The following is a 288358-nucleotide window of genomic DNA, read 5'->3' on the forward strand; positions in this document are numbered from 1 at the left end:
TAGGTGCGGGCGTTTCCCTGACGTGGTGGACGAAAAGGGCAGTCTCTTAGGAAATGCTCAGTACTGGCACAGTACATACAGAGATTCTCGTCTCTACGGCGGTTCCTTTTTGCGTGGTCAGGCGAGACCGATCCACCTGCATGGCTTCCTCTGCAGGAGGCCCAGTAGAGGGTTGCGGTGGATGCTGGAAGATAGCAGCCAGACGAGGAAAACATCTGGGACGAGCATTTCCCTTTTCCTGTAGCAGTTCCTCTCGTCTCTCAGCAAAACGCAGGTCAATCCTGGTGGCCAAGTGGATGAGGTCACTCAGGTTGGTAGGCACATCTCAGGAAATCCTTTATGGCGCTGGACAAGCCTTTCTTGAAAGTAGCACAGAGCGCCTCATTATTCCAGGAGAGTTCAGAAGCAAGGGTACGCAAACGAATAGCGTAGTCTCCCACAGAAGAACTCCCCTGGGACAAGTTCAATAAAGCAGTCTCTGCTGAGGAAGCCCGAGCTGGCTCCTCAAAGACACTCCAGAATTCCTGGAAGAAACTCTCGACACTTGCAGTGGCAGGATTGTTGCGGTCCCAAAGTGGTGTAGCCCAGGCCAGGGCCTTCCCAGAAAGGAGACTAACAAGGAATGCCACCTTGGCTCGCTCTGAGGGGAACTGGTCACCAACATCTCAAGATGGAGAGAGCATTGAGACAGGAACCCGCGTCACAACTTGGGATCTCCGTCGTACTTGGCCGGCATGGACAAACGGACTCTAGAAGAGGAGGCGGCCACAGGCTGCGGTGGTGATGCAGGTGCAGGCAGAGGTAGCGGCTGCTGCTGCGCTGGTAGGAGTTGCTGCAACATGGCGGTCAACTGTGCCAGCTGTTGATCTTGCTGCCTGTAATTCCGGGTCACCGGGTCACTGGAGACCCGATTGACCGGGAATCTGCCGCAGATCTCTGGGCTGAATTATCCAGCGATCTGCGCCCATCGCCGACATGGGGGGTCATCATGACCCCCCTGGGCGATATGCCGCGATGCCTGCTGAACGATTTCAGCAGGCATCGGGCACCGGCTCCCCTCCGGCAAGCGGCGGGGGGCCGGGATTTGACAGGACGTACTCAAATGTCCTGAGTCCTTAAGGATTCGGAAAAGGGGCCGTTTGAGTACGTCCTGCGTCCTTAAGGGGTTAAGGACGCAGGACATACTCGGCCGACCAATCAGGGCACCTGCTGCGGGTGTCACTTCCGCAACCCGCTCCGCCCCTCTTCCGGAGCACGTGAGCGGGTGCGGGAAGAAGACCCCGGGAGCTGGGGACCCCGATCCCCGGCGTCAATGTTGGGATCGGGGTCCCAGGAGCGGCGGCGAGGGACTGACCTGTGCCCCGGAGCAGCAGTAGGAGGTGAGTGACAGCCTCCTGCTGTTGCTTAGCAACAGCTCCCACCATGCAAAAAGGGCATGCTGGGAGCTGTAGTTATGCAACAGCAGGAAGCAGACCACCTTATGGGCATGCTGGGACTTAAAGTTTTGCAACAGCTGGAGGCACATTTTTTCTATGGAAAAGTGTACCTTCAGCTGTTGTATAACTACAACTCCCAGCTTGCACAATCAGCTAAAGTGCATGCTGGTAGTTGTAGTGGTGCATCTGCTGGTTGCATAACTACAACTCCCAGCATGCCCGTTGACTGTCGGTGACTGCTGAGAGTTGTAGTTTTGCAACAGCTTAAGGCACACTGGTTGTGAAACACTGAGTTAAAGGAGTACTCCGGCGCACACTTTTTTCCTTTTATCCCGTCCGGGCTGCAAAATAAAAGAAAACACACTTTCTCTTACCTGCCAACGAGCCCCCGGAGCTCCGGTACAGGTGATCGGTCCCCGGGCTGTATTCTTCTTACTTCCTGTTAGCCTGGTACGTCACACGGAGCTTCAGCCTATCACCGGCCGAGGCGGGACATCGCTGCGGGTTGCAAGTTTGAGCTGCGGCAAATTTTCTGCCGCAGCTCAAACTGCCAGCGAGAAACTACTGTGAACCCCCGCCTGTACGACTGTACCCTAAAAACACTACACTACACTAACACAAAATAAAGTAAAAAACACTACATATACACATGCCCCTACACAGCCCCCCTCCCCTCCCCAATAAAAATGAAAAACGTCTGGTACGCCACTGTTTCCAAAACGGAGCCTCCAGCTGTTGCAAAACAACTACTCCCAGTATTACCAGACAGCCACTGACTGTCCAGGCATGCTGGGGGTTATACAACAGCTGGAGGCACCCTGTTTGGGAATCACTGGCGTAGAATACCCCTATGTCCACCCCTATGTAAGTCCCTAATTTAGGCCTCAAAGGTGCATGGCGCTCTCACTTAGGATCCCTATAGTATTTCAAGGCAACAGTTTAGGGTCACATATGGGGTATCGCCGTACTAGGGAGAAATTATGTTACATATTTTGGGGGGTATTTTCTGCTTTTACCCTTTTTAAAAATGTAAAATTTTTGGGAAAAGAAGCATTTTAGGTAAAAAAATAAATTTTTGTTTACAAATGCAAAAGTCGTGAAACACCTGTGGGGTATTAAGGTTCACTTAACCCCTTGTTAGGTTCCCCGAGGGGTCTAGTTTCCAAAATAGTATGCCATGTGTTTTTTTTTTTTTGCTGTCCAGGCACCATAGGGGCTTCCTAAATGCGGCATGCCCCCAGAGCAAAATTTGCTTTCAAAAAGCCAAATGTGACTCCTTCTCTTCTGAGACCTGTAGTGCGCCAGCAGAGCACTTTTCACCCCCATATGGGGTGTTTTCTGAATTGGGAGAAATTGGGCTTCAAATTTTGGGGGGTATTTTCTGCTATTACCCTTTTTAAAAATGTAAATTTTTTGGAAAAACAAGCATTTTAGGAAAAAAATATAATTTTTTTTTACATATGCAAAAGTCGTAAAACCCCTGTGGGGTATTAACCCCTTAAGGACCAGGCCATTTTACACCTTAGGACCAGAGTGTTTTTTTAACATCTGACCACTGTCACTTTAAACATTAATAACTCTGGAATGCTTTTACCTATCATTCTGATTCCGAGATTGTTTTTTCGTGACGTGTTGATACTTGCATCGTTTCTTAGTGAAAAATTCCAAAATTTTATGAAAAAATTGAAAATTTAGCATTTTTCTAACTTTGAAGCTCTGTGCTTGTAAGGAAAATGGATATTCCAAATCATTTTTTTTTTATTCACATATACAATATGTCAACTTTATGTTTGCATCATAAAATTTTACGTGTTTTTACTTTTGGAAGACACCAGAGGGCTTCAAAGTTCAGCAGCAATTTTCCAATTTTTCACAAAATTTCCAAAATCACAATTTTTCAGGGACCAGTTCAGGTTTGAAGTGGATTTGAAGGGTCTTCATCTTAGAAATACCCCACAAATGACCCCATTATAAAACTGCAGCCTCCAAAGTATTCAAAATGACATTCAGTCAGCATTTTAACCCTTTACGTGTTTCACAGGAATAGCAGCAAAGTGAAGGAGAAAATTCACAATCTTCATTTTTTACACTCGCATGTTTTTGTGGACCCAATTTTTGCATTTTTACAAGGGGTAAAAGGAGAAAATGTATACTTATATTTGTAGCCCAATGTGTCTCGAGTAAGCACATACCTCATATGTCTATGCAAAGTGTTCGGTGGGCGCAGTAGAGGGCTCAGAAGCGAAGGAGCGACAAGGGGATTTTGGAGAGTACGTTTTTCTGAAATGGTTTTTGGGGGGCATGTTGCATTTAGGAAGCCCCTATGGTGCCAGAACAGGGGAAAAAAACACATGGCATACCATTTTGGAAACTAGACCCCTTGAGGAACGTAACAAGGAATAAAGTGAGCCTTAATACCCCACAGGTGTTTCATGACTTTTGCATATGTAAAAAATAAAAAAAAAAATGTCACTAAAATGTGTGTTTCCCCCCAAATTTCACATTTATGCAAGGGTTAATAGCAGAAAATACCCCCCAAAATTTGTAACCCCATCTCTTCTGAGTATGGAGGTACCCCATAAGTTGACCTGAAGTGCACTATGGGCGAACTACAATGCTCAGAAGAGGAGTCATATTTGGCTTTTTGAGAGCAAAAAGGGGGGGGGGGGATGTCGCATTTAGGAAGCCCCTATGGTGCCAGGACAGCAAAAAATACCCACATGGCATACCATTTTGGAAACTAGACCCCTTGAGGAACGTAACAAGGGGTACAGTGAGCATTTACCCCCCACTGGTGTCTGTCAGATCTTTGGAACAGTGGGCTATACAACATTTTTTATTTGCACAGCCCACTGTTCCAAAGATCTGTCAGACACCAGTGGGGTGTAAATTCTCACTGCACCCCTCATTACATTCCGTGAGGGGTGTAGTTTCCGAAATGGGGTCACATGTGGGGTTTTGTTTTTTTTGCCTTTGTCAAAACCGCTGTAACAATCAGCCACCCCTGTGCAAATCACCTCAAATGTACATGGCGCACTCTCCCTTCTGGGCCCCCAGAGCACTTTGCGCCCACATATGGGGTATCTCCGTAGTCGGGAGAAATTGCATTACAAATTTTGGGGGGCTTTTTTCCCTTTTACCTCTTGTCAAAATGAAAAGTATAGGGCAACACCAGCATGTTAGTGTAAAATTTTTTATTTTTTTACACTAACATGCTGGTGTAGACCCCCAACTTCACCTTTTCATAAGGGGTGAAAGGAGAAAAAGCCCCCAAAATTTGTTAGGCAATTTCTCCCGAGTACGGTGATACCCTACAGTCTATCAGTGCATGCTGGTAGTTATAGTTTTGCAACAGCTGGAGGCACACGGGTTGGGAAACACTGAGTTAGGAAACAGACAATGTTTCCCAACCAGTGTGCCTCCTGTTGTTGCAAAACTACAACTCCCAGCATTCTCAGGCATGCTGGAAGTAGTAGTTCGGCAACATCTTTAGAGCCAGATGTTGCCGAACTACAACTCCCAGCATGCTTGGAGTTGTAGTTTTGCAACATCTAGAGGACTACAGTTTGCAGACCACTAATGCAGTGGTTCCCAATCTGTGCCCTACCAGATGTTGCAAAACTACAACTCCCAGTATGCAAAAACTGTCCAGGCATGCTGGGAGTTGTAGTTCTGCAACATCTGAAGGGCCAGATGTTACAGAACTACAACTCCCAGCATGCCTGGACAGTAAGGGCATGCTGAGGATGTGTAGTTTTGCAACATCTGGAAGGGCACAGTGGTCTCCAAACTGTGGACCTCCAGATGTTGCAAAACTACAACTCCCAGCATGCCCAGATGCCAAGGGCTGTCTGGGCATGCTGGGAGTTGTAGTATACAGGGTCCCAATACAGCAATGCATGTCGCTTTACGGTGACGTGCATTGCTGTAAAGGGCCCGACCGCGGCTGAAGATCCACTCACCTGTCGCCACCGTCTTCATCGCCGGGATCCGGGTCTTCAGGGACGAGGTAAGTACCGGGGCCGGGCCCCAGCACTCCCCCGTCCCCCGCTGCGTCCTCCGGTCTTCCTCCCGTCCTCTCCGGACTTCCAGGGGCCGGGCAGGGCGGGAGGAAGTAACCGCCCCCCCTGCGATTGGTCGGTTAAAGGGGTACTCCGGCGAAAACCTTTTTTCTTTTAAATCAACTGGTGGCAGAAAGTTACACATATTTGTAAATGACTTCTATTAAAAAATCTTAATCCTTCCAGTACTTATTAGCTGCTGAATGCTACAGAGGAAATTCCTTTCTTTTTGGAACACTGATGACATCACGACCACATTGCTCTCTGCTGACATCTCTGTCCATTTTTGCAACCATGCATAGCAGATATGCATAGCAGATATGCATAGCAGATATGCATAGCAGATATGCATAGCAGATATGCAGGGCAGCATGGTGGCTCAATGGTTAGCACTGCTGCCTTGCAGTGCTGGGGACTTGGGTTCAAATCCCACTAAGGACAGCAATAAATAAGGCGTTATTATTATAATAATGTCAGCAGAGAGAACTGTGCTCGTGATGTCATCAGAGAGCATTCCAAAAATAAAAGAATTTCCTCTGTAGTATTCAGCAGCTAATAAGTACAGGAAGGATTAATTTTTTTTAATAGAAGTAATTTACAAATATGTTTAACTTTCTGCCACCAGTTTATTTAAAAGAAAAAAGGTTTTCACCGGAGTACCCCTTTAACTAACTGAAGAATCGCAGGGGATCGGAGGAGGTGGCAGGCTTGCCACCTCGCTCCTATACGTTAGCATGGTCCTGGCTGTCTGTGATAGCCGGGATCATGCAAAATTACCGGGCGGTCGGGTCCCAGAGACCCGATCAGCCCGTTATCGCCGCAGATCGCAAGGGCGTTTGCCCTGGATGCCTGCTGAAGGATTTCAGCAGGCATCCGGTTCCGATCTCTGCCCGGCAAGCTGCAGGGACCGGAAAACGCCATGACGTCCTGGGACGTCATTGGTCCTTAAGGCCCAGGGTGCCATGACGTCCCAGGACATCATTGGTCATTAAGAGGTTAAGGTTCACTTTACCCCTTGTTACGTTCCCCGAGGGGTCTAGTTTCCAAAATAGTATGCCATGTGTTTTTTTTTTTTTTTTTGCTGTTCTGGCACCATAGGGGCTTCCTAAATGCGGCATGCCCCCAGAGCAAAATTTGCTTTCAAAAAGCCAAATGTGACTCCTTCTCTTCTGAGACCTGTAGTGCGCCAGCAGAGCACTTTTCACCCCCATATGGGGTGTTTTCTGAATCGGGAGAAATTGGTTTTCAAATTTTGGGGCGTATTTTCTTCTATTACCCTTTTTAAAAATGTAAAACTTTTGGGAAACCAAGCATTTTAGGAAAAAAAATTTTTTTTTTTTACATATGCAAAAGTCGTGAATCACCTGTGGGGTATTAAGGTTCACTTTACCCCTTGTTATGTTCCCCGAGGGGTCTAGTTTCCAAAATGGTATGCCATGTGTTTTTTTTTTTTTTGCTGTTCTGGCACCATAGGTGTCACGCCTCCCCGGAGCGCTCACGGCGTGCCTCTGTCTGCAGCGCTCCGGTCGGCATTGCTGACTGCGAGCGCTGCTCCCTGGCCCCCGGAGGGGACGCGATCCGAGGCACGGCTCATGCCCGCCCTCGGATCGCGCCCCATCTCACTCACCTATCGCCCCCGTCTGCTTCCTCCCGGCGCGCGCGGCCCCGCTCCCTAGGGCGCGCGCGCGCCGGCTTGCTTAAATTTAAAGGGCCAGTGCACCACTAATTGGTGCCTGGCCCAATCACTTCCAATCACTCCCTAACATATAAAAACCCACTTCCCCTTCCTCTCCTTGCCGGATCTTGTTGCCTTGTGCCCTGAGAAAGCGTTATAGTGTGTCCCAAGCTTGTGTACCCAGACCTTCTGCTGTTGCCCCTGACTACGAACCTCGCTGCCTGCCCTGACCTTCTGCTACGTCTGACCTCGCCTCTGTCTAGTCCTTGTGTACCGCGCCAGTCTCAGCTGCCAGAGAGGTCGAGTCACTACTGGGGAACACGACCTGGTAGCTAATGCCACAGCAAGTCCATCCTGCTTTGCGGCGGGCTCTGGTGAACACCAGTAACTACTTAGAACCGATTCCCCAGTACGGCCCGCGTCATCGCCTCTCTGGCACAGAGGATCCACCTCCAGTGTCTTCACCAGCTGCTAGTCCGGACCCTGACAGTAGATCCGGCCATGGATCCCGCTGAGGTACCGCTGCCAAGCCTCGCTGATCTCACCTCCGTGGTTGCCCAGCAGTCCCAGCAGATTGCTCAACAAGGACAACAGCTGTCGCAGTTGACCGCCATGATACAACAGCTTCTGCCTCCACAGCCTCAACCGCCAGCTCCAGCATCTCCTCCTCTCCGAGCTGCTGCTACTTCTGCTAGAGTCCGCCTGTCTCTCCCAGATAAGTTTGACGGGGACTCTAAAAAGTGCCGGGGATTCCTGTCCCAATGCTCCCTGCATTTAGAGATGTTGTCGGACTAATTCCCCACAGAACGGTCTAAGGTGGCGTTCATCGTCATTTTACTTTCTGGGAAGGCCTTTGCCTGGGCCACGCCGCTTTGGGACCGCAACGATCCTGCCACTGCCTCCGTCCAGTACTTCTTTTCTGAAGTCCGCAGTGTCTTTGAGGAACCTGCCCGTGCCTCATCCGCGGAAACTGCCTAACTCAACCTTGTCCAAGGAGACTCTACTGTGGGCGAATACACCATACAATTCCGTACTTTGGCCTCTGAGTTGGCCTGGAACAATGAGGCTCTCTGCGCGACCTTTAAAAAAGGTTTATCCAGCCATATTAAGGATTGTCTGGCCGCACAAGAGATACCCTCCTCCCTGACTGAACTGATCCACCTGGCTACCCGCATTGATATGCGCTACATTGAGAGACGTCAGGAACTCCGCCAGGAGAAAGATCTCGTTCGTACCAGGCGATACCCACGCCTGGCTCCTCTCTTCCAGCATTCTTTGCAGTCAGTTACTGTGCCTCCCACTGAGGAGGCCATGCAAGTGGACCTGTGTCGCTTGACCCAACAAGAGAGGACTCGCCGGAGGAACGAGAATGTATGCCTATACTGTGCGAGCTCTGAACATTTCCTAAAGGATTGTCCTCTTCGTCCTCAGCGTCAGGGAAACGCTCGCACCTAGTGAACGTGGGAGAGGCGTCACTGGGTGTAAATTCCTCCTCTCCACGCCTGACTATTCCAGTGCGGATTTCTCCAGCTGATAAAGCCTCCTTCTCTGCGGAGGCATTCTTGGACTCTGGTTCAGCAGGAAACTTCATTAAAGCCTCCTTCATCAACCGGTTTAACATCCCTGTTATCCGTCTAGTCAAGCCCTTCTTCATTTCCTCAGTTAACGGAGAACAACTGAATTCCACCGTGCGTTACTGCACGGCACCAGTACGCATGACCGTGGGGGTTCTCCATCAAGAAATGATTGAGTTCTTTGTCCTGTCTAACTGCACCTCTGACATCCTTCTTGCATCCGCCCGTCCGGACTTCGCTCTATCCAGCGCTTCCTCGGATTTGCTAATTACTACCATCAGTTTATCCCCCATTTCTCCACTATCGTGGCTCCCATTGTGGCTCTGACCAAGAAAGATGCGAATCCGAGATCCTGGCCTCCCCAAGCGGAAGAAGCTTTTACTCGCCTTAAGGCCGTCTTCGCCTCCGCACCAGTCTTGACTAGGCCTGATCCTCTGAAGCCATTCTTCCTTGAGGTGGACGCCTCTTCAGTAGGAGCTGGGGCAGTTCTTCTTCAGAAAAACGCTAAAGCAAAAACCGTCACTTGCACTATTGGTGACCGAGAATTGCTGGCCATTAAAATGGCACTTGAGGAGTGGAGGCATCTCCTGGAAGGATCCCTCCACCCGATCACCATCTACACTGACCACAAAAATCTGTCATACCTACAGTCCGCCCAGCGCTTAAATCCTCGCCAGGCCAGGTGGTCATTGTTCTTCGCCCGCTTCAATTTCCAGATAAATTTTCGTCCTGTGGACAAGAATGTCAGGGCGGATGCCCTATCTCGTTCCACTGATGCCACGGAGGCAGAAACCTCTCCCAAACACATCATTCCCCCTGAGTGTCTGATCTCTGCTGCTCCTGCTTCTCTGGCGCCAGTTCCTCCAGTAAAGACATTTGTCCCCCCACGTCTTCGCCTCCGGACTCTCAAATGGGGTAGCTAATGCCGCAGCAAGTCCATCCTGCTTTGCGGCGGGCTCTGGTGAACACCAGTAACTACTTAGAACCGATTCCCCAGTACGGCCCGCGTCATAGCCTCTCTGGCACAGAGTATCCACCTCCAGTGTCTTCACCAGCCGCTAGTCCGGACCCTGACAATAGGGGCTTCCTAAAGGTGACATGCCCCCCAAAAACCATATGTCGCTCCTTCCCTTCTGAGCCCTCTACTGCGCCCGCCGAATAATTAACATAGACATATGACGTATGTGCTTACTCGAGAAAAACTTGGTTTCAAATACAAGTAAAAATTTTCTCCTTTTTACCCCTTGCAAAAATTCAACATGCGAGTGTAAAAAATGAAGATTGTGAATTTTCTCCTTCACTTTGCTGCTATTCCTGTGAAACACCTAAAGGGTTAAATCACTGACTGAATGTCATTTTGAATACTTTGGGGGGTGCAGTTTTTATAATGGGGTAATTTGTGGGGTATTTCTAATATGAAGACCCTTCAAATCCACTTCAAACCTGAACTGGTCCCTGAAAAAAAGCGAGTTTCAAAATTTTGTGAAAAATTGGAAAATTGCTGCTGAACTTTGAAGCCCTCTGGTGTCTTCCAAAAGTAAAAACACATCAATTTTATGATGCAAACATAAAGTAGACATATTGGAAATGTGAATAAAAAAATTATGAGGAATATATCCATTTTCCTTACAAGCAGAGAGCTTCAAAGTTCGAAAAATGCTAAATTTTCTAATTTTTCATCAAATTTGGGGATTTTTCACCAAGAAAGGATGCAAGTTACCACAAAATTTTACCAGTATGTTAAAGTAGAATATGTGACGAAAAAACAATCTCGGAATCAGAACGATAACTAAAAGCATTCCAGAGTTATTAATGTTTAAAGTGACAGTGGTCAGAATTGCAAAAAATGGCTGAGTCCTTAAGGTGAAAAAGGGCTCAGTCCTTAAGGGGTTAAGAACACTAATGAGTTTTCTGGGGTGACTTACCTCCGTGGTGGAAGCGGTTCTGTGGGCACTCTGGCATTTCAGGCCACTTCAAGCAGAGATACTTAGAAAGTGGAACAGGACCTTGCCAGATCTAAATTCCCTTCACACTCTGTCTTTCTCGACAAGACGCTCCTTTAGGTGGTGGAAGGATCTTCAGGATGAAATACCCCTGGAGGAACAGGATTGGATCGTACTCACAACGGACACTTCAGGTTCAGGCTGGGAGCACATCTCCAGGACAAAACGGTGGCAGGGGTATTGAAAGAAGAAGAAAAACATCTTCCATCCAATTCTAAAGAGTTGAGAGCTGTTTTTTATGCACTGAAACATTTCTCTCCTCTCCTAGAGAGCAGCACATTTCGGATCAAGACAGACAATATGGCCTCTGTGTGTTACGGAACTGGATGTGGATCCTCTAACCTGTGTGGCTGATGACTCGGACCATATAGAGCAGAGTCTAAGGTGCCGCTGGTCTTCACCAGAGCCTGTCGCAAAGCAGGATGGGCTTGCTGCGGCAGGCAACACCCAGGTCACTACCCCCGACATGGCTCCACCACACAGGTAGCTAGGCAAGGCGAGGAACCGAAGGATAAGGCAGTGGCATAGTCAGACATAGCAGAAGGTCAAGGCAGGCGGCAAAGGTGCAAAGTCAAATAACTTAGCCGGAAGGTCTGGATACACGGATAAGGTAAACAGACAACAAGGAACGCTTAATCTCATGCTAGTGGCACTGAAGATCTGACATGGAAGAGGGGGGGTGCAGGTGCAACTTATAGACAAGTGTCAGGTGTGTGACATAATTATAATTTATAATTTAAATTTCAGAGCTCCGGCATGCACGCGCCGGAGCTGAGAAGCAGCAGCAGAGGAGTCAGAGGAGCATGGTAAGTGACGGCTTGGGACTCGCATGGCGGCGTGTCCCAAGATGCGAATCCCAGCCCCGCCGACAGCAAGGGCAAAGCGCTCGTGGCCGGCGTGTGTGCAGTCGGAGCATGATCCTTAACACTGTGTTTTATGTCAACAAACAAGGGGGCACGAGATCACAAGCCTTGATTCAAGAAGTGGGAATAATTTTCTCCTGGGTGGAAGGAAAAATCTCCAGACTGTCAGCTGTCCACATAAGGGGAACTCAGAACCTTCTAGTGGATCGTCTGAGTCGGAGTATGGTGATCCCAGGAGAATGGTTTCTCAATTCAGAAACATTCCACGTGTTGACACTCCGGTGGGGGATGCCAGTCATAGATTTGATGACAAAAAGATTCAATCACAAGTTACCCAGGTTCTGTTCTCTACACTCAGCAGACTAAGTTTGGGTGATAGATGTAATGTAATCCCTTGGAAGTTCAATCTGGCATGCATCTTTCCGCAAGTCCCTATGATACCCAGGCCGAATGGGACCAAGCCAATCTAATAGCGGTGATTCCATTTTGGCTCAAGAGAGCGTGGTTCTCTCAATTGATGTTGATGAGCCGCGGGGAATATTGGACACTCCCCCTCAGGCAAGATCTTGTGTCACAGGGCACTCAGATTTGCCACAACCTACCATCCTTGAACTTGACAGCATGGAGGTTGACAGGTCCATTCTAAAAGCTAAGGGTTTTTCGGACAGAATTCTTGACAAGTTGGCACACTCTAGAAGTGTTGCCACCAACAAAACAAGAGAGTCTTTACAGCGTGGTGTTCCTCAAAATCTGGGGATCCTGCTAATCCTTCGGTTCCAGAGATTTTGGAATTTATACAATTTGACAAGGGACTTTCACCCAATACCATTAAGGTGCAGGTTGCGGCTATGTCAGCTTTTCTATTCAAGAAATGTCTTCTTTTTAATGAAGTTAAAAGCTTTATTAAAGCTATTGAACGTCTCCATCCTAAAGTTCTAAGACCTATTGCACCGCAGGACTTGTCATTTGTACTCAATAGAATCTGTTTCCAACCCTTTGAACCTCTAAAAGAAGTGGACTTTAAATTCATTTCCTCTAAAATGGCTTTTCTTCTAACAATTACTATGGCAAAAAGAGCCATATACCAGGTTTATGGAAAATCAGGTTCTAATTAAATTCCTTCTTGACTATTGTCCTAAAGTATCATCTTTTGCTAATAGTAATCAACTTATTGTCTTGCCCAGATATTCTCTATAGATGATGTCTCTGGGTGAAACGGACAGCTTCAAGAATTTGGATGTGGTGACATGCCTTAAAAAATTCTCTCTCTCATTATTCTGGCATTTGGCAAATATAAATAATTTTGGTAATCCTAATTGACCGAAAACGGGTAGGGTTTATTCTGATTTCATGTCAGATAGTGATAAAAACATGCATATGTGTCTTTTTATATAGTGTATGTAAACTTCTGGTTTCACCTGTACATGGTGCCAGAAAGGCTTCTCTGTTCCCAAGGTCATTTGCTTGGAAATGGGCTATCTTGGTCTAAAGCACTGCCTTTTGATGTCACTGGAGCTGCAATTAATGTTGTCACTATTCTTGTATATATAATGTGTGTGCTGTCATACACTATTGGTGCTTCTACGAAAGCAGTCATCACGCCTGGAACACATCAGTGATCTAGATTAAGGTAACCCAAAAAGCTGGCTAAGATGGTGGACTGTAGCCTTGATCTTTATGCACTGAAAGCTGACAATGAACTCTAGTAACTTGATTTTTCGGACGGTAGGGGTACTAGGTTGGCCTTTGCAACTTGATCTCATAGGTATCCTTCATGTACCAATTGTCCAGATATGGTATTGTGGTGACTGGGGTGTTGCAGTGATATTGCAGCGTCTGGTGGTGTTAACCCTTACTTGTCGTGACGCCAGGGTGCAGTTTGCGTAGTATTAGAGGTCCTGCCGCCAACCGGCCCACAAACGGCAGGGATAATAAACGGAATGTCTATAGCAGATTTTATGAGATAACTGGAAACTTTTACTTGAACTTTTATGCAAACAGTCTTTACAATTGGACAGTTTCTCTTGAGGTAACCGGTATGCAGGTTCCTCACAGGCTTTGCCAGGACTTGGAGTTTTTAGCTTTAAGCAGGCCACGGTGCTACAAATTATGAGTGGAATAGTAGTCACACAGGAGTTGTAGGAGTTATAAACTCACGGTTTTAGTGGCTGCTGGTCCTTTAGGCTTTGGCCTAGATGAGATGAATGAAGATATGCTGATTGTGCTTGCTTTGGATCTGGGAGATAAGGGCAGGAACAAGAGAGTGTATTTAGTGAATACAGCCCCTTATATACAAAGGGGGGCTGGCCTAATCCCATTGGCTGCAAAGCCTGTAAATCCTGAACCCAGAGAACTCTGGGTAAATCACATGACATTACCACATGACCCAGGAAGGTCTTAAATATCTGTACAACCATTATAACATATCACATGACCTAGGAAGGTCCTTTACATTTAGATTACCTCTATATACATTCAATAATATACAGTAACAGATTTATGAGAGGCGAACAAGGGGTAAGCCCTGCAGTAGAGCCCTGTGGAAATGGAGGGACTCTAGCTGAGGGGACTTTAGACAGGGACAGGACAAGGTCCTGTACCGGGACACCACAGTATCATATCAATAACTGGTAGTTTCTTGGGAGAATCACCACCACTTTCATGGACACTTGGTGCAGTATCAGGCCAAAGGGATTCATGTAATCTGAGCAATCTTCTGTAAGACCTTGGAACAGGAATATACAGGTATGCATTCATAAGGTCCACATTGGCCATGAGGTCTCCCTTATTATTAAGGTCTGCCCGAACCTATCTGCTGCCCTTCATGCTAATCTTGAGAGGATAAAGCTATTGACTGTAATACTTGAGGTCTTTACTCGCCCCCCTTGATAGGAACCCCAAACACCACAGGGGAAATCCAGTGGTCTTGCTTCCTGCCATCTATTAGTACTCCTTTTAAATAAACAGCTAGAGCAGAGACAGGACATGAGGGCTTCACCTGTCTTTTAGAATGAACTTCAGGGGGTAGGACCAGGTGTGTTTAATGATTACAAAAAAGAAAAGTCTGTCTGGCATCGTGGGGGGCAGGTAAACTACCCAGTGAGCATGATGGCCAGCCTGGGCCTGCTTAAAAGAGAGGGGGGAGGGGAGCCACTGCCTGTCATCTATGGTCATTTCTGAAATTGCTTTGTATTGGTATGTATAGATTCCTTAAAGGGGTACTCCAGTGGAAAACAACTGTTTTCAAATCAACTGGCTCCAGAAAGTTAAACAGATTTGTAAATTACTTCTAGTTAAAAATCTTCATCCTTCCAGTACTTATCAGCTGCTGTATACTACAGAGGAAGTTGTGTAGTTCTTTCCAGTCTGAACACTGTGCTCTCTGCTGCCACCTCTGTCCATGTCAGGAACTGTCCAGAGTAGAAAAAAATTCCCATAGCAAACCTATCCTGCTCTGGACAGTTCCTGACATGGACAGAGGTGTCAGCAGAAAGCACTGTGGTTGGACTGGAAAGAACTACACAACTTACTCTGTAGTATACAGCAGCTGATAAGTACTGGTAGGATGCTTTTTAAATAGGAGTTATTTACCAGTTGATTTAAAAAAAATGTTTTCCACCAGAGTACCCCTTTAAGAGGGGCTGATCACATGCCTTTTTGCCGTTCGTCTATCGCATCAACTGCCTGATAATTCTTTCCTCTGACATCTGCCATTGGGGGAGAGTTGGGACATCTCCATACAAATAAGATGGGCGGCAAATGTGTATGGCCACCAATAAAGTGCCAGGAGAAGAGCCACACAAAGTAGCCATACTACAATGTAATCTAGACAAAATAGTGTATTATGATGCCATGTTTATAATGAGAGCCCTAGAGACAGCTGTGGTATTTCTCCTTCCTGTGAGATGACGCATGCGCCGCTCCCGATGTGTAGTGTGTACACTGCCCAGGAAGGTCTGGCACGCGCGCAGCCTCTCCTTCTCCTGCAGCCTGTGTTGGGAATCTTTGTTAGGCTCGTTGCTAGGGGAGGGCTAGTTGTTAAGGGCGGGGCCTGTGTCTCCTGCTCTTGCCGATGGACTGGCTGTGACGTCGACAAGATGGCGGCGCCCAGTGTGAAACGTTCTTTACCGCTTGTGGTTATTCTAGGGGCCACTGGAACCGGCAAATCCAAGTTGGCTGTTCAGCTGGGCCGGAGCCTCAGAGGGGAGGTGATCAGCGCGGACTCCATGCAGGTGACAGGCCAGGGGAGACATGGCTGCGTGTAGTGAAGTCCTTTATAACCTCTTGGCTGTTCAATGGAGACTTTGTCACTGTCTATCATTCTTCCTATGCAGGTTCACATGGAGCAGTACCGATGTAGTAGTACAGATGTCACTGTTGCAAAACTACAACTCTCAGCATGGCCGGACAGCCAACGGCTGTCTGGGCATGCTGACAGTTGTAGTTTTGCAACAGAGACAACTGTACATGCAGGGAGTTGTAGTTTTGCAACAGAGACAACTGTACATTCAGGGAGTTGTAGTATTGCAACAGAGACAACTGTACATGCAGGGAGTTGTAGTATTGCAACAGAGACAACTGTACATGCAGGGAGTTGTAGTATTGCAACAGAGACAACTCTACATGCAGGGAGTTGTAGTTTTGCAACAGAGACAACTGTACATGCAGGGAGTTGTAGTATTGCAACAGAGACAACTCTACATGCAGGGAGTTGTAGTTTTGCAACAGAGACAACTCTACATGCAGGGAGTTGTAGTTTTGCAACATCTGGAGGTCCACAGTTTGGAGGGAGACCAATGTAGTAGTAGGGCTATCGTTAGTGGTCAAAGGGGTTGTCTGGACCTGCAAAAAAAAAAAATGTAAGGGCTTGGAATACCCACTTGCCTGATACCCCACCGCTGCTACCTGGTGATGCCACACACAGGACATGACTAAGGTTGGTCACCTCTGCGACCAGTAATAGACTAAACAGGCATTTCATGTATTGAGAATGGCAGAGAAGTAGGGATTATTTTTTAGGCTAGCCCTAGCCTCTAAAAGAGAACTCCAACGGGAGTTTTTTTCTTTTTTCTAATTATTGTGCTGGATATATAAAATAAATATCTCCTGTACGGGGTCCCGCAGTCAGTGGCAAGGGGGACTGCATTCGGTAGTCTCCAGCTCTGCCATAGAGATGTATTGAGGAGACGTGTTGGCCAACGTGTCATGTGGTGGTCAACACGTGCTATTTTGGCAAAGAGCCGGGGGCCGTACGGGAGATTGTGTGGGGCCCCAGCAGTCGGACCCCCGCGATCTGGAACACATCCCCTATCCTCAGGATAGGGGAGATGTTTTTTATATCCCGGAGTACTCCTTTAATACGGCTGGCTTTTCAAGCATTTTTGGGGTCAGATATTTATTTTAAAATGCAGCATGCTCTGGGGATGGAATTTTTTCCATAGGCTTCTCCTAAGATTTAAAACGTTTGAAATAAAATTTTCCACTATAAAGACTAGAAATCGGGGTGTATTAAAGAGGGACTGTTGACATATTTTTTTCTTCATATCAACTGGGTCCAGAAAGTTAAATAGATTTGTAAATAACTTCTATTTAAAAAATCGTAATCCTTCCAGTACTTATAAGCTGATGTATGCTCCAGAGGAAGTTGTGTAATTCTTTTCAATCTGACCACAGTGCTCTCTGCTGACACCTCTGTCCATGACAGGGACTGTCCAGGATAGGAGCAGATTCCCATAGCAAACTTCTCCTGCTCTGGACAGTTCCTGACATGGACAGAGGTGTCAGCAGAGAGCACTGTGGTCAGACAGAAAAGAACAACTCAACTTCCTCTGTAGTTTACAGCAACTGATAAGTACTGGAAGGATTAAGAATTTTTTTTACCTCTTGAGGACAAAGGGTGTACCTGTACGCCCTTGTCGCGCTCTCCTTCTATGACGCGGATCATAGCGGGGTGGTCCCAGCTGCTATCTGCCGCCAGGACCTGTGACTAATGCCGGACATCACCGATTACCAACCCCTTAGTCGACACGATCAAAGTTGATTGTGGCATCTCAGGCTAGGTTCACACTGCGGAATCTCCAGGCAGAAAGTTTCTGCCCGGAAATTCCGAGTGCGGCCAGGCCCGACTGAATCAGTCGGCGCTAGAACCACGCGGACACTGCAGTCTCCAATAGAGTGCAATGTGGTCCACAAGTATTTCCGCCTGAAGAATGAGCAATGCCATTCTTCAGGCGGAAGTTTCCAAGCGGATTTTCCGTTCACAAATTTCTCTTCATAAATTCTGATGTGTCAATTTGTGAACGGAAACCCATTAACTACACTATACATTTTAGTAAGCGGAATTTCTGCCTGCAATTTCAAAGCAGAATTGCAGGCGGAAATACCGTATTGTGAACCTAGCCTGAAATGTAAAAAAAAAAAAAAAAAAAACACTGCTCCGCGATGCTCATCTGGACCACCACTGTTTCACCCAATCAGCTGAGAGGACGGCGAGAGGACCCTTACCTGCCTCCTCACCATCCGATCAGTAATCCAAAGCTATGCTATAGCATAGCATTGAACAGTGTATGCAATCTGAAGTTTGCATGTAACAGTTCCCTACAGGGTCCATAAAATTGTGTTTAAAAAAAAGAAAAAAAGTTAATAAAAGTTTGCACCCCCCCCCTTTCTCTAAAAAAAAATTAATAAATAAAAAAAAGTAAACGTGGTCTTGGTGCGTCCGTAAATGTCAGAACTATAACAATGTAATGTTACTTGAACTGCAAGGTCAGTGGCGTATACATTAAAAAAAAAAGTCCAGAATTGCGTATTTGTAATCACTGTGTACCCTAAAAAAATGTATAAAAAGTAATCAAAAGGTCCTATCAAAACAAAAATGGTACCGATAAAAACTACAGATCACGGCGCAAAAAATGAGCACTGATGCCACTAGGTACTGGTATGTGCTATTGGTATCCACTGGTTAAATCCGCACCCACTAAGTATATCTGTGGGCTCTGTCTATAAAGTACATAGAATAATAATAATATGAATACATAAATAATAATATAAGTATAAGAGATACAAAGAAGACTGCACTCGCCATACAGTAGTGAAGACTTAAATGCAGCAGTTGGTGCACAGCAGACATCCAGTGGCAGAGACCGTAAGGACACGGGACAGACTGTTTCACGCGACACGTTTGCTTCCTCTAGGCCAAACCTATACAAGTTTGGACCCACAGAATAAATATAAAGTGTCATTTTTACTAAAAATGCACTGCGTGGAATTGAAAGCCCCTACAATTTACAGAATTGTTTTTTTGTTTTTTTTCTATTTTGTCCCACAATTTTTTTTCTGTTTCACCATAGATTTTGTGGTGAAATGATTGATGTTTCTACAAAGTAAAATTGGTGGCGCAAAAAACAACCCCTCATATGGATCTCTAGTTGGAACATTAAAAGCCTTAGAATGTGAAGAAGAAAAAACGAAAGTGCAAAAATGAAAAACCGCCCGGTCCTCATGGGGTTAATAGAAGTAATTTACAAATCTGTGTAACTTTCTAGAGCCAGTTGATATGGAAAATAAAAATGGTTTTCCACCGGAGTACCCCTTTATAGGGGGGAACTTGTCATCACTTTCATGCTGTCTGAGGCACAAGTCATCGGGGCGGTCCTAGTGGCCTTCATTGATATAGAGCTTTCTGATTGGGTATAGGGAGAGATCTATTCCCCAAGGACTCACAGGCCGGGCAGCATGAATGCAATGACAGGTTGCCTAAAACAATAAACAGTACACAGCAAGGTATGCAATAGCTAGATATATATATATATCTCTTAGACCAGTGTTTCCCAGCCAGTGTGCCTCCAGCTGGTGCAAAACTACAACTCCCAGAATGCCCGGACAGCCTTTGGCTGTCCGGGCATGCTGGGAGTTGTAGTCTTGCACCAGCTGGAGGCACACTGGTTGGGAAACACTGTCTTAGGCTGCATTCACATCTCGTTTTTGCAATATGGGTTCCGTATCCCGTTTCTGTACAAAAAACGTATGTCTCAAAACCGGACCGAAATGTATGCAACAGTATATGCCTCCTCACGTTTTTAAACCGTATACGGTTTGAAAACGGATGTCCGTTTGCATACGTTTTAATACGTTTTTCTTGAAGAAAAAAAACAGATACAGTTTTATGTTTGTAAACATTTTAAATAAAGTTCTTCTTCTTTTTTAATTGAATTTCCCCAAAAAATCGATTTCCCCCCCCCCCCCCAAAAAAAAAACCCCCAAAAAAACAGTATTGTGCAAACCGGATGTAACCGTATGCACGTACGGTTCAATTCGGTTACCTTAGAACTCCATTTTAAAATAACCATATACAGGTTGGATACGGTTTTTGACCGGGACACAAAACCGTAGTAGACTAAAAAAAAAAACCGTATAAACCTGTAAATGATGCAAAACACACACAACCTGATGCTACGCTTGGCATATGGTTTACAATGAAATGTCTATAAATACGGTTTTCAATACGGTTCGATACGTTTTTTTCAATGAAACCGGATACAGGAACCGCATTGCAAAAACGAGATGTGAATGCAGCATTAGACAGAATTCTGAGGGGGAACCCCAAAAAAGCTGTCCATAGGAGGGTGTCCCTAGCCAACCAGTACCCAGCTTGTACCCAGGACAAGAACCTGAAATGACTGTCTACACGTTATTACTGAATAGTAAATTAAATTGTAATTATGGTTTGTTCTTTGTGCAATTTGGCGCCCCATGACTGAAGTATAATTATTATAAATTGTGGATTGTACAGGTTGTGACTTGGCACTGTCTTTTCTCCAGTGTGCTACTCTTTCTTCAGTCCTCCTCCCAACTCATCTGTTTCTTTCTATTTTTTTTTCTTTAGTTTACTCTCTCTTTCCCACTACCAATCTGTAAAATGGATAGCCCAGTCTCTCCAATCTACATTATTTATTGCTTCTCCTGCTCCATCCCACAGTGCACCCAGTCCCCGTTCAGGGTGGGTACTGTGGAGGATGCGAGACAGCCCCCTCAGGTACCAAAAATCATTGATGGAGCATGTGGAGGACTAAATGATGAGTTTGCAATCACTCTGGAGCAGGAGAAGACATATAGGGGGGATTTATCAAAAAGGGAAAACCAATACAGTGGTCCCTCAAGTTACAATATTAATTGGTTCCTGGACGACCATTGTATGTTGAAACCATTGTATGTTGAGTCCATAACTCTATGGAAACCTGGTAATTGGTTCTAAAGGCACCAAAATGTCATCCAAAAAAATTAGGAAAAAGTGAGAATTAAAGAAAAATAAGTAGATAACTAATACAGATAAAGCAAATCCTTACATATAAAAGTATGAAAGATCTGCTGGGGGCTGTAAATCACTGTCTGTGTCAGTGTTTCCCAAGCATGGTGCCCCCAGCTGTTGCAAAACTACAACTCCCAGCATGCCCGGACAGCCGAAGGATGTCCGGGCATGCTGGGAGTTGTAGTTTTGCAACAGCTGGGGGCACCCGACTTGGGAAACACTGGCCTATGTAGAGGACAGGAGCTTCTTCAGGGTCCTGTATAGTACAGTGTCCTAAAAAAGTAACATGGAGTCGCCCTTACCTGGTGTCCAGAGGAGCAGGTAACCCTGGTACAGGTAAAGTGTACAGAACATGTAATACCTCCCTGTACTGTAGGGGGAGCTACTAGACATCAGTCAGTGCATGCGCTTCAGTTTTACCAGTGAATACCTATTCTGATTGGTCGGTTCTTCCAGTCATTGACACGTTTCACATATCTGGACTGTCTGTAGCATTGTATGTTGAGTCTGGTTTCAAGTTACAATGGTCCAGAAAAGACCATTGTATGTTGAAACTATTGTATGTTGAGGCCATTGTAAGTTGAGGGATCACTGTATCCAAATAGAGCTAAAACATCCATTTATTCTTATCCTTAAAAAAAAAACATTGTAACAATTATAAAGAGTAATCAAAAATAAATATAGATAAGATAATAGGTTCGCCTATGATTAATGCCTGTATATCCCAACGCGTTTCCCCGTGTATATTATATGGTATACAGTGATTCATCAGGGGATCACAAATGAAGTGAATAAATATGGTTTGAGGAAATTTCTTATGAGATAGCAGAATGATATTGCATATTCCACATACCCGCTGCCCGAGCAGCCCTCCGCTCCCCCGCTAATAGAGTTTTCATTCATTGGCAGCCAGGGGAGGAAGAAGATGAAGATTAATCAGTATAGATATATAATAGCGCTGGGAGGGCAGTACATTTATTCAAGCGCAGCGGGCACTAAGTTTGATATAGCGCAGCAGGGGGAAAGATATATTGAAATGCTGGAGGGGCCAGAGATATACCCCCCCAGCGATTCTATACATCTTTGCCCACCACAGCGCTTCTATATTAAAACTCTGCCAGGAGCCCTGATTGGCTCCTCGGTGTGGAATTTAAAAATGAAAGTTTACTGTATATTGCAGGGGATCGCAACATGCCGCCCGCTCCCCTGCTTAATAACATCTGATCGGATCGGGTCTCAGAAGTGAGACCCGGTGAAATCAATCCCTCTGCCCCTGTTCTACTACCCCCAATATGGAACAGACCCTGTTCCATGATGGGGTTAGTAGTACAAGCACTAATGTAGTCAGAATTTGCAGAGACTTTTTTTCTGTTGCACAGAATACATTTTGTGCGACAGAAAAAAACCTGTGACAGAAATAAAGGGAAATTGGGCGACAGATTAGTAAATCGCAAGGAAAAGAGATGAGTACAGAGAAAAAAAAAAAACCTAACCGACACTCCAGTCTTTGTAAATGAGGGCAAATATGTCACGAAAAAACTCTCAGAATCGCTCTGCTCAGAAAAAGCATTCTAAAATAATTACCATTTAAAGAGATACATGTCAAAAAACGTAAAAAATGGGTCCGTTTTTTTTTGGGGTTAAAGGGGTATTCCGGGCAAAAACATCTTATCCCCCTATCGAAAGGATAGGGGATAAGATGTCTCTGATCGCGGGGGGCCAGCCGCTGGGACCCCCGCGATCTCCCTGCAGCAGCCCGCATTCTATGCGTAGCTGCGTCTGCAGTTTCGGAAACAGCCGGGCTTCCGAGACGTGACGTCACGCCACGCCCCCTCCATTCATGTCTATGGGAGGGGGTGTAATGGCTGCAACGCCCCCTCCCATAGACAATAATGGGGGTGGCGTGGCGTGACGTCACGTCCCTGTCTCTGAAGCCCAGCGGTTTCCGAAACTGCAGATGTAGCTACGCTGGGACCCCCGCGATCAGAGACATCTTATCCCCTATCCTTTCGATAGGGGATAAGATGTTTTTGCCCGGAATACCCCTTTAATGTATTATGTAGACATAGATGCAGTTATGCCTGTGTAAAACACCCACTGTGAGAGAACAGACGATGATGTGATACATAGACAACCACTTGACAACAATTCTGGCATATGACTTGGATCCTCATGGCAAATGGTTTAACGTCAGTGACAGAACAGTTCATTTTTGTAAAAAAAAACTAAAAATTAAACCAGGAGCAACCTGCCAACCAAAAGAAGTGCCAGTATGACAACCCTTTTACACAGCTTATGTGATTCACCCCCTTTGGCTTCAGACTACCTTGTGTGTGTGTGTGGGGTATGAGTTGGTTACTGCTGTGGTAGTAGCATATATTGTGATGTCGCTTTTAGGTATACCAGGGTTTGGATATTATCACCAATAAAGTGACGCCTGAAGAACAGCAGCTCTGCAAGCATCACATGATCAGCTGCGTGGATCCACTGGTCACCAATTTTACTGTAGTTGACTTCAGAAATAAAGCTTTGGCTCTGATATCCTTTCTTGGGAGAAGCATGACAGGAATAATAATTTATTATGTAGCGCCAACAAATGACACAGCACTTCACAATTTTGGGGGTACAAATCCAGACAAATATCAGGCCTTAACATAATACACACTGAATATTCAGTGCGAGGGACCTTTTCGGGAGAGCGTACACTCTCACCCTGACAGTATACATGTGACCAGCGTTTATTACACATTCTATAATCCTTAATTCTGCACATTGAAGATATATTTTCAAGGGATAAAATTCCAATTGTGGTTGGAGGGACAAATTACTACATTGAGTCGCTCCTATGGAAAGTTCTGGTGAACACGGTATGTATGAACATTTTCTAGCTTGTCTAAACGGTTTGTCACTTGTTATTGCTTTTTTATTGTCTTGTTCATTAAAAAAAAAACTCAGGGATCTCCACCCAATGAAAAGACAGATTCCCTCGGAGATCAGTGCATAACGGACAGGAAAGTTGAACTGGAAAAGTTAGACAGTTCTGAACTCTATGCACGCCTGAAGAATGTAGACCCAGAGATGGCGTCAAAGTTGCACCCGCATGATAAACGGAAAATGGCAAGGTGGGCAGTATATTTATTTTAATAAATTTGGCTATACAGTAAAAAATTAATTCTACTGAAGTTGAGCATTAAAATTTTATTTTTGTATCAAACAAAGTGATGGCATATTAGGATTGCTATCACTTAAAGGGGTACCCTGCTGCTCAGCTTTTGGAACAAACTGCTCCAAATACTGGAGCCGGCAGCTTGTGACATAACCCCACCCCCTCATGACGTTACGCCCAGCCCCCTCAATGCAAGTCTATGGGAGGGGGTGTGACAAATTCATCACGCCCCCTCCCATATATTTGCATTGAGGGGGTGGGGCATGATGCCATGGGGCGGGGCTATGACGTCACAAGCTCCAGGCTCCAGCATTTGATGGTAACCATATTTGCTGCTAATACTTTATTTTTATTTTTTAGCTCCCCCCCCCCCCCCTCATGAGAACCTCACATTCTATGTAACTATCAGAATTTCAGGACTGCCAGATTAAAGGAATTATATTGTACTTGGTACTGCTAAGCATAGGACATGTTAAAGAAGTTGTCCACAAAATACATTTTAAGTTGAAATGTTACCAGGCTAGAATACAGAAGAAAAAAAAAAGTTTACTTGTCTGCCCTCCTTCCCTGCTGACGTCCTCACAGAGCCCAGTCCCATTGCACAGAACTTCCTGGTCGTGGGCCCGACACATGGAAGTGCTTGCTTAGGGTGCATTCACACCACGTTTTTTGCAATACAGTTCCCGTATACATTTTCTGTGGGAAAACCGTATGGAACCGTATTGAAAACCATATTCATTGACTCTCCATTGAAAACCGTATGCCAAAAGAGGCATCAGGTTGTGTCAGTTTTGCATCCTGTACGGTTTTCAGGTTTTTTTTTTTTTTTTTTTTTTTCCCCCGTACCCAAAACCGTAGTCTACCACGGTTTTTGGTCCGGGTGAAAAACTCTATTGAACCGTATATGTTTTTTAACATGGGAGTCAATGGGAAAAGTACAGAACTGTATGTGCGTACGGTTCCATACGGTTTTCACCATACGGCTTTTGACTTTACACAGTTTTTTTTTCTTAGAATTTCAATCAAACAAGTGAAACTATTCAAAATGTGGTGAAAAGTTAAAAACGTATACGTTTTTTTCTTTAAAAAAACGGATGCAACCGGACATAGTTTTTCAAACCGTATACGGTTTTTAACCGTATACGGGTTGAAATTTGTACACACATTTTGATACAGTTTAGTCAGGTTTTGAGGAATCCGTTTTTCATCAAAAACCTGATACGGGAACTGTATTGCAAAAACGTGGTGTGAATGCACCCTTAGCCAGTCAGTGGACACCGAAGAAACCCACCTTAGTAACTGGCTGATCAGACAATTCTGTGCTACGCAGTGTACCCTACCCTACCCTTGCTACATTGTAGTGTAAAAATGATTCCTCAGACAACCCCTGTGTAGAGCTACTGTATGTGCTTTGTGGCAGATATTAGAATCTGTATAACTTTTCACATTTTGAGTCTCCGCACATTTATCTTCACTTCTCACACTTGCATTGAGGTCAGCAGGAGGGATGTCTTGTCATCGAGACTTTGCCCAAATGCTGATCTATTGTCTTTATAACAGTTTCACAGCTTTTTAAGAACATGCATTAGGGATATTGCTGAGGGTTAAACCTAGTATAACCAGCAGCTGTCAAGTCCTATTGATATTTCAGCTTTTTCAGTAGATAATAAAGTGGGTGATAGAAATGTATGACATGCCCGTAGCTTGTTTAGCTATTTCTGCAGACCTCAATGAGGAGCGTCATACAAATGCACAGCGAGCTCCTCTCTTTTTTTCTCCTCTTTTTCATCACTGCCTTCCAGCTTTTATCTCTAATCGTAGGTAAAAAACTAAACACATTTCCTGATAGGTAAGGGTCCCAGAGATCAGACACCCCACCAAGGAAATATTTATGGCTCATTCTTTGGATGCACAATAAATGTCTCTTAATACTCCTTTTAAAATGTTCTTGTGTTTTTCTCCTTTGTTTCCGTCTGTTTCATGACTAAAGAGCTTTTCTTAAAATGTGCAGTAGAGCCTGTGAGGGTAAACTGCCATTTTAACTGGAGAACACATAACTTGGCAGTCTCCTTTTGTACAATGTTGATCTTTGTATGAACAACAAGTGAATAGTTGCTAAGCCTGTCGAGTGACATACTTCTCAGCGAGATCTGACTTGCTGTGACCCATTTAGGAAATCTAGGTAGTTTATACTTCTCCCTTCCCTAAGGCCTCTAGGAGATATGGCAGCAGATTGGTGAATTTGATGCTGAGTGGGACCTTTCACATTGGGATGAATAATTTTCCTTTGTCCTAAACACAGTGCTGATAACCCAGTGACCATGTATCTGTAATACAGGAGCCTGCAGGTATATGAAGAGACAGGTATCTCACATACAGAACATCTAAGACGACAGCAAGAAGAAGATGGGGGTGGTCCCTTAGGAGGGCCATTGAGATATCCACACCACTGCATCCTATGGCTGCGTTCAGACCAAGACGGTAAGCACCAATAAACAGTCGTGAGAACACTGAATGTTAAATGTTCTATGATCAAATGGATTATACTGGTAAAAGTATCAAAGTTACTTTCTCATCACAAATTGTTTTTCAGTTCTTAATGCCAGACTTAATGCCAGGGTGGATGAAATGCTGGAGATGGGCCTAATAAAGGAGCTCCAAGATTTTCATAAATGCTACAATGAGAGGATCATTGCCCAGTCAGGGTAGGTCTCTTGCCTTTAAGTGCATATCGTCTGATGTTGATGCTTTAGTACAACGTGTTCTCTGATATTAGAAGCTAGAATTGTGTTGGGCAAGTGAATGATTGTTCTTAGGCTATGTAAAGATGCATTTTAAGTCCCCATTTCTTCTGGGTTAGTTATAGTAACATTGACTAGGTAAAGCTGCATCTCATAACCAATTCTTTTTCTTTCTAGCCAGGACTACCAGCATGGCATTTTCCAATCTATTGGCTTTAAGGAGTTCCATGAATACTTGGTGAAAAAGGATATTACGCCAGATCAGGCAGACATTCTTCTACAGAAAGGTGACTAGTGTTGTATCACCAGCAGGATAATATAATAGGTAGAACTGAAAAAGGCGGCGCTCGAATCCCAAAAGCAATTAGAAGTAGAAGAGGTTTGTACTCACCCGGTGTATGTGGGAGGTCACAGGGCAGTGATCCCCCACTAATACCTAGAGTCCTCTTGTCACTTATACACTGAAACGATCTCCGTCATATAGACATCCCTTAGGGAGGGCGCAGGGTGAGCCGAAATCACAGTACCGTGGTCCGTGTATAAGAAAAAGACAAATAGAAAAACCAGCGCTCGGAGACAGTTCAAAACATGATAACAGTCAAACCATAATTTAGTAGATTATCACTGAGATGAACTTACTTCACTAGGGGAGATGTGTAGGTAAAGTTACCTTTCACATCATCCCCTTCCAGGAGAGTATGACAAAATGGCCAGGAAGCCCATAGATGAGTGGGATAGGATTTATTGCGACGCGTTTCGGAGGGCTTACAGGATCGCCTCCTTCCTCAGGCATATAACAAAACAAAGTGATAATGGCCCCCTTATATACATACCATGTCCGGGGTAGAGGCGTGTTAATTGGTTCTTTTGTTCTAATAAAATGGTAGTTTGAGGACCTGCAGATCCGGTTCTGCAGGTCACATGTTCCCGGGTCATGTGATCATAGATCACGTGATACCCAGTGGTATGCTGGTTTCCTCCTAAGGGAGGAAAGCCGGAAGTTACGGCAATGGGACCCGCGACCACGTGATGAAAATCACCACGTGATCGAGAATCACCCGCCGACCTTCCGGAATGATGCGTTCCACAGTGGAGCGCATACCTCAAATGCGCAAGTGGAGATAGGTAGAATGCTCAACGCCTGCTCAACCAGCAGGATGCATTTTTTGTGAATGCAGTGGGACATCATAGGACGTGCCCTCCGAAAAGTGTTTTACTGGAAACCTGGCCAGGCTGCCTGCTTAAACAAAAAAAAACTACATATATCCCATGCTTACCCGGAGCCTCCATTATTGTTCTTTTCATTCTGTTTAACCCCTTCCCGCAGAATGACTTATATAAACGGCATGTTAAGCTGGTAGTTCCCGCATCATGACGTTTATATAAGTCAATCAGTTAACCCGGCGATGCGCAGAATCGCACGGGTTAACTGTCAGAAGTCCAGCTGTTACCAGCAGGAGACTACTTCTGCAAGCCCCCCCCCCCCCCCAGGACCATCTGTGGATGGTCCTGGTCAACGATCACTGTGGATGGTCTCAGCTGACTGGGGGGGGGGGGGGGGGGTTTAAAGTTCATTTCCCCAGCTCTGCCCGCCCCTAGAAGTCGGGCAGAGCTGGGGAAGAGGATCTCGAGAGCACATAACTGGGACCGGCGCGGCAGTGGGGATCGGTGGCAGGCACAAGTGTAGGAGGCAGCAGTGGCAGATAAGTGGAGAAGGCAGCGTCGTCGTCGGCATCAGAGGCAGCAGTGAAGATCGCTGTAAAGTGATCTTCACTGCTGCTTCTAGGAGTTTCAAAACAACAACTCCCAGCATGCCCAGACAGCCTTTGGCTTCTGGGTATTACTTGGAGTTGTAATTTTGCAACATCTGGAGGGCCACAGTCTGGAGACCACTGTACAGTGGTCTCCAATCTGTGCTCTTCCAGATGTTGCGAAACTACAACTCTCAGCATGCTGGGAGTTGTAGTTCAGCAACATCTGAAGGGCCAGAACTTCAACTCCCAGCATGCCTGGGCAGTTTGGGCATACTTGGAGTTGGTTTTGCAACATCTGGAGGGCCACAGTTTGGAGACCACTACACAGTGTTCTCCTCCAGTTGTTGCAAAACTACAACTCCCAGCATGCATGGTCTGTCAGTGCATGCTAGGAGTTATAGTTTTGCAACAGCTGGAGGCACACGGGTTGGGAAACACTGAGTTAGGAAACAGACAATGTTTCCCAACCAGTGTGCTTCCAGTTGTTGCAAAACTACAACTCCCAGCATGCACTGACAGACCATGCATGCTGGGAGTTCTAGTTTTGCAACAGCTGGAGGCACACGGTTAGGGAGACACTGAGTTAAGTAACAAACTCTGTGTTTTGCAACCAGTGTCTCCAGCTGTTGCATAACTACAACCCCAGCATACACGGACAGCCAAAGGGCATGCTGGGAGTTGTAGTTTTGCAACAGCTAGAGGTTTCCCCCCCACATGTGAATGTACAGGGTACATTCACATGGGCGGGGGTTTATAGTGAATTTCTCGCTGCAAGTTTGAGATGCAGCAAATTTACCCTACACAGTCCTATCCCCCCTCCCCAATAAAAATGAGTTTCCAAAACGGAGCCTCCAGCTGTTGCAAAACTCCCAGTATTGCCAAGCATGCTGGGAGTTTTGCAACAGCTGGAGGCACCCTGTTTGGGGTATTCTACGCCAGTGATTCCCAATGTCCACCCCTATGCAAATCCCTAATTTAGGCTTCAAATACGCATGGAGCTGTCTCACTTTGGAGCCCTGTCGTATTTCAAGGCAACAGTTTAGTGCCACATATGGGGTATTTTCATACTCGGGAGAAATTGCCTAACATTTTTTTTCTCCTTTTACCCCTTACTCCTTTTTTCCCCTTTTTTACACTAACTTGTTGGTGTTGCCCCATACTTATTTTCACAAAAGGTAAAAGGAAAAAGACCCCAAAAATTTGTAATGCAATTTCTCCTGAGTATGGACAAACCCCATATGTGGCACTAAAATTTCTTCCAAAAGTAAAAACATGTCAACTTTATGATGTAAACATAAAGTAGACATATTGTATATGTGAATCAATATATAATTTATTATGTATGTCTATTTTCCTCACAAGCAGAGAGATTCAAAGTTCGAAAAATGCTAAATTTTAAAATTTTTCAACAACAAATGATGCAAGTATCGACGAAAATTTACCACTATGATAAAGTAGAATATGTCACGAAAAAGTCTCGGAATCAAATTCATAAGTAAAAGCATCCCAGAGTTATTAATGCTTAAAATGACAGTGGTCAGATGTTGAGAAAATGCTCTGGTCCTTTTGGCCAAAATGACCTCGGTCCATAAGGGGTTAAGCAGACAGCCTGGCCATGTTTTAGAAAAACACTAAGAGTACATTCCCACACGGTGTATTTGCTGCTGCATATTTTATTTTCTCTGTTGAAGTCAATGGGTAGGAAAATACGCAGCACCAAATACGCAGCAAATACGCAGCAAAATACGCCGTGTGGGAACGTACCCTTAGGGGTACTCTGCTGACCTAGTTCAGTATTGAAGCTGCAGTTTTGTTGTCATTGTTTTTTTTTCTCCCATTTTGAAAGCCACGTGAGTTCTTTTCTTTGGTTCAGTTATATTTTTCATTACCATCATTTTAGAGTACACACTTATTAACTTGAATTATCCTTTTCTGGAAGAATGAAATTAAAAAAATGTTTGATTTATTTATTCATTTATTTTTTTGTGCCATGTGCCATACTGTGTATATACAATGGGGCAATAAAGTATTTAGTCAGCCAACAATTGTGCAACTTCTCCCACTTAAAAAGATGAGAGGCCTGTCATTTTCTTAAGACATAATGAGAGAAAAAAAATCCATAAAATCACATTGTCTAAGTTTTAAAGAATTTATTTGCAAATTATGATGGGAAATAAGTATTTGGTCAATAACGAAAGTTCATCTCAATACTTTGTTAAATACCCTTTGTTGGCAATGACAGAGGTCAAACGTTTTCTGTAAATCATCACAAGGTTTTCACACACTGTTGCTGGTATTTTGGCCCATTCCTCCATGCAGATCTCCTCTAGAGCAGTGATGTTTTGGGTCTGTCGCTGGGCAACAGACTTTCAACTCTCTCCAAAGGTTTTCTATGGGGTTGAGATCCGGAGACTGTCTAGGCCACTCCAGGACCTTGAAATGCTTCTTACAAAGCCACTCCTTCGTTGCCCAGATGGTGTGCTTGGGATTAGAGATGACGAATTTCAGAAAAATTTGATTCGGCCGATTAGCCAAATTTTCCCCCCAAATTTTCCCCCCAAATTTTTTTGTTCCGAATTTATTCGCGGCGAATCGCTATTAAAAACTGCTATTTCTGGCCTATAGAGAGCCTTAATAGAGGTGTAGAACACTTTGCCTTGTCCTAACACGCATAGGGAGGGTGCTGTGTTAGTGAAAAAATACGGTTATTCGGTATGCCATGCAGATTACATGCATCGCTATTAGAATCACTGCCGCAGAGCGTCTGGATGTTGCAGCAGGGAGACCATATGGCGTCAAAATCGAAGAGAATGGATTTTTTATGGAATTTTTATTTAATTTGTATTTATTTACATGGTGAGCATCGAGCTGGCGGTCCACCACGAGGCGAGCTACCACCTGTTCCAGCCCATGCCTCTCAGCGCCCCCGCCACCCCCCACTGTCTTACTCTCTTTGTGGAACAGCAAATGTTTCATTTAATCAGTTATGGTTCATTGTTATCCCTCCAACCTGTTTCATTGGATTCTTGTGGTAATTCCAAAGCTAATATATGATGTTGACGACCATATGGCCTCAGTCTTGAAAAGATTACATCGATTTTTTTTTAATTTAAATGTAAGATTTTGAAATTGAAATTTAATATTACACTCCCAAGTTTAATGTCCCGGGCCCTGGCGTTTACTTTGAATACATAGTGTGGTTACAAAAGACCAATTCTTACAAGGTGTCACATGTTACATGGTGGCACAATGATAGAGCCTGGAGGTGGCATCAGTATGAGAAGACCATATCGTGGCTGAATGACATAGCCTGGAGTTGGCGACATCATGAGGAGACCTTATAGTGGCTGAATGACACAACGTGGAGTTGGCAGCAGCATGAGGAGACCATATAGTGGCTGAATGACACAGCGTGGAGGTGGCGGCAGCATGAGGAGAACATATGGTGGCAGTATGAGACCGCTTGGAGCTGGCATCAGCATGAGGAGAACATATGGTGGCAGAATGGGACAGGCTGTAGGTGGCGGCAGCAGCAGCATCAGGAGTCCTGAAAGTGACCCGGTGACAGAGTGGTGCGGTGGGTGGCAATACCAGTACCAGGAGACTATGGTGGGTGAAAAAAGCAGAATGTGGCAGGATCAGAATAGTAACTGAGGCAAGTAGGCAGAAGAAAACGGTTTCTTTTGTAAGTGTTAGTGTGCACTTGTAAGTATTGAGGATATGCATTACGTAAAACGTAACTTTTAATAATATGCATAGGATAAGATATATGGCCCCCAAATTATTATTTTTTTTTAATCAAACCAAAGGAAAGGTGTGCAAGAAACGCCATGTGCCACCTACACCACAAAGTATTGATGTGATGCAAAGACCTCTAAAAGGTGGAAGGGAACAACGTATGGTACATTGTAACCGGTGGGGCTAAAAACTTCCCCTGTAAGGCACTACTCTCGCATTATTAATTCCCTTCTTGGCAAGTGGTACTCGCCCAAAAAAGGGCGGCCCCACACAGAACCCTCTCCCTATATCCACCTACAAACACTGCCATTTCCCAGAGTTTTTAGGTGAAAATAGGGATTGGTTCCTGTGTGGGGCCGCCCTTTTTAAGACGAGTAACCCTTTCCTCGAATTGTCCATTGTAGAAGGTGGGAGTAAAAACTTCCCCTGTAAAGCCCTACTCTCTCCCTTAAAAAAAAAAAAAAAAGGGTGACCCCACAGAGGAAACTCTCTATTTCCACCTAAAAACCCTGGGAAATGGCAGTGTTTGGAGGGGGAAATAGGGAGAAGTTCCTGTGTGGGGCCACCCTTTTAAGAATGCGGAACACTTGCAAAGAAGGGAATTAATAATGCGATAGTAGGGCCTTACAGGGGAAGTTTTTACCCCCCACCAGTTACAATGGACCATATGTTGTTCCCTTCCACCTTTTTTTTAGAGGTCTTTGCATCACATCAATACTTGGTGGTGTAGTGTAGAGCCTACAGAACTGATCTCCTACATGGGTTGTTTACGTGCCCGATGAGTGTGGCATTATTTTTCTTATTTAAATCAGCACATTCATGTACAGTTACCGCTTGAGGCATCATTGGTCGTTTTGCATATACCACCTGAGTGCATGGTAGTGAGTCTTTTACTGCATCTGTTCCTTTTGATTGGTAAGCGCTGTCTGTTGTCTCACTGGTTGGAAGGAACGGTACCGACTGTGACAGAAGTATTGACGCAGGTGAAGAGATATCTGTTCGTGGACTTGATGGAGATGGGTAGGAGTAGAGAGAAATCTGCCAAGGGGTTCTTTAAAAAGTGGAGGACGTTTATAGAGGCATTTCTTTCACGTGAAGAGATCGTGTAAATAATGGTAGTGTTTAAGGACACGACATGGTACCTGACGAGGTCGATAGCCGGGGAATTAAGAAGGTTGAATATTGATGTTTAGGGAAATTAAATTAACGGTGCGAATCTTCCTTAAAGTACTGAGGCTTGGATGACCATGCTGTGTTTCCTATTCCTATCCGTGATTTTCTATGTTCATTACCGGACCGATATGCCATGATTGATGCTTTGACTTACTTCTGGGACTACTTGTGTGTTGGGACTGGATTGTTTTTGGGGGGGTGGGGGATGGTTATGGTCTTTCATTGTGTAAACAGTCAAGTTTCTGGGGAAGTTTTCCTCACTTGCGACTTATACTGTACTAACGTACTTGTGTTTCTTACTGTACTGAAAATACAAATAAAAATATATTAAAAAAAAAATAAAAATACTTGGTGGTGTAGGTGGCACATTGTGTTTTTTGCACACCTTTCCTTTTGTTAGATTTAAGAAAAAAATTATGCTGAGTACGTATATTTTATACTAAGAAAAGTTTAAGGCTTAGCTAATGCATATCCTCAATACATACTTGTGGTCTGATGATGAGGAATGTCTGTAACTGAGGAGCAGCGCCTTAAACATGTTTTGCACTATCCATATTTGTGAAGTGTTGGTATGGCACCATGGTCAATCTACTCTGATGCATCAGGCATTGGTGGGTGGAAATCCTGGCTGATCCATGCCTGATTCATCTTCACAAAGGTCAGTCTCTCCACATTTATTGTAGACAGACGAGTTCTCCTTGGGGTAACTATGGCCCCCGCCACACTAAACACCTGCTCTGATGGCACACTACTGGCTGGGCAGGACAGCTTTTCCAGGGAAAACTCTGCTAGTTGCGGCCACAAATCAAGTTTGGCTGCCCAGAAGTCCAGCGGATCTTCAAGGTGTGTTGGCATGGTCATGTCAAGGTATGCCATCACCTGCTGGTTCAGGTCTTGCTCCAGGTCTACCTGCTGCTGATGAGTTGCTTCACTATGAAGGTGACGAAAGCTACTCATCAGCGACTGTAGACTCAGGCTGCTGCTGATGGAGCTGGTACTGCTCCTGCCAACCCACCTCTCTCCAGCAGTCATGGCAGTGGAAGGTGAGCGCAGGAGGTTGTCTGAGGAACCCACCGACTGTTGACTGGGGGCGTCAGATGTAACTTGTGATGAAGTGGATGACCGTGTTAACCAATCGACGACGGCAGATGGGTTGCTGGTCAAGACACGACCGCTAGCTGGTAAACGGGAGCTCAGGCCTCTCGCTGCGACTCCTGCTGTCACTCGCCCCTAGTCTGCTGCGACCTCTGCCTGATGAATTTAGGACTCTGCCACACCTCTGTGCATGTACTGGCACTTCTCTGCCTGACATACTTAATGCGTATATGAGGGGAGTACAATACGCTCCACTGCGCTTGAAGTATTTGTGTACAACACCAGCCGGTGAGTACTTTTGCTTGGCCTTTCACAGTATCTAGGCCCTTGAGACTTTAACAGGAACAAAATAGTACACCACTTGTATGTATGTGGCATGCCCTTAAAAAAGTATTTGTGCACAACGCCAGCAGTACACACCAGTGCTGCAGCACACAGTCGCTGTGTACTACACCCAAAACTGCACTTTCTCTCTCAATCTCACTCCCTTCCCTATCGGTGCTTTTAGGCAGGATTTGTGCTTGAGCTGCTGTTCTGTGCAACACACTGCTCTCTGTCCCTCTCTGTAATAGAATGCTATAGACAGTGACTATGAGGTGAATCGCTGCAGTAAGAATGCTTTTCTGTGCAACACACACTGCTCTCTGTCCCTCTCTCTGTGCAACAGAACGCTGACTTGACTAGGAGGTGAATCGCTGCTGGAAAAAAGCTTTTCTGTGCAATACACTGCTAGGGCTAGGCGGTATACCGAAATTTTTGGGCTGCAAAAGATTTAAAAAAATCAACTTTAACTTGCCTACGTCGGCCTTACGCTGGGGACGGGAACGTCGGACAGCCATCAGCCTATCACCGGCCGCAGCGATGTCCCGCCCCAGCCAGTGATAGGCTGAGCCAACTGTCACTTAAGAAGCTCTTGCCGGCTTCTTACATGACAGTGTGCTCAGCCTATCACTGGCCGGGGCGGGACATTGCTGCGGCCGGTGATAGGCTAACGGCTGTCCGACGTTCCAGTCCCAAGGAACATTGTGAGGCCGACGTAGGTAAGTTAAAGTTAATTTCCTTAATCTTTTGCAGCCCGGGCATAGGGATACAGTGTACAGCAGTGGTCTCCAACCTGCGGACCTCCAGCTGTTGCAAAACTACAGCTCCAAGCATGCCCGGACAGCCGTTCGCTGTCCGGGCATGCTGGGAGTTGTAGTTTTGCAACATCTGGAGGTCCGCAGGTTGGAGACTACTGGTTTACAGTATAGAGTTCCAGCTCAGGCGGCCCGCAACAAAGAGCAGGGGGGCAGTGCTTGCGGGTGACATATGTGAGTAGTACCCCACTGGGCTGATAATTAATTGGGGGGGGGGCGGTAGAACAGCGCTGGCGGGTAACATGATTTGGGGGAGCAGAACAGCACTGGCGGGTAACATGATTTGGCGGGGGAGGGGGTGTGAAAGAAATACTGTTATATACCGTGGAACCGCCATAAGTTACGAAAATACCGTGATACACATATTTGATCATACCGCCCAGCTCTATACACAGCGCTGTCTGTCCCTATCTATCTCTCTGCAGTGAAAGGCTGGAGTGACTGGCCACAATATGGCTGCCGATTTATATAGGGGTGATACACTGCTGATAGGCTGCAGGTGATTCACGGTCAACCCGCCTACCCTTGTTCCCGCCTTCCCAGGATTCCTTGCTCCATGTCCTCATGTTTCGATCCGCCATTTTAGATGTCCTGGAGCCTGGACGGCACTAAATGGAGTCTAACGAAGCGATTCACACGATAGAATCGCAGCGATATTCGCATTCGTTGTGAATCAAATTTTTCCTGGAATTCGTAACAAATTCAGGTTTGTCAGATTCGATCATCCCTATTTGGGATCATTGTCATTTTGAAAGACCCAGCCACGTTTCATCTTCAATGCCCTTGCTGATGGGAGAAGGTTTTCACTCAATCTCACGATACATGGCCCCATTCATTCTTTCCTTTTTATATGGATCAATCGTCCTTGTCCCTTAGCAGCCCCAAAGCATGATGTTTACTCCCCCATGCTTCACAGTAGGCATGGTGTTCTTTGGAATCAACTCGGCATTCTTTCTCTTCCAAACATTGAGTTTTTACCAAAAAGTTCTACTTTGGTTTCATCTGACCATATGAAATTCTCCCAATCCTTTTCTGGATCATTCAAATGCTCTCTAGCTAACTTTAGACTGGCCCGGACATGTACTGGCTTAAGCAGGGGGACACGTCTGGCACTGCATGATTTGAGTCCCTGGTGATGTAGTGTGTTACTGATGGTAGCCTTTGTTACTTTGGTCCCAGCTATCTGCAGGTCATTCACTAGGTCCCCCCATGTGGTTCTGGGGTTTTTGCTCACCATTCTTGTGATCATTTTGACACCACTGGGGGAGATTAACAGTGGTCTTGTATGCCTTCCATTTTCTAATAATTGTTCCCACATTTTGATTTCTTTACACCAAGTTGCTTGCCTATTGCAGATTCAGTCTTCCCAGCCTGGAGCAGGTCTACAATTTTGTTTCTGTTGTCCTTCGACAGCTCTTTGGTCTTGGCCATAGAGTTTGGAGTGTGACTGTTTGAGGTTGTGGACAGGTGGCTTTTATACTGATAACAAGTTCAAACAGATGCCATTAATACAGGTAACAAGTGGAGGACAGAGGAGACTCTTAAAGAAGAAGTTACAGGTCTGTGAGAGCTAGAAATCTTGCTTGTTTGTAGGTGACCAAATACTTATTTTCCACCATCATTTTCAAATAAATTCTTTAAAAATCAGACAATGTGATTTTATGGATTTTTTTTTCTCATTCTGTCTCTCATAGTTGAGGTATACCTATGATGAAAATTACAGGCCTCCATCTTTTTAAGTGGGAGAACTTGCACAATTGGTGGCTGACTAAATAAATACTTTTTTTTGCCCCACTGCATAACATGGTGTTATTCTGTCTGTATTTAGGTCAGTACAACTATGGCAGTACCAAGTTTGTAATGTTTTTTTTAATGTTTGTTCTGTACGAAAAAGCAGTTTAAAGGAAAACGAAGAGCCATAATATTCCTATTTCTTGCAGCTGACAGGTCACCCCATGCTGTTACCTTAGCCTCGACACCACATGATCAGCATACATTGCGAAACAGTGATTTATTTTTTTTGCTCTTTTATAGATTTTAGTAACTAGACTGTAACTATGTTCAAATGATGGTAAATAGAATAATCTATAGTTAAGTTCTTTTACAGGTATTGAGGCTCTAAAGCAGAGGACGCAAAAATATGCCAAAAAGCAAAATAAGTGGGTGCAGAACAGGTTTATGAAACGTATGTAGGATTATTACACATTTTCCCTGTTAAATGTAACTGCTTTTCTTTTAGGTCTGCTGTCGGTAAATTATTATTATTATTAATAATTTTTTGTTTGTTTTTTGGTCTTTTAACATTAAGTTGCTTATACCACATCCTTATAGTTACTTCCTCTCATAGCTTGCATGTTATCTTGCAGGTTTTTAAACAGAAAAATATATCTCCATGAAACTATATGTAAATTCTCATATCCTAATATTAAGGATTCCCATTGTGGTGGTATTATTTAATTTATTTTTAAAGTTCTTTGTCCCCATACTATTTCTGTGTTTTTATAGTCTGTTCAGTGTCTTCTCCTCTTCCCTTTCACTCTTGAATTGTAGCCAATGTCAGCAGCTGCTCTTCACATATTACAGCACAATGCAGGGCCTGGAGCAGGTGCTCATCCAAAGTTTCATATTTAAGAGGAGCAGATGGAAGGCAGGTCTTACACATGCTGTGTTTATAACAATTTACTCCATTTGTTATTTTGTGTTGCTACGGTATGTAGAAAAGGCTCTTATTGGATTGTATGAAAGTATGCACATTAGCTCTGCAAAAACAAAAATTTTTTTTTTTATACATATTTAACTTAAAAACCTTAGTTTATATAACCCCTTCCCGACCCATGACATACATGTACATCATGGGCCGGGTTTGCGGACATGACGGGGGTCCGTGTCATGACCGGGAGATGTCCGCTGCTATCAGCAGCTGACATATGCCGGTAATGACTGACATTGAAGATTGCTGGGATGTCAATCACTTAACTTGTTAAAGAATACCTGTCACTAAATAAACTTTTTTCTAAAATAACTCAGGCTATGTTCCCTAACTACTCCTCTAACACCCCACATCCCCCCACCCCCCCGCCTTAATTTTTTTTTAAAGAGCTTTAAAAAGCTCTGTATCTTACCTCTCGTCTTGCTTACATAGTGTGAGCTGCTGGCAGGAGGTTGTGGGCGTGCCAAAGTCACTGAGGCCTGCTGAGGGGACTGCGTCCGCCCTCACTTCGCCAAGGAAAGCAGCAGAATTACACCAGCCGTGAGAAGGCGAGACCACTCTGATCCTCATTGCCTCCAGCTGTACCGTACAGCCCCACTGTCCACTCCCAGTGCCCACGGCTGTGAGCAGAGAAGAGAGCAGGGGTCACAGCTGCAGGTACTGTCAGCTAACAGCATGGCTGACAGCTGCGGCAGAGTGCAGGACTGGAGCTGTGTGGCTGAAGGCAGCGGACATGTGAGTGACGGGGGGGGATGCGCTGTGCGAGTTAGCCCGTATTTGCAGAGCCCCGCTTGTACTCGGTGCGCAGAGCGCCACTTGTCCTCGGTGCACAGAGCCCCGCTTGTCCTCGGTGCGCAGAGCCCTATGGGGAGCTGCGCTGGGCTGGTCACGTTCTTAGCCAGCAGTCTGAGATTTCGGCCGGCGTGAGTCCGAAATCAATAGAAATGCTTGCGGCCAGGGACTCCTAGGGAGACCCGTGATGGACAGATTTTTAAACACAAAATACAGTGATCCCCCAATTGTTCCAAATAAACTATCGTTACTTGAATCCATCGGATGTTAAGGGATCCGTGCAATAGTAATATAGTAAGTTATACTCTCTTGCCCCTGCCACTTTGGACCGTCACCGCTGCCCTGGATCGTCGCTCTCCATCGCCGTCCTCATGTCGCTACACACGCCAACATACAAAAGCCCCATAAAAAAAGCATCATATGTTGATGCTGCCTTCAACATGCGATGGCCTCTCCTTTTCCCTGGTGTCTAGTGGTCCCAATAAAAAATTTTTACAAAAAATACTCCCCTAATAAAAATTCAAATCACCCCTTTTCTCATTTTTTAAATAAAACACTGTACAAACAAGAAAAATTACACATGTTTGGTATCGCCAAATCCAGACTATTAAATTGATTCTGATCCATGCACGGTGAACTAGTAAACGCTAAAAAGTTCCAAACAAAAAGCCAGAACTATAGAAATGTGGTACTGTTAAGAACTACAGCTTATAGTGCAAAAAACTAACCCTAACACAGCAACATAGGTGGAAAAATTAAATAGTTATCGGCGTGAGAACATGGTAATAAACAAAGTTTTCAATGTTTTTTTTAGCCAGAAAACAAAACAAATATTATTCAAGTTTGGTATCATTGGGAACGTACTGACCCAAAGAATAAAGGTGGCATGTCAGATCTACCATAGTATGAACTCCCAAAAAATTATTGTCCTACAAAATTGTGCAATTCCATATCCTACATATAATTTTCTGCCATTGTAATACATTGTATGATCAAAAAAAAATGTATTATATTAGTGAAAAGTACTCGTCACGCAGCAAATAAGACCTATACACCTTTGTCAGTCGAAAGATAAAAAGTTATGGGTCTTAGAAGGTAAGGAGGAAAAAAAACGTGATCCAGAAAAAATAATTTGCTGGGTCATGAAGGGGTTAAAGAAGCACTGCCTGACTGCTGCTCCATTCAAAGCGGGAATACAAAATCCCTATTACTATAATTGGACACAAGTTACCTGTCTTGTGGATGAATGGTGTTCATAGGTAAACTTTTCTAATTTCCACCACAATTTTTTAATCCCATTGAGATCCAGGCTGTTTGCTGACCAATCAATTGAGGTAATATACCATTGTCAAGGAACATGCTTGAGGTAGAGAGAAGGGGGGGGGGGGGAGGGAGAGCTGGCGTTCACACACAGCTTTTTGTGGCACTTTTCAATTGAGTCATTTGATCCAAAGCCAGGAGTGGATGCTGCAGGAAGATGAAGCATAAGACCTTACTTTATATTCTCTGTTCACTTTGAGTTCACTTTGGCTTTGGTTCAAAATAACTTAATGAAAAAACTGCAACAGAACAGTCTGAGATGGATTATCACCATGAAAAATGATTCCATCATGACCAAATCTATTAATGGAATAAAAGTGTCCAAAGTCATTAGATATCCACCCGTATGTCACATGGGGTTTGGTTTTAAAATAGGTTTAGATGGCTTACTTTAAATAAGAATCGTGTGCCAAAATGTTGGCACATTTGTAATGTCTATTGGTCAAAACACCTTTTGGGTTTTGCACTCTAATTGTGACACGCATTTCGTTCTCTAGATTTTGCGTTCAACAATCCTGACCAACTCTCTATTTTACTGAGAAAACCTGAAAAAGGGGTTCAGCCGCCGGAGGAAAGAGACGTGCACCCACCAAACTTACTTATGTTTCCACATAAAATATGGTAGATTTGAGCTCTGGAAAACCTGACAACTCAAAGCAGTTATTAAAAACAAAAAAAATAAAATAAAAAGCAAAATGTAGGAAAAACCGCAAAAAAATTAGTAAATGCCATAAAAAATTTCCTGAAAAACACACAAAGAATACTACAGTCCAGGGCCAGTGTCTAAAGAAGTATGTAAAACCCATAATAAAAGTGGCAACAGTATTGTAAGAGTTTTTTTTTTGGGGGGGGGTTTGTTTTTTGCACAGATTTTACCAGAATTTCAATGCATTTGCATAAGTAAATCTGGGTCGATGTCTCTCTTCTATCCTTAACACATCTTCTTTTACAACCTTCCTATTTTGTTTATACTGTTACTAGATTTTACTCACCTGTCTGGGAACAACCAACATCTTTTGTCACTCTATTTTGGGTGTCCATCTTGAAGGAGTTTTATCATTCTTTCCATCCCAATTGATAGGCCTCTTATTGGTGGTAATGTTTTTCATTTAGTCAAGTCCACAGCTTAGTAAGATCTGTAATTTCTCAGTTTTAACTCTAAAACTAATTTAATTTGTTTTGCCTTTATTCAACATGCCCAAAAGACTTGGCTATTAAATGTTGTTGCATGTTATATATGTGATTTGTATGCTTTCTATGAAGTTAATAAGCTAGGTGACATCCTCTAAGGCCATGTTCACATGTACGGAATTTCCATGCAGAATTCAGCCAGAGATTCAGAATTCAACAGGATTCTGCTGCACTGTGCACACGGTGTAATTTCAGTGCCAGATGTTTCTGGCACAGAAATTCTGTTTGTCCACAGTCCACAGAATGAATCTGTGCGGTCGTAACATGCCAGAGATTTTCCGCGCGGACATTCCGGAAGTGTGAACATAGCCTAAGGTGTTTTGATTCCATCATTTTTGTTGAGAATGGTTTTCAGATCTCTTAATGGTCCCAGACCACAAAAAAAACATCCTAAAGAAAGTAAGAAAAGGAGGCTGAGAGAGTGGTGTAACTTGTGACAGCAGTATTGGTTTTATTAGTTACATGGTTTTGTTTCTTTTACATTTTCCAGATTTATATGAAATGTTTTATTTTTTTTTAATTTTTTTTCTAAACAGTTTTTAAAATGGTGCGCTTAATTTGTAGGTCCTGGACCAAATGTACCCTGTGTGTATGCACTGGATGTGACTGACATCTCTGCTTGGGACAAACATGTTCTGTCACCTGCTATACATATTGTCAGCAGCATTTTACAGGTTTGAACTTTTAAATGGCTCCATGAGAGAATTAAAGGGGGTGACCACTTTACTATTGATACTATTATTGGGCCTATTATAACAAATAATGCTACTTATTGATAGTACTTGCTAGTTAACTTATTTATACTGTGAAGAAAAGGAAGATGCTATAGGTGTCCTACACATATGCACAAGTGGGGATGAGCTATGGATGAAGGACGTTCATGACTACATTACAACTACTTCACCCTCATGCTTACAATGTTTACGTGCTACTTCTCCATCCACACACATCACTATCTGGACTACAGAACAAAGTTTAACAGCAGCAAGGTTAAACAGTAGGGCATGTTAAAGGGGTTATCTGGCAAATATAACTTCTCTCCTATCCACAGGTAAGTGTCTGGTCGTGTGGGAACCCCCACAATCTCCAAACTGGGCCCCGTCTCTCCCCTCTGAGCACTCTAGCCCCCACCTTCCTAAATGGTGGCCCATCACTTCCAAGCTTCCAAGACAGTACAGGTGCTCAGCGGGGAGTAGATGGGCCCCATTATGGAAATTGTAGGGTTCCCCGCAGGGGATAAGTTGTATTCACTTGGTAACCCCTTTAATTATTAGGCCATATTAGACTATTTATAGAATATAAAAAATCAGACAGATTTTTTATGTTTAAACTCTGCATTACATAAATCTAAATGTGGCTACTGTTATAAACTATTAAACTCCCATTCTACAGTTAGCAGTATTGCCGATAACATCCTCCTTGCTTTTCTCCAGTCAACTGGCTCTTTTACAGTGATACACATTAGATTCTTCTAAGCCTACTTGTTATTTATATAATTGGAGAGAAACACAAAAAAATATCTTAAAACAAATAATATACACTGATTAAAAGTCCCTACCTTGCTGTTTCCTACCTCTAGGGTCAGCTTCCTGATATCAAGCCCATGGAGATTGCTTCTGACAGTATGGAGAGCAAGAGGACTAGTCGACTGTGTGATTTGTGCAATCGGATTATCATTGGTGATCGTGAGTGGGCAGGTGGGTGGCAAACAGTGAACTTGCCAACGGTGCAGGTTTTCTATTGCAGATGCACCAGAATTCTGGCATACTTTGCATCAAGAAACTGACTTGTCCCACATTTAAGAGTTTTGACACAATTCAGACATGGTTTTGCAAAGTCTGATTCAAAAGTGTTGTGGTTTCAGATGCACCACTGTGCCCCATAATTATGCTAGAATTCTGGCATGAGATTCCCTAGCAGTTTAAGCCAATTGATACTTGGTCTAACTTTAGATTCAACAGTCCCCTGTGTGAACGTAGCCGCATTATGCGACAGATGTTTTAAACAGTCTTAGCCACCTTGATAAATCTGGCACATTTGTTTAGCCTGGGCTTACACATAGAAGCAAATAGCAGGTCCAAAACACAGAAAAAAGTTTTCTCTGTTTTGGTTCCATTAATGTTTTTTGCTCATAATACTGATCAAAATACTATGTAAACTCAGCCAAAGACAGTTTAAAGTTATGCAGAATATGAAATATATAAACAGACAAAAGCGCAGAAAACATGTACCGTTACTCTGGTAGAGCAGTGGTTACCTATAGCAACAAACACAAAACTGCTCACCTGGTGGTGTTATGCTAAGAGCACAACACCTCTAGTAACTTGGGTGCAGCCTGGATCATTCCCGTCTCTGGTTTCATACAGGGACGGTCCGGCAAATCTCAAATGTAGCTGCGGAATGCAGGAAAAAATTATCCTCCTGGCGCTCACCTGATAAAGTATATAAACCGATGCGATCCTGTGAGGACCTGACGAAGAGGGGGTCCCACCCCTCGAAACGCGTAGTCCACAAGCGCTAAGAATAAAGGATTTTTATTTATCTGATCTGCGTTCTGCATCGGTTTATATACCTTTATCGGGTGAGCGTCAGGAGGATCATTTTTTCCTGCATTCTGAAGCTACATTTGAGAAAGACAGTTTAAAGGGGTACTCCGCTGCCCTGCTTCGGAAGCTCCGCTCCCCAGCGTCCGGAAGTTTATTGTTCCGAACTCTGCGTGCGGGCTTCCGTGTTCAGGGCCACCCCTTGTGACGTCACGCCCGCCCCCTCAACAAAAGTTGAGGGGGCGGGCGTGACGTCACGTGGGGGCGGGCGTGATGTCACTCGGGGCGGCCCTGAACACGGATGCCCACACGCAGAGTTCGGAACAATAAACTTCCGGACGCTGGGGAGCAAACTTCTGAAGCAGGGCAGCGGAGTACCCCTTTAAGTAAGTCTAGGCCAATGTGTTTAAAAATAAATAAATAAATAAAATAGGCTTTTGAAATCATAATATATTTTTTTTTATTCTGCAAGTATCTGTCTTTTTTTGTTTTTATCTTTTAGCGCACACAAAATCCAAATCACATAATCACCTTCTGAAAAAAAGAAGAAAACTGGAAGAAGAAATGAGAAATTCAGAAAAGAGGAAGATGAGATCCAACTCTAACACAGAAAGTGTTCTACCGGAGGTGAAAAAGATGTGCCATACAGACGTTGTACATGACATGCAGGAGAAAAGTGTGTGTACCCATTCTGCAAACTACACATCCGATATTCAGGGCTTGGAATCTAAAGAGTCATAAACAGACATTTCACATTGTTTTATTTGCTTCACCAAAATCAACCAAGGCTTAATAGCAATAGTTTAAACTGGATTATGTTAATCTGAACAAGAGTAGGAAGTGGATAACCACTTACGTTTCTGCTTTAGGTTGCTTTACTTATGTTTTTATATTGCAGGCTTGCAAATGATATTTTGCTCTCAATAGAATTTTTTTTAGATTTATTTTTAGAAGAAAAAAAAATCCCTATTAAGATGTTAAGCCAATAGCTGTGTTTTCACAAAGCAGATGTATTTATTAAACATTTATGATACACATAAATGTAGGTTTAAATTTGTGCTTTAAGTACATGTATACAGTATGTAGCCCTGCAAGCTATACTGTCTATGTAACCTCCAGAGTTATGTATACAGCGTAGCTCCTGCTGCTATTCAATTTACGTACTTTTCATTAATGTCAATGGAAGTTACGCAAATTGGCTGTTTTTTTTTATCTTTTTTTTGTGCCTGACCATTTCCATATTTTTTTATTCATAGAAAGACCCCTTTAATTTGTTCTCATAAATGTCATGTTTGCAGTACCAGCCACGAGCCACCAGCCCTTCCTGAAGAAGCTGGGGTGCCAGCGAAATGTTGGAGGCGCTGGCTAATGTTTGGGTCTTTTAATTAGCAGCCTCAACTAACTCCCTACAAGCGGATCATTATATCAAACAAACAGTGATCGCTGCTAAATTATTTCAATACTGATTACAGTATATAGTATATCTAACAATAACCAAGGGAGCTGGTTTGAGACTGTGTTTTTAAATATAAAGTTAAAGTTGCATACCTTCAATATTTTAATAGGATAAATAAAAGTTATATTTTAATAGAAGGTACTTAGGTTAAGGGTTCCCCTTAGGGGGTTTCCCCTAAAATTGTTGTGAGATACTAATGACCCTGGTACCCCCTGTGGGGCATTTGTTGTGATATGTTTGCAGTACATCATTAAATACAAAACTATTAAGGGGAACCTGTCACCAGTTTCAAACTGCCTGAACAACAAGCAGCATGAAACAGGAATAGGCTTGTCACAATGCTGTGTATTTAACTCTGAATAACTGTGCCGTTTCAGGGCTATTGTCAGTACAGCTTTGACCTGGAAGGGGCTCTGAGTCATTGGAATGAACACACAAACTGCCAGCAACCAAAATAAAGCATAAATAGCATATGTGAATGTAGTTCAATATATTTAGTTTAATTTACGTAATCTATTAAATCATTTTTCTCTACATTTAAAAAAAAAAAAAAAAAAAAAAAAATATATATATATATATATATATATATATATATATATATATATATATATAATTGCTGTTGCTATGTAATATGGCTCTCCATAGAGGCGGTTCTAGGATCTTGTGCTAGATCTACTTCCTATCAAGGTGTTGTATGACAGTACAGCAACATGACTGCTTTCTGGATTTAAAGCAAAACTGTCAGCTTGCTCCCCCCGCGCTAACAAGCGGGGGATCTTTGTTTTTCCCTATATGTTAATGAAGTCCTAACTGGCACAGACGGGGGTTACTGGCATTCTGACATCACCGCCGCAGTGCCGCCCAGCTCATCAATATTCCTCCCCTCCCTCCGCCTCTTCATTACAGAGTGGGGAGAAGAGGGAGGGGTGACGGTGACGTCAGAGTGCCAGTAACCCCGGCCTGTGCCAGTTAGCACTTCATTAGCATATAGGGAAAAACAAGGATATCGGCAGAACGGTGGGGCAGATCTGGGCACAGTAAGCATCAAACTGATCAGCGTCCCCCGCACATCAGCCAGTACCACTGGTTAGTGCGGGAGGAGCAAGCTGACAGTTTTCCTTTAAAGGAAACCCCTACTGGCCTTTATGTAGTCTCCTGGGTGGAAATGATTGACAGCCCGGGCGTGCTAGAAGAAGACAACTCCACCCAGGGGACTACTTATGGCCCGTTGGGGGACACCTTTTAAACTTTATGGGGGAGATTTATCATTGCTTTTAGAACATTTTTTTTGTCTATGTTTTGGCGCAGTTCAGGCGCAAGCAGCATATTTAGCGACTTTTATGCGTCTTTTAATATAGACAGTTTCACTCTTTTTGCCTACCCCTAGAACTTTTTCTTTTTGACCATGCTGTTTTCACGTATTTATCATTTGCGACTTTTGTCAAAAGTCGCTAATTTGTGCGCAAAGCTACATTTTTAGGCACAAAGCTACACCACCTACCGGTAGGCGTGAGAATAATTTCTACCTTCCGCAATTCAACCTTTAACCTCTTGTGGACGACAGCGTCCCACTCCCGTTCTACGTTCTATGGCATGCGCTCAGGAGCTGAGCACCGGTCATAGCTGCCACCAGGACCTATCTCTAATGCCAGACATCACCGATCACGGTAATACCTGGCTTTAACCCCTTAGACACCGCAATAAAATTTGATTGTAGCGTCTAAAATGCAAGTAAAAATGTCCCGGCAGCTTTGTGAAATTATGTAAAAACACGTAACCTACCAAATTCAGGACCCGGGAAAGTGTCTACTTCCCTCCCTCACAAGCGTCTAGAAAAAGTGTATGTGGTAGAGCTTTTCCCACCATAGCAGAGCTGTGCAAAATTTTTCATCCTGCTGCACCTTCTTGATAAATAAGATGCACGCTAGTCAAACCCACCACCCAAATAAACGTGGGAAAATAACTCTACCAAAGACATTCTTTGATAAATCTGGGCCTATATCTTCACCATTGCTGCTGGCAGGAACGTCTCTCAAGCATGGTGGGGAAGAAGATTTTACCATACATATAGGGGGTATTTATCAATTTTGCCTGTTGACAGTTTCTTTTTACCCTTTTTTTTTTTTCACTTTGGTCTTCGTGGACATGCACCAAATTTATCATTTGGTGCAAGTTGTTAGTAATTTTGGTACAAATGTTGAAATCAGCTGTTCACAGCGCCTTTTACACTGAACTTACCACCACAGAGGACAGCGTATTTTACCCTGTAGAGCAGCCATTTCGGAGTCCCTCCTGCAGTATATCAGCAAGCGGCGTGAGTTATTTTCTTTTGTGGGGTTTATAGCCACCCTGTGAAATGGATTTTATTTTTAACTTGAGTGTTTTATTTTTTGGTTACTTTAGTGCTTAAATGGGCACTGTCATGAAATAAAAAAATTGATATGTTGTAGTACTTAAGTACTACAACATATCTCTAATATAGTTTAATTAAAAAAAGTGATTTTAAACCAGTTTAAAATCACTTTTAAATTCGGCCACTAGGGGTCGCCCTCCTAGTGGCCGAATGCATTCGGCAGTGACGTCACTACAGAATTTCGTCTCATTTGAGCCTGGCAAATGAGTCGAAATTCCAGTCACTGCGGTGCTCGCTCCCGCCTGTCAATCAAACAGGCGAGAGCGAGCACAGTGAAATCCAGGGCTGCGCATTGGCTCCCTGGACTCGCACACTGGCCGCCTCCCTGCTGCATATTCTCCCTGCAGCAGGGAGGCACATGGCTCTTACCTCTGCTTACAGCCCCGGCTCCAGTGGGGATACGCCGCCTCCTCACTGCTCCTTGCAGCTGTGTCCTGTCATTGCCGGGGGGAGCACGTTATATGGAGCAACAAGTGTATGCCCGGCTTCCTGTCATGCTCCTACACTCTGGTAACTCTCTCTATGGTTCTGGAGGACTTTCAATCCTCCAGAAACATAGAGACAGTTTCCAGAGTGTACGGGCATGACAGGAAGCCGGGCATACACTTGTTGCTTGCTAAGGACCCCCGCTCATGGTCCGGCACAGGTGAGGGGGAGGGGGGGATGCGATATTGGTCGGGGGCTGGGTGTCTTCCAACACAGGGTGCCTCCAGTTGTTTCCCCACTACAACTCCCAGCATGCCCTGACAGCAAATAGATGTCAGGGCATGCTGGGAGTTGTGGTGGTGAAACAGCTGGAGGCACCCTGTCCTGAGAACTATGGGCGGAACTCTGCCCCCAGCAGGCATCAGTGACGTGGTGCCTGCTGGGGAAGTCTGCCTGGTAGTGAGCACACTACCAGGCAGACAAAATGCCATTTTTAAGATAATAAAAAAAAAAATAAAGGCAGGGAGGGGGTTAGGGATAGATGGGCAATAGGCAGGGACAGAAAAAAAAAAAGAGGATGGTGGGAGCTACCCTTTAACTTTCCTGAACTTGTGTGGCCATGTCCAATGCTGGCTCAACGGAGGGTGAAGGTCCCTCAGAGACAACTATGTCGCATCATAGTAGTGCGCAGCCCCGGAGGTGTTGCTGCTTTCACAAAAAAAAAATGTAAATGTATTTTGACACCTTTACATTTTCTGACATTGCTATGTGTGTTTTCCATGTGCAAAATTTCTTGGCGGTGGATTGCGCCAAAAAAAAACCCTAAAGGCGCAAAATTGCGCCAAAGATCGATTGGCGCAAATGATGAAATACTGACCAAAGTAAAAATCACACACAGGACCGTGTGATTTTGAGAAAGTTGTAAAAATGACAGTGGAGAAAATGCGCCAAAGTTACGGGGGAAAAAAAACACATAAATCCTTTGATAAATACCCCCATTGTGTTCCCATACGTAACTTATGGTAAAATCTGATGACTGTTTCCTGTTCAGGTTGATTTAATAAAAAGTTATAAAAAATAAAAATCCCCTTTTTTCATTAACCCCTTAAGGACATAGCATTTTACCGTTTTTGCACTTTTGTTTTTTTCCTCATTTTTTAAAAATCATAACCCTTAAAATGTTGCACCTAAAGATCCATAAGATGGCTTATTTTTGTGCCACCAATTCTACTTTGTAATGACATGAAACATTTTACCCAAAAATCTACAGCGAAACGAAAAAAAAAAATTGTGTGACAAAATGGAAGAAAAAACGCTATTGTGTAACTTTTGGGGGCTTCCGTTTCTACGCAGTACATTTTTCGGTAAAAATGATACTTTATCTTTGTTCTGTAGCTGTAGGTCCATACAAATAAAATGATACCCTACTTATATAGGTTTAATTTTGCCATACTTCTGTGAAAAATCATAACTACATGCACGAAAATTAATACGTCTAAAATTGTCATCTTCTGACCCCTATAACTCACTTTTTGCGCCATGATCTGAAGTTTTTATCGGTATCATTTTTGTTTTGATTGGACTTTTTGATCACTCTTTATTCCTTTTTTTTATGGTATAAAAAGTGACCAAAAATACACTATTTTGTACTTTGGAATTTTTTTGCGCATATGCTATTGATTGTGCGGTTTCATTAACTATATATTTTTATAGTTAGGACATTTACGCACGCGGCGATACCACATATGTTTAGTTTTATTTACACATTTTTGTTTTTTTTATGGGAAAAGGGGGGGTGATTCAAACTTTTATTAGGGAACGGGTTAAATCATCTTTATAAAACAAACCTTTTCATAGGGGACTATAACATGCAGTATATTGATTCAATACACTGATCAATGCCATTGCGTTGCAATGCATTGATCAGTGTTATCGGCAGTTGATTGCTCAAACCTGGATTTCAGGCTTGGAGCAATCAATCGCTGATCGGGCGCGCAGGAGGCAGGTAAGGCAACCTTCTGCTGCATCCTAGCTGATCAGGGCATCTCTATTTTACCACGATGGTCCCGGTCAGCCCAACTGAGCTGCCGGGAAGCTTTCACTTTAGACGCGTGCATCAACTTTGATCGCCGCGTCTAAAGAGTAAATGCCGGACATCTCCTGAGCTCACTGCATAACCCTCCTGTGCTGCAGCGCTGTTTAGAAATGGCGGTTTGCGGCAAGGGGTTAAAAAAAATTTTTTATAAAAAAAAAATTATAATTTGGTTTCGCTGCAATTTTAAAAACTCATACAATAGAGAACATGTTTAAAGGGGTATTCCAGGCAAAAAAAATGTTTTATATATCAACTGGCTCCGGAAAGTTAAACAGATTTGTAAATTACTTCTATTAAAAAATCTTAATCCTTCCAATAGTTATTAGCTTCTGAAGTTTTCTGTCTAACTGCTCAATGATGATGTCACGTCCCGGGAGCTGTGCATGATGGGAGAATATCCCTTGCATGATGGGAGAAAACCCCATAGGAACTGCACAGCTCCCGGGACGTGAGTCATCAGAAAGCAGCAACTCAACTTCAGAAGCTAACAACTATTGAAAGGATTAAGATTTTTTAATAGAAGTAATTTACAAATCTGTTTAACTTTCCGTAGCCAGTTGAGATATATATATATATATATATATATATATATATATATATATATATATATATATATAAAAAGTTTTGGCCTGGAATACCCCTTTAATAGATGGATCATGAACACTGTAATCTAGGGCTGCGGCTATGATCGATTATTTGGCACATTATTGCTTCGACTAATAGGATAAAAAAAAAACCATAAGGGAGAAGATAATTTGTTAGTTAGATTATGGAGAATCCTGTGTGCTGGGCCCTCTCCTCACTAAACAGGCTGCCCAGGACCACGCGCATATATACATAGTGATAATCGCTAAGTGTATGAGATCTTTCGAAATTGGCTGACCAACTAATCGAACAACCGATTAATCCATCATGAAAGTAGTTAAATATTTCCATAGTTACCGAGTAATCAGTTGTTTCAGCCCTACTGTATTCTGTACAAGATAATGTACTTGTGTATATACATTATTAAATGTTGTTCAGGTGCTCTAGTGCTGTGATGTAATCCAAGAGTTCTAGATTCCAAGAATTGTCCTGGAATTTACTGTGTGACTTGCCATGGGGTAAGCAGGACTCTATTAGCGTTGGGCCACTAGCATTATGGTCTCAGAAATAGCACAGTGAATCAATGCTTTTTCTACATAGTGGTAAATATTGCTGCAGGTCCATGTGTGTAATTGTACGGTATGCATTTAAGGCATTACTGACACTTAGAAAAGACTTGTCGTTCTAGAGACATGTCAGTTTTTTGATAGGTCGGGGTCTGTGTCTTCAGACCCCCCTGGATATGATGATGGGAAACGTGCTCAACCTAGCCCCTCCCTCCCTTTATACCTAGATATATGGAGCCCGTCTGCAACATGCAGGATCAAGCAGTGAGTCGGGGGAGTAAAGTACTCAGCAATGTGCTCTTCTGGCTCTATCTAGCATTAGGTGGGAATCTGGACACCCAGACCCAACCGATCAAAAATTATGACATGTCTGTGTGTCAAAAGTTATTTTTTTTTCTTCTAAATGAAAGCAGCTCTTTAATATTACAAGCATAAATGTCTTTTCCTTTGCCTCTGTATTTATTCCTTTTCATACATTAACTTCTGCAGTCATGTCTGTTCTTTCATGCTACACTGCCTGTTTAACATGTACCTGATTGTTTATCATTATTTAACGGGCTGTGGCTTTTTTTTTTTATTGCAATACATTTTGCTCAACTGACTTTCTCCTTCTGCGTGCCTTCCCTATCCTCATTACTCATTGTAAACTCCCGCCACATTACGCTTCACATTTCTTGGCGGCAAAGTCTTTGTTTTGTACGCGGGGAAAGTATGACACTCCCTGTAACCTGGCTGATAGCCCAAGGTAAGGACAAAGAGTGTATCCTTTGTACATAATTACACCTACACTGTAAACCAGTGATGGGATAGTGACATGCAAGTCAGAGAATAATATATACAGCATTAAATGGTTTGTGCTTTTAACAGAAAGACTACAAAAGGTTTAGGTTAATACATTTAATATGAATACTGGGGGAGATTAATAAAACTCTGGGGAATATATATACATTATATACATTGAAATGCATGCCAAACATCTGGCACAATTTAGAATTTTTTTTTTTTATTATTATTATTATTATTATTTTTTTTTTTTAACACATTCTTGCTCACTAAGAGCATGTGCCTTACCAGAAAGTGGGTGGGGCTTTGCTGGAATTGTAGTTTGACTTTAATGTGCCACCTTTCCCAGATTATGTAAGCCAGCTAATAGGTTAAACCTTAAAAGTCTGAAGATGCTCCAAGTTTGCAAACAGCATTAGACACTGTAATAAGTATGGTGTATTTTTAAACTGTCTAAGTTTTCACTGTCTAAAAGTTATTTGCCCCACTATTTGTTATCCTGTGTGTAGTATGTGTTTCCTTGTGGGTTGTTTGGGTCAGGTTTTAAATTAATCTGTATGGTCTAGCCATGTCCCTTTGGTGAAACTATCAATAGAAGACATCCAGTTACACTTTTAGAGATACATTGTCATGTAGCCATTTGATGCTAAGTAATGCAAATTGCTGTAATATAAAAGAATAACAGTAGCCTATTTATTATTATTATTATTATTATTATTAAATATTGCTGTGTTAATTTTCCAACAAAGCATTACCCCAGCTAATGTTGGAATGACGTGCATACCATCTAAAGGCATGTGACCAGAAGGGGGAAGCCGGAAGTGGCAGAAGAGGGGAGGTCAGCTGACTTCCGGCCGGGAAGAGCAGCTGATTTAAGCGGGGTCATTCAAGGAGAGGTGCCCAGCCAGTCCAGATACCTCTCCGGTATATAGGAGAAGGCTGAGCTCCTGTCAGAGGACTAAATGGAGCCTGTGACCCGCACTGACTCTTTGGATATGGCCACTATTGTGGAGACGGTACCTTATGGTGGGGTAAGGGGACTATGTCCCATTTCTTTTCTATGGTTGAGCCTGCTGAAATTTTGGTTCTATTTTTAGGTTAAGGAACTTCCTAAGAAAGTTAAAGGGAAGAGTAGAGTGTGTGTTATGCAGAAGAAAGTTGGACAAGACACATGTAGGGTCCCATTGTGATTCTTGCATTAAGAAAATTGGTGAAGATGTCTCTTGCTTTCACTAGAAGTATGCAAGAAGTAAATAGAGAGGAAATTTGTGCATGCATGTCTTCTTGTCCTACTCAGCAGCCTTGTTCTAGAGGGTGTGAGGAGCCTGACCACCCATCTGGAGCTGTTTCAGATGAGCTAGAGGTCTATGATATGGAAGCTGGTGAACTGTATGATGAGTCTCAGATGAATTTGTTAGTGGAGCCCTCTTTCCTACAGAGAATGTAGAGGGCCTTATTAAGGTTTTGAAAGCTACAATGAACATTGAGGAAAAAATAGAAACAAAATCAGTACAGGACCGCATGTTTGAAGGTTTGGCTCCTAAAAAGTATGCAACTTTCTCAGTACATGATGCTTTGACCGCTATTATTAAGAATGAATGGCAGAAGCCGGATAAAAGGTTTGCGGTGGTTCCATCCTCCATCAAACGCAAATATCCTTTCCAGGAGGAGGACTGTGCTAATTGGGATAGGTCTCCTATGATTTACCCACCTGTAGCAAAAGTTGCAACGAAATCGGCATTACTATTTGAGGATATGGGTTCATTAAAGGAGCCCATGGATTGGAGAGCTGATGTTTTTTTGAGAAAAACCTTGGAAGCTGCTGCGGGGTCCTTTTAAGCCTGTCATTGCAACAACATCTGTGGCTAGATCCCTTAGAGTATGGATTGATCAACTGGCGGAGCTGATCATAAATGGTACCCCTAGGGAACAGCTTTTTGCATCTATACCCACCCTTGCAGCAGCAGCAGACTTTATCTCTGACACCACAGCTGATACATTGAGGCTTTCAGCTAGGATCTCAGCTCTGTCAAACTCAGCCAGGAGAGCCCTCTGGCTGAAGGAATCGAAGGGAGATATTACATCCAAATCCAACTTATGTGCTGTACCATGTGAAGGAAATTATGTGTTTGGTAAAGCTTTGGATCAGGTCCTAGAGAAGGCTTCAGACAGAAAAAAGAGCTTTCCTTCTGTCCCTTCTTTTCCCTCTCCTAATAAATCTTCTGTTCAAGTTGACCGAGCTACATCTCTCTTCCCCCTTTGCTCTTCATCTGAACTGTGTAGCAGACTTTCTGAGCAGGCATTGCCTAAATCGGGGGGAGTGGGAGTTAGACCAGGTAGTTTTTTCCCAGATATGACTTCTTTGGGGGGGATCCCTCTTACAGACCTCTTCGCTTCCAGGACAAACAAAAAATTCTATTCTCTGTCCCCGGCAGACCGGCCATTAGCCGTATTAGCCATATGCCTTTTCTCAGGATTGGGGGAGGGGTCTCCTGTACACTTTTCTTCCCATCAAACTGTTGTCCTCAGGAAAATAAGACAAGACAAAGCAACCGTGATAGTCATTTCCCCCTTCTGGTTCACGTGGCTCCGGTAGCTATCCATTGTATTCCCCTGGAACCTTCCAGAATCCCCGAGCCTTCTGCAACAGGGCCCAGTGTTACATCCAGAGATTTCCAATCTGCATCTGACAGCATGGCTGTTGAGAGGGACATCTTAGCTCAGAGGGAGTTTTCAGACCAGATGATCACAACCCTGTTGGCCAGTCGAAAAAAGGTGACATCCCAGATATACCTGAGAACATGGAAGGCCTTTTTTAGATTTGTCGGTTCTCCAGTTAAGAGGCCCCTAACATTCCTATTGTATTGGATTTTTTACAAGCAAGCCTAGACAAGAACCTCTGTTCTATCACCATTAAAGTTCAGGTCTCTGCACTCAGTACATTATTTGACTATAGACTGGCCGAACACCCTTGGGTTAAAAGATTCGTAAAGGCAGCGGTAAGGCTAAGACCAGTTGTTAAAAGCTCTCCTCCCTGGGATTTAAACTTAGTCTTAAATGGTTTAACTAGATCTCCCTTTGAACCCCTTCAGGGATTACCCATTAAAATCCTAACTCTACCTACTCCTAACCTTCTTACTAGCCATACCATCAGCTAGGCGAGTGAGGAGATTACAGGGTTTTCCATTAATGAACCTTATATGACTATTCATGTTGACAGAGTTGTGTTGTCTCCTGACCCTGCCTTCCTTCCCAAAGTGGCATCTGATTTCCATAGGTTCCAGAGGAGTTATAATTACCTAGATGTTAGTAGGTGCTTATTGTCTTACCTTGATGTTTCCAAGAGTTGGAGGAAGTCTCCCCAGCTTCTTCTCCAGTTTTAAGGTGTAAACAAGGGGAAGGCGGCTTCTCCTGGGACAGTGGCTAGATGGATCAAGCAGGCTATTCAGTTAGCCTATTCAGAAGCAGGTGATTCTTCTCCAGTAGGATTCACAGCGCAGTCTACTAGGGCAGTGTCTACTTCCCGGGGTAAGAGGGATTCAGCTTCCCTAGAACAAATCTGTAAGGCAGCTACTTTCTCCGCACACCCTCTTTAGACGTTACAGACTTAATCTTTTGAGGGACGAGGGTTTTTCTTTTGGTAAAAAGGTTCTTCAAGCTGTGGTCCCCCCCCCCCCCCTAAATAGTCTAGTCTAGTCTACTCTACTCTCCAAGGGTGCCATTGTGGGCGATAGGAAAAACATAAATTGCTCCTACCGGTAATTGTTTTTCGTTGAACTCACAACGGCAACCACAAATACCCACCCTGTATATAGTATAAAAAAATATATAAATATAATTTTTATCAAAAGATGTAAAAACAAAAAAGATTTCTTTCATAAATCGTTAACTGTATTTTCTGATACATTATAGTTTCCTTGATTCTTTAGTTTAGTATTTTCTTATAAGAGGTATTATGGGATTAGAATAATCGTTAGTTTGGCTCCTTGATACTTCCTGAAGAACTGGGAAGAAGGGACCCGGCTCCATCCTTTTATATGCAAATTCAGTTCCTGTTTCTGTTTCCTGCCCTGCGTATGAGGAGGCAGTCTCTCCAAGGGTGCCATTGTGGGCTCAACGAAAAACAATTACCGGTAAGAGTAATTTTTTTTTCCCTGAAAAAGATTATATGAAATAGATTTATATCTACAGGGCGGCCCTTAGGATGATGAAACCCTATGAACACTCTTAATAAATCTTCCAAACTTGAATGGTACAACATTTTACGTAAGGGGCACGCTTATCTTAATAAATTTGCAACTGAAGTAGCTGCCTGGCGGCTTCAAAATGTATACCAGCTGCTGGACCAGATACAACCTATGAACAAGAATGGTGCTAGTTCTTTCTTTCTTTTGATGGTTTGAGTCCATTCACTCCATCGACTTTCTCCTACTCTTTTAAGAGAGCTGAGAGAAACCCAGAAACTTGAAATTAGAATGCCTCAGATAAGAAAGTTTTCTTGGAAAGTCTTCATTAGTTTGCCATAGATTATTGTCGTTCATTAACTCCTAATAGCAGGAGCCCTAAGGCAGCATTATACAGCGTCCTCCTGCAGTTAATTCTATTAATGTTAATGGACAATAGGTCTTTCAGAAGATGAGATCAGCACTCACAGAACATGGGCCAAGTAAATAGAATAATTTAAGATAATATTTCTTTAAAGTAGAAAACCCCACTTGAAGGGCTTATTAACACGGACATGTTTGCAGTCTATATTCCTTGAATTTGTACTCTAGTCCAGGGCTTTGGAGTCGGTAGATAAATGTTCCGACTCCGGAGTTTTCTGTACTTCCAACTCCGACTCCCCGACTCCTCTGTATTAATATGCAAATGTATTTTATACATTCCTTGAAGGAAAGAAAGGTAACATACCTGTCATTACCACAGGACTACTGGCTGGGAAGCCAACAGTCTACTGTATTGAACAGTTTGTGTGCTGATCTGCTACTAAAGATAGGGCAGTGGGAGGATCAAGGAAGGGGCATTTATTATAAAACATGATTTCCCTAGTAGAATCCCATAGTCATGTTTAAAGTTTAAAGGGGTACTCCGCCCCTAGAAATCTTATCCCCGGGGTCCCGCTGCTGGCGACCCCCGGGATCGCCGCTGCGGCACCGCGCTTTCATTACTACACAGAGCGAGTTCGGGGGACGGATACAGAGCGATACAGTGGACGGAGCAGCGTAATGTCATAGCTCTGCCCCTCGTGACATCACGGCCCGCCCCCTTAATGCAAGTCTATGGCAGGGGGTGTGAAGACCGCCACGCCCCCTCCCATAGACTTGTATTGAGGGGGCTGGCCGTGACATCACGAGGGGCAGAGCCATGACGTAACGGTGCTCCAACCCCTGTATCGCCCGTCATTACGCACAGAGCGAACTCGCGGTGCCGCAGCGGCAATCCCGGGGGTCCCCAGCAGCGGGACCCCGGCGACCTGACATCTTATCCCCTATCCTTTGGATAGGGGATAAGATGTCTAGGTGCGGAGTACCCCTTTAAGCTAACAATCGAGTTTACAATTTTTTATAGCCTTAGTTGAATGGCAGCAGTTTTTCCAATGGTTTACAGCTTCAGTCTTTAACTATTGACCCTCCATTCCCTTCACTTATACAAGTGTCTCTAGTCCTGCAAAAAACATTTCCTTAACCCCTTATCAGTGAGAGGCTAGGTTACCCATGGGTTCCCTGTAACAGCAGAACACAACACTATGGAAAGTATAAGTATTGCCGCTCCTAATTGTGCGTTGTGTGCCATATAGTAAAGCACATGAAAAGCATGCTTCTTCACGGTCACTTAACGTGTTCGTTTTGCGGTTACATGAGGCACTGCATGCATTGGTCTTTATTCTTAAAGTAGAGAAGTCATTAATTATAACTTTTTGTGAATTGGGACATTTAAACTTGCTTTTTTTTATTTATTCCAATCTAAATTTAGTAGGTGTCAGTGCATTGTTTCCAGGTACCCAAAATTTCGCCCGACTCCTCGACTCTGAATCCACAGCCCTGCTCTAGTCAGCAATAACATTTAAACTACCTGCCTAATATTCTGTTGTTCTCTCTTATGCTGACAGGACATGTCTCACCTGCCTAGACACGAACTCTACAAAGCTTTTAAAGGTGTCCTTTGGTATCTGGCATCATAATGTTAGCAGCAGATCCTTAAAGTCCTGTAAGGTGCATGTTAAAGGGGGTTATCCCAAGATGCAAAGTTATCTCCTAGGAGAAAAGTAGCTTATCAGTAGATAAGCCATCAATGCGCTCCATTCAGTCTCTACAGGGCTTCCAAATATTTACAATACCTTTTGCCTCTGAATAATCCCTTTGCGGCCTCCATAAATCATCCTTTTTCTTTTTCAGCACATCCCACTGATACTTGATCAGACTGAGATGTGATCATTTTGTGCCTAAGTCAATGCTTGAACTCTGTCATGTTCTTTAAACCATGTCTGAACAATTTATGCATTGTGGCATGGAGCATTATCCTGCTGAAAGAGGCCATTACTATTGGGGCAAAATGTAGCCATGAAGCCTTGAATCCTTATGTATACCTCAATGATAGCTTCACACTTTTGATGGTGGGCAGGGGTCAAAATGCCTCATAGGCAGCAAGTTGCAATGTATTGTGGGGGAGATTTATTAAAACCTGTGCAGAGGAAGAGTAGAGCAGTTGCTCATAGCAACCAATAAGATTGCTTCTTTTATGTTTTAGAGGCCTTTTTTAAAAATTAAAGAAGCCATCTGAATGGTTGCTATGGTAAATGCACCACTCTTACTTTACATAGATCTTGATAAATCTCTCCATATGTGTTTTGACACATTTGTATCCGGGAGCGTATTGGCTTTTTTTTCAAGTCTTACTACAGTAGCTCTACTGTGGAATTGGACCAGACAGGCTGTCCGGGCAGTATATCTGCACACATTCACTTATTTATCTCTTTTAGTCTCACTGTGTCACTTTTTGCGTGTTGTGTGTCCACAGGATTGTCAGGATGCGGTAGCCCTTCTGGGTGTCCCTCCTGGCGGTCTAGGGGAGGTGTGTGTGGCATTAGGTTTTGCACCTCCCTGCAAACACCCCTTGTACTCCTGCATGGGCAGGGTACCTACCGTTATCGGCTCTGCGGGCAGATACCTTGGCTAACGCCAAGGTGGATGCCGGGAGCATTTGTGGTCCCTTAGTAGCTTCGGCGAAAAGGGACATTGAACCTGGAACCTCGCAGGTACCTTTTGGTCTGGAGGCGAAGGGTTAGGGTTGTTGGGCGGCCTCTCTCCTATCAGAGAAGGGCTTGCGATAGACTGCATCCTTTGTGCACAATTTTTTAGTGTAACACGTTTGCACTTTGGGTGATTCGAGAGCACGTTCCTCATGTGCACCCATGATCCTGGTGATTCGTACTAACCACTGGACACCAGGAACAGCCAACAAAACCTTTTCAAGTTTCCTTCACATTGTAGTCACTCCAATTCTGACTCTTGTCCAGTTTTCCTGCTTGTAGCACATCCACTTCAAGAACTGAACTGTTTAGCGCTGTTTAATATATCCCACCCCCAGCCAGGTGCCATTGTCCTGACATAACAGCATTCTTCACTTCACTAGTCAGCGTGTAGATATTTCTTTATGCAAAATGAGAAAAGATTTCAGCTAAAATGCGGCAAAAAGAAAACCTAGATGACAGCAAACTGGAAATGTGACTGTGTGTACGAGCACTAAGATTTATTTGCATAATAACTGCCAATGAAATAAATGAAACATCATCCAATGTTAGAAGAAGAGATGCTGTCAAACACTATGTATAGTTGGTTTTATTAAGCTTCTGAGGCCTTGGGATAATTCTACATATGTTTGTTCTTTAACATTCCTGTTGCAGTTTCACAACAGCTACTCTGTGACTTATGGATTTCTTACATTTTATCAGGTGCACAGTTGTCTTGTGTGAAGTAAACTTTGGGAGAGGTTCATGGGTTACTGCTAAATAATATATAATAGTAGTTCTTTATAATAATATACTGTGGAGGGTGTGGTATTGTGTCTTCAAATAAAAACGGGAGCTAAAAGCCGCCTGGATTGCTGAAAATTCTATGCAGAATAGAACTGCCCCAAACCAATGTAGCAGGGATCCTTTAATGCTCAATGTGGACTGATGTCCTACTATACAACTGCAGTTTGGATGGTTCAGTATAGTTAAGCAGACAGTGTTTATTCACAAAAGTATAACACAATCTATACTTTCATATCTTTGGACCATGCTGCCCCCTGCTGGTGTTTGGTTTAATCTAGTCGCTGTAAACTGTGAAAGTGAGCAGAGGATTTCAGAAGACGTCACCAACCAGAACAGGACATTTTATTCAATCAGATCTTTAGGAGGAAATATTAGAGAGACAAGAAACTATAATGTCTCATGACACACAAGGTCTAACTGGAGTCCTTACAGCAGTGTTTCCCAACCAGGGTGCATCCAGCTGTTGCGAAACAACTCCCAGCATGCTCGGACAGCTGTTGGCCTTCCAGGCATGCTCTGGGAGTTGGTTTTGCAACAGCTGGAGGCGCCCTGGTTGGGAAACACTGCCTTACAGAGTGGCCATGTGCATGTATTTTTTGTCCTCTTACAAATATAACACTAAATTACATGATTTTGATATATACAGTGTCCACACACGCACATACAGATGTATATCAGGCTGGGAGATGGCATAATCCACTATTCTACCTGAAGATGGATATTTGTGCATATTTGTGTTTTTTGATTGAAATTTATCCAGCTTTATAGACAAGGCTCTATCACCAACTGGAATATTGCGTATAACAAGGAAAGCTCTGGACACAGTGTGCTTGTAGGTATATAACTCATCATACAGCGCTATTTATAATCAAGTGTGCCCAGCACTTGCACATCTTATATTTGCGTCTTCTCATTGGCACCATATTGTACCTTCCTGTCAACATCAAGATACTAAATGATGGATCTGATCTAAAATGTTGTCTGGACATTTGTATGAATACATGGAACTCTAACGCTGGCCATACACATGATACAATGGCTGATTTTGGCCTATCATCATCATCATCTGTAAATTACATGCCAGTGATGGTTTGCAATGGCAGAATAATGTCTGCGAGAAAACATGATTGGTCACATCTTTCCAGCTGTGGCTGATTGAAAATAGGGCTGGGCGGTATGACCAAATGTGTGTATGATGGTATTTTTTAAACTTTCGGCGGTTCTACAGTATAGCGCCCCCCCCCCCCATATTAATTATCAGCCCACATCCTCATTGGGGAAAATACTCACATATCACCTGCAAGCGCTGCCCTCCTTGTCCTGTTTGTTGTGGCTGCCGGCGCTGGCACTCTATACTGTACGCTGTATCCCTATGCCCGGGCTGCAAGAGGTAAACAAATTAAACTTTAACTTACCTACGTCGGCCTTACGCTGGGGACGAGAACGTCGGAGAGCTGTCAGCCTATCACTAGGCGGCAGCGATGTTCCGCCTCGGCCGGTGATAGGCTGAGCCCACTGTCATGTAAGAAGCCGGCTTCTTACATGACAGTGGGCTCAACCTATCACCGGCCGAGGCGGAACATCGCGGCGGCTGGTGATAGGCTGACGGCTGTCCGACATTCCCATCCCCAGGAAACAAGTGAGGCCGGTACCGGACCAACGGGAGGTGAATTAAAGTTTATTTTGTTTATTTTTTGCAGCCCGGGCATAGGGATACCGCACAGTATAGAGCAGTGGTCTCCAACCTGCGGACCTCCAGATGGGAGTTGTAGTTTTGCAACATCTGGAGGTCTGCAGGTTGGAGACCACTGGTATATAGTGTCAGCGCCGCTGGCCGCAACAAACAGGACAGGGAGGGAAGTGCTTGCGGGTAACATGTGAGTAGTACCCTGATGGGGACAGCGCTGGGCTGATAATTCGGGGGGGGGGGGGGGGGGGGGGCAGAACAGCGCTCACAGGTCACATAGGATTAGTTCCCTGATGTGGGGACAGTGCGACGCTGGGCTGATTCATTCATTCCAGAGGGGGAGGGGTCAAACCGGTATTGCGGTATGGGCTAAAATTCATATTGTGCAGCACAAAAATTTCGGTATTCGGTATGAACCGGTATACCGCCCGGCCCTAGTTGAAAAAATAAATATATGGCATGACCGGTCAAAATTGTCTAACTTGTCTCTGCGCAAGTTCACTGCCAGTTTAGCCTGCCATTTTATTGCTGGGATTGGCAGATTGCCACATTGGGGCCCAGCATAGTCCCATGTGCATGACCAGCCTTAAGGGCAACAAAGAATGACCACAGAACTCTGTGCTGTATGGAGGACTAAAAAAGAACAGTATCTGCAGAGTAGATACAAGGCTGTGGACACCAATAATAATCCTGGGATCCTTCTTATAGGACAGTGACAGTTACTGACCAATATAATACATTTAAATATCTAGCCCTTTCGCAAACACAGCAAGGGGCGATGCATGAAGATTGTATACAGTGTAAAGCTATTGTACAGAAATATTTGCAGATGTCTTTACAGAACAGTAATAGACAACTAGAACAGTAGGGACATGGATGACTCTAGTACGCTGCAGTAAAGTCATAAACACAGACCACAGTGGAGCTGCGGTCCAAGGATTATTGATGTTCACAGCCTTAGTATATGTTATTTCATCCTATTCCACAATTAGGATTAGATGCAGAGTTGAGGCATCCATTTGATTAGAAGCAGCCGCATCTTCTCTATTACACAGTGTTGGTGCATGGAGTACACATGCAATGGATCATTGGAGAAGAGCTCTGATCTGTTTAGATGTGGTCTCATCATGGAGGTGGCGGGTTGTATATCTAAGAAATAGAACATATGAGTTATTAAACATACCCTCTTTAAAGGGGTACTCCGGCGCTTAGACATCTTATCCCCTATCCTGTCGCCGCTGGGGACCCCCGTGATCTTGCACACCACACCCCGTTAAAATCAGTCCCCGAAGCATGTTTGACAGCTGTCACGCCCCCTCCCATAGGCTTGCATTGAGGGGGCGGAGCGTGACGTCACACAGGGCGGAGCCTTGACGTCACAATGCTCCGACCCCGTGATCTGCAGTAATCAGACCCGGAGCGAACATGCTTCGGGGACTGATTTTAACGGGGTGCGGCGTGCAAAATCCCGGGGGTCCCCAGCGGTGGGACCCTCGCGATCAGGTATCTTATCCCCTATCCTTTGAATAGGGGATAAGATGTCTAAGCGCCAGAGTACCCTCTAACGCCCCATCCAAGCTACTATTGTAAAACACACTTGACCTACCTGAGAGCATTCAGTAGACCTTCTGTGCTTGTTGATGGCTGATCTTTTAGCACCTTGATACAGCCTTTCATCTACAAATAAAAAGACTATAAATATGTAGACATGACACTTAGACAATGAGAATATTTACATGGTTGTAGCTATCTGAGATCCTTGTTCCAAAGCTCCAATTTATTTTATTTATTTTTTTAAACAATGGTTTGGATTCCTGCAGAGGAAAGAAGAGGAACCCATTCCAATGGGAATGCAACATGGAACTTGGATATGACTTTGCCCACAAGACATAATTTATTTTTATCACCTTTAAAAAAAACTGCATTGTATGTCAAAGGTTACATTAAAGGGGTACTCCCCTGAAAACATCTTATCCTCTATCCAAAGGATAGGGGATAAAATGTCTAATCGTGGGGGTTCCTGCCGCTGGGGACGCCTGTGATCTCCGCTGCGACACCCCTGTCATTCAGTGCATGGGGCAGACTCCACTCCATGCCCGATGACTGTTTAAAGGGGTACTCTCTTTTTTTTTTTTTAATCAACTGGTGCCAGAACGTTAAACAGATTTCTAAATTACTTCTATAAGAAAATCTTAATCCTTCCAGTACTTTTTAGGGGCTATATACTACAGAGGAAATGCTTTACTTTTTAGATTTCTCTGATGTCATGACCACAGTGCTCTTTGCTGAACTCTGCTGTCCATTTTAGGAACTGTCCTGAGCAGCAGCATATGTTTGCTATGGGGATTTTCGCCTGCTCTGGACAGTTCCTAAAATGGACAGCAGAGTTCAGCAGAGAGCACTGAGGTCATGACATCAGAAAAATCTAAAAAGAAAAGCATTTCCTCTGTAGTATATAGCCCCTAAAAAGTACTGGAAGGATTAAGATTTTTTAATAGGAGTAATTTACAACTCTGTTTAACTTTCTGGCACCAGTTGATTTAAAAAAAAGTTTTCCACGGGAGTGCCCCTGCCACCACGCCTCTCCATTTATGTTTATGGGAGGAGGTGTGACGGCTACGTACTAGCCGTCATGCCCCCTCCCATAGACATGGATAGAGGGGGCGTGGCGTGACATCACGAACGCAGAAGCTCCAAGCTTCTGTGTTCCAGATGCTGCCGCTGCCGGCCTGGAGATCGCGGGGGCCCCCTAGCAGCGGGAACCTTTGGATCGTGGATAAGATGTTTTCAGCGGAGTACCCCTTTAAGGTAATTCCCTACATGTCCTTCTAATGTATAGCTATGTATATTGGCATCTGTCATACATAGACTCCTGTGTTTATGTTGGCGAAACAACAGCATTAAAGGCATTTATAAAAATATTTCATTTTTCAGAGGTCTCCTTTGTCATGGCACACAGGGGTCCCCAGTTGTACCATGTTAGTACTTTAATTTGTAGGATAAAATTGAAAAGAACCATACACTACCATACAAATCTATTGCAGTGTATTATGCAAGTGATCACCTGGATAAAAACTACAGCTCACCTTGCAAAAGGATAGGGGATAAACATAGCTAGAGGATGGCGAAATACATGGAAATAGCTTTTACTTTCTATTTTGTAAAAGTAAGAAAACAAAACATAAACTTGTTATTACTGTAGTCTTACTGACTTGCAGAAAAAGTTGTAATTTGTTTTCCACATAATGAACCCTGGTAACAACAAAACCCAAAAAGCAACCCCTCATCTTTTTCCTTTTTAACCCCACAGCAAACATTTTCAATACATTGTATTATAAAAGACAAAAACAAACAAGTTTTGTTGTAATCAAGTATAGCATTTAAAATGCGAGTGTTTTCTCCAGTTAAAAATACATTGTGATAAGACTTTTAACTGTAAACTCATAACTGACAGAAAAGAGATCAGTAAAAGGCGACTCCTTTCCGGTCATGTGAGGATGAATGTATCCTCAGATCGCTCTCAAGTAACTGGTCATGAAACTGAAATATTTATTGACTCCTAAGATTTTACACTCACATTTAGGGTCTATTCACATGTACAGCATCCTGCGCATATTTGATTTACAGGATTTGATGCTGCAGATTTGAAGCTGCGTTCAGTCATTTAGTGTAAATTGAAATCTGCAGCATAAAATCCTGTGCATCAAATCCTGCGCATGATACTACGCGTGTGAATAGACCATTAAAAGGTGCAAGAACACCATAGAGGGATACAAGGAAATACATTTATGACAAAAGGATTTTTTTTTTATATATATGTACAGTTATCATATATTCCAATAAATAAGCATTAAAAACATATGTTTGTTTTTTAGGCTTGCCATACTTGTAATAATTTGTGACTAGTTTACAAATATGGAAAATATTTCATTTCATTACAAATATTATTTCAATCCATTGCTGCATGTATCTTCTGTCTATATCAGGAATAATTGAGAAATAAAAGGACAAAACAAGGCATAATCCAGTGACAATTGCTATAACAAATTGCGATCTGTCATAGACAATCTTTTTAGTAACAACTACTAGAGCTGGGCGGTATGACCAAAAATGTGTATCACTGTATTTTTGTTAGTTATAGCAGTTCCACAGTAGTTAACAGTATTCCCCCCATAACGTGACCCGTGGGCGCTGCTCCCCCCCCCGGTTTATCAGCCCAGCACTGCGGTGATCTAATCATATGTGACCCCCCCCCAAAATAATTATCAGCCGCTGCGCTGTACTATCCTGTGCCCAGGCTGCAATAACAATCGAAATAAACTTTCACTCACCTTCCTACGTTCCCTCGTTGCTCCGGATTCGGCCTCATGGTTCTCCGCTGTGGTCCTCTTGCTGCTTCCTGGAGATGGGAACATCACAGAGCCGTCAGCTTATCACCGGCCGCTGTGATGTTTTCGGACGGTGATAGGCTGAGTACATTGTCATGTAAGAAGCCGGCCAGCTCCTTACATGACAGTGCGCTCAGCCTATCACCGACCGAGTAGGGACATCGCTGCTGCCAGTGATAGGCTGACAGCTCTGTGACATTCCCATCCCCAGTGTGAAGCTGGTACCGGAGCAACGGGGGAACGTAGAAAGGTGAGAAAGTTTATTTTGTTTGTTCCAAACGAAAGAAAATAACTCAAGCGCACTCACCACTTATGTTGCTTCTTCGATGATCTTTATTTCATGTCACTTGGACGAGGTGCAGGGGGGTAACACAGATGAGGTCAAACAGGGTGTTTGACCTCCTCTGTGTTACCCCCCCCCCCCTGCACCTCGTCCAAGTGACATGAAATAAAGATCCTCGAAGAAGCAACATAAGTGGTGAGTGCGCTTGAGTTATTTTCTTTTGTTTGGATCCGCTATTGCACTAATAGCTCTCACGCAAGCTTTGCACCACCACCGCCTTCATATGTATCGGGACACTGCTATATTGTGTCAGATTGTAATGAAGTCCTCAGGTGTGCGAAGCTGCAGTGCCAGACTGTCTGTTTCTACCTTGCATTTTATTTTGTTTGTTTTTGCACCCCTGGCACAGGATAGTACAGTGCAGCGGCTGATAATTAGAGGAGAGTTAAGCAGCGCTTGCGGGTCACATATGATTAGTTCCCCGATGTGGGGGACAGCGCAACTCTGGGCTGATAATTCATTGAGGGGGGGGGGGGGGGCAACGGTATTGCAATTTATTTAGGAAAAAGTGGCTGCAGAAGATTACACATGTATGCAGTGAGCAGGATAATGCCACCATATCTTATGCAGGACAACTGTGCACTGTGCAGGATTTTAGTGTGGCACACAAGGTTCCATACAAGACTACATGTAGCTCTGTAAAATGCTCCCTGGATGCCTTATGTACAGAGCTATTTTCCCTTAAATCAATGCTTTTAGTGGAGAAAGCATCATAAATACAGCTTCTGATAGAGCATGCCATGAAAAAATGAAACATCTGAACCTATGAAATGGTTAAATACAGAGGAACAGAAAAGGCCCCATTCATATCAGTACAAAACAGAGACATTTAGGCTGTTTGCATGAGGCCATATTATCTTCAAATTGAGAAGTATACATTTACAATCCCTATAACCCCTTTGAAATGGACAACCAAATAAACCTTACATACTTACATCAATTTTGGAGGTTTTTGCAAATGCTCCAACAGGATGCACATGATCATACAGAATGATAACACCCACCATCACTCGCATACAGAATAGCAGTGTTTCAGTACTGGTAAAACGGCTGCGGTACCCTCTGCGGAGAAAGAACAAAAAAAAAGTATTTATCATTGTTTTCTGTAGCATTCCAAACTTAACTCTTTATATGGTTAAAATGACTGAGACAGTGCTTGGTTACACCATATAGTCCTGATCGGAGCTCTCCTCAGGGAAGCAGGAAGGAGAATGAAGAAAAGGGGACCAGACAGTATGCATCAGAATAACCACTTAAGAAGGGGTCTATCAGCTCTTTGCAATATCAGTTGTCTGTCTATGTCTGCAACTCATGATAATGAAATCAATGAGACCTGTGTCAAAACGTATGACCTTTTCCAAACGTATAAAATCTTGATTGTCTCCTAAGTTTTTCTCGCTACCTTACCCCTCCCTTCCTTGCCTGCTTGGCTTACAATGCTGAGCCCTGTCTCAAAATCCCATGCCTGTGCTGAGCACTGTAATAGTGGTACACATGTGGTGACAATCCCTGCTGTGGGCAAAGGCCTCAGTGCATCTCTGTGCATGTGCTTATATTAGGTGTAAAACTTTTCATTACATGATAATTACAATTTATAAACATAATACAGGACACACACAATAATACTTTGACCACTTATGATATGAGTGAACCTTGATACATTATGACCCATTTATCAAAGAATGGCTATGGTAGAGTTAGTTTCCAATGTTTATTTGGGTGGTGGGTTTGACTAGCGTGCATCTTATTTATCAAGAAGGTGCAGAAGGATGATGAATTTTGCGCAGCTCTGCTGTGGGGGGAAAATCTCTACCACATACACTTTTTCTAGACGCTTGTGAGGGAGGGAAGTAGACACTTTCCCGGGTCCTGAATTTGGCAGGTTAGGTGTTTTTACTTAATTTCACAGAGATGCCGGGACATTTTTACTTGCATTTTATACGCTACAATCAAATCTGATTGCGGTGTCTAAGGGGTTAAAGCCGAGTATCACCGTGATCGGTGATGTCTGGCATTAGAGATGGGTCCTGGTGGCAGATAGCCACGAGGATCACCCAGCTATGACCTGCGCTCAGCCCCTCAGCGCATGTCATAGAAGGGGAGTGGGACGCTGTCGTCCACAAGAGGTTAAAGGTTGAATTGCAGAAGGTAGAATTGATTCTCACGCCTACTGGTAGGTGGTGTAGCTTTGCCCCTAAATAAGTACCTTTGCGCACAAAATAGCGATTTATGACAAAAGTCGCAAATGATAAATACGTGACCACTGCATGGTCAAAAAGAAAAAGTTCTAGGGGTAGGCAAAAAGAGTGAAACTGTCTGTATTAAAAGAAGCATAAAAGTCGCTAAATATGCTGCTTGCGTCTGAACTGCGCCAAAACATAGACAAAAAAGGCTCTAAAAGCAATGATAAATCACCCCCTATATGAATGAGTAAATATATAGGGGTGCTGTACCCCAGGCAATCATGTTGAATGATTATTCTGTACATATATCTGTGGATATTACCTGTTATACCCTATGTGAGTACTTACGGTGTTTCCAGCATGACTCTGCACACACATGCCATTGTGCTCAGGCAGTCTGTTGTGTCCTCAATTGGCAAAGACTTGTTCTACAGAGATTTCCAATATGTATAGTAAGTGTCATCAGTCTCGGGCCACAACAGAAATGTATAATATAGAAATATTATTATAATATATGCTTAGTCTATCACATTTCACAGTCCTTTTTGCATTTGTCCTGCTCACCTCCGAGACAAACTTAGTGGTTGCATTGCTCAGAGTTTTCAGCATAGGAGTGGCATCCGCGTAGAACAGGGACATGCGATTGGCCATTTCATTGTTAACATCACAGTCAGAGTCCACCTGGGAGACAAGATACCTCCTTAGAACTAGTAGATTACTTTATAAGAATTGATCATAAGTAGTGTAGCATTTACCTGGAAATTGTTCAACCGGTTGCGACTGACAGTCCTTCTATAGTAACTAAAGTCATTTTGTATTGCAGGATTTGTCATCTAAAGGGAAAGAACAGGTACATTACGGGGCAGCTACTAAACCATGGGGGAGATTTATCATAATCTGTGCAGAGGAAAAGTTGACCAGTTGCCCACAGCAACCAATCAAATCACTTCTTTCATTTTTTTAAAAAGGCCTCTGAAAAAAAAAAAGAAGCGATCTGATTGGTTGCTATGGGTAACTGTTCATATCTTGTATAAAAAAATATTATAAAAGAGTAATAATGGGTAAATGTCTAAAAACTATATTAACTTTATTAAATCAAGACCTAGTTTTTTCCATTTTCCTTGTCAATAAGATGTCTCCCTACATAATCTTATTGACATAGGGAAAGTGTGACCTTGTCAAGGAGGAGTAACTGAGGAACAGCACAATGGTTCAAAGATAGTCCTTCTCAAAGAATGCATAATAAACGGGAGAACTAAAAATCTCCTAGTAAACAAACCTTTATATAGATAGATGAATAAAGGATTAAAGGGGTACTCCGCCCCTAGACATCTTATCCCCTATCCAAAGGATAGGGGATAAGATGTCAGATCGCTGGGGACCCCCGCAATATAGCCCCTGTGTGACATCACGCCCTGCCCCCTCAATGCAAGTCTATGGGAGGGGGCATGATGGCAGTCACGCCCCCTCCCATAGACTTGCATTGAGGGGGCGGGGCATGACATCACACGGGGCGGAGTCGTGACGTCACAATCTTCCGTCCCTGTGGTCGGGAGGAATTAGCTTGAGAGCCTCCAGCGTTTCCGGAAGCAGTTACAGGTGGGTGCAGCTTGCAATAATGTGGGGGTCCCCAGTGGCGGGACCCGGGCTATCTGACATCTTATCTGACATCTTATCCCCTATCCCTTTAAAGTAAGAAGAAGAAAAAACCCTTCTCGCTGTGGTTGGCGCCCACATACCTTGAGCTCATCAAAGCTGAGGGTGAAGTGCAGGATTTCAGCAAACTGTTTGGCCAGGGCCTGCTCTCTCTCCAGGTGCTGTGTTGGGGCATATGGGGGTGATGTAAGAGCTTCCAGGAGGCTGTGCAGGGCATTTTCTGTAAAGAAAACATGTCATGCTTTTGAGGAAATGCTTAGTTTTGGGAATGCTAGTAACTGTGAAGATATAAAAGTGTAATACTGCATTGAGTATGTGATACTTAAAGCATTTTTTAGCTGCATATAATTTTTTTTTTTCACCACAGGAATCATTTCAGTAATTCAGTGAAACTTATTTAAAGGAAAACGGACAGCTGGTTCACCCACCCAAAGCAAATGCACAGGGTTATAGTGTGGGAGTAAAATGATATATTACTTACCGTACTCCCATTAGAGGTCCCGTTGTAGACTTAGAGCCTTTGTTGCAAATATGCTCCTTTGTACAATGGAGGTGGGAGCCGGCCTCCCTCCCCTCTGCTGCCATGTGCCTGCCCATCCCTGAATGTGCATATCCTCTTCAGAGCGGTCACGTCCTAATGATGTGAGAACCTATGACCACTCTGGGAAGGATATGCATATTCAAAGAAGCGTGGGGGGGGGGGGGGGGTCATATTGCAGCAGAGGGGACAGAGGCAGGTAAGCTTGGAGAGCAGGCTCCGCCTCCATTGCACAAAAGGAGCATATAAGCAATGAATGATCTAAGTCTACAACGGGACCTCGGATCAGAGTAATACATCATTTTATTCACATTTATTCACTCTATAGCTCTGTGGATTGGATTAAGTGTGGCGGAGCCGTCTGTCAGTTTCCCTTTAAGAAGGCCACCCAAAATTGCATTAAAAAGTGGCCACTATGCATAATGTATGGTGGGTTGAAAATCTGTCCCGTGAAATTTGGTCTGGATAAGGGATTGGGCTTCTCAAAGAGGCGGTAAAGGTTTTACTGTATTTCCGTTGCTTGCACATAAAGGTATATTTACTGTTTTAAATAGAACCTCCGTCAATTACAACAGGTTTTCAGGATTCAGGATTTTTATTCACTTCCTATGAAGTCTGTTCCAGCAGTCAAACCCCTTCTGCTTGCCCCCTAGTTCCTTAAAACATACAATCATTAGAAAAGCTAGAACCAGGGGGCTGGTAGGAAGGTGTATGACTGTAGTCAGTATCTTTATCTATGGAGACACATAGGTCTACACAGTAACTGGATACCCATAATTGAATATTTTAGTCACAACTATTGTCATTTTTATTTGCTATAGCAGTTACCAACTTACCAAGTCGTAGAGAAAATTCATAGAAGCGCTTTAGTTTAGCTACAAGAGGACAGACAGCTCTCCATGCCTCTTCCTGTAGGTGCACATCTGATGGGTTCTGGATGGCCTAGCACAATTACAACAGTACAATGTTTAAACATTTTAGATATAAGTACCGGTACCTTATCATGAGTATTTATCTGTAGCAAAAATTGATCAGTGCTATCTGGCTTTATTTGGCCAATGTATGAAACTGATATTTTGGTAATGCGGCACTAAGGGAGATAAAATTATGAAGTCAGCTGCACTTTTCTCCTCACTTTTTCTAACAATTGGTCGGGGTTTGAACTCTCAGACCTGAACGGATGAAAACTTTTGACATGTTTCTAGGACATGTCAAAAGATTTATTGATGTCAGTTTTTTAAGAAACCGTGTACTAATGCATTCAAAGCATCTGCTCCATCTTTTATAGCACAGGGAAATGCCAACAGCCCTTCTTGTTCTATTTGTAATTAGTCAACAAATAAACTGTAATTAGCAACAAACACCACAATTAAATAATTGCTGCCAGGCCATGTACAAAGCACAAGGGTTTTCATGATGAGAAGCCATAGCTGCCACTTTAGCATTACTTCCAGCCATCCACCCAAACAGAGAGATTGATAGTTAGAAGAGGGCTCACCTGGCGTATTTCCTGCCCGGCTCCCCGGTATGACTGAAGCTCAGCCAAGATACCCTGGGCCTCTTCCAGGACAGAGTTAACTTGATTCCACACTACAGTCTCTGCCTCCGTAGGCTGAGCATCTGCAGGCACCAAACATAGTAAGACATTGTATACAGTTACTAACACAGAAACTGTAGAAAAGTCAATTTTTGGTATTCTTAGTCAGTCATTAGGGTGTTGGTACAGAGATCACTGCATCTTAGTAGAACATTATTCCAAAGCATCACTCTTCTTGTGAACGCCAATGAAGATCCCAAATTTACCCACAGAAACATTGCAATGACAGGACTCATGGACTAGTAAAAGAGCACAGAAAAAAAGTGCATATCTAAGACAAAGTTCACACTAGGTACACAGGGATTACATTAGGCTGGACCATCGGAAACAGTCTGTGGAGCCTGAGCCCCAGACGTGTGCAAGTGTATATTAATACGTCTGACATTGATTGCCAGTATGTAAAATATCTGTGTATAAAAGCCGAAACACTCGGGGTTCCCATCGGTCCCTAGGAATCCATTACACAGGGCGATTATCAGCCAACAGGCTAATATTTCCTTGTATAACAAAGCCAGCGATAAGCTAACAAATGAGAAATCGCATGTTTGTTGTGTAGAGGAAAAGTTGGCCAGTTGCCCACAGCAACCAGTCAGATTACTTACTTCATTTTTCAGAGGCCTTTTAAAATGAAAGAAACAATCTGATTGGTTGCTATGGGCAACTGCTCCACTTTTCCTCTGCACAAGTTTTGATAAATTTCCCCCGAAATGTCTTCCAGATTGTTCTTGCCGAAGTATACAAGACAAGATCAGTGATTACTATGGTGTGGGAAATAATGCATGCAGAGGCAATAGGTAGCACTTGAACCAGGGGAAACATCTTTTTGTTTGTGTGCATCTTCATAACAAATGTCCCAGTTAAAATACATTTACAGAATGGTTCAAAAAGGATGGTGCAGAAGTAAAGGCCTGTAGATAAGTAACACCAGTGGTAAATGACCAGTGACTGAAAACCAAAGCAAATCTGGCTTAGTTTCCCATGGCAACCAATCACAGCACAGCTTTCATTTTCAAGTTCCAAAAAGGTGCTTATGTAGTGTGACCTAAGACTGCAACATCGAAACATGAAAACGCTTTTACAATGATGGGGTCTGTTGTGACAGTAAAGGGAAACTTTCTCAATGAATTTGGTAAATGTGATCTGCATAGAAACGTCATTTCATGTTGCGTGATTCAAAATCAATGGGAAGGAGATTTATCAAGCTCTGTAGTAGATTGCGTACTTGAGCACGTGCGACTTTTCTATACATGCTGCGACTTTTAGATTTTTGCTTATTCCAAAGCACATTTCTGAAATCTGCTCACGGAGTAATTTTTTTTTTTTTTACTTTGCAGTGGTCATGTATCTATCAAATGCGATAGTCACTATTTATGAAGAAAAAAAGTTGCTACTCCATTAAAAAGTCGCATATGTATTCCAGGTCCAACCTGGCTTACAGAAAGTGCATATGTCTGCAGAAAAGGACATTAACACCCACTTTAATAACTGTTCTTGTTCTGCATCATGAAACAAAGCTACTACATTAATGTTAATTACAGAAAAAATTAATTATATAACTAATAACTATAAAATTTAAGGTTGAAAATACACACTGCACACCTTGTTAATTTTAGGACACGTACAAGCTGGCGTACACACTAAATTTTAACATTTATGTTGTGTTAAAATAGAATAAGGCACAAAATAATTGTGTAAAATTTTTTAAAGACTACGTAAATAACCCATATGTGGCACTAAAATTTTTCCTTAAAAAAAAAAGAAACCTCCATAGTAACACAGCTTCATGCACATTTTGGGGTGGGTAACGTACCGAGCGTTTTTTTTTTTTTGTGGCTTCACTATTGTTTATGTGCCTGTTGGTGCTGCGCTGTCTTCCTTCCTGATGTAAACTCCGGCCTCAGCGCAGCGACGCAAGACTCCGCCCACCAACCTCACAAAATCTGGGCTCAAAATTAAACAAAAAGCCTCCAGAGTATGGGTATTTATGGTGCAGCATAGTATGTTTTTAATATTTTTTCATTCCTGAGGAGGGTGGATGGGTTGTTGCGGGATAGTTGGAGTGCAGCTATTTAATGCCAGGCAGGCCAGTCAGGGTGTCACCCGATGCGGTTCGCCCCCCTCCCAGTCACTCTCTGGCAACGCTACTGGTAATAAAGGGTAGATAAAGAACTTTGGCTATTAACATAAGGAAAACATTTTCTGCTTTAAAAAAATGCTTTTGTAAGCGGGTTTCCCGGGTTTTGCTTACGTGAGATTTATTTATCAAGGTCGTGTGACTATTTGATAAATAGGCCACATGTAAGCAAAAGTACGTTAAAAAAAATTCATATAAAAGCCATACGTTTGAAAAGAATGATAAATCTCCGTCTGGGTGTTTATGTCATGTGAAAAGTCAGGGCTGACTTGGGAAGTAAACAGGAGCCGTGTACAAGCATAGTCCTAGAAAGTCAGACTGACTAATATGGAACTAAAGGTGCTACAAACCATAGTATGGCATATGTCACAAAAACGTCTGCATTGTACGATTACATCTTGCTTAGGACAACAAACCAAAATGTGGTGACTTTTGCACTAACTTGCAGGGACAATTGGAAGAGAATGAATTCGATGTTGGCTAAGGTTTGGCGATGAGGCTATGTTTCACCTCAGTCAGAAGGTCAATTGCCCCAATGTTTAATAAGCAGGCACATAGTATACAGTCTCTTTTTTGATGTCACTGTCACTGACCACTTCCACCTGGACATGTTAAATAAATGGGTAATGCCACAGATAGACTATGCCACATGATAGCTATATGAAATTTTACAGCCACCATGGAAACAATAATTCTCCAATTTTGTGCTGGATTCCACGATCACAGATATTACATGCAGCTACATCTTTATTTTGGGCTACATCAAAGACTGTGTATCCCCCCCCCCAGCTACAGGATCTGTATGATCTGAAACAATGTTGCGCTGAAACAGTGGAGTCCATATCAGAGGATATACTGGCACGTGTCTGGACAGTACCGGACGACTTCCTAGACATCTTCAGTGAACGCTGGTTTTGGATAGATAATATCTGTATAGATAGTGTGTCTTTTCATGTTGATACATTTCTGTTATGTTTCTTAGTTACGAATAGCAAGACTATATTTTGCACCATCCTTTTTGAATCACCCTGTAGTTCTTGTATTTTCTTCACATTCGTAACCAGCTTTTCTGGCATAAAGTAATATAATTGTTTTGTAGGGCACAAAAAACATTGCCAAAATGATAACAACATACACGTCATTTTATTGCCCCTTCATTTTCTACTTTACATCCCTGCTTGTGGAATCTCAGAATATAAGTTTTGAAGATGTTCATAAAAAGGCAATTTGCACCCCTTAAAGTCTGAATTCCAGAAACAAATTTGATGGGGGCTATATATACCCACCAATATGAAAAATGTGAGTATAACAGAAATAAAAAGGTGTCTCTATAAGGAACCTATAGCTCTACAACACCAGATTGCTTGGGTTGAGGTAAGTCTGTCTCAGAATGCGTCAGCCTGAAGTAAACTTTTGTGAAAGCTGACAAGCCAGTCAGCCTTAGATTTTTAATGATAGATCACACATGCTAAGACATAATAAAGGCTATAAAGCTGGCATCACAAGCAATTATATCAGACACTATTGAGCAATCTATTGCTTAATGGAACTAAAGACTTAAAAGGGGTACTCCGGTGGAAAACAATTTTTTTCATATCAACTGGCTCCAGAAATGTTAACAGATTTGTGAATTACTTCTATTAAAAAATCTTAATCCTTCCAGTACTTGTCAGCTGCTGTATGCTACAGAGGAAGTTTAACTTTCTGGCACCAGTTGATTTGAATTTTTTTTTTTCCACCGGGGAGTATCCGTTTAAGAAGTGTTACTGCCATTTGTATAAACATGTCGCCCAGACATGTCAAAGGTTTACATTGCACTGAGTCCCGAAGCTACTGCATGCTTGACCCAGCTTTAAAGGGGTACTCCGGCGCTTAGACATCAAATCCCCTATCCAGTGATAGTGATCTTGCACGCCGCCTCCCGTTAAAATCAGTCCCCTGAGAGTGTTCGCTCTGGGTCTGATTACTGTCGATCACGGGGCCGGAGCATTGTGACATCACGGCTCCGCCCCCGTGTAATGTCACACTCCGCCCCCTCAATGCAAGCCTATGGGAGGGGGCATGACATCTGTCACGCCCCCTCCCATAGACATGCATTGAGGGGCGGGGCGTGACGTCACAATCTCACGTCACCATGGTCGGGAGCCGAAGCTTCCAGCGTTTCCAGAAGCCGCAACAAGTGGCTCCTGCAGCTGAGATCCCGGGGGTCCCCAGAGGCGGGACCCCCGTGATCTGACATCTTATCCCCTATCCTTTGGATAGGGGATAAGATGTCTAGGGGCGGAGTACCCCTTTAACACAGTGGGTCTCGGGATTGACATACGATGCTATCTAATCTTTTGATATGTCTTACATGTTTATATAAATAACAGGAACACTTATATCTCATCAAAGATTTCAGATCAAATATGCTGAAAATATCATTAAGTAAGAACTCTCTCGTCTGACTCCTGATAAAGACTGGGTCTGAGTCTTCACAATATAAGATTGGTTGACATACTTTGTCTCATAGTTATCAGACAAAATCCCTCCATAAAGTGTCCTTACTAACATGAGCTAGAAAATGTTTTAAAACAATAGTAAATCTCTAATTTTCAGCTCCATTATATCGTTGCTTTGTTTTATTAATAATATATCGGACTTGATACCAATATCCATTTATGAGGACCTTGGTTTTGGTCTTGGTCATAATCTGTTGTTCTAATTTTTTATCCTAATATTCTTTCTTTTTTCTTGTGCTGGTAAGATTTCTAATCTGAGGTGCTCCTCATATGATGTTTCTATTAAATTCTACATACATGTATATTATTTTATCTACAGAACACTACTAGATTTGATTCAATATTCATGTTTGGTTTTTCACTAAATACGTGGTTGCTTTATGTATTGTTGTTTAAAAATTAAACCCCCTCAATAAAAACTATTGAAACAGAAAATTCCTAATTTTGTATTTGACTTTTAAGTTGTTTCTGAACCACTTTTACTCCTCACCTGTGGACGTATACTAAATTGAGCTATAACCACAAGAAAAAATATATAATGGCATGTTAAAAATAAGAATGTACAGGAGTGCCATTTGTGACATCTCTCCGGCTCTTTGTAACCCATGTTATCTTGTAACATGGGACAGTATATATAAATGACACTTTAAGAAATGAATCATCACAGTATAAAATGCAGTGTTTCATGATGACATTAAATAAAAACAACATAAATATAAAATGAATACAAAGTAAATAAATAAAAAAGCATGGAAAAATAAAATGATCTCACGTTCAAGGTCAAGGAAAAAAGTGGGACACTGTTCTAGGTCGCTATAAGACAAGACTTTAAGAAGGTTCCCCATCTGACACCTGGAAAAAAAAAGACAAAAAGGAGGGTATGATGGTGGGAAACAGTGTGATAAGCAGGGGAAAGTGTACCCTTACAGGGAGACTGTCAGCTCATTTTCACATAATGCACTAGAGACAGCACTGGATATATATTAGGAATTGCAAAATAAGCATACCATTGTCACAGTAGATGGGCTTTGGGTGGGTAAGACCCTCAAGTATTCAGGAAGGACTGAGCTGCTCAACTGCCTCAGCATTGCTCACCTCCTCGCTTCCCTACCCCCTCTCTATCCTCTCCTAATATGGCAGGGGAGTTAAGAAGCGATGCACTGGCCTTTGAGTAGCTTGGCCCCACCTCCTGGACAGTTTCACCTTTGGATAAAACACGCATGCCCACCTATACTGACTAAAACAACTTCTGGCTGTAAGCATGAATGTTCAAACTCCATGGCATACTGGGAAACAGTATAACATATAAGAAAGCAGTATTAGAAAATTGCATACACTGGAGCATACAGCAGCTGATAAGTATTGGAAGGATTAACATTTTTATATAGAAGTACTTTACAAATCTGTTTAACTTTATGGAACCAGTTGATTTGAAAAATATTTGCTTTCCACTGGTGTACCCCTTTAAACAGACATGTCAGGACTCATGGCAAGTTTTCTTTCTATGAAGTTTAGAATTTTATATTTAAACTTGTCACAAAAATGATCCAGTGCAAAGTTATGACATTTCCTTACACTACCTGGCTTTCAATATATATAAACCATGTGCACAAGTGGTGGCGGATACACCTGTTTGATCACTATCCTCACAGTCACGTCTCTGTGTAGTGATCTTCTGCTCACTGTAGAGCAACCAATAAAGAGAACTTTCTGCTTGTCAGGGAAGGATCAGAGCCTCTGCAGTAACACCATAGTATAGCTGAGGAGACTTTTCATTCATAGCTAGCTAGGATTGGAAAGCTGGAATTGAAAAGTAATGGAAAAGCAAGCAATTTCCCTTTCGGTGTAGTAATAAAATACTGGAGGAAACCTGAGGACAGAATTCCAGTTCATTGTGCCAGGACAGACAGCATACAGGGCTATAACCATTTCCCTCGGTAATATGCTCACAGCAGCAGGTTGTAAAAGCTGTAACCGCTACTGTATTACAGCTGAGTATGTTGTAGGTCCTGCTGCCATCTGCCCGAAAGTAGCTGTTCAGGAACCCTGGCAAGAGGAGTGTTTCTGCAGCTAAGGGTTTTATAATAAGTCTTTTTGATGGCTAGTATTAACTATGGTGTAAATATTATCATAATAAAAGACTTATAATTTTATTGTTGAAATAAAATGATAAAACTAGAATGACAGAACAACACATTATAAAGGATCTAGCTACTTCGACAGATTCATCGAAACATGTTCTGTCAATATATATATATATATATATATATATATATATATATATATATACACACACACACAGTACAGACCAAAAGTTTGGACACACCTTCTCATTCAGAGTTTTCTTTATTTTCATGACTATGAAAATTGTAAATTCACACTGAAGGCATCAAAACTATGAATTATCACATGTGGAATTATATACATAACAAAAAAGTGTGAAACAACTGAAAATATGTCATATTCTAGGTTCTTCAAAGTAGCCACCTTTTGCTTTGATTACTGCTTTGCACACTCTTGGCATTCTCCTGTTGAGATTTAAGAGGTAGTCACCTGAAATGGTTTTCACTTCACAGGTGTGCTGGTGTGGAGGAGGAGGTGTGATGGTGTGGGGGTGCTTTGCTAGTGACACTGTTGGGGATTTATTCAAAATTGAAGGCATACTGAACCAGCATGGCTACCACAGCATCTTGCAGCGGCATGCTATTCCATCCGGTTTGCGTTTTGTTGGACCATCATTTATTTTTCAACAGGACAATGACCCCAAACACACCTCCAGGCTGTGTAAGGGCTATTTGACCAAGAAGGAGAGTGATGGGGTGCTGCACCAGATGACCTGGCCTCCACAGTCACCGGACCTGAACCCAATCGAGATGGTTTGGGATGAGCTGGACCACAGACTGAAGGCAAAAAGGGCCAACAAGTGCTAAGTATCTCTGGGAACTCCTTCAAGACTGTTGGAAGACCATTTCAGGTGACTACCTCTTGAAGCTCATCAAAAGTGTGCAAAGCAGTAATCAAAGCAAAAGGTGGCTAGAACCTAGAATATGACATATTTTCACACGTTTTTGTTATGTATATAATTCCACATGTGATAATTCATAGTTTTGATGCCTTCAGTGTTAATCTACAATTTTCATAGTCATGAAAATAAAGAAAACTCTGAATGAGAAGGTGTGTCCAAACTTTTGGTCTGAACTGTATATATACACAGAGCAGGAGTAAAGTACACCTGGCACTGCAGCAGACAATCAAGAAAGAGTCTCTTGCATGCCGCTGTGCAGATAGCAGATAGAAAAAAATACCAGGGCACTCACCAGTCAGTAGCTAATTTATTTATCCATTTTACCAATAAGACAAACGAGGTAGCTGCGGGATTGTAGATAGACAAAGCAGGGGCACTTTAAGGCTTTACGATGCCCCAGCTTTGTCTGTCTACACTAACCATTACCCCCCATGCTACATTGTATGTAGCAAATAAAGAAATTAGCTACAGACTGGTGAGTGCCCCAGTATTTTTTCTATACTTACTGGCTGATGTTCTGCCATTATATCAATATATTTTCATGAGATAACCCCTAATGCATTATTATCAGGATGGTCGGCAGCAGGAAATAATTAAACTAAAAGTGCGATGCCGTTGCCAGAGACAAGCGCCAAAACTCACCTGATTAGACAAAACTGCTGGACATCCTATCCCAAAAGTCCCATTTAAGTCTACGGGAGTTTTGGGATGGAACATGATCATGTGAGTTTCAATGTGAGTGGCTTGGGCCAAAGGATTGGATTTTTAGTGTAACCGCAAGACTGGGCAACCAATAGACCTTTCAGTCTTTACTACAGCCAGCTTTAGCCATGTTTGAACAGGGGCGCTTCTGCCTTAAAGCAACTTCAGTGACTCACTTTAGGCAGTGCCAACTAGCATAAGAAGGGGGCAGCAAAGGGTTGGCACTCACTTACTAACTGGGTATCCTGCACTGCGGGGGAGGAAGGAGGTGACCGGACTGTGGTGTCAAGGAGATTACTGCATGGGAGATAAGATGAGTATATTTTTCTTCTATTTTACTTCTTCTGGCACAAACTGAGGACTGCCTGCCTAGTGGGGGCATTGTTCCCTGGGCGGAGGGAATGCCTACCTAAGGACATACCTTTCTACTGGGGAGGGACTACCTAAGAACATATCTTAAAGGGGTACTCTGGTGGAAAACTTTTTTTTTTTTTTTTTTTATCAACTGGTGCCAGAAAGTTAAACATATTTGTAAATGACTTCTATTAAAAAAAATTAATCCTTCCAGTACTTATTAGCGGCTGAATATTACAGAGGAAGTTCTTTTCTTTTTGGAACACAGAGCTCTCTGCTAACATCATGACCACAGTGCTCTCTGCTGACATCTCTGTCCATTTTAAGAACTGTCCAGAGTAGGAGAAAATCTCCATAGCAAACATATGCTGCTATGGACAGTTCCTAAAATGGACAGAGATGTCAGCAGAGAGCACTGTGCTCGTGTTGTCAGCAGAGAGCACTGTGTTCCATAAAGAAAAGAATTTCCTCTGTAGTATTCAGCAGCTAATAAGTACTGGAAGGATTAAGATTTTTTTTAATAGAAGTAATTTGAAAATATGTTTAACTTTCTGGCACCAGTTGATAAAAAAAAAAAAAAAAAAAAAAAGTTTTCCTCCAGAGTACCCCTTTAATATTAGGAGGGAGCTACCTACCTAAGGACATACCTACAGAGTGTTTAAAAAAGAATGGGTAAAAAGTATAGCCTAGTATTCTTAATCGAGAGAACATAACACAAATTTATTAACATGAAAAGACATAATATCTGTCCAGGTTTTATCTATACACTGCAAATGTTAAACGTGATTTGTGATATGTGACACAGGAGATGTATAGGTGACAGTTTAGCTCTATCTAGACAAGTGGCAGCCTGCCCTAAAATATGGACTCTCTTTCAGTGATGTGTTGGCCTTTGCATGGAACCAGTCTGTACACAACCTATTTTATTCACGTCATGCTCAGTATTTTGAAGGGACACAATAAAGCCACAATATGACTTTATGTGTGGACAAAGTATTTCCATCTTTCTTCGTTGAGCGTTCACTGCGTCCAAACAAACCGTTTGATTATTTTAGTGTACTACCCCTTTAAAGCTGATGCAAGACTAGTAGCTGCTTCTGCTTCTTTTGTTCTATTAAGAATTGCTGGTAAACATGATGATCCCAGCAATTTAAGAAAGGTTTATGACTTTGACATAGGTCTAAAATGTAAAGACTCTCTTATTATTGACAGATCAGGATCTCGAAGAGTGCCAAAACCAAAACCAGAGCTGTAACCATAAATATTGTATGTGTCAAGCTGAAAAGCAGGATCACAGCTAAGAAATACAAAGTCATATTGGTGATGGTGTAAACCTGAGACCCCCCCACAAATAAGACATAATGGTGAGGCCACTTGGCCAGTGACTGCACAATTTTGCTGACATTACTCTGCAGGACTTGGCTGCTACTTTTTGGCCCCATGCGGCCGATTGCCCACGTGGCACTACCCTAAGTGGTTTTCAGTTACTTGCCCTGCAATGATCCCTTTGGTCCATTGCCAGACATAGCAAGACTTTTGTATGTCAAATGCAAAGCAAGACAAAGGTGATTTCGGCACTGCTGTTCACCTATATCCCGTCTCGGACTGACTAGTCCAGCAACCAAACCAGTGGGGCTATGTTGAGGGTGCACTCCTGGATAAGCGACAGATAGTATGCAATTCAAAAGGAAAAAATGGATGCACTCACTCAGGTACTCTTGGCAGTCGAAATCTTTATTCGGTATCCATAAAAGCAGGGTACAGCGGGTAGATGCAGAGGAGCAGCCTCGCAGCGACAGACTGTTTCCTGCGCCCCAAACGCACTTCCTCGGGCTGCTGATCAGCAGCCCGAGGAAGTGTGTTTGGGGCGCAGGAAACAGTCTGTCGCTGCGAGGCTGCTCCTCTGCATCTACCCGCTTGGTATTGTCAAGAATGTGAATGTGTAAGATAGCAATCTAAAACATTATTGGTAGAATTTACCACCTTTTTTAAATGGTTTCTAAATGTTGTATTTGCAAATTTCATAGTGTCTGGAATGACAAAGGCAACGTTTTAATTTTTTTTGCTTTTGTTTGTAAAAGGTAGAGAGGTTTTCTAGTTGCTCTGAACATATCTGATTTTTCAATGTAGTCCACGAAGTACACCAGCCTTGATACATATTTACAGCTTATTTTACATTTAAATGCAAACTTTAGTATGGCCTGTATGCCAGTTTTCTGCTGTACAAAAGTCACAGTTTGTAAAAAAAAAAAAAAAAAAAGCTTATTGCACAAAAACTAACAACTTTTCCATAATATACCCTATGTTCACCACTTTTAACAAAGTGGGCAGTGCTTAGCAGGAGTGGGCACAGCCTCCAATAAACAAGCGCTTAAAGGGGAATTCCAGAAAAAATTATTTTATATATCATTTGGCTCCAGAAAGTTAAACAGGTTTGTAAATTACTTCTATTAAAAATCTTAATCCTTCTAATAATTATCAGCTGCTGAAGTTGAGTTGTTCTTTTCTGTCTGACAACAGTGCTTTCTGCTGACATCTCTGCTTGTCTCGGGAACTGCACAGAGTAGCAGAGGTTTGCTATGGGGATTTGCTTCTAATCTGCACAGTTCCCGAGACGGGTGTCATCAGAGAGCACTTAGACAGAAAAGAACAACTCAACTTCAGCGTTCATAAGTACTGAAAGGATTAAGATTTTTTAATAGAAGTAATTTCCAAATCTGTTTAACTTTCTAAAGTTGATATATAATAAAAAAAAAAATTATTTGCTGGATAGCCCTTTAAAGTATAAACACATTTTCTGTCATGGATTCAATCTGGGGTTCGGGGACTGCCACAGATGAGATAAATGTATAAAAAGGTCTATGCCTTTTAGAAAATATGACATTATTAATGGCAATGGGCTTCATCTTAAAACCTGCCTGTAAAATCTGCGACAATTACCTCATATAGCATTCCTACTAGACTAAAAGAAAAATCTACTAAGAGGTAATGTATTAATCTGACGGACATCTGAAAAAATAGCGATTTTACTGTCCTCAAATAGCTTACGGTGCCCTGATCGCAAACCTTTCCAAAGTTTCTTGATATGCCCTTTGGTTTCTGAGATGTGAGGGTTTATATTTTGGCTGATAACTCAGGGGATCAGGCGTGACCTTAATTTTAAAAATAGGAGTGAATATCAAGTGAAGGGTGGGATTATACAGTCAGGGGTGTGAATGTTGTACATTGAGGGCCATGTATGCCTAATACACCCCCTGACTGTATAATCCTGCCCATCACGTGATATTTACTCCCATTAAAATTAAGTTCACGCCCAACTGACTGATTCCCAGAATTGTCAGACTATAAATCCATAAATATTTTGAATAGAAGGCGTATCTAGAAACTGTAAAAAAGTGTATGATCAGGGTACACTGAGGTATTTAATAATAATGCAATCTCAATTTTTTGGAGGGTTGGCGACAGGTCCTATGTAAATGCTATCTGCCACCGGTGTCCTGGAAAATACGACAACCCAAAACGGCCCAAAAGGTATTCCTTACAGATTCATATAGTCCAGAATCAAAAGCAGAAAAAGCACCAAACCTCAATTACTATAGTCTTTATTGCTTTAGGCTCAATATATATGTATATATATATATATATATATATATATATATATATATATATATATATATATATATAAAACTCAATGGCTGGCATTTATCATTGTAGGTGTAAGTGAAGCATTTTTCTACACTTTTTTGTGTGCTGGTAATGTGCAGGAGCACCAAATGTATTAAATGGTCACAGAACATTTGATAAATTTTGTGCAGGTCACATTTTCTGAAATTTCACTCTTCACATACACAAAAAAGCTAAGCTAAGTCTGGGCTGGTGTAGTTTTAGAGACTTTTCAGTGGCTTTGCGCCTTTTTTGTGCTTTTTCACAAAAAGGCGCAGTTGATAAAACCCTTCCATATCATGTGTATTGCCAAAATTAGTGGATTGCAACTCAAAATCTGCAGAAATGTGTAAACCAAAAGGCCTTTTTTGCACCTTTTCTAGACACAAAAAACTGTCTAAAGACAATGATAAATGTCAGCCATTAAAACACAAATGAGCTGTATTCCATTCAAAAGACCAGTGTTTTCTAATCAAGGTGCCACCAGTTGTTCCAAAACTACCATTCTTGCAGAACGATCTCTCTCCCACCCAGTGGTCACTCCACCCATTTAAGCAGACAGGCTCCCTCTGAACACCTGACTAGTGATGTCATGTCTTGGCCCCACTGCAACCTGGGAAAACCTGGGACCTGAGTAATTTTGTATGCTGTTAAAAATAAATATTGGGAGGCCACCGTGACACACAGGTACAGACATTATATTATGAACCACACTTATCAACTTTACAGTCCCTGTAGCATAGTCAAATAAAAAAAAATCTGGAATACCCCTTTAAAGGGGTACTCCGGCCCTAAGACATCTTATCCCTTATCCAAAGGATAAAGAATAATATGTCTGATCACGGGGTCCCACCACTGGGGACCCCCGCAATCTCTCATGCAGCACCCATCTGTCTCAGCTGCACAAAGCAATGATTGCTCCGTGTCTGAAGACTCACGACCACGAGGCCGGAGTATCGTGACATCACAAGTTCATTATAAAAATAATTTTTTTCCCCATCCCTACTAGATCCTAAAACCAAGTGGAATCCTAGCCTAACAGATACTTGAAGGTTTTAGACTAAAATTGTCTGGTATTTAAAAATGTTCATAATTCCCTCCACCCTAGGGCCCTAGATCCATCTGAAGATGCAACTGAGCAAATGTCAGAAAAATCCTACTAGAACAGCTGAACTTTATTTCTAATTATTTAGAGTCACTTTAAATGATGTCAGGTGTGTAATGACTTCTATTCAACATGAGTTTGAATGTAATTGGTTAATTTTGAACACAGGCACATCCTCAGTTGTATAGGGGTGTGCACACTTATGTAACCAGGCTATAGTTATTTTTTTATTTTCTCCCTCAAAGACTTAAATTTTTTTTTGCTATTAAATTGTTCCCATTATAGGTCACATTAAAGGTGGAAAAAGATCTGACCTGATTTATCTTTGTCTCATTCTTTAACATCACAGAAACCTGGCATTTTAATATGATGTGTCGAATTTTTCTATCCACTGTATATGTAAAGATTTGTCTTATACTCATATTTTTTTACATTTAGAACCATTTTCTTTCAAACAAAGTTGTCGAACTTGTAATACCCAACAAGCCATGTGACATTTCTATAAAATGAATACAGTACTTGAACTCAAGCCTTTATTCAAAGAGTTTACCAGGCTGTAATCTATACCGTATTTTTCGCCCTATAGGACGCACCGGCGTATAGGACGCACCCAATTTTTAGGTACAAAATCTAAAAAATTAAAGATTTTGAACCCAATAGTGGTCTTCAACCTGCGGACCTCCAGATGTTGCAAAACTACAACTCCCAGCATGCCTGGACAGCCAACGGATGTCCGGGCATGCTGGGAGTTGTAGTTTTGCAACATCTGGAAGTCCGCAGATTGAAGACCACTGCATAGGAGGTAATACTCACGTGTCCCCGCCGCTCCGGACCCGTCACCGCTGCCCTGGATGTCACTCCATCACTGTCGCCGTGTCCCCGTCGCTCCGGAACGTCTCTGCTGCCGGCCGGGTATCCTCGCTCTCCGTCGCCGCCAACACGTCGTTACGAACGCTGACGCATGTACGCGACGACGTGATGACGAGGAAGGAGAGCGCCGGCCATACAGGGGATCCCTGAACGGAGAAGAGACCGAGGAGGCAGGTAAGGTCCCTCCCCGTGTCCTGTAAGCACTAACCCGGCTATTCAGTCGGGCTGTTCAGGACCGCCGCGGTGAAATCGCAGCGGTCCCGAACAGTCCGACTGAACAGCCGGGTTAGTGTCACTTTCCCTTCAGACGCGGCGGTCAGCTTTGATCACCGCGTCTGAAGGGTTAATACAGGGCATCACCACGATCGGTGATGTCCTGTATTAGCCGCGGGTCCCGGCCGTTGATGGCCGCAGGGACCACCGCGATAGGGGTGTATTCGCCGTATAAGACGCACCGACTTTTTCCCCCCAGTTTTGGGGAAGAAAAAGTGCGTCTTATACGGCGAAAAATACGGTAATTGATAAAAAAAAAAAGAAAAAAAATACAATAATAATATACAATCTACTACATTGTGAGCAAACTTCAGCTGCAGAAAAAATTTGCAGCAGTTCTGACCCATGTGGATTCACCAAAAGGGGCAAATTTGATTTTGTATTCTTCAGGCCACAGCATAAAAAGTATTTATCATTTATCATGCTGCCCTAGGCACAGTCCCATGGGTCCCTAATGACAAATATGACCATGGCTATAACTGCAAAGAACACAAATTTACACAATAACATTTTTTTTCCATTTGTTAAAAAGTAATAAAACAGAAAACTATATAAATCTGGTATTGCAGCAATTTTACGGACCTGAAGAATAAAGATTATGGTCCACATTTATCAATCAATTTAAGGACAAAAACTATCTGGTTTTTCCATAGCAACCAATCACAGATCAGCTTTCATATCATATCGAGCTCTGGTAAAATAAAAGTTGAGCTGTGATTGGTTGCTATGGGAAAACCAGACAGTTTTTGTCCAATATGTTCATTATGTAACAGGGTAAACAATGCAAAATTCCATTCCCCCAAGGAAGAGTTCATAAAATGTTATAAGTTATATGAAGCCCAAAATGGGTGCCACTGAAAAATGCAACTTATTCTACAAAAAAACAAGCTTTCATATGGCTACACGGTTGGAAAAATATTAAAAATTATGGACCTCGGAAAGTGGGGATGAAAAAAATAAAAAATTACCATCATAAAGGCCAAAACTGGATGCTGTGGCAAGGGTTAAAACTCTAAAACCTTTAAACAATAACACCTCAGTGTGCGATTGTTCCCCGAATACTTCCTCTTGTTGGTCTTTCACCATGACACAGTTGAGATCTCTGTAGTTTTTTTTTACAATGTGACCGTATTTGTTGTTCATTCCCTTTTCCTACTGATCGTCGTCAATTTATGGTTCCTTTTTTTCCCCCCAGTAACTGTTCACACTTCCTGCTCATAATTCATACTATTCCTTCTCCTTTTACAACTGTATCTATGAGGGTTATCACAAAAGTCACTCGTCCCTACTCTACTGTATAAACACATCTGCACTTCTGCAGTTCTGTTTTACTTTATCGACCATACACTATTTACAATGAAATACTCTGCAGATTATTTTATTTGCTTTTAACCTTTTGTTATGCCACTTATATTATATTACTGCTTCTATCCTTACAAGAAAAACACATGTCGGCAACAATCTACCCCACTTCACAGTTAAATTCAATATAATATGTTAAAAGAGTTGTTAACCCAAAAATAACTTCTGCTCTATCCACAGCATTTGGGGCCATCTCCAGAATGGCACTTAGGCTCTTTTAGCAGTATAAAACGGTAGACTGTAGTGCATCATACTATGGGAGCGATGGAGAAAACCCAATGCAGCACTCCGGTATCTCCAGTGTAGACAGTGCAGTGGATGGCGCATACAGTCTACTGCTCCATACAGCAGAGAGAGCCGGGCCCCGTTCTAGAGATCGCAGGGGGTCCCAGTGTTCTGAATCCTGGTCAGATGCTTATACCCTATTCTGTGGATAGGGAATAAAAATTTTTTCTTGGTACCGTATATACTTGAGTATAAGCCGACCCGAATATAAGCCAAGGCCCCTAATTTCACCCCAAAAACCCAGAAAAAGTTATTGACTTGACTATAAGCCTAGGGTGGGAAATACATCATCCCCCAATGTCATCATCCAGACCCCCATCATTAACACCCCCGTCATCATCACCCTGTCATCATCCCCCCCTTCATCATTAGCCTGTCATGAAGGGGGGCTTCATCATCACCGCCTGTCATCATCCCCCCCTTCATCATCCCACACCCCCTCTTCATCATCACCGCCTGTCAATCCAGTGGTCTTCAACCTGCAGACCTTCAGATGTTGCAAAACTACAACTCCCAGCATGCCCGGACAGCCATCGGCTGTCCGGGCATGCTGGGCGTTGTAGTTTTGAAACATCTGGAGGTCCGCAGGTTGAAGACCACTGTGGCCTTCGTCATCATCTAGAAACCCCCTTTAGTTTTCTACTCACCTTCCCTCGGTGGGAAGGAAGGGTGAGCTGATCCGGGCCATCTATGCTGCAGGGACCGTCCGGTGGGGACGGTTAGTCGTTCCGGGCTGTCCATTTTCACCAGGGGGGGGCCCTCTTCTCCGCGCTCCGGGCCTGCCCCGGACTAGTGACGTTACCTTGATGACGACCCACAGGGACGCGCATGAACGTCCTCGTGTGTCGTCGTCAAGGCAAAGTCACTAGTCCGGGACCGGGCCCGGAGCGGAGAAGAGGCCCCACCCCCCCCCGGTGAAAATGGACAGCCCGGAACGACTAACCCTCCCCACCGGACGGTCCCTGCAGCATAGATGGCCTGGATCAGCTCACCCTTCCTTCCCACCGAGGGGAGGTGAGTAGAAAACTAAAGAGTATAAGCTGAGGGGGGCGTTTTCAGCACAAAAAATCGTGCTGAAAAACTCGGCTTATACTCGAGTATATACGGTATTTGTGTTAATAAAAGTTGTAATTAATGTAACATTGTCAAAAGCCTTGTTTGGCAAAAAGTGCCAGAAACCGCATAGTAATAGTGGGCCTATAAATTGCTTGTTTTGTGTTTGTTCTGTTTTACATGCTTTCTCCATTTATGTCAAAAGCTAAATTCAAAATGATGTTGGTTTCCTGTCACCCAAGAGTAGTGCACTACAGTGGCTCAGGTGACAGTAACACAGTTAGGGTGAAATCACGCCATCAGGTTGGGTTGCAGTTGCATTGTGGTTTGTAACTGCATCGAGTCAGTCTCCAATAGTAAGTAATGGAAGAAGTTCATAGCAGTATTGGAAACTGCAAAGCAACCTGACTGTGTTTTCACCCTTAGGGCTATGCTGTTAGTTAAGTCACAAGTCTGACAGTGAGTATAAAACACTGTTTCCAAAGGAAACCAGCAGAATAGAGAAGTTTTGGATATGAATGCAGAAGTAGACCTATAATAAAGTGCAGGATTAAAATCAGTTACAAGAATAATAATAAATAACGCGTCTCTGATTTTTAACTGCGTTCTTGGCTGAACATAGTGGACATTTTCAACTGTACGATGTAACTATGTAATACTCTGAAAGCACTATTGCATCTTATCTATATTAAATTATAGCAGTAAGAACAATTGATACTACAAGTCTCAGATGCAGTTGGAATTTGTGATACAATATTACGGCATGGTCAGGTATATCCAGCTTACCCCAAAGCGTGCGCACGGACAGGACTAGGACTTGTCCACAAATATGCAAAGAAGAGACGATGTCCAGCGCACACTTATAGAGGAACTTCTTTTATTCAGTTGCCATAGGATACAGCAGGTACTCAGGTAACGTGACGCGTTTTGGCCGGCAGGGCCTTAGTCATACAAAGGTTACTTGTGCTAAGATCATTTATATATGCAAGGTGGGAGTGTCCCGGATGGGACACGTCCATCCCACGTCACTCCACACCTGCATACATAATTACAGACATGCTTTAAAATACTCAAAACTGCCGGCCGAAACCTGAGTTCCTGCTGTATCCTATGGCAACTGAATAAAAGAAGTTCCTCTATACGTGTGTGCGCTGGACATCTTCTCTTCTTTGAATATAAAGGCATGACTCCCAGACAGAGCACTGTAATTCTACTATATAAAGCAGAAATCTACATGTTGATCACCACTCATCTTCCTCTCGAGCTTACACCATTTACCTCCAAAACATTCTACTAGTATTCACAGCAAAATCTCTCATTCAGCATCTAGATGAATAGACAACTTACTTTCAAAATCCAAGAAAAAATGTGGACAATTTTCTAAGTCTTTGCCCAGAACCTTAATGAGATTTCCCATGACCCGTCGACCTATGAAGGATCACAAATAGTTAAAAAGGACTCACAAGCATGTAATCATTCCATTCCACTGTATCAGTCCTAAGATTTGTATTGTTCCTGCAAGGTCTGTCTAACAGAAATGTAATGTAAAAGTGAAGGTCCGTAAGGCTTACATGATGATGTGTAGGTTTCTCTTATATTTCTTCACGGAAATGCAGCTTTTTGTGCTACCACTTCTGTTTTTGTCTATGTCTGAGCAGCAGGAGGAAGCTGGGAGTCAGTTTGTATTTTTCACACTTCCTGTGTGAGATACACTATGATCAGCACTCTACATGTCTATATGCTGATAAATATCTTGCTGTATTCTCTGTTACAATTGTTGCTAATTTCACTCATTCATTCAACACTATTAGCAAGCAAAGCAGTGCTTAAAGGGCAACTTCACTTTATGACATCAATTCTTTGATTTAAAGGGGTACTCCTGTGGAAAACTTTTTTTTTTTAAATCAACTGGTGCCAGAAAGTTAAACAGATTTGTAAATTACTTCTATTAAAAAATTTTAATCCTTCCAGTACGTTTTATGGGCTATATACTACAGAAGAAATGCTTTTCTTTTTGAATTTCTATGATGTCACGACCACAGTGCTCTCTGTTGACCTCTACTGTCCATTTTTGGAACTGTCCAGAGCAGGAGAAAATCCCCATAGCAAGCATATGTTGCTCTGGACAGTTCCTAAAATGGACAGCAGAGGACAGCAAAGAGCACTGTGGTCATGACATTAGAGAAATCCAAAAAGAAAAGAACTTCCTCTGTAGTATACAGCCCATAAAATGTATTGGAAGGATTAAGATTTTTTAATAGAAGTTATTTACAAATCTGTTTAACTTTCTGGCACCAGTTGATTTAAAAAAAATAAAAAAAAATAAAAAGTTTTCCACGGGAGTACCCCTTTAAGGAAAAAGTGTTAAAGGGGCAGTCCACTCGTTTGGAACATTTAGTTGCAAACGCTGGGTGGGGGGGGGGGTGGGGTCACCACACCCCTCATGACGTCACGCCCAACCCCTCACTGCAAATCTATGGGAGGGGATGTGACAGCCATCATACCCCCTCCCATAGACTCGCATTACTCGCATTGAGGGGTCCGGGCATGATGTCGCAAGGGGGCGTGGCGACCCCTGAAGCCCACACCCAGCATTCGGAACTCAATGTTCCGAATTCTGGGGAGTGGAGTACCCGTTTAAGCTTGGACCTTATACCCTTATACCTTCTATTAACATGTATATTGTACCATAGTACTGACCAAATAGAAGCACGGTCTTGTGATCTTAACCCAATGGTTAACAATAAGCTACTCCTGACTTTGGAGATACACTGGTGTTCATTTGGTTGGCATGTGAGCTATAGCCCCTTACAATCTAATAAAAAACTGTTCTTTTCTATCTAATGTTGCTTTCTCACCGACTTCAGCTCTAGGACCAGCAGCTGGAGAGGAGATTCCCGGAGTCACTTCATTAGCACGAAGATCTGAAAGTTAAAGATATTTTAAGTCAGGTAATGTCTTCATAGGTTTTAGGCATTACAACTGTGCATTGCTACGATAACATATGATATCTGGGCATGATAATTGAAGCCATTATAAGTAATAATCAGTATACATTCATATTAATAGTCAAAAACATAGACAAGACACAAATGGCCACAGCCATTGCCACTATTGCCTCTTGAGTACGCCGTTGTGGCGGCGAAACATGTAGAGGCTGGACATAGAGTGACATGTTAAGTGATTTCCAGAACATACAAGCATTATAGCGGCAACTGCAGTGCTGTGTACTACAGTTAATGAAGTGATAACCCTAAAATACGGTCATCTCAAACATCTTGTTTTGTTCCATCATTAGTTTTCAACTATTTTTCTGGGAAATATACATTTTAATGGTAACACAGTAAAAGTTAAGTTTTAGGATTTGTATAGATCGGCTACGGCTTTGGGGTTTGGTTAACAAGACACAAATGGCAAACAAACACAGTAAAGAGATAATTCACTCAGAATAAAATACCCGCAGCAGTACAGTTTTTAGTCTACATAGCTACAAAATCTGGATGTTCAGCTTGGTATAAGAGGTAAGCACAGCTTGGGCTCTGGGCCCTATTGATGACACAGACAGGGAGCAGGGAGTCTCAGTGGTCGGATGAACCCACCTCCACTCCTGCATTGCCCTGTACCCAACTCCCCCCAATAGATCACTAGGCTTAAAACTGAACTGAGACTTCCTGTTTATGTGTGTGATGATAAGGAGGCTACTGGAAAGTGATGACACCAGTGTATAGATCAGACAGGATCCCTGCAATAGCTGAAGCTCAGAGCTCATCAGCCCCCTCCCTTTTTGTATGACCTCTGTAAAGGTCACAGAGCACGCTCAGAATCCTTTCCCATTAATTTAATGGGATAGCTCCTTTTAATTGTTGCCTATGATGTCCATGGGGTTTGCAGTTAGCCTATCTCTAAATGCTGTTAAAAACAGCTTAGGCAAGATGGCTGCCCCCACAATAATGTACAAAAAAGTTAAATAAAAATAATAACAAGAAAATAGAACATGTTTCAGTATCTGGCCCTAATGAGTTGAAAATATAGCTAGGTGATACATTCCCTTTAAGGCTGCTTTCACACTATAAAAATACTTCCGTTATAAACGTCTATCGTGTCCCGGCACCGTATTTCATACAGTGCCTTAGTTATTAGTCCCCAAAGTTAGAGTCCCTAGGACTGTCTGGGTTCGCTTCCCTAATTAGCCCCTAATCACCCCTTAGTAACTTCATATTTATAAATATAAATATATGTATATGGTATTACTCACTTGGTTTAGCGTCGCAGGACCTGCAGGTCATGTGACACGGTTCACAGAACTCTATGGTTTGCTAAAAGACCTTTGGTGGTTCTAGTCAGGTGATCACCCACAATCCATTGTAACGGTGAGTGACAGCTGATGTGGACCAATCCAAAATGGCCAGCCCCTGCCCATATAAGGGAGCTGCGCCATATTGTCGCTCTCTTGGGTTGCTGACTCTGGACGAGGTAGGACCTCCGCAGCTTTCAAGACAATTACTAGGCCAAAGCCTTGCGACCTAGGCCTGGGCTAGAGACGGATAGTTCTTACAATCCCCCGCTATCTCCGCAAGACCTCTGGACCTAATCCAACCCCTAAATCCAGCAGATCTATGCAAATACAATCCTCCTAATCTTAAGAGAACTTTCCGGTCCTAAGCAACTGTCAGTCACTGCTGTGCTGTCTATATAGACTCTGTTATCTGGACTGTTACCGTTACTGCATGTACAGAAAATCTTCAGTAAAGTTCCTGCAAGTTTTAAGTTCAGCACTGCTGTGGACAATCCATTTATTTTACACTCACCTATCGCTCTTGGGAAGGGTGGCGATAGAGTTTTAACCCTCACCCTGGCGTCACGAGTGACAAGGGTTAAATTAACCCCTCATATACTACAGCAACACCCCAACTACCCTACACCCCGACCAGGCTACCACACGTCCATCATAAAAATCTTGAAAAACGGCCATTAAAAAATCCCTAACCCCTATTTTTATAGTGTGAAAGCAGCCTATGCGAACCTCAGTGGTTGATGTTAAAGGGGATCTGTCATCAATATCACCACATGATAAAAATGGGGTTTACCTTTCTTCACCTTGTGCTTCTTTTATGCAGGCTTGGTGCACATGGGGTGTTCCTAAACCCCATGTGCACGCTGACTTCCAGCACACATCCTCCTCTGCCAGGCCTGCCTTATAAATAAGCATAATGCTTTTCCTGTACACCTGGAAGCGGCACATGCACAGTAATTGTGACAGCAGGGAGTAGGAGAAATCTCTCCTTTTGCATGAGAGATTTCACAGGGAAAGTGTTATGCACATTCATAAGGCGGGCCAGACGTCAGGGTGCACCTGTGGTTTGGGCACACCCTAAGTGCACTGAGCCAGCTCATTCGCATATTAGGAATAACGCGTATATCTGAGCCATGTAGAGCAGAAAGGTATTTTATTTTACTTATTTATATAGCGCCTACAGATTCCACAGCACTTAAAATTATGGGGTACAAACAAAGACAATTATCAGACATAAAATTACACAATAACTATTCAAACAAGAGGTGTGGGGATATATTGAGAATATGTTGTGGATATGTTGGGGATATGTTTTGGGACATGTTGAGGATATGTTAAGGCCAATTAGAGACTGTTATAGGCCTGTCTGAAGAGATGTGTTTTTAGGCCACGTTTGAAACTATGGATGTTGTTGTTGAGTCTGAGGGATTGAGGGATAGCATTCCAGAGAACCGATGCAGCACGAGTGAAGTCTTGGAGACGGGAGTGAGAAGTTCGGATTATAGAAGATGTTAGTGTGAGGTCATTAGCAGATCGGAGAGAACGTGTAGGATGGTAGACGGAGATGAGAGAGGAGATGTAGGGAGGTGCAGCATTGTGGAGAGCTTTGTGTGTGAGACTGAGGATTTTGTACTGTATTCTGGACTGAATTGGTAACCAGTGTAGTGACTGGCACAGGGAGGAGGCATCGGTGTAGCGGCTGAAGAGGAAGATGAGTCTGGATGCGGCATTAAGGATGGACTGGAGAGGAGAGAGTTTGGAGAAAGGAAGGCCTATTAGTAAAGAGTTACAGTAGTCGAGGCGGGAGTGAATCAAAGCAATAAGGAGAGTTTTAGCAGTTTCAGTAGTGAGAAACTGATGAAAAGGTAAACACCACTAAAAGCCTGCACCAACAGATTAATGCTGATGATACTGATGACAGATTCCCTTTAAGATATACTAGGGCAAAAAAAATAATGCAAAAACCATTTCTATTTGTCTTCAGTCGATTGTGTATTGTAACTCTTTTCCAATGTAGGTAGCTTGATTTCTCTTACTCCGAACTGTATACATGTAAAGATGGCTTGCCAGACTGTGAAATCACTGCATTATTTATTGTTATTGCTCTCCATGCATGATTAGTGGATTGCAGATGACACCTAGGGTGTATTGACACATAAAGGACAGGCAGCGGTTGTTACGGCATAGTATTCAGTTTACCTGAGCTTACCTCAGGAGCGCACAATAAGAACCACTGCACTAAGAACTGCCAGGTATGAATATATACAAAGCCTTATAGAAGAATCACTTGCTCTGGGGAACATTGACATGATAGGGTGAGGCAGCACTAACCCTGATCCTCGGGCCTACACAGAAGATCTAAATCAGATAATCTGGGTTTACAACCCTAAAAAAAGTGAACAAAAAAAGATGAGACCTTCACCCTGACATGTAGAACCATCTAGATTGGCTCTAAGATGGGATAGTTGCTACACGTAATCTAGGAATGTCCCATGGTGTCCTCTTGCCCCATGTGTAACAATTTACCTCTGTATTTCCTAACTATACACTACCTTCTTTACCTACTTTTTCCCTGCTACTGTACCTACATTGAATGCTACCTCTTATAGGCGGCACCAGAGAGAGAAAGCTCTTATCTTTCTGGGAAAGAGCTACTTTGCATATCCTTTTACAAGAAATCAGTGAAGACTGCACCAGGATACCGGATAGACTGTCTCTAGCCTTGTACAGTGGTGTGCTCGAGTTCAGTAGGTGATGATATGAAATACCTTATAAACACTGTTCATAACCGACTGTACAAAACTTGCTTCCACTTTCCGGAATTAGCATAATACTAATATTACCTTTCCACTGATCTCGCCCCTTTCCATCCTAATTTTTGTTTGTTTTCTCCTTCCTTTGCCTTTGTTATTAAGATTATGTATCCCAGTCGGGAGCAAACTGTCGAATTTTGGACTGGCTTATTTCTAGTTGCCTATACAGTTCAGGAAGTTCTGGGTATTGGCTTGTGAGCCGGATTATACTGAATTGATACAATTTATCAAGTTAAGTTATCAAATTGTAATCTAGAAAATTGGATTAAAAAGAAATAATCTCTTTCCCTGCTCTATAGACAGTAGTCCCTATTTTTAGGTACACTTCTTTGCATGCCACAGGGCTGTAGCAACACAGTGGAAGTGGCCTAGGCAGGACCAATGCCTTCTTTATTCACTACTCTCACTTCTCCTTTTTATACAAGAAGTCTACAGTGACTTCTCCCTTTCTTATTCGAAAACATGAATTGCAACTCTGTAATGTATACCCTTTGAAAATTCTGGTACATTTAAGAGAAAATAAGACAATTTCATATACAACTGTTCATTTCAGGAAATGTTATATATTCTACTTTCAGGAAATGTTATATATCTACTGTCAGATAGTTTTAAAGAATATAATAATGCCCTATTTTTTAGAGTGCAGTGATACACAGTTCGGTTTAGTTAAAGAGATTTTGCAGGAAAAAATTTTTTTTTATATATCAACTGGCTCCAGAAAGTTAAAGAGAGTTGTAAATTACTTCTATTAAAAAATCTTAATCCTTCCAATAATTATCAGCTGCTGAAGTTGAGTTGTTCTTTTCTTGCTGGCAACAGTGCTCTCTGCTGACATCTCTGCTTGTCTCGGGAACTGCAGAGTAGAAGAGGTTTGCTATGGGGATTTGCTTCTACTCTGGACAGTTCCAGAGACACGTGTCATCAGAGAGCACTTAGACAGAAAAGAACAACTCAACTTCAGCAGCTCATAAGTACTGAAAGGATTAAGATTTGTAATAGAAGTAATTTACAACTCTGTTTAACTTTCTGGAGCCAGTTCATAAATAATTGTTTTTTTCCCTGGATAACCCCTTTAATGAATGATGTGGCTGAGGGGGTGAAGGGGGTTCAGAGGCTGGAATAAAATGGCACAGGGGGCATCAGAGGGGGAATTAAATGACACAGGGGGGGGTCAGAGGGGAAATAGAATTGCACAGGGGGAATCAGAGGGGGGAATTAAAAGGCAAAGGGGGTAATAAAATGGCACATGGTCATCAGAGGGGTGAATGAAATAGCACAGGGGCATCAGAGGGGGAATAAAATGGCACAGGTTGCATCAGAGGAGAAAAAAATGGTACAGGCGGCATCGGGGGGGGGGGGGGGGGGGGGGGTGGCACAGGTGGCATCCGAGGGGGAATAAAATGGCACAGGGGGAATCAGAGGGGGGAAATAAAATGACACAGTGGCATCAGGGGGGGCCCAGGGGGACATAAGAGGGGGAATAAAATGGCACATGAGGCATCTGAGGAGGGAATAAAATGGCACAGGTGGCATCAGAGGAGAAAAATGGCACAGGTGGCATCAGAGGAGAAAAATGGCACAGGTGGCATCAGAGGAGCAAAAAATGGCACAGGCGGCATCAGAGGGGGGGGGAAATGGCACAGGTGGCATCAGAGGGGAAATAAAATAATACAGGGGTCTTAGAGGAGGTATCAGAGTGGGGAATAAAATGACATAGTGGGATCAGAGGGGGGAATGAAATGGAACAGGAGGCAGAGGGGGGGGGGGGGATGGTCCAGAGGAAGTACTAACAGAGTACTAAAGCCTCTAGTCAAAAGTACACTTACCCCCAATAAAAGTATCATATTTCGCTAATATTGTCAACACTAACATTTCTTAATATTGCATTCACACATATAACATTTTGGTTCCAACATCTCTTTCTTGGTGCATTAATATTTTTTGTCAATGTGTATATACACTTACATTTTTTTATATATATATTTTTTTACATATGCTGTGGAAATTGTTTTGCAATAGGGCAATGGAGCGCTGCTCTATGTCACCATGATAGTGCTATTGCTACCCTGCCCTTTGTTTACTATTCCTCATTGCCAGGTTTGTTATTACTGACCTGAACAGGTTTCTATAAGTCATATACAACCATCAATTTTGAAATACAAGCTGTAACTTAGGGCTGGTGTAAGATAATAATGTACTTATTTTTATGGTGCTGACATATTCGACAGCATTTTACAAAACTGGTTGTAACTACTCACTACCCCAATGGGGCTTACAATCTAAATTCTGAATTAACCTATAAGTATGTAATAGAGTGTGGGAAGAAACAGGAATACCTGGAGAAAAGTCACGCACACTACATGCAAATGATTGCCATGGTTAAATTCAAAGGGGGTATTCCGGGAATTTTTTTTATTTGACTATGCTACAGGGGCTGTAAAGTTAGTGTAGTTCATAATATAGTGACTTTAACTGTGTGTGACGGTTTTCTCACAATTCTTATGTGATTGTCACCCCAATATTTTTTAACAGCATACAAAATGACTGCTGTCTCAGATTTTTCCCAGCTTGCAATTCGGTCGAGAATTGACTCACTAGTCAGCTGATGACAGTAAGCCTGTCTGCTTCAATGGGTGGAGGGATCAACTAATACAACAGCTGTAGGCATCCTGATTGAAGACCACAGGTCTGCAGCTCATTTATGTTTCAATGGGTGGGGTAGCTGATGTGTGGGAAGGATGGAAATGGTATCATGGGATTTGCAGGCAAAAAGAAAACTGAAAACAGGAAATACAAGTTCACAGAAAGCTAGCCACAGTGTTATGGTAATCTGACAGCATAGCCATTTAACCCAAGACAAGCACGGATCCTTCCTAAGCATGTCCATTACTGTCTGCCAGGTATGTACTAAAATCACCTTATGGTGGATAACCCCTTTAAACCACACCCAGTAAGGGTGTTAAGAACTTCAACCGGCTATGTCGAATGACTGGAGGGGGTCTTAGCACTTAGACCCTGTCCAATCTTAACTTTTGACATGTCTAAGCAACATGTGAAATGCTTAATAAAATGGCATTAATGCATTAAGATGGTGTGCAAATAGAACCTTGTTATTGCCAACATGGAAACATAAGCCTCCCCAGATATATACTGTACATAGTTTCTTTATGACTATGTCAGCTTATGTATAGATATTAAAGGGGTACTCCGGTGCTTAAACATCTTATCCCCTATCCAAAGGATAGGGGATAAGATGCCTGATTGCGGGAGTCCCGCCACTGGGGACCCCTGGGATCTTGCATGCGGCACCCCATTTGTAATCAGTCCCGGAGCGTGTTTGCTCCGGGTCTGATTACCGACGACCACACGGCCGGCGGCGTGTGACATCACGCCTCCGCCCCCGTGTGACGTCACGCTCCGCCCCTCAATGCAAGCCTACGGGAGGGGGCATGATAGCTGTCACACCTCCTTCCGTAGGCTTGCATTGAGGGGCGGAGCGTGACGTCACACGGGGGCGGAGGCGTGATGTCACACGCCGCCGGCCGTGTGGTCGTCGGTAATCAGACCCGGAGCGAACACGCTCCGGGGAACTAAATACAAATGGGGTGCCGCGTGCAAGATCCCGGGGGTCCCCAGCGGCGGGACTCCCACGATCAGGCATCTTATCCCCTATCCTTTGGATAGGGGATAAGATGTCTAAGCACCGGAGTACCCCTTTAAAGGGGTGCTCTGGTGGAAAACATTTTTTTTTTTAAATCAATTGGTACCAGAAAGTTAAACATTTGTAAATTACTTCTATTAAAAAAATCTTAATCCATCCAGTACTTATCAGCTGCTGTATACTGTATACTGACCACAGTGCTCTCTGCTGACACCTCTGTCCATGTCAGGAACTGTCTGGAGCAGGAATCCCTATAGTAAACCTATCCTGCTCTGGACAGTTCCTGACATGGACAGAGGTGTCAGCAGGGAGCACTGTGATCAGACTGGAAAGAACTACTTAACTTCCTTTGTAGTAGCTGATAAGTACTGGAAGGTTTAAGATTTTTAAATAGATGTAATTAACAAATCTGTTTCTGGTGCCAGTTTATTTGAAAAAAAAAATAGTTTTCCACTGAAGTACCACTTTTATATCTATAGTGTATACTATATATTTATAAATTTATATAGTATAGTGTATACTATATATTTATAAATGCGGTAATAAAAATGGTCATGTAAATGTCACAGGATCTTCTGACAACAAGAAAGCTCACTGATGTTCTTGAGAACAAAGGGGGTGATTTATCAAAACCTGTACAGAGAAAATGCTGACCAGATGCCCACAGCAACAATTTAAAAAAAATAAAATAAAACTCTGAAAAACGAAGAAATCTGATAGGTTGCTATGGGCAACTGGTCCACTTTTCCCTCTGCATAGGTTTTAATAAATCTCTCCCCAAGTCTGTATTATACTTCCATGTTATCCTTCACTTTGGGACTGCTGTCCAGGAGATTAGATCCTGGCATGATAAGTTGTTATCCATAGCAGGGGCGGACTGACCAGCCGGTCCATTCGGACGTGGTCCGAGGGCCCGGCCGGGTAAAGGGCCCGCTGCAGCTGCTGAGGATCCAAAACACTTGTCCCGGATCCCCAACCAGACAAGCGCTACTTTCCCTGATGTTATTTTCTATGTAAATATCCCTGCACTGCTCCTGCTCTGCGTATCATTAGCAGAGACAGGCAGCAGTGCAGGAATGAAGGGTAACTGATTGATGGCTCCGCCCCCAGCACAGGAAGAGGACAGAGGGCGAGAGCTGACAGGCCTCCCAGGAGCACAGAGCGGCCGCTTCATGTGAGGTGAGTGATGTCCCTGTGTGCTGCCTCTCTCCCTCCTGACTAGCAGTATAACCTGGGGCTGGGTGATGTGTAAAGTAGCAGCCCAGTGGGGTCCCTTTCCCTCCTCCAGTGTCCACAGGTCACCAACAGGTCACATTACCAGAAAAAATGGCGGCAAAAATGGTGCGGTTTAACCGCGATTTTTTTTAAATCGCGGTAATACCGCACCATTTTGGCCGCAATTTTTCAAAAAATTGTTCTGGTAATGTGACCTGTTGGTGACCTGTGGACACTGAAGGAGGGAAAGTGACCCCACTGGGGCGACAACATGTGAACACACTGCTTGTTTATTTATCATTAACCACTTATGGGTAATTCACATGTACAGGATCTGCTGCATATTTTGCTCAGCTGATTTTGCAACCCATTAGCTTCAATGGGTAGCAAAATAAGCTGCAGAAAATATACAGCAGTTCTTGTACGTGTGAACGTACCCTAAGGGCTCATTCACACGTACGGATCCACAGCGTATTTTACGGTGTGGATCCGCCGACAATGGAACCTACAGTGCTGACTCCATCTGTGCCTGCTCATAGTGGCAATCCTTTGCTTCGAGCAGAGACGCTGCGGTGTGTGAGTCACCACGTACATGCGCAGTGTTGTTCGCACACATCGCGGCCTCTCCCCCTGCTCCCTGGGCTAGGCTTAAAGCAGCCACAATGTGTGAGAGTATACTGCACATGCGCATGTTGACTCGCACATCAAAGCATGTCTGCTCATAGTGGCGGATTGCTGCTATGAGCCGGCTCAGATGGAGGCAGTACTGTAAGGTCCGTTATCGGCGGATCTGCACAGTAAAATACGCTGCGGATCCGTCTGTGTGAATGAGCCCTAAGGACGCAAGGCGTACATGTGCACGCACTGTGCCTGCTTCCACTGTGTTTCATAAATCATTAGCTGGAACCCTAATGCTGTACCGGACTATTCCTTTAATGTCTGACATCGGCCAGACATCACCAATCCGGCCAATGTCAGACATTAAAGGAATAGTCCGGTCCGGCTATTCTTATTCTATCCTGCCCGAGCTGCAACAAAAGTGAAAATAAACTTTCACTTACCTTCCTACATTCCCCCGGAGCTCCGCTACTGCTGATCGGTCGGCCAGGCGGTCTTCTTCCTACTTCCCTTAGCACGAAACATCACACGGCGCTTCAGCCTAACATGGCTGAAGCGCTGTGTGACGTTCTGGGCTAAGGGAAGTAGGAAGAAAACAGCCCGGCTGACCGATCAGCTGTAGCGGAGCTCCGGGGGAATGTAGGAAGGTAAGTGAAAGTTTATTCTCACTTTTTTTTGCAGCCCGAGCAGGATAGAATAAGAGTAGTCCGTACCGGACTATTCCTTTAACCCTTTAGATGCCACTATCAAAATTGATGGCAGTGTCTAAAAGTGTTAAAACGCATGTGCTAGTCAGTTAGGAAAGCTGATCGGGAAAATCAGAGTCCCAATCAGCTGAGTGGAAGGCTGAAGGGGCCTTACCTGGCTTAGTGCTGTCAGATCGTTGCTCCAAAAATATAGGCAGCCTGTATAAACAGAACACAAATAACACTGATCAATGCTGTGCTATAGTACAGCATTGTTCAGTGTTTGCAAACAAAAGGTTTCATGTGACAGTTCCCTAAAGGGACTTAAAATGGTGAGAAAACTTTAATATAGGACTCAGGGCTTTTTCATTTTTGCACTTTGATTTCCTCCTCCTCATCTTCTAAAAATCATAACACTTTAAATTTTCCACCTACGGAACTATATGAGGGCTTGTTTTTTGCGCCACAAATTTTGCTTTTTAATGACATCAATCATTTGTCCAGAATTGCTGAGTTTTGGTCACTTCATATACCTTTATATATTAAAATTTATAAAAAAAAAAAAAATGATCAAAAAGTCCAATCTGAACAAGAATGGTACCGATAAAAACTACAGATCATGAGCCCTCATACATCCCTATACATGGAAAAATATGAGCTATAGGGCTAAGAGGATGATTTGAAACATACACATTTTCCTACAAAAAGTTAAAGTAGTAAAATAATAAAAAACCTATATACTGTGGGTATTGTTGTAATATCATATTATTATCAGAATGGCCCAGATTTATCAATCTCTGTGTGAGAGAAAAAAATAGAATGATTTTTCCACAGCGACCAATCACATCTCTGGTAAAGTGAAAACTGAGCTGTGATTGGCTGCTGGGGGGAAATTACTCCACTTTTTCTCTCACACAGTTTGATAAATCTGTGCCAATGTGTCATTTTTGTGTAGTAACACCTCCAAAATTTGCAAACTGCACAGTTTTTAAAAGATTTGCCCCACAAATATTATTAGCTTTTGCCATATATTTTATAGTAAAATGAGTGATGTAATGACAAACTACCTAGCTAGTTACCTGGATACGTATATACCTGGCTACCTAATTACACACCTACCTACATACCTGGCTGGCTACCTACCTACCTGGCTAGTTACTTACCTACATACCACACTACCTAACTACCTAGTTAGCTACCTACCTGGCTACCTACCTACCAGCCCTTTTGGGCATTATAACAGTTCAGGGCCTATAGCTGGGGAGATTGTGTAGAGGATGGGAGGGCACTGTAAAAATGCAGAGTGTAACATGTTTGTCTTACATATGTTTCAGCTTGAAGAAGTCGACATGGCGATCTGATACGGACAGAGAAGAAAGCGACACTGATCAGAACAAAATGTTGATTGTGAGTCCTCAAATGTAACTGTAATAATTTATATGGTATACACATCCTGTGTACAGCTGGTGTCTATCTCTATATGGCCCTGTATATAATCACTTATATGGTATACAGATCCTGTGTACATTTGGTATCTACCGCTATATGGGAACTGTATGGGGGAATACTGGTGTGTGTTTAGTGGTTTTAGTTCAGTACAGTATGTTGGTATAATCCAGTTATTGTGTGGTGGTATATAATCCCTCCTTGTATACAGGTATTATTGGTCATGGAAAATTATCTTACCTACGTTATATATATTTTATATGTAGAAGTGGTGCATGAGGAGGGATTTGGGTAGAATAGGGAGCAGAGGTGTGGCCAGGGGCTGACTGGGGGCCCTTTCTTTATTTGGTCCGGGGGCCCTGAGTGTTGTCAGTCCGCCCCTGATCCATAGTAATGTCACACCACAAGTTCAGTGGGCAATCACTGACATTGATCACTGATCTTGATTATGTATCCTTGTTTTGTGTGTTTAGGCAGTATCACCTTTCTGTGTTAATAGGAATTTATGTACTTTACCTGCATCATTAAAAGTTTAGTTATGTGCCATTTCTAAATGTGAGCACCCCATTTTTAGTATTGTAATTAATAGCCTATTCAAGGAATTTGCACCTGGGAATTTTGATCTTTTGTCATTAGTATGTCTTCACTTTTTACTGTATTTTTGTCTAGGTAACTGCGAAAAAGTGATTTGTACAGAACAGGAAGTCTTAGCTTATTATTAGGCCTAGTGGCCAGACTGAAAACTGCAATATTTCAGGATTATCTTAAAGACAGAAAAATGGAAGTTTAGAAAAAGCCAAAAAGTCTTAAAAATATAAACTTTACATAAAAACTTGATTTAAATAATATTCAATTTTCTGATCACAAATTCCCTTTAAAAGAAAACTGACAGGCTGTTCATCTGCACTAAACCCGATATACTGGGTTATAGTGCAGGTGAACAGCATTAAAAGAGTAGTTTAGTATTGAAAAACTTCTCCCCTATGCTTCGTGCGGTGGTTGAAACGCCCCCTTCCTGCAGACTGACAGGATCCCGTACAGGAGATCATGGGGGGGGGGGGGGGGGGGGGGGGTCCGAACGGTCGGAAGCCCCCATGATCTGAAACTTACTTCCTGGGGATATCCTTTAAAATGTGGAGTCACTTAATTATGTACTAATGAAGTATAACCAGTGTTAGAGGTCTTTATTCTTCTAGTTGCATTGTGCAGCTCTCTGCAATGGAGGCAGGAAGCGGACTTGCCATGCTCCCCTGCCTCCTCACGTATTCCCCGCTGTGGCCTGCCCCATAATGAATATTCAAAACTATTTACTCTCAAGTCGCTATGACCCAACAGCGCAGAGCAGAGTACAGGGGCCTGCAGGCTCTCACATCCTAGCGATGTGAGAGAGAATAGTTTTGATTATTCATTACAGGGGCAGGCCAGAGCAGGGAATATGGAGGAGGCAGGAGAGTGCAGCAAGCCGGCTCCCTGCCTCTATTGCGCAGAGCTGCGCAATGCAACTAAAAGAATAAAGACCTCTAATGCTGGCAATACTTCACTCATTCAAGTAAGTGACCCCGCATTTTAAGGTTGTTCACATGCACTATAACTCAGTATATTGGATTAAGTGCAGGTGAACAGCCTGTCACCATGGGACCACATTTAAGGCTATGGGGGGGGGGAATTTATTATTGTATGAATAAATCTAGTGATTTTCAACGCAGTTTACCTGCGTGAATGTCACGTGTACTTGCTCCAGATTTATCAAAAAGGCACATGTATAAAATAGCTAAATACCTTACATCTAAGTAAGTTTTAAAGTGTGGGGAATCTGCGAAATTGCAACAGTTTTTCATTAAAAAAAAAAAAATTAAGCATCAAAACAGGCTCCTACGATCACACATATGTCATTAGGTATATACTGATAGGATACACAAGCTAAATGTAAATCTATCACATTACATAATGTAGTAAATGTGATCTTACCATACAAGTTTTGCCATCCAGCTGCCTATTTTTTTCTATGAAGAAAAAATCCCTTGGTAAAGAGACCACCCTGCTGGACCTTGCATCTTGACATACATAGTTGCTATATGTAATACAGAAACTATCCTAGGATGGGTTTTACACCATAAGGGTCTATGCTAATCTATGTTAGGCTTGGTAGAACAATGGGAGGTATCCAGATGTTGCAGCCACTGCAAAACCACCCTGTTCACACTTTGCATCTTAATGCAGTTTTTTCTACCGAAACTGGGATTGGTTCCAAAAACCTATCTATATACCTTTTCTCTCTTTAGGAATAAACTACATTTGCTTTTTTGTGTAGATGCTTATCGCTTCTAGGGGTACTTCAAGAATAAATACTTTTTCACAATCTGTATATTGGCACTTCATTCTTCAAGTGCTGAGCTCCTGACACAGGTAATGGCATCGCTTCATTTATTAAGAGGTCGGGCATATGAGAGAACAGTTTTGTTTTCCAGATACCCACTGCACTCTGTCTCATAAAGACAATTTTTTTTTATTTTGTTCTGAGAAAACTGTTTAAAATAAATTCAACTAGTGCTATTTGTATTTCTTTGCAGCTTTTTGCCAGTGTCTATGCCAGTAAGCCCAGTATAAATGCTCCTTTAAGCAGTAAGGCCATACCGTGGGGAATACACAGCTTTTACTAAACCGCTATTGTCCAACCTGATGAAGACACAAAGTAAAGCGTTCTATTAAGAAAATCTTGAATCTGAACATTACCCTACCTGCGCAAGCCATTTGTTGCTATTAAATATATCTTTTTTATTTTTGGTTAATAAAAAGCTATCATAATACATGATGAATACATAGCATTTACATCTAATATTTCAATGGTTCGAAGAGATTTATTATAATGCTGACATGTTGGCATCACACAGGTGATAGCTTTTATAGCACATGCAATGCAATATTCCATTAAAACAATAAAAATGTAAATGTAACCAGGCAAAGATACTACCAGGAATCATTTTCAGCTATCATGTAACTTGTTTTACAATTGTAATTTTTTTCTTTACATCTATAAAGCATCGGCCATGAAGAAACAGTCACCTCCTTTGTCCCGGTATCATATACTGCAGTGCCTATCCATTGACCATGAGAGGTTTATTCCACTTGGTGGATGCTATGGACCACTGTGCCGAGCTGAAGACAACTCCCAACCTCCCTCTCTACTGCCTCTCCCATTGAATCAGCTGTGGCTTACACAGTGCAAATCCATTATCCAGCATCACTAGAGGGAGCGAAGACTGTAAGGAGGGGTTGAAGCAGAGTGCGGCAGGAGAAGTGAAGGAGAGAAAAATGGAGGGAAAAGGCAGGGGAAAGAAACAGTAAGAAAAAAGGCTGAGGGTTAAAGATGGAGAGGAAGGAGCAGGATCTTGGTGTTAGGCTTCACGACTACCCCATATGACGTAATGACTTAATAATAAATCCATATATTCCCATTATATAAATATTCCACTCTATAGAAATTTCAAGACAAACCATTCAACCAAAAGTACAGCATGAAATGCATAGTCTACAAATATACTTTAAACCTTCTCTGTCCAACTGGGCAAAATGTTCAATGCAAAGCATTCACTATACCCAGATGTGGATAGATCTTTCTACAGAAACCCCCTCTGTTTAATGCATATCTTGCAATGCAGATATAAAACAGAATGAATGACCTTACTGACAAGCCTCTGTAGTATGATCTACATCTTACATAAACATGATACTCAACATGCGCTACATTCACCGGTACAGCAAACACAGCCATGTAAAGCATGCACATCTTATATAATCTATGGAAAGAAGCTTCAAATGATATTCATATGAGTTCTCAAACATCAAAAATAGTATATAATAATAATAGGATATAAAATAATAATCACATTTCTAGCTTGTAAAAGAATACAATCAATCTATGCATATATCCGCCCGCCATCCACAAATATGCACAGAAAAGTCCACCATTCCCTTGTGCCCTTTCTACACACATTCACACACAGCACTCACCGCACAGCCATCTGCAGGAGAGTGTGAGGATAGGGGAGTCAGCAGCACAGTGTAGCTGAGTGTGTATGTGTATGTCTCTGTACCAAGGAGTCCTGCAGCTGCTAACTGTGCAAAATACATTACAAAAGCAGACACCCTCCCCCCAGACCAACTGTGACGTGTGCATGGGCAGATTAACCTGCTGTATGCTGACAATTGGTGGATCACCCCCATATGGAGCATCAGCACCTTGGAGCTGTTTCTTAAAATAGCAGCACAGCAGCCGCATCTCTACTGTTATTTCATATCCAAAATCTACATTCCCTCCTGATAAGTGTCAGACACCATTTGGAGGCATATACTACCCTCCTGTGACAGACAGCATCCTTTGCTTTTTCATTGACTAGTGCAATAAATGCATACTATAAACTTCAAATTGAATAAAAAAAATATATATGAAAACACCAAATGTCTTACTCCTTTATAAACCATGTTAAGGAGATGTTTGTCAGGGAGTGTGTCAGAATCATGAATGAAGCCAGTGTACAGGATGGGGATTTGCAGGAAGAAATGTCAGTCACAGATGAGGATGAGCTCTCTTCTGTACCAAAAGCGTTTTCTCTGCTGATAACCAATAGGATTTTGCTGAGAGCTCCCCCTGCCTAGTAACTGAATCCTACAAACCTCGGAAATCTTTGGTGAAGGATGTGGTTATATAAAGAGGGCTATTTACAAATGTTCAAAACATATATTTACTGACGTGTGAATGTCAGAAGTACTTTGTTTCGACAATTGTTCCTAAATGTTTACAATACACAGAAGTTGTGCTCAAAGGTTTGCATACCCTTGGAGAATTGTCAGATCACTCAAAAATTGCTCATATATGGTCATGCTGATTCTTTACATGACTTTTTTATGTGTCTTGCTTCTGTATTCGGCTCACAAATCCCTCTGTTCTGTTGCTCACTCAATCTGACATCCACTGCTCAGGAAGAGGGTGTCCCAGGCAAGCACTGAGGCTGGCTTCACACTGCAGAATTTCTGGGCAGAATTTCTACCGGCGATAGAGCCGGCAGCGCTAGGACCGAGCAGACTGCATTGCTGCCCCCATAGACTGCAATGCATTTCTGGGTGGATCTTTTGGGAGATCTGCTCAGAAATGCATTGCCATCTATGGGGATGGCAATGTAGTCCATACGGTCCTAGTGCCGCCAGCTCGATCTCCGGCAGAAATTTTGCCCAGAAATTACACAGTGTGAACCTAGCCTGAGCCTGATAGATGCTGTGATCAATACTAATCATAGCACCTAAAGAGATGGCAGCCAGAGCTCCACTCAGCTACTCCATGGCTGGCTCCAGTGACCTTCTTCTATCTGCTTTCTGGCAGACCTTAGAAGTAGATTGACGATATTATTGATCGATGCTATGCCTCTGCATAGCACTGAATAGTAAAAGCAATTAAAAAATTGCTATAAATAGTCCCTGTGGTGACTTAAAAATATGTGAGAAAAAGTAGTAAAAAGATTTTAAAAATATAAATAAGCCCCTCCCACAATAAACATTAACCCCTTAAGGACTCAGCCCATTTTGGCCTTAAGGACTCAGACAATTTAATTTTTACGTTTTCATTTTTTCCTCCTCGCCTTCTAAAAATCATAACTCTTTTATATTTTCATCCACAGACTAGTATGAGGGCTTGTTTTTTGCGCGACCAGTTGTCCTTTGTAATGACATAACTCATTATATCATAAAATGTATGGCGCAACCAAAAAACACTATTTTTGTGGGGAAATTAAAACGAAAAATGCAATTTTGCTAATTTTGGAAGGTTTTGTTTTCACGCCGTACAATTTATGGTAAAAATGACATGTGTTCTTTATTCTGAGGGTCAATACGATTAAAATGATACCCATTATTATATACTTTTATATTATTGTTGCGCTTAAAAAAAATCACAAACTTTTTAACCAAATTAGTACATTTATAATCCCTTTATTTTGATGACCTCTAACTTTTTTATTTTTCCGTATAAGTGGCGGTATGGGGGCTCATTTTTTGCGCCATGATCTGTACTTTTTTTTTGATACCACATTTGCATATAAAAAAAACTTTTAATAAATTTTTTATAATTTTTTTTAAAATAAAATGTATTAAAAAAGTAGGAATTTTGGACTTTTTTATTTTTTTTTCGTTCACGCCGTTCACCGTACGGGATCATTAACATTTTATTTTAATAGTTCGGACATTTACGCACGCGGCGATACCAAATATGTCTATAAAAAATGTTTTTTACGCTTTTTGGGGGTAAAATAGGAAAAAACGGACGTTTTACTTTTTTATTGGGGGAGGGGATTTTTCACTTTTTTTTTACTTTTACTTTTACATTTTTTTACATTTTTTTTTACACTTGAATAGTCCCCATAGGGGACTATTCATAGCAATACCATGATTGCTAATACTGATCTGTTCTATGTATAGGACATAGAACAGATCAGTATTATCGGTCATCTCCTGCTCTGGTCTGCTCGATCACAGACCAGAGCAGGAGACGCCGGGAGGAAGGAGAGGGGACCTCTGTGCGGCGTTATGAATGATCGGATCCCCACAGCAGCGCTGCGGGCGATCCGATCGTTCATTTAAATCGCGAACTGCCGCAGATGCCGGGATCTGTATTGATCCCGGCACCTGAGGGGTTAATGGCGGACGCCCGCGATTGCCGGCGGGTCCCTGGCTGCGATCAGCAGCCGGGATCAGCCGCGCATGATACGGGCATCGCTCCGATGCCCACGGTTATGCTTAGGACGTAAATGTACGTCCTGGTGCGTTAAGTACCACCTCACCAGGACGTACATTTACGTCCTGCGTCCTTAAGGGGTTAAATAACTTTTTTTATTTTACAAATAAAAAAATAAATAAAAAAACTAAACATATTTTGCATAGCCACGTGCAGAAATGTCTGAACTATTAAAATAACATTTTAATGATCCCATACAGTGAATGGCGTAAATGTAAAAAAATGGACAGGATGGCTTATTTTTGGTCATGTCAGAAAATGTAATAAAAAGTAATCAAAAAGTCAAATATACATAAAGGTCGTACTGATTACAACTATAGATCACTGTGCAAAAAATAACCTCTCATAAAGAAGCATATTCAGAAAAATAAGAAAGTTATAGGGGTCAGAATAGAACAAATTAAAGCATACTAATTTTCTTACAAAAAAGTAAAAAAAAAAAAAAAGTAACAGGCAAACATGTAACCATGGTCCGTTTTAATCATAGTGACCCACAGAATAAAGAAAACATGCCAGTTTTACTGTAAAGTGCACTGCGTACAAAAACGAAACCCCCCAAAATTACGTTTTCTTTCAATAAATAATACATTTTGTTTGGCACTATAAATTTCATGGTAAAATGAAAGGTGTCATTATAAAGTACAATTGATTGCGCAAAAAACAAGCCCTCACATTGCTCTCTGGATGGAAAAATAAGAGTTATGCATAAAATGCGAGGAGAAAAGCGAAAACGCAAAAAGGAAAGGTGGCTGTGTTCTTTGGGCCAAAATGAGCTGTGTCCTTAAGGGGATAAATTGGTAAGTACAGGGACACTGGCATTTTAAGAGCAGCTGTGGCTGCTGGTAATCGACGTGCTTGCGCAGGCATGACCTTGACGTCACAGATGCATTGCTGTCCCAGCTGTTCTGCTGCAAGCGATGAGTGTCTGGAGGAGGGACATGGGGATCTGGGGAAGCGGACAGATGGGTCCGAAAAAGGGGAGAAGGGGGTCTTAAGGAGGGGACATAGGAATCTTGGGGGATATATGGATCTGAAGGAGGGGGGCAGATGGGTCTGGGGGGCAGGGGCAGATCCAGAGTCTAATCTCGGGAGGGGCACAATCAGAGTATCGTACGGTGGTTGACATGCCCCCTCACATAGACTTGCATTGAGTGGGCATGGCATGATGTCATGTCCACGCACCTCTTGACATCACACACCCTCAATGCTAGTTCCAAACACTGGGGCAGTGGACTACCCCTTTAAGTATGCAGCATAGTCCCCCCCCCCCACATTAGGTTGGCAGCATAGTTCCCCCCACATTAGGTTGGCAGCATAGTTCCCCCCACATTAGGTTGGCAGCATGGTTCCCCTGACATTAGGCAGGCAGTATAGTTTCCCCCACATTAGGTTGAAAATATAGTCCCCCCACATTAGGTTGGCAGCATAGTTCCCCAACATTAGGTTGGCAGTATAGTTTCCCCACATTAAGTTGGCAGCATAGTTCCCCCTTATTAGGTTGGCAGTATAGTTTCCCCACATTAGGTTGGCAGTATAGTTCCCCCACATTAGGTAGGCAGAGGCCCCCACAGACATACAGCCTCCAGCCATATACAGTGTATGACTGGAGGCTGTATGTCTGTGTACTGCCCCACCTCAGTGCTTTGACCACAGCTCCACCGGTCCGGGGTCATGATATACTGCTATGGCCTATAGGCCATGGCAGTAGGGCCCGGGACCAGAGGAGCAGTGATCGGAGCACTGAGGTGGGGCAGTACACAGACATACAGCCTCCAGCCATACACTGTATATGGCTGGAGGCTGTACGTCCAGCACGCGTCCTCCTCCTGGAGGAGGACATAGGGGTCTGGGGGACATAGGGGTCTATAGAAAAACTTAGGGGCCTGGGGGGACAGAGATCTCTGGTGGAGACAGAGAGGTCTGAAGGAGCCAAAGTTAGAAGAAACAAGTTGTGTCAGTATTATTTTCAGGGGAACAATGTATGGCAGGGATATATTTTAGGGGCACATTGTGTCAGTATTTTATTCAAAAGGGACAGTTTGTAGCAGGGTTATATTAAAGGGGCAAAATGTCAAGCAGGGTTATAATGGTTATTGTCTACATAAAGAGGAGGATCAGCTGACAAAGTGAGAATGATGTCCAGGCATTGAACTTTGGAAAGATGGAGCTGGAAGAAGTCCTGTAGTCTGGACCAGATGAGGATGAAGAAGATAAAGACCACAGAGAAGATGTCATCTATGAGTCACTGTTATCATGGTGTATCCTGCCTGACTGCGTCCCATCAGTGCTGTAGTCACTTGTAAACATGATGAAGATCGGTGGTGGTCCCAGCAGTCGGACCCTACTAAAAAAAAAAAAAAAAAAAAAAAAAGAAGGGCTGCTTAGTCTAATATGCACAGGCTCATTTCTGGTCCCAGTCTGGGCCTGCACTCAAGCATATTGTAACTGGGATTTTTTGTGGCATTGGTACAGTAAAGGCTTCTTTCTGACAACTCGACCATGCAGCTTTTTTTTTGTTCAGGCATGATCGTATTGTGGTTGAAATAACCACAACATTTTTTGGTATTTCTCCTAAGGCTACCTGTGGGATTGTCTTTGTATCATGAACAATTCTCCTGGCAGTACTGACTGAATTCTTTCTTGGTCTACCTGACCTTGGCTTGGTTTCAAAAGGTACCAGAATGTTCCACTTCACAAGTGATTGAACAGTATTGACTGGCTTTTTCAAGGCTTTGGACACCTTTATATAGTTTTTTTCCCCATTGCTCAGTGTCTAGCCTACTCAGTGCATCCAATTGATAGCTAACAAACTCAATGACTATCTATACACATACATTAATTGCAAATTAAAAAGCCACAGGTGTGGGAAATTTACCTTTAATTGCCATTATAACCTGTGTGTGTCACCTTGTGGGTCTGTACAAAGGCCAAACAATAACAGTAAGTAAACTTACTTTGATGATTTTTTGCAATCATTATGAATTAAAAGAGCCAAACAACTATGTGATATGTAGCCTAACTTCCAATGAGGAGTTCGAGTCCTGCAGAAGACTAAACAAGTTCAATCTTCAGACAGAATCCTCTGGAGAAATCCCAGAGCTGCACTGTACTGAATAGGACAGCGCTTAAAGGAAGATGGTCATCTGTTCACCCACACTAAACTCAATACACTAGGTTATACTGTGGGTCAACAGGAGACTAAGTGGTTAATGGGTTAAATACATGCCTGCAATCCAGAAAGCCATCCCTCCGAAGATCCACATCCATGTTCAGTGAATTGCCTGCTGAATATTCATTGTCGATTTGAATATTTATTGTCGGCGCAGCGCTCACATGACCCGCGACAATGAATATTGAAATCGAGCTGGCGGGCCCGCCTTCAGCGCGCAATTCACTGAACATCGATGCCGATCTTTGGAGGGACAGATCTCCGGAGTGCATGTATGTATTTCACCCATTAACCCCTCATTGGTCTCCTGTTCACCCACACTATAGCCCAGTGTATTGGGATTAGTGTGGGTGAAAAGATGACAGTTTTCCTTCAATATAAGCGCTGATTCTAGAGAAGGCTGCTGCAAGCAGAATATGCCCATAAATTCTGTCCAAATTTAGCTTGCTGCCTCCTTCTCTAGAATTTCTGTAGTGTGTCTCTGGCCTTAATGTGACACAAACAACTTCAATGTGTATAAGAATTTACTGTGTTAAACTTACACTACACATGATTTTTAAAACCTGTTGACCAGTTGCCCATAGCAACCAGTCTTGCTTGCTTCTTACATTCTCAAAAAGGCCTATGAAAAATGAAAGAAGCAATCTGATTGGTTGCTATGGGCAATTTTGCCTCTCCAAAGGTTTTGATAAATCTCTCCCATAGTGTTTTCCAAGATGGCCACAAAGGCTCATATTTAGTCTCATCTAACCAGAGAACCTTTTTGGGTTTGAGTAGTCTGCCACATGCAGTGTTTTTCTTGAAGCAATTTGTGGTCAATTTTTTTATTAAAAAAAATCATTCAGTGCAGTACGCAGTAGTGACCCTATGCCTATGGACTCATTTTTCCATCTTTGCTGAATCTAAGATTAAGGTCCTCCTTACTGAGTCTGAGAATTTTGGTGGGTGGCCTCTCTTGTAAGGTTTGTAGTTGTGCAATATTATTTCCATCTTGTTATGGATTTAATAATGCTCTGAGGGATATTTAAAGTTGGAATATATTTTTATCAAACAACCTTGATTTACACTTTTCTAAGACGGTCTCTGACCTGTTTGGAGAGCTCCTTTATCTTTATGGTGCTTGCTAAGTGACATTGCAGACACCCTCAGAACACATGTATTTAAACTGACACTTTGTATATAGGGTAGCCGCATTCAACTCATTTTTTGACTTCTCAAGTGAATGGAGGTTTCATAGCTAAGGGTGTGAAAATATATATGGAGTTTTGCTTTGTGTATTTACTTATGTCTGTATTTATTTGTTAATCAATGAATTTTTTTAACCTACAGAAACTATTTGGACTATTTTGTTAGGTTTATTACATAAAATGTAAATTATAGTTACTTTTAATTCCAGGTTGTCATGAAATAAAAAAAAGAACACACCTAGGGATGGGTATTTTTGTGAGGCACTCTACAGTATATTGGCAGCAAATCAGTAGCTAGATAACAAGGGAGCCATATAATGTTGTTTAACAGAGGCCTGATGTTTAGTTCCTACAGTATAATATGTACCCCTGGCACACGCCAAAGGCTATTTATCTTTATTACAATGATTTAAGTTATTATAGTGGCCATACATTTTCAATAACTGTTGGTCAAACCCATGCATATGAACATTCGTCACTCTAGGAGAGGGGTAAGCCGCAGCCAGGCAGTACCTGTCACTGGCTTATTCCTCCAAGAACAATAGGGTTGTGTGAAGAAAATCCAACATGCCTGACCCTTCTTTTCAACGGCATTCTCTACTGATTAATGTTGAAGGCTGCCATAGGTCGTAGACAGATAGCCAAAGGCGGCAGGTTAGGCCAACTTTTACCTAAGGTGTATGGGCACATTTAGATGCATCCACTCAGGTGGAAACTAAGGTCCTCCTCAATGCAGTGAAAATACAAAAAAACTAGTTGTGACAGGACCATGGGGGTAATGGTGTGTAAGCTGTCAGGGATCTTGCTGAGGTCTTAAAAAAAAAAGACACTGGGCAGATTTGCTAAAACTGGCTAATACTTAAAGTGTACCAGTCAGATCCAACAAAATATTTTTTTTTTTAAATATATCACTTAGTACCTAATTCTGACCATGTACATCAAATTTTTATGTATCTAGCACCTTTATTTTTTTTTATTACACTTTTAATTTAGCTCACTAGTCTGATTTCCTCTCAAAGGGAGGGGGTGGGGCCTCACTGTGCAGGTCTCCGCCCCCTCCCTCAGTATGCTGTCTGCTCACATCTCCCCTAGCATTAGCAAAACTACAACTCCCAGCTTGTCCTCACTGACAGTAGCGGGACACAAGCTGACAGTGGGAGGATTTTTCCTCTAGCTGTGAGCCCTACGCTCACAGCTGTCAATCAAGGAAGTGTGTCCATGACATAGGTGATGGTGCACGGACACAGCAGGACTAGTATGTGTCCAAGCAGGCAGGGAGACAGTTGCTTGACTGGCTTTTTCAGTAAGAAATACTGAAAAATTCCTAATGAAAGCAATTGCAAAACGTGTTGGTTTTGCATGCTTTACAACATATCAAAAGTTTATGTATCTGACAGTGCCCATTTAAACAGTCTACCCTTAGCCTAGACAGACTAACAACTTGGAGCATTGTTTACGGTGGCTCATGATGTTTGGCAAATTTGGTACCTCTGTAGACAAGCTTTACACTACCTACCAGTTAGCTTAATTTATGCCAAAAATTGGGCAAAATGTGCTGCAAGGCATGTAAGCAATATTTGGAATACTTTGATTAAAATTTCTGGTACCTTTGGGATAGTAAATGTACCCAATTGTCTCTGAATTGATACTACTTTATAGACTACATTAAGTGTTATATAACATAACATATAAGACAACACAGAACTGATCAGAGTAACAGGCAAAATACATTTACAATACATATACATTTTTTTCCCGCTGATATCGTGCATACTCACCATCATCACTAGTCCAACAATGCAATCTGTTTCATTCTAGAACAGCTGCATCCATGCATTCCATTACTGTAACGACATGTCATGTGATCTACAGAACTGACCCACAGAAAATGACTGTTTAGCAGAGGACATGCATTTCAAAGCAGAATTCCGCTTGGAAATTCTGTATTGTAAATAGAGACAGAAACAGCAACAAAAAAAAATATTCAACCATTTGGTTAATAGTCTGATGTACTCCCACCCCTGTTGCCTTTATGAAAGAAAAACTGCTGTTGTATATACAGGTAGTTGCCTATGTATGGTTCATTCATTTACCTTATTTGTTGTCTTTCAGTTTACTGTTTTAACTTTTTGTTATTGTGGTGACCCACAGTATATGGCGGGACCACGGGGTGTAGCAGTGTAGGTGGTGGGGCCAGATGGTATTAACCCCTAGGGCAAGATGTTGTTAACTCCTAGTGTTCGTGACGCCAGAGTTGTTTTTGGGTACCGGAACCACACGAACAATATCTCCGCTATTCCAATGGCTAGGTAGTCCACAACCAGTTATGGTTTGACGGAGGCTTTAGTGAGTTAAGACAAATGGAATTATCTTCACAGCTAGGCCAGATTCCCAGAGAGGTGGCCACTTTTGACTATGCATATTACATGAACTTATGACTTAAGGTTAGTCAATTGTCATGCATGGTCAAAATGTCATGTTGTACTGTACTGTTGACTATGCATATAACATATTAACCCCTTCCCACAATAGGACGTATGCATACGTCCCAGCACCCAACACGTTCGCGCAATGGGACATATGCATACATCATAGCAATCTCCGGCACTGCCGCGGGCAGCGCAGGAGATCAGTGGCGGGACCCGGCTGTCAATCACAGCCGGAGTCCTGCCGCAGCTGCGATTGTGCTGATCCCAGTAGCATTAACCCTGTAGATGACGTGATAAATCCTGATCACGGCATCTATGGTGTTGACAGGGGGAGCGCTCTCCCCTGTTCACCAACGGCGGCACCGCGATACGATCGCGGGTCGCTGTTGGTTGCTATGGCAGCAGAAGGTCAGATCATGACCTCCTGTCTGCCTGCTACGGAAGCCTGTGAGATCCAGCCAGGCTGTGGTGTGTGCAGCTGATCAGGTCATACTGTGCTGCAGTACAAATGTATTGCAGCATAGTATAACCTGTAAAAGTGTAAAAAAAAAAAAAAAGTTCTTCCATAAAAGTATCAAGTGTAAAAAAAAAATTAAAAAAATGCCCCTTTCCCAATAAAAGCCCTGTATTATCACCAAAAAAGATCAAAAACACAAATCATATACATAATTGGTATTGCGATGTCCGTAATGACATGTACTATAAAACTATAATGTTAATTATCCTGCACGGTGAACGCCGTAAAAAAAAAAAACATTAAAAAAAGCGCAAAATTCATAAATTTCTGTAAAAATAGCAGAATAAAAAAAAATATCGAAAGGTGGCACATATCGCAAATATAATACCAATAAAAAGTACAGCTCATCCCGCAAAAAATAAGCCCTTACTCAATGGCGTTGGACGAAAAATAAAAAAGTTACGGCAGTTGGAAAATGAATGGCAGAAAAAGAATTTTGCTAAGAAAAGGAAAAAGAACATAGAAAGCTATATAAAATGGGTATCGCCATAATTGTGCTGACCCACAGAATAAATATAACATCACTTTTACCACACAATGTACACCATAAAAAAATGCCAAATTTTCCAGCTTTTCACAATATTTTGGAGTTTTTCACAAAAATGCTGCATGTGTCAACAAAAATGCACCACTTATATAAAATACAATATGTCACGAAAAAACTAGCTCAGAATTGCCCCATGTATTTCAAGAAATACATGTAAAAAAAAAAACCAAAAAAAAAAAACTGGTCATTGAGGTAAAAAATGGGTCCGTCCTTAAGGGGTTGAGTTATTCTAGACATTTTTATGCTAGACAACTGATATAGATAAAATTTTGACATTTCTGTTACCTTGTATTGACTACGTGCATTAGTTTAGTATCAGGAGTACTTTCTGGCCGCAAAGTATCCTGCGCACGAACACAAGAACTTGTGACATAAGAGACATTTGACATATGATATTGAGTAGACTGAAATTTTGAGTGGTATACACTACTTATGTGTACATTATGGGGGAGATTTATCATAACCTGTGCAGAGGAAAAGTTGCCGAGTTGCCCATAGCAACCAATCAGATTGCTTCTTTTATTTTGCACAGGCCTTGTTAAAAATGAAAGAAGTGATCTGATTGGTTGCTATGGGCAATTGGGCAACTTTTCCTTTGCACAGGTTTTGATAAATCTCCCCCTATGTGTACACGACTATGTATACTTTAGTGTGCATTAATGTATCACACATACTGCTATATATGTACAAGTGGTGGGGTGACATGTGCTTCTCCCGAGTAAATCAGAACAACCCCTCTAATAAGATGTGGTATCCCGGTACCGTATGGTATACCGACCTTGTATGGTGGTCCCCAAAGTCAGAGTTACTTCATTCCAGTAGCATCCTCTTGGTGGGATAGCCCCTAGTCACCTCTTCATTCTTCAATTCTATGATGTTTACTTGTAGAAGTAATTGTATATTTAATCATCAATATAGTGTCGCAGGACCTTAGGTCACATGACTAATGTTACTTCTTTAGGTTATGCTTAAGGACCTTCCAAGGTCACATGGTATAGTCACATGTCAGATCATAATCCTTTGTAAGGAGAATTGACATATGGTATGGACCAATGAGCTTAAGGCCAGCCCCTGCCCATATAAGGGAGCTGCCAGCCAATCCTTGCTCTCTTGGGTTCCGGACTAGTGGAGGGTGAGAAGTGATTTGTGCAACTTACAAAGACAAGCTTAGGCCTGAAGCCTGCCAGCCTCGGCCTGAATCTAACCGTGAGTTTAAATATCAATCCCTGCTAAAGCTAGCGTGACTACTGGACCTAATATCAATCCCCTAAATCCAGTGGAACAGCGCCTATTAATTTCCTAAGCTCTAGAAACTCACGAGGTCCCAACCAACTGTCAAACTCCAAATAGACTTTATTACATGGCCTGTTCCTGTTTAATCCTGCATAAAAGCTGCAGTAAAAGTTCCGACAGTTTTCTTTAAAATCTAATTTATTTAATACCTCCTTATCGCTCTTTGACCCGGTGGAGATAGGACAAGCATATACAGAGGAGCCCTGGTGTCAGGACAAATGGCGTCAAATCAGCACCCTTTCATCACTGCACAGCTACACCCCATATACCCTATACCCCCACAAGCTTACCACAAAGAAAACCAGTCTTCAGAAAAGACTGTACACAGTGACTTTTGGTGTACAATAACTTATATACATTTTTATTGGACCTGGACAAACACAGTATAGGACCATAACAGTAGGACCACAACATTGTAATGTACCTCCGTAACCATTTTACTGAACCAAAAATATATTACTCTGAGTATTTACACAACAGTTCATGTACTGCTCAGTAGTCCATGTACATAAGGAGTTCAGGGTTCAGTCAACTCAGGGTCCTGGTTCTGAGAAGACTGGTATGCAGCTATATAGAATCTCCTACCCCAAGGAGTCTCTCGGCCTAAGCATATAAGATAATGAGTGTGTCAAAGAGCTTTTATATAAAAATGCACCACATAATGGTCATAGTATTGGTTGCTAAGCACCACTTGATGGTGCTAGCGATGGTTGCTAATGGTGACAGTGAGGGTTGCTAAGAGAGACAATAAATCTTTATGTATAAAGTAATAAGTTGGTCAAAGAGTTTTTATAAATATGATGTGAAATTTAATGGTTATAGTGATGGTTGCTAAGGGTGATGGCATAAGATGAGTGACTTATGATTGATTGACAGTACACGGAATTGACACAGGATGTGATGGTCTGACCCGAAAGTGTATGTCGTCCATCTTGGAGTGTAAGCAGTGTGCATGGTGATCACAGGTACTGTCCATTCCCTAATCAAATAGGGTATATAAGAGACTAATCGGTGCAATAGACCATAAAACCCTGAGGAAGTCACCTCAAGGTGACGATATGCATGGGGTTCAGGAGGACACCAGTTGGTGAAACTCATTATTACTGCCTTTTTCTTGCATTTTCCCAGCCTTGTAGGCTACTGGCCCTTTAAGCTGCCTGGTGTCGGGCTGCAGCGACCTGGACTGTACTAGGTGGGACCCCCCCTTCTAGTGCCTCCCCCTTACGGTGCAAATCTTTAGGGGCACTGCTGGGCACTAAAGGGTATACACAGGTGCCCCCCCTGTATCAGTGACTTACTTTTCGCAGGCGTTGTCAGAGTCTGTGCAGCAGCGAGTACTTGACCGGAACCTCCGGAGCTGGGCGCAGTCACCGGAATTCGTGGCACAGCTGTGTCCAGGGATCTTCCTGCTTTAATCCCCTCGGCAACAGGCTCCAGTTCCATCTTGGGACTCCCAGCACACGTGGATAGCTGGGACTCCGCCATCTTCCTGCTCACTGCCAGCACTTCCTGTAGACTGTAGAGATCGGGCTCTGCTTCACCTTTTATATTGGTCTCCAACAAGATGGCCACTGCCCGGAAGGACGTCATCAACGGGGCCTGGGACCGGAAGTGAGTCAGCGGTACATCCTCTTCATCCGCCCCCTGGCAACAAGGGGCGGACCTTTCAAGTTCCATTTTGGGCTGGACACCACGACATTATTTCCACGCCTGGGGGCAGGATGCTGGCTCTGGAAAGAACCTTTGGCACGCTTCTCGATCAGAGAGTTAACCCTTTGAGGTATTGTAGACATTTTGGCGCGCAACATGGCCTCTGGCCTAACTTTGCACATTGTAAATCCAACTTTTTCAGATTTCTTTACCACCGATGATACTGTAATTTTCACCTCCCCCTCTACTTTTTCAGCACCAGCACAGAAACATATTTCAATGACACAGTCCCGTACATTTTGCTGGCACACACTTTTTCGCAACGGCATACAATTTTGACTTGGACACAGTTCAGACTTGGGGGAGAGGACTTGTGGCAACTTGCACATGGCACACACCCGAATATTGTTAATGAGTGGACTGGTGGTTGAGTGGTTAAGGCACACACCCGTATCCTGTTCCGGGTGGCCTGACTTGACTTGGTGGTTATGGCACACACCCGTATCCTGTTCATGATGCCAAAGTTGTGGTAACCCACGGTGAGGGCGGGACCACAGGGTGTAGGTGGTGGGGCCAGATGGTATTTTTACCCCTGGGGCAAGATGTTGTTAACCCCTAGTGTTCGTGACGCCAGAGTGGTTTTTGGGTACTGGAACCACACGAACGGTATCTCCGCTATTCCAATGGATAGGTAGTGAAAGGAAAGTCCACAACCAGTTATGGTTAACGGAGGCTTTATTGAGTTAAGACAGATGGAATTATCTTCACAGCTAGGCCAGGTTCCCAGAGAGGTGGCCAGGAACCCAGAAGGACCTCGCAGCTTGCTGGGACCAATTAGACGTGTATTAGACTTTAGAGATTTGACTTCAGTCTTGACTATAGACTGGACTTGACTATTTGTAGTGACAGCAGACATAGACTTTTGATTTACTGGAATGACTGTAGCTTTGCAGCCTTCCAGATGCTGGTCACTAGCACCGAGATCTCTGGTGGTTGCTGGTCTCATTAAAGAAGAGTCTCAGAGAAGAGAGTGAATTGTAATGGCCGCCCCTTTATATAGTGGGGGGCTGGACTAAAGCCCATTGGTCAAGCTGCGGGTCATAGGTTAAGCTTGTGCTCTCTTGGGTAACATCATGTGACAACATAACATAACATGTGACACTCCACAGGTCCTGCAGACATCTCACGGCATCTCACAGGTCCTTTAGACTAACTATGCATTAGGACACTGACTATAATCCTATGATAATGAATGACATTAATAATAACAGCAGGGGAGACACTGCAGGAGAGCCCCCAGGTCACTGAGAGACTCAACCTGACAGGGCCTAAGGGTAGTACAGAACCATGTTCTGTACTGGGACATTACATTATCTTTTGTATTACTTAGTAAATTTACATCCAATCCTTGGTCAGCTGACTTCATGTGAACTACAGAACGACATAATCACCTATTAGACCTCTTCTAACTGATCACACTCCCCTCCTCACACAGCTTCATCTGTATACTGCTACTGCTGCATGTGTTTTTCCTGCAATTTTCCAAAATAGCTGTAAAAATTATGTATATTTTGTTAAATCACAGTAAAAACATTACAAAATTATAAAAATGCTACAAAAACACGGTAAAAATGCAACATGTGAACATAGCCTAAAGTCTTTTGACTTGTGGCAAAAAATCTTTAAAAAATAAACATCAAAGCTGCGCTTATGTGAACAGACCCCAACCCACTTGTGAGTCTCAGCAGTTAAGGCTGCTGGTTTCTACAGTCTAGCCTGGTGATGGATCATCAGCTAACTCATCATGGCAACTGCAGTGATGAAACTCCACCTCCTCTCTCAGCAAAGCCAGAGGATTAATTAGAAATTAAGGAAGCAGTCGAAAATCACTTCACTTATGGATGATAACTCATCCATAAGGATCGGCTTATCCACGTCTGCCATCAGGTGGCTCACACCAAGTCATGCTACTGAAGTTTGTAGTATGTAAATATATAGGGGGAGATTTATCAAAACCTGTCTAGAAGAAAAGTTGCCGAGTTGCCCTTAGCAACCAATCAGATTGCTTCTTTCATTATTAACAAGGGCTCTGCAAAATGAAAAAAGAAATCTGATTGGTTGCTATGGGCAACTCAGCAACTTTTCCTCTGGACAGGTTTTGATAAATCTCCCCCTATTTCCTAGTACTGCCTCACACTGTGTACCTGAATTTAATACTGCCACACACTGTGCCTCTGGTATAATACTACCACACACTGTGCCCCTGAATATAACACTGTCACACACACTGTGGCCCCCAAATATAATACTGCCACACACTGTGCCCCTGGATATAATACTGCCATACACTGTGTCCCTGAGTATAATATTCTCACCAGACTTGTCCTCCTACACCCCTCTTTCCTCTCTACACCGCAGTCTCCCCATTACAGACTCCTCTGTCCCCCAGGCCCCTCTTTTTGGTGGGAGGGAAGGTAGGAGAACCCTTCCAGGGCAGCAGCTAAAGAAAGTCTTTATCCGGCACACAACAGAGGGAGCTCTGTGCCGCAGGTCTCCCCTGTTCAAGCTATGCCCTCAACTTTCAGCCTCTGTGCCATCCCCAACACCCAGCCCTATAGTATACAGTAATAAAGTCATTGTCACGCTAACAGGTGACAAGGCCAAGCAGCAAACAGGTTGGGTCTCACCCCTGGTGGTGTCATTCCGCTTGGGCGTGTCAGCCAGCATGGTCTCTGCACCCCCCTAGCAATGTCATTGCTGTCTGAATAGTCTGAGTTAAGCATGCTTAACATAAACTGTATGGCTTTCACACTGCCTTACATGTACACATATAGAGATAGGGAATGTATGACCTAGTTTTTTACTGATTAGAGACAGATATTTTTTAACTGTTTCTATTTTCTAATTGTAATTTAATTTTTTTTTACAATATTATGGGAGCTGCTATCTTGCCTGGGCTGTTTTTCACAGCATTTAGAGATATACCTTACTTCATGCCCCATGGACATATGTAACAATAGACAAGAGCTATCCTATTCACATTAGAAATTAGAAATGTAACTGAGCACACTCTGTAATCTTTGCAAAAGTCACTCCACAGGGAGGGGGAGGCTGAGCTGTGAGTTTCATCTGCTGTCTTTTCTATCTACTGGTGTCATTTCTGGTCATCTTTCACTGTAATGCTGTACAATTCACTTACCAGGAGCCTCCTCTTTATCATCAATGACCGAACAGAAAGTCTTAGCTTAGTTTTAAGCTATATGGTGAAAATAAAAAAATTTGCACAATTTCACAATTATTATGTAATATAGATAGTAAAATGGAAGATTATGGAAATCACCAGCACAAATAAAAATAAAAATATGTTTAACTTTCCCAGATCCAAATAAAAGACCTTTGGGACAGTTGTAGCTGGACTACTGTCCTTTGTAAGGTTAGCCAATGGCTCTCCCAATTTAAGAAGTTAGATCATAAGGGGCGCAATGTGACAGTATATACACCGTTGTGAAATATATTGCATCCTTTTTCTTGTAAAAACGGGATATTGTGCCATAAAAATATGCTGAGCTAGGGGGGATTTCTTATAGTGTAAATCTCACAATGGAAGTAACATACACTAGTTTCATAACTGTTTAATGTGACTGCTTGTTTTCCAATCATTTTTATTGTTTAGATTATGAGATTGTATAATGAAAATCCATTAAGGAGTGCTCCGGGGAAGTTAAGAAAAATAAAAATGCCCCAAAGCCACCACAATACCTGTGCTGTGTCCCCTGTAGTCAGTCTTGAGATTTTACCAGCTCCTGTGGCCCTTGTTGTCTCCTGAATATTCTTTTAACTTGCTTGCAGCCCAGACTACAACTCCCAGCAGTCAGCGCGGCTCTGTGTAATGGCTGACAGCCGATTGCTTTTACCATCTGTGTGCATGCTATGTTGTTGTGAACACAGTGAGCAGCACACACTGCATGTCTTTTCTTCCAAACTATCCTTCCACCCAGCAATAAATCATGTTATGATCTGAATGGCAGCAGTCAGTGATTAGATCTACGGCAGGCAAAGAGCAGCATTATGTGCTGAGGAGACACTGGGCTGTTTATCTCCCGGCAAGATCCTCACACAGGGGGAGAGGAGGGGAAGGGGAGTTGTGGCTGTGAAGCCAGACCCATAGACAAGACAGAAATCACATGGAAGGAGATTTATCAAGCTCTGTAGTAGATTTTTTTTGCGTAAAAAAAAAGTCGCACATACTTGCGCACGTGCAAATTTTCTATACATGGTGCGACTTTTTGATTATTCCAAAGCACATTTCTGAAATCTGCTCATTATTTATGAAATGCGATAGTCGCTATTTATAAAGAAAAAAAGTTGCATCTCCATTTAAAAGTCACATATGTATTCCAGGTCCAACCTGGCTTACAGAAAGTGCACACGTCTGCAGAAAAGGACATTAACACCCACTTTAACAACTGTTCTTGTTCTGCATCATGAAACAAAGCTACTACATTAATGTTAATTATAGAAACAATTAATTATATAATAACTCTATTAATTTTAAGGTTGAGAATACACACTGCACACATTGTTAATTTTAGGACACGTACAAGTTGGCTTACCCACTACATTTAAAAATTAATGTTGTGTTAAAATAGAATAAGGCACAAAATAATTGTGTAAGAATTTTTACAGACTATGTAAATAACCCATATGTGGTACTAAAATTTTTCCTTAAAAAAAAGAAACCTCCATAGTAATACAGCTTCATGCACATTTTGGGGTGGGTAACGTACCGAGCGTTTTTTTCCCCCGTGGCTTCACTATTGTTTATGTACCTGTTGGTGCTGTGCTGTCTTCCTTCCTGATGTAAACTCTGGCCTCAGTGCAGCGACACAAGACTCCGCCCACCATCACAAAATGCGGGCCCAAAATTAAACAAAAAAGCATCCAGAGTACGGATATTCATGGTGCGGCATAGTATGTTTTTAATATTTTTTCATTCCTGAGGAGGGTGGATGGGCTGTTGCAGGATAGTTGGAGTGCAGCTATTTAATGCCAGGCAGGCCAGTCAGGGTGTCACCCGATACGGTTCGCCCCCCTCCCTGTCACTCTCTAGCAATGCTACTGGTAATAAAGGGTAGATAACGAACTTCAGCTATTAACATAAAGGAAAACTTTTCTGCTTTAAAAAATGCTTTTTGCTCTGAGTTTTGCTTACGTGCGATTTATCAAGGTCGTGTGACTATTTGATAAATAGGTCGCATGTAAGCAAAAGTAAGTTAAAAAAAAATTAAAAGCCATATGTTTAGGCTAGGATTCCACTGAGGCTAAGAGTTGAAGAGGTGGAGCCAGGGGTCCGCTCTGCTCCAGGGCACAGTTGTCTCACACCCAGCGCTCGTGCAGCAGAGAGAGACTGTTCCGCCCTGGAGCAGAGCAGACCCCGGGCTCCACTCTGCTCCAGAGCCGCACCATCTCTCTGCCTGCAGCGGTCCTGTGTACCTCTGCTGCACGAGCGCCGTGTGTGTGTCAACTGTGCAATGTAAGCAAAGAGAGGCAGTGTGGCCTGGAGCAGAGTGGACCCTGAGCTACGCCTCTCCGACTGTTGGCCTGACTCCTGGAGAAATTACAAGGCTATGTTTACACGCCATTTCCGCATGGAATTCTGCATTTGAATTCCGCACAGAGATGTTACACAGAGATTCCCCAGCAGCAGAGTCCCATTGATTTCAATGGAATTCTGTTGCGCTGTTTACATAGCAGAATTTCCACGCTGGAAACATCTGGCACAGAAATTCATATTCTGGTGTCCACAGAAACACTGAACATGTCCATTATTTGGGCAGACTCTGCAAATTATGCATTGCCATTGTTACGCCTAGCGCTCCGGGTCCCCGCTCCTCCCCGGAGCGCTTACGGCGTCTCTCTCTCCGCAGCGCCCCGGTCGGTCCCGCTGACCGGGAGCGCTGCACTGTCATGGCCGTCGGGGATGCGATTCGCACAGCGGGACGCGCCCGCTCGCGAATCGCATCCCAGGTCACTTACCCGTTCCCGTCCCCTGCTGTCATGTGCTGGCGCGCGCGGCTCCGCTCTCTAGGGCGCGCGCGCGCCAGCTCCCTGAGACTTAAAGGGCCAGTGCACCAATGATTGGTGCCTGGCCCAATTAGCTTAATTGGCTCCCACCTGCTCCCAGACTATATCTGATCTCCTCCCATGCACTCCCTTGCCGGATCTTGTTGCCTTTGAGCCTAGTGAAAGCGTTACTGTGATTATCCATACCGTGTACTTGACCTCCTGCTTGCCTTATTGACTACGATTCTTGCTGCCTGCCCCGACCTTCTGCTACGTCCGACCTTGCTTTGTCTGCTCCCTTGTACCGCGCCTATCTTCAGCAGTCAGAGAGGTTGAGCCGTTGCTAGTGGATACGACCTGGTCACTACCGCCGCAGCAAGACCATCCCGCTTTGCGGCGGGCTCTGGTGAACACCAGTAGTGACTTAGAACCGGTCCACTAGCACGGTCCACGCCAATCCCTCTCTGGCACAGAGGATCCACCTCCTACCAGCCGGGATCGTGACAGTAGATCCGGCCATGGATCCCGCTGAAGTTCCTCTGCCAGTTGTCGCCGACCTCCCCACACTGGTCGCCCAGCAAGCCCGACAGATTGCCCAACAAGATCACCAGCTGTCGTACTTGACCACCATGACACAGCAACTCCAGTCGCAGCTACAGCAGCTTCAGTCACAGCTACAGCAATTTCAGTCTCAGCTACAGCAGCAGCAACCATCTCCTCCGCCAGCTCCTGCACCTCTTCCGCAGCGAGTGGCCACTCCTAGCCTCCGCTTGTCCCTGCCGGACAAATTTGATGGGGACTCTAAGTTTTGCCGTGGCTTTCTTTCGCAATGTTCCCTGCACTTGGAGATGATGTCGGACCAGTTTCCTACTGAAAGGTCTAAGGTGGCTTTCGTAGTCAGCCTTCTGTCTGGAAAAGCCCTGTCATTGGCCACACCGCTCTGGGACCGCGATGACCCCGTCACTGCCTCTGTACACTCCTTCTTCTCGGAAATTCGTAGTGTCTTTGAGGAACCTGCCCGAGCCTCTTCTGCTGAGACTGCCCTGCTGAACCTGGTCCAGGGTAATTCTTCCGTTGGCGAGTACGCCATACAATTCCGTACTCTTGCTTCTGAACTATCCTGGAATAATGAGGCCCTCTGCGCGACCTTTAAAAAAGGCCTATCCAGCAACATTAAAGATGTTCTGGCCGCACGAGAAACTCCTGCTAACCTGCACGAACTCATTCATCTAGCCACTCGCATTGACATGCGTTTTTCTGAGAGACATCAAGAGCTCCGCCAGGAAAAAGACTTAGATCTCTGGGCACCTCTCCCACAGTCTCCGTTGCAATCTACGCCTAGGCCTCCCGCCGAGGAGGCCATGCAAGTGGATCGGTCTCGCCTGACCCGGGAGGAGAGGAATCGCCGTAGGGAAGAGAATCTTTGTCTGTACTGTGCCAGTACCGAACATTACTTGGTGGATTGCCCTATCCGCCCTCCACGTCTGGGAAACGCACGCTCGCACCCAGCTCTCGTGGGTGTGGCATCTCTTGATTCTAAGCCGGCTTCTCCACGTCTCACGGTGCCCGTGCGGATTTCCCCTTCAGCCAACTTCTCCCTCTCAGCCGTGGCCTGCCTGGACTCTGGTGCCTCTGGGAATTTTATTCGTGAGTCCTTGGTGAATAAATTCCGCATCCCGGTGACCCGTCTCGTCAAGCCGCTCTACATTTCCGCGGTCAACGGAGTCAGGTTGGATTGCACCGTGCGTTACCGCACGGAGCCCCTCCTAATGTGCATCGGACCTCATCACGAAAAAATTGAGTTTTTGGTCCTCTCCAATTGCACTTCCGAAATTCTCCTTGGACTACCCTGGCTTCAACACCATTCCCCAACCCTGGATTGGTCCACAGGGGAGATCAAGAGCTGGGGTTCCTCTTGTTTCAAGGACTGCCTTAAACCGGTTCCCAGTACTCCCTGCCGTGACCCTGTGGTTCCCCCTGTAACCGGTCTGCCGTCCTGCCATAAGAAGTGCCTCTCCCCCCCTCCCAGTCCAGTCAGGCCAGCCTCGGTGCCTCTCCATGGCCCCCGTCCTGGTGTCACACTGCCCCGTGCCAGGTCTCGCCCTCTGCCCTCCCTCCCCATTCCCACTCCTGCTGTACTGCCTGCCGTTGAGGAAACCCACCTTTCTTTCCCGGTGTCCTCATCCCAGGGGAGGCAGTTACCGGACAAAGAGAAGGGGAGACCTAAGGGGGGGGGGGTACTGTTACGCCTAGCACTCCGGGTCCCCGCTCCTCCCCGGAGCGCTTACGGCGTCTCTCTCTCCGCAGCGCCCCGGTCGGTCCCGCTGACCGGGAGCGCTGCACTGTCATGGCCGTCGGGGATGCGATTCGCACAGCGGGACGCGCCCGCTCGCGAATCGCATCCCAGGTCACTTACCCGTTCCCGTCCCCTGCTGTCATGTGCTGGCGCGCGGCTCCGCTCTCTAGGGCGCGCGCGCGCCAGCTCCCTGAGACTTAAAGGGCCAGTGCACCAATGATTGGTGCCTGGCCCAATTAGCTTAATTGGCTCCCACCTGCTCCCAGACTATATCTGATCTCCTCCCATGCACTCCCTTGCCGGATCTTGTTGCCTTTGAGCCTAGTGAAAGCGTTACTGTGATTATCCATACCGTGTACTTGACCTCCTGCTTGCCTTATTGACTACGATTCTTGCTGCCTGCCCCGACCTTCTGCTACGTCCGACCTTGCTTTGTCTACTCCCTTGTACCGCGCCTATCTTCAGCAGTCAGAGAGGTTGAGCCGTTGCTAGTGGATACGACCTGGTCACTACCGCCGCAGCAAGACCATCCCGCTTTGCGGCGGGCTCTGGTGAACACCAGTAGTGACTTAGAACCGGTCCACTAGCACGGTCCACGCCAATCCCTCTCTGGCACAGAGGATCCACCTCCTACCAGCCGGGATCGTGACAGCCATCTTTGAGACAGCTCATTCCTGAGCAGTCCTACCGCCAGCATATCACACCCAGTCTGCAGAGTGTCCACACGGAGATTTTTGACATTCTGGCATGTGAACATAGCCTAAAGCTGGTTATTTTTGACTATAAAGCAGCCTAGTTTAACTATAAAAGTATGTCTAGAATATGCTTGTGACGCCCTAGTGCTCTCTGTGTACAGCTTCACTAACCTGTTCGTGGTGACTATGATCTCCCAGTACAGGACATGGTCCTGCACTACACTTAGGCCCTGTCAGGTTAAGTCCCTCAGTGACCTGGGGGCTCTCCTGCACTGTCTCCCCTGCTGTTACTATAATGGTATTTATCCTACCTTATGCATAGTCAGTACAATAATTTATAGTCAGTATAAAGGACCTGTGAGATGTCACATGTATATGTTTATGTTGTCACATGTTACCCAGAGGGCACCAGCCTGCCACTTGACCCGCAGCTGGACCAATGGTTTTTGGCTCAGCCCCCTGCTATATAAGGGGGCGGCTATTACAATTCAGACTTTTAGCTGTTATGTTCTTTACTGAGACCAGCAGACACCAGAGATCTCAGTGCTAGTGTCCAGCACCTGGAAGGACTCAAATCTACAGTCATTCCAGTAAATCAAGTCTATGTCTATGTTACTACATATAGTCAAGTCCAGCCTATGGTCAAGATTCTAAAGTCTATTACAAGTCTAATTGGTCCCAGCAAGCTGCGAGGTCCTTCTGTGTTCCTGGCCACCTAACTGGGATTCTGGCCTAGCTGTGAAGATAATAACATCTATCTGAACTCCGTAAAGCCTCCGTTAAACCATAACTGGTTTTGGACTCTCCTTTCACTGCCTAGTCATTGGAATAGCAGAGATGCCATTCGTGTGCTTTCGGTACCCAAAAACCACTCTGGCGTCACAAACATTAGGGGTTAACAACACCTTGCCCCTGGAGTTAATACCTACTTGCCCCATACACCTACACTGCTACACCCTGTGGTCACACCATCACTGTGGGTCACCACAGTGACAGTTGCGTTTTAATCATTATCCAGTAAAGTTTGGACCTGACTAGTTCAAGGGGACTGTGTTTTTTCCACAATGTATCGCAAAATTGGGAGTAAGAAATTATTGTGATCATGTTAACTTGCAGGCAGTAATCATAGTGCATTCTTATAACCACTGTACGGCTGAAATCACACATACCATTTTATTCATTTTCCATATACCTACCCTTGCTTTTGGATCTAATAAAAAAAAAAAAAAAAACTGTATAATAAACACTAAAAATCCAACCTGTGTAAATCCAACCTTACAGTGGATAAAGGACCTTGATATCTGTGCACTGAGGACAAGCAGGACTCTGTACACTGAGGACAAGCAGGACTCTGTACACTGAGGACAAGCAGGACTCTGTACACTGAGGACAAGCAGGACTCTGTACACTGAGGACAAGCAGGACTCTGTACACTGAGGACAAGCAGAACTCTGTACACTGAGGACAAGCAGGGCTCTGTACACTGAGGACAAGCAGGGCTCTGTACACTGAGGACAAGCAGGGCTCTGTGCACTGAGGACAAGCAGGGCTCTGTGCACTGAGGACAAGCAGGGCTCTGTGCACTGAGGACAAGCAGGGCTCTGTGCACTGAGGACAAGCTGGGCTCTGTGCACTGAGGACAAGCTGGGCTCTGTGCACTGAGGACAAGCTGGGCTCTGTGCACTGAGGACAAGCTGGGCTCTGTGCACTGAGGACAAGCTGGGCTCTGTGCACTGAGGACAAGCAGGGCTCTGTGCACTGAGGACAAGCAGGGCTCTGTGCACTGAGGACAAGCAGGGCTCTGTGCACTGAGGACAAGCAGGGCTCTGTGCACTGAGGACAAGCAGGGCTCTGTGCACTGAGGACAAACAGAGCTTTGTGCACTGAGGACAAGCAGAGCTCCGTGCACTGAGGACAAGCAGGACTCTGTACACTGAGACAAGCAGGGCTCTGTGCAATGAGGACAAGCAGACATCATCTGGACTGGAGGCTACGCAGGCCCCTGTAGCGGACACGGCCGGGTCCAGTAGTGATGAGGAGGGTCAAGCTGCCTTCCTCCCTGATGTAGAGGAGGATTACCTGATGGCGGAGGGGGCGGTCGGCCCCCGCTCTCAGCGAGGCCAGTGAGGACGCCATTTTGTTGGATGATGCCGGGGCAGAGTCTGTGGCTATTCCTGCACCCATGGTGTCTAGGAAGACAGGGGAGCAGGCCGGCTCCTCTCAGAGTATTCCACAAGAGATCGGTGTGGCCCGGTCCGGGGCTGGTGGTGCGGCGGTGAATCTCGTTGCGGGCTCTCTGGCCTCTGTGTCTGCTGTTGATCCAGGAAGATCTTCCGGCCCGGGCAGGGTGCCCACCGATGCGGGAGCTACGGACGCTGGTGCTCCGCCAGTTGGGTCCGGTGAGTTTTCCACTTTCTCGCAGGGGTTGGGGAGTTTGAGGGTGGAAGGGGGGGGGGGGGGTCTAGCGCGTTTGCAGTTGTTATTATCTGGTTTGCAGGCCCTGGTGCGGGGTGGGGGTGTAGGGTCTCCGGGGTCACCTGTTGCAGTGTGGGGGTCTGGGGGTATGGCCGCGGGAGGGGCCGGGGTCGAGGTAGCTGGGGGGCAGGGCCGGACTGGGGATGAAAACCAGCCCTGGAAATAATTGCAGACCAGCCCCACAGCCTAGATTTATCCCTTTACAGTACACTAATATATATATATATATATATATATATATATATATATATATATATATATATAATGAATTCGGGTAGAAAACAGACATGGTGCACATCTACAATCTTGTATAATGATCTGATTGCTTCTCAGCATAATATCAAAAACTAACAGGTTGTTAGTATACATTTTTGATCAAAAAGTACAAGCCCACTCGCCACGTCAAGGCCACCTATTTAGAGTGGGTCCCTAACGTCCCTAGCATAAAATGGCGCAGCACTGGGCGGCGACCACCACGGCCGCGACACCAGTGCCCACGGGGGGGATACGACCCACTGGCAGAGCAGCCCCAATGCCACTCAAACCAGTCTATGGGCCGCATCTCCCCGCAGACACGGCGCCACGGCAGCAACGGACGCCGCACAGCACCAGACCAGTGTGAACAAGGTGTAATAGCTAACTTACCATGCTCTCCCAGTCAGACTGGGAGGCTGCTAGGAAAGAAATGGCCCATGTGTAGCTAACTACTACTTATATAGGGTTGGGCTGAGGGGGTGGGGAAGAGTGCAGCACATGCTACACCTTGTTCACACTGGTGTGGTGCTGTGCGGCGTCCGTTGCTGCCGTGGCGCCGTGTCTGCGGGGAGGTGCGGCCCAAAGACTGGTTTGAGTGGCATTGGGGCCGCTCTGCCAGTGGGTCGTTCCCCCCTGTGGGCACTGGTGTCGCCGCCCGGTGCTGCGCCATTTTATGCTAGGGACGTTAGGGACCCACTCTAAATAGGTGGCCTTGACGTGGCGAGTGGGCTTGTACTTTTTGAACAAAAATGTATACTAACAACCTGTTAGTTTTTGATATTATGCTGAGAAGCAATCAGATCATTAAATAAGATTGTAGATGTGCACCATGTCTGTTTTTTTTCCCCGTGGCTTCACTATTGTTTATGTACCTGTTGGTGCTGTGCTGTCTTCCTTCCTGATGTAAACTCTGGCCTCAGTGCAGCGACACAAGACTCCGCCCACCATCACAAAATGCGGGCCCAAAATTAAACAAAAGAGCATCCAGAGTACGGATATTCATGGTGCGGCATAGTATGTTTTTAATATTTTTTCATTCCTGAGGAGGGTGGATGGGTTGTTGCGGGATAGTTGGAGTGCAGCTATTTAATGCCAGGCAGGCCAGTCAGGGTGTCACCCGATACGGTTCGCCCCCCTCCCTGTCACTCTCTAGCAATGCTACTGGTAATAAAGGGTAGATAACGAACTTCAGCTATTAACATAAAGGAAAACTTTTCTGCTTTAAAAAATGCTTTTTGCTCTGAGTTTTGCTTACGTGCGATTTATCAAGGTCGCACGTAAGCAAAATAATTGCAGACCAGGAAATAATTGCAGACCCTGGAAATAATTGCAGACCAGCCCCACAGCCTAGATTTATCCCTTTACAGTACACTAATATATATATATATATATATATATATATAATGAATTCGGGTAGAAAACAGACATGGTGCACATCTACAATCTTGTATAATGATCTGATTGCTTCTCAGCATAATATCAAAAACTAACAGGTTGTTAGTATACATTTTTGATCAAAAAGTACAAGCCCACTCGCCACGTCAAGGCCACCTATTTAGAGTGGGTCCCTAACGTCCCTAGCATAAAATGGCGCAGCACTGGGCGGCGACCACCACGGCCGCGACACCAGTGCCCACGGGGGGGAAACGACCCACTGGCAGAGCAGCCCCAATGCCACTCAAACCAGTCTATGGGCCGCATCTCCCCGCAGACACGGCGCCACGGCAGCAACGGACGCCGCACAGCACCAGACCAGTGTGAACAAGGTGTAATAGCTAACTTACCATGCTCTCCCAGTCAGACTGGGAGGCTGCTAGGAAAGAAATGGCCCATGTGTAGCTAACTACTACTTATATAGGGTTGGGCTGAGGGGGTGGGGAAGAGTGCAGCACATGCTACACCTTGTTCACACTGGTGTGGTGCTGTGCGGCGTCCGTTGCTGCCGTGGCGCCGTGTCTGCGGGGAGGTGCGGCCCATAGACTGGTTTGAGTGGCATTGGGGCCGCTCTGCCAGTGGGTCGTTCCCCCCTGTGGGCACTGGTGTCGCCGCCCGGTGCTGCGCCATTTTATGCTAGGGACGTTAGGGACCCACTCTAAATAGGTGGCCTTGACGTGGCGAGTGGGCTTGTACTTTTTGATCAAAAATGTATACTAACAACCTGTTAGTTTTTGATATTATGCTGAGAAGCAATCAGATCATTAAATAAGATTGTAGATGTGCACCATGTCTGTTTTCTACCCAAATTCACACTGTGTTTTCTATCCCCTCCTTTTTTTTTGTTTGAACATGTGCTGCACTCTTCCCCACCCCCTCAGCCCAACCCTATATAAGTAGTAGTTAGCTACACATGGGCCATTTCTTTCCTAGCAGCCTCCCAGTCTGACTGGGAGAGCATGGTAAGTGAGCTATTACACCTTGTTCACACTGGTGTGGTGCTGTGCGGCGTCCGTTGCTGCCGTGGCGCCGTGTCTGCGGGGAGGTGCGGCCCATAGACTGGTTTGAGTGGCATTGGGGCCGCTCTGCCAGTGGGTCATTCCCCCCTGTGGGCACTGGTGTCGGTGGTGGTCGCCGCCCGGTGCTGCGCCATTTTATGCTAGGGACGTTAGGGACCCACTCTAAATAGGTGGCCTTGACGTGGCGAGTGGGCTTGTACTTTTTGATCAAAAATGTATACTAACAACCTGTTAGTTTTTGATATTATGCTGAGAAGCAATCAGATCATTATACAAGATTGTAGATGTTCACCATGTCTGTTTTCTACCCGAATTCTAATATATATATAGTTGAGTAGTTAGGAGTAGCCGTATTAGTCCAGTGAGGAAAAATGCAAAATCATCTGTAGTTGCAGTATCTTGTAATACCTTTTTTTATTGGACTAACAAGATTTTGTAGAGACAAGCTTTCGGGATTCCTCCCTTTATCAAATCATAAGCATTTCTGAGCTCACAAGGGGAAAACACAGGTTCTATCTCACAAAATATGCAGGGGTTAAAACATAGCTATAGCTATACAATTTATGGCCCAACTTAATGTCCATTCTCCACATATGTTGTTTTAACCCCTGCATATTTTGTGAGATAGAACTTGTGTTTTCTCCTTGTGAGCTCAGAAATGCTTATGACTTGATAAAGGGAGAAATCCCGAAAGCTTGTCTCTACAAAATCTTGTTAGTCCAATAAAAAAGGTATTACAAGATACTGCAACTACCGATGATTTTGCAATATATATATATGTGTGTGTGTGTGTGTGTGTGTGTGTATATATATATATATATATATATATATATATATATATATATATTTATTTTTTTTATTTTTTTTTATTTTATTTATTTATTTCCTCTATATATATTTCGAAGAAATAAATTGCTACTGTATTTCACTATGCTGGAGCAATTTATATATGTGTCAATTTTCCATGCATTATAATACTGTATATGTCTATATAAGTCATACATTTACCAAGTAACAATAGTATGGGAGGAAAGGAAATATTACCATCACACTGTAACTGACCAAGTCCTCTATACTTAGACTGATATTAACAATAATGGTACTATAAAAGGAGGAATATTATCACCATACATATTACCATCATACGGTTACTGGCCAAATCCTGTATACTGACCAATAATACCAGTATACAGGGAGGAATATTCTCACCATTTATATTACCATCATACTGTTGCTGACCAAATCCTGTGTACTAGTGTTTCCCAACCTTTTTCGGCTTGGGCACCCCTCCAAAAAAAAATTTACACTGGGCACCCTGACAGAAGTTGATGAGCAAAAAAAAATATAAAAATAATTTAAAAAAAAAGCCGCAATGCACACAAATTCCAATATCTATTTATCAGTGGGTATGTAGTTTAAAGTGCTGCTTTATACAGCAACTCACATGTGACATCATCTCTGATCAGCGTCGTTCGCCTAGTCTGGACCGTCCTGACCATTTCTTCCAGCCACAACTCTTCACCGTTAAACCTGCAAAACAAATCTATTAGGCTCCGCACTTGGCATTAGCCTCCAGATTCCCCTTTTACAAGTGAAGAGGAATACAGGGGCGTATAGGTGTAAAGGGGTAACAGAGGGGGTGTACATGGGAGCAGGGCTGCCATCAGAAATTTCGGGGCCCCTCACACAGCTCAAGGCCTGGCCCCCCCCCCCAGCTGGAAGGGGGGCATGCCGTACCCAGCATGGAGCACTGGCTGACACGCCCCTCCTTGTACCCTATAGAGATACATGGAGGGGGTGTGCCGGCCGCGGCTTCCTGCAGGGTACAGACGTGCAGGAGATCATGGGGGGGGGGTCACAGCACTTGGACCCCCCTGCAATCTATAACTTATCCCCTAACAGTTATTTTTCAGCAGACTACTCCTTTGACAGAGGGGCCTACCCAAACTATATGGAAGCAACTATTAACAGAGGGGCCTACCCAAACTATATGGAAGCAACTATTAACAGAGGGGCCTACCCAAGCTATATAGGGGGCTCCATATAGTCTGGGTAGGCCTCTCTGTTAATAGTTGCCCCCATAGTTGTGGTATGCCCCTCTGTTAATAGTTGCCCCCATAGGTCTAGCTAGAAACCACAGGGCCGCGATGCAAAATATTACCTCGGCGCACCCTACCCCTCCCCCCCCTCCCCCGGGGCCATTTTTTTTTGTGTGGGGCTGACTACTGAGACCCCCACCGATCACCTCCGTTGAAGTGGTTCTCCAGCTGTTGGAAAGCTAAAACTCCCATCATGTCTGCAGAGCCTCTGGCAATTGGAGTTGTAGTTTTGTAACAGCTGCAGAGACACAGATTGGACACAGTTTTACCCATCATCACCGCAGAACTTACAAGTGACTACAGCTCTGATGGGACAGTCAGGAGAACACACAATGATATCAGTGACCGGAGTGACGTCTTCTGACTTGAGTGATATCTTCTCTGTTATCTTTTCTTCTTCATCTGGTTCAGAGACCAGGTCTTCCCCGAGCTCCATCTTCTCTGCAGAGTCTGACATCCAGACATCATTGGCTCCTCACTTTGTCAGCAGATCCCCATCCTCTGTATGAAGACAGTAATCATTATAACTGCATTATAATTGCCAGAAAGTGTATCCTAAATAAAATCCTGCCCCACACTGTACCCTGAATATAATACTGCTGTACACTGTACCCTGAATATAATACTGCCCCACACTGTATCCTGAATATAATACTGCTGTACACTGTACCCTGAATATAATACTGCCCCACACTGTACCCTGAATATAATACTGCTGTACACTGTACCCTGAATATAATACTGCTATACACTGTACCCACTAAATATAATACTGCCACACACTACCCTGAATATAATACTGCTATACACTGCACCCACTAAATATAATCCTGCCCCACACTGTACACTGAATATAACACTGCCCCACACTATACCCTGAATATAATACTGCTATACACTGTACCCACTAAATACAATCCTGCAACACACTGCAACATGAATATAATAATGCTATACACTGTACCATCAATATAATACTGCTATACACTGGATTATGAATATAATACTGCTATACACTGTACCCTGAATAATACTGCCACACACTGTACCCTGAATATAATACTGCCACACATGCATACACATCATATATACATATACGCTGCAACCTGAATATAATCCTGCCTCAGACTGTACCCTGAATATAATACTGCTATACACTGTACCCACTAAATACAATCCTGCAACACACTGTAACATGAATATAATAATGCTATACACTGTACCATCAATATAATACTGCTATACACTGTATCATGAATATAATACTGCTATACACTGTACCCTGAATATAATACTGCCACACACTGTACCCTGAATATAATACTGCCACACATGCATACACATCATATATACATATACACCTCGTCTTATCCTCTGTGTCCTCATCACCCCCATAACCCCCCCACCAAAGCTCTCCTCATCACTACTATAACCCCCTGCACCTCTCATCACCCCCATAACCTCCCTGCACCTTTTATGAACCCCATACCCCCCCTGCACCTCTTATGACCCCATAACACCCCCCTGCATCTATCATCACCCCCATAACACCCCCTGCACCTCTTATCACCCCCATAACACCCCCCCTGCACCTATCATCACCCCATAACACCCCCCTGCACCTTTTATCACTCCCATAACACCCCCCTGCAACTCTTATCATCCCCATAACCCCCCTGCACATTTTATCACCCCAACAACACCACCCCCCTGCACCTTTTTATCACCCCCATAACCTCCTGCACCCTTTATCACCCACATAACACTGGGTGGGTGGGTGGGTGGATGAGGGAGGGGGGGGGGCATGGGTGGGTTGGTTGGCTGAGGGAGGGGGGTGGACATGGGTGGGTGAGGGGGGGATGGATATGGTACAGTACCTTAAGAAAGCCATTTTAATTCTCCGTTCTTCCCCTCTCCGGCAGGGCACCGACTCAGGGCTCCAGCAAGGCAATCATTCACTGGGCCGCAGGGGGAGGAGAACGCTGGGGCACGGGTCACTACACCGGCCCGGCGCAGCTTCCGCACACTTCCCCTCTCGGGCAGGGAACTCACTGGGCCACAGGGGGAGGGGGAAGCTGGGGGACAGCCGCATGGGTTACTACACCGACCCGGCTTCCGCATACTTCCCCTCTCTGGGCCGCAGGGGGAGGGGGAAGCTAAAGGAGGCTGGGGGACGTAGGGTATGCTGAAGCCTAGAGCAGCAGCCCCTGATCATGTGACTCCTCCATCTCCATGTGACTGATCACATGACGGTGACATCATCGCAGGTCCTCACAGCGCACACTAACTTCCCTTCCCCCTTCGGCGGTGGGGAGGGAAATAAAAAAAAATAATCACGGTTGGGAATCACTGCGCTCTGGATGCGCAGGTACTGGGTTGAGTGGCGGGGCTGGGAGCTCACTTAGTGTCAGGACCTTGTGTGAGTGAGCAGCCACTGTGTAGCAGCACACAGGCCGGCCCCTGTGCGGTCGGCCTAGCGGGAGTTTTCCCGGTATCCCACTAGGCCAGTTCGGCCCTGCTGGGGGGTCTAGTGCCACGACGGTAGCGGCTGGGAGCGGTGCTTGCGCTGTAGTAGTGGAGGCAGGGGAGGCTGGCCCGACGGGAGCTGGGGCCCCTGCTGGAGGTCCATGGCTAAGTCGGCGGCGGTTCTGGCTGCCTCTGGGACAGGGGGTGATGTCAGGTTGACCGATAATGCGCGCGGGGAGGTTTATATGTGCTATGAGGGACCCTTGGGGGCTCACTTCAAAGCTGAGGTTCGAGAAAAAAAATTGGAAAGGGGAGTATGTGGAGATATTCTCCCTGCTTCCTTTGGAAAAATTTAACTTGGATAGGGTTGAGCCGGACGAGGGTGCGAAGCGATTGAAGGAGGAGGAGGAAAGGCGGCGGTATCGACTGATCCCGAGGCCTTTCTCCAATTGGTTACAGGCGTTCGCAATATTGGCTAGCGTGGTATGGGAGAAGGCGCCAGAGCATTGTTCCAGCCTCTTCTGCTATATGGACGCCATTGGGGAAGCGCACCGGGTTTATGGTGGAAGCCCGTGGTTGCGCTATGATAAGTAATTTAGGCAGAGGATGGCGGTCCGCTCTTCATTGAGGTGGGATCACAAAGACATAGATGCGGCTGATGGCTGCTCCGCGCAGTGGCCAGCAGTCCTTTCGGGAAGGTGGGGGCGGCTCCGGTGCTGCCCGGTGAGGGGGAGGGGGTAAGGGAGTGTGCTGGCAATTCAATGAAGGTGCCTGCAAATTTGGGGCTGAATGCCATTTCCGGCATGAGTGCTCCGGGTGTGGAGGAGGCTCTCATGGCCTGTCCCGCTAATTTAAAAAGGGGGGAGGGAGTAAGTCCGGGGATGCTGACCTTAACCCCTTAACGACGCAGGACGTATATTTACGTCCTGCGTTGGCTCCCGCAATATGAAGCGGGATCGCGCCGCGATCCCGCATCACATCGCGCCGGTCCCGGCGCTCATCAACGGCCGGGACCCGCGGCTAATACCACACATCGCCGATCGCGGCGATGTGCGGTATTAACCCTTTAGAAGCGGCGGTCAAAGCTGACCGCCGCTTCTAAAGTGAAAGTGAAAGTGACCCGGCTGCTCAGTCGGGCTGTTCGGAACCGCCGCCGTGAAATCGCGGCGTCCCGAACAGCTTGCAGGACACCGGGAGGGCCCTTACCTGCCTCCTCGGTGTCCGATCGGCGAATGACTGCTCCGTGCCTGAGATCCAGGCAGGAGCAGTCAAGCGCCGATAACACTGATTACAGGCGTGTTAATACATGCCTGTGATCTGTGTAAAAGATCAGTGTGTGCAGTGTTATAGGTCCCTATGGGACCTATAACACTGCAAAAAAAAAAGTAAAAAAAAAGTGTTAATAAAGGTCATTTAACCCCTTCCCTAATAAAAGTTTGAATCACCCCCCTTTTCCCATAAAAAAAATAAAACAGTGTAAAAAAAAAAAAATAAACATATGTGGTATCACCGCGTGCGTAAATGTCCGAACTATAAAAATATATCATTAATTAAACCGTACGGTCAATGGCGTACGCGCAAAAAAATTCCAAAGTCAAAAAAGCGCATTTTTGGTCACTTTTTATACCATTAAAAAATGAATAAAAAGTGATCAAAAAGTCAGATCAAAACAAATCATACTGATAAAAAGTTCAGATCACAGCGCAAAAAATGAGTCCTCATACCGCCCTGTACGTGGAAAAATAAAAAAGTTATAGGGGTCAGAAGATGACATTTTTAAACGTATAAATTTTCCTGCATGTAGTTATGATTTTTTCCAGAAGTACGACAATATCCAATCTATATAAGTAGGGTATCATTTTAACCGTATGGACCTACAGAATAATGATAAGGTGTAATTTTTACCGAAATATGCACTGCGTAGAAACAGAAGCCCCCAAAAGTAACAAAATGGCGTTTTTTCTTCGATTTCGTTGCACAATGATTTTTTTTTCCGTTTCTCCGTGCATTTTTGGGTAAAATGACTAATGTCACTGCAAAGTAGAATTGTCGATGCAAAAAATAAGCCATAATATGGATTTTTTGGTGGAAAATTGAAAGGGTTATGATTTTTAAAAGGTAAGGAGGAAAAACGAAAGTGCAAAAACTGAAAAACCCTGAGTCCTTAAGGGGTTAAGAGGGGCGACTCTGGTGTCGGTGGAAAGGATGGGGCCTTTCCTAGACAGGTACCCAAATAGGTCAGTGGCCGAGTTGCTGAGGCGGGGGGGGGGGGGTCGGTTGGTACAGTGCGGAATTTGGTTTCTGCTCTGATCAGACCTGAGTTAGTGGAGGAAAAATTGTTGAAGGAGGTGGCCCTGGGCATGATGGCGGGTCCGTTTGTCTCCCCTCCTTTGCCCGGGTTGCGGGCTTCCCCGCTGGGTCTGGTGCCCAAGAAGGAGGCGAATAAATTTTGGCTGATTCATCACCTTTCCTACCCAGGGGGGATTTGGTGAATGATGGGATTGATCCGGCACTTTGTGCCGTGTCATATACCTCCTTCGATAAGGCCTTGGTGTGGGTTCAACGGTATGGGACTGGGGCCTTACTGGCGAAAACTGATATTGAGGCGGCGTTTAGGCTCCTTCCTGTCCATCCCGAGAGTTTTTTGCTGTTGGGTTGTTGTTTGCATGGGCAATTTTTTGTAGACCTGTGCCTCCCGATGTGTTGTTCAGTTTCCTGTTCTTATATCGAACAGTTTAGTTCATTTTTGGAGTGGGTAATTCGGCAGGAGTCTCAAGTGGACTCGGTGCTTCACTACCTCGATGATTTTTTGTTTATCGGTCCGGGGGGGTTCTATGGTTTGTGCGATTTTACTGCAAGTCATGCAGAGGGTGGTTTGGGGTCCCATTGGCCCCGGACAAGACTGAGGGCCCGACGACGGTGGTCAAATTTTTGGTTATCGTGATCGATACTGTGGCCATGGAATGTCGGTTGCCGGAAGACAAATTGGCCGAGTTGCGGGCTGCGGTTGCCCAAGGGCGGCGGGCTGGCAAGTTGCGTTTGAGGGACATTCAAGTTTTGTTGGGGCGGTTGAATTTCGCCTGCCGCATCATGCCTATGGGGAGGGTGTTTTGCTGCCACTGCCGGGGTGGTGCGGCCGCACCATTTTGTCAGGTTGTCGGCCGCAGTAAGGGCGGACTTGGATATTTGGAGTGAGTTTCGGGATAGTTACAACGGCCGCTCCCTGATCATGGATAAGCCGGTGTCTAGCCAGGATTTGGCTCTTTTTACAGACGCTGCGGGTAGTTGTGGTTTTGGGGCTTATTTGCGGGGTAGCTGGTGTGTGGGCGAGTGGCCGGCAGCTTGGAGGGCAGCAGGGTACACTTAGAACCTGGCTCTACTCGAACTATTCCCTATTGTGGTGGCCACGGTGGTGTGGGGTTGGCAGTTGCGTGGTAGGAGGGTTTGTTTTCACAGTGACAATATGGGGGTGGTTCAGGCTATTAATGGGCAGACGGCGAATTCTCCGCCGGTAGTAAGCCTGCTTTGTAGGCTGGTGCTGCGGGGTTTGGAGCTGAATTCTCATTTTGTGGCTTTGCATGTGCCAGGGGAATGTAATGACATCGCTAACGCTCTCTCTCGTTTTCAGTGGGAGCGATTCCGAGAACTGGCACCAGAGGCAGCGGAGTAGGCGGTCCCATATCCCGACTGGCTATGGAGTCTGGTATAACGTTGGCGTTAGGCCTGGTTAGCCGGTCTGTGTGTGGGGATACTTGGGCGGCCTACTGTAGGTGGTGGAGGGATTGGGAGTCGCTGGTGGCGGGGTTGAACGTGAGGACGGAGGTTTCCGATTGGGAGGCGGATCTACTTTTTTATGTGGGGAGGGCTTTTTGCGAAGGGATCTCCCCTTTCGGGTTGGGGCATCGGTTGTCCACCCTCGCTTTTTGGTTTAAGGCTAGAGGATGTCACCAAGTTCTTCTTGGTGAAGCAGGCGGTGCGGGGGTTTCGGAGGGGTGTGGTGCGTAGGGATAGGAGGAAGCTGGTGTCCTTTCCTATTTTGCTGCGGTTGGGGAATTTGTTGGAGGGCCTTTGCGCTTCTCCCTATGAAGTCTGTTTCCACTTGGCTTTTGCTTTGGAGTTTTTCGGGGCTTTTCATATTTCTGAACTACTGGCGCCAAGCAGGACCAGGGCGGGGGGGTCTGTTTTTTTTCCGGACGTGCAGGTGGTGGCGGGTGTAGTGTTTCTTGCGTCACTCTAAGACGGATCAGTCGGGTAAGGGAGTGGTGATCCGGCTGGCGTCGTTGTCGGGTTCGAGTATGTGCCTGGTGGCTTGTTATGGGCAGTTTTTGGGGGTTCGCCCGGCCATGTTGGGCCCTCTGTTAGTGCACGAGGATGGTAGCTTCCTATCTTGCTCTCAGTTTACGGCGGTTTTCCGCAAATGTTTGCGGGAGGCTGGCCTCAAGGCGTAGGAATATAGCTCACATTCTTTTCGCATAGGTGCAGCGACTGAGGCTTCGGGGTGAGGGTTGGGGTCGGGTGTGATCAAGAGAATTGGGCGGTGGGAGTCTGATCGCTTTAAACTATATGTTCGGCCGCATCTGCTGTGAGTTTTTGTTAAGTCCCGTGCTGGCATGTTCTTTCTCTCTTTTAGGGTCCAGGGGGTGCCTTGTCTGGATTGTCGGCCACTCGTATGTTGTCAGAGGGGAGGGCGAGGGCTGCGGTGCGCCAGGAGGGTCGACAGTTGGGTCTCCCCAGGTCGGAGGTAGAGGTTCGTTGGTTGGGTCAAGGGGATATGCGATGGTCCGAGTTGCTGCCCTGTGATCACTATTATGCCAGGATGAACAGGGCGCCGGATGTTGTGGTTTTGCACCTGGGTGGGAACGACCTGGGATCTTGTACGTCCAGGGAGCTAATGAGGGATATCAAGCTTAACGTGTTGAGGCTCTGGTCGGCTTTACATGGACTGATCGTCATATGGTCGGACATGGTGGCTAGGAGGCGTTGAAGACGGGCCAGGTCGGTGGCAGGCCTGTATCGGGCTCTGGCGAAGGTTAACAAGGCGGTGGGACGGTTCATGGCCCGGAACGGTGGGCTGGTGGTGCGCCATTTGGAACTAGAATTCGGGGACCCAGATTTTATGGCTTCGTACTTAGTCCACCTTAACGACATTGGAATGGATCTATGGCTGCTGGACATCTGGGAGGTGGTGGAGAGTGCTTTGAGGGTGTGGAGGAACGTGGCCAAGTAAGGGGTCACTCGTCCTCGTTGTGGATGGGGCAGGAGAAGTTCTGGAGGCACTCTGGATCCGGAGTAAGGTGCAGCGTGGCTCCCGGGCCAGGTGTTGGTCGGCTGGGAGTAAGAGTAGGAGGCCCCAGGAATTCATGTTGGTGGAAACAAAGTGGACGGTGCCTCTGGGTCTTCTTCTGTTAATGTTGGGTAACAGTTATGGTTATATATATATATATATGTTGTTGTTGTATGACGTTCATACAAAAGTTATATTTATGCAATGTTGTAATTGTTATTTAATCAAGTTGGGCTGCTGTGGCCTTAGCACCATACAGATGTGTCGGTCATTATTGGGTGAGTGGTTGTATGGGCAGGGTCAGGCAGCTAGAATCTCCCCATGTCAAGTAAGCCCTGGAGCGCAGAGAATCGGAGGGGAGGGACACATGACAGAGGGATTATGGCCGGAGAGGAAGGGGCTAAGTTAGGTTGTGCGAGGCCACCACTCCTGGTGTAACGGAGCTTCAGAAGGCCATTAATCACTCCGTGGGCATTCTGGGTAGGGGAATATGCAAAGCAGCTCATATGCATATTCCCCTACCCAGAATGCCCGCGGAGTGCTTAATGGCCTTCTGAAGCTCCGTTACACCAGGAGTGGTGGCCTCACCCTGAGGTAAGTACTCACCCCCTTTAGCTGCTCTCAGGCCTCTTACCCCAGCCAAGCCAGATCACCCTGCTCTGTACTGACGAGTGGCAAAAACCACGAAACAGCTGTCTGCAGATGGGTAGAAACTTCCCTTTTGGGGAGTAGTCTGGCTTGGCATAAAATCCTGAGCAGCTTTTTATATTCCATAACAGGAGCTAAGCTGATACCCGGGAACATTACCTGAAAAGGTGATGTAATGAGCTGCTTTGCATATTACCCTATATATATATTTATATATATATATATATATATATATATATATATATATATATGTGGTGTCCCGGTACCGTATTTCATATGTTACCTTTGTAGAGGTCCCCATAGTCAGAGTCCCTAGGAACGTCGGTGTCCCTCTCCTATAGTTATCCCCTTGTCACCCCTCAGTTAGTCTATGACTGTATAGAAGTTCTTATAAATATAAGTATAAATATACAGTGGTCCCTCAACATACGATGGTAATTCGTTCCAAATGACCCATCGTTTGTCGAATCCATCGTATGTTGAGGGATCCGTGCAATGTAAAGTATAGGAAGTTATACTCACCTGTCCCCGCCGCTCCGGACCGCGTCCTCACCGCTCCCGATGCTGTCCCGCTGCTCCGGTGTCTTCTTCGGGATCCTCCGGCTTCTTCCGCAGGGTTCGGGCCTCGCTTTCTGGTGACGTTATTACGCTGCTGCGCCGGCACGGCGTGCGTAGTGACATAATAACGACGCCGGAAAGCAAGGCCCGGACCCCGGAGAAGATGCAGAAGACATCGGAGGATCGCGAAGTGGACCCGGAGCAGCGGGGATAGGTAAGCAAACCTGTCCGGGATGCTTAAACTGCTATCCGACAGCAGCTTAAGCATTTTGCGCTGTCGGATAGCAGTTAATGCGATGGCCCCGACATATAAAAGCATCGTATGTCGATTTTATCATATGTCGGGGCCATCTCATGTCGGGGGGGGGGGGGGTTACTGTATATATATTTAATTGCCTACCTATTCAGCGTAGCAGGACCTGCGGGCCACGTGATTAGGTTAGAACTCTATGGTTTTGCTACAGGACCTTTTGGAGGTTCCAATGACGTGTTCACCCACAATGCAATGTAACGGTGAGTGACAGTTGTTATGGACCAATCCAAAACGGCCAGCCCCTGCCCATATAAGGGACCTACGCCATCTTGATCGCTCTCTTGGGTTGCTGATTCTGGAAGAGGAAGGACCTCCGCAGCTTACAAGACAATTTACTAGGCCAAAGCCTTGCGGCCTCGGCCGCTAACATAGCGGATATACTAAGCAATTCCCTGCTACTCACCGCAAGATCACTGGACCTAAACGCACCCTTAAATCCAGCGGATCTATGCTAAATTGAGCTTATCTGATCCCAACCAACTGTCAATCGCTGCTCAGCTATATCTATAGAGACTCTGTTATCTGGACTGTTATTATTGCTGCATGTACAGAAATTCTTCAGTAAAAGTTCCTGCAAGTTTTCAGTTAACAGTGGTTGTGGACAATCCTTTATTTCTGCATCACCTATTGCTCTTGGGAAGGGTGGAAATAGGCCTATCAAGATTACAGAATTTAACCCTCACCCTGGAGTCACGAGTGACAAGGGTTAACAGCGCCCTTTACTATTCTGAACAGCAACACCCTAACTACCCTACACCCCACAAGGCTTTATCCCCCAAGGTTACCACAAAGCCTTTTTGGCGTCACACAAACAGGATTCGAGTTTGTGCCTACTGCTGTTGCCACTAGTGAAATTGTACTCCCCCCCCCCCCCCCCCCCCCCGAAAGTAATAGACTTTATTCATGAGTCACCGACGGCATTACAGTGTACAAGAGTGCGTGTGGTGCAAGTTGCAAGGGAGCCACGTGAAAAGTAAGGGGGAGGCGAAAATGTATGCGCAGCAAGAATGTGTAAACTGCGAAACGAATTCATGCTACGATCCTCTGGTCTGGTCGGCACAGGAAGAGTTAACCTGCTACCAGAGAAGCGCGCGAAAAAGGCCCGCGCTGCGCCACGTCCCGCCCCTGAGCGTGGCTATCAAGTTGCTGTGTCGCAGCCGAAAGGGAACTTGGAAACAGAGGAGTCGTTTCTGGGAGGACAGGAAGTCGGGGCTGCACCGATGACGTCCTTCCTGCCGGCCGCCATTTTGGGAAAGCCCACTATAAAAGACACCATGCACAGCGACCTCTTCAGTCTGCACAGAGAGTACAGACATGGCAGAGAGCAGCGTTCCACGTGGTGAAGACAGCAAAATGGCGCCGGAACAGCGGAAAGTTGTGGCAGTCACAGCCCGACTTTTCCAAGAACTTGCTGACCGTCTGCAGCGGTTGTCAATCGATGAAGAGGGGGCCTGCAATCTTCCCCCACTGCCTGATGATGATGACGATTGGCCAGACACACCTCCAGCGGAGAGGGCAGGGACACATGGAGGTGCTTCACCGGTGAGATTGTCCCCTCACCACAGAACTTGGGGCTCGTGGGCCGAAATCCCATCGGAGGAGTCTGCAGTGAGTACACCGCCAGAGGCAGCCTTTTCTTCCTCCTCCAGCCCTGAAGCTAAAATACCCCTATCTACTTTGCCAAGTGCCCTCACCCGATTTGCCCCAGTGGATCTTTGGGGACGAGCCGTGACTCATCGAGTATATGCATGCGGTTCTACAACCTATACCTGGGAAACCACTCCCACCAATTCCAGCCTCACAAAGGGAAAGGGCCCGTCAAGAAACCGAGCTGGCTGAGCTGATGGATAAACTAAAGGCCCGACACAGACAACCGTACGCCCCTAAGCATGTGCATTTGCCTCCTGAGGAAAGAACTCGCTACCAGGAGAATACTAAAGAAATGGAAGCATTATTCATCCACAAATGGGACCATCCCTGAGAAGGGGAGGAGCCTCTAGAACGACGAAGAGCAACTATGGCCAAGTTCGACAAGGTCAGAGGTTATGGGACACTCCTAGATTGCCATACAGGGCACACCATCCTCGTATACCGGTGAGCAGTACAGAGGCCATATCGTCACAAAAAGTTCTACTCCCTGGAGGTGGGTGAAATTGTGGAGTACACCCCCGTCCAGAGCCTGCGTGGAGAATGGGCTGCAGCGGTCACAAGACCAACAGCCCCAACACAGCTTTCCGTCAAATACTTTCCGTCTATAGATTGGGAATCGGATCCCTTCAACCTGAGGATGAAATGGTCTGCTCCTGATGCCTCCACCAACGTACTCAAGGAGTAGGAGCCTCTACAGCATCAATCATCTTCTGTGTACAGTAAAGTGCAAAGTCCTGCTCAAGATCAAGAAAGTAAGCCCAAATTGCGGGCATCAAAGACCGTACCTAGACCCTCTCGGATCAATGAGAGTTTGTCTGTTCCAGATGTACCAACGAAGGTACCTAGGCCATCTCGGAGCCATGAGAGTTTGCCTCCTGCACAGGTACCAACGTATGTACCAAGGCCCTCTTCCGACGTGGAGAGTTTGTCTGCTTCCAGGGTACTGACGAAAGTGCTTTGGCCCACTCCTGATATGGAGATGGTGCTAAAACCTTATGCACCAACTGTGATCCCGACCAGTAAGCCTCTGGTCACTTTGAATCCTACTGTTGCCCATTCTACTCTCACCAATGTGGTGTGGGAGAGTCACATTAACTCCTTGCCTACTTTAGATGTTGGGAGGTATAGGAGATCTACAAGAGCCACAAGAAGATTCCGGAGAAATGTCTTTTGAAGGACTGTAAAGTAATGTCTGTTGTTGTTGTGCTAATCACTTTTGTTTTCCAGTAACAAAGTTCAAGACATGTGCCTAGCAGAACTGTGCTAAAATTGTTCCAGTTTCAAGTTCAGCAATGTAACCATCAAGCTTTGTGCCTGACCATCAGGTCAAGAGACTCCTAGCCAGTAGGAGATTCGTAAGTTTTTGTGCCCAGTTGATTTGGGGCAACCATGAAATATAGACTCCTAGTGTAGGTGGACTGCAGATCCTTATATGTCCGTTCTATGTACATAACCCTATATTCATAGGACTCCCTTGCTAAAGTTTGCACTTATCAGGTGTATGCGCCTGAACCTTGTTGGAGTGTTAATAAATGTGTAAGCTTGTATAATAAAAATGTATATGGTTCCTGTACACAGAAAAAATAGCTTTGTGTCTGTGTACATAAAAAGTAAGTAAAGGTTGTACACGGAAAATTGTCCGCTAGATGCACGTGTACACCAAAAACAAAAAACGTAAATAATTCTTGCATACATGTACATACAAATGTATAAAGATACTAAAAAGGTGTTTTAGTAGTTACTAAATAGGTGACTCTCCCGACTCCTCCGAGAGTAGCATTCCAGTCGCCAATCGCTAGCACCTGTCTCAACAAAAATAACAGGTTAAACTACCCTTAAGGTACCAAGATTCACATTCAGTACCTGCACACATAGTACCTTCAATGACTCACTTCAATGTACTACCTATATCCTTTCAGTACACCAAATTGCTCACTCATTTAAATGTACTACCTCAATCTTCTTCAGTACATACACAAAAACAAAAATATATCTCACATTCAAGAAACACTTAGGAATTGTAGCCTATTGATATTCAATTCCTGCCACTGTTAGGTACACTCATATTTCTTTTCTCTGTTTTACATGTGAGATGCTCTACCTGGCCAGTAGATGCTCTTGCGAGCTTAAAATTAAACACGTATTTCTAAAGGTAACCTAGCAAGGTTATACTGTTGTGTTCTAGGGGTAAGTAGCGTGTAGCCGATAGACCCTATAGACCCTTATTGGTAGAGAGCCTCAGGCAAGCCAATATACCCTTTTTGTGTACTAACAGGTGACTCATCGTGGCAAAACAAAAAGAAAATGTGGTGAGATTTCAAAAAAGTTTAGTCAGCTTGAAACTAAAAGTATAGAGAACTGTACTAATGTCTAATTAGCCTCATAAATGTTATAGAGAGCTATAAAAAAATGTCTAAGGAGCTATGTATAGTAAGCTTCAAAATGTCTAGATAGCTTCAAAATGTCTAGATAGCTTCATATTGTCTAGTCAAGATGCTAGTCAGAGTAACAAGTAAGTACAAAAGGTGTTTAATGTTTACTTAGATTTTTGTCAGGATGTATAGAAATTATTAATAATCCTGTCCTAGTCCTAGCTCCTCTGCCTTAGGGGACAGGCGTCGGGGTCGACTTGTTTTAAGTAAGGGGGTTTGTGGTGTCCCGGTACCGTATTTCATACATTACCTTTGTAGAGGTCCCCATAGTCAGAGTCCCTAGGAACGGCGGAGTCCCTCTCCTATAGTTATCCCCTTGTCACCCCTCAGTTAGTCTATGACTGTATAGAAGTTCTTATAAATATAAGTATAAATATATATATATATATTTAATTGTCTACCTATTCAGCGTAGCAGGACCTGCGGGTCACGTGATTAGGTTAGAACTCTATGGTTTTGCTACAGGACCTTTGGAGGTTCCCATGACGTGTTCACCCACAATGCAATGTAACGGTGAGTGACAGTTGTTATGGACCAATCCAAAACGGCCAGCCCCTGCCCATATAAGGGACCTGCGCCATCTTGGTCGCTCTCTTGGGTTGCTGATTCTGGAAGAAGTAGGACCTCCGCAGCTTACAAGACGATTTACTAGGCCAAAGCCTTGCGGCCTCGGCCTCTAACATAGCGGATATACTAAGCAATTCCCCGCTACTCACCGCAAGATCACTGGAACTAAACGCACCCTTAAATCCAGCGGATCTATGCTACGAAATCCCTAAGAAGCTAAATTGAGCTTATCTGATCCCAACCAACTGTCAATCGCTGCTCAGCTATATCTATAAAGACTCTGTTATCTGGACTGTTACTATTGCTGCATGTACAGAAATTCTTCAGTAAAAGTTCCTGCAAGTTTTCAGTTAACAGTGGTTGTGGACAATCCTTTATTTCTGCATCACCTATTGCTCTTAGGAAGGGTGGCAATAGGCCTATCAAGATTACAGAAATCAACCCTCAACCTGGCATCACGAGTGACAAGGGTTAACAGCGCCCTTTACTATTCTGAACAGCAACACCCTAACTACCCTACACCCCACAAGTCTTTATCCCCCAAGGTTACTATATATATATATATATATATATATATATATATATATATATATATATATATAGTTGTTGTATGACGTTCATACAAAAGTTATATTTATGCAATGTTGTAATTGTTATCTAATAAAGTTGGGCTGCTGTGGCCTTAGCACCATACAGATGTGTCCGTCATTATTGGGTCAGTGGTTGTATGGGCAGGGTCAGGCAGCTAGAATCTCCCCTAGTCATGTGCAGTGAGGAAAAGCAGGGCTCTGTACACTGAGGACAAGCGAGGCTCTGTGCACTGAGGACAAGCAGGGTTCTGAGCACTGAGGACAAGCAGGGATCTGTGCAGTGAGGACAAGCAGGGCTCTGTACACTGAGGACATGCAGGGCTCTGTACACTGAGGACAAGCATGGCTCTGTGCTGTGAGGACAAGCAGGGCTCTGTGCACTGAGGACAAGCAGGGCTCTGTGCACTGAGGACAAGCAGGGCTCTGTGCACTGAGGACAAGCAGGGCTCTGTACAATGAGGACAAGCGGGGCTCTGTACACCGAGGACAAGCGGGGCTCTGTGCACCGAGGACAAGCACGGCTCTGTGCACTGAGGACAAGCAGGGTTCTCTGCAGTGAGGACAAGCAGGGCTCTGTACACTGAGGACAAGCAGGGCTCTGTACACCGAGGACAAGCAGGGCTCTGTGCAGTGAGGCTCTGTGACAGGCTCCCGGCTCACACATAAGAATGATTGACAAGCCAGGAGCCTGCTCAGAGCCCTGCTTGTCCTGCCCTCACTTCCTGTATTTGGACTCCTCATAGAGACACACAGGCAATAGATGCAGAGACATCATTTTTTCACCATAAATATACAAATTTTTTAACCAATGTACAGGGTGGGCAATTTATATGGATACACCTTAATAAAATGGGAATGGTTGGTGATATTAACTTCATGTTTGTGGCACATAAATATATGTGAGGGGGGAAAACTTTTCAAGATGGGTGGTGACCATGGCGGCCATTTTGAAGTCGGCCATTTTGAATCCAACTTTTGTTTTTTCAATAGGAAGAGGGTCATGTATCACATCCAACGTTTTGGGAATTTCACAAGAAAAACAATGATGTGCTTGGTTTTAACGTAACTTTATTCTGTTATGAGTTATTTACAAGTTTCTGACCACTTATAAAATGTGTTCAATGTGCTGCCCATTGTGTTGGATTGTCAATGCAACCCTCTTCTCCCACTCTTCCCACACTGATAGCAACACCGCAGGAGAAATGCTAGCCCAGGCTTCCAATATCTGTAGTTTCGGGTGCTGCACATCTCGTATCTTCACAGCATAGACAATTGCCTTCAGATGACCCCAAAGATAAAAGTCTAAGGGGTCAAATCGGGAGACCTTGGGGGCCATTCAACTGGCCCACGATGACCAATCCACTTTCCAGGAAACTGCTTATCTAGGAATGCTTGGACCTGACACCAATAATGTGGTGGTGCACCATGTTGCTGGAAAAACTCAGGGAACGTGCCAGGTCCGAGCATTCCTAGATGAACCGTTTCCTGGAAAGTGGATTGGTCGTTGTGGGCCAGTTGAATGGCCCCCAAGGTCTCCCGATCTGACCCCCTTAGACTTTTATCTTTGGGGTCATCTGAAGGCAATTGTCTATGCTGTGAAGATACGAGATGTGTAGCACCTTAAACTACGGATACTGGAAGCCTGTCCTAGCATTTCTCCTGGGGTGTTGATATCAGTGTGTGAAGAGTGGGAGAAGAGGGATGCATTGACAATCCAACACAATGGGCAGCACATTGAACATATTGGAGCCCGATGAAGCGCTATACAACGTGAAAAAATTGTCGCTCCTTCACCTGTCCGTCCACCCCTCGCCTCATGTCCACACCCCGTTATCCCGCTCCTTGCCATGTAATGTGATGTCTATGTTGGAATAAAAGATACTTCTTCAAGACTTTGAAATGTGGTGAGTGCTCCATTGTTTCTTACCTCTCCGTTAAATATCTACTTTGTAATGACATCAGTCATTTTACCCAAAAATCTACAGCGAAACAAAAAAAAAAAATCATTGTGCGTCAAAATTGAAGAAAAAACACCATTTTGTAATTTTGGGGGGCTTCTGTTTCTATGCAGTAAATTTTTTGGTAAAAATTACACCTTTTCTTTATTCTGTAGGTCCATACGATTAAAATGATACCCTACTTATATAGGTTTGATTTTGTCGTACTTCTGGAAAAAATCATAACTACATGCAGGAAAATTAATAAGTTTAAAATTGTCATCTTCTGACCCCTATAACTGTTTTACTTTCATGTGTACGGGGCGGTATGAGGGCTAATTTTTTGCGCTGTGATCTGAAATTTTTAGCGGTTCCATTTCTGTATTGATCGGACTTTTTGATCGTTTTTTATTCATTTTTCATGATATAAAAAGTGACCAAAAATACGCTATTTTGGACTTTGGAAATTTTTGCGTGTACGCCATTGACCGTTCGATTTAATTAACGATATATTTTTATAGTTTGGACATATATGCACGCGACAATACCACATATGTTTATTTTTATTATGGTTACATATTTTTTATATGGAATTTGGGAAAAGGGGGTGATTTAAACTTTTAAGGAAGAGGTTAATGGGTGGGTTTTTTTCACTTTTTATTCAACTTTTTTTTTTTTTCACTTTTTTACACTTTTAGTCCCCTTAGGGAACTTTAAGGAGGAATCATTAGATTCCTCATACAGATCAAGGTGGTTTCATAGAACCACATTGATCTGTGTGCTCTGCGCTCGATTGATAAAGCCTGGCCCTGCCAGGCTTTATCATTCACAGCGCAGCAGCTGGCATAGGATGAAAGGTAAGCCCTCCGGCTACCTCAGCAGTGGATTGCCGTCCCTCTAATTGCAATGCGGGGGGCGATCTACGCCACTGGACCACCAGGGAGCGTTTAAATGTCCCTTTAGATCTAAAGGGTTAATAGCCGCCCGTGGCAATCGCCGCATGTTGGCCATTAACGCTGGCCCTCAGCTACAGGAATCAGCTGGGGGCCAGCCGGTATGACGCGGGCTCAAGTCGGGAGCCTGCGTCATACAACGGTTGCCGTCTCAGGATGAGCCGGCTCGTCCTTAGACAGCAACCGGTTAATGCACAAGGGACATGGTTTACAGAGCGATTTTGTTTTTGTTTTTTTTATATATTTTTATTTTACTGCTATACCCAATATAACCATTTAGGTAGTCTTTCCACTTTCGAGTGAAAAAGAGAATTCATTTCATTAACATAACAGACATGACATTTTAGCAGCATAAGCACTATTCATACATACACACACTGTCCTACATATTAAAGGATGTTGCAAAATTCATTACTGGTGGCCTGATTCGCTATGTAATAAATTATTCCTGACTGTACTCTGATGAGAAAAGGATTGTTATTGCCTGCCACCTACTGGTAGTTTGCATTACTACAAATATAGTTGGCCTATTTAGTATGTCGTCTGTTCATTCAAACTGATGCCCAATCTCACAAAGTTGTTTAGTAGATGTTTCTCTTGTTAAAATCAGTAAAGAAACAGGAAAACTACTTTTTTCACACTGTGTGTGTATGTATGTGTGTGTGTGTGTATATATATATATATATATATATATATATATATATATATATGCAAATCATAAAATGTTGTAATACCTTCTTTATTGGACTAACAGCATTTTGTAGAGACAAGCTTTCGGGATTCCTCCCTTTATCAAGTCTAAAGCAAATCTAAGCTCACAAGTAGAAGACACAGGTTACATCTCACAGATATGCAGGGGTTAAGACAATAGATGTGGAGAATTCACACTAAGATGGGCCATAAATTGTCCTGTTATGGGAACATAGACTAAATAGTTAGCAGGACATAGTGAGATGTAAAAGAGAACACAGTGCAGGTTATAAGAGAATACAGTACAGTACAGGTTATAAGAAATTTTGATAATGAGATAAGAAGCTCAAATCCACATTAAGTCCCCTGTTTTTCGAGTCAAAAAACAGTATAATTTTGGCTTCAAATGTCAAATACAACCATCACCTCGTGCACCACTGGAAGCCACATACAATCAGGCCCTTGAAGAAATACGAAAAATTATCAAGGACCTACAGCCGATATTGGCGGAAGATGAGATGCTAAAAGAAATCTTCCCTGAACCTCCCATCTTGGCCTTCAGACAACCACACAATTTAAAACAAAAGCTGGTAAGCCGAAAATGACCTAAAGAAAGAACAGACACAGACAATGGGACCAAACCCTGCAACAAACCACGCTGCAAACTCTGCCAACATATCTGCACCAAGATGGAAGCCACCCACAACAACGAGACATATAACATTAGGGGACTATACTCCTGCACATCCCCAGATGTGGTCACATGATACAATGCACCAAGTGTGATATGGGATGCTACATTGGTGAAACCAGCCGGAAACTCAAGGAAAGGATGAATCTACAGACATTCCATCAACTGCCATAAAGAAAATGACTACTGCACCCCAGTTGGACACCATTTTACCCAAACAGGCCACTCCATACATGACCTTACAATCAAGATACTGAGAGGGAACTTCAAAAACCCACAAGAGAGAAAGACATTTGAAGCCAAAATGATACTGTTTTTTGACTCGAAAAACAGGGGACTTAATGTGGATTTGAGCTTCTTATCTCATTATCAAAATTTCTTATAACCTGTACTGTACTGTATTCTCTTATAATCTGCACTGTGTTCTCTTTTACATCTCACTATGTCCTGCTAATTATCAGTCTCTCCCCTGCACCCCCCTCCCTCCCCCTTTTTCTCATCCTTATCTATTTAGTCTATGTTCCCATAACAGGACAATTTATGGCCCATCTTAGTGTGAATTCTCCACATCTATTGTCTTAACCCCTGCATATCTGTGAGATGTAACCTGTGTCTTCTACTTGTGAGCTTAGATTTGCTTTGGACTTGATAAAGGGAGGAATCCCGAAAGCTTGTCTCTACATAATGCTGTTAGTCCAATAAAAAAGGTATTACAAGATACTGCAACATTTTATGATTTGCATCTGCATCACTGGACTAATACGGCTACTCAAATTTACTATATGTATATACTTGAGAAAGCCAGCGTGAGGCTGGAGAAACGTAGTCTCTCACATCATGGAATAAATTCACCGTTCTTTTGAAATCTACCTGTGGTGTGCTGCTTCTATATTTTTGTATATATATATATATATATATATATATATATATAGATAGATAGATAGATAGATAGATAGATAGATATAGATCTTGCGCAAGGGATCTGGAGTACAGATCCAGTGGGGGGAAAAAATTGTCCTGGTCCAGTACACAGCTTCATGGCTCCTTACTGTACAGTTATCAGATCACATAACATTTTTTAAATGTAAGCATCATAAGAAAAGTGTAAAAGTACAAAAAGCATAAAATCATACTTGTGTGCTGAGTATGTGGTGTAATTAAATGGCATTGCATGACACATCATACATCAGATCATTAGAAAAATTGTAGTGTTTTACTAGGTCACTAATAGTGGGGAATGGTTAGGATCTTTTACACCATATTAAGTTATAATGTTGTTATATATACTATAAAGTGTTGTTATGTTATATTGTTGCGGTGACAAGGGGGTGCAAGATATACTTGTCAAAATGTGATGTCAGGGCACCATTAACCTACACGGTCCTAGGTGGAGACGGCTATTTCTGGGCCAGGCGTGGGGCAATAAACACACCGGTAGAAGGTTACGGATTACTGTCTTTTTACTGAGGCAGGAGATGTTACAATACTCGAAGTACGGAGCAGAGTAGGAGGGATGCAATGTAACCGTAGGAGCCCTGTGGCCTTGCTGGGACTTATGGTGCTTTTCCCCCACTTGAACTGACTTGCTATTAGATATGACAGACTTGAGACTTAGAGATATCCCATGCTGACTGAGGTTCTGCTAATGTCCAATTTACTGACACCGCCAGGGTATGAACTCACCGACTCCTGTGCAGGGAACACTTGCAGAATGACAGGGTTGATCATATGTTTTCACACTGCTGCTCACATGGATCTTTGCACACAGCAAAAACTGAAACCAGTGTGTAGCTAGGCCAGAACTGAACACTGAACTGAATAGCCCCTCCCCCCTACACTCTAGACAGGGCAATTTGGGGGATTCCCATTGGGCAATCAGGGTCACGTGTACTCTGCATCATACCTTCTTACAGATATCCAGAACATTCCTTAACCCGTACAGGACCTAGAGCATATGCATACGCCTTCTGTACCTGGGTCTTAAGGACCCAGGGCGTACAGGTACGCCCGTGGGAATTCCGGTCCCTGCCGCGTGCCGGGCAGGGATCGGACTGGGGTGACTGCTGTTATCAATCAGCAGGCACCCTGCGCAAATGCAGAGGGGGGTCATCAGACCACCCCATGTCGGCGATCGGCGCAAATCGCAAGTGAAATCGCACTTGCGACTTGCGCAATTCCGGGTCTTACGGGTCACGTGTGACCCGATGACCCGGAGATACAAGGTGATCGGGGGTGTAGAATACACCCCCTATCCCCTACTGTATCTATGGGGAGGTGGCGATTTTGCCACCCCCTCAGGAGAGCTGCTATTGGCTGGACGATCGTCCAGCCAATAGCAGCCGGCAGGGGAGGGGTTAAACGGCATCCTCTGCAGCGCTGACCGTTAGCTGGGTTCAGTCAGCGGTCAGAGCTGCAAGAGGAGCCAGGGACCCCCCTCTGGCCCATCGGATCGCCTCAGGAGACCCGAAGATTCCCTAGATCAGGGACAGAATCAACAGAGGGAAAGGTAGGGAGATCCATGTAAATAAAGTAAAAACAAAAAAGTAAAAAAAAAAGTAAAAAAAATAACCCCCCCCCCCCCCCCCGACCCCCTAATAGGGCTCAAGAGTACGCCTCATCTTTTTTTAGCGTGACCCGGGCCCTATTAGGGGTTCAGGGCGCTGCGATTTGCCCCCCCCCCTTTTTTTGGGGGCCGCAGCGTTTTTTTTTTTTTTGCTCACATAACGGTGTGTGATTACTAATCACACACCGTTATACATAGTTACACCAAGCACTCACTACACACTCCAGATAATGCAGATAATGAGGCATGTCCACCCCGAGGTGATCCCGCCCATGACCGGCTTTACAAAGTGAGGCCGGTCATCGATCACTTTGGGGCCAAATTTTTGGAGGCCTCTCGGTTGATGAGTCTCTTATCAGTTTTAAGGGGAGACTCATCTTCCGCCAGTATATTCCCTCGAAGCGGGTGCGGTATGGCGTGAAGCTATATAAACTTTGTGAGAGTACCTCCGGGTACACGCTCAAGTTTAGGGTGTATGAGGGACGAGATTCCCGTATTGAACCCCCAGATTGTTCCCCCACTCTGGGTGTTAGCGGGAAAATCGTTTGGAACCTTATGTACCCATTGCTGGATAAGGGTTACCACGTGTACGTGGACAACTTTTATACCAGCATCCCTCTCTTCACATCCCTTGCCGCCAGATCGACGTCCGCTTGTGGGACCGTGCGGAGAAACCAGAGAGGCCTCCCTCTAAATTTGATCCAGACACCTATTCCCAAGGGTGAGTCCCGTGCCCTTACCTATGAAAACCTGTTGCTGGTCAAGTATAAGAGGGATGTCCTTATGCTGACCACTATTCATGGTAACGGCAGCTCACCTGTCCCTGTGCGAGGTACCACAACAACGGTCCTCAAGCCTGATTGTATTCTGGACTACAATCAGTATATGGGGGGAGTTGATCTCTCAGATCAAGTCCTCAAGCCATACATGGCCATGCGGAAAACACGTGTATGGTACAAAAAAGTTGCGGTCTACTTGGTGCAGGTTGCCATGTACAACTCTTTTGTACTGTACCGGAATGCTGGCAACACAGGGACATACCTCCAGTTCCAAGAATTCCTAAAGGTCCTGATCTTTGCTGACCGGGAAAGAGCAGGCCGGACTTCCCAAGGAACTGGAGTAATAGGTGCCATCATCGTCCCAGGCCAACACTTTCCAGGTGAGGTCCCCCACACTGGAAAGAAGGGACGATCCCAGAAAAAATGCAGAGTGTGTAACAGGAGGGGGATTCGGAAGGACATCACCACTCAGTGTGACACTTGCCCCGATCATCCGGGCCTCTGCATTAAGGATTGCTTCAGGGAGTATCACACTTCCATGGAGTACTAAATTTTCCCTCTTCATTTAAATTTTCCATAATTTGACCCCAATATACCAAGTCCAGAGAACACTCCAAATTTTAACCCCATAAAACCACTAAATTGCCCAAAAAAACTATTTCATAAAAAAAAAAAAAAAAAAAATGATAAGACCTCAGGGGGTATTTTTTTTCCAAAAATGGGTCATGGGTCACTGAGTCACTATCATCAGGGACTTTTTATGTTGCCTCAAATGCGCAGCGCTCTCTCTCTCCACCTGAGCGGGGTGCGCATTTGAGGCAACAGGTTAGGGACGGCCTCACACGTCACATTCCCAGAATGATGATTCATAGCATAGGGTTTGGGGTGGGCATATTTTTTAGTTTTGGCTATGCTCTGGGTCATCATTCCGGGGACATAACCTGTTTTATAATTTTATGTCCCACTGTACCCCTTGTTAGTTATTAGTGTACCCCATATAATGCCCCTTGAGGGGGGTCCCACTGTTCTGGCTCCATAGGCAGCTGTCTAGAAGCTCCAGGCCCCTGACTGCCCTCCTGTTCCTCCGTGACCAGTGAGCAGAACCGATCTACGCCCAGATATGAGGTATGTCCTTACTCCAAAGAAATGTATTTACAATTTTTTATTTTTTTTGCTGTTCTGGCACTAAATGTGACATGCCCCCCATTTCAGCAAAATGTGACTCCTTCTCTTCTGAGCATTGTAGTGCGCCAGCAGAGCCCTTGACATCCTTACATGGGGTACTTCCATACTCAGAAGAGATGGGGTTATACATTTTGGGGGACATTTTCTTCTATTACACCTTGTAAAAATGTAAAATTTTGAGAAAAACAGCATTTTAGTAAAAAAAAAAAAAAATTCATTTACACATCCAAAGTCGTCAAACACCTGTGGGGTGTTAAGGCTCACTGTACCCCTTGTTACGTTCCTTGAGGGGTGTAGTTTCCAAAATAGTATGCAATGTGTTTTTTTTTTTTTTTTGCTGTCCTGGCACCATAGGGGCTTCCTAAATGGGACATGCCCCCCAAAAACCATTTCAGCAAAATTAGATTTGCAAAAGCCAAATAGGACTCCTTCTCTTCTGAGCATTGTAGTGCGCCAACAGAGTGCTTGACATCCACATATGTGGTGTTTCCATACTCAGAAGAGATGGGGTTACAAATTTTGGTGGGCATTTTCTCCTATTACCCCTTGTAAAAATGTCAAATTTGGGGGAAAACTAGCATTTTAGTGAAAAAAAAAAGAAAATCATTTACACATCCAACTTTAACGAAAAGTCGTGAAACCCCTGTGGGGTGTTAAGGCTCACTGGACCCCTTGTTACGTTCCTTTAGGGGTGTAGTTTCCAAAATAGTATGCCATGTGTTTTTTTTTTTTGCTGTCCTGACACCATAGGGGCTTCCTAAATACAACATGCCCCCAAAAACCATTTCAGAAAAACTCACTCTCCAAAATCCCTCTGTCGCTCCTTCCCTTCTGAGCCCTCTAGTGCACCCAACGAAAACTTGACATACACATATGAGGTATTTCCTTACTCAAGAGAAATTGAGTTACACATTTTAGGAAGAATTCTCTCCTTTTACCCCTTGTAAAAATTCAAAAAATGGGTCTACAAGAACATGCGAGTGTAAAAAATGAAGATTTTGAATTTTCTCCTTCAATTTGCTGCTATTCCTGTGAAACACCTAAAGGGTTAACAAACCTTTTGAATGTCATTTTGAATACTTTGAGGGGTGCAGTTTTTATAATGGGGTCATTTGTGGGGCATTTCGAATATAAAAGCCCTTCAAATCCACTTCAAAACAGAACTGGTCCCTGAAAAATTTCGATTTTGAAAATTTTGTGAAAAATTGGAAAATTGCTGCTATACTTTGAAGCCCTCTGGTGTCTTCCAAAAGTAAAAACGTGTCAACTTTATGTTGCAATCATAAAGTAGACATGTTGTATATGTGAATCAATGCATAATTTATTTGGAATATTCATTTTTCTTATAAGCAGAGAGCTTCAAAGTAAAAAAAAATGCTAAATTTTCAATTTTTTCATCAAATTTTGGAATTTTTCACCAAGAAAAGATGCAAGTATCAACAAAATTTTACCACTAACATAGAGTAGAATATGTCACGAAAAAACAATCTCGGAATCAGAATGAAAGGTAAAAGCATCCCAGAGTTATTAATGCTTAAAGTGAAAGTGGTCAGATGTGCAAAAAATGGCCAGGTCCTACAGTGAAAATTGGCTGGGTCCTTAAGGGGTTAAAGGGGTACTCCCGTGGAAAACTTTTTTTTTTTAAATCAGCTGGCACCAGAAAGTTAAACAGATTTGTAAATCACTTCCATTAAAAAAATCTTAATACTTCCAGTACTTTTTAGGGGCTGTATACTAAAGAGAAATCCAAAAAAGAAATGCATTTCCTCTGATGTCATGAGCACAGTGCTCTCTGCTGACCTCTGCTGTCCATTTTAGGAACTGTCCAGAACAGGAGAAAATCCCCATAGCAAACATATGCTGCTCTGTACAGTTCCTAAAATGGACAGCAGAGGTCAGCAGAGAGCACTGTGGTCATGACATCAGAGGAAATGCATTTCTTTTTTGGATTTCTCTTTGGTATACAGCCCCTAAAAAGTACTGGAAGGATTATGATTTTTTAATGGAAGTGATTTACAAATCTGTTTAACTTTTTGGCACCAGTTGATTTAAAAAAAAGTTTTCCATGGGAGTACCCTTTTAAAGGTACAGTACAACATAATATAAATTAACAGACCAAATATTATAATAAATATCACCTGAGCAGCAGGGCCTAGGTCAGGCACCTGAGGCAATGTTTACCTGACAGGAGGCACTCTGGTACTGGGTCACCACACTGTGCCTTTAAGATTTTGTTTTCTGTACAATGGCTTGACAGGTTTCCTATACACCAAAACTGCAGAACCCACTGGAAAGGAGGCAGAGCTTAGTGCTAGCCCAGCTCTCTCTTCAGTGTAGAGAGTAGTCAGTCAGTGTAGCTCAAAGAGATGTGATTTGTCTGAGAATACACTTATTAATGGAGAAATGTAGGCCAAAAGAACCTCACAGCTCTCGACTTTACCTCTTAGAGCTCTGTCCTCACCTAGTAACCTGTTAGCTGCTCTGCTAAATATTTCTGGAAGGATATGCCATCCACAGTTTTAAAGTACAGTATTAAAGTAATGCATCCCACAGTTTTACAGTACAGTATTAAAGTAATGCATCCCACAGCTGGGAATTGAATTGAAATGAATCTGACTGGAGAACAATTGTATATTAAGTATATTATATATTGAGTTTATTGCATATGTGCTGTCTCTGGATTGTTACGCAATTTTAAATATTATCTTATTAATAATCCAGGGCAAGCCGACCAATATTCAGAGATCATTGGCCAAAAGGGAAACATTTTAGGTGTATGCCCATTACACTCTTTTGATGTAAATAGGCCCCAAAACGTAAAATATATTTACTAATTTGCTCCTTTTGTGTCAGTTGTCTTGTTCCTATTATATCCACATGATTTCTTCTTCATTGTTGTCTGTGTGGTAGAGGGTATGTTGTATTATGTGGGGGGATCTGGAGGCAGCTGATGTACACCCTGTTCCAAATTATTATGCAAATTATATTTTTCTCATTAACCTAAATCATTTATGTAAATCACAGTCACCATAATTCTCATGTTATCAACTATTAAGAATAAAATTCAAATTTTATTGAACAAACCTCCTAATGATAACAGTATTTTTTTTTAACATAAAAAACTTACAATGCACTGCTCCAAATTATTACACCCAGTAAGTTTCAAAACACTTTATAGGTTGTTAAGAACCGAAAATTGCCATTTGTTGTTTTTGAAGCATATTTACTGAAATCAAAAGCTATTTCAATCAAACTTTTAACAACATTTTAACTTTTTAAAAATTTTAACAGGTCACGTTACATTTCAACATTGGACCCCTTATTTGATAGCAGTGTGGTATTGGCAGGGTGTGTGTGCTGCAGGGCAGATGTTATTACCCTAGGGGCAAATGGTATTAACCCCTTGTGTTCGTGAGGCCAGGGCATGGTTTAGCCTTAAACACCCGAAGGTATACCGCTGGGTCCTGGGCTAGGCACGGGGGCAATAAAGACACCGACGCCAAGTTACGGAACAACAATAGCTTTACTGTGGTGAGACAGTTGTTACAGTCTATGCAGTACAGCCAGGGAACAAGGAAGTGACAAGTGACACAGAGACCTCATAGGATTGCTGGAACTTGTAGTGGATGGGATCATTTAGTGTAGCCCACGCTGGATAGACAACAGATTTGACTTGTCTGACGGGGCTATGACTTTGGCTTACTGTGCACTTGACTTGTGGCTGCAGGACTTGACTTGTGGCTGCAGGACTTGACTTGAGGCCTACATTGTTCTGGACACACACTCTGAGACGTCTTGACTGCACTGGACCTCAGGAACAAGAGAGGACAGAGCTTGTGAGTTTTTGACCAGTTTCTGCTTGAATTTGTTTGCAATGTGGTGGCCCAGTACGGGATGGTGTTTCCCCGAACTCTCCTGCCCTGTCAGGCAGTGTCCCTCAGTGTCCCCAGGGCCCCCTGCAGTTGTTCCCCCGCCCCCCATGTAAATATGTTATGCATTTTATTGTGTGTTGTGACTTTAATAAATTTACCATGTGATTGTTACCCAGGAGGTACTAGTGACCAGCTGACCCCAAAGGTGACCTACTGGCTCCCGGTTAGTCTCCCACTTATAAACCCTGGATGGAGCTAGCCTCACTCTCTTTGAGCTCTGCAGTCTCTGTGAGCTCTACTCTCTCGTTTAGCTCTGCTCTTGTTCCTGAGGTCCAGTGCAGTCAAGTCATCTTAGTATGTGTGTCCAGAACATTGGAGGCCTTAAAGGGGTTGTGCGCTGCCCTGACTTTCGGAGCTCCGCTCACAGCGTCCGGAAGTTCATTACTCCGAACGCTGTGTGCGGGCTTCCGTGTTCGCGGCCGCGTGACATCACGCCTGGCCCCTCGCGATGTCTCGCCCGCCCCCTCGTGATGTCACGCCCGCCCCCTCTACCAAAGTCTATGGGAAGGGGACGTGACAGCGGTTGCGCCCCCTTCCCATAGACTTTCGTTGAGGGGGCGGGCGAGACGCCACGAGGGGGCGGGCGAGACGTCGCAAGGGGCCGGGTGTGACGTCACGCCCGGCAGCCGCGAACACGGAAGCCCGCACACAGCGTTCGGAGTAATGAACTTCCGGACGCTGTGAGCGGAGCTCCGAAAGTCAGGGCAGTGCACAACCCCTTTAAGTCAAGTCCTGCATCTACAAGTCAAGTCCTGCAGCCACAAGTAAAGTGCAAAGTAAGCTAAAGTCACAGTCCTGTCAATCAAGTCAAGTCTTCTGTCTATCCAGCGTGGCCTGCACTAAATTCTCCTGTCTACTACAAGTCCCAGCAAACCTGTGAGGTCTCTGTGTCACTGGTCACCTCCTTGGGCCCTGGCTGTACTGCATAGAATGTACCAACTGTCTAACCTCAGTAAAGCTACCGTTGTCCGTAACTTAGGGGAGGAGCCTGACTGCTGTGCTGTGGAGGCCCAGAAAGAAGTTGCTGTATAGGGGAATGTGTTTATTATGATAAGGACAATGTGAAGCCGATGGGTTGGCATAGAGACAGTGAGCAGTGAGAAGTGAGCGCCGGAACGAGGTCTTTCTGCCACTCCGTGATACGGAATACCTTTCAGCCTCTGACTACCGCATTGAGGGATCCTCGATACGGGAACACCTCGGGCAGCTCCTTCCTTCTTACCCCAGCATCGGGTGAATGCGCTATTAGATGTTATGCTCACAGCATAACATCACCAGGTGAGCACTATCTTGCTACCGTTTTAGTGAATCTATCCTACCTTGGAGTAACGGCACAGGTTGCGCTGTTTTGTCTACCTCCTCCCCTCTTTCTTTTTCTAGTTTACCTATTCTGCGTTGTCTGTAACTTGGCGTTGGTGTCTTCATTGCCCCCGTGCCTAGCCCAGGATCCAGCCTTATACCTTTGGGTGGTTAAGGCTAAACCACGCCCTGGCATCACGAACACAAGGGGTTAATACCATCTGCCCCTAGGGTAACAACATCTGCCCTGCACCACACACTGCCACAGCAAGATGTCAGAATAGCCTCCCAGAGCTGCTGTTTGGATGTAAACTGCCTCCTACCCTCATAGATCTTTTGCTTGAGGATGCACCAAAGGTTCTCAATAGGATTGAGGTCAGGAGAGGATGGAGGCCACACCATGACTTTCTCTCCTTTTATCCCAATAGCAGCCATTGATGCAGAGGTATTCTTTTGGTGAATTGTCATGCATGAAGATGATTTTATTACGGAAAGCATAGTTCTTCTTTCTGTACCAGGGAAGAAAGTGGTCAGTCAGAAACTCCACATACTTTGCAGAAGTCATCTTTACACCGATCAGCTCTCCGATCAGCTCTCTTCCCATGATTCTGGCTCAAAACATGACTCCACCTCCGCATTGCTGACGTCGTTGGAACAGGGTGGCCGCCCACCAACCATCCACTACTCCATCAATCTGGACCATCCAGGGTTGCACGGCACTCATCAGTGAACAGGACTGTTTGAAAATTAGTCCATGTATTTTATTGTCCAATGCAGCCGTTTCTGCTTGTGAGCATTGGTAAGTAGGCCTTGTGCGTTTGCAAAACAACCCCCCCCCCCCCGTGGTGCCAAAACAGTGGACCCCTCCACATGTGACCCCATTTTGGAAACTACACCCCTCATAGAATTTAATAAGGGGTGCAGTGAGCATTTACACCCCACTGGCGTTTGACAGATCTTTGGAACAGTGGGCTGAGCAAATGAAAAATTACATTTTTCATTTTCACGGACCACTGTTTAAAAAAATCTGTCAGACACCTGTAGGGCGTAAATGCTCACTGTACCACTTATGAAATTCTGTGAGGGGTGTAGTTTCCAAAATGGGGTCACATGTGGGGGGGGGGGTCCATTGTTCTGGCACTATGGGGGCTTTCTAAACACACGTGACCTTCAATTCCGGACAAATTTTCTCGCCAAAAGCCCAATGGCGCTCCCTCTATTCTGAGCATTGTAGTTCACTCGCAGAGCACTTTACATCCACATATGGGGTAAGTTCTTACTCAGAACAAATGGGGTTACAATTTTTGGGGGGCTTTTTTCCTATTTTCCCTTGTGAAAATGAAAAATGTAGGGTAACACCAGCATTTTAGTAAAAAAATTATTTTTTTCACTTTCCGATCCAACTTTAACAAAAATTTGTCAAACACCTGTGGGGTGTTATAGCTCACTTTACCCCTTTTCACATTTCGTGAGGGGCGCAGTTTCCAAAATGGGTTCAAATGGGGTTTTTTATTTTTGGTTTTTTTTTGTCAGAACCGCTGTAAAATCAGCCACCCCAGTGCAAATCACCAATTTAGGCCTCAAATGTACATAGTGCGCGCTCACTCCTGAGCCTTGTTGTGCGCCCGCAGAGCAATTTACGCACTCATATGGGGTATTTCCGTACTCAGAAGAAATTGTGTTACAAATGTCTTTTTTTCCTTTTACCTCTTGTGAAAATAAAAAGCATGGGGCAACACCAGCATGTTAGTGTAACATTTTTTTTTAACACTAACAGGCTGGTGTAGACCCCAACTTTTCCTTTTCATAAGGGGTAAAAGGAGAAAAAGCCCCTCAAAATTTGTAACAAAATTTCTCCCGGGTATGGAAATACCCCATATGTGGCCCTAAACTGTTTCCTTGAAATACGACAGGGCTCCAAAGTGAGAGAGTGCCATGCGCATTTGAGGACTAAATTAGGGATTGCATAGGGGTGGACATAGGGGTATTCTACGCCAGTGATTCCCAAACAGGGTGCCTCCAGCTGTTGCTAAACTCCCAGCATACCTGGACAGTCAGTGGCTGACCGGAAATGCTGGGAGTTGTTGTTTTGCAACAGCTGGGGGCTCCATTTTGGAAACACTGCCGTACGATGCGTTTTTCATTTTTATTGGGGGGGACAGTGTAAGGGGGTGTTTATGTAGTGTTTTACCCTTTATTATGTGTTAGTGTAGTGTAGTGTAGTGCTTTTTAGGGTACATTTACACAGGCAAGGGTTCACAGTGATTTTCCCGCCAAAAGTTTGCACTTTGGCAGAAAATTTGCCGCAGCTCAAACTTGAAGGAGGAAACTCACTTTAAACCTGCTCGTGTGAATGTACCCTGTACATTCACATGGGGACAAACCTCCAGCTGTTGCAAAACTACAACTCCCAACATGCACTGACTGACCGTGCATGCTGGAAGTTGTACTTTTGCAACAGCTGGAGGTACACTGGTTGGAAAACCTTCAGGTAAGTTCTGTTATCTAACTCAGTATTTTCCAACCAGTGTTCCTCCAGCTGTTGCAAAACTACAACTCCCACCATGTACTGATCGCCGAAGGGCATGCTGGGAGATGTAAATATACAACAGCTGGAGGTACGCAACTACAACTCCCAGCATGCCAAGACAGCCGTTTGCTGTTGGTGCGTGCTGGGAGTCGTAGTTTTGCAAGATTTAGAGGGCCACGGTTTAGAAACCACTGCACAGTTATCTCCAAACTGTGGCCCTCCAGATGTTGCAAAACTACAAATCCCAGCATGCACAGACAGCAAACTGCTGTGTGGGCATGCTGGGAGTTGTAGTTTTGCAAGATCTAGAGGGCGACAGTTAAGAGATCACTGCACAGTGATCCCCAAACTGTAGCCCTCCAGCTGTTGCCAAACTACAAATCCCAGCATGCCAAAACAGCTGTCTGGGCATGCTGAGAGTTGTAGTTTTGCAACATCTTGAGGGTTACAGTTTAGAGACCACTGTAGCCCTCCAGATGTTGCTAGGCAACTCATTGGCTTCCATAGTCTGCAGCACGCTGCACCAGGGAGCCAGCCGCACGTCATCGCTGCCCGCCGTTCGCCACCGATCATCGCCTCTGCCGCCGCCGATGGTAAGTGGACCTCCAGCACTGGTCACAGGACAGTTCACCCGTTCTGCCTGCACTACTGTGGGTGGGCAGAACGGGGGAACCGAACTCTAACCCCCCCTGCCCCCGATCTGCTATTGGTCGGTCGCTTCTGACCGACCAATAGGAGGGGTGGCACCCCTGCCACCTCACTCCTATCCCTTCAGGGGGACCGGGGGTGTCTTGGACACTCCCGATCCCCCTTATTTTCCGGGTCACCAGAGACCTGTATGACCCGGAATCGCCGCAAATCGTCGGTCTGAACCGACATGGGGGGTCTCAGGACCCCCTGGGCATTTGCACGGGATGCCTGTTGATAGATATCAGCAGTCATCCTTGTCCGTCCCCGCCGCGTGCCCTGGTTCCTTAACCACTAGGGAGCCAGGGCGTACCCATACGCCCTGGGTCCTTAAGGGGTTAAGAAGGAATTGGTCATTGACCCTAATCCAACACAATTTACTTTTGACTAGGTCTATTAGCTGCAAAACAATGAAGTAAATAACGTTTCTAGTAATTAAATACTTGATAATGCTTGTTCAGTGCCAGAAAATACAAAATGGTAAATTTGAGTCCAGAATCTATACATATGCGGGTATTCCCACCAAAAGTAAAACATTTACCCTCAACTATGCTCAAAATGCTCAAAAACACACTGGCAAAGCTGTAGAAAACATGCTTGAATGTCTAGAGGGGAATAAATATCACCTTAATAACACTTTACAGCCACCCTCTCTTATGGGATAAATTAATGGATATTTTAGTCATGGTTCCCAATTTTGTAAGCAGTAAAGCCACTTTGAGCAGAACACACTAAATTGATGTAAAAAGTAATCTTTCCGCTATGTGGGGGTAGTGTAATGTAGTGATAGAAACCATAATTATTTGCTTGTTTTATTAGTTTTCAATAAATCAAAAACTTTTCTTTATTAGGGTGCGTTCACACGGGCGTATTTGTCAGCGGATCCGCAGCTGTGGATCCGCTGACTAGGCCCCTAAAGTGCTGCCCTCTTTGTGCCTGCTAATAGCGGCAATCCGCCGCTACCAGCAGACACTGCGATGTGCGAGTTACCCTGCAGTGTACTCGCACACATCGCGGCCGCTCTCTGTGTAGCTCAGGGAGTCGGGGGAGCGGCCGCGATGTGCGGGATGTGCGGATACACTGCGACTCGCACTTCACAGTGTGTTTGCTGCTGGTAGCGGCGGATTGCCGCTATTAGCAGGCACAAAGAGGGCAGCACTTTAGGGGCCTTGTCAGCGGATCCGCAGCTGCGGATCCGCTGACAAATACGCCCGTGTGAACGCACCCGTAAACTAAAACTTCATTTTCATTCTATATGTGTCTTCTGTAGTCCGGCGGATTCATGAGCTACCCCCGTCCACCTGCTGCTGATTGACATCTTTCTGCCTATACTGTGCAAAGGAAAAAATCTGTCAATCATCAGCAGGTGGATAGGGACAGCAACAGTTCACAAATACGCCAGGATACAGAGCGCACACGTCATTGGCAGGACACTCTGCAGTTCAGAAGAGATTTAATAAAAAGAACTAAAAAAAAAAGAACTAAAAAACAAAGTAAGTTACAAATACAGTGCTCCCTCAAGTTACAATATTATTTGATTCCAGGACAACCATTGTAAGTTGATACTATTGTAAGTTGAGACCATAAGTCTTTGAAAATAGGAAAAAAATGAAGATTAAAAAAAGAAAGCAGACAAATAATACAGATAGGACAATTTTTATGGAGGCGCCCTCGTACTTATGACCTCTGTACCCGCTGAGTTTGCTTCAATAAAAGAAGTCTGAATTGGACCGGTGAGTGCGGCATTGCATTTCTTTTTATCTACATCATTATACTGCCTTTACCTTGCCTGTATGCCGGCACCACAAACGGTCAATCACAGGATTCCTGCACACACCTATGGTCTGAGCTGTGAGCTGAAAACGCTTGTATTTGATGTGCCAGATACCTATCTCTCCTCATGCTCTGAAAATATTGTATGTTAAGGGGCCACTGTAAATACAATTAAATGGGCAGGGAATGGGGTGCAAAATAAAAAAATAAACAAAACCTCACCCTTTAGCTCATTGCAGCTCCAATGCTGGTTTTCTATGTTAAAGGTACTTAAATGAAATCCACCTACAATGAGTACATTATGCTGCAGCCACCAATGGTCTCACTCATTAGTGATTGGCTGCACCATCATGTACTCAACATATGTGGGTGTTATCGCAGCACTCCTGACAAGAAAAAACTGAGTTGTGGCAGTGCTGGAGCGGTGGTGAGCTAAGGAGTCAGTAAATCTGTCATCAGTGTCACCTGCACTAACCTGTCAGTACAGACAGGTAGTGCAGGTGACACTGATGACAGCGGTACTTACCTTGTCCTGTTCCATGCTGTCATTTCCTGGCAATCTGCTCCGGTATCTTCAGCTCCAGGCCAGGCTTGGAGAATGAGCAGAGCTTACTGATGTCACTGTTGCTGTTTGCTAGCAGCGAGACCCAGCAGAGAACAGCAGCGAGGATGTCACTAAGCTCCGCCCATGTTCCAGATGGGTCCTGAGCTGAAGATACCGAAGATAATTACTGGAGAACGACAACACAGAACGGGACAAGGTAAGTACTGTTGTCATCAGTGTCACCTGCACTACCTGTCTATACCGACAGGTTAGTGCAGGTGACACTTGTGGTGTCCCAGCACCAAAGGCTGTCCTGTGGTTTTGTACTTCCTCAGGCAAACCTGTAGCACTGGTGCTGGGCCCACTGAGGGACTTACTGCCATATCTATTGTGTTCCAGCACTTTGCTAAAGTTAATATATTTTTATAATGATCCTGCTATGTTATTTCTATAAATGTTATTTAAATGTGTTGTTGTTGTGACCCTGCCTGCCAATGGGAACCCCTAAACTCTGGATCATATAGTGTAGTGGGAGGAGGAGTTTCCCCAGTTAAGAGTTCAGTTTAGATCACTGCTGAGCACAAATGTGGTAAGGGTGTGTGGAGAAGCTCCTAGGGAAGGCCCAGATCAAATCTATCTTATCCAGTCATTCTGCAAGGATCACCTGCACTGTGGGAGTTCATACCTTTGTGGGGAAAGCTACAGGACCTTAATATAACCCTAGCTACCAGGAGCAATCTTCAAGTTTCTGAAGTCAGTATCAATTTATTGGGTGAAAGCACCACAAGGTCCAGCAAGGCCACAGGGCTTCCAGGGGGTTACACTGCATCCTCTCACTCTGCACCATACTTTCTGTGTAATACCATCTGGACCCTGCTCAGTAAAGACAGTTATCCGTAACCTGACGTCGGTGTGTTCCTTTACTCCCCATGTCTGGCCCAGGAGAAGCTTTCTCCAACCTCTGACCGTGTATGGGCTAACAGTGCCCTGGCATCACGAAGTGATAAGGAATTCCCTACACAAACAGTGGAATCACACACTCATGATAGATTTACTTTAAAGCTGCCCTCAGTTAACACAGCATAAACCAGGTGACATATTACATTTCCCCCCTTGGTGACACCCACCACATTTGTAGGGCAGAGGTGTGCAGGGGAAATGAGCCCACTCCATATGTGGGTATTCCCTTATGTACCCCAATATAGTAATATTGCCCTCCTCTGTGTGTCTAGAGCAGGCATAGGCAACCTTCGGCACTGCAGATGTTTTGGACTACATCTCCCATGATGCTCTGAAAGCCAAAATGCTGACAAAGCATCATGGGAGATGTAGTCCAAAACATCTGCCATGCCGAAGGTTGCCTATGCCTGGTCTAGACTGTAATACTGCCTTCCCCTGTGCCCCTAGAGAGTAGTAGTGCCTTTCTCTCTATTCCAAGTAATAGCACCCTCCTGTGTAGAGTTAAAGTCGTGCAGCTACCTATTGCAAACAATCACATTGCTTCTTTAATTTTTTAAAAGCCTCTGAAAAATAAGAGAAGCAATCTGATTGGTTGCTATACTATGGGAAACTGCACCACTCTTCCTCTACACAGGTTTTGAACCTCATCCATACTGTGCCTGAAAGGTATAAACTTCACCCAAATTTCGGACTACCAATAAAGTTCTGGGAGCTCATCCCTAGTATAAACCGGTCAGTAGCAGCAGCAGTTTACTTAAACCAGGGCTGCTTTTGTGATATAACCTCTTTGTGGCTGTAATCCCCTCCCCCCTCCCTGTAGCTTGTCATCATCATCAGAAGTTCACCAGCTAGATCAGAGGTGCTTTTGTGATGTAACCCCTTCCTTACTGTGATGATGTTGCTGTTTTCCTTCCTGTTCAAATAACAACTTGCAAACCCAGTGCATCAGTAACCCCATTCTCTCCCCATATGCGCTCTATAGCAGTGCACTGTAAATCATCCCCCTGCATAGTTCCAAGCTGTTCAGTCCAGTGCATATTTACAGCTCTATGTTAAGGTATAGTCAGGTGTGAGTACTGCTGGCAAACAGCCCAGCTTTGGAGAGAATGAAAAATAGCTCTGCACCATGAAATTAACTATCTGGAGCTCAATAACAGTAATAAAAACACATGCAGGTTTTAAAATTGTTTTGAAAGTACATAGTTACATAGTTTTAAAACTGAAAATGAACGAATGTCCATCCAGTTCCACATATTACCCTATAGCAGTATCCCTGTGCCCAAACCCGAACACTAAATCAACGTATTTATGTCAAAGTGCCAACCCTGCAATTAGACTTAAATACTGATGATGTCTTTAAGCTAAACACAACTATTACACAACTGTTCATGCAACTGTCTGAACTAATTAACTGATGGCACTGAACACCTTTTGTCTGTAGTGTGACATCACTGTGTGAATTATCTGTGGTGTCCCGGTACAGAACATGGTTCTGCACAGTTCCTAAAGTCCCCTCAGGAAGAGTCCCTCAAGTCCACAGGGCTCTCCTGCATGATCCCCCTAGGTCATTATTAGGGTTTCTATTGTATATTACTCATATACATTTATTATAAGTATTGTACAGTGAATATAAGCTATGTATAAAGGTTATACTGTATAGGACCTTCCTAAGGTCATTTGATATGTGATCACTTGATACCCAGCGTTCCAGATATGTGTCTGTGTATATATGTGTCTGTGTATATATGTGTCTGTGTGTATGTATGTGTCTGTGTATATATGTGTCTGTGTGTATATGTGTGTCTGTGTATATGTGTGCCTGTGTATATATGTGTGTCTGTGTATATATGTGTCTGTGTGTATATATGTGTCTGTGTGTATATATGTGTCTGTGTATATGTGTGCCTGTGTATATATGTGTGTCTGTGTATATATGTGTGTCTGTGTATATGTGTGTCTGTGCATATGTGTGTCTGTATATATGTGTCTGTGTATATATGTGTGTCTGTATATATGTGTCTGTGTATATATATGTGTCTGTGTATATATGTGTGTCTGTGTATATATGTGTCTGTGTATATATGTGTCTGTGTGTATATATGTGTCTGTGTATATATATGTGTCTGTGTGTATATGTGTGTCTGTGTATATGTGTGCCTGTGTATATATGTGTGTCTGTGTATATATGTGTGTCTGTGTATATGTGTGTCTGTGTATATATGTGTGTCTGTGTATATGTGTGTCTGTGTATATGTGTGTCTGTATATATGTGTCTGTGTATATATGTGTGTCTGTGTATATATATGTGTCTGTGTATATATGTGTGTCTGTGTATATATGTGTCTGTGTGTATATATGTGTCTGTGTATATATGTGTCTGTGTGTATATGTGTGTCTGTGTATATGTGTCCCTGTGTATATATGTGTCCCTGTGTATATATGTGTGTCTGTGTATATGTGTGTCTGTGTATATATGTGTGTCTGTGTATATGTGTGTCTGTATATATGTGTCTGTGTATATATGTGTGTCTGTATATATGTGTCTGTGTATATATATGTGTCTGTGTATATATGTGTGTCTGTGTATATATGTGTCTGTGTTTATATATGTCTGTGTATATATGTGTCTGTGTCAGTGTGTGTGTGTGGGGGGGGGGGGGGAGCTGCCTAATGTGGGGGACAACTAATCTTGGGTAAAACTATGCTGCCTTATCTGGGGGCAACTATACTAATCTGGGGGACAACTATGCTCCTAAACTAGGGGACAACTATACTGATCTGGGGGACAACTATGCTCCTAATCTGGGGGATAACTATGGTCCTAATCTGGGGGACAACTATGGTCCTAATCTGGGGGACAACTATACTCCTAATCTGGGGGACAACTATACTGATCTGGGGGACAACTATGCTCCTAATCTGGGGGACAACTATACTGATCTGGGGGACAACTATGCTGCCTAATCTGGGGGACAACTATGCTCCCAATCTGGGGGACAACTATGCTGCCTAATCTGGGGGACAACTATGCTCCTAATCTGGGGGACAACTATGCTGCCTAATCTGGGGGACAACTATGCTGCCGAATCTGGGGAACAACTATGCTCCTAATCTGGGGGACAACTATGCTCCTAATCTGGGGACAACTATGCTCCTAATCTGGGGGACAACTATGCTCCTAATCTGGGGGAAAACTATGCTCCTAATCTGGGGGACAACTATGCTGCCTAATTTGGGGGACAACTATGCTGCCTAATTTGGGGGACAACTATGCTGCCTAATCTGGGGGACAACTATGCTGCCTAATCTGGGGGACAACTATGGTCCTAATCTGGGGGAAAAGTATGCTAAACTAGGGGACAACTATGGTCCTAATCTGGGGGACAACTATGGTCCTAACCTGGGGGGAAAGTATGCTAAACTAGGGGACAACTATGCTCCTAATCTGGATGACAACTATGCTGCCTAATCTGGGGGACAACTATGCTCCTAATCTGGGGGACAACTATGCTCCTAATCTGGGGGACAACTATGCTGCCTAATCTGGGGGACAACTATGCTGCCTAATCTGGGTTACATCTATGCTGCCTAATCTGGGGACAACTATGCTCCTAATCTGGGGGACAACTATGCTCCTAATCTGGGGGACAGCTATGCTCCTAATCTGGGGGACAACTATGCTCCTAATCTGGGGGACAACTATGCTGCCTAATTTGGGGGAAAACTATGCTGCCTAATCTGGGGGACAACTATGCTCCTAATCTGGGGGACAACTATGCTGCCTAATTAGGGGGAAAACTATGCTGCCTAATCTGGGGGACAACTATACTCCTAATCTGGGGGACAACTATGCTGCCTAATTTGGGGGAAAACTATGCTGCCTAATCTGGGGGAAAACTATACTCCTAATCTGGGGGACAACTATGCTCCTAATCTGGGGAACAACTATGCTCGTAATCTGGGGGACAACTATGGTCCTAATCTGGGGGACAAGTATGCTCCTAATCTGGGGGACAACTATGCTCCTAATCTGCGGGACAACTATGCTGCCTAATCTGGGGGAAAAACTACCAAATATTTTCCACAATATTTTTAGTTTCTCATGTGGCCCCATGGGATAAATAATTGCCCACCCCATTCCTCCTCAACCCCGGACATTCCTTAACCTGGAGCCGCCCGGGGAAAGGAGAAAGTGAAGACAAGAGACTGGTGAGACCTCTCTGCAAAATTGTGTATTTAATGCAGTGTTTCCCAACCAGGGTGCCTCCAGCTGTTGCAAAACTATTACTCCCAGCATGCCCAGACAGCCTTTGGCTGTCCGGGCATGCTGGGAGTTGTAGTTTTGCAATAGCTGGAGGCATCCTGGTTGGGAAACACTGATTTAATGTTTTAATGTGTGAAACTATCTGCTGCGCTCTGTATCTAATCCTGTCATGTGTGATACTGTCTGCTGAGCCTGTATATCCAAATCTGTCATGTGGGATATGAGCCTGTGTATCTAATCCTGTCATGTGTGATACTGTCTGCTGAGCCTGTATATCCAAATCTGTCATGTGGGATATGAGCCTGTGTATCTAATCCTGTCATGTGCGAAACTGCCTCATGAGCCTGTGTATCTAATCCTGTCATGTGTGATACTGTGAGCTGAGCCTGTGTATCTAATCCTGTCATGTGTGATACTGTCTGCTGAGCCTGTATATCCAAATCTGTCATGTGGGATACTATCTGCTGAGCCTGTGCATCTAAATCTGTCATGTGTGATACTGTCTGATTAGCCTGTTTATCTGACGTTGCGCAGGGGGACGTCACTCGTCATCAGAGAGAGCCAGCGTTGCTGTCGCGCACCACCACTACCGCCGCCGCTGGCATGAATAGGGTTTTGGTAGGTATTCTCTAAATGTAAATGTTTTGTGCGATATAGGAAAATTCCCCCCGCATATATATTGTATCCCTCCAATCCCCTATGCCATTTCTTAAACCCCCCCTCCCATCCCCCGTGCCATTTCTTAAACCCCTGATCCCTCAGCCCCTGTGCAATCGGGCCCCTCCCCTTTTGTAGCTCCACCCCCACATAGCCACACCCATGACCGGTATTTTTCTGAGGGAAAGGTGGCAACCTTATCTGTAAGAAACGTTATACAGCCTTCTTCAGTAAAGTTTCAGTTGCATCAAAACCTGCTTTGGACTCTCATTTGATATATGCCGTTTTGGGATGGTTGTTGGTGGTGCCCTACACCATACAACCAAATCCTGGCGTCATGAACACTAGGGTTTAACAAGATCTTGCCCCAGGGGTTAATACCATCTGACCCCACCACCTACACCGCTACACCCTGTGGTCCCGCCATGCACCGTGGGTCACCACATATCCCTGTACTGTGACATCACTGCATGTATTATCTCTGCACTGTGACATCATGGTATTATCTCTTCACTGTGTCATCACTGTGTATTATCCCTGTACTATGTTATCACTGCGTGTATTGTCCCTGTACTGTGACATCACTGTGTGTATTATCTCTGTACTGTGACATCACTGTGTGTATTATCCCTGTACTGTGACATCACTGTGTATTATCCCTGTACTGTGACATCCCTGTGTATATTATCCCTGTACTGTGACATCACTGTGTGTATTATCCCTGTACTGTAACATCACAGTGTGTATTATCCCTGTATTGTGACATCACTGTGTGAATTATTCCTGTACTGTGACATCACTGCATGTATTATCTCTGCACTGTGACATCATCATATTATCTCTTCATTGTGTCATCACAATGTATTATCTCTTCATTGTGTCATCACAATGTATTATCCCTGTACTGTGACATCACTGTGTGAATTGTCCCTGTACTGTGACATCACTGCGTGTATTATCTCTGCTCTGTGACATCATCATATTATCTCTTCACTGTGTCATCACAATGATCCCTGTACTGTAACATCACAGTGTGTATTATCCCTGTACTGTGACATCACTGTGTGTATTATCCCTGTACTGTAACATCACAGTGTGTATTATCCCTGTATTGTGACATCACTGTGTATTATCCCTGTACTGTGTTATCACTGTGTGTATTGTCCCTGTACTGTGACATCACTGTGTGTATTATCCCTGTACTGTAACATCACAGCGTGTATTATCCCTGTAATGTGACATCACTGTGTATTATCCCTGTACTGTGACATCACTGTGTGTATTATCCCTGTACTGTGACATCACTGTGTGTATTATCCCTGTACTGTGACATCACTGTGTGTATTATCCCTGTAATGTGACATCCCTGTGTGAATTATCCCTGTACTGTGACATCACTGCATGTATTATCTCTTCACTGTGTCATCACAATGTATTATCCCTGTACTGTGACATCACTGTGTGCATTGTCCCTGTACTGTGACATCACTGTGTGTATTATCTCTGCACTGTGACATCATCGTATTATCTCTGCACTGTGTCATCACAGTGGATTATCCCTGTAGTGTGACATCACTGTGTGAATTATCCCTGTACTGTGACATCACTGTGTGTATTATTTCTGCACTGTTACATCATTGTATTATCTCTGCACTGTGTCATCACAGTGGATTATCCCTGTAGTGTGACATCCCTGTGTGAATTATCCCTGTACTGTGACATCACTGTGTGTATTATTTCTGCACTGTTACATCATTGTATTATCTCTGCACTGTGTCATCACTGTGTGCGGGCGTGGCTTGGCAACTGACTGGAATGGCCACATAGCCGCACAGCTCTTGAGCCAGCGACGCTTTCACAGCGACTGACAGTGCAACTAGTCTTGTGATTACGCTCTGTTTTCCACCGGATAACTTGGGAACATCACCGGTACATAATGGCGACAAGAAGGAGGGGAAACATGCATGGGAGATCCAAGAAGTTAAACAATTTCTACGGCATACATTTTTAACACATTAAGGATGCTCTAATGTTCCGCACCAGAAATTGGGACTCCTTGCCAGCCAAGTTCCATGATGTTTCTCTGAATTGCGTGATTGTCTGTAGTCACCCTTCAACGCAGAAACCTGAATCCCATTAGGCAAGCGCTAAGAGACTGCAAGATACCATGCAAATGGGGCTACCTGACCAACCTGCTTATACATTTCCAGGATGAAACACATGTGATCTGTACCCTTATGGGTACATTCACACGGGCAGATTTTTTTGAGCGTTTTCCGCTGCGTATTTGAAAGGGGGCGGGCTCTTCTCGGCTGTCCACAGCAGATTTTCCGCAGCAGAATTTACGCTGCGGGAAATCCGCCGCAAGCCCCAATGAAGTCAATAGGGACTGCGTCAGAATCTGCTGCAGACAGCCGAGAAGAGCTCGCCCACATTCAAGTACACAGCAGAAAACCCGCAAAAAAATCTGCTCGTGTGAACGTACCCTAAGGGTCTATTCACACAGTATTCTATGCAGATTTGATGTGCAGGATTTGAAGCTGTGTTCAGTCATTTAGTCTACATTGAAATCTGCAGCAGAAAATCCTGCGCATCAAATCTGCGCAGAATACTGTACGTGTGAATAGACCATAAAGATGGATCGAATCTACTCCTTAAGGGTACATTCCCACACGGCGTATTTGCTGCGTATTTGCTGCTGCGTAGTTTATTTTCTATGTTGAAGTCAATGGGTAGGAAAATACGCAGCACCAAATACGCAGCAAATACGCAGCAAAATACGCCGTGTGGGAACGTACCCTAAATGTGGTATCCAGGTGGCTGTCCCTCCCACTAAAGCTTCAAACTCACCTGCTCATGTCCACCTCGAATGGCAGACGGTAGAACCTGCTTCCAATAGATGCCGTTGACAATCCACTCTCATCGCTCAGATGGACTATGACTTCCTGACATCTTGCTGTCTTGTCCGTCCGGCTTAGTGGGAACTTTCTCTTCAACAAAACTTTACATCCCGGAAAATTCTGGCCAAAGCATCTCATGTAATATTCCATGATCACTAGTGCCCAGACAAGCGATAACTGTATATATATATATATATATATATATATATATATATATATAACTGTACATAAAACATTTCTAGGGCTTAAATGTGAGTTTAGGTGCAGAGACCATGTTTTTTTTTTCATAACATTTTCCAATAATAATTATTTCTTTTTCAATAATTGATTAAAGGGGTTATCCACCATAAGGTGATTTTAGTACGTACCTGGCAGGCAGTAATGGACATGCTTAGGAAGGATCTGTGCTTGTCTTGGGGCTAAATGGCTATGTTGTGAGATTACCATAACACTGTGGCTAGCTGTTTGTGAACTGGTATTTCCTGTTTGACTTTTCTTTTTTTGACTATAAATCCCACAATTCCATCTTCCTCCTTCCCACACATCAGCCACCCCACCCATTGAAACATAAATGAGCTGCATCCATTCAAAAGACCTGTGGTTTTCAATCAGGGTGCCTACAGCTGTTGCATTAGTTGAAGATTGTTCTCTCTCCCACCAAGTGATCGCTCCACCCATTGAAGTAGACAGGCTTCTGTCATCAGCTGACTAGTGTGTCAGGTCTCGGCCGCATTGCAACCTGGGGAAAATCTGAGACAACAGTCATTTTGTATGCTGGTAAAAATAAATATTGGGGATAAAATCACAGAAGAATTGTGAGAAAACCGTCACACACACGTACAGACACTATATTATGAACTAAACTAACTTTACAGCCCCTGTAGCATAGTCAAATAATAAAAAAAAAATAACTGGAATACCCCTTTAAATAACACCTTTTCCTAAAAAAAAACTAAAGAAAAAAAAATATACAACCACTTCTGTGATTTCTGCACTAGCAAAAAGCTGGTGTGAAATTTTAGGTGTAAAATGGACTCTCACCCCTTTGAAAATATCATGTAAAACATGACATTTACATAGCCACACACCCTTCTGCAAAACTGATGTGACTAGTGTAAACCTTAGATAATTCTCATGTAAAAAACTTTGAATATCTGATGTGAACTTTTTCGTGCCAAAATTTTGGAACGAAACGCAAAATTTTTGATGTCAAGAGTTTTGAATATGACCCCCATTGTTTTGGTCTGCACTTGCAATAATGTACTTTACACCATTGTCTCTGTTTATGCACCCCATAGGTAGCTAAGGCTAATGAACAAGTGTAAACAGGGACATTTGCTGATATGTGGAGATTGGAATGCAGTCCTGGACCCCACAGTGGATTCCTCATCCACAAGCAGACATTCCCCGGTATCTCTCTCCAACCTCTTTCCTAGGGAGGACATCACTGTGTGTGTGGTGGCCCAGTACGGGAGGTGTTACCCCGTACCCTTGCTGCCCTGTCCGGCAGCCTCCCTTCAGTGTCCCCTGGGCTCCCTTGTACTTGTCTCCCCCCTGTGCATATGTTCTGCATTGTTATGTATTATAAAATGTCTTGTTGCTTTAAGAATTGTACCATGTGATATGTCATGTGATTGTTACCCAGGAGGTATCAATGATGAGGTGACCCCAGGAGTGGCCTATGGGCTCCCTGCTAGTCTCCCCCATATAAGCCCTGGGTGGAGCTAGCTCTCCCTCTTTTGCTCTCTTTCCTCTTTCCTTACAAGTCTTTGCAGAGGTCAAGTCGAGTCTTTGTGTGTGTGTCCAGAGTGTTGGAGGCCTCAAAGTCAAGTCCTGCAGCCACCATCAAATGCAAGTAAGCTACAGTCATAGCTTTGTCAGTCTTCAGTCAAGTCAAGTCAGTCCCTGTCGTCTGTCTATTCAAAGTGGTCTGCATTACATTGTCCAGTCCTACTACAAGTCCCTTAAGGTCTCTGAGTCACTGGTCACCTCCATGGGCCCTGGCTGAACTGTATAGACTTTACCATCTGTCTACCTTCAGTAAAGATACCGTTATCCGTAACTTGGCTTTGGAGCCATTATTGCTCCTGTGCCCAGCCCAGGATGTATACCTTTGGGTGGTATTGAGGATAAACCATGTCCTGGCATCACGAATACAAGGGGTGAATGCCATCTTACCCTAGGGTAACAACATCTGCCCTCATCACACCCCGTTACCACATGTGTATTAGCCCTGCACCATCATCACTGTGTGTATCACCCCTTTAGGGTCACAACACTGTGCGTATTATCCCTGTACTGATGTCACTGTGCACATTGTCTCTTGTAACTGTAACTGTGATGTCACAGTGATATATATATATATATATATATATATATATATATATATATATATAGTTACATATATTAGGCAGAAGCCAATTTTTTCTCATTTTAGCAAGAAAAAATCCAAATTGACTTCAAATCTGAAGAAATTCCAGCATTAATAATTGCTTTCATAATTAATGGAATAGAAAAGTACAGTATAAATGCAGGGGAAATACTATGTTGTGATGAAAGGGGAGTGTGGTCAGTAACAGAGGCAGGTGTAGAACAACAGGTACCAGGCAAACAATGGGGCAAGGTAGGGGTATGATCCAATAACAAGGCGGAACTCAAGATAAAAATCAAGAAACAAGAAGAGAGTAAAACAAGTGTGTGGTGTCCCAGCACCAAAGGCTGTCCTATGGGCTGCGGATCTCCTCGGGCATGCCTGTTGCTCCTGGGCCCACAGTTATACTGTTTACCATGTTCATGCACTTTATAATATTTACTGTATTTTTGTATTATGTATCCACTGTACCTTTAAGAAGGAGATGCAGAGTAACCAGTTGACCCTGTCTGTCCAATGTGAACCCTCAAATTGTCCTGTATATAGTGTAGGGGGGGGGGGTGGGTGGAGTAGAGCCAGTTTAGTTTCAGTTTCTGCTGTGAGCAGAACTCCATGTGAGCTACAGTGTGGAAAGGAGGTGGAAGAAGTATGTTTGTTGAATCCAGAGGGAAGCCTGAGCAAAAACTCTAAATCAAATCAGCCCTGCCATTCTGCAAGTGTTCCCCCATACAGATAGTGAGTCATACCCTGGTGGTGTTAGTAACTGGACCTTGTCAGAACCCTAGTCAGCTTGGGATATCTTCAAGTCTCAGGTATATCTAATTTCAGTGGGTAAAAAGCACCATACGTCCCAGCAAGGCAACAGGGCTCTCAAGGGTTACACTGCATCCCTTCTACTCTGCTCCGTACTGTGTGTTGTACCATCTACACCTGCCTCAGTAAAAGACAGTTATCCTTAACCCGGCATCAGTGTGTTCATTGCCCCATGCCTGGCCCAGGAGAAGCTGTCTCCACCTTGGACCGTGTATAGGCTAATGGTGCCCTGGCATCACGAATTGACAAGTTTATCTTGCACAATTTATCTTGCACCTCCCGTGTTATCACATGTGGTAATAACTGCAAACGAAAGTGCAGTGCCAAAGGCTGGAGACTTCTTTACATACCTGATGCCAATGATCATGCACCAGTATAGAGACATTGATATCTCCAGCAGAGCTTCAGCAGATAAAAAAGGACTTTGCTGGAACATGGAGTAAGGCACCTAGGTTAGCAGGCAACTGGATAAAGCCAGTGGATTGAGTGGCAGCTACCAGTGGAGACCCACCACTATGACAAGCTGAGGTAAAATAACTGCAGTATGTAGGTTAAAACTTCCATTTTCCTTTATTAGAATTCCATTGCTGTTTTATGGCTTTCATAGTCTATTCTGCTGTGTTATTCTATCCACCTCGCAAAACAATTTATCTGACAGACCCATTAGAGGTCAATATGATCCAAGGGTTTCTGCTACGGATCTATCATGGTTCCTCTGTTCCCAATGTGAACGGAGCCTTACATATTTTGAGACCAATATCATCTGCATTTCCATACTCCGCAGTGCTTTGTGTTTATGACTTGCGTCATAGTATCATATGGACGTACACGTACAAAGCTTGTTTATCACAGATGCCAGTTATATAAAAGGGAACAGGGAAATATTCTTTTACTGCATGCATTTTCACATGACGGCTCTCCCACTAAATACATGTAGTTCACACTGGGTTGTGCTGCGTTGCTATATCTGGGTGCATTTGTAAATACATGTAGCTCTGTATGTGGACACATGTGAATATCAATTGCATCATTCCATTGGAGCACTGCACATTTTTCTTATGGATTCTGTTTCCATGGAAACAAGTGAATGTGTGCAGCTTCTTAATACCCTTACTGAACTAAACAGTCATTTGCAAGCCCCTAAGCTACCAATAGCCAAACCTGCCCCTGTAACAGTGTAATACTGAGCCACAAAGGCATCACACCTGAATGATTGATAGGCCCACCAATGACAGAAGCTATTCTGTACAGGAGGTGGGACTATGCAAATGAGTGACTGGGAAACATCGTGATCCAGGTTCTGTTTATTGCCCCCCAAAAGCAGCTCATCGTGACCATTAGAGACGTCTCAGACACAAGGAACGAGAACAAGATCAACGCTGTGGGAGAGAATCAGACAGAAGGCTAGCTATCGTTGAGGTGAGTCCATTCATATTCAACACTATACATAGAAGTGGTTGTGTAAAAGAGGGTGTGCACTGTGCCATATGGCTGGTACGTGGATGCTCCGCACAAGTGATTTGACACTGGAACTCTAAGCGACCATTTGCTTTCCACCAAGATTCGTACAATACAATGCAGCTTATTTTATAGATCAGACGCACGACTGGTTAACAGTCCCCACCACAGACAGATCATGTTAATATTCATAGGCTTCTGGGGGAAGGAGAATGTATATCCATAACCAAAGAACGCAATTGTTTTCTGGAACGCCAAACAGCAGGCTACACGTAAATGCAACAGGTGTGAGAAATACCAATAGACCTAAATGCATGGTACCGTTATGTCAGCTTGATGCTACGCATATTGATCGCTTCACAAGATACATTTGCCTCCACCAATGAATATAGAAACATAAAAACAAATAGTGCTATTGCCCTATGCATAATTTTTGCTACATATACATAAACAAACATAATACTAGACCCTCCCTTGACAGAACCGTGTGGGCTTTCAGTGTGAATATGACAGGGGGGGGGGGGGGGTGACAACGCTTTGCGGGGAAAGTGAGGCATATAAACACCCTCAGAATGCACTCTGGGAGCTCTGTGTGTACCAGGCAGTAGTTACCATAGAAACCACCTCAGCACCAGCTCACACTTACACAGGACAGAAGATGGGGCTGAGGCTGCATTTCTGAGAGAGTGGGAGAGACGAAGGGAAGAGGGACGTTTCTAATCTGTGCACAATATGCTTTGTACTGTACCAGCAGAGGCGATCTGCTCTTAGCCTTGGATTGAGTAGTACCAGACACGCAATAAGACATTTTTTTCAAAACTGGCTAAATGAAAAACAGTTTTTGTTGCCCCTAGCAACCAGAATTCTGTTTTCATTTTTTAAACTGCTCTGGTAAAATGAAAGCTGAGCTGTGACTAGTAGCTATGGGCAACAATACAGTTTTTCTTTAGGCACTTTTAATAAATCCCCTATTATGGTTCATCAAGGTACGTTCAAACGAACATAATCCGCTGCAGAAATTCTGCTTCCATATTTTCCGCTTCAGTTTTTCCGATTTTGTTATGATTATTTCTACTCATTTAGGGTGAATTCACATCACGTTTCCTCTCTCTGGCAGACGGATCCAGCAGGGATATGGAGGCAGGCGTTTTTGAAATTCTCCCCTGGATCCAGCTGAAAACTATGGTCTGCTGGAGTTTACATTCCAGGTCAATAGCCAGATATGGTCAGAAAATGAGCCAAGTTTGCCTCACTTAAATGAATAGGGTATAGCACGGATCAGGCGGGGATACAGCAGCAGGCGGCTTTGAAATTCTCCCGCTGAATCTGGCTGCTGAAGAGTCCAAACATGATGGGAATGCACTCTTAAAGTGTACCACAACAGTTTTAGACACGTGACATATTTTGCTGCGTATTTGCTGCTGCATATTTTCCTACCCATGGAAGTCAATGGGTAGCAAAATAAGCTGCAGAAAATATGCAGCAAAATATGGCACATGTGATCTTACCCTTATAAAAAATTACTATAGTGCAGCACTGTGCACGATTTTGAATTTGGCGTTACTCCCTAAGGGCGCTTTCACACTATAAAAATGCACCGTTATGAACGCCCGTTATAATAAAGAGGGGAAATCGGCAGTTATATGGCCGGTACAAAATCACTAGCGGCTATTAGAAAATCCCCTTTTAGTCTATGGGATTTTTCTAATAGCCGTTTTAATCCGTAATCGCCAGTTATTAATAACGGCCGTTATTTTGTGACAGGCGAATGAACAGGAGAAATAGCGCATGCAATAATTCTCCCGTTACTATTACCCGTCACAAAATAATGGCCGTTATTAATAACGGGTTAAAACGGCTATTAGAAAAATCCCATAGACTATAATGGGATTTTCTAATAGTCGTTAGTGATTTTGTACCGGCCATATAACTGCCGATTTCCCCTCTTTTTATAACGGCATTCATAACGGGTGCATTTTTATAGTGTGAAAGCGCCCTAACACATACTTTGTATTATATGCACGGGGCTGATTGCCACTGAATCCAATTACACTGGGTCTCATGATGGAGACATGTGCTATGGAGATGGAGCTGGAAGCTCAGTTTCCTAATGCACCTGGTGCTGTAGAAAATGGTGTCACCCCCATACCCCCAACTAAATTATTTTATTTTGCCCCTTGTGACGAACGCCAGTGGTGTTAGTGTGCTGCAGACCCCCACACATGCAGGTCTCTATATGCACATCTCTGCTACATGCACTGCACACATACAGCCCTGCTACATGCACTGCACAACACACAGCTCTCCTACATGCACTGCACACACAGCTCTCTACATGCACTGCACAAACAGCTCTCTATATATACTGCACACACACACACAGCTCTACTACATGCACTGCACACATACAGCCCTGCTACATGCACTGCACAACACACAGCTCTCCTACATGCACTGCACACACAGCTCTCTACATGCACTGCACAAACAGCTCTCTATATATACTGCACACACAGCTCTACTACATGCACTGCACAACACACAGCTCTCTAGATATACTGCACACATACATACACAGCCCTGCTACATGCACTGCACAACACACAGCTCTCCTATATGCACTGCACAACATACAGCTCTCCTACATGCACTCCACAACACACAGCTCTCCTACATGCACTGCACACACAGCTCTCTAAATGCTCTGCACACACAGCTCTCTACGTATACTGCACACACACAGCTCTACTACATGCACTACACAACACACATCTTTCTACATATACTGCACACAGCCCTGCTACATGCACTGCACAACACACAGCTCTCCTACATGCACTACACAACACACAGCTCTCTACATATACTGCGCACACACACACAGCCCTGCTACATGCACTGCACAACACACAGCTCTCCTACATGCCCTGCACACACAGCTCTCTACATGCACTGCACAAGCAGCTCTCTATATATACTGCACACACACACAGCTCTACTACATGCACTGCACAACACACAGCTCTCTACATATACTGCGCACACACACAGCCCTGCTACATGCACTGCACAACACACAGCTCTCCTACATGCACTGCACAACATACAGCTCTCCTACATGCACTGCACATCACACAGCTCTCATACATGCACTGCACACACAGCTCTCTAGATGCTCTGCACACACAGCTCTCTACATATACTGTACACACACAGGTCTACTACATGCACTACACAACACACATCTCTCTACATATACTGCACACAGCCCTGCTACATGCACTGCACAACACACAGCTCTCCTACATGCACTACACAACACACAGCTCTCTACATATACTGCGCACACACACACACACAGCCCTGCTACATGCACTGCACAACACACAGCTCTCCTACATGCACTGCACACACATCTCTGCTACATGCATGCACACACATCCCTGCTACATGCACTGCACAACACACAGCTACCCTACATGCATGCACGCACACACATCCCTGCTACATGCACTGCACACCACAAAGCGCTCCTACATGCACTGCACAACACACAGCTCTCCTACATGCACTGCACGCACAGCTCTCTACATATACTGCACACACAGCTCTACTACATGCACTGCACAACACACAGCTCTCCTACATGCACTGCACTCACATCTCTGCTACATGCATGCACACACATCCCTGCTACATGCACTGCACAACACACAGCTCTCCTACATGCACTGCACACACATCTCTGCTACATGCATGCACACACATCCCTGCTACATGCACTGCACACCACAAAGCTCTCCTACATGCACTGCACAACACACAGCTCTCCTACATGCACTGCACGCACAGCTCTCTACATATACTGCACACACAGCTCTACTACATGCACTGCACAACACACAGCTCTCCTACATGCACTGCACTCACATCTCTGCTACATGCATGAACACACATCCCTGCTACATGCACTGCACAATGCACAGCTACCCTACATGCACTGCACACACATCTCTGCTACATGCATACACACATCCCTGCTACATGCACTGCACAACACAAAGCTCTCCTACATGCATTGCACAACACACAGCTCTCCTACATGCATTGCACAACGCACAGCTCTACTACATGCACTGCACAACACACAGCTCTCTACATATACTGCACACACAGCTCTACTACATTCACTGCACAACACACAGCTCTCCTACATGCACTGCACAACATACAGCTCTCCTACATGCACTGCACAACACACAGCTCTCCTACATGCACTGCACACACAGCTCTCTACATGCTCTGCACGCACAGCTCTCTACATATACTGCACACACACAGCTCTACTACATGCACTACACAACACACAGCTTTCTACATATACTGCACACAGCCCTGCTACATGCACTGCACAACACACAGCTCTCCTACATGCACTACACAACACACAGCTCTCTACATATACTGCACACACACACACACATCCCTGCTACATGCACTGCACAACACACAGCTACCCTACATGCACTGCACACACATATCTGCTACATGCATGCACACACATCCCTGCTACATGCACTGCACAACACAAAGCTCTCCTACATGCACTGCACAACACACAGCTCTCCTACATGCACTGCACGCACAGCTCTCTACATATACTGCACACACAGCTCTACTACATGCACTGCACAACACACAGCTCTCTACATATACTGCACACATACATACAGCCCTGCTACATGCACTACACAACACACAGCTCTCCTACATGCACTGCGCAACACACAGCTCTCCTACATGCACTGCACACACAGCTCTCTACACGCTCTGCACACACAGCTCTCTACATGCACTACACACACAGCTCTCTACATATAATGCACAACACACAGCTCTCTAGATATACTGCACACACAGCTCTACTACATGCACTGCACAACACACAGCTCTCCTACATGCACTGCACTCACATCTCTACTACATGCATGCACACACATCCCTGCTACATGCACTGCACAACGCACAGCTACCCTACATGCACTGCACACACATCCATGCTACATGCATACACACATCCCTGCTACATGCACTGCACAACACAAAGCTCTCCTACATGCATTGCACAACACACAGCTCTCCTACATGCATTGCACAACGCACAACTCTACTACATGCACTGCACAACACACAGCTCTCTACATATACTGCACACACAGCTCTACTACATGCACTGCACAACACACAGCTCTCCTACATGCACTGCACAACATACAGCTCTCCTACATGCACTGCACAACACACAGCTCTCCTACATGCACTGCACACACAGCTCTCTACATGCTCTGCACGCACAGCTCTCTACATATACTGCACACACACAGCTTTACTACATGCACTACACAACACACAGCTTTCTACATATACTGCACACAGCCCTGCTACATGCACTGCACAACACACAGCTCTCCTACATGCACTACACAACACACAGCTCTCTACATATACTGCACACACACACATCCCTGCTACATGCACTGCACAACACACAGCTACGCTACATGCACTGCACACACATATCTGCTACATGCATGCACACACACATCCCTGCTACATGCACTGCACAACACAAAGCTCTCCTACATGCACTGCACAACACACAGCTCTCCTACATGCACTGCACAACACACAGCTCTCCTACATGCACTGCACGCACAGCTCTCTACATATACTGCACACACAGCTCTACTACATGCACTGCACAACACACAGCTCTCTACATATACTGCACACATACATACAGCCCTGCTACATGCACTACACAACACACAGCTCTCCTACATGCACTGCGCAACACACAGCTCTCCTACATGCACTGCACACACAGCTCTCTACACGCTCTGCACACACAGCTCTCTACATGCACTGCACACACAGCTCTCTACATATACTGCACAACACACAGCTCTCTAGATATACTGCACACACAGCTCTACTACATGCACTGCACAACACACAGCTCTCTAGATATACAGCGCACACACACACAGCCCTGCTACATGCACTGCACAACACGCAGCTCTCCTACATGCACTGCACAACACACAGCTCTCTTACATGCACTGCACAACACACAGCTCTCCTTCATGCACTGCACAACACACAGGTCTGTTACATGCACTGTGCACACAGCACTCTACATGATTTGCACACACAGCTCTCTACATATACTGCACACACACAGCTCTACTACATGCACTGCACAACACAGCTCTTTACATATACTGCTCACACACACACAGCCCTGCTACATGCACTGCACAACACACAGCTCTCTTACATGCACTGCACAACACACAGCTCTCCTTCATGCACTGCACAACACACAGGTCTGTTACATGCACTGTGCACACAGCACTCTACATGATTTGCACACACAGCTCTCTACATATACTGCACACACACAGCTCTACTACATGCACTGCACAACACAGCTCTTTACATATACTGCTCACACACACACAGCCCTGCTACATGCACTGCACAACACACAGCCCTGCTACATGCACTGCACAACACACAGCTCTCCTCCATGCACTGCACACACAGCTCTCCTCCATGCACTGCACACACAGCTCTCTACATGCACTGCACACACAGCTCTCTACATATACTGCACACACACAGCTCTACTACATGCACTGCACAACACACAGCTCTCTAGATATCCTGCACACAGCCCTGCTACATGCACTGCACAACACACAGCTCTCCTACATGCACTGCACAACACACAGCTCTCCTACATGCACTGCACAACACACAGCTCTCATACATGCACTGCACAACACACAGCTCTACTACATGCACTGCACAACACACAGCTCTCCTACATGCACTGCACACACAGCTCTCTACATGCTCTGCACGCACAGCTCTCTACATATACTGCACACACACAGCTCTACTACATGCACTACACAACACACAGCTTTCTACATATACTGCACACAGCCCTGCTACATGCACTGCACAACACACAGCTCTCCTACATGCACTACACAGCACACAGCTCTCTACATATACTGCACACACACATCCCTGCTACATGCACTGCACAACACACAGCTACCCTACATGCACTGCACACACATATCTGCTACATGCATGCACACACACATCCCTGCTACATGCACTGCACAACACAAAGCTCTCCTACATGCACTGCACAACACACAGCTCTCCTACATGCACTGCACGCACAGCTCTCTACATATACTGCACACACAGCTCTACTACATGCACTGCACAACACACAGCTCTCTACATATACTGCACACATACATACAGCCCTGCTACATGCACTACACAACACACAGCTCTCCTACATGCACTGCGCAACACACAGCTCTCCTACATGCACTGCACACACAGCTCTCTACACGCTCTGCACACACAGCTCTCTACATGCACTACACACACAGCTCTCTACATATACTGCACAACACACAGCTCTCTAGATATACTGCACACACAGCTCTACTACATGCACTGCACAACACACAGCTCTCCTACATGCACTGCACTCACATCTCTGCTACATGCATGCACACACATCCCTGCTACATGCACTGCACAACGCACAGCTACCCTACATGCACTGCACACACATCCATGCTACATGCATACACACATCCCTGCTACATGCACTGCACAACACAAAGCTCCCCTACATGCATTGCACAACACACAGCTCTCCTACATGCATTGCACAATGCACAACACACAGCTCTCTACATATACTGCACACATAGCTCTACTACATTCACTGCACAACACACAGCTCTCCTACATGCACTGCACAACACACAGCTCTACTACATGCACTGCACAACACACAGCTCTCCTACATGCACTGCACACACAGCTCTCTACATGCTCTGCACGCACAGCTCTCTACATATACTGCACACACACAGCTCTACTACATGCACTACACAACACACAGCTTTCTACATATACTGCACACAGCCCTGCTACATGCACTGCACAACACACAGCTCTCCTACATGCACTACACAACACACAGCTCTCTACATATACTGCACACACACACACACACACACACACACATCCCTGCTACATGCACTGCACAACACACAGCTACGCTACATGCACTGCACACACATATCTGCTACATGCACTGCACACACACATCCCTGCTACATGCACTGCACAACACAAAGCTCTCCTACATGCACTGCACAACACACAGCTCTCCTACATGCACTGCACAACACACAGCTCCCCTACATGCACTGCACATCACACAGCTCTCCTACATGCACTGCACGCACAGCTCTCTACATATACTGCACACACAGCTCTACTACATGCACTGCACAACACACAGCTCTCTACATATACTGCACACATACATACAGCCCTGCTACATGCACTACACAACACACAGCTATCCTACATGCACTGCGCAACACACAGCTCTCCTACATGCACTGCACACACAGCTCTCTACACGCTCTGCACACACAGCTCTCTACATGCACTGCACACACAGCTCTCTACATATACTGCACAACACACAGCTCTCTAGATATACTGCACACACAGCTCTACTACATGCACTGCACAACACACAGCTCTCTAGATATACAGCGCACACACACACAGCCCTGCTACATGCACTGCACAACACACAGCTCTCCTACATGCACTGCACAACACACAGCTCTCTTACATGCACTGCACAACACACAGCTCTCCTTCATGCACTGCACAACACACAGGTCTGTTACATGCACTGTGCACACAGCACTCTACATGATTTGCACACACAGCTCTCTACATATACTGCACACACACAGCTCTCTTACATGCACTGCACAACACACAGCCCTGCTACATGCACTGCACAACACACAGCTCTCCTACATGCACTGCACAACACACAGCTCTCCTACATGCACTGCACACACAGCTCTCCTCCATGCACTGCACACACAGCTCTCTACATGCTCTGCACACACAGCTCTCTACATGCACTGCACACACAGCTCTCTACATATACTGCACACACACAGCTCTACTACATGCACTGCACAACACACATCTCTCTAGATATCCTGCACACAGCCCTGCTACATGCACTGCTCAACACACAGCTCTCCTACATGCACTGCACAACACACAGCTCTCCTACATGCACTGCACAACACACAGCTCTCATACATGCACTGCACAACACACAGCTCTACTACATGCACTGCACAACACACAGCTCTCCTTCATGCACTGCACAACACACAGCTCCCCTACATGCATGCACGCACACACATCCCTGCTACATGCACTGCACACCACAAAGCGCTCCTACATGCACTGCACAACACACAGCTCTCCTACATGCACTGCACAACACACAGCTCTCATACATGCACTGCACAACACACAGCTCTACTACATGCACTGCACAACACACAGCTCTCCTTCATGCACTGCACAACACACAGCTCCCCTACATGCACTGCACATCACACAGCTCTCATACATGCACTGTGCACACAGCACTCTACATGCACTGCACACACAGCTCTCTACATATACTGCACACACACACACACACACAGCCCTGCTACATGCACTGCACAACACACAGCTCTCCTACATGCACTGCACAACACACAGCTCTACTACATGCACTGCACAACACACAGCTCTCCTTCATGCACTGCACAACACACAGCTCCCCTACATGCACTGCACATCACACAGCTCTCATACATGCACTGTGCACACAGCACTCTACATGCACTGCACACACAGCTCTCTACATATACTGCACACACACACACACACACACACACACACACACACACACACAGACCTGCTACATGCACTGCACAACACACAGCTCTCCTACATGCACTGCACAACACACAGCTCTACTACATGCACTGCACAACACACAGCTCTCCTACATGCACTGCACAACACACATCTCTGCTACATGCACTCCAAACACAGCTCTCTACATGCACTGCACACACAGCTCTGCTACATGCACCACAAACACACACACACAGCTCTCTACATGCACTACAGACACAGAGCTCTGCTACATGTACTATACACACACACAGCTCTCTACATGCACTCTATAGCCACAGTATTCAATACCTGCGCCTTCCTAGGTGTTCATTACCACAAATACTTGGTCTGACTCCTCCCCCACATGTGACTGATCACATGGTCATAGATCACGGAAGGTCTTGCAGCCTCTGCGGAGCTGTTCTCTTGCTGCTCTGTGTGTCCCTGATACAGAGTAGTCAGGTAGGAAAGGTAAGAGGTCAGCAGGGGGCAGGAGGGAATGGATGTAAGTTTGATTATTCATTTCTGTCTGGATGTGCTGGGTGGGACAGCACCTGGGTCAGTCAGGGTGTTACCCCACCAGGGGATGTCACCTGTTGCAGGACGCCCCCCCCCCCCTGCATAGCAATGCTACTGTTACAAGGAGGAGCTGGCGTGACATTAGTAGAGAGAGGCAATGCAGCCCTAAGGTATTAACACTTAGGCTATGTTCACACTACAGAATGTCGGTAGTGCGGCATCATAATCTGCCGGCGCTAAGACTGCACAGGAAAGCGCTGTGTCATAGATGGCTATGCATTCCGTGCAGTCTCCGCACAAAGAATGAACGTGTTCATTCTTTGTGCGGACGATGAAAATGGAATTTCCGTGCTGAAAACATCTGGCATGGAAATTACACCGTGTGCACAGAGCAGCAGAATCCCATTGAATTCAACGGGACTCTGCTGTAGCGGAATGTCTGTGCAGACATTCCAAGCGGATTCCAAGTGCGGCCAGTAGGACACTGCAGTCTCCAATAGACTGCAATGTGTTCTGCAAGTATTTCTGCCTGAAGAATGAGCAACGCCATTCTTCAGGCGGAAATTTCCAAGCGGATTTTCCGTTCACAAATTTCGCTTCACAAATTCCGAAGTGTGAATTTGTGAACGGAAACCCATTAACTACACTATACATTTTAGTATGCAGAATTTCTGCCTGCAATTTCAAAACAGAATTGCAGGCGGAAATTCCGTAGTGTGAACCTAGCCTTAATCTTATCTAGAGCCTTAGAGTTATTACCAGAAATAATGGCCCAGATTTAACAAACTGTGAGAGAGAAAAAGTGGAGTGATTTCCCCACAGCAACCAATCACAGCTTGGGTTTCATTTTACCAGAGCTCGGTAGCTGAGCTGTGATTGGTTGCTGTAGAAAAATCCCTGTTTTTTTTCTCTCACACAGTTTGATAAATCTGGGCCAATGTCACTAAACTTTAAAAGTAAAACTGTCAGTCTGTTCACCCACACTAAACCCAATACACTGGGTGAACAGAAGTCCAACGAGGGGTCACATACTTAAATATATCCAGTAGGTCCTGAGATATATCCCCCAGAAAATCCTCTGCAAGTTCAGTGAATTGCGCTCTAGAGGCAGAGCCCAGCCAGCTCAATTTACATATTAATGGTCTGTGACTCCATGTCCTAGTGGTGTAGAGTTGCTAGTCACGTGAGTGCTCTGCTCATTATGACCTGAGTTCAGAATATAGTCAGTTGGCGCATGCGCTCTATGCACAGAGCAGAGCGCCCAGGTGACCAGCGACTTCACATCCTAGTGGACCATAAACATGTAAATTGAACCAGCAAGGCCCAGCCTCTTGCGCGCAATTCGCTGAATTTAACAAAGGATCTTCTGGTAGAGATATCTCAGGAGCTACTGGACATATTTTTGTAAGTAACTCCTCTTTGGACTCCTGTTCACTCACACTATATTGGGTTTAGTGTGGGAGAACAGGCTATGTAAAAGTGTATAATGTAGTACATGTAGAAAAGGGGGTATAATGAGTAGAATTTTGTTTCATCAAGGGGAGATTTTTCAAAAGCTGTGCAGAGAAAAAGTGGTGCAGTTGCCCATAACAACCAATCAGATTGCTTCTTTAAATTTTGAAAAGGCCTCTGAAAAAAAAAAAAAAAAAAAGCAGTCTGATGGTTATTTTGAGTAACTTCTCCTAGTTTAAGTGTAGACCAACTATTATATTTCTAAATAGCTACCACAAGACACCTCAGGGCTCCTAGAGTGGGAGGGTGGGGGGTATGGAAAAATAAGAATCCCCAGCCACTTGCAGGGGATTCGGATCAGAGGTGATGCTCCCCCTTCCCAAGAAAGTAAAATGAGCAGCGATACGTACCACGTACGCATAGTACTGTACAGGGGCAGGGAAATTGAATCCCAGCTCCAGTACTGCACCAGGACAGTGCTTTGCTTAACCTGCACACCGCACATGATGAGATGACATCATTACATGCAGTATGCAGAGTAAGCAGAGCACTGCTCAGTTCTGTGGAGAAGTCCTGCGCCACCTCAGGAGGAATAGAAAGAGGAGGTCCTGGTGTTATCGCTGGATTGGAGAGAAGGTGAGTGGGAATTTTATTAATGAAAGGTAGTGGGATTACCTACCTGCCTACCTACATGCTTGCACCATTTACCTACTTACCTGCCTGCACACCTACCTAACTTCACTATCTACCTACCTATCTACCGACATCATCAGTAATCCGCTTCGTCATTCAATAATGTACAGGAGCAGAGAACATGAATCCCTGCTCCAGTACTGCACCCGGATGTTGAGAAGTCATGTGCCACCTCAGGAGGTGTAGAAAGAGGAGGCCCTGGCGTCAGTGCTGGAATGGAGAGAAGGTGAGTGGGAATTTTATTTAAGGAAGGGGGAAGGGTAGTGGGATCACCTACCTGCATACCTACATTCCTGCACCATCTACCTACCTACCTGAACACCAACCTAACTTCACTATCGACCTACCTACTGACACTATATACCTACCTACCGGCACTATCTACCTACCTACCTACCATCACTATCTACCAAAAGAATCTACCAACATACTGGCACTTCCTGCACCATCTATCTACAATATCTACCTACCTACTAGCACAATCTACCTACCTAACAACACTATTTACTTACCTACTGGGGGCCATTACCTACCTACCAAGGAGTATACACCAGGGGAGATTAACTAATATCTACCATTGGGAATCCTTACCTATCTACTGGGGACATATACCTAATGGGGTAGAATGGGAAATACTTATCTACCTACCAACTGGGGGGGGGGGTATCTTCCTACCTACAGGGGGATTATCAAAGTAATGGGGGCATCTACCCAATGGGGGCAAATTACCTACCCACCGCCACTGAATCCACACAGTCGTACCATGATGGGCACCAAGTGAGGCATTATTTGAGGCACTGATAATCAGGAAATGCGCTGGAAATGTGCAGAGCCAAAATGTTTTTCTGACAGATTCTGTGGTGTTGAGTCCTGGTTATATGGTCTGCAGAGTCTGTGTAGAGCAGGGGAAACCACTATATGGTCACTGTATGGGGAAAATTAGTTTGTGTGCAGTTTTTATTCAGTATCAGTATGGTGGTATTATTCAGTCACTATGTGAGAGTAATGTGTAGTTATGGTGTCGTGCAATTATTTGTTACTTGAATAGTGGTGTAATTGGTGATACTGGTATATTGGTTTTATTCAGTATGATAGTATTATTCTGTCACTATATGGTGGTAATGGTAGTCATGTTGTGGTGCACTTATTTGTCCCTCGTATAGTGGTTATATTGGTCTCCCTATTGTGTTTTTTTTTTTTTTTTTTTTTTACTTAAAAACAGTATGATGCATTAGTCACTGCAGAAGAAATATATCATCCTGGAGGTATTTTATAAAGCTAGAATACTTTGAACACCAGTGCTAATGGGTTAAATGTAGCTGCTTTAACACCCCTCAATGGCTCCCTGCTAAATCATTAATTTATGGAACAAAGTAAACAGTATGTTAAGTGGTGTTAGTGCTATAGAGACACTAATATAATAACCTCCAGTTGTGGATTCAAGATATCAAGTGTAATGTTTTAATACTGGTTACCACGGTCTGGGTTATAGATACTTTGTTGTGTGAATCCTATACAAACAAACACTTCCTTTGTTATAGGTATTTAATACAATGTGTCAGCATTCACCTTAATAGTTGTTCACTGCACTTCTCTCCACGTATTCTCCGCTACTTGTAGATTCTGCGTGATGTCATGTTGATCAGTAATCATATGCTGGGAGACTGCCCCGGCCGGCGGCATCTGCAGCCAGCTGATCACAATCCGAAGAATAGAGCAAAAGACCTCCGGTTGGGAGAGATGTCACTATGATTACTGACACAGGTCAAAAGTTCTAACACGTTTCAGAAATTACGATTTCCTTCCTCAGATCTCTGGATATCTTAAATCTACAACTGGAGGTTACTATATTAGTGTCTCTATACTGCTAACACCACTTAACATACAGGTATTATTTTATGTTCTCTTACATTTATCAAAATGTACCTTTGGCTTGTGTAGACAAAAGTCTTTGCACCAACTTTTTTTTTACATAGCTGGATTTCCTGCTGTTTCTGAAATAATTCTGACAGTACACTAGCCTTGGTCAGCTCACTCTGCCCCCCCCCCCCCTACCCCCCTATTTTTTTTATTTTTGTATTGGAGTTTACAGCAGAAAAGGGAAATAGTTTGTACATGCCAGACTGTGGTGACACAGAAACAGTAGACAGTAGATTCTTACCATCAGGTAACCGGATTCCTGTCTAAATCCTCACATTGAAACTGCAAAGCCGCTACATTCATATGAAAAGTGAGTGTGTGATCATGGGGTAAATAAATGGCATAGGGAATTTATCTTTAGATTTTATTGTACAAGACACTATGGGAAACATTTTTTTGCACCAAAATTTTCATGGGATCTAATGATGTGGATCATGACATATTTAATCACATCATTCCACAATGAAGAAACATGGAGCAACTAGGTGATATGAGGAAAATAGACCTATCAGTTCCAGCTCACAGGGTAGAAATGACTTAACAATTTAATACAAATCAATTTAGTGGCTTGTTCACATGGCCGTTGTGCTCCAGTAATTGGAACTTCATTGACCAGTCTGTTAGAAGGACAGGAGTTCAGCTGAGAAAGTTCTGCGGTGTCAGTTCTGGGTCCATTCAGTCCAAAAATGGACCCAGAACGGGTTGAAGCACAATGGCAGTGTGAAGTTAGTCTTCAGCAGTCAGGAAATTACCAATATGACTTATGTCAGCTTACCACCTACCATCTACCAGTAGTGACTTTCTTTCACAATTATACATGACCACCACTTAAAAAGAACAAATGTCCCGGGCTATGTATAATATAAAGGGGAAAGGCAATGTTGTCATTGGCATATTTACTATGAATTACACCTTTAAAAATGTTATGTGATGTGCAACATTTATTAAGATGCTTGTGCTTCTATCCACTGTTGAGGTAGCCAGAGAGCTTACCTTTGCTTCCTGGCTCTTTGATTGATAGAGCCTGTCTACAGCAGGCTCTATCAATCAAGCACAGAGAACACAGATCAATAAAGTTCAATAGAACTGCATTGATCTGTATGAGAAATCTATATTGATTTGTCATAAAAGTCTCCTAAGGGGTCCACTAAAGTGTTAAAAAAATGTTTTTATAAAGAATTAACACACATATAATAAAGGAAAACTGTCAGCCTATTCACCCACACTAAACCTAATAAACTGAGTTATAGTGTGGGTGAATAGGAGTCCAAAGATGTCCACTTACTAAAATGCATCCAGTAGGTCCTGAGATAAATTCCCCAGAAAATCCTCTGCTGAATTCAGTGAATAGCTCGCTAGAGACAGGGCCCCGGTGGATTAATTGACATATTCCTAGTGATGTGGCATTGCTGGTCACGTGAGCGCTCAGTGGGCGCATGCGCTCTATGCAAAGAGCAAAGTGCTCACATGACCAGCAACTCCACGTCACTAGGACATGGAATCACAGACCATTAATATGTAAATTGAGCCATTGGGGCCCGCCTCTAGCACACAATTTACTGAATTTAGCAGAGGATCTTCTGGGGCACATATCTCTGGACCTACTGGACATATTTAAGTAAGTGATCCCTCGTTGGACTTCTGTCAACTCACACTATAACCCAGTGTATTGGGTTTAGTGTGGGTGAACAGGCTGACAGTTTTCCTTTAACCTTTTTCTTACTAAAAGTTGAAATCACCCCCCTTTTCCATTTTCCCATATATAAAAATATGTGAACATAATATAAATAAACATATTTGGTATCGCCGTATGCGTGATTGTACAAACTATTACATTTAAGTTTAGTGCCCATTTAAAGGAATAGTTCAGTATAAAAAAACATATCCCCTTTCAGCAGCATAGGGGATAAGTGTCAGATCACGGGGGGTCTGACAGCTGGGACCACTCGTAATTTCCTGCCTGACACCCCGGCTCTCTGCATGAATAACACTGTATTGATCATGGCACAAAGTGTATCTCTCGTTGGTAAATAGTGTTGAGCGGCATAGGCCATATTCGAATTCGCGAATATTCGCGAATATATGGACGAATATTCGTCATATATTCGCGAATATTCGCATATTCGTTATACCCTCGCTTTATTTTCGCGTATGCGAAAATACGTACATGCGAAAATTAGCATATGTGAAAATTCGCATATGCGAAAATTAGCATATGCACATTTTCGCATATGCGAATTTTCGCACGCCAGTCTCACACAGTAGTATTACAGCCTTCTTTACACCACACAAGCTGGAAGCAGAGAGGGATGATCACTGTGATGTGTACTGTGAAGAAAAAAATAAATAAATAAACGAATATTCGTAATTACGAATATATAGCGCTATATTCGCGAAATTCGCGAATTCGCGAATATGCGATATTCGCGAATAATATTCGAATTGCGAATATTCGCGAGCAACACTATTGGTAAACACTGACTTACGTCAATGCAATATTTTAGTTTTTCCATTTCAATAAATGGCAAATAAAATGAGCTAGAAGTGGTAAGGCAAGCGGGGAACACCTAGTGAGATGCACGAGCAGTTTCTGTATCAAGGGAGAATAGGTAAGAGTATATAACATGCCTGGCAGGCGCCCAATCCATATCCCTAAGTATCTGAGAGATGTACGAGACACTGTTATCGGTAAGGGGAGCGAAGCAGCTGGCGACTGGTCCAGCAGGACACTTTTGTTAACATTAACTTTAAAGCGTAACTCAAATTCACCAAAGTACTGAATTGTCAGCCCGCAGATGGCAGGCTGCCATCAGCGAGCCAGCAGCAGACTTATCACTCTGGTGACTAGAGGGACATCCAGCCTCCCTCACCTCCCTGCTCAGTATATTCTAAGCAATGCTGTTTCCCTTGTGATAGTAAACGTGGTATTGAGGACATATTGCAATTTGTATCTGTCGATCAAAATTGTTTGATCTACTGCTATTAATTTACTATCTAGAGGTCTGCTGCTATCACATATTTAAGATTGTTTGATCTGCTGTTATTACTTTACACCATCTAGAGGTAAACCTTCAAACCAGGCTATATACTACCACATTTGCCGTTGTGATTCAGTCACAGACTGTTTTGTTATTTTTCCAATTGGCCTAGTATAGTATTACAGATTTCTCTTACACCAGTCATCTTTACATATGGGGTACTGACTTATGCATCACAAACATCATCAGTGCTATTGCAATAAACAGGTATCATATTTGTCTGGGGTACCATTCCAACATGTCCCACCCAAGTCGCAAATAATCTTGCTATCTGACAGTCACTAGGGTACCAACTCATTGCCATTGAGCTGATTGTGTTGTAAAATCTGTTCATTTTTAATAATGATGAGTCTTATCCCTGTCCCTGATGAACCTGCTCAGTAACCAAGCAGGGGAAACGCTTCAGAATATTTAGGGATTTGTAAGGGATGTACCCGTCATCTATTAGGGTCCTAGCCATATTACGTTTTTAAACCCCTTGCATTGAGGGGGCGGGGTGTGATGTAAAGAGGGGGCGGGGCTATGACATCACAAGCTCCCGACACTGGCTCCAGTATTCGGAACAGTTTGTTCCAAACGCTGAGCAGAGGAATACCCCTTTAAAGGTAGCTACTACTTCTGTGAATTTGAGTTTTGAGGCTTTTTTTCCTTCTACCTTGAGAACATTTATCCCTCGTTATTGGTAACAGCTTCAACCCATTCTGTGATGTTGTTTTGTTTTAAAAAACAAAAAAAAAACAGTCATATGTTACTCGGTACCTAATCCTGATCATGTACATGTAATTTTTCTAACACCTATATTTAACAAAAAAATTGTATAATAAAGCTGCTCACTGTCTTTTCAAGGAAGGGTGCGTGTCCCTCTCTTGCCTGCACTGTGCATGACTCCTCCTCCCCCTCCCTCTCTCTGCTCTAACTCACTGGGGAGCAAGCCTAGTAGTCAGCCAATCACTGCTCTCTGCTCTGTAACCCTTTCCTTTCCGGTTTTATGCTGTACATTTTTTAAAAATTATTATTATTTTATTTAAGAGCCCAGGTACGTGCTCTCAATCCACCCAAGTGCAAGTAAAAAACATGCTTGAGGATGAAGTCCATCACAAGCCCTTCTCCGAAAGGAGAGGGTCCCCCCCCCCCCAATAAACCAAATCCTCCACCTCAGTGCCAAAAGACACCTGCAAGGCTCCAGGTACAATGTCCCCATTTTCCAAAGCTACTTAGCGACCGAAATTTCTCCTGGTAAACAACCAGGCAAAAACCAAGTTGTCACAGAGGAGCCAGTAAAACCAGCTTGGCACCCCTGCCGAAGCAAGGTGTGCCCGGAGCATGGCAGGGAGGTGAGGAACCTGATGGCCACACACACCTCCCCTAGACTGACAGGAGGGACACCCAGAAGACCTACTTCACCCTGACTAATCCTAGTGTACAAATAGAACACAAAACGTGGACACAATGACAAAAATAAATAACTAAGAGAATGTGCACAGTGTGATACAGCCTGGACATCAAGATCTATAAAAATTACTCGATCCTAGCCAGAAAGCCAGGATACTAAGGGTTAGTGCCCAGAAGAGTGAGAGAAAAAGTGTGTGCTATGTGCCATCCTTCAAGTGGGACGACGAACTCTCAAGTGAATTCCGGCACCCTGGGGTCACCACTCCCACGGCATTTTTGCACCTCGGCTCTTACTCTACCGGGAGAGGCCAGATCCAGCAGGAACAGGTCTCATAAGGGATAGCTGCTGCTCTCCACAACCATCCCTGGTACACCTGCCCCGCTGTGTGGTTCCCTACCTTGCCTTGGTGGTCTTCCACACCGCCAACTAACAGGAAAGGTACTACACTCAATATTAGCCAAAAGGCCAAGAAGCGATGTTACACATAGAGGAGGAATGATTATTGGAGATTGCCTGTACTCTACCACCAAAGACAATATAGTGAGTGTATAACTTAGATCTTCCTAAATTAGCGCCAAGGTCTTTTTTACAGCAGTGTTGCCTTCAGCTGTGTGCCTACAGCTTTTGCGAAACTACAACTCCCAGCATGGCCAGACATCCTTTGACTGTCCAGGCATGCTTGGAGTTGTAAATTTTTAACAGCTGAAGGCACATAATTGGTAAAACTCTGTGTTACAGCAGTGTTGCTGCAGGCTGTGTTCCTCCTGCAGCCTTGTCCATCAGCCATCTCTTGTCCATGACCTTTGGACAGGCTGATGCTGCTGTGGGACTCATCAGTGTCCCAGGAGGTATGGGGACCCCTAGTGGAGGGATGTTCAAAGGCAGTTTTCTTTAATAAAATGTGATTTTTTATTTTTTTAGAGAAGTATATTGGAAAAACTATTGTTTTGCTAAGATGTAACATATAAAAAGTTTTTATATATGACAGTGCCCATTTGAATCCTGATACCTTCCCAAAATCAGACAAGTAATCAAAAATTACAGGTGAGTCATGTTCCGGGTTTGTTAAGAAAAACAGCAGGTTATCAGCAAACAATGCGTGCTTAACATCAGAAACCTCACCACTGCTAAAAAACGCAACAATGATTCAATAGGCAAATTAAAGAGCAGTGGAGACAGGGGACATGCTTGTCTCATGCCCTTATGTGTGGTAAAAGAGGGAGATAAAAAAAAAAAAAAAAAAAACGGGGTGTGAACTCTAGCTAAGGGAGAGGTGTATAGTGAGGTTAGATATGTCAAAAAGGCACAGCCAACCCCAGCGCACATTGTCAAATGCTTTGTCTGTGCTATCGACAATATGGCTGGGGATGGATGCACCTGAGGGCGAGACTGAATATCACCAAGCACCGCTATGACCTTCTGAATATTTGCAACTGCTGACTTAACCTTCACAAACCCACATGAGAGGGGGTTATCAATCACAGTAACAGAGATGCAAGTCTGTCAGCCATAGTTTTTGAGATGATCTTAAGATCATTATTGATCAGTGAAATTGGCAGGTAACCGTCAGGGGACAAGAGATCTTTTCTGGGTTTAGTGAGGACTTTTATATAGGCCATGTTCATAGCCAGTGAAATTGGTTATCTCAACTCTCCAGAAACACCTCATAGGCCAATTTTGCCATGGAAAATGCTTGTTTCTTAACATTTGAGGATCTCACAATGAAGGAAGTGTACGTCTTTGGCAGAGCTGTCCCCAAATATGCTATCTGTGCTGAGATTTACTTTTGTAGAGTACTTGTATACTCCATTATACTGCCCCATAACACTGCATTACCATGTCCCAGTAGAGTTGGGGAGTAGAAACTCCCACCACGAGACCCGCAGTAGTGTTTAGAATTGTTCATCTCTTGCCATGCCCATCAGAAACCTCCACAGTATATCACTACTCCTAGGGAAGGAATCATAAAGACATAGGAGCACCGGGGCATGGTCAGAGACCACCAAGTCCTCAATGGACAACCATGAAACCTTGGGAAAGTATGAAGTAGATATAAAGCAATGATCTATCCTGGACAAGAAGTTATGGGCATGTGAAAAGTGACTATGCTCCCCAGCGTCAGGGTGAAGGACTCTCCAGCCATCAAACAAAGAGAAATGGGATGCCCATTTCTGGAGCACCAAATCAATGTGACTCGTATATAATCTCAACATAATATCCCCTGACCTATCTTCTAAGGTATTCATCATGGTATTGAAATTTCAGCTACAATTTTATGGGTAAAAGGCCATTATTCTCTGAGCCAAGCTGTTCAAAAATAGTCCATTACCTGTATTAGGGCCATAGACATAGGGCCAAAATATAGGAGATGTCCATCCTCGATTTAACTCTAAGACTGCACACTCTCCCCTCCTTTTCATGATGTACGTCAGAGATGTCACCCGCAAGCGATCTATTAATCAAAATGAGAATGCCCGCCCTATAATCCACCGCTGGGAACCCCTCATCCCAACCAACCCACCACTTTTTCATGCAAAAGAAGTCAGACTCAGCAAGGTGCATGTCTTGGAGCAGTGCAATATCCAGAGAAATTAGCTTCAGGTGACACAAGACCATCCCTCATTTATGAGGAGACCTCAGGCCTTTAAGATTCCATGAGATCATTTTCATTAAGGAGAAGAAAAAACAAGAAGCAGCAGTAGGTAGAAAGTAACCATACAACAAAAAAAGGCAGGACCAGGACTGTAACACACAAAAAGAAACTTCCCAGAATCTAAAATGTACAACATATAAAAAGTTTTTAAATCTGACAGTGCCCATTTTTATTATGGCTGGGTACATACTTTTCATCTGTAAAGTGAATTGCAGCACATCTTTGGTATCACTCATTATCCCTTTTTTGACACCTAGTGACTATGTTTGGACCATTTGGTATATGCTAATTTGACTGGGGGGGGGGGGGGAGTGTGGTATGCTATACTCTTGTTTTCCATAAAATTGGCATATGCCAATACGAATTGGAAGTCACTAGGGGGGACATTTATCAATGTTTGCTTATGTATTCTTTTTTTAGTTATTTCTTTCTTAGAATTTTTTCGCTTATGTGCGACGTATTTATCAACTGGTTTCAGCCTGTTGATAAATTTCTTTCACATGAGCACTTTTTCTTTTTTTGCTTTGGTAGAGGCTTTTTCTGCTCCATGTCTGAGCTGGAGTAAATTTAGTAGGTTTTTTTCATGCGATGCGACTTTTTTGTGACTTTCGCACTTGATAAATCTCTGACCACTGCAAGTCAAAAATCACTTTTTGCTTTGGTAAGCAAGATTTTTATTTTTTACTTAGGACACTGCACTTTTTTGCGCCAATTTTAAGCAAAAAAGTCTACTAAATGCTTTGATACATCTCCCCCTAGGTGATTAAGTTCAGGTAATTGAAATTAATGGGAACTGCTGTAGTACACCCCAGTATACACGGGCATACCTTTTTTGATGTACTGGATAAATACAGTGTGAACTCACCCTAAAATACTCTTTAAAGTCTTTTTGAAGCTTGCAAAAAAGAAGTAAAAAAAGAAGGTATGGCAGTAAACACATATTCTTGTCTGTTTATGGTGGGGCCAGAAAAGATGGCAATTGTTTGGTTGTACATTTGACCATTGGATCACTATAATGCTTAATAAAAAGTCATTGGTCTGCATTTATTAATCAGTGTTTTTTCCAGTACTTTGCATGAACTAAGCATGAAAAAATCACAATTGATTGAGCATGCCATTTTTACATTTATTTATTAATTTATTTATTCAGAAGCTGTGTAAACAGAGTAACCCACAGTAGTATGCTGTTTGTGAAACTCCCATTAACCTCTATGGGAGTTACGTAACTGTGTAAAATGATAAAAATAATAGTAACAGTAATATTTATTTATTTAGGGCTAACAGATTCTGCAACACTTTATAATTTTAAGGGTACAAATAAAGGCACGTATCAGACATTACAATATAACACTATATTTGGAATAGAGGAGTAAGGGCCCCGCTCACGAGAGTTTACAGACATCCTGCTTGATGCCATAAATGTTCAAGATAGGAAAACCCCTTTAATTAATGCAATAAAACATATTCCCACAGGTATTTATTAAGGCTTATTTCAATATGAAACCTAGGAATATAGAGTATTATGTTACTAAGTGTAACAGTAGTTAGTAAAGGATTAGGATTGCCCAGGGATAAAAAAGGATCAAGATATCTAACAATATAATACTAGAGCAAAGCTGTTTCCCATGAGAGATTAGTAAGCAAGGATGTAAAATTATCAGACATTACCCTTCATAATATATTCCTGTCTTATCATATCTTGGATGCTCTGTTCTTTAGTGGCCTTTTATGATTTAACAATTTTACTGGGCACAGGGCAACATATATTCACAAGATATCATAACATAGCATAATACTGGCAAAGTTATACCAAGTAAGTGCATGTTCCTATGGGCAAAAACCACACAAAAAATACCACCACAAAATTAGCGTGGAATCCTCAAAATGCAGCACAGTTTATGAAAAAAATGTATTCCACGTTTCCACATCTGACTTAACACATGTTTACCTGTTCCAAAACGTAGAACAGTATTACATTGGAATTTACAAGGCTAGATAAAAAAAAAAAAAAAAAAATCAAACTCCAGCCTTCCTGATCCATCATACTGATCTATGGGCCTTAAAGTGGACCTGTCAGCATGTTTTAGGGTATAACATAAGGGCATGGCTGTATAGGGCATTTCACCCTGAATCCATACATACCTCTTGTTAGTTAATGGACTCCTCCAGCACCGAGATATCAGAGTTTAAAAAGATATGCAAATTAGGCTTTGGAGCCCACTGGGTGTACCCCTTTGCTGCTAGAGCCCAGTACAGTTCGGCTCCCTCACCAGTAAGTCACTCTCCTTTGTGCACTGGTCACCTCCTCTACTCCACCCCCACCCCCTCCATTTACAGCTACTAGGCTGTACTGAAATTCCCGCATCTCCCCTGTAATCTAGCAGTCTATGGGGAATGGACATTGGCTCTAGAGCCTAATTTGAATATCTTTTAAACTCTGATATCTCAGCACTGGAGAAGTCATTCAACTAATAAGTACAGATTTTCCGTCAAAAGGCCTATACAGCCATGCATTTACTTACCCTAATAGCCCTACAATACCCTAAAAGCCTGATGACAGCTCCATCAAGTTCAATAGGGCCAGAGACTATTGATAGGATTCAGATTATTGGGTAGAATAGATGGGCCAAATGGTTCTTATCTGCCAACACATTCTAGGTTTCTATGTTTCTAACCTATATCCCTATTGTGTCCCTACTGAGTTGATCCAGAGGAAGGCAAAAAAAAAAAAAACATATACTAGGGGTAAAAATTCCTTCCCAACTCCAATATGGCATCAGAATAGATCCCTGGATCAACGGTCTGTCCGAACAAATCTATTATCCATAACCTGTAATGTTATTATTCTCCAGAAATGCATCCAGACCCCTTTTGAACTCTTTTATTGCGTTTACCATGACCACTTCCATAGTCTCACTGCTCTTACAGTAAAGAACCCCCCTCTGTGCTAGTGTAGAAACCTTCTTTCCTCTAAACGTGGAGAATGCTCCCTTGTTATAGATACAGTCCTGGGTATAAATAGATCATGGGAGAGATCTCTGTACTGTCCCCTGATATATTTATACATAGGTATTAGGTCTCCCCTAAGCCTTCTTTTTTCTAAACTAAATAACCCTAATTCTGATAATCTTTCTGGGTACTGTAATCCTCCCATTCCCCGTATTACTCTGGTTGCCCGTCTTTGAACCCTCTCCAGCTCCACTGTATCTTTCTTGTACACTGGTGCCCAGTACTGTACACAGTATTCTATGTGTGGTCTGACTAGTGATTTGTACAGCGGTAGAATTATTTCCTTGTCGTGGGCATCTATGCCCATATAGATGCACCCCATGATTGTATTTGCCTTGGCAGCAGATGCCTGACATTTGTTGCTACAGTTAAATTTACCAGCATGAAGATACAAACAGGGGAGCACTCACGAGGTCCACTCACGGTTACGGTGCCAAGAAATTCTTTATTCGGTTGCGAGTTAAAAGTAACAGCTGGACGCCAGGTCCCCGTAGCTGAGGTAAGCCGCTTTCACGCCAACACACAGGGCGCTTCTTCAGACCACCTTGATCTGAAGAAGCGCCCTGTGTGTTGGCGTGAAAGCGGCTTACCTGAGCTATGGGGACCTGGCGTCCAGCTGTTACTTTTAACTCGCACCCGAATAAAGAATTTCTTGGCACCGCAACCGTGAGTGGACCTCGTGAGTGCTCCCCTGTTTGTATCTTCATGCTGGACTGCTTGCATATCTGTGAAACCTTTCATTAGGGGTGTTAGTACCTTTAGTCCAGGAACGGTGCACAGCAAGTCTGGGACCTTCCTTTTGTTTGCCCTAGCCTGCAATACATGTAGGGCTGTGAGCCTTGGTTGGTAGTGCCGATCGTTATTTCTATCATTAACAGTTAAATTTACAGTTAACTGAAAATCCTAAATCCTTTTCCATGTCAGTTGTTGCCGGTATTTTCCCATTTAATACATAATCCCAGTAGCGTGACTAGCATGACTTTCTTGTCAGGTGGTCACTTCTGGTTGCTTTGATTTATGTGCAAAATCTGGTTTATAAAATATTGTTCTGAATTAGAACTAATGGTCTTTTTTTTAGAATTAGTGCTCCTCTTGTTCAAGGGCTGTGGCTGGCATTGCACCTTAGCCTTGTTCATTCAAATGGAGATGCAAAACCAGACCCACCCGAGTACAAGATTAAGGCAGTATCACATTGATTCTAATGCTGGACACCCATTTTACATTCTAGAGCTAGTGACAAACAATAATCTTTGCATTTACCTTTACACATGATTTTGTTTTTAAGCCTATATACTGCCGAAATGGGAAAACCAAACAGCAAGCTAGCTCCAGAGATGCTACAAGACCTAGTGCAGAGCACAGAATTCACAGAGCAAGAATTGAAGCATTGGTATAAAGGATTTCTAAAGGATTGTCCATCCGGTATCCTTAACCTACAAGAATTCCAGCAGCTCTATATTAAGGTATTTATGCTGTTCATAATCCTGTATGTCCATAACCATAGACTTGACGACATCACTAGAATCTTTTTTGAGGAAAAAAATATATTTCTTACATTATTTTTACAGTTTTTTCCATATGGTGATGCTTCCAAATTTGCTCAGCATGCCTTTCGTACATTTGACAAAAATGGAGATGGTACAATCGATTTTCGGGAATTCATCTGTGCTTTAAGTGTCACATCACGTGGAAGTTTTGAGCAGAAGTTAAACTGGGCATTTGAAATGTACGATTTAGATGGAGATGGGAAGATTACAAGACTGGAAATGCTGGAGATTATTGAGGTATGAAACATAAAAGTGAGGATTGCATGGAATAATGATACTGGCGGGAAAAAAAGAAGGAATTATGTGAGAAGGAATTATGTTTTTTTTTTATCTGTTTCTATTCATATAGTAAGTTTTTGCCATCTTGCCTGATCAATTTTTAAAAAGCATTTAGATATGTTTTGTGGCAAGCCCCATGGACATAGACAGAATAATCTGTCTCAAACCCCATTTACATGAATGGGATAGTGTACTAGGCATGCTCTGTGACCTCTGAAGAGGTCATTCCACAGAGAGGGGGGAGGCTGAACTCTGAGCTTCTGCTATTGTGAATGGAGATGGATCCAGTGTTATCTATCTACTGGTGTCATCTTTCATTGTAATCCTGTCTGTTATGTTGGAAGGAGATCGGTACAAAACAAGGACACAGCAAAATTTCATTTTTGCGTTTTAACTTTTTTCCTCCTTACCTTTTAAAAGCCATAAATCTTTACATTTTCCATCTACAAAGCCATATAAGGGCCTTTTTTATGCAGGACCAATTGTAATGAGATTACTCATTTTACCATAATATCTACAACGCAACAACAACAAAAATCTGAATAAATTTATGAGGTGAAATTAAAACCCCCCACAATTTAGCAAATTGTTTTAAGTCTGCTTAATAACACATCTCTTTAGGCTTATAACATTCCCTGTATAGTCTCCCCTCTCCCCTAAATAGTCTCCCCTACCCACACACACCTTAAGAGATGAAGGGGAGATTAGAGGCGGGTCCATAGAAACATAGAATGTGTTGGCAGATATTCAGCCCATCTAATCTGCCCAATATTCTAGCTAAAGAGCCTCCAGGAAAACGGCGGATGTCAAAAGGCGCTGGACATACTCGTAGGGTAGAAAACACTTTAATCACCCATCATGCAACGCGTTTCAAAGATTAAATGCTTCATCAGCTGATGAAGCATTTAATCTGTGAAACGCGTTGCATAATGGGTGCTTAAAGTGTTTTCTACCCTACAAGTATGTCCAGCGCCTTTTGACATCCGCCGTTTTCCTGGAGGCTCCTTGGTTTATGCAGATTTTCGGCGAGGCAGATCGGCTGCCGGCATACACTATCACATGCTACGATCCATTGTTACACTTGGCGAGTGTAACTGCCTGTGTGAGCATTGTCCACACCTTTGTTCACCCATTTATCATCCAGTGGTAATGCGCTACGGAGCACCCTCTCTGTTTTTTTGCTGTTTCAATATGCTAGCTGGATAGGATAAAGTCCAGAGATGTTGTTATTTAGTAAAGGGTTTATGACAGAGTGTTTGAAGGAAGAGGGAAAGATACCACAGGAAAGATAGAGGTTGAATATTTTAGTTAGATGAGTAGTGACAGCAGGAGAGAGAGACTTGAGAAGGTGTGAGGGAACAGAATCAAGTGCAGATGGTGGGTTGAGAGTTGCCTATGTTCACATAATGTAGTTTCCATGCAGAATTTCACAGAAGAATTCTTCATGGACAATCCGCAGCAGCAGAGTCCCATTGATTTGAAATGAATTCTACTGCACTGTGCACACAATGGATTTTCCCGATTCTGGAGTCCACAGAATGAATAGACATGTCTATTCTTTCTACAGAGTCCGCACGGAAATGCATTGCCGTCTATGAGACAGTGTATTTCCGACCGGTCCTAGCACTGGCATGCGCTTCGCTGATGGTAGAATGTCCGCACGGAAATCTTTCCATTGTGTGAACATAGCCTAAAAGAGTAGCTTAGAGACTCCCTCCTCTATTACTGGCTCCAAAGCTGAGAGTGATGAAGAAGAAGTGTGGGGGAGAATGAAATCTAAGATACTAGGGACTGGGAGATAATTTCAGAACAGATATTGTCAATTTTAGCTTTACAATAGGTGACTGGGTCTTCAGCACAGAGTTCACTGAAAGCTGTCAGCAATTTATGCCTAAGGAAAGAGTTGAAGGTGTCAACTGATGCTGATTTGCTTTCTAGGAGATATAAGCTTCATACAAAAAAAACAAAAACAAAAAAACAGAACTGCAGAAATCTTCTGCAGAAAAACTTATCGAGTAACTTTCTTTAGAAAAAATATCTGGGAGAATGCATTTCTCTTAAAACACTGGCCATATGTTTGCTAGAAGCCTATTATGCGCTCTACCTACAGGCGCAGCTCAGTTATTAGTTGCTGCACCTGGTGATGTAGCTTACTTCAGCTCTGTCCCATTTAAGGGGCTGATCACAGGTGATGTCAGAATCTGGACTCCCATAGATCTAACATTGATGGCCTATCCTAAAATCATCCCATCAGTATTATAATTGCAGTAAACTTCTTTATGCTTCATGTACCCAGATTTAGAATGGATGTATATCATATAAGTCAGCAATACAGTGGCACAGTATGGATTCTGTGAGATTACAGAAGAAAAAATTGTGGCATGTTCCATTGCATGATATATGTGGTGAGCCATGTTGAATGGCGGCACCACGATGTAGGGGGATGGACAGGTGGTATTAACCCCAGGGGCAAGATGTTATTAGCGCTAATGTTCGTGATGCCAGAGTGGTTTTTGGGTATCGGGAACCACCCAAATTGTATCTCCACTATCCCAATGGCTAGGCAGTGAAATGATAGTCCACGACCAGGTTATGGTTTAACAGAGGCTTTACTGAGGTCAGACAGTTGTTATAGTCTCTATAGCTCAGCCAGAATCTCAGAGAGGTGGCCAGGAACACAGATGGACCTTGCAGCTTGCTGGGACTAGTTGTACTTGTAATAGACTTTAGATAATTAACTTTAGGCTTGACTGGACCATAGGTGGTGACAGCAGACATAGACTTGACTTACTGGAAGTGATGGTAGATTTGAGGCCTTCAAGGTAGCTGGACACTAGCACCGAGACATTCGTTTTTTTCTGTTGCTCAACAGCAAAAGAGCCAAAAGAGGAGAGATTACAGCACCTCCCTTCCTTATAAAGGGGGGCTGAACTAGAAGCCCATAGGTCAAGCTGCAGGTCATGTGTTTAACTGGTGCACCTCTGGGTAACATGTGATAACATAACATGTGATATCTCCAAAGGTCCTTTAGACATTTACATTGGTCCACCAAAGGTCCTTTATACTCTATATACACATAATACATAACCTAGTAATGGCTAGACATAGTAAGACTAACTTCATTATGGCGGAGACACTGCAGGAGAGCCCCCAGGACACTGAGAGACTCAATCTGACAGGGCCTAAGTGTAGTACATGACTATATATACAGCAAAAGCAGAAGACGAAATGAATCGCACCACAGGGTGGCAACTAGTTTCGCGTCAGCCGGCGCTTCATCCGGCCAGGTGTGTGGCACCTGGTCATAAGAAGCTTCGGCTGACGCAAAACTAGTTGCCACCCCTTAGTGTGCCCCTGCATCTTGAGAGCGGCTGCTCTCACTCCCTACTCCATGGAACTTCCATTCCTAGATATGTTGCTTCATCTTTACATGGAATAAAGCTCTGCAATTTCGGGACTACACCGTTGGTGAGTGCGATTCATTTTGTCTTCTGCTTTTGAAGTATTTGGAATATATTCTTTACATTACTATTGAAGCCGCACCGCCTTAGATCCCACAATAGCAGCGGATGTCACACCGGCATTTGATTATCCTGCATGACTGGCTGGTAATAATTGCTCCGCAGTGCCTGACAGCTAGCTTTTTTCTTTGCGTAGTACAGGACTATGTTCTATACTGGGACAGTACATATATATATATATATATATATATATAATGGTATTTTCCATAAAAAATGTTTTGAGGGGAGAATCTGCTGCTTCATGAAAGCACTGTGCAGGGGGACAAAGAGTGACTACAGATCTGTAATACAGATTCATATGGCTGTGTATGCTTCTGTACAAGGGCAGCGCACACAACACTCGTATGTCATTAACCCTTAGCCAAAATAAAATGTTTGGTCCTAGTCAGACATATATCCAGCTAACTTATTATTGGAATTAGTGTATAGAAAAGTTTTGATATTTTTATTTTGCAAGAAAACATTCCCAGCACAATGTAACTATCCTCAATAATTTTGCCATTAAGGCTCTGTTAACATCTGTGCTTAGAGACTCCATAGGGTTGGCAAGGAAAAACAGATCATTCAGAGCTGTTCTTACATAAAAAATAGAAAGACAGATGACGCTTTATGTCCAGGATTTTAGCAACACTGGTTCTCAGTGTGTGTGCAACTGCACTCACCTTTTGTCGTTGTGCTAGTGGTACAACTCCCATCAGAGCTTTGACCAAGCTGAGTGTAGTTGTTTCAATGGACACTGCTGCTATGGGCTCATTCCTAGCTAGCTAGAATCTGTACTCTCATAATGATAATACCACAAAAGGTTAAGCCTTTAGAAGTAGCACAGATTTCTATAGTATTTTGTGAAAATATGGTAACACACTTTTAATATGTTAACAAACAAACCTTCATCAGATCTAACACATTACATGATCAAACATGGATTTAATAGATGAAAATGAGAGGATGGAAGCGGGGTGCTTCCTATTATGAGCAAAGATTATACTGTTTCCTAGGCAGTATTTGCTGGCCAATGACAGCAGATAGTAAAGTCATTCATAGATGTTATGGGCGCCTTGACCGAACCAAGACGCACCCCATTTTAAGCCAAAGGGTCAACATTTTGATCTGTAGTATAAAGCAGTCATCTCTAATCCATGAATGTTATGGTTCCTTTTTCATTCTGCACTGGTTTTAAGAGCCGGAACTTACAATGTGGAAACAATAAAAGGAGATAATAGGAAAGTAGAATGGATCTTCTATTGTGAGTATTCCCAATAGAGCATTTTTGCAGAGTAATTCATCCCTGCTATAAATAGTTGCAGTGTTACAGAATAGAGCTATTAGCTATATATATATATGTCTTAGAGAATAATTGCCTAATAAATTATTATCTTCTCTCTCTCCCTGTTTAACCCTTAGGCCATTTATAAAATGGTCGGTACTGTCATCATGATGCGTATGAACCAGGATGGCCTAACTCCACAACAGAGAGTTGACAAAATCTTCACAAAGATGGACAAGGACAGAGATGATCAAATCACCCTGGAAGAGTTTAAAGAGGCAGCAAAGAGTGACCCCTCCATAGTTCTTCTGTTGCAATGTGACATGCAAAAATAGCCTCTTATCCATTTTCATGGCTCTGTTGAGCACCCTGCATGCACCTCACTACCTTCCCCATCCCACAGTCTCCTGGGACTTTCTTCCTATTCGGTAACAGAACATCTTACAGAGTCCTGATCTCATGAAAGAGGAAGGTGGTGAATCAACTTCTCAACAAATGATGATATGAGACTGACAATGTATAACACACACGCACAGGAAGTTACACACAAAGCTACACAGTTCCATTGTGTACAGGATTTCAGCTCTCTCATAACCTTGCTGGATTTTAAGTATAGATATAATTTACTAAATATTACACATATGAATCCGCCTGTCTCTGCCAGTGCCTAAGGTAACAAGAACTCTGTCTAGTTCTTCATAGTAGAAATGTTTCTATATGCTGTTTGGTATGTCCTGGATGAATTCATGTGATATGTGTGGTGCTTGATAGATAAGCAATGTCCATTACACATTCTGTCTGTTGCTTGAAGCTACGCACAGGGATAGGCAAAGTCATTTTGCTACCAAAGTTGTAATGCATTTACTAGCCTACAGTACAGTGTTGGGTAATATATGGTGACCCTTATAAATATATATGCCACTTTGCATCCATTAATTGCTCCTATATATCTTACATAAAAATGAGAACATTTCTATAGCTCCTGTACAAACATATGTATATCCATGGTTATAGAATAAAAATAAACTATATGTGGTCTGTTCTTGCAGTCATGTGTCAAGCTGGCTATACATCAGGCCAACAGCTATCTCTTCCAACCTCCTATAATAAGCTAAGCATTAACGTACTCTGAATGGGTAGAGGACAGAAAGCTGCTGCCAGACATCTCTGATGGTAGTTTAACTCCCTGAGAACACAGGGATCTGACATGTTAAATTCCAACAGTCCAGCGCATTCTTGGCAATAACTTGTGCTGTTGGAAAGTCCCATACACAGTAGATGGTTGGCCAATCTTGCCAAAATTGGTGCATTCGGCCAGCCAACTTTAATCATATGTGTAAGACCTGCTTTACTTACTTATAAATCCCTTCTATCTGTAGGCTAGCACAAAGAGGGGGCTAAAGAAGTAGAGGAATCTGTGACTGCATGATCAGACTACACATAAAGCTTGCTTGTAGTCTATAACCATGGAAACACGTAAGTCTGTATAAATCTAGACACATTAAGCTGCATAGATAGATATTTTTATCAAGACTCTAATGGTTGAATTTTTTTTTTTGGGGGGGGGGGGGGTTACATTCACCAGTGCAATGAAAAAACTGTACCTTTAAAATATGCCTAATGCATTATAGAGTACATCCGTCAAAAGCAGATAACTTGACTTCTGAGCAACAACAAAAAAATGTCCCTGCCCTTGATACCAGCCAAGTTAAGCTTTTTAGCGTCTTTAACCTGTTGACGCTACTGTAGCAAGCAGGAGTAATTCTGATCGATCTGATCTGAAGCATAAAATCTTTAGGGAAATCTGCTTCCCTGCTTTAGCACAGAATTGCCTCTTCTTGTTAAAAGAGCAATTCGGCCAATGTGTTAGGGTGTGTATAGTATTGAACACAATACAGTTTCCTTATACATAAAATTGTGTACACCCAGACTGGAGGTAAATGTCATATTGCTATTTAGGCAAATGACAAGTGAACCTACCACTTAAATAAACCATAGTTAGGCATGGGAGGTGGCGTTGAAAGTGTGCCCAATAAACAGATGATGTTATCCTTGTCTTGTATGTCCCAATGGGTAGGGTGGATATGGCTGCCCACTGCATGGCATGTGCTTTTATTTTGCTTACATATGGCTATTTGCATGGTACCTAAGTAGATTATTAACATGCTATATATCATCACTAAATGTCTGAGTGTTCTTAAATGTAATTTTGTGGCAGATACCACATAGGTGATTGAAGAAGTAGTTCTGTTTCTATAGAGATATCAAAACACCAAGAGCATGGCAGATACATATTAGAAGCATCATTACCACATTGCTAGGTGTTTCTAGAGACAGGCTCAGAATTTTGGTTGTAACAAGACTTCTAACAACTAATAAACATGAAATCCCTTATGTGCCAAATAAAAGGATAAGCAAATAATATTTAGTCCTAATTGTGTTGCTATGGCTAACATGGTGCAATTGTGCCCAAGAACCCTTTGTCAGCACTTTAGGGCCTGTTGGTCTCATATGTCCCCATAACTGTCCCAGCAGAAGATTCCTAAACCCTTGCCTGCTCTGTGTGTGAGTATATAGTCTTAACAGTACAAGTTGACTTGGTATATTTTTCTATTTGAAAATAAAAATATATTAAAATGACAAAGACATTATTTTGCATTTTGACTAAAAACCTTATTAGGACTAAAAGTGTAGCAGACATGGCCATATCTAAGAACAAAAGAGATTTTGGGGGAGATTTGTCAAAACCTGTACAGAGGAAGAGTGGTGCAGTTGCCCATAGCAACCAATCAGGTTGCGCCTTTCATTTTCCACAGGCCTCTAAAGAGGCCTGTGGAAAATGAAAGAAGCAATCTGATTGGTTGCTATGGGCAACTGCACCACTCTTCCTCTGCACAGGTTTTGATAAATCTCCCCCTTTGTGCACACCATATATATTTATTGACGCTCACTGACAATGACTAAATTATGACACCTAGTCAATTGTGTCAGAGCCTTTCCAAGACAGCCGGTCTTGTTCCTGTTCCTGGTATGTAGTAGTTAGCACCTACCAAAAGTGACCCAAGGAAGGACAAGTGGAAACTTGCATCATGGTTATGGGCACCCAAGGCTCATTCATGCATGTGTGGAGCAAATGGTAGCTGCTCTGGTCTGATCCTACAGAACTACTATAGTACATTTTGCTGAAAAAAGTTGTTCCTGGCTATTATAAAAAGGTGTCAGAACACACGCGGAGATTTATTAAAACCTGTGTAGAAGGAAAGTTTACCAGTTGCCCATTGCAACCAATCAGATTGCTTCTTCCATTTTTAAAAAGGCCTCTGAAAAACGAATTCTACTCTACACAGGTTTTGATAAATCTCCCTATATATGTATGTAATTGTGCATCACAGTTTGTTCTATGCAGGGCTGCATAACTGCAGACAGTCCATGCTGACCCTTAAAATTTGCCTGTAGGACTAAAACATGGTTCAATGGAAAAAGGTGGCTTGGTCTTATAAATAATGAATTAAAGCATAAATGTATACCCCAGACCCCATATAAATTCTCTTATACTTTAGAATTGCTATCTTCTGGGCAATGCAATTATTAACCAGAACAGACAGGTCTGGAAAGGTGACAGCGACTTACAAAGTCATGTGTTCTCTGATTGGAGTAATTCCCGCTCCTTTTTCTTTGCCAAACTCGCCATCAAAATTCATACACTAGACCCTTTGATAAATATATAACCCAAACCCCTATTTAAATTCATACACCAGACCCTTTGATAAATATATACCCAAACCCCTATATAAATTCATACACCAGACCCTTTGATAAATATATACCCCAAAACCCTATATAAATTCATACACTAGACCCTTTGATAAATATATACCCCAAACCCCTATATAAATTCATACACCAGACCTTTTGATAAATATATACCCCAAACCCCTATATAAATTCATACACTAGACCCTTTGATAAATATATACCCCAAACCCCTATATAAATTCATACACTAGACCCTTTGATAAATATATACCCCAAACCCCTATATAAATTCATACACCAGACCCTTTGATAAATATATACCCCAAACCCCTATATAAATTCATACACTAGACCCTTTGATAAATATATACCCCAAACCCCTATATAAATTCATACACCAGACCCTTTGATAAATATATACCCCAAACCCCTATATAAATTCATACACCAGACCCTTTGATAAATATATACCCCAAACCCCTATATAAATTCATACACTAGACCCTTTGATAAATATATACCCCAAACCCCTATATAAATTCATGCACCAGACCCTTTGATAAATATATACCCCAAACCCCTATATAAATTCATACACTAGACCCTTTGATAAATATATACCCCAAACCCCTATATAAATTCATACACTAGACCCTTTGATAAATATATACCCCAAACCCCTATATAAATTCATACACTAGACCCTTTGATAAATATATACCCCAAACCCCTATATAAATTCATACACTAGACCCTTTTATTATTATGTATACCAGAACCCTATATAAATTCACACACCAGACCTTTATAAATATATACCTCAGACACCCATATACATAGATATACTAGACCCTTATATAAATATATACCCCAGACCTCTTTAAAAAAATTCACACACCAGACCTTTATAAATATATACCACACACTCCTATATAAATATGTACCCCAGAACCTTAATTTAACAATGCAAAAAAAATTATCTTGGGTGGCACTTTGCTGCCCCCTGTCAAAGTGCTGCCTAGGTCCTATGGACCCATGACAAGGCCGGACCAGTCAATGCAGTGTACTGCTGGGAAACCATGTAGCCTTGAAAAGCGCAGTGACCATAAGTTCTGTGGGAAAATACATATGTAAGGTCAAACATGACTACGGTATTTCCTCTCAAACTGAGTGAGAGGCCCCGCTCACCCAGGACAGAGCATGTAAAGTTGCATGCTCTCAACAGTGTTTCATCTTTCTCATGGTGGCTTTTTCTAAAGCTCACATCACGAAAACTATGAGAAAATGGAGAAGCGGGTACCGGAGAAAATATAATAATTTTCCAGTGTATTCACATACAGTATTTAATTTTATTAACAGTCAAACCATGAAATTGTACATAGCTAAAAAGCTGATGCAATAAGGAAAACATTAAGAAGGATTTTTATAATTTTATAAGGTAAGTTACATGCAAAGGGCATGGAAAATCTCCATCAAAATTATTTTAATCTTAATAAGGGTAATATAGGAGTATTTTATTATACAATTGGTCTGTTAGATGACATTATAAAAAAAGGGGGAAAAAAGGGTGATTTTCCATGAAGTCTGCATGGAAGAAGAGGCACATATCCTATAAAACGAAGTGGGATGTTGTGAATAGCTTGGCTACAGTGAAGCTCATTCCACAGTAGGGATATTGGATGCTCTGGTGATACTTAACAATATAACCCTACCAAAACTGTCTCCACAGGTCTTTGTTAACGTGTAGGGAACGTTGCCTAGTTGGGGGGGGGGGGGGGGGATTTGTTTATGGCAGATCAGCCAAGTAGGTAGGGACTGTGGTTTGGGGTGGGTGTAGATTTGTGCTGACCCCTACCCCTGACTTGACAAATAATTTATGTTTAGTGACTTGTTTTAAATCTACATTTTGGAAAGCAGAGAGATTACCTTAATGATCTTTATTACAACTCTCATGCTTTCCTAGAGCCCTCAATGAATAATTTGTCTTGTTATACAGCAGTGGTGTACCTAGAGAGAGTAACAATGGCACTTAACTTTAATTGGGTCTAATAGGCACCATTGTTGTCTGAAATGCCGATTCGACATTCATTTTTTGTGTGCAGAAACATTTCACTTTCTCACCTTCAAGAGATGGTAAGAGGATAAAGAAGACAAGAAGCAAAGATAGCCCCACAACTAAATAGGGGGTTTGCATCACTATTCTGATACATTGGATAAGTTATAAAAATATATGTTCTTTATCCGTATAACACTGTTTGTTAAAATGCTATCCTAGAGATACAATTTAGGTAACCCTGTACATTTGTGGTGACACGAGGGTGCTAGAAATACCTGATCACTTTGTGACGCCAGGACACTGTTAGCCTATACACGGTCCAAGGTGGGAGACAGCTTCTCCTGGGCCAGACACGGGGAGTAAAGAAACACACCGACATCGGGTTACGGATAGCTGCCATTTACTGAGCAGGGTGCAGATGTTATTATATGCCAACAGTATGGTGCAGAGTGGGGAGGATGCAGTGTAACCCCTTGGGAGCCTTGTTGCCTTGCCAGGACTTATGCTGCTTTTCACCCAATGAATTAATACTGACTTGATATGAAACTAAAGATTTTCCAGGCTGCTAGGGTTCTGACAAGGTCCTGTGACTTTCTCTGCCAGGGCTTGACTTTCCGTTGTACAGGGGATCCCTTGCAGAATGGCTGGATAGAATTTGAGAAGAGATTTGTTCTGGACTTCCCTCAGAGCTTCTCCACACACAACTCACACCTTTACCACACTTGTCCTCAGGCTTAGATCTAGGGCTAGACTGGGGCAACTCCTCCCCTACTACTCTATATAGCTAACAATTTAGGGGTTCCCACTAGGCAGGCAGGGTCACATGGGCTTGCACTGCTCCTCTCTCTCAAAGATACAACACAGATAAATAACAAATATCACATTGTACATTAGAAATATAAATAACATTTTGTAAAGTGCTCAAACATATTAACTATAACAACCAGTCTTTTAGTGGGCTCAACACCCGTGCCGCAGGTCTGCCCAAGATAGTCCGCAGCCCACAGGACAGCCTTTGGTGCTGGGACACCACACATGGACAAGACATAGGTATTCAGTCTGTGCCTTCCCTCTGCAGCCACATTTCCACATTTTTAGTAACTACAGTGTTTGTTACCCACATATTAGATGTACCCACATTTATGTTCTATCGAAGAACTGTTATACTACCTGCTTTGTAGCATTGAGCTGTAAGCCCTCGTGCACTTCACTAATGCGCAGAAACAGTCTTAGATGGCCTTGTATGGTGCCAGCCACCCTCCTGGTGATCAAACATATAAGTGGAAATGTTATGTAGCTGTTATTTCATCAAAGGGTGATTGTCCTATCATGAAGCCATTACATATCCATCCAGAAAGCTTAAATGCTGAAATATGGATATGGGCTGCGTTGAAAGTGGCAAACACATATCTTTAAAGGGGTACTCCGGTGAAAACCTTTTTTCTTTTAAATCAACTGGTGGCAAAAAGTTAAACATATTTGTAAATTACTTCTATTAAAAAATAGTAATCCTTCCTGTACTTATTTGCTGCTGAATACTACGGAGGAAATTCTTTTCTTTTTGGAATGCTCTCTGATGACATCACAACCACAGTTCTCTCTGCTGACGTTATTATAATAATAATAACACTTTATTTATTGTTGTCCTTAGTGGGATTTGAACCCAAGTCCCCAGCACTGCAAGGCAGCAGTGCTAACCACTGAGCCACCATGCTGCCCTTAGCATACATCTGTTATGCATCTGCTATGCATGGTTTCTAAAATGGACAGAGATGTCAGCAGAGAGCACTGTGTTCGTGATGTCATCAGTGTTCCAAAAAGAAAGGAATTTCCTCTGTAGCATTCAGCAGCTAATAAGAACTGGAAGGATTAAGATTTTTTAATAGAAGTAATTTACAAATATGTTTAACTTTCTGCCACCAGTTGATTTAAAAGAAAAAAGGTTTTCACTGGAGTACCCCTTTAATAACAGATCTATTGATAAAACAAGAGGGATACAATATTTCCAAATCTTTTAAGTCCACTTCATGCAATACCAAGTGAAACCACCAGGTGACACCAGTAGATACTCCAGTACATGTTATGCCCATGCTACTGCTGTATTAAAATTCATGGTCTTTGTCAGTTTTTTTTCCCCTATATTTTTTGTTTTATTTCTATGTTATACATCAATATTGCTAAAATATTAATTTACTGTATCAGTCCCCCTTTCCCACCCTTTATACATTTATGATATTACATAAAAGGCCTAATAGTTACCTTCCCATATACATAAACCAGTCAGTGCATAGGGTGACTTTTGTTAGAAACTGATGCTACTAGGAAACTGCAGAGAAAAAATAGGCACAAGGTTAAAAAAAAAACTTGTTCCCTTCCACTCCAAGTTAGTGATGTCCTATGCACACACATATTGCCTCGGCCATAATATAACAAACTGGAAAATATTAGTCACTCCCCAAAGTTCCTTACAATATGTATGAATTCTGGTAAAGAAAATCAGGCTAGATGGCTACTCCTATAATAATATACTAAAGTTTAGGGATGTACAGATAGTAATTCTTGCACTCATGCTAATGTCCTGATACCTGCAGACCATATACAAAATCCCTCTAACATTCCCTCTGTTCCAGTGCTGAGGCCACTACAACGTTCGCTTTGTTATACAGTCATAGCCGTAAATGTTGGCACCCCTGCAATTTTTCTAGAAAATGAAGTATTTCTCACAGAAAAGGATTGCAGTAACACATGTTTTGCTATACACATGTTTATTCCCTTTGTGTGTATTGGAACTAAATAAAAAAAGGGAGGAAAAAAAACAAATTGGACATAATGTCACACCAAACTCCAAAAATTGTCTGGACAAAATAATTGTCACCCTTAACTTAATATTTGGTTGCGCACCCTTTACCCCTCTCAGCCGGAATATTACCACTCTTCCTTTGCAAACTGCTCCAGGTCTCTCTTATTGGAAGGGCGCCTTTTCCTAACAGCAATTTTCAAATCTCTCCACAGGTGTTCAATGAGATTTAGATCTGGACTCATTGCTGGCCACTTCAGAACTCTCCAGCGCTTTGTGGCCATCCATTTCTGGGTGCTTTTTTATGTATGTTTGGGGTCATTGTCCTGCTGGAAGATCTTGGATGCAACCACAGCTTTCTGACACTGGGTTGTACAGTGCGACCCAAAATACGTTGGTGATCCTCAGATTTCATGATGCCTTGCACACATTCAAGCCACCCAAAAAATGTAGTCTTGCTTTTTCATGTCTCTGTGTCAGCAGTGGGGACCTCCTGGGTCTCCTGCCATAGTGTTTAATTTAAATATTGACAGATAGTTCGTGCTGACACTGATGCTCCCTGAGCATGCAGGACAGCTTGAATATCTTTGGAACTTGTTTGGGGCTGCTTATTCACCATCCGGACTTTCCTACATTGACACCGTTCATCAATTTTTCTCTTCCGTCCATGCCCAGGGAGATTAGCTACAGTGCCATTGGTTGCAAACTTCTTGATAATGTTATGCACTGTGGACAAAGGCAAATCTAGATCTCTGGAAATGGACTTGTAACCTTGAGATTGTTGATATTTTGCTTTTTTTTCTCCCTTTCTTGGTTTAGTTCCAATACACACAAAGGGAATAAACATGTGTATAGCAAAACGTGTTACTGCAATCCTTTTCTGTGAGAAATACTAAATTTTCTTGAAAAATTTCAGGGGCGGCAACATTTACGGCCATGACTGTATATACTAGATAACGGTGGAAAGGAGAAGGTGCGGCGCCTCTAATAGAGCGGAGGATGCAGAAACCTCAGTGCAGGAGCTAGGGAAAGGTTATTATTTTCTTCTGAAGGAGGCTTATTGGGGAAAATTACTTTGTGGTATCTACCTAATCTGAGGTTCCCTACCTAACTGACTACCCAACTACTGAGGGCTTTTACCTAAAAAAGGGAGGGTTCCCTACCCACCCACCTATTTACTGTAGGCTTTACCCTAGTAGGGGGATTCCCTACATGCCTACCTTCTGGGGGTTTCTACCTAAAAGGGAAGAGTTCCCTACCTGACAATTTTCAAGGGGCTTCTACCTAAAAAGGGTGGATTCCCTACGTTCTTGCCTACTGAGGACTTTAACATAATAGGGGTACTTCCCTTCCTAACTACTGGGGGCTTCTACCCAATAGGGGGATTCTCTACATAGCTACTGGGGGCTTTAACCTAATAGGTGGTTTCCCTACCTAATTACGAGGGCATAACTTAATAATGATTGTCCGTGAGTGTGTGACATTTGTATAGGGCTTCACAAAGTCAAACGCCACATTTGCTGTCACAAGGAATGGAAAAAAAAGGACATTAGTATTGGTAAGTACTTGAAAAAAAAGTATCGGTACTTATACTTGGTCTTAAGAAATGGTACTGGGACATCCTTACTTAAAATGAAATGCAAAAAAACTGTCACTAGGGTCACCTCTAGTCTATTGTTTCTTACGTCCATAGGGCTTGCCGGAAGCATATCTCTAACGAAAATAAAATCAGAAAATCAATCAGAAAATAGAAACAAGTTAAAAAGGTTAGAAAGGTTTAGTTTCTGGCTCCAATGAGTAAAAAATGGAAGTGATATATTCCCTCATGCCTCAGAATTTGACCTGGAATGTGATGAGGCCACATGGAGATTTTACCGCTGCTACAATCTATTAGAAAAGCCTTTAAAAAATCACACCATGCAGCAAATACATATATGGATGCTAAGAAATGACATTTCTATGGCAATTTGTACTGACTTCAATGGAGAAAAACACAGCAAGAAAAATAATGTAAAAAGAAAAAAAAAACATAACCTAATTCCCATTGAAGTTATACAGCTGTAAAAACAAGAGTCAGAAATGATTGCTTGTATCCATTTTAAGGGAAACAAATGTCCCAGAAGACAGGGCTCAGACTAGGTATACCACTCATTCCGATCCTCATGCTTTGTTAAGTATTTTTAACCTGTATTTCCATTTGTCACATGAGATATGAAGCATACATAAATAAATAGTATGCAAGATTTAACAACGTATATACCATGTAAGTGGACCTGCAACCAATCAAACACAATTTGAATTCTACTTTTAATAAATAGCTTAGGGGACCCTGATCACACACGTTTCAGTTTTTCATATGGCCTTCTGTTCCTGAGATTTTACCATGCTCAAATGCCGCTGGTAACTGTCTACAGCCCACCACGCTGCCTGTGTACTGTGAGCATAGGGGTATTAGGGGTGGACAGAGGGGTCTGGGGGGGGGGGGGGATTGTTGTCTGGAGGGCAGAAGGGTCTGTGGAGACATAGGGGATCTGCGGAGAGAGAGGGTTCTGAAGAGGCAGAAGGGTTTAGTGGAGGGGCAGGGTAATATTCAGGGGAATGGTACGTGCAATATTATTTTCAGGGATGCAGTGTCAGGCAGGGTTATATTCAGGGGGTGTAGAGTTTGGCAGGGTTATAATGATTATGGTCTTCATACAAAGCCAATGATGTCTGGGCGTCAAACTCTGCAGAGGAAAGATGTAGCTTGAAGGAGTCCTGGTACCTGGACAAGATGAAGAAGATAAAGACTATGAAGAAGATGTCACCTATAAGTCACTGATACCATTGTGTATTCTTCCTGACTGTCCCATCAGAGCTGTAGTCACTTGTAAATTCTGCAGTAATGAAGGGTAAACTGTACTGCAATCTTTGGCTCTCCAGCTGTTACAAAACTACAACTCCCATAATGCCTGAGTCTCTAGGAATGATGAACCGAAGTGATCACTGGGCATCACAGCATTTAGACCCCAAATTGGTGGGCTGCTTAGTCTAAAATGCCCGGGCCCAGTCCAGGCCCGTTAAAGGGGTTCTCCGGTGCTTAAACATCTTATCCCCTATCCAAAGGATAGGGGATAAGATGCCTGATCACGGGAGTCCCGCCGCTGGGGACCCCCGGGATCATGCACGCGGCACCCCGTTTGTAATCAGTCCCTGAAGCGTGTTCGCTCCGGGACTGATTACCGGCGACTACAGGGCGGCGTGTGACGTCACGCTCCGCCCCTCAATCCAAGCCTACAGGAGGGGGCATGATAGCTATCATGCCCCCTCCCGTAGGCTTGCATTGCGGGGCGGAGCGTGACGTCACACGCCAGCGTAGGGGTGACGTCATACGCCACCTGCCCTGTAATCGCCGGTAATCAGTCCCGAAGCGAACACGCTCCGGGGACTGATTACAAACGGGGTGCCGCGTGCATGATCCCGGGGGTCCCCAGCTGCGGGACTCCCGCGATCAGGCATCTTATCCCCTATCCTTTGGATAGGGGATAAGATGTTTAAGCACCGGAGAACCCCTTTAATGAGAGTCTGAGGTGGTCTGCAATTTACTTGTTGTATCATCTCTGGTTAAGGCGGCTCTTCTGTCCTTTGCCCATTCTTTATTCTCCAGCTCTTTCTAAGATTTGTTGTGTATTAGTACAAGCCTGAATTAATTTTTGGGAAACTTCTGATGGTTATTAAAGCAGTTCCTGCCAGTACCCTAATGATATGCCATAACTAATAGCTTGCACCCAATCACTACTATCAAGATGCTGCAGTGATTGAACAGGGCTTACTTGCATTTCTCTGAACAAATAAGGATGCTTAGGAGGCCACAGACCCTACTTATTTCAACCCTGTATGGATACTCAATGGTACAGATCCAGTGAAAAGACATTGCAAAATATACCTAACAATAATGGCTTTGAGAAGATGTTCTAAAAAGTAAAAGTAAAACCATAGTTTGTACCAGTAGAAAGCAAGTGACAATTATTACTTTGGTGTTAAACAACGATCAATATGCTCAATTTAAACTTCCTGGGAAGACAACTTAATGAGATTATTGACAACCCAAATAGGATTGTCTGTAAATTACAGGTTAAACCTAAAGGTTCATTAGTCCTGATTGTAAAAAGCCCCAAGGCATGACCTGGCCACCACACCTATTGAGGCATATCTGATTTCTTATGTCATTCTCTAAATTACAATTTCATGAGTCAAAATACAGTGTGCTGAACCTTCAATCTGGAATCAGAAGACTAAATATTTGCAGAGCTTATTATGAAATGATAAATTCTATACAGAAGTGAATCCTCCGCTGTCTATTCCAAATTCAATACTGAGTTTTGACTTATAGTCCTCACTTTGTTGATGATTGTACTATCTACGACATAATGGTGCATCAATAAAAGGGGTGCACAACTTGGCACCTTAGAGGTCATTGTGTGCGGCCACCAAAATGCCACCAGCAGCGTATTTTCCCCATAGATATCAATGAAGGCCTTAAGATATTTTGAGAGTGGCTTCTAATGCCTTTTTCCATGTAAGCCCTAGCTGGATTATCAGGGTGGGCTGCAATATAAGCCCTACCCTGAAAATAAGACCTAGGCAATGCCAATGCAAATATTAAAAAACAAACTTTAACTTACCTTCATCCTCTGTTCCCCTGTTGCTAAGGAACTGGCATCACCGTTCTCAGCTGCTCTTGCTGCTTCCTGGTGTTGGGACGTCTCAGAGCCTTCAGCCTATCACCGGCCGCAGCGATGTCGCGCTTCTGCCGATGATAGGCTGAGCCCACTGTCATGTAAGATGAGCCCACTGTCATGTAAGATGAGCCCACTGTCATGTAAGATGAGCCCACTGTCATATATAATGCTACTAGAATACAATACAGAATGCACAAGAATACAGAGTACAGCGCAGCGGCTGATAACTATTTGGCAGGGGGGGGAGAGAAGCAGCGCTCGCGGGTGACATACGGTACGATTAGTCCCCCGATAAGGGGTGCAGCGCTGGGCTGGGGGTGGGGGGGGGGCGTTGGGGGGCAATGTACGGTATGTTGTTCAATGTACATACCGTAAATAAGCCCTACCCTGAAAATAAGCCCTAGTGTGTTTTTCGTGACTAAAATTAATATAAGACCCGGTATTATTTTCGGAGAAACACACGGTAGGTCTGCCATATATTTGGATAATGAAAGTCTGCTGATATCTTGCTGCTCCAGAAAGAAGACAAGGAAGAGAACACATATGCACGCTTCTCTTTGTTTCTGTATTTTGATGGGAGCCCTAAAATTTCACCCCCCTCAGGCATTTATTATATGCTTTAAACATCTGAGATGGGGAAATGACAATAAAGGGGTTTGCTTACAAATACAAGTTATGCTCTATACTCAAGATAGGGGTAACTATCTTATCAGAATACTGGGACCTCTGCAATCTTCAGGATGGAGAACAGAGTTTCCCCTGAGAAAGAATCAGCGGCCATATGTGCGCACCTTAGCTCCATTTATTCTCTATGGGAACTGCTTTCCCAATGGTCAGCTCTCCTATAATCTTTAGAACAGGACCAGGCTTTCCTTTATGACCAGAGCAGTAGGTCTGCATGTGCTCCATTCATTGTCTTTGGGAGCACTGGAAATACCAGATTATAGCATTTGGTTATCTCCACGCTACCATACACATGAAATGGAACGCATGCTGACCCACTGGTCCATTCTGCTGGGACATACAGGTCTCCATTCTAGAGACTATAGGGAGAACCCCTGCGATAAGACACTTATTCTCCTGTCATTATCCTGTGAGTAGGGGATGCGTTTTTAGGGGCAAGAATACCCCTTTAACACTAAAACCAAGGTTCTTTACCCCTGTTTGAAATGCTGACAGGCATCTCTAAGATACCTGTATTTTAAAAGCTACTCTCTCATGACAAAATTTTAACATGTGGTTTATGTTATATTTTTACGTACATTTTACACTGTCTTTTTCCTTCTTGACTTCATTAAGTCAAAGTAATATAGTATGGTTCAAGAAAGTAGAAAATGTATGACCAGCATTTTTGAGAAAGTATGCACATTTTTATTTCTTTCTATACTATCTATGGGGGACGTTTATCATTGTTCCTTTGGTTAGCTAATTCTGAAGTCATTTTTTTTGCTTTAGTTTTGCTTATGTGCTACATATTTAATATACTATCACAAGGGGGTTGATAAATTTGGAGCACATAAGCAAAACAAAAAGTCACAGGTGAGACTTTTGTGAGACTTTTTTTGTGACTTTTTTAATTTTCTCATGTACGGTAGTTTTGTACTCCAGGCTGAACCTGGAGAAGACTTGTAAATCCTAAATACGTAACCACTGCAAAGTGAAAACTGAAAATTGCTTAGGTATGGCTCTTTACAACTTTTTGCTTACCCACAAAAGTTGCACAAAAAAGTGCTCAGTCGAGTAACCAAAAAAAAAAAAAGGTCTTGATAAAATGTCCCCCTATATGCTCTGGTTTTCTTGGTCATTATACATACATTATTGTGTGGATCCTGGCATCATTCTTCACATAAATGTTCATGTTCTAGCTACTTTTTTTAAGGACAGATAAAGGGGTATTCCAGGCCAAAACTTTTTTTTTATATATCAACTGGCTCCGGAAAGTTAAACAGATTTGTAAATTACTTCTATTAAAAAATCTTAATCCTTCCAATAGTTATTAGCTTCTGAAGTTGAGTTGTTGTTTTCTGTCTAACTGCTGTCTGATGACTCACATCCCGGGAGCTGTGCAGTTCCTATGGGGATATTTTCCCATCATGCACAGCTCCCGGGACGTGACATCATCATTGAGCAGTTAGACAGAAAACTTCAGAAGCTAATAACTATTGGAAGGATTAAGTAATTTACAAATCTGTTTAACTTTCCTTTTTTTATAAAAAAAAAAAAAGGCTTTGCCTGGAATACCCCTTTAAATGAGTTTTCCTTTTTACAGCACATGGACTATATATGCTATAATTGTCTTATTGGTGAAAGTCCAACCTCTCGATGCTCAGTTGACTTTGCAGCTGTTCCCCTACACCCTCAGTCACTATAATGGAGAATGGTTGTGTACTCGTCATCACAGGAATAAGTACACATTGTTTAGACTCGACTAAATAGACAAATAATATACCACAAATATTTGTGCTGAAAAAAAAATTTATTGTGTGAACATTGATAAGCACCAATGGGACATTAGAGATCACAGAAGTAGCAATGCTATTAGTACACATGCACTAGTGACAAGTCTGTAATTTCAGATATATCTGTAAAATTTATAAAAACATTCTCTTTTCCACAACCTTTACATTAACACTATAGAAATCAATGACTGATTCTGCAGAGTATTTTGCCTTATTCTCTTATCAAATATCATACAGTCTTCCTGACTATGCAAATATCTTACATTCTTCCTGTATGGTGACTATGCAGGATCAACAAAGAGTCTTCAGTTAGTTACAAAGCATAGTTAAAAAAAACATATGATCAAGATCAACCAGAAATTGGGAATGGGAATAAAAGTAGTAGGGTGTATGTAAATATTAGAACCTTGTATCCCCATTATTGATTGAAAGCAGAGCAAACAGAAAATATAATGCTTGAACCAATAAATAGGGGAAAAATATTAATAAGACTGGATCAACAGTAAAACATCATTTCTTTACATTTACATAAAGGTGGATTGTGTTGTAGAAATCTCTCTGTTCCATTCATCTCTTTGGGATTGTTTCATTGACAGGCACGGGGATTTCTGTATGTTACATTTACATGAATAGGACAGTAGCAGAAATTTCTGTCTCTTACACAATCTGCCACTTGGAAATCCACCCTAAACATTCATATACATTTTGCTAAGCCGAGATATTCCAGTTTGCAAGAGCTGTAATGAAGTCTCGCTGCTTCTAATATTTTCTTTTTCCTTAAAGGGTAGCTCCCACCATCCTATTTTTTATTTTTTTGCTAGCCCGTTCTCCCCCACCCCGCTACGGCACTAGCCCGTTCACTCCTCCGAACCCCCAACCCCCCCACCCCGCCCCGCATACCCCGTTCCCTCATTACACTTGCAGTTACTGCAGAGTCCAGCAGCGGGCGTGCAGGGACAGCGGCGGCAACGAGGCTATGTGCAGGAGGAGTGGCCTCCCAGCCAGTGGCCGGGGAGCCAATGCGCTCGCTCCCGCCTGTCTGATTGACAGGCAGGGAGCGAGTGCAGCCTAACTGAAAAAGGACTGATTGCCACTCCAAAATCAGTCCTTTTTCAGTGGCTGGTTTTAAAATGTAAATTAAACCTTTTTAATGAAAAAAATAATAATAAAAGTATATTAGAGATATGTTGTAGTGCATAAGTACTACAACATATCAAAAAATAAAGTTGGTGACAGTGCCCATTTAAAGGATACCTTTCATAAAAAAAAAAGATAGAGCAAGAGAAGAAAGAGGAGGGGAGGTCCAAAAAAAGAGTTTAAAAGTCATGGAGGTTGCCTCCATCTGTCCCATGGGTCCCAAACCGAAAGAAACTACGGGATGGTATTATTCAGAGAGGCAGTAATAGATTCCAGGGAGCGGATCTCCCGAATTCTGGCTATTAGTTCACCTTCAGACAGGCTATCAGAGTCTTGGCTGCTAAAACAACATGCAGGAACAATTTATACGGTCTCTTGGCCAAGGCCCTAGTAGACAAGTGTAAAAGACTAACGGGTCTAAAGGCACCACAACTCCCAAGAAATTTTGGAGCAATTGCTGAACCACTGCTGAACCACTACCCAAAATGGAGTGATCAGTGGGCAGGACCAAAATATGTGGAACACATCTCCCAATCCCACAACACATCTCCAGCACTGTGGAGGGATATCGGGGTTCAATTTATTAAGCAAAAACAGGAGTGTGGTACCAATCCATTATCATCTTATATTGTGTTTCCTTGTAGGCCGTACAAATGGATGCCCGAGAGGCCCTATCCCAAATCACCTTCCACTGAGGAATCGTAATAGTAGTGTTGAGGGCATCTTCCCAGCGTCCCATATATAGCGATGAGATAGGGAGGCATCATCCAGAGGGGTGTTTAAGAGGGAATAAATGCTCGAAAGTAGTCCCCTCATCTGAGGCCCACTCCTACACAGCCTCTCAACGCTCGTGGGGAGTGACACAGTCAGCGAGCCCCGCTGCGAGGACAAGTAATGCCAAAGCTGCTTATAGTGGGTCAGTTCAGAAGCGGGGAGATCCCAATGGGACATCAAACCCTCAAAAGGTAAAAGGGCACGCGTGATAGGGTCCACCACGTCTGCCCAACAAAACGAGCATTGCGAACCCCATTCCCGAACCATAGGAGAAGTGCCTCCAGGGGGGAATTCAGGGTGATATAGGAAAGATTGCAGAGGGGAGAAGGAGGAAAGAAGTCAGAACCGCCTAGAGCAATATGTCCAAACGTATCGGGAGAATGACATGGGGCCCAGAAGTGGGTGTACAGGGGAGCGGGAAGGACCACAGGAAAGAATTAGGACGTGTGGGTGCCAGCCACAGTTTCTCCAGCTCTATCCATTTACTATAGGCATGATAAGATGACCAGGTGGCAAGATGATGCAGATGAGCTGCCCAGTAATATTTTGGACACCCCCAGCCACTCAGAAAACGGCTCGCCATTATAACAGACATAGGGAGTCTATGTCTCTTAGTGTCCCATATAAACCGAAAAATAGCTGACTGAAACGAACGCAGCGTAGCTAAGGAAACCCACACCGGTAACGTCTCAAAAAAGTAGAGCAGCTTGGGTAGTATAGTCATTTAAACCGCTGCAATGCGCCCAAAAAAGGAAATGTATTGTGACCTCCATTTTTCCATTAAAGAACGCAGCTCGCGAAACAAAGAAGGAAAGTTCACAAAGTATAGAGAGGAATAGAAGGGAGAGAGGGACACTCCTAAGTACTTAATAGCAGAAGGGGACCAAACCTTTTTTTTTATATAGATTTCAGACTCATGCTGGAGTCCTAAATCTCAGACTGCAGCCAGGACACAGACAAGCTCAGCACTGCTCCCTGCCAGGCACCCTTAACTTAAAGGGGTTATCCACCATAAGGTGATTTTAGTACGTACCTGGAAGGCAGTAATGGACATGCTTAGGAAGGATCTGCACTTGTCTTGGGGCTAAATGGCTATGTTGTGAGATTACCAGAACACTGTGGATAGCTGTTTGTGAACTGGTATTTCCTGTTTGACTTTTCCTTTTTGACTACAAATCCCACAATTCCATCTTCCTCCCTGCCACACGTCAGCCACCCCATTGAAACATAAATGAGCTGCATCCATTCAAAGACCTGTGGTTTTCAATCAGGGTGCCTACAGCTGTTGCATTAGTTACAGATTGATCTCTCTCCCACCAAGCAATCACTCCACCCATTGAAGCAGACAGACTCCCTGTCATCAGCTGACTAGTTAGTCAGGTCTCGGCCGCATTGCAACCTGGGAAAAATCTGAGACAACAGTCATTTTGTATGCTGGTAAAAATAAATATCACAGAAGAATTGTGAGAAAACCATCACACACAGGTACAGACACTATATTATGAACTACACTAACTTTACAGCCCCTGTAGCATAGTCAAATAAAAAAAATTACTGGAAAACCCCTTTAATATTTGGTTGCATACCCTTTGGAAAAAATAACTGAAATCAGTCGCTTCCTATAACCATCAATAATCTTCTTATACCTCTCAGCCGGAATGTTGGACCACTCTTCCTTTGCAAACTGCTCCAGGTCTCTCTTATTGGAAGGGCGCATTTTCCCAACAGCAATTTTAACATCTCTACACAGGTGTTCAATGAGATTTAGATCTGGACTCATTGCTGGCCACTTCAGAACTCTCCAGCGCTTTGTTGCCATCCATTTCTGGACATATGTTTGGGGTCATTGTCCTGCTGGAAAATCCAAGATCTCGGATGCAAACCCAGCTTTCTGACACTTGGCTGTACAGTGCGACCCAAAATCCGTTGGTAATCCTCAGATTTCATGATGCCTTGCACACATTCAAGGCACCCAGTGCCAGCGGCAGCAAAACAACCCCAAAACGTCATTGAACCTCCACCATATTTCACTGTAGGTACTGTGTCCATTTCTTTGTAGGCCTCATTCCGTTTTTGGTAAACAGTAGAATGATGTGCTTTACCAAAAAGCTCTATCATGGTCTCATCTGTCCAAAAGACATTTTCCCAGAAGGATTTTGGCTTACTCAAGTTCATTTTGGCAAAATGTAGTCTTGCTTTTTTATGTCTCTGTGTCAGCAGTGGATTCTTCCTGGGTCTCCTGCCATAGCGTTTCATTTAATTTAAATGTCGACGGATAGTTTGCGCTGACATTGATGCTCCCTGAGCCTGCAGGACAGCTTGAATATCTTTGGAACTTGTTTGGGGCTGCCTATCCTGCGTTCAGGCCCGTCGCAACAGGACAGGCAAACCAAGCAATTGCTTGGGGCCCCGAGCCAGCCCGGGGCCCCTGAGCAGAGCCGGTGTTTGCCTGTCCTCTTGCGCTATCCCATTCGGCAGGCAGCTCGCCCTGTCGGCCTGCCGGGCCAGCAGTGCGAGAGCCTGCCTGGAGAGGGAGGCAGAGACTGGAAGTCGCTGCCTCCGGCTACTTTTTGTGCCCCCTCCGGCTTACCGTCCGTCGGCCCGGGCCTCCTATGTCACCTGACATCACGCTGAGTCCCAGAATTCAGGGGCCGGCGTCCTGACGCCAGCCCTAGAGCGTGACATGACAGTGGGTGGTACACGAACTGCCGACATTACTGCGCGTGGCTTTAGGTGTGCAAGTAAGTGCAACTTCTCTGACAGTGAGTGAAAGTGAAGGTTTTGCACTCAATTCCTAGGGGTACTAGTACTACTATCTACCTGCCTACTGGGTCTGGGGGGAGGGGAGGGGGTTAATCTGGCGGTACTACCTTCCTACTGAGGGGGGAGAGGGGGTTAATCTGCCCCCCCCCCAGTAGGCAGGTAGAACCCCCAGATTAACCCCCTCTTCCCCCAGTAGGAAGGTAGTACCCCCAGATTAACCCCCTCTTCTGGGGGTACTGCCTACTGGGGGGAGGGGGTTAATCTGTGGGTACTACCTTCCTACTAGGGGGGAGAGGGGGTTAATCTGGGGGCACTACCTTCCTACTGGGGGGGGGGTGAGGGGGTTTATCTGGGGGTACTTCATGCCTACTGGGGGGGAGAGGGTTAATCTGGGGTACTACCTGCCTACTAGGGGGGGTGGGGTCTAATATGGGGCTACTATCTGTCTACTGGGGGGGGGGTAATCTGGGGGTACTACCTGCCTACTGGAGGTTAATCTGGGGGTACTACCTGCCTACTGGGGGGAGGGGGTCAATCTGGGGGTACTACCTGCCTACTGGGGATCTAATTTGGGGGTACTTCCTGTCTACTGGGTTGGGGGGGGGTGTTAACATGGGGGGAGAATGTGACATGGGGGAAGATGAGACGGGGTAGGGATAGGAAGGGGAGAATGTGACATGGGGGGATAGAAATGAAATGGGGAGAATGTGATTAGGGGGGATAGAAATGAAACAGGGAAGATGTGAAATGAGTGGTGCATATAAAATGGGGGAATAGATGTAAAATGGGGGGAAATTGGACATGAAATGGGAAGATTTCACTATTTGTTTATAATATTGAAATTGCAATATTTAGGTCCATAATCGCAATCGCAGAGTTTCCCCTTATCGTGCAGCCCTACTAGCTATGTACCTGGCTACCTAACTACCTACATCAGTGTTTCCCAACCAGGGTGCAAAACTATGACTCCCAGCATGCCCGGAAAGCCAGAGGTCGTCTGGGCGCTGTAGTTTTGCAACAGCTGCAGGCACCATGGTTGGGGACTGTTGGGCACCATGCTCTGTTACTGAGTTGGAAACCAAGGAGGCATTATTACAGGCCTATAGATGAGGAGATTGTGTAGTGTTGAAGGGGTACTCCGTTTAACAACTGGTGCCAGAAAGTTAAACAGATTTGTAAATTACTTCTATTAAAAAAATCTTAATCCTTCCTGTACTTGTTAGCTGCTGAATACTACAGTGGAAATTCTTTTCCGTTTGAAACACAGAACTGTCTGCTAACATCTCTGTCCATTTTAGGAACTGCCAGAGTAAAAGGAAATCCCCATAGCAAACATATGCTGTTCTGGACAGTTCCTAAAATGGACAGAGATGTCAGCAGAGAGCACTGTGCTCGTGATGTCAGCAGACAGTTCTGTGTTTCAAAAATAAAATAATTTCCTCTGTAGTATTCAGCAGCTAATGAGTACAGGAAAGATTAAGATTTTTTTTAATAGAAGTAATTTACAAATCTGTTTAACTTTCTGGCACCAGTTGATTAAAAAAAAGTTTTTCATCGGAGTACCCCTTTAAGGAGAGCACTGGAAAAATGCAGAGTCTAAGATGTTTGTTCTGCAGATGAAGAGAGATGAAGTTTTGGCTGGAAGAAGACATCATGGCGGTCTGAGTCAGACGGGGAAGAAAAGGAAAGAGGACGACGCTGATCAGAAAAGACATGACCTGTGAGTTCCTCCATGTAGCTGTAAACACTTATATGGGGTATATATCCTGTGTACAGCTGGTATATAATCTCTATATGGTCCCGTATATATAATCTTTTTGGCGTGCGTAAGGTGGGGAGGGGGCCTCCATTTCTCTTTTGCTTGGGGCCCCCAAATTCCTTCAAACGGCCCTGCCTGCGTTGATACCTTTCATCAATTTTTCTCTTCTGTCCAGGCCAAAGGGAAATTAGCTACAGTGCCATAGGTTGCAAACTTCATTTTTTTTTTTTTTTAAACAAATTTTATTGAATTTTCATTGTTATAAACAGACATCACACATTGATGGTTAAGTGCGGAATATCGTCGAATAAGAGCCATAAGAACAATCAATAAATTACAAACCAGAAACTGTAAACTCCACACAGCTAATGGAGAACCCAAGTGGAAATGCGCGGCAGTATCACAATATTCATTCGCCTCGCTCAAATTAGGCGTGCCATGCTCGTAGTATGCTAGAAGTCAAGGTCAAGAGGTAAGTCGTAATGGCCCCAGTGAATCACTCAGAACCCCACGACAGTACCAGTCTGTCGAGCTAAAGGGCTTAACTATGTCCTCGATTTCAGCTGATGTGTAGTGTGCAACAATAAAATCTTGCCATTTGGTGAAATATTTTGCTGTGTTTGTGCTCATGTGTCGTTCAGTATCAAGCCTATCTATCCCACATAACAGTTTAAGTTGCGATATGACCATGGAGATGGTGGGAACAGAAGGGGAGAGCCAGGCTGCGAAGATACACCTAAGTGCCACTAAGAGGACAATGTGAACTAGTTGGGGTGTTTTGGTGGGGCCTTGGTCGGTCAAGTCAGGTGGTCTAAACTGATGAAACAATAGGGCTCTTGGCGTATGTGGTAGTGACATTTCCCATTTCTCTCTGATATATGATATAATCATTTGCCAATATCTTTCCGTATGGGGGCACGTCCAAACTCCATGCCACATATTCGTCAAAGGGGTAGCACATTTAGGGCAGGCCGTGATACGATCGGGGAAATCCGGGGAAGGCAGTATGTTAAACCCATATAAGGCTTTGTGAGCCATTTTGTAGTAGGTTTCACGCCATCTCTCATTGATAATACATTTACGGATGATATTCCACCCATTCAAGATGCATTCCGAAATATCATCTCCTGGTACCCATGAGGTCCACGCTGAAAAAATAGAAGAGGGTGTAAATTTCAGTAGTACTTTCCTAAAGGATGTGTATATCATGGAGATGGACAATTTACGGGGCTCCGAACCAATGAGATAGTCTAGTTCGTTCTTTGTGGCCTCTTTGGACAGGTTACGCAATCGACCAAAGAAGAAGGAGCATATCTGTTGTATAGGGAATGCATGAGACGGGGGAAGGTTGTGTAGGGAGAGCAGTGCGGTTGGTCGGAGCCAACGTTTCTGAGTAACGTCCATAAAGTGCTTGGCCTTCGTGAGGCCTTTGTCCGACCAAAGGCCAAGCACCCCAGGAGGAAGTCTTGGGGGAAATTCTGGATGTTTCGCCTGTGGTAGATGTTTGGATAAGAGGTAAGGCAGTCCATATAACTTCCTGACCTCCTTCCAAGATGCCACCGTATCCCTCAGCAGTACAGAGCGTTTCACTATGGAGGGGAGTTTAGAGTATGTAGTATGTAAGAGGACTGCTAGGTTCCATGGGGCTGCCAATTCACTCTCTAGATCGTAAAGAGCATGGTAAGAGGATCCATGTATCCAGTCATTAACAAATCGAAAAAGACATGATAGATTGTATCCTCTTACATTGGGAAAATTCAGTCCCCCATCAGACCTATTGAGCATCAGTTTGTTTAGTGCGATTCTGGGCCTCTTCCCCGCCCAGATAAATTTGGTGAATGCTGAGTTTAAGCCTTTCACGTCAGTATGTTTTAACAGAAGTGGTAGGGTTTGCAGGGGGTATAGGAGACGCGCAAAGCTAACCATTTTAATGAGTGCACTACTCCCCATAAAGTTCAGGGGGAGTTTTTCCCATTTACGCAATTCAGCTTTAATCTTGGAGAAGAGGGGAGTATAGTTTAAACTATATATGGTGTCGGGCGTTCTCCCTATTTTGATACCTAGGTAGGTGATGGAGGAGTCAGCAATGCGGACTCCCATACCTGATATTTCTGGAAGCCAATGGTGATGGAAAGGACCTAGGGGTAAAAGTTCCGATTTAGACACATTTATTTTGTAACCCGAGAACGCCCCAAATGTTCTCAGATGTTCAAGAATGCGTCCTAGGGAAGCAGTCGGGCCATCAAGGAACAATAAAATATCATCTGCGAACATTGTCAATTTAACTTCTTTCTTCCCCCACCTTAATGCCAGGATAAATATTTTCAGACAGTAGGGAGAGCGCCAGGGGTTCTAACGCTAAATTAAAGAGTAGGGAAGAGAGTGGGCAACCCTGTCTGGTGCCCTTAAAGAGAGGGAAGGGTGTGGATAGGATACCAGGTGTGTGTATTCTAGCCATGAGGGTTGCATAAATCCCAGAAATGTAATTCCTAAATGACCCTTGAATACCAATCGCATCCAGCACCAGTCCCAGCCAATCCCATTTTACATTATCGAAAGCTTTTTCAGCATCCAAAGTGAGCAAGGCAGGAGCTTCACCCCTCTGGGGCTGATGCTGTAGGCGATCTAGAACCACCATAACCGTTCTCAAATTCATGGTAGCTGATCTGTTCCTAATAAAGCCCACTTGATGGGAACCGATTAAAGCTGGCATGAATCGAGAAAGACGGTCAGCTAAAATTTTTGATAGAATCTTGATGTCTTGGTTAATTAGAGATATCGGACGATAGGAGCCTGGGTCAGTTAGGTCCTTACCCGGTTTAGGCAAAACCTTTATGTGTGCAAGAGAGGCTTCTGTGGGCAACGATGCCGTAGACATGAATGCCTGAAACATATCCCTTAAGACTGGGGCAATCTGCTCTGATAGGGCTTTATAAAATTCGCCTGAATACCCGTCAGGGCCCGAGGCCTTCCCATTATGGAGATGACCGATAACTCCCTGTATTTCCTCCACCGACACCGGTGCATTAAGAATCTCCCTCTGTTCTTCCGTCAGTGTGGGAAGTTGGACCCGTTTCAAGAAGGCCTCACCCGCCGAAAGGTCAGAGGGAGAGTATTCATAGAGCGAGCTATAATAGGAGGACAGCAATTTGTTAATGGAGTGAGGGTTTTTGTGCGTGACTCCCGAGGAGTCTTTAAGTGCTGTTATGTGAGGGGTGGGTATCTTTCCCCTAGCTATACGGGCCAGTAGACGTCCCGATTTGTTGCCGTGTCTAAAGAGATCTACTTCAAAGTGGGACCTCCCTAGGCGTTCCCTTCTATCCCACCATAATTCAAAATTGGCTCTAGCCGATTTCCATTCCTCCCGGTTCTGAATAGTAGGGTGGGCTACGAAGGTGGCATAGACATCCCTTAGTCGAGCACTGGCTTCATTCAGATTTTTCAGAGAGGTGCGTTTTAGGTGGGCCACGTGTGCCATCAATTTTCCCCTCAATACTGCCTTCCCCGATTCCCAGAACAGGGTTGGGTCTGAGCGGTGTTCCCCATTATATACGGTATATTCTAACCACCAACCCCTAAGTAATTCTAGGAAGGTATCATCCTTGGCCAGCAGTGAGGGGTAACGCCAAAGAATATCTGTCCCTTTGGGGTAGGAGGGCAAGAGCCGTAGACAGAGAGGGGTATGGTCTGACAACGCCAGTTCTCCAATGTCTACTGAGCTAACTTTATGGTAAAGTTCCGGAGATGTCAGTAGATAGTCTATACGAGACCAGGAAGAGTGGGCATTGGAGAAATGGGTGAATTCCCTATCATCCGGGTGAGACATTCTCCACACATCTAGCAGTCCCAATTGGTCTAAGAAAGGGGGCAATACACCGTCCCTGCTACATATGGGGATTGCTTGAGATGTCGGGCCCTTCCTGTCCACTAGGGGGTCGAGGACTGTGTTAAAGTCGCCCCCCACTATTTTGTTCGTCGTGTTATCGTCGTGAATTCTGTCCGCTAGAGCGTGAAAAAAGGACTTATTTTCCCCATTGGGACCGTATATGTTATAAATGCTAAAGATCTCTCCATTGTGGTCAAGTCGTAAATGTGAGACCCTGCCTTCATCATCAGTGTCGTGTGATATAAGACTAAATGCAAAAGATTTGTGGATCAAGTTAACCACTCCTGCTTTCCCATCCTGGGCCTGAGAACCAAACATCTGCCCCACCCATTGCTGCTGTAACCTAAAGAAATCTGAGTCAGCTAGGTGGGTTTCTTGGAGGAGGACAATGTCCAGGTGGAATCGTTTCAAGTATCGTATAAAAAGTCTTCGTTTTTGGGGGGAGCAAAGACCCTTGACATTCCACGATATTATGTTAGGCATGGTAAATCAAGACAATCCCTCATGGAGGGCTGTGCAGATATTATATGTGTAAGTAGATATGAAATGGCACAGCAGCAATGGGGGCATACCAAACATGACTCTGAATAAGTAATACCGTGTAAAGTATCTGTAAGGCAGGATAGGTGCCCGATAATAAACTGGGCAGTAGTTTTCACTAGAGGTTCCGAGCTGTGGGAAAGAACAAACAAAACAAAAACAGTATACAAGCAAATAACAGTTAACCATCCTGTAGAATATCCTAGAAAGTGTTGCTAATTTAGCGACACCTTCCTTTTGGATGATGGACTTCCTTTTTTCGGCCGACATAGGCATCAAAGTAATATCACACATTTCAGGACGCCCATGCTCCCCCCCTCCCCCCGACCCCTTCTAAGATGGTCGAGTCCCTCAGTCAGGCAGGTGAAAGGCCAACCCTGCCGTGCGGCCGTGCAACATTACAGCACCAAAGCCGGGTTGGAATATGGCAACACTGGAAACCTTCTGTATAACAGCGCCATACAGGCGAGGAAGATAAAAATAAAGAGAAAACCTGGACGTCCGGTTCATCATTCCCGTAGTCCCAGCAGAAGGCTCAAAGGCAAGAAGGTGAAGTCATCAGGAACAAGGAACAAGGAACAGCTGTGGTCAGTCAGGTGAAGATCGCCTGTCGCTGTCATAGCCACGACCTGGAGTGCGATGACGTCTACGTCGGTGTCTTTGGCTTGCGGAGAATTGCGATTCTCTAGGTGCTGAGCGGGAACGATGATTCCTCCTTGGTGACCTTGAACGACGAGTGGGTGTCAGAGCCGGTGGACGGGAGGATGACGTGGAGGAAGAGGACAGCAGCTGGTCTATTGATGAAGATGCTTCCTCTGGAGTCTTGAAAGTGGTAGTAGAGCCGTCAGGATGGAACACCCTCAGGGTGGCTGGATACTGCAGTTGGAATCTATATTTCGCCTGAAATAGCTTAGTGCAAACAGTGCTGAAGGCCCTCCTTCGTTTCGCCACTTCTACCGAGAAGTCCTCAAAAATCAACAGGCGCATTCCATGAATTTCCAGGGGTTGTGTCAGACGGCGGTACGCCCTCAGAATATCAACTTTGTCGTTGTAGTCCAGTAGTCGCAGAATGACTTGACGGGGGCGGGCCTCCGGAGTGGAAGATGGTCGGTTAGGCTGGGGGTGTGAAGATGGGCCAATTCTGTGGGCTCGTTCCACCCTGCAGGGATGAGACAGGCCAAGCGACTTAGGAAGATCTCGCTCACAAAAGCGTTGCAGGTCAAGAGGTGCTACTGTCTCCTTAACCCCCACTATACGTAAATTATTGCGCCTAGAGCGATTTTCTAGGTCTTCCATTTTCTCGCCAATGCGGGTCATCTCTAATTCCATGTCATGTAGGCGTTTAGCTGCAGCCGTGTCGGTATCCTCCAATTGGGAGGTTCTGTGCTCCAATTCTGACAGGCGGCCAGTATGTTGGAGAGTTGCTTTTAGGACCTCCTCCACTATATTTCGTACAGTTGGGGTAATACGCAACGCCATTTCATTCGCCAGGTGCTGGTAGTCTATGGAAAAGGCCGGCCCTGAGGAAAGTTGAGGGGCTGCAATAGTAGTCCCGGGGAGTGAGGGGCCCACGGTGGCAGTGTGTGGTCCCAAGTGTGGGTCAGCTGGCAGGCTGACTTCCATTGCGGTTACCTCAGAGTTTAATTGCCCCTCTGTTCGTGGTGGCCGTGATGTCTCCCCCGATGCGGCCGCCGCCATTACTGCAGAGTCGGGCTGCGCCATTTCTGGGACTGTAGGTGGTGGCGGTTGTTGGGAGCCGCCATGCGGTGTCGCCCCGTCAGTCCCCGGCGTCCCCACGCGGGTATCATTCATTGGTGGCAGCGTGGGGACTCCCAAAGCGGGTCGCAGCTTCTGTCCCGCTGCCGCCGCCATGACAGGTGCGCTTTGTGGCGTGTGCTGGGGAGGCGCGGGCTGCGATGGACCGGAGGAGCCGCCACGTTGGAGGTACCTGTCCATCCCCTCGGTCCGGCAGAGTTGTTGGGTGGTGTTCGGGGACTTCTGAAGCCCGTTAGTGCAGCGGTACTTAGCTGGTAGGAGTCGGGGGTGGAGGAGCACAAGCGCGCGCCGTCTACATCAGGCCGCGCCGGAACCGGAAGTTCACCGGTTGCAAACTTCTTGATAATGTTGCGCACTGTGGACAAAGGCAAATCTAGATCTCTGGAGATGGACTTGTAACCTTGAGTGTATTGATATTTTTCCACAATTTTGGTTCTCAAGTCCTCAGACAGTTCTCTTCTCCTCTTTCTGTGATCCATGCTTAGTGTGGCCCACAATGCAAAGACTAAGTGAACTTCTCTCCTTTTTATCTGCTTTCAGGTGTGATTTTTTTTTTTATTGCCCACACCTGTTACTTGCCCCAGGTCAGTTTAAAGGAGCATCACATGCTTTAAACAATCTTATTTTTCCACAATTTTTAAAAAGGTTGCCAATAATTTTGTCCAATAAACGTGTACAGCAAAACGTGTTACTGCAATCCTTTTCTGTGAGAAATACTTAATTTTCTTGAAAAATTTCAGGGGTGCCAACATTTATGGCCATGACTGTAACTGCTAACTCTCTATACCATGAGTGCACCACATTGTCAGCTTGAACCACTCTCGAGGGCAGAATAAAATGTAAAGGGGCATTTTCATCTGAGAAAATTCCATGGATATGCCACAGAAGTTTCATATGTGAATACTGCTTTAAATTAAAAATCAAGGTAAAATGTTTCATGGCTAATATAGGGCAGTACAGGAGACAGCAAATTAAAGGCCAACAAAAAAAGAATAGCTATCATGATCTTCACTAGACAGCACACAATGGATCATACTTACCTATCTACTGCTGCACCAGAGTACCATGTTGCTCTTTCAAACTGTTGCACTACTCCCACCCACCCCTAGTTTAAATGGAGCTGTATAATTAACCCCTTCCCGACCTATGACATACCTGTACGTCATGGGTGGCAAGGTGTTCCCGACCCATGACATACAGGTACGTCATTAACATTTTTGCGGCTACTCGCGGCATCCCGCAGCGCCCGGTAAGATGGTGGCTATCACTGATAGCCAGCCATCTTACCATGCGACCACGGGGGCTTTCATCACCCACCCTCCCCCCCACCCCCCCCAGCGATCGCTGCTATCAGCTAGTCAAATCTAACTAGCTGATAGCAGCGTTTCGCTATCAGAATACTTAGCAGCGCGGTGTGTGAGTCCCGATCACGGGGATCGGGACACACACCGCTCTGCTAAGTGTCCCTTACCCGTCCCCCGGTGTCACTTACCCGGCCATGCGAAGTCCCGAGCAGTCCCGGCGCGAGCGGCGTCCTCCAGGCGGTCCCGGCGGCGCTGCGTCCCGGCGGTGAGTTTGCTGCAGCAGGGCGGCATCTTCATTGGCAGCAGTGAGATCGCCGTAAAGCGATCTCACTGCTGCCTCTGGAAGTTTCAAAACTGCAACTCCCAGCATGCCCAGACAGCCTTTGGCTTTCTGGGCATGCTGGGAGTTGTAGTTTTGCAACATCTGGAGGTCCACAGTTTGGAGACCACTGTATAATGGTCTCCAATCTGTGCTCTTCCAGATGTTGCAAAACTACAACTCCCAGCATGCTCAGTCTGTCCAGGCATGCTGGGAGTTGTAGTTCTCTAACATCTGGAAGAGCACAGATTGGAGACCATTATACAGTGGTCTCCAAACTGTGGACCTCCAGATGTCGCAAAACTACAACTCCCATCATGCCCAGACTGCCCAAGCATGCTGGAAGTTGTAGTTCGGCAACATCTGATCCTTCAGATATTGCCGAAATACAACTTCCAGCATGCCTGGGCAGTCTGGGCATGCTGGGAGTTGTAGTTTTGCAACAACTGGAGGCACACTAGTTGGGAAACATTGTCCGTTTCCTACCTCAGTGCCTCCAGCTGTTGCAATTGTTGCAAAACTATAACTCCCAGCATGCACTGACAGACCATGCATGCTGGGAGTTGTAGTTTTGCAACAGCTGGAGGCACACTGGTTTGGAAACACTAAGTTTGGTTGCAAAACACTTGAAAGTTTATTACTTAACTTAGTGTTTCCAAACCAGTGTGCCTCCAGCTGTTGCAAAACTACAACTCCCAGCATGCACGGATAGCCAAAGGGCATGCTCGGAGTTTGCAACAGCTGGATGTTTGGCCCCTCCCCCCAATGTGAATGTACAGGGTACACTCACATGGGCGGAGGTTTACAGTGAGTGCTGCAAGTTTGAGATGGCGCAAATTTTGCGCTGCAGCTCAAACTCCCAGCGGCAAACTTGCTGTGAACCTCTGCCCATGTGACTGTACCCTAAAAACACTACACTACACTGACACTAACCTAAAATAAAAAGTAAAAAACACTACATATACACATACCCCTACACAGCCCCCCTCCCCAAAAAAATTAAAAACGTCTGGTACGCTACTGTTTCCAAATCGGAGCCTCCAGCTGTTGCAAAATAATAACTCCCAGTATTGCCAGACAGCCATTGACTGTCCAGGCATGCTGGGAGTTTTGCAACAGCTGGAGGCACCCTGTTTGGGAATCATTGGCATAGAATACCCCTATGTCCACCCCTATTCAAATCCCTAATTCAGGCCTCAAATGCGCATGGCACTCTCTCACTTTGGAGCCCTGTCGTATTTCAGGGCAACAGTTTTGGGACACATATGGGGTATCACCGTACTCGGGAGAAATTGCCTTACAAATTTTGGGGGGCTTTTTATTCTTTAACCCCTTATGAAAAGGTGAAGTTGGGGTCTACACCAGCATGTTAGTGTAAAAAAAAAATTTTTTTACACTGACATGCTGGTGTTGCCCTATACTTTTCATTTTCACAAGAGGTAAAAGGGAAAAAAGACCCTCTAAATTTGTAATGCAATTTCTCCCGAGTACGGAGATACCCCATATGTGGGCGTAAAGTGCTCTGGGGGCGCACAACAAGGCCCAGAAAGGAGAGTGCACCATGTACATTTGAGGCGATTTGCACAGGGGTGGCTGATTGTTACAGCAGTTCTGACAAACGCAAAACAATAAATATCCATATGTGACCCCATTTTGGAAACTACACCCCTCACAGAATGTAATAAGGGGTGCAGTGAGCATTTACACCCCACTGGTGTATGACACATTTTTGGAACAGTGGTCTGTGAAAATGAAAAATAAAAATTTTCATTTGCACAGTCCACTGTTTCAAATATCTGTCAAACGCCAGTGGGGTGTAAATACTCACTGCACTCCATTAAATTCCATGAGGGGTATAGTTTCCAAAATGGGGTCACATGTGGGGGGGGGTCCACTGTTCTGGCACCATAGGGGCTTCCTAAATGGGACATGCCCCCCAAAAACCCTTTCAGAAAAACTCACTCTCCAAAATCCCATTGTCGCTCCTTCCCTTCTGAGCCCTCTACTGCGCCCGTCGAACACTTTACATACGCATATGAGGTATTTCCTTACTCGAGAGAAATTGGGTTACAAATTTTAGGGTGATTTCTCTCCTTTTACCCCTTGTAAAAATTCAAAAATTGGGTCTACAAGAACATGCGAGTGTAAAAAATGAAGATTTAGAATTTTCTCCTTCACTTTGCTGCTATTCCTGTGAAACACCTAAAGGGTTAAAACACTTACTGAATGTCATTTTGAATACTTTGGGGGGTGCAGTTTTTATAATGGGGTTTTATGGGGTTTTATTTATGGGGTATATCTAATATGAAGACCCTTAAAATCCACTTTCAACCTGAACTGGGCCCTGAAATATTACGATTTTGAAAATTTTGAGAAAAATTCGAAAATTGCTGCGGAACTTTGAAGTCCTCTGGTGTCTTCCAAAAGTAAAAACTTGTCAATTTTTTTATGCAAACATAAAGTAGACATATTGTATATGTGAATCAATATGTAATTTATTTGGAATATCCATTTTCCTTTCAAGCAGAGACTTTCAAAGTTAGAAAAATGCAAAATTTTCTAAATTTTCATGACATTTTTAGATTTTTTACCAAGAAAGGATGCAAATATCAGTGACATTTTACCAATAACATAAAGTAGAATATGTCACGAAAAAACAATCTCGGAATCAGAATGATAAGTAAAAGCATTCCAGAGTCATTAATGCTTAAAGTGACATTGGTCAGATTTTCAAAAAATGCCCAGGTCCTGAAGGTGAAAATGGGCTGGGTCATGAAGGGGTTAAAGGAGTAGTGCAGTGAAAAATAATTTGCCCCCTATCGGAAGGATAAAGCATAAATGATAGATTGCGGGGTCCGAGTGCTGGGACCCCCCGCAATCTCTTGAAAGCGGCCCAGCAGTCTACCTGAAGCAGCCGTTCCGACCCCTGCTGGAAGCCGTGGCCGACATTTCCCCTCCATGTATCTCTGTAGGATGCATGGAGGGGGTCTGTCAGCTGCCGCTCCGTGTGGGGTCCGCACTCCCCCTTCAAAAAGGCTGCCATGCCCCGTTCAGGAGATCTATAACTTATCTCCTATCCTTTAGATAGGGGATAAGTTATCTTTCAGTACAGAACTCCTTTAATGTAGCACCGTGAGCTAGACTGTTTAAGCAACTCTGGATGTTATAACATATATTAAAAAGTTTTTATATATCGTTTGTTTATTCTATTAAAACCAGGGGTCAAGTCCTGGGAAGAAAAGTGCAGGAACTCACCCAGGATTTTCACTCAAGGGCTGGTCCTGCAGAACTACTGCTAATGGGAACGGTGTTCCTGCTGTGGAAAAAGTGCAGGTTCCTGCAGGACTTGAGCCCTGATTAAAACTATAGTCCCTATTTACATTGCAATACCGAAAACAGCTGTAAAATCAGTGTAAAATTGTGGCCAGTATGTCAAACATATAGGGGAAGATTTGTCAAAGTATTTAGAGCATTTTTTTCCCGCTTACATTTGGCACTCAAACTGGGAGATTTCAACTTTATAATCTTTTATTCCTGATACAAAAGTTGTTAAAGAGTTAACTTTTTCTCTGTATATAAGTCCCCCCTTCCTGTGATTACCATGCCTGGTGAAACGCATTGCATTTTTATAAATCTTTTATACTCACCTGATGTGCCTGTTCCGAGTCAGCGTCGCAAAAGACCCACTGCACCTTTGAAGTCCATTTGTCTCTATCTACTTGGTTGGGAGGCTGCAGACCGGGCTCTAACAATCCTTACACGCTGTCCATTGTTGCGTGTGAGCTCACACAACCATCTGGGGTAAGAGGCTTTAAAAAGAATTCTTCTACCAATATCTACCCAGTCGGTTTTACGCTATGGAGCGCTCTCTTTTATATTTCTAGTCACAAATTTATCAAGTACCAATGTCACACAAAAAGTCACAACCCCTCCAAAACACCATCTGAACCTGTCTTACAAAGCAGGCTACTGTCCCTTAGTGCTGCAATACTACTAGTCACATGATGTGGGGAGGGCCATTGTTATTGTTATTGGCCCTCCCCACATTTGTTTCAAACTGCGACTTAAGAGTTGAGGAAACCAATCAGACTGCTTCTTTCATTTTTAACAAGGCCTCTGATAAATGAAAGAAGGGATCTTATTCGTGGCTATGGGCAACTGGGCAACTTTTCCTCAGCACTGGTTTTGATAAATCTCCCCCAAAAAGTTGCAGAGGAGAGGAAATGGTGTTACAAAGTGGTATTCTGAAGTCATTTATTGGATTTTTGCTTATGTAAGCCAAATTGATCAATCCCCTTTGATAGTATAATAAATATGTCACACATATGTCAAAATCAAAGCAAAAAAAAAAAAAAAAACTCACTTTCCAAAGACAACAATAATAAATCTACCCCATGGTATATAGTGAGGCTGCAAAAATGGAAAAGCTCTATCTACCTTAGCCAACTGTACTGGAGTGTTCATTTGAGATATAAGACATAAAAGATGGCAACAACAAAATCATTGAGGTTTGTATATGAGGTAACTGTTCTGAAATGACAAAGAAATTAAAATGCTTCTAGGTTAAAATTTTCCACATTGTTTTTGAAACCTTCTTCCCTGTATGCGTATATTGTTATTTTGTTACTTGCCTGGGTACAAATAGATCATTAGACAGATCTTTGTATTGTTCTTTGATACATGAATGAATTTGTCCTGATTGCAAAGAGCCACCAATCTTTCCAAACACATAGGGCCTTATTTAATAAAGATTTTCTGAGTAGATTTTGCAGGTTTTTTTGTGTCGCATGTCTGTGCGCCAGAGTTTCCAACAAAATAAAAAAAAAAAATACTAACTCTCCACTTTACTCAGAATACCCTACAAAGGGGCATGACCATCATGGAAAAGGGGCATGTCTAACCCCCCCCCCCCACTAATGAATCCCTGTCAGATCCCTTTTCCATACATAATGGCACCAGGCAAGGTTGGCCCCCCTCCCCCCTTCTGTATGTCCTGGTGATGAAACATTTACTGGCCTCCATTAGAGCTGATCCCGGCATTTGTGGAATTGCTATTGGTGCCATGAATATAAATGGTCCCCTCATAATGGCTCGGCTCTCTTTAAAATCAATTTTTCCAAGTCAGAGATGCTGGAAGTTTCATTGCCAGGGAATATATTGGACTCCCTTCACTCCTTGTTTCCATTTGCCTGGCCTTCCCCGAAAATGTCATACTTGGGGACTTTTATCCTGTCCGATCTGACCACCCTGTTCCACCTTAATTTTTCTCCCCTGTTGGCCCACTTCCTAATTGATGTAGCCTCCTGGGGCCGTGGGGAATTTTCCTGGTTCGAAAGGATCAACAAGCTTAAGATGATGTTAATGCCGAGGTTATTGTAGACCAGACCCTTCCGGTCCACATCCCCACTTCGTTTAGAAAACAAATTCAGAGGTGTTTTAGCACTTTGTATGGTCCTCCCCCGCCCCAGAATTATTAGACTAATTTTGTCTAGACACAAGCTTATGGGAGGGGCTTGGCTGCCCGATGGCAGGCTATATTATCTAGCCCTTGTTCATTTGCGGGTGCTGGACATGTCTCATAACACCACTCACAAGCTCTGGGTTTGTTTTGCACAGGCCCTGTGCCCAAGGTCTCTCTCCACTCTCCCCTGGATGTGGTCACCCTTGGTCCACAACACTTTGCCTCTTTCCTTCTCCGCGCGGCACATCTTGGCCTCTCTGCACACTTCTGGTAGAAGTGGTTGATCGCTTGGGCCCCCTCCTCCCCGTCTTGGAATCATACAGACTTTGCCCCTGGTTTGTCCTCACCTCCTTTGAGCACCTTTGTAAGGCCTTGTCCTGCCCTTAGCATTCCATTTCAACCATTTACGGTATTCTGCTCCCTTCCAGATCGCAGCTCCTCCCTTCCTACTGTGTGGCATGGGAGGCTGAATTGGGTAAACAGTACACTCCTTAGCAGTGGGCCAGATACTTCTGCTCAACTCAAAAGGAAGTCATTGCGACCAAGCCTCAGGAGACTAGCTTCAAGATCCTCTCCCGATGGCATCGGGTGCTGACAGTGCTTCATCGCTGGTACCCTTCTGTACCGGAATTTCGTTGGTGCTGTGGATCAGTTGAGGGCACAATAACACTCATTTGGTGTGGCTGTTCTGACCTTGCACTATTTTGGGATTCTGTCCTTAAAATGGTAGCCGACTTCATCGGTTCCCCGAGAACCTGGCGCTGTTTTGTTATTTATGTTGCCTCTGGCTGTGTCGAACTACAAACGTTCTCTACTTCGCCATCTCCTCCAGGCAGCTAGAACTGTCACTCCCCAGCATTGGCGATCTTCTTCTGCGCCCACATTAGATGAATAGTTTGCTGAGGTGGCCCTGACTCAGCGAATGGAAGAATTACTTTTAGTTGCCCCAAGTGATGTGGACAGGTAGCTTCCACTTGGCTATCCTGGTCAGATTTCTGTTCCTTGGGCCGCTATGGTGCAGTGGCTTAGTCTGTGTGTGCTTCGGTGGGGTGGGGTGTTACGCCCCCTTGCTCTTCTCATGTATTTCTTGGCACCCACGGTGCGCTGTGGTTGCTGGAAGCAGTCCTTCCTAGACCTTTCCCAACATATTGCATGCTTGGTTCTCCCCTGATCTCTCCACCCTTTCTCTTACTTCTGTCTCCCCTTTTTTCCCTTTTTCACTTCTCTTAGGTTTTTTGTTGTTTCCTGCTCTTGCTACTTGCTATTTGCTCATGGTTTTATTCCATCTGAAGTATTCTTTAGCGTATTGTCAGGGTGAAGAGAGAACAGCTTCAGCACTGACGCCACTAGGTATACATGTTTTCTTTGCCACTGGTTACCACTGGTGAAATCCTCACCTGCTATGTATTTCTGTGGGGCTCTGTCTATCAAGTGCATAAAATCCAGTATAGAAGTTGTAAAGAAGACGGTACTCACCATACAATAGTGAAGACTTTAATGCGGCAGTTGGTGCTTGATAGACATCCAGAGGCAGAGACAGTGAGGACGGGGGGTATGCGGGACAGACTGTTTCACAAGACATGCGTGCTTCCTCAAGCCGGATACGGCATCCAGAACTGCACAAGCTCGGAATATGCAGGTGGAGACAGAAATGATGTCAGCGCAAGACAGCCAGGTAAATATAGAAGTAAAGTGTACAAAAATGTGCAAAATAATGAACAGACTGTGTTAATACAAACACAGCAATGGGGACTGCTAAGTAATACATATGATTATTACAGGAAGGCATTGAGCTTGTTGCGATCATTGAGCCCTATAGCTCCGGTCACATCTAGCTTAGCGATCCATAATGCTTCCCTTTGGCTGTATTGCGCTGACATAATTCCGGCTCCACATGCATATACCGAGCTCGTGCAGGTATGGATGCCATATCCCGGCTTGAGGAAGCGCGCGTCTTGCGTGAAACAGTCTGTCCCGCATACCCCCCGTCCTTACTGTATCTGCCTCTGGATGTCTATTAAGCACCAACTGCCCACACTATTGTATGGTGAGTGCCGTCTTCTTTACATCTTCTATACTGGATCTTTAGCGTATTGTCCCTGTTACGCCGAGCGCTCCGGGTCCCCGCTCCTCCCCGGAGCGCTCGCTACACTCTCCTCACTGCAGCGCTCCGGTCAGATCCACTGACCCGGGGCGCTGCGATACCGCCTCCAGCCGGGATGCGATTCGCGATGCGGGTAGCGCCCGCTCGCGATGCGCACCCCGGCTCCCGTACCTGACTCGCTCTCCGTCGGTCCTGTCCCGGCGCGCGCGGCCCCGCTCCCTAGGGCGCGCGCGCGCCGGGTCTTTGCGATTTAAAGGGCCACTGCGCCGCTGATTGGCGCAGTGGTTCCAATTAGTCTGATCACCTGTGCACTTCCCTATATCACCTCACCTCCCTTGCACTCCCTTGCCGGATCTTGTTGCCATCGTGCCAGTGAAAGCGTTTCCTTGTGTGTTCCTAGCCTGTGTTCCAGACCTCCTGCCGTTGCCCCTGACTACGATCCTTGCTGCCTGCCCCGACCTTCTGCTACGTCCGACCTTGCTTCTGTCTACTCCCTTGTACCGCGCCTATCTTCAGCAGCCAGAGAGGTTGAGCCGTTGCTAGTGGATACGACCTGGTCACTACCGCCGCAGCAAGACCATCCCGCTTTGCGGCGGGCTCTGGTGAAAACCAGTAGTGACTTAGAACCGATCCACTAGCACGGTCCACGCCAATCCCTCTCTGGCACAGAGGATCCACTACCTGCCAGCCGGCATCGTGACAGTAGATCCGGCCATGGATCCCGCTGAAGTTCCTCTGCCAGTTGTCGCTGACCTCACCACGGTGGTCGCCCAGCAGTCACAACAGATAGCGCAACAAGGCCAACAGCTGTCTCAACTGACCGTTATGCTACAGCAGTTACTACCACAGCTTCAGCAATCATCTCCTCCGCCAGCTCCTGCACCTCCTCCGCAGCGAGTGGCCGCTTCTGGTCTACGCCTATCCTTGCCGGATAAATTTGATGGGGACTCTAAGTTTTGCCGTGGCTTTCTTTCCCAATGTTCCCTGCACTTGGAGATGATGTCGGACCAGTTTCCCACTGAAAGGTCTAAGGTGGCTTTCGTAGTCAGCCTTCTGTCTGGAAAAGCCCTGTCTTGGGCCACACCGCTCTGGGACCGCAATGACCCCGTCACTGCCTCTGTACACTCCTTCTTCTCGGAAATCCGAAGTGTCTTTGAGGAACCTGCCCGAGCCTCTTCTGCTGAGACTGCCCTGTTGAACCTGGTCCAGGGTAATTCTTCCGTTGGCGAGTATGCCGTACAATTCCGTACTCTTGCTTCAGAATTATCCTGGAATAATGAGGCCCTCTGCGCGACCTTTAAAAAAGGCCTATCCAGCAACGTTAAAGATGTTCTGGCCGCACGAGAAATCCCTGCTAATCTACATGAACTCATTCACCTAGCCACTCGCATTGACATGCGTTTTTCTGAAAGGCGTCAGGAGCTCCGCCAGGATATGGACTCTGTTCGCACGAGGCGTTTCTTCTCCCCGGCCCCTCTCTCCTCTGGTCCCCTGCAATCTGTTCCTGTGCCTCCCGCCGTGGAGGCCATGCAGGTCGACCGGTCTCGCCTGACACCTCAAGAGAGGACACGACGCCGCATGGAGAATCTCTGCCTGTACTGTGCTAGTACCGAACACTTCCTGAAGGATTGTCCTATCCGTCCTCCCCGCCTGGAAAGACGTACGCTGACTCCGCACAAAGGTGAGACAGTCCTTGATGTCTACTCTGCTTCTCCACGTCTTACTGTGCCTGTGCGGATATCTGCCTCTGCCTTCTCCTTCTCTACTATGGCCTTCTTGGACTCCGGATCTACAGGAAATTTTATTTTGGCCTCTCTCGTCAACAGGTTCAACATCCCAGTGACCATTCTCGCCAGACCCCTCTACATCAATTGTGTAAACAATGAAAGATTGGACTGTACCATACGTTTCCGCACGGAGCCCCTTCTAATGTGCATCGGATCTCATCACGAGAGGATTGAACTTTTGGTCCTCCCCAATTGCACTTCTGAAATTCTCCTTGGACTTCCCTGGCTTCAACTTCATTCCCCAACCCTGGATTGGTCCACTGGGGAGATCAAGAGTTGGGGGCCCTCTTGTTCCAAGGACTGCCTAAAACCGGTTCCCAGTAACCCTTGCCGTGACTCTGTGGTTCCTCCTGTAACCGGCCTCCCTAAGGCCTATATGGACTTTGCGGATGTTTTTTGCAAAAAACAAGCTGAGACTCTACCTCCTCACAGGCCTTATGATTGTCCTATCGACCTCCTCCCGGGCACTACTCCACCCCGGGGCAGAATTTATCCTCTGTCCGCCCCAGAGACTCTTGCCATGTCTGAATACGTCCAGGAAAATTTAAAAAAGGGCTTTATCCGTAAATCCTCCTCTCCTGCCGGAGCCGGATTTTTCTTTGTGTCCAAAAAAGATGGCTCCCTACGTCCTTGCATTGACTACCGCGGTCTTAATAAAATCACGGTTAAGAACCGCTACCCCCTACCCCTCATCTCTGAACTCTTTGATCGCCTCCAAGGTGCCCACATCTTTACCAAACTGGACTTAAGAGGTGCTTATAATCTCATCCGCATCAGAGAGGGGGATGAATGGAAAACGGCATTTAACACCAGAGATGGACACTTTGAGTATCTGGTCATGCCCTTTGGCCTGTGCAACGCCCCTGCCGTCTTCCAAGACTTTGTTAATGAAATTTTTCGTGATCTCTTATACTCCTGTGTTGTTGTATATCTGGACGATATCCTGATTTTTTCTGCCAATCTAGAAGAACACCGCCAGCATGTCCGTATGGTTCTTCAGAGACTTCGTGACAATCAACTCTATGCCAAAATAGAGAAATGTCTGTTTGAATGCCAATCTCTTCCTTTCCTAGGATACTTGGTCTCTGGCCAGGGACTACAAATGGATCCAGACAAACTCTCTGCCGTCTTAGATGGGCCACGCCCCTCCGGACTCCGTGCTATCCAACGTTTTTTGGGGTTCGCCAATTATTACAGGCAATTTATTCCACATTTTTCTACCGTTGTGGCTCCTATCGTGGCTTTAACCAAAAAAAATGCCGATCCCAAGTCTTGGCCTCCTCAAGCGGAAGACGCCTTTAAACGGCTCAAGTCTGCCTTTTCTTCGGCTCCCGTGCTCTCCAGACCTGACCCATCCAAACCCTTCCTATTGGAGGTTGATGCCTCCTCAGTGGGAGCTGGAGCTGTCCTTCTACAAAAAAATTCTTCCGGGCATGCTGTTACTTGTGGTTTTTTTTCTAGGACCTTCTCTCCGGCGGAGAGGAACTACTCCATCGGGGATCGAGAGCTTCTAGCCATTAAATTAGCACTTGAGGAATGGAGGCATCTGCTGGAGGGATCAAGGTTTCCAGTTATTATTTACACCGATCACAAGAACCTCTCCTACCTCCAGTCTGCCCAACGGCTGAATCCTCGCCAGGCCAGGTGGTCTCTGTTCTTTGCCCGATTTAATTTTGAAATTCACTTTCGGCCTGCCGATAAGAACATTAGGGCCGATGCTCTCTCTCGTTCCTCGGATGCTTCTGAAATTGAACTCTCTCCGCAACACATCATTCCTCCTGACTGCCTGATTTCCACTTCTCCAGCCTCCATCAGGCAAACTCCTCCAGGAAAGACCTTTGTTTCTCCACACCAACGCCTCGGAATCCTCAAGTGGGGTCACTCCTCCCATCTCGCAGGTCATGCGGGCATAAAGAAATCTGTGCAACTCATCTCTCGCTTCTATTGGTGGCCGACTCTGGAGACGGATGTTGTGGACTTTGTGCGAGCCTGCACTATCTGTGCCCGGGATAAGACTCCTCGCCAGAAGCCCGCTGGTTTTCTTCATCCTCTGCCTGTCCCCGAACAGCCTTGGTCTCTGATTGGTATGGATTTTATCACTGACTTACCCCCTTCCCGTGGCAACACTGTTATTTGGGTGGTCGTTGATCGATTCTCCAAAATGGCACATTTCATCCCTCTTCCTGGTCTTCCTTCAGCGCCTCAGTTGGCTAAACAATTTTTTGTACACATTTTTCGTCTTCACGGGTTGCCTACGCAGATTGTCTCGGATAGAGGCGTCCAATTCGTGTCTAAATTCTGGAGGGCTCTCTGTAAACAACTCAAGATTAAATTAAATTTTTCTTCTGCATATCATCCTCAATCCAATGGACAAGTAGAAAGAATTAACCAGGTCTTGGGTGATTATTTACGACATTTTGTTTCCTCCCGCCAGGATGACTGGGCAGATCTTCTACCATGGGCTGAATTCTCGTATAACTTCAGAGTCTCTGAATCTTCCTCCAAATCCCCATTTTTCGTGGTGTACGGCCGTCACCCTCTTCCCCCCCTCCCTACCCCCTTGCCCTCTGGTCTGCCCGCTGTGGATGAAATTTCTCGTGACCTTTCCATCATATGGAGAGAGACCCAAAATTCTCTCTTACAGGCTTCATCACGCATGAAGAAGTTCGCGGATAAGAAAAGAAGAGCTCCTCCCATTTTTTCCCCTGGAGACAAGGTATGGCTCTCCGCTAAATATGTCCGCTTCCGTGTCCCTAGCTACAAGTTGGGACCACGCTATCTTGGTCCTTTCAAAATTTTGTGCCAGATTAATCCTGTCTCTTACAAACTTCTTCTTCCTCCTTCTCTTCGTATTCCTAATGCCTTTCACGTTTCTCTTCTTAAACCACTTATCATCAACCGTTTCTCTCCCAAATCTGTTCCTCCCACTCCTGTTTCCGGCTCCTCGGACATCTTCTCCGTCAAAGAGATTCTGGCATCCAAAAAGGTCAGAGGGAAAACCTTTTTTTTAGTGGATTGGGAGGGTTGTGGTCCAGAAGAGAGATCCTGGGAACCTGAGGACAATATCCTAGACAAAAGTCTGCTCCTCAGGTTCTCAGGCTCTAAGAAGAGGGGGAGACCCAAGGGGGGGGGTACTGTTACGCCGAGCGCTCCGGGTCCCCGCTCCTCCCCGGAGCGCTCGCTACACTCTCCTCACTGCAGCGCTCCGGTCAGATCCACTGACCCGGGGCGCTGCGATACCGCCTCCAGCCGGGATGCGATTCGCGATGCGGGTAGCGCCCGCTCGCGATGCGCACCCCGGCTCCCGTACCTGACTCGCTCTCCGTCGGTCCTGTCCCGGCGCGCGCGGCCCCGCTCCCTAGGGCGCGCGCGCGCCGGGTCTTTGCGATTTAAAGGGCCACTGCGCCGCTGATTGGCGCAGTGGTTCCAATTAGTCTGATCACCTGTGCACTTCCCTATATCACCTCACCTCCCTTGCACTCCCTTGCCGGATCTTGTTGCCATCGTGCCAGTGAAAGCGTTTCCTTGTGTGTTCCTAGCCTGTGTTCCAGACCTCCTGCCGTTGCCCCTGACTACGATCCTTGCTGCCTGCCCCGACCTTCTGCTACGTCCGACCTTGCTTCTGTCTACTCCCTTGTACCGCGCCTATCTTCAGCAGCCAGAGAGGTTGAGCCGTTGCTAGTGGATACGACCTGGTCACTACCGCCGCAGCAAGACCATCCCGCTTTGCGGCGGGCTCTGGTGAAAACCAGTAGTGACTTAGAACCGATCCACTAGCACGGTCCACGCCAATCCCTCTCTGGCACAGAGGATCCACTACCTGCCAGCCGGCATCGTGACAGTCCCTAGGCCTCAGGCTGGTAACATCCTACGTCTAGCTCTGGCCTTTACTCATGTGCTTGTTTGCTACATCTCCATGGTATCTTTAGCTTATACTGCTTTTTCCTGCTCAGTTATTTGTTACTGTTGTTAGAGCATTTACTATTTCACCATGACGAACAAGTCTCTTTGTTTAATTTTATTAGATTTGTTTTCGAATGCTCTGTATTTTATATTGAGTGTTTCACTAAAATACCTCAGAATTTGAAAAAAAAAATATTAGCCTGCAGTTTACAAGAAATGGAGAGTTTTTAGTTTGGTTGCTTTATCCTACTAGTAAGTGTAAACAGTTTTCTGAAATGTCTTTTCTTGGGTTCATAAAATGAAACAGTTGCTTTCTGTACTCTGTCTCCAATCAGCAATGCACAAAGAAGAGATATAATATGGCAGAGAGCTGTGTCATGGGTACTCAAAGGGCCTCGGGTATTTCATCAGATAAAATAATGGGTTCAGAGAGTTATACGAGTCCCTGCTGACCAATGTTTTTTTTTCAAATTACATAACCTCAGTTTTATCAATTCTTCCTAAAGCAATGAAGCCATTGCCTTCAGGGCCATAATCAGGGGAGTACAACCCATACACCTGTAAGGGGCCCGGAGCTTCACGGAGACCCGACCAGCCATGTCCTTTTTTTTAGCTTGCCAGTGAGAGACTGTGTCTGTCACTCACTGACCGCTGGAGGCCCGCCACTGTGCACTGCTCGCTGACTGATTGACTCACTACGTACAGTCAGTCAATCAGTCAGAATCCTTTGAAAAGGCGGCGGGCCCCCTCAAACACTGGGCCGGCCCTACCGGGGGACACGGTGCACATATGACGGGGAAACCAGTCTTGCCCCGTCACTAAACTGGTACTTACATCTGCCTGTGGGGACTTGCTGGCGGAGGTGCGCGCAGTGAGGGACATCATCGCAAGTGCCGCACCGGGAGAGAGTGTAAGTGTGAGTGTGTGTGTGTGTTGGGGGGGGGGGGGGTGCTTCCTTATGTGGGGAATTTATGCTACACTACCTAATGTGGGGAATCTATGCTACACTACCTAATGTGGGGAATCTATGCTACACTACCTAATGTGGGGAATTTGTGCTACCTAATGTGGGGAATTTATGCTACGCTTCCTAATGTGGGGAATCTGTGCTATACTACCTAATGTGGGGAATCTGTGCTACACTACCTAATGTGGGGAATTTATGCTACGCTACCTAATGCGGGGAAACTATGCTACCTAATGTGGGAAACTATGCTATGCTACCTAATGTGGGGAAACTGTGCTATGCTACCTAATGTGGGGAAACTATGCTACGCTACCTAATGTGGGGAAACTTTGCTACGCTACCTAATGTGGGGAAACTATGCTGCCTATTGTGGGGAAACTATGCTACGCTACCTAATGTGGGGAAACTATGCTACCTAATGTGGGGAAACTATGCTATGCTACCTAATTTGGGGAAACTATGTTACGCTACCTAATGTGGGCTATGCTACGCTACCTAATGTGGGGAAACTATGCTTCGCTACCTAATGTGGGGGAACTATGCTACCTAATGTGGGGAAACTGCTGCCTACATAATGCAGATTAATGTGAGTTGCAGTGCACTTTTATGGCATAGGGAGGGGGGGGGCAGGTATATTCTTTGCACAGGGGCCCTCTGCTGTCTGTGTCCACCTCTGGTGCCAGGCGTAGGCTGCATCCCTCTATATGGGGGTGCAGCTCCATCTCCCCAGTCCCCGCCCTATTGCCCGCTCGCCGCTTAAAAAAGAAAAAAAGCACTACTCTTGCCCGGCCTGTAAGACGCACACAGCATTCAAGATGCGCCGGTGGCTGGAGTGACAGGAAGGAGCCAGCAGCTTCATCCTGTCACTCCAGCCCGGGCTTCCTGTGTGGCAGTCGCTTAGCAAGTGGCTGTTGGCACAGTGAGCAGAGAGAAGAGGAGCAACAGCAGCTGATGGGGAACGAAGGAGAGGTGAGTGATTTTTTTTCATGTTATGAGGTGATAATATACGATGGGGGCAATTTTAGGGGGATAATATACGATGGGGCAATATGAGGGGGATAATATAGAAAGGGGAGCAATATGAGGGGGGTAATATAGACAGGGAGCAATATGAGGGGGATAATATACAATGAGGACAAAATGAGAGGATAATATACAATGAGGGCAAAACGAAGGGCATAATATACAATGGAGGGCAATGCGAGGGGCATAATATACTATGGGGTAATGTGAGGGGCATAATATACTATGGGGTAATGTGAGGGGTATAATATACTATGGGGTAATGCTGCACAGAGGGATCTAATACTATATGGGGCAGTGTAATACACTGGGGCAGTGTAATACATATAGGGGTTTGTATAGAGTTGAGGATTTTGCTGTAGCAAGAAGCCTAAAATGTTTGTCTGGCAGGTTCGGTGAAGATGAATTGTGATCAGGAGAAATCTTCATGATGACCCAGGACAGATGGAGAAGAAAGGGAAAAGTGAACGACTCTGATCAGAGAAGACGCCCCTGTGAGTAACTATAATGACTTATATGGTCTGCAGCACCTGTGTACAGCTCAAATCTACTCCTATAGGGGTTATTGATCTAGTGTTTTTTATTCAATAACAATATAGCGGTGTTAGTCAGTGGTCATGGTGTGGCGGAATTATATGTCCCTTGTATTGTGGTGTTGTTAGTGATACTGGTCTGAGTATAGTGGCTTTTATTTCCTTACAGTATGATGGTATTATTTAGTCATTCTGGTGATATTATTTTATGTTTCTAAGCCCGAAACTAAGATAAAATCCAGAGTGCGCAGCAGAGAGAGGAGGGGAGAGGGGGGGCCAGATGTGTCATCATCTCAAGTCAAGTCAAGTCATCTATAGTCACCGTGGCCTGCCTTATAGTCTGTCAAGTCACTGCAAGTCCCAGCAAGCCTGCAAGGTCTCCCAGTGTCACTGGCCACCTCTTTGAAATATTGGCTGAACTGCATAGACTGTACCATCTGTCTTACCTCAGTAAAGCTACCGTTACCCTTAACCTGGCCTTGGACTCTTTATTGCACCTGCCTAACCTAGGATTAGCGGTACTACGTTCGGGTGGTCATAAGGCCAAACCACACCCCGGCGTCACGACAAGAAGGGGTTAATACCACCTACCCCTGGGGCCATAACATCTGCCTCCTTACACCTCACATCACATCTTGTGGTGAACCACAACTCTATTTTGGCGTCACGAACAGGATTCGGGTGTGTGCTATATGCCACAAAGCCACAAGTCCCCCCCAGTCTGAACTGTGTCAAAGAGAAATTGCATGCCAATGCGACAGAAGTCCAGCTAGTAATTCTGTCTTCTTTTAGAGTCAAGGGACATCTTAAAAGAAAGCAAGGTGGCCTGACAGCGGGCGGCCCAAGTGACCCCTTGAGCCTCGGTGGGCACAACTCCGAGTGGGAGACGAGACCACTCTGAGAGATCAAGTCAATGGAGTCATCAATGTTGCCAAGAGGTACCACGAGGTTTCAGTAAACAACCCACAGACTTTGGACGCACATCCATGATCCAGCACAGGATCCTGACAGGCGACAGCCCACCTATCAAAGAAAGACACCGTCCAGTCGCACCAGGTATGTATCAAACCGTTAAGAAGATGCTGGTGGACATGGATGACAATGACGTTATTCAAGAGAGTCAGAGTCCCCGGGCGGCGCTCCTTTTCTTGGTCAAGAAGAAAGATGGGACAATCCGTTTTGGTGTTGACTACAGGAAACTGAACAATGTCACACATAAGGACGCTTATTCTCTTCCAAGAATCGAAGAGTCACTTACAGCCCTTCGAGTCGGCTGTTTACTTCTCCACCCTGGACTTAAACAGTGCGTATTGGAAAGTGCCTATGGCTGAGGAAGGCCGAGAGAAGACAGCCTTCGTGACACCCATGGGACTGTTCGAGTTCAAGAGTATGCCATTTGGGCTGTGCAATGCCCCTGCTACTTTCCAGCGTCTAATGGAGGGGTGCCTGGGCCATCAAAAATTTCAAAGTGTTCTGCTGTACCTAGATGATTTCATCGTGTACTCCAAGTTCTACCAGGAACACCTTAGTAGACAAGGTAGAACGTCCAGCACACAGTATCCGTTGCAATGTGGTTTATTGGCATAAAAACAGATACATGAACAGAACAGAGCGTAAGCCTACGCGTTTCGGGTGACAAGACCCTTAGTCATGGCATAAAACACACCAAGTAGTAAAACAATTTATAGTATAGCATTTGGTCATGTGACTGCCTCCGCAGATGGAAGTAAAACATGGCACTGGATTACAAATATTTTAAATTACATACATAAAGGCAAAAAGTGAAAATAAACATGGCAGGACATAAATACTATCTTTTCCAAATTAGTTATGTCATGAATAGATGAATAATATCATAATGAGGTTAACCTATAGAATTTCTACGTATATGATCTGATTCACACCGTGCATCCAGGGCACAGAACTCCAATATATTAAACCCAATGCAACCCATATAATGACTATGCTAAATAATGTTGCAGTTGGCATTGGAGCACTATGTCATGAGTGCACGGCGTGATAAGGGACATGATATAATAATATGTAAGAATAAGATCATGTCTTAAATTAAGTCCAGCTGGTTGCCGGGTGCCCAGTAAAAAAATCCCGCTTTAGGAGAGATCTCCTCAAACCACCACCCCGTGACATTTTTTTTGATACGTTCTATTCCCACCACTCTGAAGGACTCTGTATTGCCCTGATGTACATCCCTAAAATGTTTGGATAGTGCTGAGATGTTAAACTGTAAATTTGTACAGTCAGACAAATGTCGTCTAATTCTCACTTTCAATGGTGTGGACGTACATCCCACATATTGACACATGCATGTCTCGCAGGAGGCCAAATATACCACGTATTTCAAATTACAATTAATGTATTCTTTCATACAATATTGTTGGTTGTTACTATATGACCTGAAATCCCTCGATACATGCATGTGTTTACAGGCAACACACGTGTTATGGCCACATTTCCAGTTACCTGGACTGTGTAGCCAGGTTGGATTGCTAGAAGGTGCTCTAGTGCCAAACATACTAGGTGACAATTTGTTTCCTAAAGAAGGGCCTCGTTTTGAGACCATTTTGAAACCTGCAGACACCTTAGTCACCTGTCAGCCGTCCTCCAATTCTTGATCAAACATGGGCTGAAGATTAAGCCATCAAAGTGTCATCAGCTCAAACCTCAGGTACACTGCCTAGGTCATGTTGTCAGTGCCGAGGGAGTCCAGCCTAATCCTGAGAAGGTAGAGATTGTCAAGAACTGGCCTACCCCGCGCACAGTGAAGGGCCGAAGAGCAAGAGACTGCATTCTGAGCTCTTAAACACCTGTTGACAGACTACAGTCAGCCGTTCCGGTTGTATACTGATGCCAGCTTTGAAGGTCTGGGAGCTGTCCTGTCCCAAGTTCAAGAAGGGCAAGAGGGAGTGATAGCCTATGCTAGTCATAATCTGGGCGGAGCAGAGAAGAACGATGCCAATTACAGCTCCTTCAAACTTGAACTCCTCGCCCTCGTATGGGCCGTAACTGAGAGGTTTAAAGACTACTTGGCTGCCACGCCATTCACTATCTACATGGATAATAACCCGTTGGCCCATCTGAATACTGCCAAACTGGGTGCCATCAAGCAGGGTTGGTCCTCAAGATTAGCCAACTACAACTTCACCATCAAGTACAGAAGCGGCAAGTCAAATGTCAATGCCGATGTACTGTTGCGAATGACCCTCGGCGAAGAACCTGTCGAGGACGAGTGGGAAGACGTGGAGATTGCAGCGGCAGGTAAACCCCAGGTCGTTCCACCCGATAGCGACTCAACCCCAACTGATGGCTGAGACAGGTGCGGTACAAGGGATTAGGCAAGAGCAAGGTCGGACGTAGCAGAAGGTCAGGGCAGGCAGCAAGGATCGTAGTCAGGGGCAACGGCAGAGGGTCTGGAACACTGGCTTGGGACATAGAAGGAAACACTTTCTCTGGCACAAGGCAACAAGATCCGGCAATACTGGGAATGGGAAGTGAGGTAATATAGAGAGGGCACAGGTGTGAGCACTAATTGGGCAAGGCGCCAATCAGTGGCGCACTGGCCCTTTAAATCGCAGAGAGCCCGCGCGCGCCCTAGGGAGTGGGGCAGCGCGCCGGGACAGAGCCGTCGGGGAACAGGACGGGTGAGGATACCGGGATGTGAGCCGCGAGCAAGCGCGTCCCGATACGTGGGACGCATCCCCGCCGGTGGCATTATTGCAGCGCTCCCGGTCAGCGAGTCTGACCGGGGCGCTGCAAGAAGGTGAGCGCCGCGAGCGCTCCGGGGAGAAGCAGGGACCCAGAGCGCTCGGCATAACAGTACCCCCCCCCCCTTGGGTCTCCCCCTCTTTTTGGAACCCAAAAACTTGCGAATGAGCTCCTTGTCAAGGATATTATCCTCGGGTTCCCAAGACCTTTCTTCGGGGCCACAATTCTCCCAATCTACGAGAATTATTTTTTTACCTCTGACCATTTTGGACGTGAGGATTTCCTTAACAGCGAAGACATCTGCATAAAAAATTGCTTCGCCAACTGTGGCGCAGAAGGAAGACCTGGAAGCTGAATGAAATGTGCCATCTTGGAGAAACGATCAACGACCACCCAGATGACGGTGTTGCCATGGGATACAGGCAGATCCGTAATAAAATCCATGGCAATTTGAGACCATGGCTGCTCAGGAACAGGTAAAGGAAGGAGGAGTCCAGCAGGCTTCTGGCGAGGGGTCTTGTCCAGGGAACAAACTGTACAGGCCCGAATGAAATCAGCGACATCACCCTCCAGTGTAGGCCACCAATATAAACGAGAAATAAGTTGGATGGATTTCTTGACGCCAGCGTGGCCAGCGAGGTGCGAGGAATGTCCCCAATGGAGGATCTTGAGGCGCTGGCGTGGAGGGATAAAGGTCTTCACAGGAGGAGTTTGTCTAATAGAAGCAGGAGCAGAGGAGACCAGGCACTCAGGAGGTACTATGTGTTGTAGAGGGGCTTCAGATTCGGAAGCATCAGAGGAACGTGAAAGGGCGTCAGCCCTGACGTTTTTGTCAGCAGGACGAAAGGGAATCTCGAAGTTAAAGCAGGCAAAAAACAACGACCACCTAGCCTGGCGAGGGTTCAGATGTTGGGCAGACAGGAGATACGAGAGATTCTTGTGATCTGTGTAGATGACAATGGGGTGTTTGGAACCTTCCAGTAGATGCCTCCATTCTTCGAGAGCTAACTTGATGGCCAGAAGTTCACGATCACCAATGGAGTAATTTTTCTCCGCCGGAGAGAAGGTTTTAGAAAAGAAATCACAAGTAATATTATGTCCGGTAGAGTTTTTTTGAAGGAGTACGGCTCCGGCTCCGACTGAGGAGGTGTCCACTTCCAGCAAGAAGGGTTTCGATGGATCAGGTCTGGACAGTACTGGAGCAGAAGCGAAGGAAGTTTTTAGGTGATTGAAGGCCTAATCCGCTTGGGGAGGCCAGGACATAGGGTTGGCATTCTTCCGGGTTAGGGCCACAATCGGAGCCACAATGGTGGGAAAATGAGGAATAAACTGTCGGTAGTAGTTGGCAAATCCTAAGAAGCGTTGGATAGCACGGGGTCCAGAAGGGCGTGGCCAATCTAAAACCGCTGACAGTTTGTCTGGGTCCATTTGAAGTCCCTGGCCAGAGACTAGGTAACCTAGGAAGGGAAGAGATTGGCATTCAAAGAGACATTTCTCCATTTTGGCGTACAGTTGATTTTCGCGGAGTCTCTGGAGCACTAGGCGGACATGACGACGGTGTTCCTCTAGACTAGAGGAGAAAATCAAGATGTCGTCCAGGTAAACCACAACACAGGTATATAACAAGTCCCGAAATAATTCATTAACGAAGTCCTGGAAGACTGCAGGGGCGTTGCAGAGCCCAAAGGGTATATCAAGATATTCAAAGTGTCCGTCTCTGGTATTAAATGTGGTTTTCCACTCATCCCCTTTCCTGATGCGAATCCGATTATAGGCGCCTCTTAAGTCCAATTTAGTGAAGATGTTGGTACCACAAAGGTGGTCAAAGAGTTCCGAGATTAGAGGCAGGGGATAGCGTTTTTTAATGGTGATTTTATTTAAACCGCGGTAGTCAATACATGGCCGTAGGGTACCGTCTTTTTTCAAAACAAAGAAGAACCCCGCTCCGGCAGGGGATGAGGACTTGCGAATGAATCCCCTCTTTAAATTTTCCTGGATGTAGTCAGACATGGCTTGAGTCTCAGGGGCGGACAGAGCATAGATCCTGCCCGGGGTGGAGTAGTACCAGGAAGGAGGTCAATTGGGCAGTCATAAGGCCTATGAGGTGGCAAAGTCTCTGCTTGTTTTTTACAGAAAACATCGGCATAGTCCTTGTAGGCCTTGGGAAGACCTGGTATAGGAGGAGCTACAGGGGTTTGACTGACGGGAGCAGACGTGAGGCATTGTTTGAGACAAGAAGAACCCCAGCTCTTGATCTCCCCGGTGGTCCAGTCAAGGGTAGGAGAGTGACGCTGGAGCCATGGCAAGCCAAGGAGAATTTCAGAGGTGCAGTTGGGTAGGACAAGAAATTAAATTTTTTCGTGATGCAGTCCAATGCACATTAACAGGGGTTCTGTGCGGTAAAGCACAGTGCAGTCCAATTTTTCTCCATTAACTGAAGAGATGTAGAGTGGTCTGACGAGACTGGTAACTGGGATGTTGAACCTATTAACGAAAGAGGCCAAAATAAAATTTCCTGCAGAACCGGAATCCAAGAAGGCCACATCTGAGAAGGAGGAGTTAGCAGAAGAAGAAATCCGCACAGGCACAGTAAGACGTGGAGAAGCAGAATTCACACATAGAGCTGTCACACCTTTGTGCGGAATCGGAGTGCGTTTTTCCTGACGCGGAGGGCGGATAGGACAGTCTTTTAGGAAGTGTTCGGTACTAGCACAGTACAGGCATAGATTCTCGGCGAGTCCTCTCTTGTAGGGTCAGATGGGACCGGTCCACTTGCATAGCCTCCACGGCAGAAGGCACAGGAACAGATTGCAGTGGACTTGAGAAGAGAGGAGCCGGGGAGAGAAATTGCCTGGTGCGAACAAAGTCCTTCTCTTGTTGGAGCTCCTGGCATCTTTCAGAAAAACGCATGTCAATGCGGGTGGCCAAATGGATAAGTTCATGCAGGTTAGCAGGAATTTCTCGTGCGGCCAGTACATCCTTGATGTTGCTGGATAGGCCTTTCTTGAAGGTCGCGCAGAGGGCCTCATTGTTCCAGGATAATTCAGAAGCGAGAGTACGAAATTGGATGGCATATTCGCCCACAGAAGAACTTCCTTGGACAAGGTTCAACAAAGCAGTCTCGGCAGAAAAGGCCCGGGCTGGTTCCTCGAAGACACTACGAACCTCAGCGAAGAAGGACTGGACAGTGGCAGTGACAGGATCATTGCGGTCCCAGAGCTGTGTGGCCCATGACAAGGCCTTTCCAGACAAAGCATTCAACGATACAAAGATACTAGAGAGATCCTCGTTTTTTATCCCTAAACCAAATGATCCCCAAATCGAAGATGATGTCCCCAAAATCATACTACCGTTCAATAAAAATTACAAACAAATAGAAAAAATTATTAAGACCAACTGGCACTTTTTAACCTCTTAAGGACCCAGCCATTTTACACCTTAGGACCCGGCCATTTTTTGCACATCTGACCACTGTCACTTTAAACATTAATAACGCTGGAATGCTTTTAGTTATCAATCTGATCCCGAGATTGTTTTTTCGTGACATATTCTACTTTAACATAGTGGTAAAAAAAATTTGTAACTTGCATCCTTTCTTGGTGAAAAATTTGAAAATTTTATGAAAAATTTGAAAATTTTGCATTTTTCTAACTTTGAAGCTCTCTGTTTGTAAGGAAAATGGATATTCAAAATATTTAAATTTTTTTTTCACATATACAATATGTCTACTTTATGTTTGCATCATAAAATTGACAAGTTTTTACTTTTGGAAGACACCAGAGGGCTTCAAAGTTCAGCAGCAATTTTCCAATTTTTCACAAAATTTCCAAACTCACTATTTTTCAGGGACCAGTTCAGGTTTGAAGTGGATTTGAAGGGTCTTCATCTTAGAAATACCCCACAATGACCCCATTATAAAAACTGCACCCCCCAAAGTATACAAAATGATATTCGGTCAGCCTTTTAACCCTTTAGGTGTTTCACAGGAATAGCAGGAAAGTGAAGGAGAAAATTCACAATCTTCATTTTTTACACTCGCATGTTCTTGTAGACCCAATTTTTGAATTTTTACGAGGGGTAAAAGGAGAAAATGTATACTTAAATTTGTAGCCCAATTTCTCTCGAGTAAGCACATACCTCATATGTCTATGTAAAGTGTTCGGCGGGCGCAGTAGAGGGCTCAGAACCGAAGGAGTGACAAGGGGATTTTGGAGAGTATGTTTTTCTGAAATGGTTTTTGGGGGGCATGTTGCATTTAGGAAGCCCCTATGGTGCCAGGACAGCAAAAAATATCCACATGCCATACCATTTTGGAAACAAGACCCCTTGAGGAACGTAACAAGGAATAAAGTGAGCCTTAATACCCCACATGTGTTTCACGACTTTTGCATATGTAAAAAAATTAAATAAAATTTCACTAAAATGTGTGATTCCCCCCAAATTTCAAATTTTTGCAAGGGTTAATAGCAGAAAATACCCCCCAAAATTTGTAACCCCATCTCTTCTGAGTATGGAGGTACCCCATAAGTTGACCTGAAGTGCACTACGAGCGAACTACAATGCTCAGAAGAGAAGGAGTCATATTTGGCTTTTTGAGAGCAAATTTTGCTCGGGGGCATGTCCCATATAGGAAGCCCCTATGGTGCCAGAACAGCAAAAAATACCCACATGGCATACCATTTTGGAAACTAGACCCCTTGAGGAACGTAACAAGGAATAAAGTGAGCCTTAATACCCCACACGGGTTTCACGACTTTTGCATACGTAACAAAAAAAATAAAAAAATTAATTAAAATGGGTGTTTCCCCCCAAATTTCACATTTTTGCAAGGGTTAATAGCAAAAAATACCCCCCAAAATTTGAAACCCCATCTCTTCTGAGTATGGAGGTACCCCATAAGTTGACCTGAAGTGCACTACGAGCGAACTACAATGCTCAGAAGAGAAGGAGTCATATTTGGCTTTTTGAGAGCAAATTTTGCTCGGGGGGCATGTCGCATTTAGGAAGCCCCTATGGTGCCAGGACAGCAAAAAATACCCACATGGCATACCATTTTGGAAACTAGACCCCTTGAGGAACGTAACAAGGGGTACAGTGAGCATTTACTCCCCACTGGTGTCTGTCAGATCTTTGGAACAGTGGGCTGTACAACATTTTTAATTTGCACAGCCCACTGTTCCAAAGATCCGTCAGATACCAGTGGGGGGTAAATTCTCACTGCACCCCTCATTACATTCCATGAGGGGTGTAGTTTCCGAAATGGGGTCACATGTGGGGTTTAGTTTTTTTTGCGTTTGTCAAAACCGCTGTAACAATCAGCCACCCCTGTGCAAATCACCTCAAATGTACATGGCGCACTCTCCCTTCTGGGCCTTGTTGTGCGCCCCCAAAGCAGTTTGCGCCCATATGTGGGGTATCTCCGTAGTCGGGAGAAATTGCATTACAAATTTTGGGGGCTTTTTTCCCTTTTACCTCTTGTCAAAATGAAAAGTATAGGGCAACACCAGCATGTTAGTGTAAAAAGTTTATTTTTTTACACTAACATGCTGGTGTAGATCCCAACTTCACATTTTCATAAGGGGTGAAAGGAGAAAAAGCCCCACAAAATTTGTTAGGCAATTTCTCCCGAGTACGGCGATACCCCATATGTGACCCTAAACTGTTGCCTTGAAATACGACAGGGCTCCAAAGTGAGAGCGCCATGCGCATTTGAGGCCAGAATTAGGGATTGCATAGGGGTGGACATAGGGGTATTCTACGCCAGTGATTCCCAAACAGGGTGCCTCCAGCTGTTGCAAAACTCCCAGCATGCTTGGACAGTCAACGGCTGTCCAGCAATACTGGGAGCTGTTGTTTTGCAACAGCTGGAGGCTCCATTTTGGAAACAATGGCGTACCAGACGTTTTTCCTTTTTATTGGGGAGGGGAGGGGGGCTGTGTAGGGGTATGTGTATATGTAGTGTTTTTTACTTTTTATTTTATTTTGTGTTAGTGTAGTGTAGTGTTTTTAGGGTACAGTCACATGGGCGGGGGGTTACAGCGAGTTTGAGCTGCCGCGCAAAATTTGCTGCATCGCAAACTTGCAGCCTGATACTCACTGTAAGCCCCCTGCCCATGTGAATGTATCCTGTACATTCACAGGGGGGGGACCTCCAGCTGTTGCAAAACTACAACTCCCAGCATGCACAGTCTATCAGGAAACACTGAGTTAGGAAACAGACAATGTTTCCCAACCAGTGTGCCACCAGTTGTTGCAAAACCACAACTCTCAGCATTCTCAAGCATGCTGGGAGTAGTAGTTGGCAACATCTTTAGAGCCAGATGTTGCCGAACTACAACTCCCAGCATGCTTGGAGTTGTAGTTTTGCAACATCTGGAGGACTACAGTTTGCAGACCACTAATACAGTGGTTCTCAATCTGTGCCCTTCCAGATGTTGCAAAACTACAACTCCCAGTATGCCCCTACTGTCCAGGCATGCTGGGAGTTGTAGTTCTGCAACATCTCAAGGGCCAGATGTTACAGAACTACAACTCCCAGCATGCCTGGACAGTAAGTGCATGCTGAGGATGTGTAGTTTTGCAACATCTGGAAGGGCACAGTGGTCTCCAAACTGTGGACCTCCAGATGTTGCAAAACTGCAACTCCCAGCATGCCCAGACGCCAAGGGCTGTCTGGGCATGCTGGGAGTTGTAGTTTACAGGGTCCCATTACAGCAATGCATGTCGCTTTACGGCGACGTGCATTGCTGTAAAGGGCCCGGCCGCGGCTGAAGATCTACTCACCTGTCGCCGCCGTCGCCATCTTCCTGGCCGGGATCCGGGTCTTCAGGGACGAGGTAAGTACCGGGGCCGGTCCCCAGCACTCCCCCGTCCCCCGCCGCGTCCTCCGGTCTTCCTCTCGTCCTCTCCGGACTTTCAGGGGCCGGGCAGGACGGGAGGAAGTAACCGCCCCCCCCCCTGCGATTGGTCGGTTAGTTAACCGACAGATCGCAGGGAATAGGAGGAGGTGGCAGGCTTGCCACCTCGCTCCTATTCTTTAGCATGGTCCTGGCTGTCTGTGACAGCCGGGATCATGCGAAATTACCGGGCGGTCGGGTCCCAGAGACCCGATCAGCCCGGTATCGACGCAGATCGCAAGGGCGATCGGCATTTGCCCTGGATGCCTGCTGAAGGATTTCAGCAGGCATCCAGTTCCGATCTCTGCCCGGCGCGCGGCAGAGACCGGAAAACGCCAGGGCGTATGGATACGCCCTGGGTCCTTAAGGCCCAGGGTGTGAGGGCGTATCCATACGCCCTGGGTCCTTAAGAGGTTAAAAAATGATAAAAACATTGGACACACTATCCCTACTCATCCACCTATAATTTATACAAAAGCTCCAAATTTAGGCATCCAAGTTGCACCTACCATCCGTCAACCCCCCACATTACACTCTTCTACTTGGTTTGAGACAAAAGGCTTTCATAAATGTGGTGTATGTTCCGGTTGTAAAATCACCAATTCACCGAAAACAATCACCGAAATTTCTTCAAAAACCAATCATTTTTCTTATAAAATAACGGATTGCCTAACCTGCCATAGCAAAGGGGTAATATATTTAATTCAATGTACCTGCGGTAAACAATACATTGGTCGGACTAAAAGACAACTAAAAATCCGTATATCAGAACATATTTATAAACATCAGAAAGGGCAACAAGACACATCCATTATCCCTTCACTTTACAGAACACCACGCCCAAGATCCATCCCAATTATTCTTCACGGCTTTATTAAAAGTTAAGAACTGTTGGAGAGGAGGAGATTACATTACACTTATGTCTAAAGCTGAATCCCGCAAGATCTTTGAATTCGACACGTTGATACCCAAAGGTCTCAATGCCGAGCTGGAGATCTTCGGATTCTTGTGATTGGGCCTCGTCTCACGACCCGTCGCCGACTGGTCGTATAACGACTCGGCGACGTTCCCTGGGACGGAGCCCATCCAGGATTTACACCACCAGCTGTCATTGTGTTTCTGTTCCAGCTCTATCACCCTGCTCCGAAATACTTGTCATGTCATTTTTGCATTTTTTCATTTTTTACATTTTGTAACATTTGATCATGTCTTTTCCTGCACTAACTTTTGTTCCCTAGGTATACCTTTTAAAAATTTTTAAAAATATCAAATTTATATTTACATATTTAATCCTTTATATATATAATTTTATATAGGTATGTGTTTTATACACACATCCTTTCACATATGAATTTTTTTTTATTATTATTATTATTATTATTATTATTATTATCATTATCATTATTATTATTATTATTATTATTATCATCCATTTTCATTTTCATCTTTATTTTTATTTATTTTTTTATTTATTATTTATTTTTTATTTCCTTTTTTATTTCCATATTTATTTTTATTTTTATTTATTTATTTTTATTTTTTTATTTTTTATTTTTTTTTCAATTTTATTTTTATTTTCATTTTTATACTATTTTTATTTTTATTTTCATTCCTGTTATTTACCAATATGGTCTCTTATGTTTATTAATCTTATTTATACTAAATATATTTGTACATATTTCCATGCATATACAATTTATGTATAATAGAGATTTGATTCCATACACTGTTGTTCCACCCTTCTGCATAATAATAGAGGTGATCATATAGCTTCTAATCTATTACACACTTTCTATACTTTTCTCTTTTTCCTCCTTATCTTCTTTCTTTAATGAGATGATCCAGTACCCTGTTTTACTTATACCCTGAAACCCCCAGGTTTTCCAAATACCAACACCATATATAAACCGCATCAGACATATGACATTCAACTATATTTCTACTGAGGAAAATGCCCGAGGCATTGAAACGCGTCTAGATTTTAACTTGCATATATCTAATCCATCTCAATATAGCGCTATTGAATAATTTTCTTGCAACTGCTGTAAGTCCTAGTTTCGGGACCACGCTATACTACGCGCGCACAGCGCCCAAGTTCACATGAGGCACGCCGCACTTACCCTCACCGCTTCCACCGCATCGCCACCGCTACTGCTCCACTGCTATTTTCTGCCACCACTGCTGTCTCCCTGGACCAACTCACGATCCACGGCACACCTGAAAGGCCGGTGCCATCCGTGCCAGCCGAGGACCAAAGGAGAAGGAGATCCGCACAGACACCGGGCATCGCCGGAGGTTGACAACTCCACATCAGTCCGTCCAGCCAGCTACCATAGACGGCGTCAGGAGCGGTGAGTGGTGCTGTGCACCAGACCTCGTATCCACTCAGTATACTAAGTGTTCTGAAGTGACAACTTGCTACATTGTATCACCAATGACTATTACTGAGATTGATACATCGGAACTTTGTTGAACTGTGTTACTATCTAACTATTGGAAGCACAAAGACTGTTGAACTTTCCAGTTATTGAACAGCACAGCACTTTGCTATTTTTAGCGCATTATTGAATATTCCATACATCACCTATTTTGTTGCAAGTTTTATCATTTTATTAATGTAATTTTTAATTTTTGATTTCCATTTTCACTGACTTCTGTGTCCCATGCTAGGGCCCAGCAGGGACAGAGAGTATCAGTGTTTTAGTAACATAAAATAAATATTTTGTATATCAGGATCACTCTTTTTTCCATCTCTTTTCTGTCTATCTAATATACCCTGAGGACTGGTTCCTAGTTGATTTTCCACTTCATTATTTATTATTTGTTAGACCTTTGGGTGAAGGTAACGCCAGTTCACCTCGGGTATATTTATTAATGCTAAGTGAGCTACACAGTTTTTTAACCCTTTCCAGACAGGAGACTAACCACGAAAGCCACCTTAGACCGTTCTGTGGGAAATTGGTCCGACATCATCTCCAAGTGTAGGTAACATTGAGACAGGAAACCACGGCATAGTTTAGAGTCCCCATCAAATTTGTCCGGCAGGGACAAGCGGAGGCTGGGAGCGGCCACTCGCTGCGGAGGAGGTGCAGGAGCTAGCGGAGGAGATGGTTGCTGAAGCTGTGGCAGGAGTTGTTGCAGCATGACAGTCAGTTGGGTCAGCTGTTGTCCTTGTTGCGCTATCTGTTTAGATTGCTGGGCGACCACCGTGGTAAGGTCAGCGACAACTGGCAGTGGGACCTCAGCGGGATCCATGGCTGGATCTACTGTCAGGATCCGGATACTGTGAGGATACTGGTGGTGGATCCTCTGTGTCAGTGGGGTGATGATGTGGGCCGCACCAGGGGAATGGAGTCTAAGGGGTTACTGGTTTTCACCAGAGCCCGCCGCAAAGCGGGATGGACTTGCGGCGGCAGGTAACCCCCAGGTCGTTCCACCTGATAGCGACTCAACCCCAACTGACGGCTGAGACAGGCGCGGTACAAGGGATTAGGCAAGAGCAAGGTCGGACGTAGCAGAAGGTCAGGGCAGGTCACAAGGATCGTAGTCAGGGGCAACGGCAGAGGGTCTGGAACACTGGCTTGGGACATACAAGGAAACGCTTTCTCTGGCACAAGGCAACAAGATCCGGCAATACTGGGAAGAGGAAGGGAGGTAATATAGAGAGGGCACAGGTGTGAGCACTAATTGGGCAAGGCGCCAATCAGTGGCGCACTGGCCATTTAAATCGCAGAGAGCCCGCGCGCCCTAGGGAGCGGGGCCGTGCACACCGGGACAGAGCCGTCGGGTAACAGGACGGGTGAGGAGACCGGGATGCGAGCCGCGAGCTGGCGCGGCCCGCTACGCGGGTCGCATCCCCGCCGGTGACATTAATGCAGCGCTCCCGGTCAGTGGGTCTGACCGGGGCGCTGCAAGAAGGTGAACGCCGCGAGCGCTCTGGGGAGGAGCAGGGACCCGGAGCGCTCGGCGTAACAACTCTACAAGACGATGTGGAAAAGAGATAAAAGAGACAGGGAGAGCAGACCATTTTTTTTGCAATCTTTGCACCATTCCACAACTCTACAAGACGAGAGTCGAGTCATGGGGGATCTGTTGGACTACCTTCTGATGAAAAAGGTACCAACCCGTCTATGCCAGGCCCAGTGTGCCTACGAGTTGAAACGTCTGTGGCGACAGAGGAAGCTACTGTTCGTGCACAAGGGTATGTTGAACCGAAACTCTCTGGATCCGGTTTCTTTTCCTGCCTAGACCCAGGAGCACCATTTTTGATGCTCCGGGCCTGTTGGTACCGATTCTTCCCGGCACTGCTGTGGCGGTGGGTACTGGGGTAATATTTGGAGGTTGGCGTTAGCTGATTTTGGGGCTAAGGCCCGGCTTAGTAATGGATTCTGTCTATAAGACGGCTTCCACTACTAAGCCTGAAAAGTAAACTATAAAAAACACAACACATTGAAAAAAATTTGTTATTTAAAAAAACACTCCCCCACAGCCCTCATTAACCATTTTATTGAAATTTAAAAAACATTGTTCATCGTCGCAGTCCACCAAATCTGACGTAGTCCTCTGCATTCAGGTATCTAAAATAAGAAGAAAAGAAGAATAAGAAATATGGGTTAGTACAGTTTTTGTGCTCTCCCCTGGGGAGAGTGCACACAATGCAGTGTTTTCATAAACAGGGAGCCTCCAATTGTTGCTAAACTACAACTCCCATCATGGCAGCACATGCGGCTACACTGTGCTGACTGCCTGCTCCTGTATACACTGTCATAATTCATAATCGCCGCTGCCAGGAGACAGGAGCTCTGATTGGTGAATAGCTAATCATTGTCACGATGCCGGCTGGCAGGTAGTGGATCCTCTGTGCCAGAGAGGGATTGGCGTGGACCGTGCTAGAGGACCGGTTCTAAGTCACTACTGGTTTTCACCAGAGCCCGCCGCAAAGCGGGATGGTCTTGCTGCGGCGGTAGTGACCAGGTCGTATCCCCTAGCAACGGCTCAACCTCTCTGGCTGCTGAAGATAGGCGCGGTACAAGGGAGTAGACAGAAGCAAGGTCGGACGTAGCAGAAGGTCGGGGCAGGCAGCAAGGATCGTAGTCAGGGGCAACGGCAGAAGGTCTGGAATCACAGGCAAGGAACACACAAGGAACGCTTTCACTGGCACTAGGGCAACAAGATCCGGCGAGGGAGTGAAGGGGAAGTGAGGTGATATAGGGAAGTGCACAGGTGTAAACACTAATTGGAACCACTGCACCAATCAGCGGTGCAGTGGCCCTTTAAATCGCAAAGACCCGGCGCGCGCGCGCCCTAGGGAGCGGGGCCGCGCGCGCCGGGACAGAACTGACGGGGAGCGAGTAAGGTACGGGAGCCGGGGTGCGCATCGCGAGCGGGCGCTACCCGCATCGCGAATCGCATCCCGGCCGGAGGTGGTAACGCAGCGCCCCGGGTCCGTGGAACCGACCGGGGCGCTGCAGTGAGGGAAGTGTAGCGAGCGCTCCGGGGAGGAGCGGGGACCCGGAGCGCTCGGCGTAACAGTACCCCCCCCCTTGGGTCTCCCCCTCTTCTTGGGGCCTGAGAACCTGAGGATCAGACTTTTGTCCAGGATATTGTCCTCAGGTTCCCAGGACCTCTCTTCTGGACCACAACCCTCCCAATCCACCAAAAAAAAAGTTCTTCCCCTGACCTTTTTAGAGGCCAAAATCTCTTTAACAGAGAAGACGTCCGAGGAGCCGGAAACAGGAGTGGGAGGAACAGATTTAGGAGAAAAACGGTTGAGGATGAGAGGTTTAAGAAGAGAGACGTGAAAGGCATTAGGGATACGAAGAGAAGGAGGAAGAAGAAGTTTGTAAGAGACAGGATTAATTTGACACAAAACTTTAAAAGGACCAAGATAGCGTGGTCCCAACTTATAGCTCGGGACACGGAAACGGACATATTTAGCGGAGAGCCATACCTTGTCTCCAGGGGAAAAAATGGGAGGAGCTCTTCTTTTCTTATCTGCGAATCTCTTCATGCGAGAAGAAGCCTGTAAGAGAGAATTTTGGGTCTCTTTCCATATGGTGGAAAGATCACGAGAAATTTCATCCACAGCGGGCAGACCAGAGGGCAAGGGGGTAGGGAGGGGGGGAAGAGGGTGACGGCCGTACACCACGAAAAACGGAGATTTGGAGGAAGATTCAGAGATTCTGAAATTATACGAGAATTCGGCCCAAGGTAGAAGATCTGCCCAGTCATCCTGGCGGGAGGAAACAAAATGTCGTAAATAGTCACCCAAGATCTGGTTAATTCTCTCTACTTGTCCATTGGATTGAGGATGGTATGCAGAAGAAAAATTTAATTTAATCTTGAGTTGTTTACAGAGAGCCCTCCAGAATTTAGACACAAATTGGACGCCTCTATCCGAGACGATCTGTGTAGGCAACCCGTGAAGACGAAAAATGTGTACAAAAAATTGTTTAGCCAACTGAGGCGCTGAAGGAAGACCAGGAAGAGGGATGAAATGTGCCATTTTGGAGAATCGATCAACGACCACCCAAATAACAGTGTTGCCATGGGATGGGGGTAAGTCAGTAATAAAATCCATACCAATCAGAGACCAAGGTTGTTCGGGGACAGGTAGAGGATGAAGAAAACCAGCGGGCTTCTGGCGAGGAGTCTTATCCCGGGCACAGATAGTGCAGGCTCGCACAAAGTCCACCACATCAGTCTCTAGAGTCGGCCACCAATAGAAGCGGGAGATGAGTTGCACAGATTTCTTGATGCCCGCATGACCTGCGAGATGGGAGGAGTGACCCCATTTGAGGATCCCAAGGCGTTGGCGTGGAGAAACAAAGGTCTTTCCTGGAGGAGTTTGCCTGATGGAGGCTGGAGAAGTGGAAATCAGGCAGTCAGGAGGAATGATGTGTTGAGGAGAGAGTTCAATTTCAGAGGCATCTGAGGAACGAGAGAGAGCATCGGCCCTAATGTTTTTATCAGCAGGCCGAAAGTGAATTTCAAAATTAAATCGGGCAAAGAACAGAGACCACCTGGCCTGACGAGGATTCAGCCGTTGGGCAGACTGGAGGTAGGAGAGGTTCTTGTGATCGGTGTAAATAATAACTGGAAATCTTGATCCCTCCAGCAGATGCCTCCATTCCTCAAGTGCTAATTTAATGGCTAGAAGCTCTCGATCCCCGATGGAGTAGTTCCTCTCCGCCGGAGAGAAGGTCCTGGAAAAAAAACCACAAGTAACAGCATGCCCGGAAGAGTTTTTTTGTAGAAGGACAGCTCCAGCTCCCACTGAGGAGGCATCAACCTCCAATAGGAAGGGTTTAGATGGGTCAGGTCTGGAGAGCACGGGAGCCGAAGAAAAGGCAGACTTGAGTCGTTTAAAGGCGTCTTCCGCTTGAGGAGGCCAAGACTTGGGATCGGCATTTTTTTTTGTTAAAGCCACAATAGGAGCCACAATGGTAGAAAAATGTGGAATAAATTGCCTGTAATAATTGGCGAACCCCAAAAAACGTTGGATGGCACGGAGTCCGGAGGGGCGTGGCCAATCTAAGACGGCAGAGAGTTTATCTGGGTCCATTTGTAGTCCCTGGCCAGAGACCAAGTATCCTAGAAAAGGAAGAGATTGGCATTCAAACAGACATTTCTCTATTTTGGCATAGAGTTGATTATCACGAAGTCTCTGAAGAACCATACGGACATGCTGGCGGTGTTCTTCAAGATTGGCAGAAAAAATCAGGATATCGTCCAGATATACAACAACACAGGAGTATAGTAGATCACGAAAAATTTCATTAACAAAGTCTTGGAAGACGGCAGGGGCGTTGCATAGACCAAAGGGCATGACCAGATACTCAAAGTGTCCATCTCTGGTGTTAAATGCCGTTTTCCATTCATCCCCCTCTCTGATGCGGATGAGATTATAAGCACCTCTTAAGTCCAGTTTGGTAAAAATATGGGCACCTTGGAGACGATCAAAGAGTTCAGAGATGAGGGGTAGGGGGTAGCGGTTCTTAACCGTGATTTTATTAAGACCGCGGTAGTCAATGCAAGGACGTAGAGAGCCATCTTTTTTGGACACAAAGAAAAATCCGGCTCCGGCAGGAGAGGAGGATTTACGGATAAAGCCCTTTTTTAAATTTTCTTGGACGTATTCAGACATGGCAAGAGTCTCTGGGACGGACAGAGGATAGATTCTGCCCCGGGGTGGAGTAGTGCCCGGGAGGAGGTCAATGGGACAATCATAAGGCCTGTGAGGAGGTAGAGTCTCAGCTTGTTTTTTGCAAAAAACGTCCGCAAAGTCCATATAGGCCTTAGGGAGACCGGTTACATGAGGAAGCACAGGGACACGGCAAGGTTTACTGGGAACCGGTTTTAAGCAGTCCTTGGAACAAGAGGGCCCCCAACTCTTGATCTCCCCAGTGGACCAATCCAGGATTGGGGAATGGAGTTGAAGCCAGGGAAGTCCAAGAAGGATTTCAGAAGTGCAATTGGGGAGGACCAACAGTTCAATCCTCTCGTGATGAGATCCGATGCACATTAGAAGGGGCTCCGTGCGGAAACGTATAGTACAGTCCAATCTTTCATTGTTTACACAATTGATGTAGAGGGGTCTGGCGAGACTGGTCACCGGGATGTTGAACCTGTTGACGAGAGAGGCTAAGATGAAATTTCCTGCAGATCCAGAGTCCAAGAAGGCCACAGCAGAGAAGGAGAAGGCAGAGGCAGACATCCGCACAGGCACAGTAAGACGTGGAGAAGCAGAGTAGACATCAAGGACTGTCTCACCTTTGTGCGGAGTCAGCGGACGTCTTTCCAGGCGGGGAGGACGGATAGGACAATCCTTCAGGAAGTGTTCGGTACTAGCACAGTACAGGCAGAGATTCTCCATGCGGCGTCGTGTCCTCTCTTGGGGTGTCAGGCGAGACCGGTCGACCTGCATAGCCTCCACGGCGGGAGGCACAGGAACAGATTGCAGGGGACCAGAGGAGAGAGGAGCCGGGGAGAAGAAACGCCTCGTGCGAACAGAGTCCATATCCTGGCGGAGCTCCTGACGCCGTTCGGAAAAACGCATGTCAATGCGAGTGGCAAGATGGATGAGTTCATGTAGGTTAGCAGGGATTTCTCGTGCGGCCAGAACATCTTTAATGTTGCTGGATAGGCCTTTTTTAAAGGTCGCGCAGAGTGCCTCATTATTCCAGGATAATTCTGAAGCAAGGGTACGGAACTGTACGGCATACTCGCCAACGGAAGAATTACCCTGGACCAGGTTCAACAGGGCAGTCTCAGCAGAAGAGGCTCGGGCAGGTTCCTCAAAGACACTTCGAATTTCCGAGAAGAAGGAGTGTACAGAGGCAGTGACGGGGTCATTGCGGTCCCAGAGCGGTGTGGCCCAAGCCAGGGCTTTTCCAGACAGCAGGCTGACTACGAAAGCCACCTTAGACCTTTCAGTGGGGAACTGGTCCGACATCATCTCCAAGTGTAATGAACATTGGGAAAGAAAGCCACGGCAAAACTTAGAGTCCCCATCAAATTTATCCGGCAAGGATAGTCGTATTCCAGAAGCGGCCACTCGCTGCGGAGGAGGTACAGGAGCTGGCGGAGGAGATGATTGCTGGAGCTGTGGTAGTAACTGTTGTAGCATAACAGTCAGTTGAGACAGCTGTTGGCCTTGTTGCGCAATCTGTTGTGACTGCTGGGCGACCACCGTGGTGAGGTCAGCGACAACTGGCAGAGGAACTTCAGCGGGATCCATGGCCGGATCTACTGTCACGATGCCGGCTGGCAGGTAGTGGATCCTCTGTGCCAGAGAGGGATTGGCGTGGACCGTGCTAGAGGACCGGTTCTAAGTCACTACTGGTTTTCACCAGAGCCCGCCGCAAAGCGGGATGGTCTTGCTGCGGCGGTAGTGACCAGGTCGTATCCCCTAGCAACGGCTCAACCTCTCTGGCTGCTGAAGATAGGCGCGGTACAAGGGAGTAGACAGAAGCAAGGTCGGACGTAGCAGAAGGTCGGGGCAGGCAGCAAGGATCGTAGTCAGGGGCAACGGCAGAAGGTCTGGAATCACAGGCAAGGAACACACAAGGAACGCTTTCACTGGCACTAGGGCAACAAGATCCGGCGAGGGAGTGAAGGGGAAGTGAGGTGATATAGGGAAGTGCACAGGTGTAAACACTAATTGGAACCACTGCACCAATCAGCGGTGCAGTGGCCCTTTAAATCGCAAAGACCCGGCGCGCGCGCGCCCTAGGGAGCGGGGCCGCGCGCGCCGGGACAGAACTGACGGGGAGCGAGTAAGGTACGGGAGCCGGGGTGCGCATCGCGAGCGGGCGCTACCCGCATCGCGAATCGCATCCCGGCCGGAGGTGGTAACGCAGCGCCCCGGGTCCGTGGAACCGACCGGGGCGCTGCAGTGAGGGAAGTGTAGCGAGCGCTCCGGGGAGGAGCGGGGACCCGGAGCGCTCGGCGTAACAATCATCAATCAGAGTTCCTGTCTCCCGGGCGGGGATTATGAAATGTGATAGCTGTATACAGGAGCCGGTGGGGAGTGCAGTGTAGCCGCATGTGTTGCAGGCTTTTACAGTTAATAAATGCGGATCGCAGCGGGTCTCTGGAGAATGACACGGTGTGATCTGCCCCTCAGCCCCTGGACGATAACTCCCATCATGGGCAGAGTCTGTCCATGATGGGAGTAGTAGTCTTAACTGTCCCAAAATAGTCCCGCAGCCAGGGGGGGATGTGCAAGTGCTGTCTCTCAGCGCTGCGGTACTACAACTACTCCCATCATGGGACAGACTCTGTCCCATGATGGAATTAGTTGTAGTTTAGCAGTGTTGAGGGACAGCTCCTGCATCTCCCGGCTGTCTTGGTAGAACACTTTCCTATGTGTCCTTTTTGGTGGTGTATTTTTGTGTTAAAAAAAACGTATTTGCGCCAAAAAATGCGTCTACACAATAGAAGGCACATGATAAATTAGTATCCACTGTAGAATGCATTCCACAATACACAAAAATTTGAGTGCTTGCTTTTTGCTCTATCAAAAAAGACGCACAAAAAAGACTCAATGAGAGTCACTGCGCAAAAATACACAAGAAAAAGGGGTCAACGCAATATTAAATCTCCCCATAGTCCTTATTAAGGTAACAAGGTTTGTGCTATAATTGTATGTTATGGAGGTACAGATTGTTACGCCTAGCGCTCCGGGTCCCCGCTCCTCCCCGGAGCGCTCACGGCGTCTCTCTCCCCGCAGCGCCCCGGTCAGTCCCGCTGACCGGGAGCGCTGCACTGTCATGGCCGTCGGGGATGCGATTCGCACAGCGGGACGCGCCCGCTCGCGAATCGCATCCCAGGTCACTTACCCGTCCCGGTCCCCTGCTGTCATGTGCTGGCGCGCGCGGCTCCGCTCTCTAGGGCGCGCGCGCGCCAGTTCTCTGAGACTTAAAGGGCCAGTGCACCAATGATTGGTGCCTGGCCCAATTAGCTTAATTGGCTTCCACCTGCTCCCAGACTATATCTGCTCACTGCCCCTGCCCTCCCTTGCCGGATCTTGTTGCCTTGTGCCAGTGAAAGCGTTTAGTGTGTCCAAAGCCTGTGTTACCTGAACTTCTGCTATCCATCTTGACTACGAACCTTGCCGCCTGCCCCGACCTTCTGCTACGTCTGACCTTGCCTCTGCCTAGTCCTTCTGTCCCACGCCTTCTCAGCAGTCAGCGAGGTTGAGCCGTTGCTAGTGGATACGACCTGGTTGCTACTGCCGCAGCAAGACCATCCCGCTTTGCGGCGGGCTCTGGTGAACACCAGTAGCCTCTTAGAACCGGTCCACTAGCACGGTCCACGCCAATCCCTCGCTGACACAGAGGATCCACTACCTGGAAGCCGAATCGTGACAGTAGATCCGGCCATGGATCCCGCTGAGGTGCCGCTGCCAAGTCTCGCTGACCTTCCCACGGTGGTCGCTCAGCAATCGCAGCAGATTGCCCAACAAGGACAGCAGCTGTCGCAGTTGACCGCCATGTTACAGCAACTTCTGCCTCTGCTACAGCAGCAACCATCTCCTCCGCCAGCTCCTGCACCTCCTCCGCAGCGAGTGGCCGCTCCTAGCCTCCGCTTGTCCCTGCCGGACAAATTTGATGGGGACTCTAGACTCTGCCGTGGATTTCTGTCTCAGTGTTCCCTGCATATGGAGATGTTGTCGGACTTGTTTCCTACAGAACGGTCTAAGGTGGCGTTCGTAGTGAGCCTTCTTTCAGGAAAGGCCTTGTCTTGGGCCACACCGCTCTGGGACCGCAATGATCCTGCCACAGCCACAGTCCAGTCCTTCTTCGCTGAGGTCCGTAGTGTCTTCGAGGAGCCAGCCCGAGCTTCTTCTGCCGAGACTGCCCTGCTGAACCTGGTCCAGGGTAATTCTTCAGTGGGCGAGTACGCCATCCAATTTCGTACTCTTGCTTCCGAATTATCATGGAATAACGAGGCTCTCTGCGCGACCTTTAAAAAAGGCCTATCCAGTCGCATCAAGGATGTGCTGGCCGCACGAGAGATTCCTGCCAACCTGCAAGAACTCATCCATTTGGCACCCCGCATTGACATGCGTTTTTCTGAGAGACATCAAGAGCTCCGCCAGGAAAAAGACTTAGATCTCTGGGCACCTCTCCCACAGTCTCCGTTGCAATCTACGCCTGGGCCTCCCGCCGAGGAGGCCATGCAAGTGGATCGGTCTCGCCTGACCCAGGAAGAGAGGAATCGCCGTAGGGAAGAAAATCTTTGTCTGTACTGTGCCAGTACCGAGCATTTCTTGGTGGATTGCCCTATTCGTCCTCCACGTCTGGGAAACGCACGCACGCACCCAGCTCACGTGGGTGTGGCGTCTCTTGGTTCTAAGTCTGCTTCTCCACGTCTCACGGTGCCCGTGCGGATTTCTCCTTCAGCCAACTCCTCCCTCTCAGCCGTGGCCTGCTTGGACTCTGGTGCCTCTGGGAATTTTATTCTGGATTCTCTGGTGAATAAATTCTGCATCCCGGTGACCCGTCTCGTCAAGCCGCTCTACATTTCCACGGTCAACGGAGTCAGATTGGATTGCACCGTGCGTTACCGCACAGAACCCCTCCTGATGTGTAATGGACCCCATCGCGAAGTGATTGAGCTCTTCGTCCTCCCCAACTGTACCTCTGAGGTCCTCCTCGGTCTGCCATGGCTCCGGCTTCATTCTCCCACCCTTGACTGGACCACCGGGGAGATCAAGAACTGGGACTCTGCCTGCCATAGGAAGTGCCTCTCCCCCCTCCCAGTCCCGTCAGACAAGCCTCAGTGCCTCCTCATGGCCCCCGTCCTGGTGACACACTGCCCCGTGCCAGGCTTCGCCCTCTGCCCTCCCTCCCCATTCCCACTCCTGCTATACTGCCTGCCGTTGAGGAAACCCTCCATTCTTTCCCGGTGTCCTCATCCCAGGGGAGGCAGTTACCTGACAAAGAAAAGGGGAGACCTAAGGGGGGGGTACTGTTACGCCTAGCGCTCCGGGTCCCCGCTCCTCCCCGGAGCGCTCACGGCGTCTCTCTCCCCGCAGCGCCCCGGTCAGTCCCGCTGACCGGGAGCGCTGCACTGTCATGGCCGTCGGGGATGCGATTCGCACAGCGGGACGCGCCCGCTCGCGAATCGCATCCCAGGTCACTTACCCGTCCCGGTCCCCTGCTGTCATGTGCTGGCGCGCGTGGCTCCGCTCTCTAGGGCGAGCGCGCCAGTTCTCTGAGACTTAAAGGGCCAGTGCACCAATGATTGGTGCCTGGCCCAATTAGCTTAATTGGCTTCCACCTGCTCCCAGACTATATCTGCTCACTGCCCCTGCCCTCCCTTGCCGGATCTTGTTGCCTTGTGCCAGTGAAAGCGTTTAGTGTGTCCAAAGCCTGTGTTACCTGAACTTCTGCTATCCATCTTGACTAAGAACCTTGCCGCCTGCCCCGACCTTCTGCTACGTCTGACCTTGCCTCTGCCTAGTCCTTCTGTCCCACGCCTTCTCAGCAGTCAGCGAGGTTGAGCCGTTGCTAGTGGATACGACCTGGTTGCTACTGCCGCAGCAAGACCATCCCGCTTTGCGGCGGGCTCTGGTGAACACCAGTAGCCTCTTAGAACCGGTCCACTAGCACGGTCCACGCCAATCCCTCGCTGACACAGAGGATCCACTACCTGGAAGCCGAATCGTGACACAGATCCTACAAGGAGATCAAATTAGTCCCAGCATCAAATATAGCAAAACATATTATCATAAC

General features: G+C 44.5%; 3 protein-coding genes and 1 long non-coding RNA gene across 16 annotated transcripts; 3 read left to right on the top strand and 1 right to left on the bottom strand.

Moving 5' to 3' along the window:
• The first annotated feature begins 15452 nt into the window (after nt 1–15452).
• Nucleotides 15453–46204, top strand: TRIT1 (tRNA isopentenyltransferase 1). Of its 5 annotated transcripts, XM_056556626.1 has the most exons (13): nt 15453–15844; nt 23317–23457; nt 23691–23786; nt 23875–24041; nt 26424–26566; nt 26679–26790; nt 27004–27113; nt 37663–37728; nt 37830–37907; nt 42300–42409; nt 43315–43432; nt 44781–44905; nt 46112–46204. In XM_056556626.1, the coding sequence occupies exons 1-13, from the start codon at nt 15518–15520 to the stop codon at nt 46190–46192; spliced, it is 1674 nt and encodes a 557-aa protein (XP_056412601.1). In that variant the 5' UTR covers nt 15453–15517; the 3' UTR covers nt 46193–46204. The 5 variants fall into 5 exon arrangements, with proteins under 5 accessions (XP_056412601.1, XP_056412604.1, XP_056412600.1 ...); XM_056556625.1 differs by lacking the exon at nt 46112–46204 and having other exon boundaries at nt 15454–15844; nt 44781–46104; XM_056556627.1 differs by lacking the exons at nt 37663–37728; nt 46112–46204 and having other exon boundaries at nt 15456–15844; nt 44781–46104.
• A 16360-nt stretch (nt 46205–62564) lies between these two features.
• On the bottom strand, nt 62565–120612 carry LOC130355860 (CYFIP-related Rac1 interactor A-like). Of its 9 annotated transcripts, XM_056556633.1 has the most exons (15): nt 120501–120607; nt 118008–118103; nt 93215–93280; nt 91928–92054; nt 91704–91784; nt 78437–78516; nt 72931–73052; nt 72269–72374; nt 70978–71114; nt 69994–70071; nt 69803–69919; nt 69587–69666; nt 67991–68117; nt 63931–64001; nt 62565–63473 (listed from the first exon to the last, which is right to left on the bottom strand). In XM_056556633.1, exons 6-15 carry the CDS (start codon nt 78507–78509, stop codon nt 63410–63412), a joined length of 975 nt encoding a protein of 324 aa, XP_056412608.1. In that variant the 5' UTR covers nt 78510–78516; nt 91704–91784; nt 91928–92054; nt 93215–93280; nt 118008–118103; nt 120501–120607; the 3' UTR covers nt 62565–63409. The 9 variants fall into 9 exon arrangements, with proteins under 9 accessions (XP_056412608.1, XP_056412610.1, XP_056412606.1 ...); XM_056556635.1 differs by lacking the exon at nt 118008–118103 and having other exon boundaries at nt 120501–120612; XM_056556631.1 differs by lacking the exon at nt 91928–92054.
• A 117-nt stretch (nt 120613–120729) lies between these two features.
• LOC130355862 (uncharacterized) lies at nt 120730–183314 on the top strand. Its single transcript, XR_008888686.1, has 3 exons — nt 120730–120928; nt 178831–178914; nt 183152–183314. It is a non-coding gene; the product is annotated as an uncharacterized LOC130355862 (long non-coding RNA).
• Nucleotides 183315–186202: 2888 nt separating this feature from the next.
• Nucleotides 186203–220317, top strand: HPCAL4 (hippocalcin like 4). The gene is made up of 4 exons (XM_056556640.1): nt 186203–186456; nt 212346–212523; nt 212629–212844; nt 217809–220317. Exons 2-4 carry the CDS (start codon nt 212362–212364, stop codon nt 218004–218006), a joined length of 576 nt encoding a protein of 191 aa, XP_056412615.1. The 5' UTR covers nt 186203–186456; nt 212346–212361; the 3' UTR covers nt 218007–220317.
• The last annotated feature ends 68041 nt before the right edge of the window (nt 220318–288358 follow it).

This window comes from Hyla sarda, chromosome 2, assembly GCF_029499605.1.
Source record: "Hyla sarda isolate aHylSar1 chromosome 2, aHylSar1.hap1, whole genome shotgun sequence".
Taxonomy (NCBI): Eukaryota; Metazoa; Chordata; class Amphibia; order Anura; family Hylidae; genus Hyla; species Hyla sarda.

Coding starts and splice junctions, on each gene's coding strand:
- HPCAL4 (XM_056556640.1), top strand. CDS start 212,362: ATGGGAAAACCAAACAGCAAGCTAGCTCCAGAGATGCTACAAGACCTA. Junction 212,524..212,628: donor TCCAGCAGCTCTATATTAAG/GTATTTATGCTG, acceptor TTATTTTTACAG/TTTTTTCCATATGGTGATGC. Junction 212,845..217,808: donor AAATGCTGGAGATTATTGAG/GTATGAAACATA, acceptor TTTAACCCTTAG/GCCATTTATAAAATGGTCGG.
- TRIT1 (XM_056556625.1), top strand. CDS start 15,518: ATGACGCATGCGCCGCTCCCGATGTGTAGTGTGTACACTGCCCAGGAA. Junction 23,458..23,690: donor GAAATAAAGCTTTGGCTCTG/ATATCCTTTCTT, acceptor TTAATTCTGCAC/ATTGAAGATATATTTTCAAG. Junction 43,433..44,780: donor TGGTGATCGTGAGTGGGCAG/GTGGGTGGCAAA, acceptor TTTATCTTTTAG/CGCACACAAAATCCAAATCA.
- LOC130355860 (XM_056556630.1), bottom strand. Junction 70,072..70,977: donor TCAGCTTTGATGAGCTCAAG/GTATGTGGGCGC, acceptor CTTTCCCTTTAG/ATGACAAATCCTGCAATACA. Junction 68,118..69,586: donor AGAGTCATGCTGGAAACACC/GTAAGTACTCAC, acceptor CTTTCTCCGCAG/AGGGTACCGCAGCCGTTTTA.